The following is a 260,548-nucleotide window of genomic DNA, read 5'->3' as shown; positions in this document are numbered from 1 at the left end:
AGAGAAGCACAAAAAAGAAAAAAATCATAGCTGAGCTTTTCTACATGTAAAGGACTAAAAACTTTTGAAATAAGTGGTTACTATTAAAAAATTGATTGTTGAAGGTACAGTTAGATTTCCAAATTAAGATAACCTAGAGAATCTCTGTCCCCAGGTGCTTCACAACAGAAACATCTCATTGCCATCCAGCTGTTTCAGGAGGATTCAGGAAAGCTGGATAAGAAAAAGAGCTCACTCAATGAGATCACACAGTGAATGATTGCATACTATAATGAAACTAAAAAAATAAATTTTCGCCTTATAATGGAATTATAAATCCTAGTGGGTTTACTGTGGTTAACAGAGGCTATTAAGGACACAGGAGGCACACCATCCTCCACAGCCACCCATTCTCACTTCTTAATCAGGCCACTTGAAATGACAGTCTCCACTGCAAGTCTTGCTGGTAACCCCCCACATGCTGGGAAGGGATTTCAGGGCAATAGTCAGGGATGGATGAAGGCTAAGGCAGTAGGAGTACAATCAATAAAGCCTACAGCTTTGTCTGAAAGCCCACTTTCGTTTAGGTAACAGGTACAACCGTAATAATCCTATGACCCAAGTCATGGTATCAGGCATGTCATTATTTACATAATGAAATCTTACCATTACAGGATGCACAGTTCCTTCTTAGGGGGAAAGCAGAAACATCTGCAGTGATGTGCCCAGAGGTTAGAAGTTCACGATGGGCTGGACTACAGAACATAGAGTCCCTTCCAATTCTTGCCATCACCCCAGCTACTGCATGCACACAGACGATTACTTTGAGCAGATGGCTTTCCTTAAGTACTCTTGTGCTGTGTAATTGCATTGTGTGTTCAACATTTTGGAAGTCTTGAGATGGCACTATTGTGGGCTGTCTTGATAGATGTATTTAAAACAAGTGTGTAGGCTGTGAGCTCTTGAGACAGATGCGGTCAGGTGTAAAACATTCATTTTTTAAAAGAAACAGGATAGATACCCTGCCAGCAAACTTGCAGTTTTATGCAAAAGCTCCAAATGGTGTGAACGAAGTGGGCAGCATGTAGTCAAGTTTTAAATGTTGGCTACTGTCATTAGTAAGACCAAAAGACATCACTTTTACTGCTGGAGGCTACTAAAGGGAGGTCTACACCTACAAGTTACAGCAACTTAACTTAATATTAAAACATCAAGCCAGCACAAATCCCTGTGTGGGCACTTTCACATGGATTTCAAGCAAGTTATATTGGTTACAGGTGCAAGTCAAACCAATAAGTCAGGTTTAAACAGGCTTAAATTTGACATACAGAATAATATTTATTTAGCTAAATGAAATTTAAACAGCTTTTTAGCCAAGCCAAAGTAAATGTACATGTAACATTTTCCTCATTAATTAGAAGTGGGGTATTTTCCTTCTACTTACAGACAATAAATAGAGCCACACACAAACAGTTCAACTTTGACACAGAGGCACCTCTGTTGGTCTCAGTTTACCTTCCAGAGGTCTGCACACAGGAGACTCATATTCTTTACAAGATTAGGACATTCTTGGGGGTTTAAGTAAGCCAGACCTCCCCTCACCTCCTCCACGCCCACACAACACATCACTAAATGCTTGCATTAAACAGCTTCCACCTGGCTGCTGAAGAAAGAGTGCTAAATGTGAGCAGCTGAACAGGAAAATCAAATCAGTAGCAGTATGCAGAAAAAGAAGCAGAGAAGAAATTGAGTGCCATGAGAAAGTTTAAGGGTAACTTCCCTTGCTACACCTTCTTCCTTTATCCTGTCTTTCTCATGTTCAGGGCAGGCTCTTCAGTACAGAGTTCATCTGCTCCCTGTGGTGGAGGCTCTTGCAATGAGGCCCTTTCTTGTGATCAGTCTCCACACATATTAGTGTAATTACCATAATAAGAACCCCAGCTGGGACACATAATGGCTGCAGCTTTGCCTACACAGGTGCAATTGAGACATCTGTTTGGGCTTAAGTCAACAGAGGTCCTAGGTTGCCCAGTGCATAGTTCCTGAAGCTTTTCCCCTCCAAGCAGTTAAATATTTCTTGTAGGTGCTCAGTACCAGTTTATTTATTACAGTACACACAAGTCCGTTTCTAGAAAACCCTCAGCAAGTGATATATGTGGTCAGGTTTATCCAGCGTCTGACATGTGCCGAAGCTGTGCTAGGCAGGAAAGGGCAGTGATGTTGGGCTGTCAGGGAGCTGAATGCCACCACTTCTGTCCCAGTCCATGACCTCAACCATCACATGCAGCTGGCTGCAGGATGGCACATCTGGCTTATCGATGATATTTGTCATGTGGAGCAAGGACATAGAACAAGGGAGAGATTATGGCACCAGGAATGCAAGATCCAAGCCTTGCTGGAGCAAGAGAGGAATGAAAATGAAATATGAGAGCCTTGGGCTCATCCGATGTGACTCACCAGTACTTATTCACCTTTGCTACACACCTTCAGACAGTAGTTACACAATAAACCACAGTAACTGTCTGCACCCTATTACTTTGATTCACCCTTTTTCTGGATCAAAGGGGAACTTCAAAAGACCCTAAACAGAGTGGGATGTCCCTGTCTCAAAAGGGGAGAGGATGGGAGGATGGTTAAGCGTACACTGCTGGTGGATGGCTAAAGCCAAACCTCATACTAACAAGAGACACTGCACAGGGAATGTTAGTGGCTCCACAGCTCTACAGGCTCCATGGGATAAAGTTCTACCTACTCCATTTCACTCACCTCCTCCAAACCAGTGTAATCACTGTAAAACTTAATTCATTGCCAATTAACATAAACATTTATTTGCTGATTTGGGTATTGGGAAACAAAGAAGACAAACATTAAAACACTTTTCCTCTGGAAAGTCCCAGGCTCAGCTTCACTCCAGATACCACTCCTTCCCCCTTGTTATTGCTGCAGGTTGCACCCAGTCCCTTCGGTGAGACAATGAGCAGTGCAGGAGGTCAGGGTCAGTACACAGCAGTTTCTCTCTGCTGCTCCTTCCTTCTCACTCTTGTTTCATGCTCCGGCATGGGTCCTCTATGGGCCACAGTCCCTTCAGAGGTGTTCCTCCTCTGGCATGGGCTTATCCATGGGCCACAGTCCCTGCAAGGAAGTGCCTGCTTTGCCACAGAGCACCTCCTCATCCTCTGGCTTTGTTATTCCCTCCTCCTCTCCATTCTCTCATTCTTTCTGTGTTCCTTCCCCTTTGGCATTTTCTGCCTTTTCCTAAATATGTTCTCACAGAGGTGTTACTGAGTGGGCTGATGGGCTCAGCTGTGGCCTGTGATGGGCCCCTTGCAAAGACAGCTGGAAGCAGCTGTGCCTGGCACGGGGCAGCCCCTGGCCTGGCCCCACAGAGGCCATGCCTGCAGCCCCCTTGCTGCCAAACCCGTGTCATTTACATCCAATAGAACCTCTAAGGGACGAGCATTTTTCGCCCTAGTACAAAAGTATGCAAGTTACAAATTGTCAAAATGTATTTCATTATGCTTAATTTTGAGAGAAGAGTCCACTGGGCTAAGTATTTGCTTTCAGGTCATCAGAGGTCACCCAATTAATATAGAAGAGTATTATAAATGATTTCTAGACATCTACTCTTCTATAGGAACAGCAGTTAAGTGAATAGGACCATAGGTAAGAAACCAAGTGGATATACAGATCCACTCATATGCACTACCAAACTCTTAGCTCAGAGGCACATAATGCCTTGTAAAGTTCATAAATTAGCATATGGGGTACAATACATGCTGACCTAACATAGAAAAGAAGTTTACAGAAATATTGAGGAATGTTAATGGGTAGTCACATGACCAAATACTTTCAGTAATCAGAAAGTCACTTGATTAAGGCTTGAGCTGCTTAGACAGCATTTTGTTTATCATTCTTATCTCTTTCTGTGAAATATAACCAAGATGGTTTCTGAGACAACAGAAAAAACCCCACAGGTTTCCTCACTTATAAACTCCCTAAAATAATGGATACCTTGATAACTGGATTTGTAAAAACAACAAAGATTTCATTCTCAATTGCAATTCTAGCATTTTATGGAACTGGTTATCTACCATACTTCGGCTTTGTCCCATCCACTTCTGTATTTGTTTCCTCAATTTATTGTGTTGGCATTTGCCTCTGTAACTCCAGCTAATAATGGCAGTAAAATCTGAACTTACATCCCTGAGTTACTCTATGTACTACGATGATGACATCTTACTTCGATTTTCCATGGCTCAGGCTAGTACAATTGCCCAAAATGCATCAGGTTAAAAGGAAGACCTAATGTCTTTAGTTCATCTTCAAAACAAGGAAAACTTTCAGCCACAGTTCTCAGTAGATTTATCACAAAAATTGTTTCGCTATTCCCAGTAAAGCAAAAATAAAATTACAAACATCAAACATTTGATTAACTTATATGACACCAGGGGATGCAGCTCTTCTGAGAATCTTTGCCCTTCAGACACGTTCGAGATCTCCAACACCAAAGTACAACCCGTCAGGACAGGATGGTTAACAGCAATAAGAGTTCACATACTCTAACTCAATCTTTTTTCAGAAACCAAATCAATGCACTGTCAATACCTCTTACAAGTTATAATACTGCCCGTAAGCCTTCAGGGAAACTCTTGGCAATTCCCTCTGCTATTCATAGACTTGCATACAGCTCTTTACGGTCTTTCATGAATAAGTCTGCTTTGTTAACCTAGTCACATAGGTCAAGTCAGGGGGAAAAAACACCTTATCAGCATATATTCTTGACTGGTTACATGTTACATGCCTTGAATGAGAGTGGACCAGCCAAGAAAAAACGTTTTTTTAGTCATTTTAAAACACATATGGGGAAATAATCAAGATTTCAACTCTGAAAGACAAAGGCCCAGTATATTTATTATCATATATGTTACAAAATATTTTAATATTTTATTATTATTTACCTTTGCCAACTATATTCTCTTAAAGCCAAGCTAGAAAAATCACACTGATTTATCAATTAGATTACTAAGAAATCCTAGGCACTATTTACATAGACCTCCTGATATGTTCATCTTGGAAATCTACATTTTCCCCCACAGAGCTTATTTCATCTCATTTTTAACTAAGCCAAAATTCTGCAGTAGCATAGTCCCTGGGTAGTGTCTTTTTTGAAACTGTTAAATCTTCCACGGGTTATGACAGTTTTAAAAGTCAACATTACTTTCAATTTCATACCACTTTTCAATCAATTTTAGGGCAAAGAGGAACCATAAGAGTCTCTAACTTGTGTTAAAATTCAGTAAGTTTGGTATCAAAGTTCTTGTCTGATAAACCCATGGCTTCCAAATTGATTTTTCCTTGGAAGAAGCTTTTTCACTCCATATAATTCTGTCATTTCCAGTTATTTCCCACTGTAGACTAACTGCTCATGGCACAATACTTTCTAGGCCCACGCTGATAGACAGCCACATTGCAAACACCTGTGCCACACATTATAATGATGCCACAGGAATTACAGACACGAACGGAGCTTCTCAAGCATGTCAAGCTCTACAGGCTTGTGCTGGTCACCCAAACAGCAGAGATTATAGCTAAGTCCCCCAGAAAGCAAGATGCTAAGACACATTCCCCCTTCCTTTTTCCATCTCTGCAGCTATATTGTATCAAGACAAGATAAAATTATTATCTGCAGTCACAGACATCAGTGAAGGGAGATTTCAACACCTCCTACCTACCTGCTGTCATTGCCAGCATCAATGACCATATCTGATTTCCCACACTTTCTGGTTTCCGGTGTTCCCCTAGCTGAAGAACAACTGCAGTTACTTTATATCTTACAAAAGCAAGGGAATCACTTTGTGAAGAGAGGAGGTTAAGCGCATGTTTATTTTTTCTTCTTCATGCCTGTTATCCCATACGTTACCTCACATCTCTCCCCATGAATTCACAACCTATACCTATCCTGGTGTGAGGAGTGGCCTCCCTGTGTAGCAAGAGCAGTTTTGCTGCTGACCTTTCCTCCTGTGACTACAACCAAAATATGTGTCGGCTTCAGAAATATCTTGACCACACATTTACAGCCTGGGAAGTACTTATCAGTGCAGTAAATTGAAGGCAGCAACTGGCAAAACAATAAAGGCAGGAAGAGGCTTTCAGAGACACGTAACGGGAAGCTGGATGTTCAAGATGGAGCAAGACAGAGTTAAAAGGACAGAGGGGCAGGACAGGAACTTCGGCTCCTTTTGCTTATTTGGCTGTTACAGTGCATTTCTAATGGAATCATCCTTTATTTTCCCTTTGATGAAGGTAGAAAATGGTTCACATGTAACTGCTATTTCCCCATAGATGTGCTAATAGGTCCCAGAGAAGGAGAGAGACTAGACCAGTTGCTAATGGTCAGTAACTCTTCTCACGCCCTTGTGGCACCTTCCCATTCATTTGAGAACAGTTGCTCTTTAAAGAGAGAATGCAAATTAAAATGGTATGCCAGAAAACACTGATAGACACCCATGACAGTAGACAGACCCGCTGTGTGACCCCAGGAGCTCATGCCAATTGCTGTCTACTGCACGCTCCCATGAATCAGAGATGCCTGCCTTTGGCGTGATGCTACGGTTTTGCATCTGCAGAAGTCACCAATGACTCACAACTCGCAAGCAGGCGTGCAAAAAAGCTGGTAGAGTAAAAACACAGCCTGGAGGTCAGGAGAGATTTAGCATCTTTCTTTGTGAGATTCTGTCAACAGATGTTGAATGTCAAAATACACACGCAATTCCTTACATCTGGTTATTTTCTATGAGTTTCCCTTTGGAAGATGGGTGAAACAGTGGCAGGCTTCGGAATTTTTAATGATGCGGACAGGGTATTTTAAACACAGGCATACAGTGTTTCTTAAGCCAGTTCACAGTTTTTTAAAATAGTAAGCCTTCAACAGAGAAGAGCGAGGAAGAGGTTATTGCTCTTTCTAGTGTGTCTGATCAGATTTTGTACTTTTTTCCAGAGGTAACAAAGCAACCATCAGTCAGCTGACTAAACCTTGTTTCCTTACCAAGTGGTCTACTAAGAAACACACACTGGTTAGTACAATCGTACGAAGACACGCAGTCTAAAACTGTTTACAACACAAGTCATCTACAGAGTACAGGATATGAGAACAGTGTCACCACAGTTGATTCCTATATTGAAGCTTTTGTAACAGCGTGATATTAATAACCACGTACTTTCCTAACAATAACACTGTTTGCAGCCAACAAGTTAAATGTCTTCTTTAAAAAGAGAGTAATGGCAACACAGAAGTTTCTCATTAAAAGACTTGAAACACAAACACAAGCTCATCTGAAGATGGTGCTATATATAAAAATATACAGAACAGCAAGACAATTAGAAAAAGAGGAAGGAGCAGTGTAAAAAAAAAATCCATCTTGAAGAAAAAAAGAGGAAAACCATGTTGCAGCTCCTGCCTTAATAAGTAATACATTAAAGAAGTAATTTTGATCTTTAGTTTGCTAATACTATTTTGGTAGTTAAATATTTATTTTATGAAAGAATATTTAACACAGGATTGCAGCTACACAAATATCCCATTTCCACAATCACAGAACAGGAAAACAGGACTTCAGAGAAACAAACCTTACCAAAACCCATTGGTTAAAGTTGCAATGCTTGTATTTAAGATACAACACTGTAATTCTCTAAACCTCATGTATTTGTAGTGCAACCTGTATTTTCTGCCTAAAAGAGTAAGAACTGTAGAAAATCACAAAGTATCTACTTTGTAGAGATGCTATACCAAAGATTTACCATTATTTGCAAAGCAACAAGAGCATTTGCTGTAGCTGTAACAGTTGAGAATCACATACTCCAACAAGTATCTTTTTGGCTCTGTGGATAAAACCCTTTCAGTTAAACAGTAGCATAACCCTTTGGAGTGGCTGGTTCAGGCCATCCCAAATACCTATCGCTCTCATGAGTGACTTGAAAGACACTTATTAAATTCATCCAAGCCTGTTTGTTTTGTATTTATGGAGGAAACTCATAACTATTTCCTTCTTAGCATATATTTATCAAATATAAGGAGTTTATCAGAATTTCTTGAAGGGTCTGCTTAACTCCTATAATGATTAAGAAAAATAAATATCCTGTGGCTAGGTGGTAAAATTAATATGAAGTAAAAAAAGTGGTCAAGTAAGGGGAGGAAATTAAAGAGTGGGAGGTGTTGGGAAGATCTTGATGTAGAAGCTGATAAAGTCTTAGGGACTTGTTTTCCCTCCCTCAGTATTAGGCATTGAAAGAATGACTGCTGTTGCAGTCACATTTTCAAAACAGCTCACTCCTTTTCAAGCTTATTTACAGGAATGAATTAGATTTCTATAAACACTAGTATTCCAGATAACTGTGCCCAAGTCAGAATTTATACCAAGTTCTGAATCAATATAGTTAGATCAGTGCAAGAATTCCAAAAGGAGCAGATTTTGAAACACAGACATGAAGCAAATTGCAAAAGAGCGTTTACTTAAGATATATTAATCTGAAAACCACCTCTCTTATTTTGGTTCCGCAATGTGACCTGAGAACTAGATCCAAAAAAAGGATTAAGTGCCCAAATCCTGGCTCCCTTTCACTTCCAGGGCCTGACTCCAGGGGTGTGATTTTCAGTCTGGTCTCTCACTTCTCACCTCCTCATCCCAGAAGGTGACTGCCTAGAGCTTTTAGCCTCTTTCTGCATTTTCAGTATTAAAGTCCCCAAATGCCCAGCAGTGGACTTCTAGAAGCCTATGACAGTCAGCAAGCCCAAGCAGCTCCCTGCCTAGGTCAGTCCTAAATCCTTTTGGGATCTGTACACCAAAAACTCCTCTGCCTTGCCTGTGGTAAGCATCCTCTGGTCACACCTAGCACATCACTTCCATACTAGATGGGAGCAGCTGTGATACCCGAGCTCTTTATCCAAGACCTCTGAACACTCCTTAAAGCTGTGAGACATACAGGATCAATCATTCCCATTAGTGGAATGATTGTAAATATCCCACTGTCTTGGCTGAGACTGCAGAGTAGATTTATCAGCCCCAGAACATTAACAAAATTCCATATTAAATAAAATAATCGACTCTCTTTGGGCTGCAGGTACGAGCATGACTGCATAATTTAAGGGGAAGAGCACTCACTCAAGAAGAGGGAATTCTAGTTCCTGCCCCAATGCCTACTTAAGATAAAAATATATGGACAGTCATTAGGGCAGGGCCTGGAAACCAAGAGTTTTAGGAAGGGTGGCAGCTGTTCCAGGAAGTATGTGTTCATGAATTCAGTAAAGCAGAGCATGAGTAACCAAGATAAAGTAGGCAAGACACCTTTAGCAGAGGAGATTATTATTAGTCTTTTAAGGAAGCTATTTCATGCACAGTGTGATAAGGCTGGAATGTCATGGCTATTCTGATTCGGATGACAAAAATCACGATACATCCAGACAGTAAATTGACTCAAGCCCTAGTCCAGCAAAGATTTTCTGATGTATTTGCCCCAGTGGTAATCAATTACATATTTGCATAAAATGTTTTTTTCTACTTCCCACTAGCAACACCAGAAATTTCCAAACTAGCTCTGGGTCTAAATTTTAGGTCGCTGCAAAACAAACAGAACTCACAGATGCATGCTATATGAACCAGCACCAAGATTATGGATTGGGTGGACCTAAGTGAATTATGGGTTATGAATGGAAGCCTATCTGTAATAATGCTATTTCAGATGAAGGATATTCAATTTGGTGAGACCAGAGTTTAAGCTGCAGAAATGTTATGTCTTTTTAAAGAATATGAAAAAGAATATAGCGTCATGACAAAGAATATATGCAACCTTGGGTGATGTGTCAAAGGCAGCCTCATCAACATGTTTAGCAAGCACACAAATATACCCAGTATAAGTCAGGTTCGATCTATTTGACCATATCATTTATGACTTAATTAAATACTAGCCTCTAAGACTGATTTCCCCTGCTTCAGGCATGGGGAGCAAAATACTCTTCAGAAGGAATGGAAAATCCTTACTCAACTTGGAGATCCTGTTCCTGCACACATTTCCCATACTCCAGACTCTCTCGCACAAGCCCACTGCTACTCTGAGTGGAACATCTGTTTCCATAGTAGGGGTTGAAAAGGGAGGCAGTTTTAACAGTAGTGGAAGGAGTGGTATATGAAAATACATTGATATACATAACGTGTAATACCAATATGTATCAACTACTGGTATATTAAGATCAGTACGACTTTTGTGGTAGTTCAAAGCAGACATACTACTGAATCACTAATATTAAATTTGTGTTAATGTAAGATGATACGGTTATTTTCTGTTTGTAGGTACTAAATACATAAAGTATTTAAACAAGAATAGCTCAGGTTTCACTAATTTTGCACAGATTATTGTGCCTGGCAGGTGTTTGAGATGTTGAAGCCTTCTCTCCTTGCCTGAGAAACTCCAGATCATTAGTAAAGAGAATATGCATAAATCACAGGTGGGAGTACACTGTACTCAGTGTAGAGAGAGTCAAACCATTTCACCTATTTGAATGTGGTCAGAGGATGCTGCAGCAAGGGGAGCAGTTATTCAGAGAAGTGAGACAGCAGATGGCCACCAAAACAACCAGTGTAATTCCCAGGGGTAATTGTATTTTCTGCTGAGCTGTAAACATCAGTCGTGTGGGTATTTCCACACGCCCACACTTTGATCCTGACCCCATACACACCTACATGCAAGCTGAACTTTCTGATGGGACCACTCATGAGTTCAGCTCAGCAAACATCTATGCATTTGCAGGATTAGTCTTTGTATCTGAACTGGACTCACCAAGTCTGTTTTGTTGGTATTGCCAGTGCTTGTTACCTGATATACTTTTACCTTCATTACAAGAGGAAAGTGATGTCCCAATGCCTGTAATCTGGTGGTCAGGTGTTTTTTAGATATGTTATACCAATAAACAAACCTACTAATGAAAAAGTACTACTGCACTGGCTATTCACACAGAACATTAAAAACGCAGAGAAGAACAATGAACTGCAAAAATCAGAAGATCTGAGAATTTGTTTCAGCTTTTTTATTCAAACACTTGGGTATAAGACATTGCCATTCCTGACTTAAAAGAGAAGACCAACATGATAATGTCTATCAAATTTAGTAGTGAAAAGTGATTATACCACAAATATGTTAATGGAAAACATTCTGTGCAAGTTGTTTTGAGTACCTATACAAATGTTCTGCAGCCAGGCCCGGGCAGCTTAGGAAAAAAAGAAAACCACACAAGTACTCTTCAACATTTTTAAAAGTAGTTTCCTCTCTTTATTAAGGGACATCCTGGGAGTGGCTCCTCTGTATAATGGCATTTTCAACTAGAGAGAGGGGCTGACAAAACTGTGGTTACTCTTCAGCTAGATGTTTTGCTATAGAGCACAAGTATGCCCATTCAGAGAATGGTAAGGCTGCCTTGATAATTTCCTTAGAGTAAAGGAAAAGTATTTAACCAGAACCTTACAAGGCTCTTGGTGATATGAGTATGCACTGAGCTTCTGCAGAGGTACAGCAATGGTCACGCTGTTACCACATATCCTCTACTATGTAATAAAAAAAAATCCAGGATGAACAATTTCTGTTAGGTATTGGACTTTCTGGAGATGCATCAATAGGAAATGCAAGGGCTGAGCACTTCCCCAAACAACGCATGCTGAAATTTAATGCATGTACTTCATGCCTATGCAAACCTGCCTTAACTTACATGAACGTAATGGGAGGTTATATTCACAAAGCTGAGCATGTGTTTTTGTGAGATCAGGATATTATAAAGTGATATAAAAGAGTGGTGGTACAGAGGCTGTGTCTTCTGCTCAAGCACAATATCAGCGTGTGCTCCAGTGGTATTCCATGACTGGTGCTGCAGTAACAGATGTTGCAGCAGGGAACTGGGGCTGTTCAGTCTGGAGAAGAGGAGGCTGAAGGGAGACCTTATTGCTCTCTACACCTACCTGAAAGAGGGTTGTGGCGACGTGGGTGTTGGTCTCTTCTCCCAACTAACTAGTGATAGGACGAGAGGAAATGGCCTCAATTTGCGACAGGGGAGGTTTAGATTGGATATTAGGAAACATTTCTTCACCGAGAGAGTGGTCAAGCATTGGAACAGGCTGCCCAGGGAGGTGGTGGAGCCACCATCTCTGGAAGTGTTCAAAAAACGTGTGGATGTGGCGCTTCGGGACATGGTTTAGGGGCATGGTGGCGTTGGGTTAACAGTTGTACTTGATGATCCTGAAGGTCCTTTCCAACCTTAGTGATTCTGTGATTCTGTGGAATTCATAAAAAAAGTCATAAAGTGAGGAGAGCCTGAAGACTGCAATGCTCTCTTTTCTCAAAGTACATCGGCTGTATTTAACAGTAAGTATCCCTACCAAAACAGGTTAGTGATAAGGATTGAAACAACTGCACCTTTGAGAATCTTGTAATGTTGATCAAGTTTTCTTCATTTTGTGGTCAGAGGATTTAAAAGTCTAGTAATGAATCTTGAATTTCATTCAGAATAAGATACAGGAATGGCAGCTGGAAGCCGTAAATAAAGCAGGGTTGTTTACCTCAATTTTGCAGTTCCAAGTGATGAGTTATTATGACCTTAATAATAGCATAGAGACACAAAACTGAGCTCTCCCATCACATTTCTTTGAGACAATTCAGTAACAACTGTGACAACATATTTTCAGACATTATTAGCTGAAGGTGAGCTCAGCAATGCAGTTACCTAGTGTTTACTATGCAATCATCACTAGTTCCCTTTTATACTACACTTAATTCCCAGGGATGCCTGAAAATAAAATCAGTTGCACAAGAGGCACATATAGCAGGCTTGTAATCCACCTGGTGCAGAACCATATGGCTTTACATCAGCCTTCTACACTAACGCTGGCATAGCGGTTGTGCCAGACATAGGGCAGAAGAAGGTACAGCAGCAACGGCCTGAGCTCCTATCTATTTCCTGGTGGATTTGGGGTTTAAATTAGGTTCAAAGCATGGTCCTTCAACAGTCCTTATCATCTGACTGGGCAGTTTGCTTAACAGAGAATATTCATCACAAACATAAAGTACAACATCTGGAAACAAGCACACTGTGGCACAGTCTTACCCAAAATGAAGAATTCCTACAATTCTGAAGAAAAAAATAAAGTTATTCTGGGATCAGAACAAAAAAGTGAGAGCAGAGCAGTTATGCTCCCTGTGCCACATGGGATGGACACCCGGACAGGACGGAGGGGTCCCATTAGCCCAAGGTTCCCAGGGACCAGGGGCTGCTGAATGCAAAGCCAGGCACCTCAGGGCCCTGTAGACCTGCTGCGTTCATGGCGTCGCATACCATCTGCGTGGGAGGGCCGCAGTGTAACCGCAGCCTGATAGTACTCTAGCTCTTGGTTCAAAGGCAGTCTACCCTTGGAGACATGAACAGGCAGGAAGCCAGGCAGACTTCTGGTTTTGTGAACAATTGAAACTGATTGACATTTTCCTATAAAATTTCCAGTTAACCAGCAAAGCCATAAACTATGTTTTAAGAGAAAAACAAAAGTCTTCAGGGAGAAATAAATAAAGTTTCTCTTCCTTACATGAGAAGTCTTTGAACAAGGATTATTCTCCCTATCTTTAAAGGAGGGACCACATGATTCACTAAATCTGCCAGTGCTTACCCTTGGTTCTGTTCTGAAATTCAGCCTTTTTGACCTGATAGATATCTTCCTCAACAGGACCCCACTGCTTTCTACCTCTGCCCTTCTTTAACCCTCCCCAAAGCACCTGGCATCCCTCAGTCTCATCACATATCAAGCACCATCACCCATTTATTTGTTCCCATTCCTCCTCAGTCTTCCTCAAAAAAACCTAATGAATCTCTATGTAAATAATTGATCAAAAGTTCCTTTATATATAACCTATACTCCAATTCTTGTGATTTAAAGCAAAACTTCAAACCGTAACAGTCAAAAATTATCAGATGGAGAAATCAATCATTCATGAAGCAAAACCAACAAAAATGCAAGTATCCAAAAATAAACTGAATTAAAAACCTAGAGATATTTAGGAGACTTGCTACCTGTTTTTAAGGAGGATTTTTTCAATCTTCACAATCTAATTATGCATTATTATCCAGAATGACTCGAACATATCTTAATGAGTGCATCTTCACTATCTTTCTGTATTTCTCTGCTTCCACCTTTTTCTTTTAAAAAAAATCTCTTCATTCACCCCCAAAAAGTAACCAGTCACAAGCAACTTTCTTCAGATCGATTACGCTATTTTCAGGGGGTACCTCTGTCAGTTCCTTACATGAGTACTTCTAAGTCAAATATTGAAATTTCTCCATACTCGTTATATCATTACCTATTCACTAGCTGTACAGAGAAAGGAAAATACGTTCATCACAAACAACCTCTTCACTCCACCATCTGAGTAAATAAGCACCATTTTCCCTCCCCAGTTAGCATGAGGACAAAACGCCATACCCGTCTTGTTCCCGCAAGAGCAAAAACAACGTTATTGTTAATCACAGGTCAGAAAAATACAGACATTCTGAGCATGAATGACTGCTTATCAATGAAGTGACAAAAATACGACTCACCCTTTAGTGTTTTTACAAAAGGTCTAGCATTAAAGTAGGAAAGCAGTGGCAGTTTAGGAAAACAAAAACAAAACAAAAACCAGAAACAGGGAAAATCACTTACTGTACTTGGTTCTGCAGAGGTATTCAACACAAACATCACCCTTCCTTGTCCAGCGGCCAAGTGCTAAAGCATGAAATGAGCAGCTGTTTCCTTCAAGCTGAGGCTGTGTGTCTTAACTAGTCACATGCCCCTCCTGATAAATTTCACTGTGTGCCAGGAGGTCAGAATCTGAAGATCATTATTCCACTTATTAGAAAATCCTTTTCATAACAGCAGCCTTTGCTAAAGCATTTGACTGGAACGTGGTGCAATGTGCTCCGTAACTACTTTTTTTTTTTTTAAATGACTAACACCAAACAGTAGATAAGCCTTAATCAACAGTAGGGACAGCACAAATGGAAAATTAAACACATCACTGTTGATTGCTTCAGGTTTGTTTCTGACTTCTCGATTTGCTGTGTTTAAATTTAGGAATTTAAACCATCAGGAACAGGACAATTTAAAACGTTGTGGCATTCATAGTGTCTTTAAGATCAGGCCACTCCACAGGTCATGCAAAATATGTGAACAATCCCACTTTTAGGGATTAGTTGTACTAAAGAGCAACATCACTATCTTTCCTGTTTGGATAGCAGAGTGATGACTGCCTTATTAATACTGGAGATCATTTTAATTTCAGTATCTACCATTTTTACAGCACAGATTATGGGGCTGCATTGTGCCAGACGCTGTCTAGTCAGACTGTGATAGCCCTTTTGAGGTGGGGACTATCAGTCTAAACAGAGAGAGCAAAATGGGAAACAAAAGCATCCTTATGCCCATGTTCCCAGATGTAGGACAAATGAAGGAGAAACACTGAAGTCAAGAAATGAACAGATTCTGATGGAATTTTCCAACGTGATATGATCCACACATTACTGAAATTCAGTTGAGACTCTGCGCCTCGTTCCCTTTAGTTTGGTCCCATATTAAAAGATATTTAGATGTTTAAGGACAGAGGCATATTGTCAATGGGATTTTGAGGGTGAGATGCAAAACATACTTTTCTGAAATGCTTAATTACCATCCCTCATATAGGATAAATTGTGCTGAAACTCCGGTGGTACTTTAAATTGAAAAGACTGACAGAACACAGGCAATTACCGTGCCTCAGTATAAGATGTGGTAAAAGTATTTTATGGTTTGGTAAGCGATCCAGGTCTTGCAAGATTGCACAGTCTCATTGGATTATAAAGGGTGTTATAGGGCATTTTCCTGAAATACAACCTGTACTAATAGTTAGTACTGCAACTGAGATTTGAACAAATACAAGGAATTGCTCAAAGCCAGATAGGTGCCTGTTGTTAAAATTATTAAATCATAATAGCATAACCAGCTGGCACATTTTTCAGAAACCCACGAAAGCCTGAAGTCAGGCAAGTCACTGAAGATGAGGGCTGCAGCAAAAAAAAGCGTTTCTCGTTTTCTTGGTATTGCAGGGAAACCGCTGGGTTTCCTTGACAAGTTTTCACGGACGCCCCCCGCCATTACACGGACTCTCATAATCCAGCCAGGCATGGGACCTCATGGGCAGTCTGGGAGGTGAAGGTGTCCCGAGTACCCGTGACTGGATCCACAGCGAGGGGCCTCCTGCCATCACCCCGAACCCTGACCTTTCCCTGGTGATGTGGCAGGGTTTGGTGCCTTGTTTGTCCTTGTCTGCCTCTGCGCCCATGCCCTGGTAACGTATATAAACAACAAATAAGCGAGAAGGAAGCATCAGTTGAAAGTCTCTTCAGGTTATGCCCAGGGAGGCTCGTTCCTGGTTCTCCCTCGGAGCATGAGCCCGGCGCGGCAGCCTCGCTCACCTCGCCGGCAGCGGGGCAGAGCCGCTGGCGCGCGCCCCGCTGGCCGTTAGGACCGTTAGGAGGACCCTCACAGAGGGCACTGCGACGCCCTGAGCGGCGGCACTTCTAAGCGACTTCGCCCTTTTGGCCAGGCATTTCAAAGGGCAGAAGCGCACCAGGCACGAGAGGCGACGGACCGGAGCCCCTGGATGTCACCCAGAACCCGCGTTCTCAGCCGAGGGCCGGGGTTGAGGGGCAGCCGGCGCCGGCTGGGCCAACGGTGCTCGCCGCCGGCGGTGAGCCCGAAAGACGTTTCGGGGAGGCCCCACAGCAGCCCCCAGCGGCCTGAGGTCCCCGCTGCAGCCGCCTCAGACCTTTCACCTCGAGGCCTGAGGTGTGGGGTCATGCTTGAAAGGCTTGAACATAGTATGATGCCAGGCCTCTGTTCTGCATTGGTAAATGGGATGAGTGCGTGCAGCGTGAGGAGGAGTGCTCTGGAATAGTAGGTTAACGGCTAGGCAAACAGCAAATGTTTGTTGCAGATGTGCAGCACCGTTTTGTCCCAGTGAACAATCAATCAGACTTGGCAACATGTCAACAAGTTGATCCTCTTGGCTAGCCTGGGAGGTTCCCCAGGCTTCCTCAGGAACTTCCACCAGGCCTCTAAAGAGAGCATCCCAGTGCATGGGGCTCTGTGACCCTGGGGCCTTCTGAGCTGCTAAGGAGGCTTTAAAAGAGGAGTAGAGGAGATTGTAAAAAGTATGAATTTAAAAATGATAAATAAACCCATGAAGAATGAGTTCATCTAAGTTGAGGACACTGGCAGGACGGTAATTTCCAAGTGGGACTGACAACTGCCCCTGAAGAGCTGAGCTGGAAGCTCCTGCAGACCCCGGCCACAGATGGCTGCTCACAGAGCTGAGTGTAAAATACCAGGCCTTGCTCAGAGAAAGGAGAAAGCACTTGCTGTGCTTTAGTGCATGGTCCATTGACCAAATGAGTTATCTTTGATAAATGCCATTTCATTTCCCCTGAAAGACATTTACATTTGAGGGTATAGGTAACAGAACTTTCTATGCAGCTTTAAAATTAATCCTAAATTTCTTTACAAACTTTGTAACAAAATTTCTGCTGATACTAAAGAAAACATGATTGAAATGTGTTCCACAATAATCTACCAGTCCACAAATGCCATTAATATTACTTTGACCATTTCTTTGATTATGCAATATCAGCCATAATCTTTTGCATTTATCAAGACCCTTTGATATCACTGGTTAAACTGGTAGTACCTGGGCCGTTTGAAATAGCACACAGAACAGCGTCATCACTCTGCACTGAATAGCTGCCTATTTTTATTTGGTAGTCATGCTCCACATAGGAACATAATTTGATGATAATGACTGAATGGCGATATTCCACAAACAACTTGGGCTACACTCCCTAAAAAGAAAAGAAGCCTTTGTACTTTCTGAAATGAGCAGACAAATAAATGATTTTTATGGCTCAGTAAAAAATGCCATAAACTCTGATTGTGGTTTATGTGGGAAAAAGTTTATCAGTTCCTCATGCTAGATGGACAGATTTAAGTCACCATCAGACAGAACAGAGAAATAATTTGGGTGTAACTCCTGAAAATAAGAGTCTCAAAAATTTAGTGGAAGGTTTCTTTTATTTCTGTTCTTGCCTTTTTTGAAAAATACTAATGTACAAAAAGGATAAGGTAGCTAATGCAGACACAATGAATATAATGTGTTCTTATATCTACCAGATGGCATCTTCTGTATGACAAAAGCTTTGCTGTTTGTACACAACAGTATATTAGCTTCTCTTTCTTTTGAGAAAAAGCTCAAGAGTGGGTTGAAAAGGATACATTTTTCTCTGAACATTGATGCCTCAAATAAAGACTAAGAAATGACCATAGATTTCTCAGACATGTATGTGAAATACCGAACAGGAACAACAAAAAATGAGTACAGTTAGCACTGAATTGTGATAAGGATGGGTGCATGTAAGGTTAAAATTTTAATGCCAAATAGAATGGATAGCTTTTCTAAAAGTTGCAAAGAGTGAAAGAATGGAACAGTTGCCCATTCTGGTTCAATTTGCGATCAGGAAGTTGTTTGCTTTTATTAATGCTGGATAAATGGATCCAGAGGATCTCCTTACTGTAGGAGAGCCCTTATTTCATGGCTTGTTTTTAACTATTGTTTCTCTTATCTTTTCTGATATACTTGGCTGTCTTGCTTATGTGTCATTTACTTAACTGTAGGTGCATTCATTTATAAATTGATCACTGACAAAAAACTTATCTCAGCATCAATGCTTTGATACTGTGCGATATTTTGGACTATAGAGTTATTTTCTGAATATGGCAATTATGGATGGCTGTTCTGTGGGTTACATGAAAATGTCTTTTTCTGTTAATGTGTTCTTTTGGAGTTTATGTAACAGGAGGTAAGAGTCTCAGTGGACATAAATGTCAGGTTATAACTAACTGCATATTCTGTGTTACTACATTTGTTTCCGAAATGGTTGCATTATGATTTGACTGCAGCTTTTTAGAATATGTGGAATCCATAACTAATAAACAGTGCCTGGTTTGCTGGTCTACCTCACTGCCTCAGATATTACATAGCCTTCACTATCAGCAGAAGTAAATGAATGCAGACCAGGGAAGCTTTCACTGGACAGGATACTTTACAAATACCTAAGTGCAATTAAGAAGTCTGCTATAAATAGTACAACAGCTCTTACACTAAGCTGTCAGCTAAAGGGCATCTGAATGACATAATGGAAATGAAATTTTGCTGAAAATATTTTATATAAGTCTTTCAACCTTATATTACATTAAATTGGCTTTATCTATAGGCTATGTTATATCCCTAGCAATGTAAGTCAATTCCAAGTTCTTCAACGTAATGCTCTAGGGGGCACAGGAGTACTACAAATACACAGTGTACCTCCCCTTTCACACCCAAGGGTACACCCAATAGTCATGTTATGGCTAAGAAAGCAAGAGCTGAGACGATAAGGTATTATTAGGGCACCTTTAGGTATGATCCTTGAAATCAGTTCTTTCTTTGTATCAGTAATTACATGTCCTAGGTAGAGTCTATAGCAATGGCTAGAGTTAAGGCTGCTGGTTGCTTTCCATTGGAAAAAAAATGCTTTTGAGTGATTTTAAGTATATGACAATATAGTAATTTAAACTGAAATATGCTGTGTAGCTGCCTGAAATTTGGAGTTTGTGAATTAAGCTAAAATATCTGATAATTCCATTCTCAGAAATAATGGAGGGTGTGAACTGTTGTGTTCTGTTAAACATTTCTTCCACATGTGGCATTGAAAAACAGTGACACTTCTAGTCTCTGAAGTACAGACCTGCCTTTTGACAGATCAGTTGCACCTTGGCAGGTAGTGGGGGAATTTTTGTTGACCTAGTAAACATTCAGCCCAGTTGTAAGATTTTGAGTAATGTTTTCACTTGCTCAGTAGAGATTTGTGTGTTTGGTACTGTGGCTGCTGAATTCTCTGGGGACGAAGCCACCCTGCCAGTGGTTCATGCCCTCAGTGCTTCTCATGCCATGCTCCAGAGGGGCTCCTACCCATCCTCCTGGCTATCTTCCTACCACTTTTGGATGGCTTTTAGTTTTCTCTTAAGCACTTGTTCTGCCTGGTAGAAAACCCAAAGCAGGATGCCTGGCATGGAGGGAAATATGGAGAAGGGGTTACTGGAGTTAGGAGGAAGGAAGTGCCATGAAGGTGCTAAGGTGCAGAAGAGGTGAGTAGGAGAGAGAATAGCATAGCATAGCATAGCATAGCATAGCATAGCATAGCATAGCATAGCATAGCATAGAATAGCATAGCATAGAATAGCATAGCATAGAATAGAATAGAATAGAATAGAATAGAATAGAATAGAATAGAATAGAATAGAATTTCAGTTGGAAGTGACCTACAAGGATAATCTAGTCCAACTGTGAAGCACAGATGTATAAGAGTAAAGTAGAGAGGATCTAGGAGGTAGAGATGGGAGGTGGAAGGATGAAGTTTGACGATAAGTGTGGGTTTTATGAGACTGGTGAGAACAGCATGACCAAATCGCTTAAGGCAGCCTTTTCACTCATGTACATTACCAGTGGCTCGCTTCTCTTCCTTCTTTCCTCTTGATGTCCATCTTAGAACCTGTGCTCTGATTTGTGGAAATGCTGTGCACTCACAGCTGTAAGTTAATGGTAATTGTACCTTAACTCATGTAATACTTTATCTGAAGAAGTATAGGGAAATACTACATTAGGGATTACAAATTTTGCATGAAAAATAGGGTATAGTCTTACTTTTTCTGTACCTTTGGTCCTCAGATTTAGAAAGAGGATGACAGTGACTAATGGGTTGAATGAAAGCCTCAAACCCACTCAAACAAAAACCAAACTTACTCAAACAAAAACCAAATCCACAAAACCAACTCCCCTTCTCTCTTATTCCCTCCCTTCCAAAGCCCACAGTATTCACAGAGAAGCTGGCAATTTATAGTTCCTTCTTTATATCAACATATTTAAGGAATTTTAATTATTAAAATTGTTACTATTATTTTAAGACTACAATGTTTTTTATTTCCAGTTCATTTTACTTGGTTCTGTTTCACAGAGGGCGGTCATAATTCTTGTTTCTGTATTTGTCTGGTTGCAGGATGTGTTTGTGAGTGGAAACACCTTGTCGAAAGCCTGCAGTGTAAATTGAGCACTAACGAGCTGTTGCTGTGAAGAGGCTGTGGTGGAGAGGGTTGTTTTTTTTTTAAAGGTAATATTAAGACCCTCATCATATTAAGATCCTCAGTATTATTTAATTATTTTAGGTGATGGTTATTTTAGGTGACCCAATAAATTTGTCTTTTTTCCAGTGTATTGTCTTCAAACATGGAATTGCATCAAAAACATCTCTCGATGTTCAGTCAAGGTGCTTGGGTAGACCAGGATGAGGAGTTCCTTACATTTTGAAAAGCACCAAGTGACCAACAGTACACAGAATGAGGCATTGTGGTTTCAAGTTTCTCAGTGCTTTCAGCAACTTTTCCTTGTTTAATAGATTCTTAGTTATTTGATGACGAGATTGCATGCTGCTTGTGAGTTTATCCATGATGCTTCTCCTTCAGTGTTGCGACATCCATGTTTTAAAACAGCAGCATTAAATAGCTGATCCAAAGCAACTGATAGACAAATGTGTATGTATTTCTCACACTGTCAGTTATTGAAGTGGAATTTGTTTATTTTAGAAAGAATTTGTTTCTTTTAGAAACAAATGATAAATTTTATCTTGTAATCTTAGAAATACAGAGATGGACTAACAAATGTAAGTTGTTCTGCACTGTGAATGCTAAAGGGTAGTGGCTTTGCCTTTGCTAAGGGATAGGGTGAAATCATGCTATGCAGTTAAAGCAGGTTATAAGGACCTCTTGTGTGGCAATAACAATATATTCATAATTGTTTAAAAAAAAAACAAAACAAAGCAACAAAAGCTCTTCACTGTTTACTGCCAACTAAATTGAATAGCTGTATTCCACAAGATGGATATGCTCATTTCAGAAAAAGAGCTTGAAGAGTGTGTTCCTATAATACTAGTTCTGGATGCAGTAGCACCACTAAACCCAAAACCAAATCTGTCATAAAGTGTATTTTTTCCCAATACTACTGTGATTGTTCTGAAGTTGAAGATTTCTAAACAGACTTGAGCATTTAGAAGAGATTTGTTTTCTAGGTTTCTCCAGCCATCCTTGGTGATGATCTGCTGAACAAGGATGGGGCATTGCTGCAATGTTGAATGTACAGCGGCTCTCAGTTTTTGTTGTCTTTTCTGCATCTGGTAAGTTTGAGTTAATCAGCACTTCCTTTACCATTTAAAAATCTTCAAAAAGTATGATTTTTTTCCACAATTGATGCAAATGAATACAACTGAACAAGAGTATGACATCAGCTCTTTTTTTCAGAGCTCTTCACTACATCCTCTCTCAGACATGAAGTGGAATGATAGATGGACAAAAAGTCAATGAACATATGTTTTATAATGCATTTATTTTTGTTTTACAGAAAGTACTTAGCTTTCTGGGACTTTCATATTTTACTTGTCTCTCCTATAGTAAGTTCAACTACTTTCACCTTTGGCTTGTAATCACCCCTGAGTATGCTTTTCACTCAAAATATACATCAGAGAGAATGTTATTCTGCCAATTTTGCATTATACATAAGTAATGGAAAATGTTTTTTGTGTTTTGTTAACTCTGATGTACATCTTGCCACCACTGATGTCACAGTGGTTCTTGGTTCGGTAAGTCAGTCTCTTTTCTGTGAGGCAGCATGAGCTGGTACTGAGTATCTGAGTATCAGCCTGAAGCAATACATCCCACCTTGCAGCTTGATGTAGTCCATTTGCATGGACTTTACAAGAGTGGAAAAGATGGGGTCTAGTAACAGACCCTGAAAAGAGTAAATAACCAAACCTGTTTCCTTCCTCTTCCTAGAAAAAAAAAACAAAACTTTTTTTTAACTGTTTCTGTCAAAAATATTAAACAATAATGCACCAGTCCCTTGTAAACAACAGCACTTTAAGCTTGTGCTTGCACTGTAAAATGAGACATGCATATCAAATGCCTAACCTGGTAGAATTGGCAGGCAGGGTCTCTGCTATGTCTAACATACAGCATGTTTATCAGTCAAACTATGTTGTCCAGCAGCCTGTCTGAGACCTGCTGCATTGCATGCAAACATCTTGGGGTCCATATTTCCAAACTTGCTGTGAGATGTGTTAATTTGGATCCATCTGTGCCTTTTATGTACTCTGTGAAGTACCCAGTGCAAAGACGAGAGAGAAGCTATTGCTTCCATGCTCATTAGTTGTGAGGACATTTGCTTATTATAGGCACAACACTTAATATTTTTGTATGCTGGAGCCCCTTGGGGCCAAGGTCTCTGTATATGTAACTCTGATAGATTTATTAATTATGCTTGTTTGAATCTGGGCCTTTCTGTTGCCGGTGTTTCATGTCTCTTAATAGTATGAGGACACTATGCTGCTTTTTTATCTTATTGCTGCTTTTAATTATTGCTTAAGACAGTTAGTCACCCTTCTACTCTAACAGAATAGATGTGAATTAATAGAATAGAATAGGATGATGTGCTGTGTCCAGAATTCCATATAGGCTGTGTTGCAGTATAAAACCACAACATTGTATGAAGGCAGTATGGAGGTTCCTTGTTTTAACAGAAAAAGAAGAGACTAGCCATGGCTGGGAGGAAGGTCAAGCAGCTCAGAAGAATTCAGCATTAGTCCACTCCCCTCCCTTGCCTCTTCCCATTTATGAAATTATAAAGAATACTTCGCAGTTCAGTTGAGATTGAATGCTATTTCAGTTTTCCTTTTCCCTTTAATAATGAGCCAGCTGATCTTTGAAGATGCATCTTTGTCTTCAGCCTCCCAAGAGAATTGTGGTATGGTAATAATCCAAAATAGCAATGAAACATTTTATGATACTATGTTGGAAAAATAAAGCATGTTAGGATATAAAGGATTCTAAGAATGCTGAGCTATCTAAACAGAGATGTTGGTACACATTAATTTTTGTTTTCTCTAACAAAAACTGTGACCTACAGCTTTATAATGTAAACTATAATTAATTAATTAGTGGGACAATGGCAAACCTGTTAGCTTGACAGAACGTTAAATTCCCCCCAAATTCAGTTATTTTTCATATGGTTGAACCATGTTGGTAGAGCAGACTACCCACAACACTTTGTATCACACCATAACTGCCCTGGCTGTTTATTACCTTTTTGCTATCTTGACCAAGTGGCATCACTTCTTTGCAATATTGGCAATAGACTGGCCAAATTTGCATTTTCGTAGTCCTGGAGTTGTATGGTCCTGCTTTACAGAACTGTTACAGCAGGGATATATTTTGCATTGTGCAGTTGTTTGAGCCCACACAGTCTGTTTGGGGACCACTGCGATAAACTGGTCTGCAACCATTACTAAATAGGTGGCTGAGAAGGCTCATTTCAGAGATGATGCTATCAAGTGCAGAAATGAGAGCAAATTGCTGAAATGAGTTTACAGAAGAGCTGAGAAGTGAAACATGGTAGTGTGCTTGCCATTTTCCTCTGCTGTCAAGAGTTGAGACAGGTTCCTCCTTCCTGTAGGGTACCTCTCCGCTTCCCAGGAAGTACTGTGCTAAGTAACAAGGAGATTGCCAACCCTGAAACTTGGTGGAAATAGGAAGAAGATAAAGGCAAGGATACTTCTCAAAGCCAGCATGTCTTTTTTGTGCTAACCCAGGGCATGAAGGTGCCTGCACGGTTACTGAACTTGCAGGCTGCTTGAAGGACTCTTTAGCCAGTGTGTCCTATTGTATTTTTGATTAAATTTTGCAGTGAACAAGCATTGGTAATACTATGTCATGTAGTGGAGTTTTACTTTGCTGTAGGTGTTCTGTGAGTACAATCAGTTGGGATGTGTATCAACTTCAGCGTTTTTAGGCTCTTAGTTGCATAAAGCACAGGCCATCCCATTTGCCCTAGCTGTGTTTTCAAAGCAGCCCTGGAGGCTGTGCATTCCAACTCCTCTGTTCTGCTGCAATGTGGGAGATACTTTTGTAGTCAAAAGATCTTTGAATCCTGGGAAGAAAATACAAATTGTGGGCAAGGTGGACTTGTACTCCAAGGCAGTCTTTCTTGTTCCTCCTCCCTTTGTTTTTTGTTGTGACCATATGTTGTATCCTTCCACAGCACTGTTCTGCTGTTGTGTGTTCATGTAATATAAACCCAGTTACTGATCCTTGTAAAGGAGGCCCCAGGTCAAGTCTCCTATATTTTCTCTTGCCTTTTGTTCAAATAATAATTTAAACTGCCTATGTGTGTTCAAGTGATGGTAAGAGATTTGATAATCTCTGTATGTCTCCATTTGGTTAAGACTTCTGTGTCCCATCTGCTTCTGAACAGTGGCTCCTTATTTTGTACCACTATTTGCACGTGGTCTGTGGGAAATGAGAGAACTAAGACAAAAAATATAGCTGCATTTTGGCATGAGGATTGACTTTTTCATTCATACTTGCTTATGCAACAGTATTTCTGTAGTCCACTAAAAGAGTAGGAAAGCAACCAAAGTTCTGGTCTTTTTCTGATGGCACACAGATTTCTGGGAGAAACAGGCCATCTTCCATACACGTATTGACCTTCACCCATATGCAATAAGCTGATACAAAGCCCGTGCAAAATTGAATGCCCATTTCAGCAAGAGATTTGTGTCAACAATTCCCAGTTGCTACTCATGCATGTGGAACATCATGATCTACCCGGTAAACTTTTATCTTGAACATGCTATATCCGTATGTTCTAAGAAAGCAAGCTTTTGGGTTTTGGACAAGAGGAATGGTAAAATGAACATGCGGTGTTTGAAGTCAGACTAGGTGATCTAATGACTCTGCCTGGCTTTAAATTTTATCAGCCTGTTGAAATTATTTTGCTTGAAATCAATGGGCCTACTCATATGCTTAAATCTAAGCACCTGTATAAACATTTGCATGAGTCAGGATGTTATTCAGCACATAGTTATAAGCTGGGTTTTTTTAGACATTATCAAAGAAATTATTTTTTAGCACTAACGTTTCTGTTGTAAGTGTTGAGCAGCTGCTTCTTTTTGTAGAACTATTTTGATGCTGTCCAACATTGAACGTTGATTTCTTAATGTGTTTTATCTGGGTTTCTTTTCATGTTCCTTCTCTCCCAGTTCTGCTTTTTGAGTGAGGCTACTGTAGATTGTACATGTGTTCTCAAAAAATCTTGCTTTGACTGCCCCAGACAGACACACTGGTACTTCTGAGTCTCTGTTCTTTTTTTCCTGTAATGTTAGCGGGCTTGACTGTGACTCGGAGCACAAAGCTCCCTTGTAAGAGAGTCTGGCATAGTGGAATAGGGGCTTAGGGAGAAATTAAGATGCTTACACTGGAGCAATTGCATGAGGAATAATAAATAATCACTAAACCTGAGCTAGCTTTGCATGAAAGCATGACATGGTTTGTCTGTCACGCAAAGTGCATTATTTTTTAAGTCATGTGATTTTTCTTTGAATCAGTTCCCTTTCCTGGAGCCAGAAACCCACACTGCCCACGCAGCAGTGACAGTTGACTGAAGTATTTATTTGACAACCCTAGACTTCTTTATATCTCCTGGAAAAATAATGGCAGGGTAGAAAGCATGTGAAACTCTACCTCCTTCTGGTATATCAAATTCTCCTATTTAATTTTTAGCATGGAATCATAATAATTGCAACCATGTTAGTACTTGTGAACACTCAAAAGTGTTTCCCTACAAAAAATCTCCTGCAGGATAGTTAGACCCTAGCAGGTAGTAAGATTTTATAAGGTGCAGGGATGTAAATTTCATTCTAAGTCCTTCTGGAATGATTGTATCTTCAGGACAAAACTCTCAGTTTGCAAACTTTGAACTCATGAACTTACAAACTCTTGTAGTTTTGAAACAAATCTTTTTAAGTGTGTGAGTTTTTTTCCCCGCTAAAACTGCTACTTCTGTGATTGTGTGACTATGTGAGGCAGTTACTGTTTTTTTTAAACAGGGTTACTAACTCTTGTAGTTACAGAGACAAGCTTGAAAACATTGGCCTTAAGGTCTCGAAGATAGAAAACCTAACAGTAATTTCTAAGCTGTTTTTTTTCCTAAAACAATCTGACTTACTTGGAAACAGAGCACCACTAGCCCTACTGCTGACACATTTTCCCCAGTTCTGAGTTACTCTGAGCCTGTCCTAGATGCTAAAATGGAAGAAGGGATTGAAGAAAGAGTAGGGTAGCTTGGAGCTACTGTCAGGTTCCCCATACAGGATACTATAAGAAACAGAAACTAGTTGAGTAGCCAGTGGAGTGGGTTATCCTTATCGTCAGAGCAAAAAACTCTGTTCTCAGTGGTGTGAGCAACTCTATTAACTTCAGTGGGTTTGTGTCTGTGCGTCTCATCACAATGTCTTGTGTTAATCCTTCATTAAGGATATTAGTTTATTAAGAGTATTAATTAGGCAACTTCTAAGTACCTTCTATAATATCATTTCCACAGATAAATGCAAAAAGGCATCGGTACATAACTTTATCACCTCTTCCTGTATAATTGCATTGTAACTGTCTGATTTGCAAATGATCTTCTTATAGCTAAGCAATGGTCTCTGGTTTGCTACATTCATGCAGTGATACCAAGCTTTAAAATAATGTCGTACTCAGAGTTGCAGATCTGAATAAACCTGAATGATCCAGTGTTTGTGTTCAGGTTTATTGCAATAGCTGTGCAACTGACATCTCATGGAAATTACTGCATTTGTTTAACAGCAGAAGTTGCAATGCTTCTTTGCTTGGGTGAGTATTTATCTGCAGATTTGCCTCCATTCCTTCCCTCCATCCTATGAGTTTTAAAAAAGCTTATCTAGTATAATGGTGGTTACACAGTTTAACCTTACATTTTTTAATTAGAACCCTTTTTTGTTTCTGCTCAGTTTTTGTGCAGGGGAATCAGTTACTGAAATTGAAAGCAAGGAACATTACCTGAATGAAAGCATGCTATGCTAGTTACTCAGATTGCAGTCTAAAGAGCTTTCTCTTGCAAATATCTGTACAGGCTTCTATTTTTACCCTCATTACAGGCGTTTTATTCTTCACACAACCAGGCTTATAACCTCTTGGAAATGAGAATTACTGTAAATAATTGAATACTTTTAAATCAGACAAAGAAAAGCCTGATCCTTTCTTTGAGCATTGACTAACATCTGCTTCATTGTAATTGCTGTTTGGCACTTCCCTGGATCAGATTTTCAGCTGACTGCTGCTGTTTACAATTGTCCTATCGCAGCTTTTCACCTACATGGATGACATCCTGTCTTGCTATCTTCACAATAACAGACTCTAAACATAATAGCATCCTACAGGGATACAGTGGAATAACAACACATCACACTTCCTTTTTACTCACCAGCAACATTTTACAGTAAGCCACTAATCCTAAACATCATCTGAAAAATAAATGAATAATCTGAATGGCATACACATAGAGGAGGTAATGTGTTAACACAAGTAAGACCAATACAAAGGTTATTCTCATAGATCATTCAAAGAAGATGAAAATCACGTGATGAAATACTGAGTCTAGTATTCTACAGCTTCTGTCCTCCTGCCTTCAAATCACAACAGCATTTCTTTTGTTAGAAGAGCAAAGAACATGTTGGAAATTGAAGAAATCAAACACAATCTTAAAATAACTTTTCATTTTTCTCTCTTAAAAGTCTGTCTTGTTGATGCTAACTCAATTAATATGGTCTGTACGCTGTTATGTCTTAAAATGGAGCTTTTCACACATACAGTCATGATAGTATAACTCTGTGTATAGTATCTGAAAATAAGCAGATTAAAAATTTCCGCTCACCTTCTACTGTCAGTTTAAATTAGACCTCAGAATGGCAACTACATGGTATTGCAATGCAAAACCACAATGAATAATATCTTTCTAGATCTCGTACATTTTTATGCGCACATACACACACACAAATTACCTGTCATAACAAATTCTAAAACTATATGAAACTTTCAGGTGCTTTTGGCTAAGTTCCTACCTTCAGATAAATGTACCTCATGAGTATACGACTAAATTCTCACAACATTTTAATTATAAATTATATACATCTTGATATGTTTACATATTCTAAATTAACACATCTTGTATAAATATACAGTACATATACTTCTCCCTCCCTCTGTCTCTAAATCCATATATTTAACCTAATACAGAGTCGACTTCATAAATTTTCTTTGGCACATATAGTTTCCATCAACATTTCTTTAGTACTTAATTGCAGATTATAAAATGAATACAACACAGGTGAGGAAAACATCAAAGTTATCTTGTGGATATATAGCAAAAGCTTCTTTTGCTTAAGGAAAGTTCTGAAGAATCCATAACTGAATTCAGATTTCTTTATCTAACAATCAGACATCCTGCCAAACCTTTATCTAAAAATCAGATACAGTTCCTTCTTCAAAGCTCATTCTGTTTTCATTTACCAGTTTAATCACATCTGAAAAAGACATGGAGCAAGCAGAAATGCCAGGAGATGCTTACCTTAGTTTGACAGCTATCTAACTTTCAGCACGCTCCCTTTTTAATGGGTTCTTCTCACAGTGTTATGATGCTGAGATTATTTGCTGCCTGACAGTGCCCTGTACATCACTTTCAGACTTAGCAGCCCTGGCAGGGCCCTGGAGAGAGAAGCAGGATTGTGCTCTGTTCTCTCCCAGCAGCTTCACTGAAGCTGGGGCTCTTTTGAGCTCAATTAGTTCTAGATTGTTTGGCTAAATAGCAGCCACGCTTCCTTCTATTCTTTCCCAACTTAGTTTTCCTGCCTCCAGTGGTGCTTTTTCCTTTCCTTGGACTATAAATAGGCCTGCCACGACAGAGTCTATAGCAGTAAGGAAGGCAGGAAATGCATTTAAACAAAGGAAAGGAACGATCTTAGGGTTTTTTTCCCTCTCCACAACATAAGTAAAAGAATTTGATAAAGATTGCTCTGCAGACACAGTTCTTTTGCATGAGAAAACACTTGTTCAAAAACATGCTAGGATGTCATCTTTTGTACTCTACAAAAAATAAGGAGACACAGTAGCACTAGGCCTTTTGACCTTGGTCTCTTGAGTAATTATCACTTCCCTATGTATTTAATTTTTATTAAATCTTTGAAATTGTGTGAGACTGGAGAGTTGGAACAAAGATTTTCCTTGGCTTAGAAAGGAGGATGAAGATGGCTAACATGTTTTAGATAGCAAAATACGTGTTATAGGAGGTGCAGATCTTGCATGCTTAAGAATGACGATTAAAGTCTGTGAATCATCATTTCTTCTGAGTACTTTCTTCCTTAGTGACACTTACCCTGCAGCCTCAAGCCAGAGGCTAAGAGCTTGGAAGTGTTTAAGCAAACTAAGTGCGTTTACATGCAGGGAAACAGAACTTTTGTGCATGTACTCAATGAGGACAGCTGTAGCTTTTGAAGAGCAACAATGTCAGAATCCTCAGATACATTTGATTAATTAATTTGAGGTAAAGAATGATTTTGATGGGTTTTGGGTCAGTTTTCTAATTGGAAACTTTCAAATTTTAATTCTTTTCTGCTTAGTAATTTTAAAAATACATATTAAGCTTCTAAGGCCCTGTCAAGCTTTAAAAATATATTAACCATTTTCACATTATACTCAAATTGAAATGATAATATAGAACTGTACTTGTCTGGCTCTTTATCTCTTCTCCCTATTCCCGCTTTTTCTGCTGTCTGAGATACATGTCTTTCCTTCAATTTATACAAATTAGGTAAATTGCTGTAAAAAAAGCTTTCTGCTGGTCTTTACAGTGGTAGTTTCATGTTAGAATAGCAATGTGCTTATTGAAGATATAGCTAAGACTGCAATGCATGGTTTGGAATTGGTGATTATTTTAGTGGGAAGGTAGAGACTTAAAAGAGAGATATTGTTATCTGGACAAGTAATTTTTCTTCTGTTTAAGATTTGTATACAAAATACACACGAGTCCTGCTAGAAGTCGTGAGAGTTAAGGACCTGTGGCATTTGAGGAATTTGGAAAACATTAAACCTGTTGTTTCATACATATTACATAGGCAATGATCATAGCTGTTTGCTGGTATTGTGTTTATGTGTGAATTTTCAAATTTATGTTACCTTTAGGTAGACTAGAAGATGCCAGAGCAGTTTATATAAAAATCAAGGGCATCTTCAGGAGAGTGCCTGTCTTGCTGAGAACTTTGCAAAGGTCCTGTTTCTTATGACAAGAATGTGACTGTTATGAAAAAAAAAAAAAAAAGAGACATACAAGTGGTGGGTGAATACACATTTTTGTTGATTTCTTGCAAATTAATAATAACTCAAGTCCAAGGTTTTCCTTGAAAGAACTTTTTTATAAAGTTAAATCAAAATGGAATGCTCCAAGCAAAACTCCTCTCAAAGTCAATAATTTAATTTATAGAAGGACCTGAAAGTTACAATGTTTATGATATTTTTTCCTTGTCTTAATATTGGTTATTAGCAAACAGACTTAAAGTTGTAGGAAGATGTCTGTCTTTGCAGAGCATGTACTACAAACCTGACAAAGAGGAATATAATACTTTTTAGTGAACAGTGGATCAAGTATTGACTTCAGATGAAGCATGGAACCAGTTTTAGCAGAGAGGATTCTGTTGTGGAGATAACTGAAGGCAAGCTGCAGTCTTTGTGGCTCTTTCAGACCTTAGACCAAGGCTGAAGGACTGGCAATGTGTAAAGGTTGACTGAATTAATTGTTATGGAACAGCTATGGAATAGGCCTTACTAACCCTGTTTCTGCAAAGTTGATCTCCACAGTGTAACAACACTGTAATGCAAAGCTGCTTAGATGTGCATTCCTTTATTCAAATGTCATTTAGTTTAAATCTTAAATCTGCTCAGTGAGTTGCTAGTGGTTACAGACTTGAATTTGCATCATGCATTTTCTGTGCGCTGTAGTACAGTTAGCACCAAGCACTGCCAGAGCCCTGGAGAGGCTTAGTCTTGAGTAGCTGCTTGCCTTGTCTCAGCACGGTGCCAGCAGAGCCCAATTGGCAGGAGCCTCATTGCACTGGTTTTGCCGGTAGCCTTTCTTTCAAACACACACATCTTTTCTCAATGCCAGTCAAAACATCTTCAAACTTTAAAAATAGATTGCAAAGTTGAAGCACAATCATTCTTACTTTGCACGCTGTAAGAAATTTTCACCCAGTGTGTAAACTTTTTCATTCCCACTTTACCTTTGCAGTCTTGAGGAGAGAGTTTGTCTTGAGAGAGGTCTTCAGAGTTCCCACTTCAGAGTTTCCTTTGGGCATTGATCAGGTAGCTGGTGGAGCCACATGAGATCTAGGAGTAGGGTGAGAAAGAGTTGCTGAGGGCAGATGCTTGTAAGGTGCAATTAAATTTTTTTGTGTCAAAGCAGAAGAGATATATTTTCTCTGACAGCCCTGTTTTTACTAATCTTGCTTATACATTAGACTCTAGGACAAATATTGGCTGCATGAGCAGATGCAGAATAACACTGTGGTGCCCGTAACTCACGAGGATGTTTTTGGTCCCCTGGAATTCAAAGCATCTGGTCTTCATAGTTCATTTACACTCTGTGCCCTAAAAATACATGCATGTGTGCATGTGTTTGTTAAAGATGTAAACCATCTTATTTTCAGTGAGTTCTATGTGCAGAGTCAGCTTGTTCATGTAAAGAGAATCATGATTTTTTCACTACAGAAAACTTAAAGTGAGCTATCATATGGTAGCATGACAGAGCTGCTGCTTTTTGCTGGGTACCTCAAAGGGCCTTTGCACGAATCACTTTTATTTCTTCCAACGAGCCACAAAACATTAATCTAGATGCTTTGATATGGTTTCCCCCTACTGCTAATTACTGAGTTAGTTCTAGTTCTGCATCTGGCTTTTCACAATTAGAATGGTAAAAATGGTATCCAAATTCCCATTAAATTTGAATGTGGAAGCTTTTCAGAACAGCTTCCAAAATCAAAAGCTGAACTATCAGAGCCTTCTCCTCTGCTTTTATGTTGCCCCTCCCTTATGCTGCTGAGCAGCATTGTGTTACGCCACTCTTTCCACTGACATCAGTGGGAATGGGTTTGACATAAAGTCAGTGTGAGCAGGGCAGCACGCTCCAGTTTGTCATGTCTATAATTCATTAAATAGCTTGAATTCTTTGTACTGTTGTTCCTGTCCTCTTTCTCTCCTCAGTTGTCTCCTTCTTGCTTTCATGTTTCATTGCTTCATGGAGTATGTCGCGAGAAGTTACGTAACTTTCCTTGGTAAAGCTATACGGAGGAAGAAACAATAAACAGGTTTTTATCTCATATAGCTCTTGTTTAGTCTACCTGACTTAGCACCATGGAAATCACATGTCTCGATAGTATTGAGTCAATTATAAGGACACAGACTTTCCTTTTGATTTCTGATCCCATTAAACACAGATGGACTGGACTGCAATGCAGGCTGTGGGCCAGATCCCTAGCTTCTACAAATTGGTGTTGCTTCATCAACTTCAGTGGAGCGACACTGATTTGAGCTGTCTGGGGAGTCTGGCCAATTGGTTTTAATGGATCTGTGCCAGTTTATAGCAGCTGAGGAGCTGTGAGTTTAAGGGCCTTTCTAATTGTATCTTATGTTCACTGCATAGAAAATGTATTGTTTTCCTTGCCTCCACCACTCAAGAAAACCATGAAAACATAGAAATATCCCAACAGATCTGCCACTTACAGCTGTGGGGCAAGCTGAAAGACAGTTCATTGTGATTTAAAAAAAAAAGAAGTCAGGGAAAACAACAGGTCAGATTCAAACTGTGAGTCAACATACACGTAGAAGATAATGTACAGGTCATCTGCCCTGTGTGTTTGTGGTCTCACGATGTTAGCACAGTTGTGATCTGCAATCCCTCATGCTATAAACTGTGTGTGTTTTAGATTGGTTGTGTGGTAATGAAGGGAGACCATGAATAGAAGTCTAATTTGTTTTTAACCTTCTTGCTTACTAAAACACAATGTATATTTTTTTCTCCGTACTTTAAACAAAGAACATGCATTAAACCTGATGGCAGCATAATAGTGAAGATTAAGGTTAAAGCTTTATTTACAAAATGTTTAAGTTCTTAAGGCCCAAACCTTCTGTACATCCACATCTCTTCCCTGTGATGGATTTCTGTACAAATAACCAGGAGTTTAAAGCTTTCAGGGAGGTGGTGACAGCAGGAAACATTATCTCCATGGTATTGATGAGGAAAGAGTAACTTGCCAAAGGTCTCACAGAAGTAATACTTTTATCTGGAAAACTTACTCTGCTGTTTTTTTCTGCCTTGCATCTTTTTTTTCCCCGCTTTTCATCTTTTTTTTTTTTCCTTGTATTTTACTTGTCTCCTGTTCCCTTTTCAGTCACATCTTTGTATTCAAGGTTCTTTGCATTCAACTTCTGTCCTGCTTAGGGTATGCTTATTTAGTCTAGCTGAGTTGATCTTTGCTTCCAGACAGCTCATGATCTTTTAAAATTTTCATGCAAGCACCCTTGTGTTTTCTCCCTTACTTGTGAGAAGCTGCTATAAACAACTGCAACATTACCTCACTGTTTTTCTGCAAAACTCTCCTTTGTCTCACCGTCCTCCAAAAATGTTAACACTGTTGCTGCAGGGCAGCAGGTGGTGTTTTGTTCCAGGAGTGTAAAAGGGGCTACTTAAATTTCAACAGGTTCTTGAACTGTCACAAATTATCTCCACGAAGTTCTTCTGGTGCTACCCATCTTTGTGGGTGGCTTCTTTGCTCTCCTAGGTGCTCAGGATGCCATGTCAGAAATTCCCATTCCTGATTGCATCCCTTGTTCATACAGGGTGGGCAGCTGCTCTCACTTAGACTAGCATTATCTCATAATTTCCTTGTATACTTCTTCCACCTGTATCCTTTTTATTTCCTCATTTTATACCTCTGTTGAAAGAAAGCCTTTTTTACAGCACCTGGCACAACAAGGTGCCCATTTTTGACTCCCATGCACTATGACTCAAAGGTAGTCATATGGATAGAAGACCTCAGGCATTATAGTCCTGCAGTTAAACCTTTAGCTCTCAAACGCCCACTTTTCTACTCTTATTTTTATTTTAATGTGTATATTTTAGAATTGAAATTTCCAAGGAAAAAAAAGTGAGAAAACATATAGCAGTGACAAATTGTTTCCTCCATGTATGTTGTACTAATAAAAGAGCAGTAATGGGTTTTACAGGTAATGCATCTGTAGAAAAAGACTTCCCTACAGGAATCTCTTAACTTTTTCATGGTTGCTAGAACCTGGGTGCACACCATGTTATTTACCCCTCGTAGCTAGGTGTAGATTAGGAAAAAAAATCTTTTAAAAGGGCTAAAATCTATCTGCTTTTTTGTTAGGCTGATGGAGTTAGGTTCTCATTTACACTAGTCTCCCTTATAGCTATAATTCATTGACCAAGATGAGTTGCTTTCCACATATGTCAGTGTGAATTTATTCTGTAGTTTCATTTGCCACTGCTGACCAAACATTTCTGGATTTCAGGGTGTTGTGTTCCTGTATCATCTGCCAGAACAAGGGCGATCGATAGGTTAAGTCGTGCTAAATGCTGTTGTGTCAGCTTATAGAAGATACTGTAGTCCAAACCCCTTTGCTGCCAGAGGTAGGGCAGTCTGTACTGAATGGCTTTTTGGGGTATAGCTACAGCAACAACATATAGCTACAGCAACTCCAACACTGTTGGAGCCTGGGTCATACTGACAAACGTGTGCTCTTTTGCTTGAGTGGTGAATTGAATACCATAAATCATACCGGAACATGGATCCCTTTTCTGGCACATGCTCTGGGAAGGGGGGGTGACTGATTTGCCCTGCCTCAAGGTGACATCTCTTCAGTGCCAAATCTGTGTTGCCTGCACCTGTCTTGAGGGCAGCTGACTGCTGGAGTCTCCTCTTCGAAAAGGAAGAGGAAGAGTTGCTCCTTCACGGTTCCTGTCAGGTGCTGTGATAGTGTGTCATCTCCTGGCTGACAGTAATCGGGCCTCTGAGGAGCCCCAGGGGACAGGAATAGCAGCGTGCACAGTGAGACTCTAACCCTGAGGTTTGTCCAGTGACTTCAAAGGGACAAGGGTCACACAGTGGATATCTCTTTTGTTGTGTTGGGAAGGTGAATGTTTGTGTTTTTTCCCCCTGCATTCTGAGGAATTGTTCCAGTGCAGTTAATGCTTTCCCTATCTGCTTGACCTGCATGTATGAGCTAGCTTTACAGGAGCTAGACCAGCTGCTTACAGCCTGGAGTAAGAATTTTGTTGTGCAGGGAGATTAAACAGTTTATTTCTTTTCCATCAGGAAGAGCCCTCCGAGTGTTAGTCAGCTGGGCTTTTTAGGTGACAGCTTATATCTTACGCTAATGGGTGTTTTTAAAATAGCCATTGTTAGACTCTAATTGCTTTCCTGGAACCTTTAAACTTCTAGTATGCTTTGACTCTGATTTTGGGTTCAGGCTTTTCGGTTGCTGCCATCACCTGTGTTCTTTCTCTGAGGCTTCACATTTCACATTTCTCCCATTGCAGACACACAGATTGCGTCTTCCTGGAGTTGCTTCTTTAAGACACACTGTTTCCCTCTAAGAGTGGATTTTCTTATCATTCCTTAAACGTGAACATGTGGCACTTCAGATGCTGTGCTGACCTCTAGTGACAAAGGCAGGAGAAAAAGTATCTATCTTTGCTGTTAAAACCCCTGAACGGCAGGTTTCCCCGGCGCCCTCCTCTTTTCTTCAGTTTTCAGCCCAAACAAGTTATAAGGGCTCTCTTACTATCTCCAGATCTTTATGATATTTGCTTATATTTCTGTCTAGTTGTTGAACAGCTAGTGCTGGATTCAGATCTTCTGCTGATTGTGCAATGGGAGTATTCTATTGACTTTTATTAGTATTTATTAATGATAAAATTAATAAATTTTGCAAGCTGCTGATACTTCATCCCATTTACGATCCTACAGTAAAATGCTTTATATAAAGAAAACTTAAACACCAATCCCCAAGTTTAAAAAGTTTGGTTTGACCCTTACTATTTGCCCTTTAATTACAAGTACATTTTAGTTCATGTTCTGTGTTGCCAGGAGGGTAGTTGGAAGGTATCAGTGAGATACTACTTGTTTTGAAACACAGAAAAAAAAGATAATTAGCAAGTTTCTCCAGCATTTTTAGATCTCTTTCAAAAGGTTTTAAACTCTTTATTCCTGACAGTTTTGAATTGTTTTATTTTTTGAAATTTTGAAGTGTTAGAAAATTGCTGTGGTTCTTTTTATATATTGTCAGCACAGTTACTCCCTTTGTGAGTCACTGAAGTCAGTGGAGTTGCACCAAAATTAGGTGAGGAAATGTTAATATAGTGATATTAACAGATACTGTCAATTGCACTTGTACAGAAGAATGAAGAGATGACAGTGGAAATCACAGAGAACTAAACCAGAGACATTAGAAATATAAGGGAATCATCATGAGAGAGAGCTGCTGCAGGGACCTTTTGTTTGTTCTGCCCTGGAGGCTGGTAGACCATGTGCAAGGAGCTCTTGCTCAAGGTCCTGGCCCTTGAGCCCTGTACACTGCTGAGTCGCTTGGGACTGTTTTGAGTTAGGTGTTTAGACAGGGAAAATACCCGTAGTGTTAGATTTTCCTAGACTATCTTCCTTGTGGTATACATTTGCAAGTGTTTTGTTAGGTCTAGTATGTGGTAGGTATAATGTTTTTAGCAAACACTCAAACATAAACCAAGTTTTACTGGATGAAGTAAGGGCCAGCTTGGCTAAAAATAGCATTCAGGTGGAATAACCCAATACCAGGACTATTACCAGATGTGAAATTAATATATATGTCTGAATGCACTATGTATTGTTTCATTCAATACTGAAACCCTCGAAAGCTCCCTATCATCTGCTTTGTTTTATATTCAATGTACTGAAATGACTAACATTGCAATGAGTAATACAGTTAATGTAGTTCCCTTTTTTTGTCAACTTAAGGGAATTTTAAAATAATCTCTATTTTTCTTTAGTTTTTGGAAAAATGACATCTAAGCATGAGCAAATGTGAATGAAAATTCCATGCTCATTCAGCCCACTGTTGTGCAAATGAAAGGATTTCCCTTTCCTGTTTTATTTTTGAAACTTCCTTATTCCATGTTTGCTATTCAGCTCAGTTTGGTGATGCTGCAGGCCAAAGAAGAATACATTAATTGCTAAAAGCATACTTGAAATTTCTTGCTTATGGTAAAAGATAGAAAATGAACATGTCACATCTCTCTGGGTAGTTTTAAGAAGAATACAAAGTTGACTTCGTGGTCGTGCCTTCTATTTCTGTGAGGAGAGAGACTGCTGTGAGAGATGTGATCAGTTTACCTTGGCAGAAGATTTTTCTAAGTACTGGATAGTAGCTATCAGTTTTACCATGTGCCAAATCTGTATTGAGAGACTGAAAACTACTTTGTGGAGTCCAATGCCAATGTACAGGAAGGAATGGGTGCACAGGATGCTGAGGCTTTGGGCCATGAGCAGATAATAGGGTGTGCTGGAGGCAAAAAGCAGAAGCAGGACTGCAGTGAGGACTGGCCTCAGTCAGAAAGGGGTATCAAGTGGGACAGAAGTGTGGAATGCCTCTGTGGCCAGAGCTGAGCTGGATGGCTGCCTGCATCAGGAAGGGGAGGTACGGATTCTGAGAATGGTGCCCATTCACAAAGTGACAGGGACCATTTAGATGACAGGAAATTTTAATTCAGTTTTAGGTGGAAACAGACTATGTTCTGCTGGGGATTTTGGAACAGGTCCTACCCACCCTTCTGGGCAGTTACCTCCTGGATGAGAAGTGGCAGAAATTAAACTTTTAATGTGAAAGAAATAAAAAATCTGCTTAGCTGTACTCAAAACTTTTCTGCCAGATACATTCCTCATTAAACACACATGGTGGGATTTTTCAAAAGAGCTTGGCACAGCCTTTGCTCTGCTCCCACTGGAATTCATGGAGGTGCCACAGGTTTCAGTGGAAGGAGAGCTAAATCAATATGGAGTGCTTTGGAAAATCCAGCCCAGAATGGATCCTGGCAGTGTGAGTAGATAGAGATTGGAGGTGATGCTGAAATTGTCACGTAGAAATTTTCCATGCTGGCTAGCAGTATCCTCTCCGTCCCCCTTGGTTCAGAGCTAATGGAAAGCAGTGTCTGGCGAAGCATGACTTGTGGGGAAGGGAAAGTCAGTGTAGAAAGAAATAAGAATATCCTAATTTCCTCCCTCCTCTGTGTCTTCTGTCAGGAAAAAAAACTTTAGTGCAGGACTTCCCTTCTACCTGAGGTTGCCACTTAAATCTTCAGGAACATCTTCGTCGATAGCAAGCAACAGTGCACATTGTGCGTAATGCTCCTTCTGGAGCTCTATCTTTTCCTGAGACAGGCTGAGCAGATTAGTGTTCTGTTTTCTCCAAAGTGAAAGGCACATGCTCAGGTATGGGAGAGGAAGAGGAAGGGGTCACGCCCCCTCTGTCAGGTTCCCTGTCTCACATAAGGATAGGGAGCAGAGGCTGCTGTGTCAGGTCACAGCCTCCTGTCATGGAAAAATGTAGTTTGGAAAGGACCTCTGGAGGCTCTTAGTGCAATCTGCTGCTTCAGGCAGTGCAAACTTCAAAGTTCAGTGAGGTTCTTCAGCTGCTGAGGCATAGAGGTATCTTCCCAGCCCTACAGCTTGAGAGGGAGAAGGGCAGAGCGATCACAAGCCCCAGATACAGCTGGGACAGAACACGCAGCCTGAAGACTTCCATTCAGAGTTGCTGAGTCAAAATACATATCTGGTGATTCAGTGCTCTTGAAGGAAATCTGACATGGCTGACATACTGCATTTCTTTGGTGTACGTCACTCTTTCCCCACTAGATAGTAGAATCACTTATTAATGCAGGTCGTAACAGGATAATCCTGTTTTAACACATTCTCTTTTTGGTACATGGGCGGTCAAATGCTAAAGGTTGGTGTGGGTGGGGTGGTGTTGGGGTTCAAGACCTTTCACAGCTTGGTGTGCAAACACGGTCTGTGCCAGCTGTGGAGGTGGTGCCCCAGGAGGGTCCAAATTTTCTAGTTCTCCTGCTGTGTGAGGTTATTCCTGCAGGTGAATGCAGTGACTGTAAGCCCAGTCCTTGGCATTCTCCCAAAGAATGCTGTTACCTCTCTCACAAGCTGACATCATCACTTATTGCGAAGCCTTCAGCAAACAGCTGATTTTCCTCATTCACTCATTCTTAGTTATTTTGCGTCTCTTTTGGACACATCACTTAGGTTCCCTAGGTAAATTTCAGATCTTCTGATAGAAAAATGATCTCAGAAGCGAGCGGTAGCCTCTGTGACACACAGCAATTTACCTTATTAGCTCCCTTGGCCTGCTTTGGTGTTAGCAAAGTCCTCAGTGAGTACAAACTACTCTTCAAAGTGGGTGGCATTATTAAAAGAACAATACTGCAGTCTCTTCTAGAGGCAGCAGTGGGCTTTTTAAGCTTGCTGTGCACTTTGAAGGAATGCATTGTGGTTCAATTGCTGGCCAGATCAGGCCTGTGACATGCTCTGATGGGGTCTGTCACCTTTCATTTTGAGATGTTAGGAAAGAGTGCCAAAGCCAGGAGCCCCCTCTGTGGCCAAACTCAGATTGAAACCCCCATGAGCCTAAGGATCACTGTGAGCTAATAGGTCATGACAACCACGTTGGCGACTTTAGCATTTTAGGACTTCTTTTAGTCAGGAATTTATTTGTGTCAGTTGCCACTGGCTAGCTGAATATTTGTCATGACTGCCAGTTTTGTCTCATGGATTGAAATGATCTGTCCAGCTGTGACTGTTTTTTCCCAAGGAATGTTAGTGCTCACTTTGAATAGTTCTAACATTGGCTAATTTTTCACTGAATAGCATCCCAACATGAAAGTATCTATTCACATGAAATGTCTTTCTAGCTGAAATGTGTGTAACTCTAGTTCTGTAGTAACTTCATTCTCATTAACACAGCAGCATTATAAGAGAATTCAATTCTACCATGTCAGCAATTTTATTTTTTGTAGCAAGGAAATGGCTGGCTGAAAAAGGACTCATTTTTTTTAAAGGGTCCATATGGATGTAGAAAGTATCGGTGCCATTTGGTATAATTTCTAATCAGTTCCAGACTCTGCTGCACTCAGAAACTTGAATCATGGAATTGTACATAGTGGTTTCTGTATTTTTAGGGCTCTTACCTAAACCGCAGCTTTTGTAACAAGTAAATGGCTACATCCATGGTGTCCAATCCCTCGTCTTAATGATGTTAAGAAAATGTTTGTTTAAGTATGAATCAAAATTGTTTTCTTAAGCCCTGCAGCTTTTCAGGTGAAATGACAGAACCAGCCTTGCTACACTGGGGCAAAGTAGGTGGGCTCCAGAGGCTGAGGGCAGACGGGCTGAATTTCACTTAATTCCTTCAATTGTGGTTCCTTTGTTAAAGCATTTTTGAAGGCCTGGAGCCAGGCAACGTGGAATACTAAGCAGTAGGATGTAAGTGGAGTTTAGGCTGTTTGGTCTGCTTTTGGCTCCCTGTGTGTGTTTTAAGACATATTAAAGCTAAGAAGAGGCAAAAGGGAAAGGTAGAAGCATGCACAAAGTATGTTGTTTGCTTATATAGTGTCTCTAATAGAAGATTGTGGCTGTGATGAGGACATGGCTATTGAACCAGAAGAATGTTTTCAGGCTTCACTCAGGACTTGGGTCAACTGCTGCCCTCTTGAATCAGGCAGGGGAGATGGAACGTGGCTGGACATACCAAAACCTCTTTTGTGTATTGCCGGTAACAGAAATTGATTGGCCAAAAGGCCACTTAGGCTTAGGTTTGCTGATTTGTTTGTTCTCTGTGGAACCAGAGCCCACGTATGCCACCTCTCTGAATCTATTGATAGCTTTTACCCCTATGACCAATTTCAATCATGTGCGTAAGGCAAACAAGACGAAAAGGCCAGTACAATCAGAGGTCTGTGAAGGTTGTGGAACAGCTAGAGACAAGTGACCCAACTAACCCTCCCCGCTGAGAGCATGGACAACATTTGTCAGCAGTTGTGTCAACGCATGTGCATCCGCCACCCTGTCCTGGCAGCCAAGGCTGCAGATGGATGCTGCCTGTGCTTGTTGAGAGTGGCAGAGATGCAAGGAGCTGGATGGAGTTAGTCTGCTGAGAAGAGAGTTACGAGGAAATGTTACAGGAATTCAGGCTTCATTTTAGTTTTGTTGCTTATGGAACAGCTTAGGTTTGGGTTAGTTTTTTTGTCTGAAATAACACAAAGGGGGTCAGAGTGTATATTGTCTGAGAATGGCAAAGTCCCAGGCTATTCTAAACTTGTTGTTTTAAAAAAGATGTAATAAATCAGCAAGGAGACAGTCTTGTGGCTCATAATTACATACTCAGTACAGTGTTTGTCCCCATGGAAAGACTTCTAAGGTTACTGAAGTTTGAGTGTTACTTCCTCAGCTGTCATACTGGTGTACTCCCAGGAAAAGCAGAGACTCGTACTGCCATTTTAGCTCCCTAGCTAGGGAAGGATTGAAGGAGTTACTGGCATGTCAAAACTCTGAGGCTGTGGTGCTGGTTGCAGTGGCAGCTTTGGGGACTAGGTTGTCTTTCAGAGGTGAACACAGCCAGTTTCTGAAGCAGGACGAGGCTGTTTGAAGGTAGGAATGGGGGGAGCACTGTCTTGTCTTATGAATTTTCATGATAGCTGAAAGCAGACCAGAGCTCACCTTGAACCCAGTGAAAGGCTGAAACTGTGACTTTGGTTTTTATTAAGATCATAGGATTAACCTTAAGCAGGACAACTAAGAGCTCATTAGTTATGGAATTCCCTAGTAAGACCAGACCTCGATTCCTTCCTTCTTAAGCACAGCAGGTAAGCAAGAATTAATTTTTTTTTTGTAATTATAGAACAGCTGTAGTGTTTGTAGTCTACCTCTTTTGACTGAGAAGAGCGACTGGCCCTCTACCCACTCCTGCTTAATTCTAGAAAAGTCAAGGGAGTTGGGCACTTTACAGTCTTTTCCTTAAAGATCCCTCCCCTCCAGTTTTATTTGGCATTTTTTCTTGCATTTTAAGATGCCATCAGATCTTAAATGTACAATATCTTCACTCATGTGTCAAATTCCAGCAGGTAGAGAGAAGGGGCCCTGGGAAGGACAGATGCTTCTGCACATTAACAGGCACATGGGCTTTAATGAGATCTGAGTGCGCTGTACTGAAAGGAATACAACTTAGGATATTTTTGGTTCTGTGGCTGACCTAAATATTGGAAAATAAATTTGATTCAGAACCAAACCAAGTATTTCTTTTTTTGGTGAGATGAGAAATAAAAACCTAATTTTTGGACAATTGGACATAGTTTGACCCACTTTTTAAAGTCTTGTGTTATCCTTTTGCTTTTGATGCAGAGCAGGTCTAAAAGACACAGCAAAAATGTTTCATTTGGAAAATATCAAAAGGACCTGTTTCAGGATTTCCAAAGCAAACTCTTTCACTCTGGAGAAGGTCAAAGTGAAACAACTGTCAGCCTCCTAATCTCTTTCTCTCCTTCCACTGAAAAATAGAGCTGATGGGAAGGTACAGTTCATCAAGAAAAGGAAATTCTCCCCTTCTCTTCAGTATTTTCTGAAAACCAGGCCATCATACTGAAGAGTCTTATTTGCAGATTTAGTGGGAAACATGCCTAAACCATGAAAGAAGAAAAATTCCATGGGAATCAGTTTCCAAGTCAAACAGTTTCTGTAGGTCTGTGTTTGAAATCTTCCCTCTGGAAGCCTAACTTCAGGCATGAACTAGTTCAGATTCTGGTCTTATTAAAGCAACATGAGAAGGAAAAACCAGCCAGGCAACTCACTATAACTATCGTAATGTAAATTAATTCTAGTACTGTAAACACCTGAGGGGTTGATTTTTGTAATATAAACACCAATAAAAGGAAAAAAAATGCTTACAATTAGTAAATAGCTTTTTTCTAAAAAAAAAGGTAATTTTATTGAGTTTTAATATACAACTTTAATATGTTAGGGTAATCATACAAGATCTCTCTTGTGTTCAATTTACACATTACAATACAGACGTGAGCTAAAATCTTTTGTTTTAATGTACAAAAGGAATCCAATGTTGTCCACTAGCAGCTTTGAACTTGGCAAGAAAGGTTCTAAGGACTTTTAAGTGCAGTAACAACCATACAGAATACAAAATGAATATAAGGACTTTTCGCCAAGGTATATAAACATTTGAAAACTAATGGTGCCTGCTCCACAGGGCAGACATCTAGCAAATTAAAAACAAGTCACTGACCAATGTTCCAGAGAAGGAGGAGCATTACCCTGTGTAACAGTTCTTATAAAAAGGCCTAAGAATATCTGTATCATAGAATTTGTACTGATCAGAAAAAAGGTCTGAAAAGAAACAGTAGGCAAGGAACTGAACAATCAAAAAAATGACATAGTAATATAAAATATTTCCATCACTATTTAAATGCCAAATTAATCAAGCAATAGTAAAAAACCAAAAAAAAACCCCAAAAAACCAAAGCTCTTCTGTTTAAAATAACAGCACTGTTTTTGCTTATTTTCAAAGATTTTTTTTTCTTATGAACACACTATATACTTGATCGTTTCTTTCATACAGAGTAATGTGTCCATTTGGTCTGTCACTTCAGTGAAGCTGATATACAATCAGCCCATCATGTCTCACCTTTGACACATTTTAATGCTTTTCTCCCCTTACATTTGCTACTCCGGTGCCTTCTCTTCTCAAGTTAAATACTTTTCTTCCTTTTCTTTATACAGTGCAGAGTATATGGGCTTAGGATATGGAGATTTTCCTCTACTCCAGTTCACTGTCTAGTTCTGAGTTCAGTGGTGTGCAGTAGTTTGGTTTGTCTGAAGGTACGTACCCTGGGAGACACAAACACTTGTACGAACCTTCTGTGTTAATGCATTTGGCATTCTTGCAGAGAGACATCCTGTTGTTCAGCTCACTGCACTCATTCACATCTGCAAAAAGGGAACATCAAAAGACATGTACTTAAGTCTGGTGTGTAGGTGATACTCATTTATTTCCAGCATGGTCAGGAGTAGAACAAGCTGTATGAATACACTGAGAACTTTATTTTCAGTTCAGATCAGATGGAATTAGGCTGGGTCAAAAGCTGTAACAGATAAGTTGGGAAGAGGCGGAAGTTATCATAGGAAATCAACAGTGTATTAAAGGGCCTTACACTGTTACATTACCAAGTCCAAATTCAGCTGAAAACCAAAAATTTAATAACCACTTACAGGTTCTTATCTGATGACTGAAAAGTGGCTTGTAAGAAAAAAGCTCCGAGTTCTTAATATAACATCTGTATTTCTAAAAACCAAACACTTTAGGAGCTGTTGGTGTTCTCAACTACTAAAGAGTTGTGAACAGCAAACTACCTGCACTCAACATTGTGCAGCATTGGCCTGAAATACACAGGAGCTACATCTTTTCTCACTAAGGTGGCCAGCTTGCCCTGAAGTGCTAAAGATTATAAGGCATGCAGGCAGCTTATCATGATACAGCTGGGAGATCTCAGCTGTGGGTTATGAAGCATAATGCTAAGAAAGGTTGTTACAGACCTTAAACTGAAATACCCACACACAGTCTCTACTAGGCTTGTACACTGAAGGGTGTTGCTTTCCTTCATCTTCTCACTACCACTTACCATCCCCATGTTTTGTTATTTTAATTGAAGACATAGTCATTAGATGTCCTGGTTAGTTGTACAGATTTACCAAGTTGAGAATGAGAGGAATAGTTGGGTCTGTTGAAATCAGTGAGAATCAGGGGCCAGACCCCACCAAGTGGTTATCTGCATATTTAGGTGATTTAACCACTCTGAAACTCTGCTCCTAAAACTACTCTTCTACTCTGGATCCAGTTCCATCCTCTTAGCTCACTAAGGCCTTTCAAAAACATTTGTTCCGTATACTAATGTTAAATTATTGATATAAGTTTAAGCTTCCTTACACAAATGTGTGTCTGCTCATTTTAGGCTCTTAACTGAACACAGCTGTAATGACCAAGATGAACCGAGGAACACCAACACGGTTATTTCTGTAACAATATTTACTGGCCTTTGCAGTAAGTCAAACAAAATTGGCATCTTTAATACAATTCAGGTGATCATCTCTAACCCCTTTGTTCCAGGCCCTCTGTAGGAATTGAGTAAGCTGAAAGACTAACAGAAAAAGATGAAGTAATATGCTATCCTTACCAACACAAGTCATTTTGGCCATGTCCAGGTGATAACCGTCGAAGCAGTCACAGGTGTAGCCTTCCTGGACTCTTACACATCGGCCATTTTCACATCCATTCAGAATACCACATTCCTCTGCTTGTAACTCTTCAAAGCTGTTCAGAAAACCTGGGTGGCAAAAGAATTGCAAACAAGTAAGTTACAGAGCTGTTGAATCCGTATACCCAAATGTATAGTGAGAGTCTGAAAATTGCTCAGAAGTTTACTGGAATGTGACTTGACTTTGCAGAAACTAGGTCAGCTTTAGCAGGTCTGCACCATCTGGAGTTTTAAATACACTAGAAAAGTGCTGTGGTATGTTTCAAGATGAAAACTGAGTAACTTTGTGAACTCTTCAAGTTTTTAATTCATGTTAAAAATCTGTGACTTTTTTGGTAAAGGAAACTGCGTAATTTGACAGTATATTTTTAAGGGATAAATCAATGTTTTCCAAGTAGCACCTTTTATTTGAATTGGTAGGTGTGTCAACCTTTATGGAAACAAAGGTAAAAAGTGGTAATGCAGTTTAAGGGAAAAGTTCCTTAAAACAGTATTCTAAGAAAAATAAGGCGTGTGTAGAGGGGAAGAGATACTTTCTAATTTATCTAGAAGAAAACATATTAAAAAAAAAAAAGTCAATCTCAACTGCCTTAAGGAAAGTAAGAAGAAATCAGAGACTGCTTTCCTGTTGTGGTTTTGGTTAACAACCCTTTGGCTGGTACTTCAGTGACTGGTGCCAGTACAAATACCTATAATCTACCAATTGCTCCTTGTCGTAATTCTAGATGGTGAGTAGTCAAAGCTAAAGAGTTGTCTTTGCATTCACTGGTTTGTACAATGCCTTTTGTGCTCCCTGTGTTAGGGTCTTTTCTGACAGTTATGCCTTTATGTATAGGGAAGGATTTATACTTAAAAATTATGACATTTTTATGTGTTCAGAGAGTCTCTCTAGGACTGAATTGCTCCTGTTAGTCCTGCACAACATTTTTCACTAGCTTTCTATTCATGGAGCAGTGATGTAACAGGACTGCAGGTGGCAGCCCATCACAGCAAAAAGACTTTTGAGGAGAAAGTCAAGAACATTTGAGAGTCATAGGTTTACCAGTGTAATGAATATATAGTATAGAAATAGAGGGGAAATTGGAGCTGGAGTGGAATAGAGTAGGATACATCTGCCCCATGATATATAATTAATATAGTGACTACACATACCAACCATTGGCTTATCTAAAATCTGTTTACTGATTTATATTGTGGTAACAATTGTGATAGATTTGCAAAGCTACCTAGGAATATGAATGTCTCCCTTTCCTTGTGCTTGTTCTCCTGTCTTTTTATATTTCGCCCATCCTGTCTTGGTTCTTGAGTCCCTCTTTTCTCTTGTCCTGCTTTGCCCTTCCCCCTCTGCCCTTTCTGTATCATCCCCCATTTAACTTCTGTACCATCATTTCTATTCCCTCTCTATTTGACTACATACATTGTTTCTACCCTGGATTTTCTCTAGTACAGTGGGATTCTTGGCAAGGATCATGCCAGTCAGTCACACACACAAATTCTGGAGACACTGGACACATAATGTGATGTAAGTACCTGCTGACATCTCAAGAACATACATAATACATAGCATGTATACAAGTGTACATTAAGTGGCAAACATTACAATCTTTTGTACCTAGTTTTGAACCTAGTAAAACACATCAGAGTGCAATAGTACTGAGCATATCGAGCAGACTGTCGTGATGTATGGTAACAATGTAGTAAGAAACTTGACCAAGTTTCAGTATGTTCTCAAGTCCTCTAAAAGAGCTTGCAGAGCGCTCACGAGGGTCCTTTAAAGTGAAGATCTTTGCTAATTTGGAAAACAGTGCCAAGAAAGGGAAAGATCCTCCCCGCCCAATACATAGATATTTCTTAAATAAAGAAAAGGCATAATTTATTTGACATACAGTATTTATGTATTTTTTCTCTCCCTCTCATAAATACAGGATGTTGTAATTTTTACCTAGCTAAACCCAAAGTATTTATGACTCACAGCAAGTTCTGCTTCACAAAATATTCTACTTTAAAACAGCTGGATGGACCTGGGTTGTAATTCTAATATGCATATTTGGTTCTGTAGAAGTTGATTGCACACAGGTGACAAATATTACATCGAAGTACACAGCCCTGACAAGGGCTGGGAGGTATTGCTGTATTCCTCATATAGACTGCAGCAGGACTGTGACCTTGAAATCTTTGATGCCCTAAAAATGTGCCAACTGTATCTGTCAGAGAATATGCCTCTGATCAGGATAGAGTCATACAGCTGTGTGTTTTGGGTTTTGTTGTATATCTGCTTGCCACTGTACCTGATTCAGTGAGACATGAGACATGAGCTCTCTTAAGCCTCTGTCGCCAAGACAGTGGACTCAGCTGTGGATTCAAAACTGTCCACAGTTTTATCATATTTATTCACCACTGCTTATAACTTGTGAAGTGCTTCTTTCCCACTCAGTATTTTATCTATCACATTGGTTACCCAGTCATCTTTCTGGGCTTTTCATTGTGTGCTGTAGTTATCATCCGTGTGAAATTTCAATTAGACATCACCACTCAGCACTATTTAATTAAAATCATCTGGATATAAAGAAATAAGACATTTTACAATTCTGTGTGGAACTAGAAGGTCATTTAGATACTAAATAGAAATGTACTCATTAACCTGATTTGTGTAATTCTGTATAAATGTACAACGTGTAATGTGCGCAAGAAATGCGTAGCACCCTTCCAGTAGTGTGCTGTAAACCTCCTGCCCTGTTTTGACGTGTTACCATTACTTTAAAAAGAACTCCTTGTATAGAAGAAGCACTTGGGTAAAGAGCATAGTGGCCACTCATAGGCCATGTGTCTAAAGCACAGGAAGTTACCAGTTCCTTCTGATACCTCCACTTTTCTTCTCTAAAACTGTGATGAAATATGCTGGACCTGTACAGGGTTCTCCTCCCACAAGTCTTAACAGTGAGCTGGGCCAGGCCCATAAAGAACCCTGATATTCCTGAAGTACAACTGAGATGCTGTATACAGTCCCTCACACCCTGCTTGGCAGGCCATTCCATCTAGCCTGAAGGCTACATGCATGCAGACTCTCTGATCATACTGCGCTGTACATTGTTGAGCAAGAATGACTTGTGTGCTCTTCATTTCCCCCATATAAATTTTGCTGGAAAATCATGGAAAGTTGGTGTGAATGGATTTTTTTTTTTTAAACTATGTGCACTCTGAAGAAATCTGTCCCATGCTCCAAAGGAAAATTAATTTGTGAGAAGGAAAACTGGCCATCCTTTTGACCCTTAGCTGTAAATCTGTTGGTAAATACAAGTTTAGTACACTTGGCACAAACTATTTCTCTATATTAAAAATTAATATTGTGCTCTGAGCCCAACTGGACTCTTATACAACACTGGCTCTTGAACCAGAACACCTGACTGAAAGCTAGTGTCATAGGAATAACTAAAACATAAATAGGCCACGTTACTCAGAAGCAAACAGAAGAATGAAGCCAGCTACAGGAAAATAATCCAAGTTACAACCCTCATTTCAAGTATTTTACATAACAGAGAAACTTGCTTACGGTCTTCAACAAAGTATGGATTAGTTTCTGGAGTGTAGTGCTCCTCGAAGTCAACCAAAGCGTCTCGTCCATATGGCTGTCGAGATCCTGGAACAGGAATGTTGCACAGCTGGGCATAATCCTCTGAGGGGGGAAAGAAAATAGGATATAAAACTAATCACACTTGTAACACAGGCTGCATTACATTAGTCCCAGTGAGCTGTGGTTCGTATTAGCTGGAAATAAACTTATCTTCCTAGAAACACCATAAATCTGCAATTTCCACAAAGCATTCTCCCTTCACGAAGAATGTCATTAAAATGTTAATGAGCCAAATACAGACTATTAAGTCATAATAGGGATAACACCAGGGATAGATTTGAGTCAATAACTGTACAAAAAGTTATGGGTCGGGTTCTTCTGGCCTGCACGGGAAGCAAGAGCAGAGGGATGCTGCATGCCCCACTGCCAAGGTACCCCTCTCCAAGGCTAGCTATGGTTACACTCCTCATTCTGGTGGAACAAAGGCTACCCCAGACCATTGTGGCTGCTAGCAGAAGCAACCCCAAAGGAAGCAAACTGGAGCAGGTGGGGCCATATTTCTTGCTCTGTCAACCAACCTGCAGAAATCACAGAATGAAAAATCCTTCTAAAATAGCCCACACTCATTTGCAAACTGTATCTTCAAACCACGGGCTTAAGAATGAGTGCTGTTCAAAGCTTCCTTGGCTGTGAACCTCAAAGGGCAAGGGGAAATGCACAGAAGAAATAGCTATACTCTGATTTTTCTGTCTCTCTCCAATAGCTAGACTACACAAGTTGAAGCAGACCAAAGCAACTCTTCATTCTAGGTGTCAGAGTCCACGTCTGAAATGCTGATGCGGAATTTGATGATTTTTATTTGATTTATTGTGGCACCTTTGTTTCCATTACCATTTACTAAAATATATACAAGACAATTTATTTGAAAATAGAAACACTGTTAAAATACAACAAGCCAGGTGCTCCTTTATTGTTGCTACAAACTATTTAGCATCTGTTTCTGTGAAGATTGCCTGGTGTTCTGAGAATCAGGCAGAGTAAGGACAGGAAAGAAAACCACCAAAAGAGAGAGAGGGGAAAAAAGCCCTAAGCAGATACAAAATCCAAGAATTGCAGATGGTTACAGAGCCAGAAACCTCATGCTGTGTAGAACTGTCCCAGACAGCAAATAGTTGGATAAATCTAGACTGCCTCTAGACAGTGCAGAGCACAGCCTCACTTGCTGCCCAGCATTGTCATTCTATTTTCACAGGTAGTATCAACTCCACCTGGAACAGTTTTATTTGTACTGAAAACAACAAAGTGTTCAAAAAGTCTCTTTGAGTTCTGTGATCAACAACTTGGCAGGCAAAGCTTGTCTGTGCACATCGCAGAACTATCATGGGTGCCAGTCCAAGTCTGCAGAATGAACTCCCCAGAGAACTTACAAATCATTGAAAATCTCACCACCTTCAGCTTCAAGTGCAAGGTGATTTCCTCCAGAATGTATTTATATACAGTAATAATTATATTCAAACAACCCTTTCCTCTCCCAGGTGAAAAAGTACACTACCCAAGAGAGTCATCCCATGGCACATGAAACAAAGCCAGCATGAGAAAATAAATGGCATACAGAAAATATTACTTACATCCCTTAATGCACAGCTTCCCACTGAGATACTATGATAATAAGCATAATTTTAAGAGCCGTCATTGGACCAAACCCACCATATTCTTCCATCCCCACATCTAACCCCAAATAACATCCATGTATGGGGACAGCCAGGCTATCATCTCAGACGGACTCCTTCATTGTTTTGTGTTGAGCTACTCATTATGCCCAAGGGCTCCGATGCGTACACAGAAAAAAGCTGTGCAGAAGTGTAAAAGCACTTTCTCACAGATGCACACAAATGTTCTTGGCAAAGGAAATCTGTGCTCTACCACAAAATACTAATTCATCTGGCCTGTGTGGAAGAAACCATCACACAAAAACAGTCAGTAAATGGCAAGAGGACAAGGCAAGAAGGTCTGAGGGATCACTGCTTCTTCCACATGAATGTAATCTGATGGAAAGGACCGGACAGAACCTGGGCATGGGCTTCTTAGAATACTTAGTGCTAATTTTGCACTTAGTGATACTGGTAGTAGAAACAATGCTTTTCTTCTGAAGGAAGCAGTTGGAATATTTGAAAATCCATCGAGCTGGAGCTCTCATGTACATGAAAGCTGGGTAGTTTGAAGATTGTGCAAGAATATTTTGTATTGCACGTTTGCCAATGCAGAGTTTTTTGTTATCTAAAGAAGAGTAAAGAAATGTTGACAATAGAAACTTGTTTCCTGCCGCACTGGTCCTTCGCCAGTCAAGTTCTGGATGTCTGCATTTTTAGGTCTCATTATAAGTAAATTAGTGGCTAGAAAATGATGAAGAGCTGTTTTAGGGCATACTGTAAACTTGGTATTTGTTACAAGGAGTTGCAACTATATCAAGGTCTTCTATAAGGCTATACATACAACTGTAATTATCTATTAACCTCTTGAAGTCTATTATGCATAATTAATCATTTGCTAATACACTAATATTTTAATAATTTATACATTATTTGAATATAGAGCTTTAAGATAAAAGGTGTCAGAGTATTTAAAATAATCTTAAGTCACCTTAGAACGTATACACCTATCCTCCTTATATATAATTTGTATCATTGTTTTGACACATACTGAACTGGAATTACCTATAATACTCTCTTAATACTGTATGTTCTGTTTACTTGTCCAAGTAGTGTAGGCTTTATCTCTTGTCTTTTGTAATGTGCTGACTCAGTTACTAGGCACTCCGGAGATAAACCCAAAGCAAGCAACAGCAACCCACCTAAGAAACCAACAGTAGAAATTCAGGACCAATAACAATAGAAAGTTATCTATGCCACATTGCTGAGCTTGTCCTTTTCATTTTCTGGGGAAGAAAAGGGCGGGCAGAGAGGAGAGGGCAAAGACTGAAAGGTATTCAGGAGGCCACATTCTGGAACAATCACGAGAGCTGGTGTTCTGAAATAAGGTAAACTAGAGACTTGGATGCCTGAGAAAAATGAACCCATCAGAGTGCCCCTCTGGAGGATAGAACAAGTTATGGCAAGACAGATGTGTATGTACAATTTCTGCTGTGTTAAACTTTTCCCCTTGCTATGCTATGTTTCTACCATTCAAACTAAAAATAGTATTTTCAAAAATGGTGTATTTTGGGTCACTGTGCTTATGCTGGTCACAATTTTCCAGGGAAGGGAACTAAATGAACAGAGTGCTGTAAGATTTGTGGGTAAAAGCATGACTGGTGCACAGACAGTTGCAGCAAGTATACAAATGAGACAACAGCATGATATTGCCCTAGGGAGTAGGGGAGTAGTAGAAGACTTAGATCAAGTACGCGGTAAGGGGGCAGAGAGCAAGGGAAAATGTGTAACTACCCCCGAATGACCAAAACATTTTAGTTTTAAATTAATGCTCACTTTCAAAATAATCTTTCATGTAATGTAAAAAAAAAAAAATTAATTTTCTGTAATTCACAATCAATGATAAAACCTTTTTCTATATGGATTTATTTTCTCTGCTTGCTCGTCTCCTGGCTGTGATCAGGGAAAATACAACTGCAGTACAAAAGGAAGAAAAGACTTGTGTTTTTAATGTAATTTAGTCTACATTGCTCCATGTGTTTCTAAGCTTTTCTCGTAACTTGCAAATGAAGCATTGAGACAGCTTGTTGTATAACTTAGGATAGCAATTATAAAAGGAAGCTGATATATGCTTCCAAAAATGTAAAGGACATTTTTAAAGTCAGACGTGTGCACAAAAAACAAACATGTGAGGGGATTACAGCTAGACGCACATGCATACTGGCACAGATATTAGCCGTAATTGGTGATGAAAGCTAGGCTGATGGAGACAACATAACATAAACTGGATGAACCGAAGGGCTTTTAGGTGCTTGTTAGCACAAGTGCAGCTATGCAAATGAGCATCTAATTTGCATATACAGTTGTTGTAACTGCGCAAGCCTGTGTGGGCCTAATTTGTACCTGGAGAGCTGAAAATCCCAAATTCTCCAGTCAGAAAAAATATCCCGTATTTCATATATTTAAAGCAAAATAGTATATAAAAAAGCTGTTCCTGACATAACTATGAAACAACTGCTGCACAGCCAATCCTACCTCCTGTCCATAAAGCAAGCCTTATTTCTGTTCCTGGTCCTCAGAATTGTTACCATCACACACATAAAAAAGAAGCCAAAGCTATCAACACCAAGGCAGTTCCTTCAAATTATTTAGGAATGTAACAGTTTCACCATGGAAGAAATCACTGGAGAGAAGGACAGAGATAAAAAAGCATTTCTTACATGTAATATATGTCCCTTCCCAACCAGAGGTTCTGGACATCAGTCTGAATTGTTTAAGTTTATGCTCTCTCAGGAGATTGCATCATTTGTGAACCAAAGCTGAAGATATTTCTGCTCTACATTTAGATTGTGCTATTTGACAATTTAGATAATTTCATTGACATCCTCCATGAACAGATGCAGAGGTATGTGGTGGACAGCATTCACAAATATTCTAAAACTCCTGGTGCTAAAGGGAAGGGTACCAGCCTTAAAGGATTTCTTTCATGAGTGAAGAAGGGTATTCATATCCTCATATGGAGATACTCTAAATGAAATCACTGAGGCAAAGCTCTCAGTGGATGTAAAACTCTTGTTAAAGTTGAAGAAATTACCAACCTGATTATTTAAAAGGCTTTTGGTAGTCAACTTTTGTTCCTCAACTAAGGCTGCTCAAATTTCCTAAAAGAATCTTCTCTCTCCTACTGCGTGAGGTAGATTGTCAAAAGTTGTAGTAAGAGTCAGGTTGTTTCTGCCACAACTTTGCAAAAGGCTTTCTGACTCTTTGTTGACTGCTTTCTGACTCCCATGTACACTTGGAATGTGAGGTTCCATGAAGAAAACCCTTCCAAGGCTATTCTGCATGTCTCAAATTTCAGAAAAAGCACTGAAAAATCTTCATCAACAGAAATTAAAGCAGCCAAAAATTTGTACAACTGAGCATAAGACTTTGAATATCCAAGGTCCAATCACTGCAATATTTTGAACCCAAAAGATAATCCATTTGTCCAGAGTTCTGACCAGAAAGGAAAGAGGCACAATGCCATCCTAAATGTGAAGATGAACAATGGTGTCCAGAAATTAATCTAGTGCCTCCCTGCTATCTTTATCATCTCAAAAGAAGACAGATGGAAACACATTCTGTACATACATCAGTTTTCCCTGGATCTTTCCCAGATCTTCATGAGTGACATTAGCTAGAACTTGAAAGGAACGCCATGTTCCCCTAATATGGAATCTCAGCCCAGAACTAACTCATAATGTTTATAAAGGATACAGGGTTCCTTGCAACAAAAATGTGATCCAAACAATCTGTTCTGCCAGAAGGGGTAAAATTCAACAAGTACATGTAGGCATCTCCAAGGGTCTGCACCTGAATTAATCATGCTATGTCCCTGTTTAGTCAATGGAAAGACATAATCACTTCTAGGACACCATGTCATCCTAAAGTAAATGTCTAGAACAGGTGAGAGGAATCTAACCCTCAGGGTGCCTATTTCTCTTTCCTGATGGAAAGGGAAACTGGTAGGACCAGCACAGATGTAGGTTTCTCTATTAAAAAAAACATGTGAAATTGGCCAAGAAAAATCCTACATTATACAACACCGCAGTTGACTTGTGTTACCTGCTATCCTCAGTGTTCTCCTAGTCTGGGCTTTGCAAATGCTAAGGTGGAGATAAAGAGAAACTTCAAGTACAACATAAGTCTTCAGCAGTTCTTTATCCAGCCGGTCCCACAGAACATCTGTAACATCTACAGACTGAAGTTCTACCATTGTTCTTTCTGCAGATCTTCTAAATATAAAGTGGTTCTATAAAAACCCACAAAGTACTAGAATTGAAAACTTACAGCAAAAGAATAAAAGGTACGTATAAGGTTACACAAATAAGCAGGCTGATAAACTGAATGCTGTTGTCCTTTACAGTTTCCTAAGAACATATTCATGACATTGTCTTAGTAGTCAGACCACCACAAGTTCTTCGTTATAGATGTAGTAATGTATGCCTCCACCCTCAATAAATAGTTATTAAAACATCTGTTAAAACTGCAGAGTCCCAGTCCTACCTTACTCCTTTTTTCCATATTAAAACATCTCCAGGCAGCCACCTACAGAATGAGAAAGCGCTTTCCTTACAGACGGGCACATCTTTAGTTCAGGGGCATGTAATTCCACCTTCCTAGCATCTGAAGGTGTTAATGAAGCAAAGGTGGTACTGCACTGCAATAACAAACTCCAGGACAGGTTTCCAAAGATCATTTTACAAATACAAAAACAGGTAGTGTCCCTAGATTAAACACTGACCCCGGCACACCATCCTACTCAACATTTTATAGCTGTTACTTCTATCTCCTCCCTTCAAATTTCCTGTACCCTGTAACAATACACCTTGTCTAAAATCCACTCCAGTCCCGTAAGGGTCTCACAGGAGCTTCTGGAGGCTCAGCAAGTTTATAATTCAGGTGCTACATGTTCAGGTTAACATGAGGTGTATATGGCCTTATCTTAGATTCCAGATTTTTTCAGCCTTGGCCAGTTGCTCTATTTTCTGGCATGGATGCTTTGTCCCAGCTGCTAAACCCATTGGTGCCTGTCCTGCTGCCAGTTACTAGAACATGTACTCTGGATGGAGACAGTTGGGTTTTATGGCACTAACAGTAAGTTGACTAAGGAAGAACAACTTTTGAAGGCAGGTCATCCAACAGATTTTTTTGGGGGTGGGTGCAATGAAGAAAGGATGTTTTGCTTTTGTTATCTAAACCAAAAGTATCCAATTTTCTAATTTTCCTTAATTGGAAAATTATTTATTATAAATATTACAGATTATTACAGATTGCAAAAGACAAACCTCAAATAACACAGTGGTTTCTTAAGGATAATTACTAAAAGTTTTTTAGGCAAGTACAGCCTAACACCACCATGAGCCCAGAGAGAATACATTTCAGTACTTAACATTTTAGTATTGGATGCAATCTGTGAAAGCCTTTATCTGTAATATGATATCATAAGATCATAATGGTAGAACCACTGTAATTGAACAATCTGTCTTTGTTTCCTTCATTTAATGACAAGAAGGCCTGCCTCACAAAATTGTTTGTGCAAGTAAGATATACTCCGTCACATCACTACAGTTCACGTTGGCACTATTTTGATGGGACTTTGGACTAGTATTTTGAGTTTGTTCCTTGATGTTGTCATCAAAATACTTATCAGTCTTACTGTTGTTAAGATGTTGCTGTTCAGTTGCAATACTTCAATGGGTGTTACTTATTTTTGGCTCAGGCTCTTAGTGTCATTTTCGGTGGGGTTGTTTTGATCAAGCACCAATCAGTAGTTTTTAGAAATCTTATCAAGTATGTAAATTCTGTTTTCATACTCATGAAAGGCTGGATTTCTTTTTCATTTATATGGATCAGTTCTTACAGAAGTTCTCTATCTTCCCGCTGGTTTTATGCTGGACACTACTTAAACAGGACATTTAAATCTTGGGATGAAAAAGAGAAATGCTTTCAAGAAAAGCTGGAACACAAAAGTTAGAGGCTATTTTTATTAAAATGTGAATTTCTTTCAGAAGAGTCTTGCAAATGTATCACTTATGGTGGTAGGCTTGTATTTCCTTCTTTCTAAGTGCAGCATCTAGATCCTCAAATACAAGGGGAGTATAACTAAGGTAAAAAGAAACCACAGATCAGTGAATGATCAGTTCTATGACCCAACCCATTTCATGGTAAAAGTCTTCCGGTGATAATGCTTTTCACATCCCCAGGTCTTCTTTAAGATGTGTTACAAATCTTCAGAATGCCCCTAACTTGGGAAATAAGCAAACACCTTCAGTAGAAAATCTGGCCAACACAATACACAAGTATTTAAAAATGGAGAAATTCCAGGTTCCCCAGCCAGGACTTGAACCTGTGACCTGCTGGCCCAGAGGTGTGAAAGCACTCATTTGAGCCAATGATATCACTTTAAGTGCTACAAACTGAAGACATGTCAAATGAATCATTTATTCAGTTCAGTCAGCTTTAAATTTTTCTTGGTAAGTGCTCCTGAAGCAGAGAAAGGCTTCCAGGTTTCTGTGTGTGCGTGTGCGCATGTGTGCGAGGACACATGAGTATTTACCACCTCCACCAAGAAATGTTATGTTTGTTCTGACATAAGAAAGATTCATTATGCTTTTAGGTTTTTTTAACCATCTATGTTCCAACCTATAAGCATGATTTAAAGTATTTGGAATCAAAGTATGCCTCATCGTTTCAGTTAAAGCAGATACTTTTCAATGCATATTGAACTTCACATGAAAATTATGTCTGGAGGAAGAAAGATTTTATGATCCAACATAATGCTCTTCAGCTTTGACTGAGGGTCATCCAAGTGACATTTAGCATGTTATCCATCAGGAACCCTCATGTCATTTTTAAAATTAATTTCTCAAGTTTCTTCATAAAGCTAGTTGGGGTCTGCACCCCACTGTTGTAACAGGATTGCTGCTCCAGAATCCTGTGGTCCTAATGATCAAAATCCATCTAATTTCGAGCCTAAATATGTTCAGATTGGACTTGTTCCAATTTTTTTCTCACATCAGCACTGTTGTTTATTTTAAAAAGCTTGTGGGAATCCTCCATGATCATGCTGTAGTGGAGAGTCTTTTAACATTTGCAGCCTTTGCTCTGCATCTGGGTTTGTTTTTTGTCATCTTCCCTTGTACGACAGGTTCTCCATTCCCTGACCTTCTTGGTAGGCCTTCTCTGTTCCTTTTCAGATTTATCCTGCTTTAAACGTAACTAGCTAGAAATCTTCAGAAGCAAGTCTCGTACCTACCTGAACTCTCTATCAGGTACAGCTTTCCTTCCTTCTCTCAGGCTTGCATGACACAGACAGTGTCCACAGACACAGTCACCATATGAGACCTGTCCTGTGACTTAAGGCTGGTGTGTAGGTGATACTCATTTATTTCCAGCACGGTCAGGAGTAGAACAAGCTGTATGAATACACTGAGAACTTTATTTTTAGTTCCTTTGTACAAAGAAAAACTCCTTTATGCTGCTCTATCTTTCTACCTGAGGAGCTCCAGGTCATAGCAACAATTCTTGCTGTTAGCTACTGCCCTGTCTTTTTTTTACTATTACGTTTCATTCCATTGCGATTGTTATTCTAGCAGGTGTAGTAATTCTGTGCCTGGGAATTGCTTCCTATAAGATTTGTTCTGACAAAAACATATCAGAGATTTCCATATCTTATATATCAAGCTGCTGTTGTGCCCTTCTTCAGTCCCTTTCTGGGGTAAGCATCAGCTAGCTGTTATTCCAGCCAACATCATGAAAATCAGGCGCTTTTTTCAGTTGATGCACTTCCAAAGCAAACTCAAACAAGTAAAGATATATAAGAGCAGCTCCAGGGTCCTTGCAAGTAAATTCTAAAAACATAAAACCCAAGCAGACACAAACAACCACATTAACGTTTCACTGAGCTTCTCTATGTAATTTTAACTCCAGGGTGCTTGCTACAAGTAAACTCCAGGTATGATCAGAATAAAATGCTTTACTAGTGTAGCATGGTATTCCTACATGGAAAACCATATTACTGAAAGACACATTTGTAGTAAGAAAGCTACATCCAAACTAGGCCTTGAAATAGTTTATATGGGGGCAGAAGTTAGTACAGTACCAGACTGTATATACCAGGGCTGACATATTTCAGGCACAGCATGACATATACCTATGCTGCTTCCACTGGTCTCCTCCAGTTTCCAGTTCCCAGAAATAAGTCTGTGTGTCAATGACATTTCTCTCTATATCCATTTAGCTTTTGTAGTCACCACAAGCAGCAGCTTGTGAAATATCTTGGAATAATGTCTAATTTCTAAACACATAAACTTCTAAAAATATGTCCATCAGTCAGCTTTCTTTAACTTAATATTAAGTTATATATATTTCATGGAAATTCTTCAGTCCTTATTAGTATTCCATTCCCCTTATCTATCTTCAGTTGCTCATCTATACATTTCATAATATCTGAGCATATAGCCATATAGTAACAACTCATTCTTTGATAGGTTTAGTGATTCTAAACCACAACTTACCAGATCCTTATTAAGCAAACACATCTAACTGCAGCCAGCCTGGCAGAATATCACACTGAAAAATGCATTGGAATATATAATACCAGCAACAAAAATCAAAAACATTTATGTAGCCTGTTGAGTATTATATGTGTCTGTGCACAAGAACTGCATCTGTATTTTCAGAGATGGTTTTTAATTTGTCAGTCATGTTAAGGAACTCTGCTACCCTTAAAATGCCCTTGTGTTTCCTCCAAGGTTCTAAATTGACAATCATTGATAGTTCCACTTGAAGGAAATGGGTCCTGTAAGTGCCAAAAAATAAAAGCAGCTACATTTTCAAAATCTAGAATGTAATGATTTCCTCTTAATGAAGAAAATTTCCATTAGTTCTTGAAGGGCTAGGGTTTTTTGTTCTTTTTTATGCTAGTACCTCAAGTATAAATACAAGGGATTAAACTGATTAAGAATTTCAGATTTCATTCCAAGAGCTGACAAGTAAGTTTCCTTACCTGACTCTTTCATAGGACACAGTGCGCACTGCATGCCCCAGGCTTCACCGTATAGGCAACAGCACTCGGTGTATGTAGTCTGCTTTCCAACCAAAGGTCGACTACAAACAAAATCATCACTTAGATGCTGCCAGCAAAGATCCTGGTAGACCTCAGTTTCTTCAGTTTGTTCTGATGGAGAAGACAGTATTAGATCACCATGATAGCACTATTATTTAAAAAAGATACTGGCATAATTTCCTAAACTTAGATTAGCAAAATAACCTAGCTTTACAGACTTTGCTGAATACAAATTTAAGCTTAGAAGTCATGACCATTTTTAAGTGCCTGAGGTGGCTCATCCCTTGAGTGTCCAGCTTTTCAAAAACCTTAAAAGGTTCTAATCTGGCACTAGTAGGCAATTTAAAAGCACACTGGGTTGGACATCCAAGAAATAAAACTTCCTAAATCAGTAGTCATTGCTGAACGCTTAATACTGATTCAGCTCTGCTCTCATGGAAGTTAACAGAGCTTGAAAAAAAAAATGTGTTAGGACAGAGGTGAATATTTGGGGACCTCCATCCACAGAATGGATCCTTAAAAGTTGTTATTTTGCTTTACTTACATTGGCGTCAATGGCATCTGAAAGAACTGTTACTGCTAGGGCAGAGCTGAACAAAAATTTTCCACAGGCTCTATGGGAGACTGGACAAAATACTTGGATGAGAGTCCCATTAACTAAACAGACAAACTACAGGAGGCTCAGGAAATCCCCTGAGCTGAAAATAGCTGGAGGCTGGGAGAGTGCTGGGGAGGGTGAGGAGAAGTATTGTTTATCTGCTCCTCTGGTCCCTAATCATCCGCTTACAGCTATTGTTAGAGACAGAATACTGCTGTGAACTACTGTCACATTCTTATGAACATTAACAAAACCATGTATTTTTGTCAAAGCTGGAATATTTCAGAGGCATACTAGTTTTGACAAAGATCTCAGCAGGAACAATTCCTAGTCCTAGCAATCTGATCACTGCTGATCAGGGAGAGAGGAACTGTAAACTTAATCTTCCACTTGGAATGTAAAAACCTCAGCACAATTGTTTTGTAAAGACATCTGCAAGGTTTTGATTTTGTTCCAAGATAGAGTGAAAAATAAGTGTTGTTGCAGAGCAAGGTTCTGTTTTGTCTGTGTGTATCTATTAACTGCATTTTTACGGGATGCACTGGTGCATGAGTGAGTATAGAACTGAAACCTAGCTCAAGAGTAAAATGGTGAGTTCAGAAAGTGCAAAGGCGATGAGAATTTAGATACCTAGTCTACTAAAAACTTGCCAGAACACGCAGTGAAGAGCAGCAGTGGGTCTCTGCAAGCAACTCCAAATTCTGCTGGCAGCAAAGGAACCAGCCTGCCCCCTCCTCCTCTGCTTTAGGGAGGACGTTGCCAATAGTGATACAAGGCTTGAATGCTTTGTGCTGGGTGAGAAGATCATTGCTGTATCAGCCCCAACGTCGCAGACGGAAGACCCTTTGGGCCCTTGCATTCTCTTCATATCCTAGATGAACCCAAAGGACAATCCTGCTCCTGGTTTGTTTAACTGAAGATGGAACAATAGAAGTGCTGTGGTTCTTTCACAATTTCAGGCAAGAGAGTGACTACATTAGTCCTCAAAAGTATCAGTCTTATAATTTGGAATGACTAAAGCAGGCATTCAGTCTATATTCTCATTTCTTTTCACAGAAGCATCTTAGGAAAATTCATTGCGAGTTGCAGGGACCAGAGGTCTGGATTTATGGCTATACAGTGCCAATATTAATCAAACACGTTGTAACATTTCTTTCAAAGATGTGTGTGGCATAGACAAAGCTGTGCAGACTGCATAATGCTCTGGATTTCTGAGATGTTTCTAAGAATCTCATAATATCTAACTTTTTTTCTGAAATCAGTGTCTACTAAGATTAAAAGAACATGCAAAAACCTTACTTTAACAGTGATGCTGCAGCCCACAGCTTGAAAATGTGAGCTTGATGTACCCTCAATATTAATCAATTGAAAGCACAGATACAATTTCAGCTATTTCCTCCTATATCCTGTTATTCCTGGTTGTATTCCTTGCTGTGTTAGAAGCAGTCACTCACTCTGAACTGAACCTCCAGATTTAGCCCACAGCCAAACCCCAGCCTTAGTAAGACAGCACGCAGGCTGTGCCTCATTACCTACAAGGCTGGATGAGGCTAACGCAGAGCTGGTGAATCGGGGGGCTGAAGACTCCCCAGCCCAAGCCTAATCTTATTAATACTTCCAGCAATCTCCTGTCAGCATTGGCAAGGTGGAGCCCTGTGGAGTCCTACATCACGATGCCTTCTGGATCAACAGATGATGGTCCAAGCATTGCCTTCCAAAATCCTCTCAGTAAAAAAAGAGGCTCATCCAAGTATGACAGAGTCTAAGCTTACTGGGGTCTGTAGCCATGTCAGCACCACCTCGTAGAGGTGTACTCACTTCAGTAATATGTATAATGGATCATACCACTTGAATCTGCTGGTCTGATGCATCGCTTTTCTGTTGCGTCCAGAACCATTGGGTGTGTACAGAAACAGTTGTAAGATCCTTCTGTGTTAATGCACTGGCCATCAATACAGCTGTTTGGGTCCTGACATTCATCCGTGTCTTTAAAATGGAAGGAAATGTATCAAGGAGAGCCAGCACAAAGCAGTCGTATTGTGTTAATCCATGTTTATATTTTCCTATATTAGAAGCAGATTTCCCTGCATGGCTTCTGTTAATTACCACAAATACTAGTTGCTGGCAGCAAAATCCTGCCTGTGCCCACGGAGAAGGACAGACAGATCAGCAGGATGCTGACCTCTAATCCCTTTAGGACAGTACCAGCAGGCATTAGAGGTGGGCACACTCTCTGAGACTCTTCATGAGCTGGTCAGGAGAAGGGATCACCTTATCTCTAGCCGCAGTAATTCTATTCCTTAGTTTGTCTTGGAGAGGAAAAGCAGAAATTTAGCTCAGAGGGAAGAGCAGGCCATTTTACTTCAAATAAATTACATTAGATCAGGAAAAAAAAACCCTCACCTTTTGTAAAGAACAACCACAGAATCCCAAGGTGAAAGGCTCTCTTACTGCAGTTGCAAAAATTACTTCCTTTCATTATGCTATTCTGCACATTATACACAGTTTTCTGCTTACAAAGCAAAAGCCAGGGTCACAGTTATGAGTTATTTTCATTTGAATACCAATACCAAAGGAGTTCAAGGTTGTGCAGACTAAAATGGGCTTATCAATGACCTGAACAGTAATTTCACATTGCATATTAACTCTGTGTGGAAAATATTTCTCCTTGAAAAAACAATTTCTGCCTTAATTTGATTTATTATAGTAAAACCAGCGCAGCTACCAAATGAAAGGTGAGCTTCAACATACAGGCTTTCACTACTCACCCCATGTACAAAGAACACAAGGCAAAATTGTACCTTGGCAGAGTGAAACAGCAGTGTGCATATAAGGAGGGAGTCACCTCTGATCACTTTGTGCTGCCTGCATAAAGACTGGTACCAGCTCTAGACTATGCACTCAGGGAGCACAAGGGGCTGTTCTGGAGATGCAAACTCCTGGGAGCAATTTGCTGAAAAAGGAAGCAAATAAAGCAAACTATGCTCTACATGCCATCGCCATGTCAGCCAGAATTGCTGCCCAGCCAAGCAGAAGGCAAGGGAAATAACCCAATGCCTCTTAAAGAGCTGCTACAGGACTTCAGAGGCCCAGTGTTCCTCCCCTTGCTGGGAATACCGCAGTTCTGATGGGAATCCTGCCGTACGAGTCTGCTTGTTTTGCCCATCTGCATACCATTATAGTGACAAGACCACTTTAAATAAACTTACCAAAACACTGGAGCTTAACAGGGTCATAGTATGTGCCTTGTTTGCAGTAGCACTCGTAACCTGGCTGAGTATTCAAACAGAAGCCATTTTTACAGATTTCTTGTCCAAAGAGTTGGCATTCATCAGCGTCTGAGGAGAAAACATTAAAGGGTGTGTTACCATAATTATTATGAGTCCATGCAGAAGAGCAAGATGAATTAAAACCTACATGCTTCTCTGTTCAAGCAAACTTCACTTTAAACAGAGAGCCCCAGGAGCACAGATACCCACAGGAAAAAAAATACTGGTGTGGAAGAGGCTATGATGTGCTCGTAGCCAGAACGGGAAAGGGAAAACTAGTGGACCATAACTTTCCCTTTCCCTTGTCAGAATAAGTCCTGTGGCACACAGAGACTGGATTAATCTGCAGCTCCCCTTTCTTTCCTTTGGTACCACACTGCTCTTCACTCTAAGCAAAACAGATGAAGAATATGGCCTGTATTTTCCAATATAATTTGCTTTATCCAAGGGATTCCCACCATGGATCTAATTTAATCACACCATCTAATTACAAAACTAAGCAGCTAAGCTTATGGATGGACTTTGTGACTGCTCTCCTCTATCCACACAGTTTGGTGACTCTGTTTTTCAAAGCTATATACACAACTTCTGTGGAGACTTCCCACCATATAGGAACAATTGTGTCTGTTGCTAAATATAAAGCTGCAACTACTATATATATACAGCTGACAAAGACAATCTACCACACTTTCAAATGAGGCTAAATGTTTTCAGGGAGGTTTCATGGAAAATATATGCCAGCTCATATATGGCTTTTCACTGTTGTACACATCTTTTCCCAGTCTTGTATTTATGTATTTATTTGTTACTGTTGGAATTCCATTCACTTCCTTTTTGCAACCTACTTTTCATTTGCTAGACCTACCTAGAACAGTCTGTTAAAGCTAGGCTGGTATTAAAAATGGCAATGAAAAGCACAATGTAAAGTAGGTGATTCTCCTCTCAATACCAATTGTCTTAATCCACTGTTTTCTATGGATTTACTTCCCACTTACTGGGGCAACACAGATTTTAGCTCAAAGCTGTCATTTCCAGCTGTACAGCAGTTTTAAAGGTGAATTATTCAAATGCTTACTTCTTCCAGAGAACTGGAAGTGCTATAAAGCTATTTATTTTCACAGCTACTCTTCAGCCACTAAGTGGCTTCAGACTTTAAATATTTTAAGTTTGACTGTTTAGCAGCAAGAACAATGTAAAGGTTAAAAGAAATGTCATGTACATGTCTGTCTTTTTCCTGTGGAACATGGATTTGTGTCTGGGGAAAAATGGGAAAGCCTGGGAGTAGAGTCAAGGAAGGCCAGCTGAGTATAGTCCCTTCTGATAGAGAATTACAATTAAGAAAATAGGAGTTGCTCCTACAAGCAGAAGCTTGTGGACAAAAGCAACGGGACCATATGAGTTACTGCAACAAAGATAGATCACATTACTACAAGTACTTATCCATTTATTGTTTGTCCTTTGTGCCATTCTTAAGATTATTACAAAATAAACTGAAAACAGAAAAGGTCTTCTTATGGCAAGGATTTGTGGAAGACATTTCCAGATGAACTACTTCCACACATCAGTATTTATGGCAGCTAGAGATATTATCAACCCTGAGGTAGCACAACAAAAACAATGCAGATTTTCTCTGAGACACATTTGGACATAGTGTACACACAGCATGTCCCAAATATACATTGCAAAGATATACAGAGATCTTAGATCTGCGAAGATAAACAACAAACACACTTAAACAATCCCTGAACAAAAATACTCTCAGAGAGATTAGGTCCTTTGAGATGAGCTCTCAGTGTTCTGACTTGGCCAGATGTAAATTGTCAGTCTGTCCAACACTGGTCCCTGCTACCATTGGTCTCAGGTCTGGATTAATCTCATGACCGTTTGTTCTTTACTCCAAGTTGGTGGACAAAGCAATGCCTCCAGAGAGTGGAGGTCTTACATGAGTTACCCCATTTAAATGCCCACATTGGTTTGAATGAATCTGGGTATTAGTGCCTTATAAGCTTTAACATCTTTTCTGTGTACTTTCCAGGTGCAAAGAAACACCTGCTGAGGATAACACAAAAAAATATTAGTAGGACAGAGAACTGAACTCAACCAACTCTACTCACTAACTCGACAGGAAAATTGGCCTAGTAGTGTCCTACTCAGTGAGGAAGGCTAGTTTGAAAAAGTACACGTAACAATCATTAGGAAAAACCCAAAAATCTTTCAAGTCACCCCAATTATTGCCATCTCTCAGAATTAGGTCTGACAGATCAGTGATTTAGCTAGGAGCAACTCTGACAAATGCTTATCTATCAACCATGTGACACTATGCCTCTATTAAGGTCTTTAAAAAATAGGAAATTTTATTGCGTTTTTATGTACTTTCTACATTTAGCTCTTGATTTGTGAAACAGCAATTCCAGTAGAAACAAATACATAAAATGCATGCTTTTCTAAAGATCCTGTAGCTGCTATGTAACCCAAAGATAATACATTGCCTTCATTTTAGCGAATACAAATACAGTGTTTATGCCAAGCAAAATTAATGTCACAAATTACTAATATTGATGGCTATTTCTCAAACTTGAAAAGGAATTTTGCTGATCTCACTCTCCCTTCTTAGTGATGCCAGCTCCCTCCCACCCACACCCACCAATTCCTTCTGTCACTCGTATTCCTCTATAATCTTTTGTTCAATAATTATTTCATGAAGTTCTGTAATGAAAATTTTATTGCTGAACTTCTCTTCAGGTTTTATATTCATTCTCACTTGTAGGTCTAATGTTTAACAGAACTCTTCTTCTCTCTCACAACTCCCTATACATTTATTTACAAATTTCAGGTGGCATTGTATTTTGTATGTAAATGAATATCTGAGGTTTGTGGTCTCAGCACCTACTCTCACAGTATAGAGCACTTAGTATAAATTAAACCAGAATATTACAGAGGTTGTGTAACTGATATTCTTAACAATCTGTCAAACGATGATTTTCAGTAATGTTTTATATCACAAGCTGTTTTTGTCACCTAATAAAATTTCAATTTGTAGTGTTACATTGCTAGCTCACATTTCTAGCCAATCAACTACCAGAACTTCTGAAATAATTAAACTTCATACAAGTCAGTACTGACCTTTGTAATTCTGAGAAAGAAGCCCATAAGATGATTCTCCAGAGGGAATGAAACCTTTTCCTTCGGGACACAAATCAGTAAATTCAGCTAGGAGAGAGAGAAAACAAAAAAATATGTCGTTAAGAAGAAGTTACTCCCATACGTATGTGTTACATATGTACTGAGGGGTATTTTGAGAAACCTGAGGCAACATTTTGCCTTATTCACATCTATCATGCAGTCATGCACTCCTGTAGCTAAATGGGGGATGCTAACACTACAGCCCAACTTCCCCTGGCTCTCAGTTTGCAGTGCTAGCTTTGAAAAGCCTAGCTGGGGTACCCACAGCATCACAGAGCTCCCTGCAAACTAATTTCTCTTGCTCCTTGGCAGGAGAATGTAGTCCTTACTGGGTTTCATGGTGCACTGCAGTTATAACAATACCAGTAGCCAAATTGTCTTAATTAAAGCTAGCATGGGCCTCTTTGAGCTATACTGCAAGCTGCAATCTAGACATACCCCAACTGAGATACAAACCCCTGTCCACATTCTTCAGTCCTTATACAGGAAAAACACTAACTGACTGCAACAGGAGAACATGGTGTGGATTACAGAGGGAAATTGTTTAAAGTGTCTTGGAGACTTTACAGAATCAAATAAACCTATGCAAGCAGAGAGGTTCTTTTTGTAACACATTTCGTTTCAGTTTCACTCATTCTAAAGTACAGTTAAAACAGGAATTAAACATGATGATACATCTGTGTGAAAAGTAATCTTTAGTGTTTAATCTCAAAAAGTTTACACATGTTCTCTCTTAGGTGATTTTTTCCAGCTGGATTCTGAATTTCAGCCATCACTGTTCAGGTTTCAAGTACAGTTTTCAATATTTGTGACAAATATCATATGGCTATGTTTTGCTAATGTAATATTTAGAGGTTAAACAACGGTCTGCAGACAACGTGATTAACTGAATTGTTCAGTAAGTAGCAAAATGTAAAATTGATATCATAATATATATCAGTAATTTGTAGTGCTGTAGAAACAACATTACAAAGAATAGCTGCAGACTCAAAACCACTGTAATGCTTACCTTTGTTTTCCAGCTTGTGGGAAAATCTAACATGTTACCATAGCATCTGGAAAAAGCTTCTGTGAGAATCCATCTTTGTTTAAAATCAGTCGGAGATAGTGCTGTTCTGTAACAGGCTGTTTTTATCCCTAGGGTTACTGCAGTGAAGCCAATGGATTTACACCAGGTATGAATTATTCCTATTAACTTTTCCTCTGTGGAAGTTTCCCACAGATAAGTCATGACTAAATACTACAGAATATGGGATTTTAAGATAAACACAATGCTTCAGAAGTTTGCAAAGGGACAGAAGGCCTCCTCTTACCAGTTCCAAAGACAGGGCATGGGAAGATTTCACAGTTATCACCCCAGCCAGCACCCAAGGTACAGCAGCATTCTTGTTTAGTTACATTGGATGTAAGCACATTATCACAGAAATTGGCATCATTCAGATTGTAGTAGCACTCCTTCTTTCCATCTTCATGTTGATCAGCCTCTGTTGGTAATTCTAAAGGTGAAAAGAAAACATAAATCACATAAAATTTTGTGTTGAATGGAGTTAAATCCAGGTGGCAGCTGGTCACAAGTGGTTTTCCCCAGGTCTCAGTATTGGGGTCAGTTCTGTTTAATATTTTTATCAATGATCCGTATGAGATAGATTGAGTGCACCCTCAGTAAGTTTGCAGACGACACCAAGTTGGGCAGGAGTGTTGATCTGCTCGAGGGTAGGAAGGCTGTACAGAGGGATTTGGACAGGCTGGATTGATGGGCTCTGGCCAATTGTATGCGGTTCAACCAGACCAAGTGCTGGGTCCTGCACTTGGGTCACAACAACCCCTTGCAATGCTACAGGCTTGGGGAAGAGTGGCTGGAAAGCTGCCCGGCGGAAAGCGACCTGGGGGTGCTGGTTGACAGTCGGCCAAACATGAGCCAGCAGTGTGCCCGGGTGGCCAAGGTGGCCAACAGCATCCTGGCCTGTATCAGAAATAGTGTGGCCAGCAGGAGTAGGGAAGTGATTGTGCCCCTGTACTCAGCCCTAGTGAGGCTGCACCTTGAATGCTGTGTTCAGTTTTGGGCCCCTCACTACAAGAAGGATGTTGAGGTGCTGGAGCGTGTCCAGAGAAGGGCAACGAAGCTGGTGAGGGGTCTGGAGCACAAGTCTTATGAGGAGCGGCTGAGGGAACTGGGGTTGTTTAGCCTGGAGGAAAGGAGGCTGAGGGGAGACCTTATTTCTCTCCACAACTACCTGAGTGGGTGTTGGTCTCTTCTCCCAAGTAACAAGTGATAGGACAAGAGGAAACAGCCTCAAGTTGTGCCAGTTTAGATTGGGTATTAGGAAAAATTTCTTCACCAAAAGGGTTGTCAAGCACTGGAACAGGCTGCCCAGGGAAGTGGTTGAGTCACCATCCCTGGAGGTATTTGAAAGATGCGTCGATGTGGTGCTTAGGGACATGGTTTAGTGGTGGATTTGGCAGTGCTAGGTTAATGGTTGGGTTTGATGATCTTAAAGGTCTTTTCCAACCTCAATGATTCTATGATTCTAAGATGACATGTGAAATGAATCATTTTTACAGAAGAATCAGAAGAGCCACAGTACCTCAGTTTCACCACGGTGAAGAGCAGCATTGTCAGGCAGGGAAGAAAATGGTGAAGTACAAATTTTGGTTTAACTTTTTTGTTCTTAGGAAGAATGATGGAAGTTTATAATCTTCCTTTGACTTTTTCAGACCTGTTCTCCAACTTGGCCACAAAGGGGTTCTTCACATTTGCACTTCTTTCATTTTTAAGCAATGCATGAACTACCTGCTCAGCTAACTACCTACCATGCCCAACTACTGACACAGTGCTTTTCACGTATGAATCTGGAAGCTCTTCACAGAGGTGAGCAAACATTACAACTTCCTTTTACCAGTAAAGGAGGTAAGGAACAAACTGAAGAGGCCTGGTTTTCAAAAGAATGAACATTTCCAGCCCCTTTTAATTTCACTGGGAAAAAAGCATGTTCCACACTTGAAAACAAGGACCTTTATGATTTTTGCAAAAGTAACTGACTCCACAGTAATCAGAGGAATATAATGCAGATGTCAAGTTAACTGACTTTGTGCTTTACTTTAAAATAGGCATCCAGCCAAGAAGTCACATTTTCTGCCTTTAAGCAGTTGAGTGGGTCCTCCCACAATATTTATAAGGTCTGGAGGCAAAATAGTCTCTCCCATAGATTCAATAAAATCTCCTATTAACAGTCAAAGCCCTTTCTAAAGCAAGACACTCCTAAAATATACTACGAAGCAAGTTTGAAAATAAATACGTAGTTAAAGCTTCTGTGTTTGCAGAACTCTATCTAACCTTGCACCTTCCACAAAAATTCTCATCAAAAGCTCAGAAGTGGGAACTATCACATAAAATTGTTATTCACACTTGATCAATATGAAAAACTTTTCATAGGCTATCCATAGGGTAACTGAGTTTTAAAATTACAAATGCTCACATTTATTAGTCTAAACCAAAACTTTATTTAGGAACTTAGATAAATCTTGAGACAACTAGTTTATTTCCTTTTAATCTTGGGAATTCTTTATGCTTAGCACTTAACAAATGTTTAATTCAGAAAAAACTACTAAAAAGTATCACATGTTGGCTGATTTTCCATTGTTTGAGATTTCATTCATTTCTACTCAGGCTCTTGCACAATATGCCAAGCCTGAGACATTTCTCAAGTAACTCATGTATCCAGGTGGGGATCAAAACCTTATTTTATAGCTGAGTGACAGTGCATTTCAAAATGCTAGAATATAAGTAAGTTGTGGCATATAAACTACCCTTGTTTGCCTTTGCAGCTCTTTTCAAGAAAGAGTTTAATGCCGGCCCACTTGCAAGTATTGGTGTACTTGGAAGAGCCAAGTTCACTTGACCACCTCATCTGTCCGCCTCTGGTTGTCTCTTGGAGGTCAAGCTCAGCCTCTTTATGCCTGTTATAGGATGGATTTTCTTCTAATCCCATCCACTTAAAAAGTAATGGCTGTGAGGAGGGAGCTTGAAGAGAGTGATTGTCCAACAAATGCTGAAAGAATTAAACGAACTCCAGCTCTTGTTACCTCAAGCCTGTTATCCCTGCCCACCCACATTCCCCCACGCAGATGGGGAGCGGCAACTTTACTGAGCATGCAAATACTAGATCCATTTTGAGAAAAGCAGGCTTAAAAATGCTAGTATGGGTTGTCTATTATTGCACTTTAATAGTATGAACATGTGCAACAGCTCTTTTGGCTTCTAATACCAAACAGACAATTGGACATCTATTTTCCTCAGGTAAGTGACTGTTTCTGGTTTGGGAGGTTGAGGCTTTGGCAGACACCTCAGTTCAAATTTAGTACAATGTTGCCACCTGCAAGGCAAACTTTCCTTTGCTATTTCACCAATATACCTAAGTTGTACATTAAAGGAAACACCCAGCTGAGGCTTATTCCATCTTTGTTAGTTTAGCCTGCGGTCTCCTCTCATCAGATAATTACAATTTTCCATAATGTGCTGAATTTGATAAAGTGTGGTGGTTTTGCGGTATCAGCTGCTACCCAATAGGAACTATGTTACGACTATCATGTGTTACAGAAATACAACTGAGCTAAATCTGTTATTCCAAGGTGAGAGAGAAGTACTTTAGCCACGACATTATACATTTTCCTTGGCCATTTGCCATCTAACTGAATCAAAGCCAAATCTTCAACAGGAGAAAAAGCATGGCAGTTTTCACGCTGTTTACAAGAGAAAGACCACCAGAAGCTGCCCCAGGAGGAACAGGAGACAGTCTCATCATGTCATTGTTTATTCCCATTTTACATATGATGTGTTGGTCTCTCCTCTCAGTATCTGTTCAGCAGCTTAAAAGTTTGTTGTTTACACAGCTGTGACTGAGGGTTAGTCAAGCAGGCTCATGAATGTTTGGAAAGCAAATGAGACACACATTTTTTTTTTTTTTTTTAAAAGCAAAATCAGTCTGTGTCTACAAGCTTGTAATTTCTCTCTCATGTTATTAACCATTTAGTAAACAGGTTGGGTTTGGAACTGGTTTCACTAGGTATGTTGACAAAATATGATAGGAAACAGATACTTATTTTTTTTTATCTTTTTTTTTTCAGATTTTTTGTCATTAGAAAATGTAAAATCTCTCTCTACCTAAGGGAGACTGGTGAAGGAACGTAATTTTATTAGGTTGTGGATGTGACTGTTCTATTAACCGCCTATAAGAGAGATTCTGTATAGTTGATGCTCGATTGAACTTTGAAGTATTTATTACAAATAGTTTTACACACCATAGCATAACCTTGATCCAAAAATATGCTTCAGCATGTGCCTGATGCAAATATGTGCATTAGTAATATAGGATTCAGTGGATAATCAGGATATTAGCATATGCTTAGACTTCAGCATACACTTAAATATTTGCCTAAATAGTGGCCTGTTTACAACTGTGATTGGAAAAAAACAATACATATGGAACTGATGGGATCTTAAATACGGCAGCTGTGTACTGATGCCTCTTATTCACAGATGGAATCAGTAAGGTGGTTGCTAAACTGAAAAATCATCGTTACAAGTTCATGACATCTAAAACCTCAGCAAAGACTCCGGCGACTCTGAGCAAACAGCTTGAGTAACACACACATTCAGAACCTGATTTTCAAAAAGACAGTAAAAATAGACTGGTATGTGCCTATCGTCAGGGTGTGCTTGTTTAGATTTCTCAACTAGCTCCACACGGGGCAAGCTACAACAGATAACGTGTGTGTGTGTGCAGTTACAATTCAGGGATTAGTGCAAATGATGCACATTTAAAAATGATATCTAAAACCATGTTCATAGATGACTGAAATTCAGATCATTATTTACCTTAGAAAAACATGCACATATTGCCATAAAAAAATAATACAAATATGAAGAGTTTCCTTTAAAGTCTTAACATTTAGAAAGCCCTTAAAGTTTAGGAAATTTAGAATTTGTACTCAGGCACCAGATTTCTAGCCTTGAGGAAGCTTTTGGATCAGGTTTGTAAACTATTACTTGCAGCCTCAGATTTTTTGTGCTGGTGGTTGGTTAGATGCAGGGAGGACTTACTTTGTTTAATATAGATCAGTCTAGGAGGGACTAATGTTTGGACACAAAACTGTGATTTTTATTTATAAACCCTAGTAAATACTGTTAAATATCTTAAAAACATGTTAAATAAATTACACGTTTCATGTAACCAGAAGAAAGCAATATTTAAATTAGCCATAGGTACCTAAGTGGGCACTGGTACCTGAGTGGAGCTCCCTCACTGGAATTCTTTCTGTTGGTTGAGCTGTAACCCAAACTTGTGATCTTACTGACCTTTCTATATGTAAGCCAGATTCCTGCTGATATGCTTATGTTTACACACATGCTTTTGTTTATGATTCATATTTTTAAATCATACCTATTATTATCTCCAAATATGTACTGCCCTTTATAGCTTCTGGATTCAATGCAATAAGAAATATTAGTAATTTATTAGTATCTATTAATAATTTAGATTTATTCTAGAACATGCATTTTTTTCTTATGTAGAAACAAAACCATGTTAATACGGATTATTACTCAAGCTGCATTCAGCTTGTTATACTTGCTAGAAATTCATCATAAATGGCTTGTTAAAAGAATAAATGAGAAGACTTCAACCCAAACCAGGCTTTTTTTCCACTTTTAGGTACAAAGATATGTAACAGCAAAGTTTTATCTAATACAAAAGGGAATTCTTTCCTCCTTTATCTTTTCCTCCTTTTGAAGCACTTTCTACATTTTGTGAATGACAGGGCAGAGAGGAGGGGAATAAGACAATCAAACCTTGCACAATTACTTTTTTTGTTTTGTTACTGGAACGTGACAATATGGGCTAGAATTCCTGATACATACACTGAGAGGATTGTTTCAGGACACAGCTAACAATAGATGAATTTCCACCAAGTGAAATGTAAATAGAAGGAAGTCTCGAGAGTCCTAATGGCAAGTAAAGAAAAGTGTGAACACACCCCATTCCACAACACTAGCAGCCTTTAACCACATGAAAAAAAGTGCCCACATTTACATTTGAACAATCTTCACCTATTTCCACTTGATGCGAGGGGGATGAACATTTCTTTATGCACAAAAATACAAAATGAGAAATAAGCAAAAGCTGAGTAAATGATAATGAACTATAGATATCTGCAACAGGATAATGCAGATTATAGTCTTTCTTTCCAAAAATAGGCATGATGCAAGCTAATGCTGACAAATGATGTCCACAAGCACCGCAGGAGCTCTCAAAGCACCATGCCTGCCTCGGGTACATGGCTTGTCAAAGCCAGAAGATGTGTGCCTATTCCACTGCTCTTTGCAGAGAGATCGCATGCTATTCCTATATGATCATGCTGCAGCTGGTCTCGGGGGAGGCTGAAGTAACTCATCCTTGGGCAAACTAACATAGCTGTTATTTGCTCATCTTGCAGTGACTACATGGTGCTTATGCCACTTACAAATGGGGAGGAAAAGACTGGTTTTGTTCTCTCCTCAGTTGACAGGTGCACAAGGGCCACCCACTGCTTCCCAGAACAAAATAGGAACAAGCAAAGTAAGCAGATGTAGAATAATGAAGTCTGTATTGTCAGCTCCGGAAATGCCAAATCCAGAGGTACATGGGGCATTGTCACCACTTGGCTGGTCAGTCTCTGAGGTTTTGAGAAACAGAAGCCAACTGATAAGAGAAAAAAAAAAACAACCAGCAAGGCTGCAGGATGTACAGGAAAGCCAGAATCCTTTTTAAGAAGAACTAACAACAATACTTCCCTACTTTTACTTTGGAAGAAAAGAGAATAAATAGTGATATCTCTGTTCCTAGTACTGCCACTTTTCCTTATTCTAGTTCAAAAGCATGTGGTGTAAAGTACATCTCATGGTCCTAATTTGCATGTCTTCTGGTCTCTATGTGAGCTCTTCCTCCTTGATGACATTTATCAGAGAAGAGACAAAGGTGAAGCACATGGTTTGTTAGGGCCTGATGAAGGCTGGAGGGGAAGGAAGAATGGCTTCTTTCCAAACAGATCACAGTAAAGTTGTGTTCACTGGTGACAACAAAATGAAGTTAGTACTAACAGTAGAGTATTCATCTGTTGACAGCACAAGAAGCCACACTGGGTTCTTCATCCCCTCCCTCCCCAGTAACGTCTGGGTATGTTCTTGAATGCTCCCTGGACATGACTTCTTTTTACATGGCCTCAGGTCTTCTGCTAGTTTCTTTAGCTTTGGTTTTGTTTTAACAAGTAGCTGAATTCTCCCAAGTATTACCTCCTCATAGTACCAAAATGAAGATGGCTTCGATCACGTTTCCTGCAAATCTTGATTAATATACTTTAAGCATTCTTCCTTCATAAATTCATGGAAGAATTTTAAATGCTGCTACTTTAGTTATCATCAGTGGGTATTTAAGCTAATCTGCTTCATGGTGGAAAGGTACTGCAGTATTTTTCCTTCCAAACAGGAATGGTGGCAGTACCACTGGGCATTGCTCTGCTGCCTCTTACTTTTCTCCATTCCTCCTTCATAAAACAAGCTCCTGTAAGCCTGAATCTTTCTCACAAGGTTTTGCAAAGGCTTCAGTTTGTCAATCAGCTGTTAATGATATTTCACAGGCAGCTTCTTGAGTGCCGAGTGCTACATTCAGTGACCTAAATACTTGTTGCAATTAGATCACAGCTATTTCAACCTTCTTTACAAGTCTGAAAGACTCTGAGTGATAGGAGAGAATAGCCACAGCCTTGTAAGCTGTAGAGTCTGCACCCTGGCGCTACAGCCAGTTATTCTAAAGCTTTTGGGAAGCTAGATCAGCCTGCAGGGTAAGAACAAAATAAGAAAAAAACCAAGATTTGCATTCTGGAGGAGAAAAAAAGCTGTGCAAGTAAATCCCTTCATTTCTTGTGCTCTGTTGCTCCTTATTGTGGGCCTGTTCCTTCCTCCAGACTGGACCAGCATAGAAATGTGGGGGCAACTTCAAGAGTTCTAAACTAATTTTTAATGACCCTATTTCCAGCAGTATTTGCAACACCCAAAACACCTGATAACAAAAGCTCACAAATCCAGTACAATGGACGACTAGGAAAAAACAGGACAAAAGATGGAGTAAAACAGGCAAGGGCACTCAAACAGGCACTCAAAGAGACTGACAACAACTCAGTGCTTTGTTTTTTTGCCTTCCCAGCTACCGTTTCCAAGGACTTACATTAGTACTAGATAAATGCTAAGAGGTATTGCCCAAGCATACTAGAGTGGACGTTTGTAAAAAATTGAACAAAAAAGTAAAATCATTCAGGCCATATCACATTTTGTTGTTACAGTACAGCAAACGAGATTGTTTACTCTTAACTGCTCTAACTGTTCATTATTACTGCCAAGTCTGTTGGTTTATAAAATTTGGAAGGTGTTTCTGCTATATTTTCACTGCTAATGATTCACTGATAACATATTCCATCCAAGAAACGCCTCTTCTCATGTACGCACTTTCAAGGAGACAAAGTTTTAAAGTTTTCTTTTGTAGTTAAAGCAACACCAACATTTAAACCAACTTTACCTTTCAGTTGGTTACATATGCAGTGGAAATCATGCCAAGCGTGCAAAAATCTGCTGGCATTTTACCTGGTGAGGTACGGAAGCGACACTGTCCAGTCATCGGATCATACTCCTGGTTTTCATCAGAGCACAGGCACAGGAAAGAACCATCGACATTTTCGCAGAGGGCTTCACCACATACTCCGCTCAGCATTTCACATTCATTCACATCTGGGGAAAAAATCCAAAACATAAATCAATTCAGACCCATTACTGACAGTTTGTTCTTTTATCTGCTGTATCTGTGCCAATACTGTCTGCCAGGTTACAGATGTGATCTCGGGGGAAGGATTAAAAACTCACTAATACCTAAGTGGATTCATAAACTAGTAGTCAGTCCTTTGAAACAAAGGCCCCTGAAAGCCACAGTACACTTTATAGACTACTGGTGCTGATTAGGTGCTACTTGTAGATTAGAACACTGGCTCTCCTTTTTTTCAGTTTTTTGGGTTTCTTTTTCATTTTTAAATACTTGCTTTTCTTTGTACCCTTTTCTTGGGATTTAAGATTCAGACTCATGTCATTTGTTTTCTTAACTTAATTATCAAACTTCCATTGACTGCAAGGAGCAAAATGAGTAGGTTTTGGTGGGATTCAGACTGCACTGTGAAAAGAGAATTCCCTTTGCTCCTCAGAATCCTATTTTCCTCATGAACATCCACTGAACAGCGAGATCCGCAGCTCCACTGCCACCACAGGCCTCTTGTACGCACAGCCTCACAGGCTGCTCTGGAACCCACAAAGGTTATGCCCAGGTCACCCAGGGAGACCCTGTCAAACACTGCAAATATCCATTCCCCAAAACCCCACATATTTTTAACTTGGATTCCATATACCTAACTCATCTCCCCTGAAATGCTTTTTTGATTGATGGGAGGGTTGTCTGCTCTTTAAACAAGGATTATCAAATACTGTCGGGATCACTTAAGTTTAGTCTCTTTTGCTAAAGTTTATGTTTGAAAATCTGCTTACTAATGACAGAATCTGAAAATTGTAATTTTCACATAATTATCAAAATTCAGAAATATCTATAATTGAGTGTGGTCTAAAGTATAACTTGTGAGGCAATGGTTTATCCTTTTTACCTCTTATCCAGCACGAATTAATATCTAATCATATGACTGAATGTTGATTTTTGTGTATTTTTATATAAATATGCATTTAAACTTACCGTTTGCTCAGCACTTTTAAAATGTACTTAGGTTTTTCTTTATCTTTTTACTGTATTCCTGTAATAAGGATTAAATCTTCTCTGGGGAACATTGCCTGGCCAGGAACTAAAGAGACTTACCTTTCCCTAAAACTGTTTTGGTAGATAACTGGCATCAAAATTTATATGTTGGGTTTTTTTTTAAATTTTGTATTATATAGTGTATACAAGAAAAAAACCCTAAGACTTTACTTTGTGGTGCAGAATCACTACACTGGCAACTCAAAATTAAATTTAGTTTCACACCAGCTTTTGCTTGCTTTTTTTTTCCCCTTTCTTTGCTTCATTTGTTTTCATCTGTGAAAAGTCACTGTATGCAAAAATTTGCATTGGTGTCTTGCAAACTAAGTGCCAAATAGCATAAAGAATTTTGTAATAAAACTGTTTAATATATTAGAAAACACATAGAAACACTTCTGTAAAACTTAATTCCTCCTCTCTGTTCGGTATTCCGTTTAGGTCTCTGTTCCTGGTAAATGTGTTTCATCCTGAGTCTAGTGTGAAGAAATTGCTTAATGAGTACCTTTCCTTGATCTGGTATTAATTTTATAATAGAAACTTGTGCTGCCTCAGATGGTTCTCAAGTCCAACCATCACTATTAGCAACAGATCTGGGAACCTATTACACACAAGAGAAATGTGCAGTATTTAACATTTACAAAAATCCCACATCTTTTCATGGGGATAGGTGTCTTCCCTGGAGCTTGAAGCCAATGTTAAAATCTGTTCAAATACGATGTGCCTAGGGAGGTGTGCCACCTAATTCAGAGTGGCCGTCCACATGCCAGACGTTATTTCCTGTAGGGGGTAGTGCAGAGTTCTGGTTATTCAGCTAAGAAACTAAACAGATGTTGCATTTAAATAGGCTAAAGTATTAAATTCAATCGATTATGATTTATATTTGTGAGTGGTCCTGATGTGCAGAAATAGTGGGATTGCTTTTTTTTAAAAAAGAGATAAAATGAGTGGCTCAGCTTATTTGCTATTGGTTTCCATTCAATCCTAATAGCAGGTTCTCATTAAACAGATACACAGCTAAGTTTCCATCTGGCACAAAGTTCAGTGAGTAAAGCACAGCTCAACCTTATTTTACTAGTAAGTAGTACAACCTTAACAAAAAAATGACAAAAAACAAAAATGTTCTTGTGAAGAAAGGCATTTTGCTCATATGCTGCTTTTTGCTCACTAGAACCTTGCAGGAATGACTCTTGCACCTAAGAACTCACCCGTACACCCCTGCCCATCCTGTGGGTCCTGATATCCTTGGTAACAGAGGCAGCGGTAGGAGCCATCCATATTTTCACAGAACCCGTGACTGCCACATATTGTGCCGTTTGCACATTCATCAACATCTGCAAGGAAGAATTTTAACATCAGACAGGCAAAGGCAGACATTTATGAAGAGTGCAGAAAAACAACAGATGGGCCATTTTTGCAAGCAGATGTGGCGATGTCCCTCTATACACAGGGGAAGAAAACACAAAGGACAAGACAAAGATTTAATGTAAGCGCACGTACAATTCAAGAAATTGTTTCAGTGTTAACTTCACAGGAAATATCTTAGACAAAGGTTTTGGTCAACTCCCATCTGTTTCATCAAATCTGCCAATCACGGCATGATGCTACACACCACAGAGTAAGACATAGTTTAAATATGACCATCTCTCTTACTGACTTACAGATTCTGCCAGTGTAGCATTATACAGTCAACAACACGTGTGAAACTGAACCGACTGTGCCTACAAGAAGAGTTGAAGGGCATGGCTGCATCCATTGTGCAGAAGTGCTGCACAGATCTCATTCTGGCTCTCGGCACAGAAGAGAGTTTCATGGTGTATGTGTAAGTGGTAAATATCTGTGGACGGAGCCTTCTGGCTTTAATCCTGTAAGTTTACACGTGAATAATCTTACTCAGGTAGGCAAAGTAATTACAATGCCTGCAGGCTTTCTGTACTGGCCCTTTCATTTGTAGTTCCTCTTTGTGGTTTGCTGGACTTACAAGTGAGGATCACTTGTATGAGTAAGTCTGTTCTTTACTCAGCTGCCCATCAGCCTATACCGAAGCAGAGCTGCTTGTGGCAGGCCGTGGTTTATTTTTGTAAGTGTATTACCAGTGCTAGGAACATGTTATTTTTATCTTGACTCAAAGTAAGACCTAAACCCAAGGCCCTGACCATCTCTGGTCATTAAAGATGTCACGGTGTGTTTTTCAGGAGGAGGAACATTAACTGAAACTGGGAACCTGCCAAGATACTAGGATTAGTACCTTCTGCCTTCTAAATTCCTCTGCAGTTTGAAGCAGAGAGATTATTGCTGTATTTCTTTCCTAGAAACCATTATGACTGTTAAGTAAGGTTGCTGTCCACTTGGAATTACCTTCTGCACTGTGCCTCGAGGTAATTACATTTTAAATGGTGAATAAAGTGATTTGCTTTTGATTTATCTGGGTACTAGCTATCATTAATTCTGCACATTAGAGTAGACCTTCATGTGATGGAGCCGGCCATGATCCTACCTCCAGTGAAGGCCTTAGGCACTCACTGAACTAAAGAGCTGGTGGGACTGAATCCTGCATTGCCACAGGCAAAGGGCTGCTTTGAACATGTGAGCAGCACTGCTCTTTGGTGTCAAGCGTAGTCCTGTCTACGCCTCCAGCTCTTCAGAGCTTTGTCAAACAAAGGCCTAGAAAGCATCCCCTTCTCCTGACAGTGCTCACCGAGCAAGGACATTGTTACTTTTAAATTATGTCTTATGCTCAGCTGAAAGGGAATTCTTCGTCTTTGAACCACGTGGTCACAGCTCCCCAAGCTCCCCCAGATCTGAGCAGCACGTCATTACTGTCCACACAGGTTACCCAGTGTGCTGCCCCTTTGCCCCCCAAGTGCTCAAATTCACCCACACATGCTCCTGTCTGTCTCAGGGAGAGGCTTTTTTGGGGTCTTGAAAACCAGCTTTTCCTATGTTCTGTGGTTGGGGTTTGAACAGGTGTAGAATCGCATATAGATTTTTAAGGCCAGAAGAGACTATCTACAATCTCTTAAATAGGTTAGAAAACTGTCTCTGGCAATTTCGGTACCAATGGAGTAAATTGTGGAATTTTAACATCTTTTTCAGAAAAGCATCTAATTTCACGATAGGATGTTTAAGTGATGGAAAACTCACCTCTTCTCCTACTGAACTGATCCACTGGTTAACAACCTTCAGCTAAAATACAAAGTTCATGCAAAAATTGTATGTACTACATACACCAAAATCTAGGAGACATATATGAGTATAACTTATAAAAAAATACTTGAAGATGGAACTGGCAGAATAATTTATTTGGTTTGTTGGTTTTGTCAATAAAGGTTTTAATGGTCTTTGTATCTTGATTTATTAAACAAAGGAAAATATTGAAGGAATTTATGTTAGAAAGGGTTATTTGGCAAAGAATACAATAGCTATCACGCTTATTCTCAAGGAACTGAATATGAAAATTTGGGTGGTTTCTGCATGCTGAACTTACTGAAATCTACCACAAATGCTTCCTAATAGAATTAATTCAGCAACAAGAATAAGCAACATATCTGTATTAATGGCACTGTCAAAGGTGAAAGGTCAAGTATTTCCTTTTCCAGTCACCATCATGACATAATTATAAAAAGATGCATATGGAGTTTCTGGGAGGAAGAAGATACAAATTCTTTACAGTTGTGTTTTTCTGGTCCCTCCTTCTTGCTGCTGTGCATTATACCTGCATAACGTATTTTATTTTAATATTTAGTTTCACGTGATTGTCAGAGTTTCACCTATCTGGTCAAAAATCTGAATACTCCCTCTCTTATTCAGAAAACCCTGATAACAAAAGGTATTAAAAATGAGTAAACAATGGTGGATTGACAGCCAGGAATTTAAGACAACAGACAGTAATGCAGTGTTTGTATTTTCAGTGGCCAACTACAGTTTAATAACAAAAGTTCCTGAGCCACAGGACAGTTACTGTGTTAAAAGCCTAGACAGAAGAAATGACAACTGGGGATTTTAGAATTACCTAAATTACAGTATTTCTCTTACTTGATAGCTAAACGTTAAAGGAAGCAGATAGGGGAATAGATCACGCAGCTGGTTCTCCAAAGGTAAACTAAGGTCATTGACTAAAAAGCTGCAGAAGCAAAAGTTGTGATTGTAGCAAGTGTCCTAATTTAGTATATAATATAGCCACAGAAGACGGTTTTGTTTTTAAAAAGTACACAGTTCGAACATGACTGGATCTTTCAGTGTATGGGAAATTACAGAGAAGGTCCAAGCACCAAATATTTTTCCTTGTCTAGACAGCTCACTCAAAGGACTCCTGTTTTATAGCCGGAAAGGGCATTTGTTTCTTTAATCCCCCTGTAAAGCACAAGGCTTGTAATCGGTGATTCTCTTGCTATATGGAGACAAAGCAAAGGGAAAACTAAGCATGAAACTGATACATCCTATGTCTACACAGTGACTAAAGCAGTTCTCTGTAATTACGACCTGTTTTAGAATCTATGACTCAGTGCTGCCTGCTTTAATCAAAACTCCTTTGATCTAACATCATCAGGATCTAAAGAAAGGCAAAACACATGTGCGCTCAAGCGCTCTCCTATTCAGCTCAACACCATGTTCCTGTTTTCTGCCAACCTGAACACGATGAAGGCATGCTTAACCTCAGGCGGGACAGTTGAATCTCACTGAAAGCTACTTCCACGGCAAAGTGTCTGGAAGAGGAACTGTTTCCTACGACACTTCTCGACAGTGCTTAGGAGAACAGAGCTGTGATTCTGAGACTTCCAGGGCTGCCCGTAACACCCATACATAAAAATCACTGTCATGAGAGAATTAGAAAAATTAATATTTGAATGAAGACTTTGGCCATCTAGAGGCAATAATGCTGGATGGTCATTCCAACATTGTGATGATGCGGGTAAGAAAGAGATTCTTGTTTTTCCCTTTGTGTTCATACTTCTCTAGCCAGCATCCAGATAAGACATAGTTGATGCCCTAAACCACCTCTATCAGCCAAGGTGAGAAGGCTGGTGAAGTCTGTGGTTATTCCTTGTGAAACAAGGAGGTAGCTCACAGGGGCACACTCTGCCGACGCATACTCGAATCCATGTTTGGCAGAATCCTGGGCTTTCTCACTTCAGTATTTAACCAGAGATTTGATGAAGCTGTCTACTGCATAAAATTTAATCCATGTAATAGATAATACTGTGCCCCAAAAGAAGTCCTAGATTTACGATACCCTCTTCCTAAAGCTGCCTTGTCTTCCCTACATGGGCAGAATTACGGTTGTGATGTGCAGTAAGAGCAAACATCTACTCTCTTAAAATGCCTTTGGTGGCAGAGGCAACAGTTGACAGCTCTGCTCTTTGTTTCCCTGATTTTCAGATTTCTTAGGTATGCAGTCATCTTAAATGATGGACAATCAAGCATCTTTGCATACAGATTTATAAATTATTCTTTGATCACAGAACGATGTGTGGATGCTCTGTGCATCAGGAGCAACAGGGTACAAGACGGTAAGTGAGGGTAAAGGAAGGAGGAGAGAGAGCTCTGGTGGGACGTGTCAGTTTTTTTGGTGTGCCTGTTGATGGCAGGCAGTGAAGCTCCGGGCTTGGAGCAGAGAAGGAAAAGCAAGGAAGCCACTGAGAGACACAGGTGACTGGACACGGAGCCGGAAGAGGCACTTGGGGTAGGGTACCGACTTAAGCATCAGAGAAACTCTAACTTGAGTTTTTGCCAGCAGCTGACTCGCAGCCAGCTGGGTAAAACACTGTGTTTACAGGATCCCCAGAGAGCCTGCAGGGAGCTAGGGAGCACTCTGAGAGCCCCCTGTTCTGAGAGCCTGGCACAGCCAAACTGCTGAGCTGGGGGCCAGCCGGCAGTGGAATGTCACCCTGTACAACAAAAGTTTGTCTACACATTGGAAGACGACACAGGCTCCACAGCTGTTCAATTTACTTTGGCCAATGGCCATAAAAACTCCATACCAGCACTGAACCACATGGGGTTCTTAAATGTTTTATGTTGTTGTTGTTTCTGACTTTTCAAAAAAACGAGTCAAACGCGTACAAAAACAGTCTGGGGATATGGAAAGTCTGCTCCCCAGGTACAGAGAGACGTCTGAATCCAGCAAAATTTCCTCAGGTTCTTTCTCTGATGATATAAACAGTTATTCTCAGTCACTTAACTAGAACTAAATTCACAGAGGCACCTACTATAATGAACAGTAGCTCCTGCGTCTGGAAGCTGCATCCTTTCTCAGCACCTGGAATGTCACACGTTCCTTTTGCTTCTGATCCTTTTGTTTCGTCTTGCCTTTTTGCATGAAGCTGACACCACTACAAATATTAACGCTGACACCATCAGTGCTCCCTTTGAATGAGTTTTTTCAACTCTAGAATTGTTTTATTAAAATGACAGAATGGAGAAACTAATCATGGTAGAAAAAGAGTGCTGCTGCTTCAGAAGACTAGAAGTACCCTTGCTTCGCCAAGCTATTAAAATACTTTTCCAAGCACTGAATATAAAGTCTGATCTGTATTCCATACACACCACCAATTACTTGTGAAGCACGCTCAACTGGTTTTGTACTTGTTGTTTTATTCTTCATTAAAAAGTTCCAAAACTACTCACAATTCTGGAAATAAGATCTTGTGACTTCATCCTCTTCTGTTTAGTAAAAGTTTGGCTTTTTTGTTCTAATGGAGAATAACTTTGTACTACTTCATCATATGTGACAGTAACCCGTCTCTGGGAACTGTGCTACTGTATTAACTGTCAGAGATCCAGAGGGGTCATTGTTTCTGATATAACCCCTAAAATTAGATGCCACCAACTTTTTTTTTTTCCCCCAAGTTGTCTTTCTATTCAGTTCTGCCTTTTTTTATTTCTGAGAGTTTGTTTTCACATGGTTAATAAGTGTTCTAACTTTGGTTTGGAATAAAGTGTTTGATTTCTATTAAGAGCAGGCTGCATTCTTCTCTGACCACTTTTTTTTTTAGCTATGCTCAACAGTGAGGCAAAACACCTGCCACTACTTTTCTTGCAGAGAAATCAAAGATATTTAACCATATCCTTCCTAAGCACCGGGTGAAATGTATACACGCTGCCAAGAGAGTCCACGAACATGCTTTGGAATTATCCCCATTACTTGAAATCACAAAATACTGCCTTGTCCATCAATCACTGGAGTTATTCAGATTTGCTCTCTCTAGCATATTGACCAGGCTCTTGTCTCAGCAGTAAGAGAATGTTTCTTTCAACTTATGCCCCGATTACAAAATAAATGTTTAGAGAGGAAAAAGCACCAAAAATACTGAAGGATTTAAGTTAATAATAATTAAAACACAAATAGTGTGTTTGATGTCATGCTATATCTGAACATACAGCACTTACTCCCTCACATCAGTGTTTCTTGCCGATAGTGTATTTCATTTCATTAGGTACCATATTACTAACTATATGGCAGGTCATATGCCAGCTCACATCAGAACGCTGTAATGCTGTTTTTCCTCTGGAAAAAGTAGAGGGACTAAATGCAACAGTCAGACAGAAGTTGCAACACATCTCCCCCACTGAACGGAGAACCTTTTCACTATCCCCAAGTGAACTACAGGAAGAGCTGGCCCATGAAAATCAATCGCACAGGGATTTACTGGCCTGTACTCCGGGATAGAGAACAGCTTGCTTCTGTCTTGGATGCTTGAGACCCACTACCTGAAGGTTTTAACACCGAGCTATCATCTGCTCAGCGCTTCTCCTACGCATGCACCCTGCCAAACTACTACCATATAATTTTTTTCCCTTCTGAACTTTTCCCACAAGGCTTCTTGTCTTGAACAGTCCTCTCATCCACAAGAACAGCCGTTCTTCATCCAGTTAGGGGAATTTTTTTTCTGTCAGCATCACTGACTATGCAAAGCCACTTAACTTCTTGGTATCACAGAGCTCAAGGCTCCTGTTTTAAATTCAGTGCAGGAGAGCAGCACCACTAGCAAGTGATGCGTACCACATTAGTAACAGGATATATTTTCATGCTATAACCAAATAAAAACCCTAGTTACACCTAAATTCTAGGCTGCTGGTTGATGTTTCTCACCAGTGTTATTACTGGAGCAGCTTTTAGAACCTTACCTGAAAAATACCTGTGTAAGTATACCTGCATACACTTATGAAGAATAAGGGGGCTTTCGCACTGTAAAGATCTAATTACTGCTATTTACTCCATTTCTGACATTTCAGAATGCCTGAGGTTCCATCACAGATCGCATTTTACTACAATTTCTCACTGGAGTTACTTCTGTTGTACAGATGCTTCATCTGCGTCTTTAAAAAAAAACAAAACAAACTCTCGACAAGCAAGGTTCTGTTGTCTTACCCACAGCAATGAGAATGTTCGGGTAGCTCAAGCTTGCTGCTAATGCACTTAAGAAGCTTTAAATTAAATAATCCTAAATATTTATGGTGGGAAGGTCTTACACACTGAAACTTATCAGAAGCCAAACTCACTTTACATGAATTTTATATATGTTTACTCCCCCCACCCTTGCCAGAAAACAGAAATAATTTCCCATCTATGAATAGATTTTCATGTTATTACAGATGTCCACTGGTTTCATGTATCTCAACATACAAATATCATTCCCTCCTTTGCCATTGTTTGTCATAGTTAGGTCAGTACTCCTTTTTCACTGATTTCTTTTGGTCAGAAACTATAATGCAACGTTAAGATAGCAAAATTATTAAAAATCAAGACATGTAAAACACAGCTTGTAACAAACATTAACTCCATTATTGTTGCCGATTTTGTACATTTCCTATTATACTATTTATGATTCAAAAGGCAACACGGCACCCTGTGCATTTATGGGGAAAAAAAAGAGCAAAGGGCCCTTAGGTGGCCCATTGCTGAGTTAACAGTGGTTTATCTAATTGGGTTTTAGACCCAAAACGACTACTTTTCTCACCCAACCAATAACAGCAAATCCATGGGAATGTGTTACTGTGACTTGTCTCACCTTCGCATGTTCGGCCATCTGCAGACACAGAAAAGCCCCGCTCACATATGCACTGGTAGGAACCACCTGTGTTTAGACACTCCCCGTGAGGTGAACAGAGGTCAGATCTCTCACATTCATTGATATCTGAAAACACAGAGACGTTAACAGCTTTGCAAATCATCATACCCTTAATACTAAGCCTGCGTTTAATTAGTCTTAAAAGCAGCTTTTATTTCCACCAGCTATGTAAATAGCAACGTAAATGGGGCTCATTTTCCAGAGTAACCAAATCTTCTGGGATCATTCTTAAACTCTGTATAGGCATCAGTGTGTTCTGCTGCATCATACTCTCACTGCATTACTCTCTGCAATGAGGATGAGCAGATGAGAGTGATTTGTGAGATATCAGTATAAGTTCCACACTAGCCAACATTTCTTCTGCGTTAGGGGAATTCTCAGACAGCTCCATCTCACTGCTTTTTGATTGCTGCATGCTGGTCAACTTGTGCATCTGGCTCCATGTGTTACCAGCAGGTCTGGAGTTGCATCTTTCCCAGTAGGCTGATTTCATACATTTTAAAGCCAAATGTTCTTTTTTGCTGATGGATAATGGGAATGGTCCCAAAAAGTTGCTATATAAGAATCTGTCATCATTGCTTTTTTTTTTTGGTGAAACTTAGAAAGCGTTTTTCAAACACTGCTTTTCAAACTTGTGAATCTGAAAAACAAGCATTTCTTTCTGATTGACGTCTCATTTTAAGTTCTGATGGCAGTTTTTGTTGTTAAGGACTGCATTAATTCATTAAGGAGGTACCACTTTCACATGAATTACCATTCACATTGTAATTGCACTTTTGTATTTTGCTTTTCAAAAATCTATTAAGAAGTTTTCAGTACCATGCTGAGATCAAACACAAATTTACAAACAAAACTTACACAAAATGTGGCTCACTCATCCATCATCGCAGATACTAGAATTTCTTATTCTCAACTGTGTCTTCTGTTGCTCAGATTTTGGCCGTTCTTACAGCCATACAAAATGCATCAAATTAGACAGTAATGTTGATAGACTAGAGAAATTATGATTCCAATATCATATCAAGACTGATGACACAGAATTTTCTTTTGATACAGACTGCTTTTGTCCTGTGTGTAAATCTTCTAGGCCAGTGCCCTAAAGTCACGGTACATATGCGGAAAGAACAGAGGCAGCTCGAGGAAGGGTAGTATCTGCATGAGGTGCACAGGGAAAAGTCAGCGCGCTGCGCTTCACACAACACCTACGTGTATAAAGTTTTCCCTGAATTCACAGTACATGCAGACCAATGACATACTTCCTGAAGCTCTCTGAAAGTCGGGTGAAGTGGAGATCAGCAATGATGCAGACAGTACGGTACCTTCTCAGGACTCACACTGTTCTCAAGGCTAAGCTGTCAGTTCCTTAAAAGTGCCAGAAAAAATACTGGAAACCAAACCAGCTGATTACGCAAGGTAGAATGATGTATTAAAAGACAGGAAAACAAAATTAACAGTGTTATGGAAATAGAGTATAATTCATCTGAAAGAGCAAACTGCACACTTTCTAATCTTTTGGACTCTTTTCAACTTTGCTCCTTACCAAAACGCATGTTCCTAATTTCTAGTCTAGTCCAGATTCAGCTTGCAGACATCGCATTCTGTGATAGAGTTGCCAGTTTAATTCAATGGCTCTCTACTTTCAATTACGGTTTCCTTTGAAGGTAATAAGGCTATGATCAAGTCACCTCTCATTTTTTTTTTCTTCAAAAAACCAAACAGTTTAAAAGCATTCAATCCTTCTTCCCCCAGGCCATCAGCTTTTTTGGGTTCATCTCTGACTCCTCAGCTAATCAGCATCCATTTTGAATTGTGGGCACCAGGACATCAGTGTACAACAATGTGGCAAGAGCAGTTGTACCAGTGCAAAATAGAGGTAAACAGACCTTGCTTACTCTGGCTGGATATTCTGATTTTTCAGTTTTCAGGGGAGTGCATTAGTCCTACTGGCCACAGGGTTGCACTGGAAGCTCCTGTTCAGCTGACTATCTCTGACCCCTAAATCCTTCTCAGTGACTGTGTCCCAGAAGGAAGCCCACTATCCTACAAGCGTGACTGAGATTCCTTCTTCAGTATAGAACTGGGTATATTGAAATGCATACTGTTTGCCCATATACTGTATACCATGTGATCAGATCACTCTGCACTCGTGGTCTATTATCTGGATCTTTTATCATGCCCCTAATCTCTCCAGGTAAATTCTCTCAAAAATTTTATGTGGTTTTTTGTTATTACAGAACTCCGATAGAACTAACTTTCAGTCATTTAAAAATGTTTCAGTTTAGCTGCTGCTTAAAATATTTTGAAGACGCTGTTGAAATGTAAAGAAGTCACCATTTACGATGCCATTTATTAGCCAAATATGGCTAGTTTTGTCCAGTACAAACTATAGGACAAGAAAATATACTGAAGATTTCCACCTTTGACAAATAAAAATACTACTGTTGCATCCTGTAACAGGTTAGGAACAAGTAGTCAACATAGTAAAAAAGTCTAACCATACTTAATTCTGCTAGCCAAAGACTGCACTTTATGTTCTTTCGCTGTGTCTAGTTCTTTGCTATTCTAACTTGTCAGTATTCATTGTATCAACTCCTCCTTTCTGCCATTTGTTTTGATACTGATCTGGCTATTTCTCGAGCAGTTTCTGTCCCCTCTACAGCAAGTTGTTATTTTTCAGTGTTGGTGGTCCTCTTTCTCAAGTGTGGAGCTCTTACCTGAAATTATTTCCAATTTTCATTCATATTTTTCTGTTAAAAATACTGTCTATACTGTCAGTCCCTTAGTTGGCTCACAAGTGCTTTCAGTTTTGTTATATTTATCCATTTAAAATATGAAGCCTATATACTACTACTTTACATACTGGAGTGAAGAGAATAGAGTGGTGTCAAAGCTGTCATTGATTTATAGCTTGTGATCAATTCTCTTTTATCTGCTAAAGGAAGGTCTAATACCACACTTCTGTATGTTGAATGCAACATTTTCTGAATTAGAAAGCAGTCACATAGGATACTCAGAACTTTTACAGGGAATTTACTGTTGGTTGCAGAAGATCTTCAACACAGATCAGCTGCAATACAGTCTCTCAGCTCAAGACTGAACCGTGCACAGGAGAGCAGTCAAAGCAAAGTCCAGTCTCCTGGTCCTCCAGTCATGTAGAGCACGAACACACTATCACTTTCCAGCTCTAATACCATGGTTCTTGACTCACAAAAATGGATGGCAAAAGGGAGTCGTGAGGCATGCCTGGGTGTTCAGTCACCTTGGAGCTGGGATCGTTCAGAACTAAAACCTGGGAAGTATTTTTCTGGGTTTGGCAATGCTGACTCAGCCTCAGATAACACATTCACTTCCTCCCTGCCCATCCTCCACAAAGCACTGCAAGTGTTTTAGAGGTGAGAGGTTTATCTAATGTGACTTGATGCTAACTATACTGCTCTTTCTGTTACAGCACTGATGCACAAACGTAGAAGGTTTTGTCAAAATAAATGTTCCCAGGATTTGGGAAAATGCAGCACTGTATCTCTGTTCATTCTAATATAGATTTTCTTTCAAGTTACGAAGGCTGAGATTTCAGTCTCTTGAAATAATTTATCAGCATATACTTACAGAGAGCAATATAAAATGAGAAGAGTAAGAAGGTACTATAAATGATAAATAAAATTACTCTGCCGTAGCATAATCTGTGACTATCACAAGTTATGCTTACAAGCTTGCACATTTATAATGATCCAGGTATTTTTTATAGCTGTTTCATACCTTGACATCCCCTATTCGCTATCTGCTGGAAACCATCTGGACAAGTGCATTTATAAGACCCGTCAGTATTCATGCAGTTTCCTCCAAGGCAAATATCACTGTCTTGAAGGCATTCATCAACATCTGAAATAAAAATGTAATTGAATTATTAGATGATGTAAATACTGATGAAATTTTTAATAGTGATACTTTGATACTAGTGTAGCAACTTGAAGCTACAATGCCCTTTAATAGCTGTGTGCGTGTGTGGAAATCAAGTTTACTACACTTTAGGATGTCCTTTTAATTTCCCTTTTATCATATCATCAAACTTCTTGTATTTCTACAGAGCTTTAAAATCTCAGTTTGTATGTCACTTATTTCTAGCAAATATGCCAAACAAGTGCCATCTGCATCTCTCATGAAAGCTATCATAACAGATCTTTATACCACTCTCTACCCTACTATAATGGTGACTTGGTGTTACAGTAATGCAGTCAAAAAGAAATCCAAGCAGCTGTACATACTAAATGCCTAATAATGCAAATTTTTAGTTTGCAGTAGGCATCTTTGGACATGTTCAGACCACGGCGCAGAGACCCCTGAGCCATAAGTGACCCGACTCAGACATCGCCCGGAGTGTGGGCAAGCCCCAGCACGGCTGGCACGTCACACCCGACAAGACGTGCCTGCGGAGACTACTCACGAAACTAGTCCGTGGACGGAAGGCTTGTAGGACAGGGACCGCACCATGTGTACTGCTGTGTGATGCAACACAGCCGTTTTGCGAGCTTAGCAGCTTGGTGACGAAGCCAAATAGCTGCTTTTGCACAGCGCTGCACCCCAGCCAGAAATCCAGCCCCAGAGTCCGGGCACGCAGGGTCTAGCTCCCTGTACACCGCCTTCCCGGCATCAAGCCTCAGGCCGGTCGGCTCTGCCCTAGCGTCTTGATATCCATGGGAAAAACGTGCTGACTGACACAAGGCAGGGCAAGTTTCAGGACACAAACTAGATACAGAGTAATCACATTTCAAGAACAGGACACTGGCATTGTCTCTGCCTAAAGTCTTTCCTTCCCATCGCCTTTCAAAGGGCTGAAAGGCAGCCCAAAGGAGGAAACAGAGCACAGCTACTGTGGGTACAGGATTAACACAGCATGTGCCTACATTCCAGTGATATTATACAGTTTTGTTTCACTACTGCTAAAGATCACAAGGTATTTGATGACTGTGCCTCTAAGATTTGAAAACAAACAGAAAATGACTCAAATAAAAGAAGCATCTCATAAGCAACTTTCCCCCGCCTCCACAGTGCCCTACCTCGTAATTCACTGAATCTACTGCTCTGATAATGCAGATAATTTCCTTTGAAAAACAGTTATCAAAGACTTTTTCCACTGCCTTTGATTATTCTGATTTCTTAAGCATGGATTTTAGCTGATTAGAATTGTAACTTTCTCCTGCATTGCAGGAATGAATAACAATTGTAATTAAAAAAGAGGACATGACCTCATTTCTATACTTATCTCTGGAAAGCCCGCACTATATCAAACTGCAACTATCTTTGGGATTTAATCTATCTGATAAAAACGAGAAATAAGGATAGCTTTCTTATATAAATTAATGTTATTGCAGATAAAACTGCACTTAATGTTGACAAAGTTGTGACCTGTTGATAACCGCATGTTTTATAATCATTTTCAACTGAGAAATAAATTGTGGTTTATTTAAAACAGCAATTAATTTTGACTAGGAGCATGAGAAAAAAATTAATGACTCCCTTGCGCTGAGTTAATGCCAAGTCTCACAACAAGAAGGCGTCTTCTGCCAAATTCAGTCAAAATGCATTGTTTTCCATACAGGATGCAAACCTCCCTTTCTCTGATGCAACTCTTCACAGGTACTGTGGTTGCTGCACAAGAACCTCCAGAAAAATCAGAGATGGTAACTCATGCTTGAAGGGTTCAGTGCTTTTTACCGCTCTTTACACGTGCATGTCTAGAGCATTTTGGTTAGCAAAATCTCTGAAGGCTCCTAGGACAACACTGGAGCCTCCTACGCTTCAGACAGACTCTTTTCCAGTAACCCGAGTTCTTTGAGATGTACAGTCTATATCTAAGCCCAGCTGGTGCACATTCACGCTTCCTGTCAGTTTGTCTCAACTGACAATACTTTTTACCCACAGGTGCCCTCACACTTTGTGTTCCCTCATATTCACAGCAGGAAGTCTCAATGTCACTTCATCTCAAGAACAGGAGATGCTGAATGGGTAAGGCAGAAATAAAATAAACATGCATGTGGTCATGCATCTCAAAGAACTCTGGCTACTAGGAAGTAACCTCTTTCTCTACCTTTAAGTGTAAGGTTGGGCATATGGCCCACCTCTGAATGGTCATGTATTTCCAGGCTAGTAATTTCCAAGAAGGTAACAGTAAGTCTCTACAGGTACTGCAGAAGGGAGAAGTTATGCAGTCTTGGATAACAGGGTATACAGGCATTTACAATGGGAATGGACATGTGGATTATTGCTCTTGGACAGAACTGAAGGTGTGAAGACCTCAGTCCAGGAGGACTTCTCATTTTCTTAACAGTTCAGTGCAAGGATTGATACAGGCCACATATACTGCATGTAGACATGTATACACCAATGTATAGAACAATTATTTGCAAATTACTTTTATTCTTAAACAAGGGGAATACTGCGCAAAGACTTCCAGACAAAAACTTTAGTCAGAGAGTTGCAAAATGGTTGCACTTGATGATCTTAAAGGTCTTTTCCAATCTTAATGATTCTGTGATTCTGTGAAAAAGTACAGCTGAAAATGAGCACAGCATAATTCTGCCAAATTCTGCAGAAGTGTATTTTTGCACAAGAGTATAATGATCAGACCAGTAAACTGCTTCTTGAGCTGCTACATTTTTAAGAAAACTTCTGAAGTAGAAGAAATCCTTATTGAATAAACAACCACATTTCTTACAAGTGATTTGCCAATCATATTGGCTTTATAGCCTGATACATTTTTGGGTATCTTCTGATGTGACAAATGTCCATCCCTGAGTCTTCGAGATGTTTGGAATCTCATCTGCTGAAGCCTTCTCAGAGCAGGTTAGATGAATACCTGTCAGGAACGACACCATATGGTCTGTTCTGCCTTTGGGAGGCAGGATGGACCAGTGATCCCTTTCATCACATTTTTCTTTGATTCTTGAGACAGTATCTCTACATCTGTTGCAACTTGTGAAGTTCTTGAAGCCAGGTGAGAGCAAAATTCTTTGACATATGTTTCTAGTGCCTTGCATCATCAGCTCACATTTCCTGAAGCTGATGCAAGTGATGCTGATACTCACCGGGAAGTCTGAGAAGATCTTCTATGACCAGATTCTCCAGACAGGTCAGTACCAAAGAGTATCAGTGTTCTGAGGAGATTTTTTAAGATATTACTTGTTGGTGGGAACTTCAAGAGGTGCTGTCACTCATTTGTCTTGAGAAGACAGAATTTGGATGGCTCAGGGGAAACTGCTCTTCTGCCTGGATCTCTTGAAGAGGAGGATTTGTGACCTATTGCTGTGGGTGAGAAGGTGAGAACTACCTCCTAGAGTGCTGTGTGGAGGATAAGCTACCAGCAGAACACTATTAGGTAGAACAGCAGTAAGATACCATGTGTCTTCCATGGTATCAGCAGCTACAGAAAGCACACCAGAGACTGGGAAGTTTTTATGTGATAATACCACATGTACAGTGAGACCTTGACTGAGAGTTTTTTCCCTGCCCAGGGTGAGATAAGGAAGCAACTGAGGTACAATATTTTCTGGAGCTCACTAGTAAGTGATCTCACATCCTCAAGGTCACCATGAGCAGTGCAGCAGATGTACCATATCAGGTGGTATAGGCAACAATGGAGAAGAGAAAGCAGCTTTGAAATAATTCATTAGAAAAAAAACTGTTTGCCAGTTGCTGGATAATTAAATCGTTCTACTTGAGAGGTAACAGAATGTTCCTGTTTTCTGTAACACAGTGTTTCTCCCTACATTTACTGTACATCTTTCACCTCTTATTTTTGTTTTTATAAGCTCAGTATGTAGACTGCCTTCTGAGACAGTGAAAGCTGTGAGCTCCAGCAGAGCCCCCTGGAGCTCATCTTATACTACGTATTTTCTCCTGCCAGTGCACATGTGGGATTGTGGTGGCTGGCTACAGGCTCCCAAAACAAGCTGGAGAAGTTTTAACTTAGCAGGCCCCCATGTGAACAGTGTATGCTGGCAGAAGCTTTTGTAATACAGAACCTCTGTGTCAGAATTTGTGCAACAAGGTTTGGAAAGGCTTAATTGCTTTTGGTAACAATGTCAACTGCTCTTCCGATCGTACTGTTGGAAACATATGTGTTGATTTCTTTATGTGGAAAGATGAGAGGGAATATTTCTAAGAATCCATTAAATATGTGGCTGTGTAGGTGGGGACTATTGAATGGTTGACAGTAAAGTATTGAGAAAGAAAAAGGAGCAACATACCCTTCTGCCCCATTCCCAAAAGAGTTCAGGCCTATAACTGAGATACTCAAGATCTTATTGAAAAAATTGAATCAGTAGCTTAAGTCCACAAGCTTACCTTCACACTGATCTCCAGTAGATGATAATGTGTAGCCTTGGTTACAAATACATCTGAAAGATCCTTCTGTGTTCCTGCAGCGTCCATTCGTACAGAGCGATCGGTGCTGGCATTCGTCTATATCTGTAGCAGAAGAGACAGTGAAAACATAACACACCTCAAAATACCAATTACTAATCAATTGGTGCACTAACCAATTCTGAACAAAACAGCAAAGCAGAGTGTCAATATCCAGTACTGCTTCTCTTGGTCTTAATTTATTAACAAATGCAAACAGCCAATATAATGCCTAAAAATACATGAAATTGCAGATTGGATGTTTTCCTTGAGGTGACTGCATCCAGCATTCTCTGCTGTAGTGTCAATATATCCCTCAATGCACAAACAGGTACACACAGACACACAAATACACACACATGTTGCTTGAGAGCTGCTTTTGTTTCTTTTATATCTGGCAAAGGTAACAAGCCAGCAGCTCCAGTGAGTCAGCAAAAGCCACAAAATACTTTCCAGCAGGATCACCACCTTTTAATAGGGTGTGGTTTTCAGATGCACACTGAGAGGCTGTTCCCCTATTAAGTTGTACCTTAAGGCTCCTTTAAATACTTGCCTTATAACAGTATTAATCCTCTAAGTATGGGGAAATGTCTCTTTGCTTCCATAACCACTTGCTAGTCCCTCAGCGCTTCAGTTCTCATAAACTGGGGTCAGCCTGGGTTAACAGTGAACTTGAACATCAAACTTAAATTTTCCTATGAAAAGCTCAAAATGTAAGGGAGTGGCACTTTGAATTCAGAACATAGCACATGTCTTGTACGAGTTAGGAAACCTGTTCTCCCTCCTTTTTTTATAAAATACTTGTTAAGGAACAGTAATTAAATTGATATGGTAGGTTCTGAGTCACTTCTAGGATTTAGGCATGGCTGAATCTTTCTGAAAACATACTCAAAGCAGCAGAAAGTTACTCAATGAGGTTTTTCACGTCTGTGTTATGGCTACGTAGTCTGACCTCTTGAGTAATGTTCCCTTGCGATTGCAGAAGTCTTGAATTTAAGGATCACTGAAATCTGTGGGGCTGCATGAAGCATCTGGGCATGTGTACAGGTCTTTACTTTAGAAGGGTGCACTTTAAGAAGAACAGTCTGTACATGCCAGCTCAGCTTGGCAAGGGCCCTTTTCCATGAAAGGCTCAGAGGAAGCAGTCAAATTTTGTCTACATACTTTCCCCAAGACCAGTCTGCTGTGCGTCCTGGACAGCACATTTAACTCACTCAAGACACTTAACTTACACTGATGTTTTGTTTCAAATTTCCTGACAAATTTACACGAATGATCATTTAGTTTTACTGTATTATTTTTAGCACTCAGAAGTCTGAAAGCGTTTGGTGCTATATACAGACACTTAGCAAAGGGTAGGGGGAAGGGAAAAGAAAAAACAACATCTGACAAGAAACGTTCAGGTTTCTGCATGCTTCCACAGCTTAGAGACATTCTTGCAGATTTTCACCTTTGGGGAGAGGTTTGAAGAAGCCCCCTCTCCCTTAGGATAGGGATATTCATACCTCCTGTACACACTCTAGGTTCTCCCTCAGACTACTCTGCTCTGACTTCAGACCTAATTTTGTTCCACTGGAGCAGTCCTGGTGGGAATTTTGGATGTGGGAGAAATTTTGAACCCGACACTCTGGAGGTACAGGTACTGTTCTTAGAAATACGACACCAAACTCTCTCGCTACTAAATGTACTACTTGAAATGCAGTAACACCAATGCATCAGCTCAGTGTTAACTGACACTGCTGGGCTCCAACAGGGTGCAGCCTGGGTTTTTTGATTCCACTCACCCACACGGAAGAAAAAAGGTAGAAAGAAAAGCAATTAAGGCAGTGAAAGCCACTGTCCCCAAACCTTCAAAATGACAAATACCAAGGATTTTGCAGAAATTCAAATTTAGCAATATAAATATTGTTACACATTCTTGATTGGCTTTATAACAAATGTCAAAATCTACAATGTGACCATGGAAGCCATAAAATGGAAATACATATTCTTACATTTTTGGTTATTTAGCCTCAGTGTCGTACATTTATTGCTCCTGCATTTAAAGGCAAACTACTAAATGAAAAATATTATCTAAAAGGTAAGTGCAACCTTATGAATTTTAATCATACTCTTTCCTACCTTCACACTGATCCTCTGATGCAGAGAGTTTGAAACCTTGGCCACAAATACATCTGAAAGACCCCTCCATATTTTCACAATGTCCATTTGTGCAGAGATTGCCATACTGACATTCATCTATATCTGTGAATACAAAGAAATCATAAGTGTATAATTAACTTGAGTACAACCATCTTTCAGTTGAGCTTGGGAAATTATTCAAACTCTGCCATAAGCATGGTTAGATTCAGTTTTCCTGTATATTTTGACCTTGACAATTCTGCAGCAATTCTGATTTTAAAAAAGGATTTGAACTTGAGCTGGCTTGTACTCAAAACACTCAACTATACTCAGAGCCCACATGACTAAAACAATCCTTTCATCCCAGCACTCAAGATCTGCAGTTTAAGGCTAACAAAGCTTTTCCTTCCTTTTCTTTTTCTAGATAGTGGTTGCAGTATGAACTAAATGTGTCCACATCATCCTTACCCGAACAAGATTATTTTGCCCATAATTTTCCCACAGTAGCTTAAACCAGTGCAACTTCAGTACAAAGAAGAGGTCAGTAAGTGCTGGCACATTCATTCTTGCATCACAAATTCGCTCCTAGGGTATGTACCTGTGACAAAAGCACTAGCAGCTGCCCATACCTTGTAACCATTATCACCAATCCTCCTGTTATTGCAAGAACAGTCCAGAACAGCAGACACAGCTCATACTGGCAAGTCTGTGTTAGAAGTTGTTCTCTCTGAAACCATTTTTAAAACACGTTCTCTGGTCAGAATCCCACAACCTGCTGCCTCTGCTTGTTTACCTGGAGCTTACCTACAGGGGCGAGGGAACAGGCAGGTTCTCTCAGAAGCTAGGAAAGACCTCAACCACATTTTCTGCTGTTGAGTTTTTGCTGTTTTTTAAAGCTAGGTCAATTAATGTACAGGATTTAGAGGAGTTCTCCAGTGCATAACTAAAGACTATACAAAACACATGTACTTGTGAGACCTTCATAGATGACATTTTACAAATGGACTTAAAGGAGGTAGGTTCTAAAGGACTTGACTGACACCTGAGGAATTTCAAGGGGATTTCTGCACTTCATGCAGGTCCCTTTGTAAGGCTACTTTATATGGGCAACACAGTACTCCATTTAACTATGCCTTTATAACAGAAGTTTTAGAAGCAACATCTCTCTTCCGGCTCACACACCATCCTTTATTTACAGGAGGACTTGAAAGAAACATTTTTAAAATAAACTATCCCATAGACACCTACTTTCATCATTCTCTGAATGAAGGGTATTAACTAGATGGGCCACTCTCATTAGCCAACATAAAAATTGCTATGTTACTACTTAAGAATAATTTTTAAGAATTCCTTCTGAATGCAATTTGTATAAATCAACAAAAAACTCCAAACATATAAATAAATAACATCTTTCATTATAAACCCAGCCAGAATTAATTCAGTATTCTAAAATAATCAACATTGTCTTTTCCTAGGAGTGGTTTTTCCTTAAAAAAATAAAAGGTTAATTTTCAAATTTTATTTGTTTATTTTCAGGATGTAGTTAACAGCAAGCAGGTGTCCCTGTTTGTATGGAAAAAGCTGTATTTCTTAGCTTCACTGATGCAGAAAAAGAATTACACCTTACTTGCTTTTATGTGCCCGAAATCGTATTACTCACAATTATCCTGTCTTTTGCCACCACAAAGCACACAAAATCTGTCAACATAAGAGTAAAACTAATGATTATTTGAGGCACTTGAGCTATTTAGGCAGCTGTAGCACAGGGAGAGCTGGAAAAAGATTAGAAGTCTTTAAATCATCATCATAGCTCTTATTACTTATTGTGAATATCTACAGTAATTATTTTCCTCATATGTATTTATCATTCTCGGCTCTTTACAAGCTCCTGTACAATTTGCCTTTGACAAAGCCCATCTCTCCCCAGACACAAATAAAATCACCATTATTATCCATGTTTCAAATGACCCATGATTCTTGTTTCCCCACATGAGCCTCTAACTCTGTAGGTAAGACGCCCTGTTGCAGCCTGGCCACGAACACGAAGCGGAATCCTCCCAAGAGATGACAGCACAGGTCCACAGGTGCTCTGCCACGGCAGTTCAGTAGGTGATACTACTTACACACCGCTGCAAGGCTAATTTCTCAGATCCCCTTCCAAAATGTGCTTGCTCAACAAAACACAACCTTTGCTCTGCATACATTGAATGTATGTGATCAGTGCTCAAAGAATTTCTTAAAACACAGAGAACCTAATTCAGCAGTCAGGCACGTGAATTTCCAACTGTGAATAACAAATCTGCTTCTTAAGGATTCATTTTCATCTACTTATCTCCAACCTACTTGAAAACAAAGCTTGCAATATTATTTCTGATATTTGGATGGGACTTGAAGATCCAGAGACTTTCCAATAAAGCCAGCAGAAAAGCCAGGAACAGAACCTAAATCTTCTGAGATCAAGTCCAGAGCTGTAACTGATTCTATTGAAGCTCCCTAGAGTAGGGCTAGAGGTATATGCATCAGCTCTGCTGACCGCTATATTACTTTTGAAATCTTCTGATGTGGTCCCTAATGCTGTACAAGCTGAATATTGTTAGTTAACATAGCTGCAAAATCTACCACAGTGATAACCATGAGGATGCAGTGGTCTAGAAAGTTTTGTCACAGAATCATTAGGGTTGGAAAAGACCTTTACGATCATCAAGTCCGATCATCAATCCAACACCACCATGCCCACTAAATCATGTCCCAAAATGCCATGTCCACATGTCTTTTGAACATTTCCAGTGATGGTGACTGCACCACCTCCCTGGGCAGCCTGTTCCAATGTTTGACCACTCTCTCAGTAAAGAAAGTTTTCCTCGTATCTAGTCTAAACCTCCCTAATTGTCAACCCAATTTTTTTCATTTATTCATCAATACACAGAATTTTGCTCTAGATTCACGCACTACTTTATTGTCATCATATATCATGATATATCACTTTATTTGAATGTGCAAACGTGGAGACAGAAAGAGGAAAAAAACCCTGTGACTGCAAGTAAAGTTCAAAAAAATTATTTCAAATATCCCTGTACAACACAAATGCACTGAGGGATCTGGGACAGTAGCAATTTCAAGACAATGAGGTGGCAGGGTGTGCAAGTGCCATTTTTAATTTCTTCCAATATGCACCTCACACTGGATATTCCCACCTAACTTGCAGTTAAATTTTTCTACATAAGTCTAAAGTGAACTAATTGACTTGCCTTTATTAAACAAAAGTAGCTATGTTCCTGGCTTTAGATCCTGGAATAATACCGTATAGATAGCGTCAAAGAACTGTAGAATTGTTACAGTAAACTTTCTAGGGCATCAAGTACAGGCAGAGGAACGAGCCAAGGTAAAAAAATTACTGAAAACAGAGCTGGGGAAAACCAGCAGATCTGCAACTGACCTAGACTAACAGCAGAAACAAATTAATTCATGGAACAATGGACTTAAATACCCTTCATAGATAACTTGGGAAATATTTTCCGTTCCAGTGTATTTAAATTGTACTGTTTTGTAAAGCTACAGATTTAAGACAAACTCTGTCTGCATTACGTTTTCTAAAATGTGTATGGCTCATTTCCAACATGATGTAAGTCTAGGATAAACAGAAAATGAAGACTGATCACATCACTAATGATGTGAGAGAGATGTCCAGGCTTAGAACATTTCATAAAACAAAGGAAAAAGGGAAACTACATGCAGTAATACAAGGGAAAAAAAGTATCAGCAACTTGGAAGCAAGACTTATCCCTTACATGACGTAGTTTTGTTTGTAAATCTGAGTAGAGCAGTGGCTTCTTTTCTCTCATTCTACTCCTACTAACCTGGTTAGCAAGAATGAAACAAGTGAAAGTTATGCCATGGCATTTTCACCCAGGCTATTTTCATAAATAGGTAGAGAAATCAGACTTAATATTGTGAAAGAACGCAAAATTAAATCAATTTTACATTCTCCAAATGAGGAATTAAATAAGAGGAAACCTTTCTTAATGGAGTGCATGTGCCACATTCTTTGCAAAGGTAGCAGGAATCCAGGCAGGTGGGAAGGAGCAAACCAAAGATGAGCATGAACATGTGCTAAGTGAACCACAACAGTTTTCTGTAAACATGTTATAACTCTGCTAAAATCCATGAAATTACCTGAGAAGCACATTCCTCCACGATAAGTCAAATGACAAGTCATAATCTGGCCATGACAATGCTGATAAATTGTAACAGGCAGATGTTCAGACAAATAATTTGCTACAATATGCCTTCATTAGAAAACAGAGTGGTTGAAAAAGGTATCGCCTGTACAGCAAAAGCAGTGGTGAGGCTCTGACAGCTACACCATCCATTTTTCAGGTGCTTCACTGCAACCTGGCTCCACATCAAAAGCCCATTTGTGGCTGGAGCGCAGTAGATGCTTACCTTCCACTGCTATTTCAACTAAAACAATGCTCTTGGACTGCTTCATGAACTGAACCAAATCACAGCAGCTGGGAGCGATTAGGAAATAAGCCATGGAAGTACACTGCCAACCTGTCCTAGAACAATAATGCAAACACCTATGTAGGTTTTTATACACCTATGTTTAGGCAACACGGTTACTTCAACCATCAGAAATTACAGGGCATGTGTTGGACACAGAGTGGACAGGAGGATTCACAACAGACAGCAGATCCTTTACAACTGACGTCAAATTTAAGTTTTCAGTAGTGCCCCAGAAAGTGGCACTCACAACTGCAAAAGATTATTTCTTTTTGCACAATGGATTCATTTGCACTTTTTTACCTATATCTCAAAAAGCCAAAACTGATTTGGAAAAAAAATAAATCTGACATTTAAAAACAAATCAACAAAACTATAATGTAAGAAATCTGTCCTAAAAACCTAACCTAAAGTGAGACAAGCTGTTTTAAGATGTGCTGAGTGCTTTGCTGGAAGTACAGATAATTAAGAAGATTTATTAATGCTTTGTGAGCAAACTCCCATAGCCTATTGAAAAGCCTGCCAGTCACACTGATGTGTTAGCACACTCGTGTTTTTTCCATTTGTTAATAACTCCAAACAATGGCTTACTAGCATTTCACTGATAACACATGACTTTCAGTTTCATATTTTCCATTTCAAGAATTTTGTTTTGCAATTATAATTGTATTGTTTGCAGCCTAGATTCAATGTTCATTTATCTACAGTAAAACATGATTTCCTCATATATACTGTGTTTGAGAACACAAAGTCATTAAAAAAAATCTCATCTTTTCAATTATTATTGAATGAAATGGGGAGCCAGGGCACAGTGCTGTTATCAGGTTGTAACACTGATGACGTAGGAAATAAGGCATCTCGGAACAAGAACTATAACCGCAGATACAAAGAGTGCCGAACATACCATGGCAGTGTCCATTCCAGCCTCTGAATCCCACTCTGCAAGGAATGCACTGGTAAGAACCAGGAGCATTAATGCATTGTGCATCTGGACAAGTAGTTGGAGTCAGGCATTCATCAATGTCTTTAATAGGGAAGATAAAAGGAAATACCGGTCAAAGCTGTAGCAAAAGATGGAACAGTAAACTAATCTGGTTATTCTGACTGTGCTCATGTTATACTAAAAGATTTAAAGATTTGCATACTTTATCTGTTAGAGACCCAGGAAGGTACAAGTCCTCACTTGTGCCAGCGAATGGACATCTCTCAGAAATAAATTAGATCATAGTACATGCAACGGAATCTGAATTTTCTGTTAATGCTGCGAATCTTTGGTAGGCCCTCCATAACATACAGCAGATCAGATTTCTGGCTTAGATATGTAAGAATAACTTTGCTTACATCACCCCTTTACCATATTGAAGTATCCTGAGGTTCTTCCTATATCCAGTCTCAAGAGACTTTGGAAGTGCATTGCAGCAACAATAAAACTGTAACTCTGGCTTCCGAAGGCAAAGAGGAATTTGGTATTCTCCAGTGTCCTAGAGTTATGCAGCATGTAAATATTATGTGGACTATAAATTTAATTGTGTGATGGTAATCAAAGGTGTTTGCAGGGAGTAGGGAGTTCATTATGTCTGAAAGAAGGCACAAGTAACACACACATCACTGAGGCTGGCAATGTTTAAGGTGATAGAGGGACTTGCTGCATTAGGAGAGGTCCTAGTTTACCCATGACAAAACAAGAAATAGATCCTGAAAAACTCATGGATCTCATGTCCAGGCTCTAAGCATCTACCAAGAACTTCTTATCCTGCACCAAAGAAACCCACAATACGTGCAATATATGCAATCTAAAAGAGACTGCATACAAAAATGACATTCAAAGACAAGTTGCTGTCAAGTGACCAGTGATGAGAAGATGCTGGAATTAAAATTGTGTGGGCAGCCTCATTCCAGTCTGCTCCCATATTTGAGTATCTTTTTATAATATGGTCTTTAATTACACAGTAATTATAACATTTCCTAACAAACACTTGTTTCATGCAGTGCACAGAACTAATGAAATCAAAGTCACCACTAAATCCAGCTTCCTAAGATCTGGTCCCTTCCCTACCCCAGGCATAGTGGTTGTGTCTTCTGCAATTAAGGACTGCTACTCCAGCACAGATAGCAGGGAGGCAATTTACTCCTAGTTTTGGGACCAAGCTCACAGAAGAAATGTAGCCTCCAACACTTGAAATTTAACTGGACAATGCTCCAATCTTCAGAGAATTGAATAACCCAGCTCCAAACAACACACTGGATGTGGGAAAATCACAATTTTTCATAGAATCATGATTGTCCAGCTGAGAATACTCTCTCATAAAAACAGCAACAGGCCTCTTCAACTGCTACGATGCAGACCTGCAAGTGTTTCTCAATGAAACTGCTGTGAGATTTTTTTATTTAATTAACGAAAAAATCCACGTCTCCTGAAACCTGTTCTCAGAACAGCCTGGACCGTACCTGCCCTCAAAACACACAACATGAATGATGTATTTGGTACAGAAATTTTCAGTCAAAATAAAGTCTAAATGCTGCAAAGCTTAAAGAAATCACAGGAAGATTTTATAGGAATACTTAATCGTATGCAATGATGTTCAGCTATGCCTATAACACTGTTCTACATAAACAACAGACTCTACAACAACAATGTATGTGCACTTCTTATGTTTCCCAGGCTAGGTCCACGACAGAGTTTGTGTGAATATAGCTTGAAGGCAGAATGAAGATGGAGTGAGGAAGTGTAAGTGAACTGTGTGTATTGTGTGCAGTTTGGAGTATTCTTGACTTCATTTTTGAAGTGTGGAGGAGGTGGAAAGGAGTTATTTGTGGAATCTGGAATCTGTCAGTAGGGTGACTATAACGTGTAGGTGTGATGACATGGTGAAATGATTCCCTGAATGTGTCATTTCCTCAGGTTGATGGATTTAATGTAGGAGGGTTTTTCCCTTAAGCAACCTTAAAAAACTTTCAACAGAGCATTTGGTTTCAGAAAATACATGTTAAGTTAAATGATAGAGGACTACCACCACACTACTTAAAATACAAGCTAATAAGAAATTTGATGCACTGTGATATTCTGCTTTCTACCCTATTCACAGATAGGCTACACAGATTCCCTGCTGACAGAAAAGATTTGGAAAAAATAGTTGTAAGAGTGGAGTATGTGAAACATTTAAATAAAAAAATACAATTGTCTGAATAGAAAGAGGAATCTTTCAGCAATGCTCAGAGCAGCAAATATATCCACAGCAGCTTTGAGTTGCTTATTTGATAGGCAATCTAACATGTTAGCAATTTTATTCTAAGTAACTTAGACTAAAGCATGAAAAAAACTATGTTTAAAATGGAATTGCTGTTTGTAGCTTTGAGTTCACAATTCAAGTTGAGAATGAAAAAAGAAAAGAGAACAGCAAAAAAGGCAAAAATATTACAGTGAAAAATAATATGAAGTTTTAAAGGTCAGATGTTCTACGATCTCCTGCAACATCAAATACCTGCTAGATATATACTTCTAAATTAAAAAAACATCAACTTATCATTTGCTACCTGTTATAATATAGGAAAAATTATAGGGGTTTTTTTGGTTTTTTTTGAAACAGAAACTTGGTAAAGGACACGAACAATGAAGTTAAGAGATTCCATGGCAACAGCTGTTAAAATAGCTGTCCCAAGATGGTTGTGTCTATAGTGGGGGAACTCCTTTGCAGTCTCTTAAACCTAAATAATAGGAATTGAACTGCGGTTCCAGACATCAAATAACTGAAAAGATTGAAGAGTACTCAAAAAGGTTTCCTGTTTAAGACTGCACCCCTTGAGAATTCTCCCTTTGCAGCTCAAGCTGCAGTGCTAAACCTCCCTTGAACAGCAGGCAAGGGTAATCATTCCAAACAGTGGTAATATTTGGCATTGGTTTTGTGATATGAATAAACGGTACTTCACGTCATCATCCAGGACATACTATAGATAAAACAAGCAGTGTCCTTTTGAACATTTTGCCATTTTCAGCTGGTGTACAGGGGGAATTAAAATGATCTGAAGGCAAATTAAATGATAGAAGTAGCTGTGAGAGAAATCCAGAAGTAAGATTAAGCTAGGGAAATTACCCATGGAAATAAGCACAGAGTGGGATGGGGAAAGGGAACTCTGAACACAAATAGATATAAAACCACTGTGCCAAGACATTCCACCTGAAATCAAATAGCAAAAGAAGATTGAAAGGAATTAAAAGAAACATACCAGGTAGAAAAATATTAAGTTAAAAGTGAAAAAACATTGTATTTTAATATTTCCATCTAATGGCCAGATTTCTTCAAAATAAAGAAATAGATGTAGAGTTTTCTGTTGAGATCAGAAACAACAGTCAGTGCAAACAAATGGCTCCTCCTATTGCAGTTGTTTGGCCTGGCAACTGTTACTGTATTACTGCTGGTGAAGAGTCCAATCCTACCTTCACATTCACCTCTCCTGTTCATTTGGTATCCACTATCACAATATTCACATCTGTATGAGCCAACAGTATTTATACAAAAGCCTTCCCCGCAAGTATGAGGTCGTGAACATTCATCAAAATCTGCAGATAAAAAAGAGAAGTTAAGCAAAACTTTGCTTCACCATGAAATTACTGAATGCTTGCATCTCCCCTAAACTCTGCTTTAATTAAACATAGGATTGGATTTTCAAGCTGTTTGCAAGCCACAGCTCTACAGCCGTTCTTATTGAGCAGTTCCATCTTTACCTCACTGCTTGTAATTACAGAGAGAATGAGATCTAGAAAGAGCCAGGCTGTAGGAAGAAGGTCTGTGAGCAGCCCTGTGGTTGCAAACATAATGCGCGTCACTGCATGTACATTGTGCCCAAGGCAGCGCTAACCTGAGGAATATCACAGCCAGTTCAGGCTGCTTGTATTGCTCTGCAACGTCCATGGCTGTTTATGATTTGTTATGGCTGCTAGTGATTGAAAGAGTTTTGAATATTTGTATTTTCCACCACAGCAGGTGTTTTTACTAAATGGTAATTTTCTTAAACAAGCATGATACTAAATTCTTGTCTTTCAACAAAGAAAATTTTTGAAAAGTAGTATGAGCCACTCAAATTTATTTTCCTCACCACAATACCTGGTGAGAGACAGTTAAAAACACTTCCAGACATCAGTCTGGTACCAATGACATTGAGGAAAAAAGCTGAGAAGGGTACTTAAAGGAGTTTTAGAAAAGCTTCTTGATTAATTTTTCCCCCTTTCTATAAAGGGGACAAGTAATTACCAACGCAGTCGGTTCCATCTTCACTGGCCATGAATCCAGCTTGGCAAATACACAGGAAACTTCCTTCTGTATTTTCACAGCGTCCAAGGGAACAGAGATGGGGTGCCTGATTACACTCATTAATATCTATAAAAGAAATAAAAACATAAGACTACAGAACAACGTATTTAGTTGTGATTCTTTTCGTGCATTCTATGCCACGCTTTTGAAAAGAGTGATCTTACAATTATTTTAACTATTTAAAAAAGTGTATATTTTCCTCTCCCTCAGAGCTGCAAATAAGATGCATTACATAGTTTTGGCTGGAAAAAAATGCTCTTAGACTATAAGAATATTGCATTGGCCTGAAAAATGCAACATGATTACTATTCAAATCACTACACTGAGCACAAGCTGAGCATAAGCTGCAAGCATGCAACATTAAGACAATTTGAATGAAATAAAAAGATTGTAAGTTGCCATTTGCTGCGTACGTGTGTAAATTATTTTTTAATGCTGTAGTTGCACCTGATAGCATGCATATCAGTGTGAAGTTACTGAACTTTTGATAGCGTGAAAAGCTGATAGCATACAATCTGGCAACATGATGTAATAGACTCTTTCTGATCCAAGTTACAGAGGAACCAGCACACTCTGAATGAAAGAAAGATACCAATACAGCTGCTTCCAAATCTGAAACAGCTCATGTAGAGCCAGTCTGGACTCTGCCTCATGTTCATCAGAGCCCCCTCTGTTCCAGAACTTACTAGCAGCTTTGAAGGGGATGAAGACCTCACTCTGCAAATCTCCTAAGGTGCTTTTGGCATGTTTATGATATACTTCATATTTTCAGCAGAAGGTTGAAAGGAAAGACCTAACAAAATGGTTGGATTTAGTCCAGCTGCAGAGCTGGTAACCGGGCAAATCATTCTGAGAAAGAGGCACCAAGGTGGCCATTCTTTTTCCAAACAGAAGTGTATTTCTTCCTAGCAGTCCGATGATTTTGGATACCTGATATAAAGCTGAGAAGAGATGGTCTGTCTAATCACCTTTTCTCTCATCTCACAATGGGAAAGGCTTTCACTCAATTTAAATTCATGTTCAGTTCTGAGTGGCTGAAAGGCTACATCAGAGACTAGCTGGGAAATTTTATTTGACATACAAAAACTAGTTTCTGTGTAGTTTGGAAGCATTCAGCAGAGGAAGCAACTCTTGACTGCTCTGTAGCATAGTTCCCCTGACCAGGCTCTACATTTCATAGCATGGTTATTTCAGATATTTGAAAGCGTCCATTCATACCAGAGCACTTTGTCTGCTGATCGTTAAGTTTGTACCCCTCGTAGCAGATGCAAGTGTATCCCACAGGCAAATTAACACAGTGTCCTGCTCCACAGATATCAGGATTAACTGTACATTCGTTGATTTCTAAGCAAACAAAAAAAAGTTCAGTGTTAAATTCTCCCACGCAGTTCAGTAAGTGCACAATATTCTGTAATCCAAGTAGAAAGATCAGGCCTGAAAACAACTGTAAATCAAGTTTGTAAGTCCTGAGTTACTGTAATGGATACTTTATCTGGAAGAATCTAGAAACCATCTAGGCTTTTTCTAGTGACATATTCTCATGTCCCATCCAAGATCTATAAATGGGTACATAAAAAATAAAGTAAAATGAAGATAATACAAAATAAAAATTTACACAATTTCACCTTTGCAGCAAAGGTTAATAAAATAATTGTAGTGGGTTTCTCATTATTTTTATAGAATACTCACCTATAAATGGCTTGGATGTATTTTGTAAGATAAGGAGATGAAGATACGGGGAGAGCATTGGATGCTAAACCCTTACAGTAATTTTAGAAATTCTCGAAGTATATATGTTACTGCAAAAAATACTAATGACTGTGTTCAGCTGCAATTTAAACTAAGGTTATACAGCAGCATGAAAGCATAATTCCTGAAAAAGGAGTTATCATCTGTAGAGAAGAATTTATCCAGACTATTTAGAAATAGGTTACATTTAAACTTAACTAAATCTTAAAGTACAGAATTAAGGCACTCAAAAACGTCTCAACTCTAACCGCATTCAGTTTTTTTTAATCCAATTTAGGATTTTGTCCTACAAATCTGAGTTCATTTGTACTTTACTATCTCTTAAATATCTGAACAACACTTGGAACTGTATCTGAACAGATTGATTTATTTGTTTACAGCACACAGCAATTTCTAGTTCCACTCCTTTTCCTGGGGAAAGAAAAAACAGCAGAACATGGAAAACTACCACTTTTTTCTAACTGATGTGAGTTCTCAGCAGGGTAACTTCCTCTCCCTGTAAGGAAGCAGGGAGCTGTCTGGCAGAAGGGGCACAGTCACAGCAGAGCTGACTTCCAAATTCTGGTTTGACAATCACCATTAGTAGAGCTTTCATATGGGACTGACAAACTGTAATTATAGGTAATTGAAGGAGGCAGCTGAATGCTTAGAGAAGACAGGATACTTTCTCTACTCTTACAGTAGATTCAGGAGGATTTAACTGAAGATAGAATCATACTTCAAACAACTGGGTGATTTAGACCCTGTGCATGTTGCATGCAACTCAAAAATCCATTCCTGCATGCAGGAAAGCTATCCTTCAAGAGTTAAACTTTTATTAAAGCATGTGTAATTTCTTCCTCTGAATGCGAACTGGGAAACCTCTTGGTAGGCCTAGATATCTCTACCATATACAGCTTAAAGTATTTACCTGGATATTGCAATTACTTCAAAGCCTGTGTTAATTCTGAGAGACTAGCCAATGTGACATTGTAATGCTCTCAAGTATACATACATAGTACATTCACCTTTTTGTTTTCAAATTTACAGCAAGTGAAGTTTTCATGCATTTAGACACAGCCACCACTTAGACAAGTTTCAGCCATGATAGGAGCATTACTTGCATTTCTGTTATTTTCACTTCTTGACACATGGATGTGGAAAAGACAACTTTTAATACATCAAAAAACGAAGAAGCACAAATGTCAAAGGAACATTTCAAAATAGATCTGACAGTAACTCCTCATCTTCTTTTTGTAGACCATGCTGATCTACATCCCACGAAGTCTACATCCCTCAAAGAACATGATCACATGTACTTCATGAACACATATGCAGACTGTCTAAAGACCTGACTTGTAGGCTGAGAAGTCTTCAGTTCTGGACTTCGGCTGCAGATCATGTAATCTGAGGTGGAATTATTAATTTTTCCTTCTATCATTTATGTGTGGGCACAAAAATGGCAGGTCCAGTCCTAGCTCTGTTGACAGTACCCTCACCACTGTGCTGTTCTGTACTTTCTGTCTCTCCCCAGAGTATTCCTTTGTGTTCTACAGCTACGTTCTCTTCGCTATTATAATTCAGAAGTAGCATGGAACAAGTTATAGTGTCAGGAACTCACAGTCATTTCTTAATTTATTTTAGTTCTAAAAAGGAAGTACAGTACCTGTAACTTGAGTAGGTGCAATTACTTGACTTGCACTCGAAGTAGAGACTTCAGGAGCAACTTCAACAGGCAGAGGAGGAGATGTTTTCTCAATCACTACTGCGTGACATGGAATGGAAATCAATCACATCCAAAAAAAAGCACTTAAAGCATTCACACATGATACTGAATGAGCCAGACTATGGAGCTTTTCATTAGTTTATTCTGATTAGATCTGGAGTAGAAAAAATGGTATAATTGGATTTTTTATCATTGCACGGCTTGTGAAAAAACTGACGTGCTAAAGAAAGCAAGCACAATAGTAAAACTTCTGCGGCAAAAGTTACGTATGAATCTACAATGAGGCACCTAGGTAAAATTTCCTCTTGAAAGGAGTACAAGGCCTCAACTCTGCTGACATTAAAATTCGCACGTACATAATCCAGGATATCAGTTTTGCCTAAGATATTTGTCTTTGCCTCCTAACAAGTCACCCAGAGAATGCCAAGCTCCCAATTGCTCTCACTTCAGTTTCCAGGATTATTTTTTTCTGTATTCTGGTCATGGAACAACTGCTTGTGAAGCTGCAATCAATTTTTCATTAACCTCTGTTACAATTGCTACCTTCCCATCCTTTGAACAATTGTAAGCACTCTCTCATACTAAAAGACAAGTCAAAACAAGTTACCTGGAAATTGTGGATGCAGGTTAATTGTAGAAATTCCAGGAGAAAGCTGAGGCTGCCCAGGCTCTAGATCAGGCTGCTTTTCTTGATCAAGGGAAGCTAATTCCTAAAAGAATGATTAAAAATTTAGATTCTGAAAACATACTCTTAATTCAGCTATCATAACCCACAACTCCTGGCTTGAAAAACTGCTAACATTCTCACAGGAGTGGCTTTTGATAGTAGACCATTAATTACCACCCATTTCAGTCTAAAAGAACATGGAATACTATGTTTACACAATGGCATACAATTTAACATTGATTTTATTTGAAGCAGCCATTTCATGGAGCTTCTACTTGTATCTTTGGGAATTCTCCCATTTTCTGGTCTTTCATTGCTTATGAATAGTATTTAATTGCAATTCAGCATCACACAAAAGTATACAATCACGTATCTCTTAGTTTTTGACCACTGTGAAAGGTTCTCTCTCAGCTACTGCACTGATTTGTATAAAAGTGTCAGATGCTTGTATGTCTTCAGGAAAATGAAGTACAGCTGCAGTTATTCCTAACAAATCCCATTATCTTCAGTACAGAGAACCTGGAACCTCCAGAATGAGGGACTTAACACATACACACTTGTTCTTCTCCACTCAGTACACAGCAACCCTAAAAAAACTAGGAAACTAACTTAGGCATTAATAAGCAGATATCACAAATGCTTCTCAAAGTTTCATATTGTTCCTCTCAAATTCATTTTCTCTAGCTGTCAGTATGTGTGGCTCTCCTTCATACTGTCTGCATTTTTCAATATGCACTTGAAAATAGAGGCTCCAGAACAGGATGGAACAATATAGCACTGGACCCTCCAGCACTGCCCTAAAGAGAAGTTAAAGCAATCTCTTTCCTGTACCTTACTACCTGCCTGTTGTTGTATCTAATAATAACATGAGCTCTTTTTGCCTCAGGGTTTGCACTGTAAGTCCACAGTGAGTTGCTTGTTCCTCATAAATCCTAAATCCTTTTCAGAATTATTGTATCACATCTTGTACACCCGGTCGGCAGGCTAATTCCTAGATAAATCACATCATGTTTTACCTGATCAGGGGCTGCAGTTGCCACTAAAACCAGAAAGAAAAAAGAAAATTAATCAGTCTTCACATACCATTTACTTACACATTCTACTTAAAACTAGTAGTGGTAGTTGCCATCACAGAAAAATTTCGGGCTCTAATCTCATTCCAAAATGATGCAAACTTGAAGTAATGTTCCTGAAGCAAGCGTAAAAACTAACCTGAAACCAGAATAAGATTCTGCACACTGACCAATGCTTATAATTATTTACTCAGTATTCAGCTGCCTTATAGGTTTCTCAACTCTTTCCTCAGAAACAATCTGAAAAGCTCACAGGTTAACAACTCACTGATTAAACTTTTTAAATTCCTTCCAAGGAATATCAACATCTGTAATTATTTTAAAGGTAATTTAATATCATAACAGTATATAACTAACCATTAACAAATTTGCAAGAAGTTACTGTAAAAAAAAAAAAAAATCAAGTTTTGAAATTTGCCTTTTCTTTAAGCAAGCAACAGTAGTTTGTTTTTTTTTCCCCTTCCATAAAAGTTACTTTTTTCTGGGAAGGAGAGGTAGAAATTTCATATAAGTTTTTATTTTCCATTGCAGTTTGCCTGTTTTGAATTTGTCTTTTACTGATGAAAATCTACATGCTTCTGTAAAAAAAGGTAAGAATATTTGCTTTTCACAACGAACATTTTCCACGGGATAGAATTTTTTTTTTAAAAAGTCACTCTTCTTGCTCTAGTTTCCTCAGTATTAGCAGGGAGAATTAGATTATTAGAACTGGGAGAACTTGTAATAAAATCTAAAAAATTCCAAATGCAAGCATCCAAAAATGTAATATAAAATTCAAACATGTGGATGTGTCATTACTGACTTAGAGTAAGCATATTTTTAAAAGTTTTTAATTAAACCTCTCCTTTTTTCTCCAGATTCTCTGTGTTTTAAGACTTACTAAAATGTAGCAATATTTCTAATTATTGAAGTAATATTTTAGCAAATGATACACCACTTTTTTCCACTTTGTAAGACAGAAAAGCCCAGAGGTTTATGTAAGATTTTATAATTCATTACAGTCTGTAAGTATGATTTTGAATGGCTTATTTTTCTATCCCGATTCAGTTTAGCTTCATTTTCTTTATAAAAGCAAAATTAGACCATTGATTTTAACTAGAAAATAACCCATGTCACACAGAATTTTGCAAAATCGGCTAACTGAAACCCTTTCTAATAATGGCCTGCCTTAAAGATACATAACTGCTGGGAATAACCTACTGAGTACTCAATACCATGAGAGGGTTCTTCAGCAATGTATTGCTTCTTGTCTACAGTTAGTTCATGCCAAGTTTGCTGGCACTGTATTTATAATAGTGCAGCTTTTTGCATTTCTTTGCTTCTGCATTTGTTTTAGACTCAGGAAAATTTTGGCTGCTACAAGTTCTTAGAAGAGCTTGCAGAAAACAAAGACTGAGACAAATATCTTAGAGTCAACTAATTGATAATTAAACAGCCGAGCAGAGAGGGGCTGATCCAACATGGTCACGCCGAGGGAGTGCAGAGCTGCAGGGGTGAGAGCAGACCACATGAAGAGGATGCATGCCCACATCAGGTGGTGCCAGTCTACAGGAGCTTACAGAAGGAAGATGATGAAAACCCCTTAGCTTCTGCCACCCCAAATGCTAGTAAAACAAAGCCTGAGTCCAGTCCTTTGTTATAGGTTAGAGATTATAAATATCGTTATCAAATTCTTAAAACAAACATTTACTATTTCTTATTATAAAAACTGACAAGATTAGAGCAGTCTCTCTCTCCATGGTGTGCTCAGCACCTGGTAGGAGCTGTACATAAAACCTTAGAAGTGAGTCACGTAACACAATGCACTGCACAGCACAGCACGCTCTGCTGTGGGAAGTGGTGCCTCTCTGTCCTGCGCTATACACAGCTACTTCACAACGAAACATAGCGTTGAAGACACATGCACAGAAATATAGAAAGACTAAATTTTCCCACTCTCACCTTCTTGCACAGCCATCTCAGTCTCACTTTTCTGTGAGAAGGTCAGTGCCTCCACTGGCTCTTCCTTTGCTGGGAGAGGTGGAGGAGAAGTACCTTTAGCAACAGGTTGAGTAATCGGGGTCTTGCCAATGACAGGTGGCTGTACTCTAACTGCAGGGTGATGATATAGCTTGTTTCTGTGAGAGCCAGAAACCGTATAACCCATTCCACCAGGGCAGATTTCCTTAAAAGCAGCTAGATTTGGGATGGGAAAATATTCCTTTTAGGAGTCTAAAAGTGCAATATGTTGACATAGCGGAAAATATCATGACTACCGCTAATAAATTTAATCTCATATTGTATATACATTTTTACAAAAAACTACTTAAAAACAAGCGATGCATTGCATGCTAATATGACTGAGCATTATCCCAAAAGCATGTTCTGGCTGTTATTCCCAGGAGGTTTCCACTCCAGTTTACCATTTTTCTTCAGTTATGTTTAATCTATTATTATAAGAAGATGTTTTGTACTAATCCTCTTCAAACAGTATATCCTTTCTGAGTATGCATTTGAATACACAAATTGTCACCATCATCTACACTGCATAAGGAATGAAGATCACTATTTCTATCATTCTCTTTTTGCAGAAACTAAAGGGAAAAAAGCTCACCACCCTGTACTAGAGGAGCAGAAGAATATCAACCAGTAACAACATTCCTTCATAGGATCCCATTTGACTACATCAGAGGTCTCATACCAGTCCTGATCCAAATTCCACTGAATGGAATAAGTCCACTGTCCTCAGTGGGCTGGATAAAAACAAGATGGGGATCATAAAAAGTCAAATGACCACTGGAAGAGAGGGGAAATAATCTCTATATACAGAAAAAGGTAATGAAAGTCAGGCAGCAGCACCTGCCCTGATCTCTGCAGCTGCTCTACGTGAGCATCATGTTTTGCAGTCCTAGTGAAAGACTACAATGGAAAAGAAATACAGGTCAGTCTTCCTCCCCATCAAAGGCAATAGCTATGCTCCTGTTAGGGACAGAGGGACCTTCAGAAGTCTTGAAGGGGCATTCATTCACTGTCCTCATTGCTCTAGGTAAAGCTATGTTGGGATGAAACACCAAAGTTCTTAGTCTCCCATGTGCCCAATGTGATTTCTTACAGCTTCTTAAGAGATGTGTGGACTGGGGCATTGGTAAGTTCACAAATTCTGCTTTGAACACATCAGGATTTTTAAATTAATTGCCATGTAAAATAAACCCACAAAATACTAGCTATAGGTATTCTACAGATGAATTAATGAAATTATACATTAATCTGCAGTATGCATTAATTGCATACTGTGTTCTGATGGCATTCTAGTAACAGAAAAGACGAAGGGTCAAACTGATTAAATTGAGTGGATTCAGAGTGATGAAGTACTCTTTGTTGGGAAATGCTAATACCAAAACTTGCCAAAAACCCACACAGCTGAGGGTGGGAATTCTGGTCAAAGGAGTAACACAGAGAAAATTGGATGCCTGTCCCTTCAGATGCATGCCCCGGATCTAGGAAATCTTGTTTCAGGTCATATTCTCTCAAATGCAGAACAGAAATGTGAGCCTCATTCTACCACAGCTCTGCTAAGTGCTCTCCACACCTGGGTATAAAAAGCTGGCATCTCTCAGTCTCTGTTTCAGAGCTAGTCTATGTTGTACTTTTAAAAGCTATCAGAGAGTGAGTTCATGACTTTTTAATTTGATGACTCTTAAATTAACATGGGATGCTGCAGTAAATACATTACCCCATGCTGGAGTATCCCACTTTCACACATTTTTCATAGAAAACTCTGACAGATTATGAATTTAACCTGTTATGGAAAGGAACATGTTTTTAAATCATGAAAGTTATCATGAAATGGGAAAAGTGTTTCCCACACTGATCATTAGAATTTTCTACTCTCAGATTTTTTCTTTGAAGTCTTTTCATTAAGAAGACTCACTAAAATAACCAATTCCACATAATATTCAATGACGTATTTTTTATGACTAGAGAGCAGTCAATTTTGCAAAAAGATATATTCTCTGCTCCAGAATACACACAACTGGGCATAAAGCTTTATGCAATATTCTCACAGATGTAAAGTATCTGCATTTAAATTGTGAGTCATCTGATGAGAATATATTTTTGCTACATTAAAAAGCCATAGAATTATTACTTATCTGAAAGTGAACTGGACTTTTAAAATCCTAATCAGTGATCTAGCAACTTAATGGTCACGCAGGAAACAATGGCTTTAAAAATCAATTGAAATGCTCAAAAATGTTGGTCACTTCCATTTCTGTAAGCCTGACTTCAAGGTAAAGAATCTGCTGCTCTCATCATGTCTCTGATGCTAGCTGTGGATTTCCCAAAGCAGCTGGTTTTAAAAATCTGAATCTTTATAAAATACTCCAGAGAAATACATGACCTGTATCATAACAGTGACATCTGCAGCAGCAACTTCAGCAAGAACAGTGGATTAACATTACAAATACCTGTAACTAAATTATTGAATGGGCTGGACATCATGTATATTACAATAAGCAATGAGGCTTTTAAAAAGGATGAATTTGACCATACATTTGGACAAAAAAGAACATTAAACTGATTTTGACTAAAGTCTCCAACTTTAGTTACTTAAGTTTTAAGCAAAATCAGGGAATAGAAGGTACTTGAAAGTAGTGATCAGTGTCTATAACATTCTATCTTAATCTATGAGCAGCCTAAACGAGGGTGGTGACCAATCAAGCTGGTATTTTCCAAGTCTTTATATATTCAAAAGCCAGCAGGACTCCAAGTGAACACTGATAAATACAAGCGAGCTTTACGTATCAAGTAAGGAACTGTTTAAGTGAAAAGTGGCCTGAAAAGTTTAACTACCAGTTTATTGTTAAGAAGCAAACAACATACTTAGCACATTCCTCAAAATGGATGGCAAAGATATGAAGGAAGGTTAGAAAGCAGAGATACTCCTATACATATTCTACTAACTGCAATGAAAACTACAACACATGCAGTTCTGTAACCTAATTCTCAAATGCTGACAGCATTCACCGGTGTCTTTAACAACTGAAGAGTATTAATCAGATTTTTTGTTAATTTGCCTGTTATCTATAGTCAGATTATAATGTACAATAACTTCATCTTCATGTGATGGAGAATCAAAGTTCAAGTACACATTCTGAGATGCAACTATTGTTAATGTGGAATCCTATGGCAATGTATCAAAGTAAGTCCTTTGTTTTAATCACACATCTGTATGAACAAAACTGCTATATATGTAATTATTCTACTATCAGGTAGAGAACTGTCATAATTTACTGATGGACACTTCTTGTTTAAAATCAGTTCTTGGATTTTTTTTTTTTTAAAACATGCATAACAAACATGCTGGAGGCAAGAGCTTGTATTTTTAATAAGCAGTTCTTACCTGTTCCTGGAAGAGGACACTTCTCACAGTGCGGGCCCCAGGCTTTGCCAACACTGCAACAGCAAAGCTGCTTGCTGAGCTGAACAGAAAGAGGATGCATGCATTGCTTTCCTGCACTAACAAAGCGGTAGCAGGGTCCTTTCTCTTCAGCAACTATAGGATTATCAGCTGCAATGAAAGTGGAAGAAAGGATGGTACTGTTAACATGAAAAGCAAAACAAAGAAACACCACTACATTTCCAACACCAGTTAAATGCATTAATACTACCATCTGCAAAGTGTTATTTCAGACACCTATCTCAAACCATAATCACAACATACAAGAAAATTCTTATTTTGCATCAAACACTCCTGAATTCCAACTCATCCTAGACCAAAGATAAAGCATATTTTAAGGAAAAAAAAAAAAAAATCCAAACCAGCAGTTGCCATGCTGCCACAATAAAGAGTCAGAATCAGCACACTCACTTGCACACAAGTCCAACTGCTGAAGACTAAGGTCAATCACTGGCAATATACAGCTGTGTCAAGCTACATACCCACTGGAACATTCAGCTATAGGTAGGCTATATAAGTAAGATTGCAAAAGGATTAAGTATCATACATGACACTTTTTTAATAAAAGAGACAGTTATACATTTACATTTTGTTACGTTTAGTTCTAATGTGGAAGAGCCAAAGGCCGTAAGCTATGACTAGTATGAAATAACAGAAAGATAAGATCCATCTAGCTTTCAAATTTATGCATCCACATTCACATACAGTTACCAGTTCTGGGTAATATGTTCACTTAACTAAAAAAATACAAAAACTACCTGATTTTCAACATGACATGTAAAAGCAAAAATGAAAACCAACTCCTTTTTTTCTGGTGTTGAACTGAAAAGTAATAAGAAATTCTTCAAAATGCTGAAAAACTTTCTCAATAATTGAGTGTCATTAACTAAGGATAAGATAATTATGCTGAAAAAATGAAAGAAGTCACCTACGGGTCTAGGCTATACTTTATTTTATAAATCTAAAGATAGCTCAGATAAGGAGCTTAGGAAATGAGGTATTTTTCACTTGTAAATATTCTTCACAAAAAAAATTGAAGTGAGAAATGTAATTGTTCTCTAAGCCATCTTTTCTTCTTGCAGAGGTAGTTGATCTCAAACCAAGTAAAAGGTGATTAACAGAGGAAAATATCTGCATTCATGCTGTTCAGAACTTTTTCTTTCTCCTAATTATTTCTTAATTTTAATCCTTCTTAATCAGAAGGAAAATGTGCCAACGATCATCCTGGGCTGAGTATTTAGTAATGGAAACTACCCAGGCCAAAGCTGCAGAGGTGGAAGAGGGGAGAGCAGGACACAGATGATTTTGGCTGGGGAACTAGCAGAGAGGGGGAAAAAAATTGTGAGAAGGAGAATGCCAGGCTGGTGAGAAAGACTGAGTGTATGAGGAGGCTGGATGTGGCCTTGGAAGGTTTTGTGACAAGAAAACCAGGAAAAGTCGGCAAGGATCCTGGACAGCCCCTGGTGGAGACCAAGGCTTCCAGGACAAAGAGACAGCAAAAGGCACGAGCACTAAGACTGATTAAATAAAGTAAATAAGCTGAGAAGAGGAGGCAAGGACAGCAAAAAACCCAGGAACAGCTTAGAAGAATTGGGGCCAGCCAAATATATCCTCATCTAAAGTGCAACTAAGCATCTACTTTGGTACATTGATTAGCACTGTTACTTACGTATGCATCTTGAGAGGGTGGGGTCTGGCACAAATCCCATTTTGCAGGTACATCTGTAGCTGCCCATGGTATTCAAGCACTCACCATTAGGGCATACTCCCTGCAACTGACACTCATTGATATCTGTGGGAAAATTGAAAAATAATCAGATACTGAAACATGTTTTAATATTTTTCTTTCTTCGGATGTTTTTTTTTTTTTTAAATATGAGCAGGAGAACTGTTACAAGTTAACACTCCAATCAACACTTCTTTCCGTACTGACAACATTTAATTCATAACCTTTTAAAATGCTGCTGAGAACATAACAGAAAAGCAATTACATTCATACATCATACTCTGAATTAAAAAATAAATACACTTTGACTGCCTTATCAACCCCTGTTTTCCTGACTAGATGATTGCTTGCACAGTCAAACACAACTCACAAGAACATTCAGAAAGACAAGTTTTAAGCAATGTAATATATTTTATACAGGGTGGAACACTGCTTGACACATTTAATACAGTTTTTATTAGTATTTGTATTCGGTAGTGCCTGAAGGTTCATTGTGCTGGAAGAAGCACAACGCAAAAATACCATCTCTAGGCTAGAGAGCTTACCATCTTAATAGCAAGAATATGCTTCAGGAAGCACAGAACACATGTGATGTGGGACAAAAAGGATTGCATCCATGGGAACACAACCTTGTAATAATTAACAACTGCTTTGATATAGTTTGCTGTTATGAGGCTACCTGCATCAGTATCCCTCTCACTGAATTGTTCTCCCGTGCCCCAAACATTGGGCCTCAGGCCTGTTACCACATTTGGGCTTGTATCTGTAATTCACTTTCTTAGAATAGGACCTGTCTGACAATCATCTGGATACCATCTGTAACTAAGCCAGCCAAACTAGGATTTTATTTCAGGAGACAGTAACAACGTAGCTTGCTCTGATAATCAAAATCTTAAAATAATTAAATAAAAACCCCAAAACAAACCAAAACCCTAACCTGTAATTGTCTCTGTCATAAATTGTTACATCTCCTCTTTCAGAAAAATAGAGACAACGCATTGAAACAGACCTACTTTAAAATGTTTATATGCATTATATCTCCCCAAGACTTTCCCTCCCTATCCCTAAGCTAGGAAAAAATGCCCACTTTGCTGGGTAAACAAGCTTCAAGTGGAAGTCGGATATTCCAGCTAGCTCCTTGGAAACCAGGTTATTAGCGATCATTTTATCTAAAATATATATTATTTATTACCCTTCCCCTTAGTTTTTATAAAACCTTCACCATTTTATTTGACCTCATTGTATGTTGCTGCCTGATCCAACACAATCAATGAGGGTAAGAAGTTGCATATGTAAAATATAACAGATGTGCTGGAGTTTGCTTTTGGAAACCTACACAAACAATCTTTCACATTCCTACCTTCTTCATTTTTCTCCACAAGTTTGGCTACCTGTCCCACTACACAGGAGCACACCACTTAAGCTCGCAGTACAGCAGACTCTAGCAGTTGCCATGTCAGCTGCAGTTTTTTCCAAACACGCAGTGTTGAGCTTATCCCTCAGCTCTTCCAGTGCTATACCTAATCCAGTATCTTGACACCACCTGGATCAACTTCACCTCTATGCACTTAGCCACACGTGACAAAGAGTCATCGTTTATAACCTATAACTTTGCATGAAATGTGATGGAAACCACATGAATTACAAAGGATCAGCTCTGCCTCAAAGGAATTTTTCAGTGAAATTCCCAGACTACATGACTTTCTGACCTCAGAGAGCGGACTATTTAAAAAAGGAGAGCAGTATAAGAAAAGAGCACAAAAAAATGCTGAAATATTCTCCTACAGCAGTCTACCTTTTGACCCATCCAACCTTCGAGCAGGAAGATGTCCCATATAAGCACAGCAGTATCTTATTTAAGGATTGCACTAATACAGAATATTTTGTAAGCTGGACTTGTTCTGATGCACTCAAAAATTTTTTAGACAGTTTCTTCAGTTGCTTACTCAGGTTCTTTCTTTTGCCCTGAAATCTCAAAATATGATTGAAGGCATCTACAGAATGCCAACTGATTCCAAAAGGAAAATCATAATTGTTTCAATACCATTGTCTTTTGTGACTATTGCAAGGAACATACTTATATCTTAACAGCTAGCAAACTAAAGACATTATTGAAACATCCCTAAATAGAAACATATTGATGCTGTTGTAAAGTTTGTCAGGAGAAAAGAACATACTGCTAACCCTCCACTTTGAAACATCAGGCATGACAAGTAACATAACAAAAGAGAAGACTATGAAATAGTCTTTGCTTTGATGAAGCACTAACTCTGTTGTTGGAAACAAGTTAGAGGAAGAGACAGTAGGCTTTACTCTGAATACAGGAAAAATCTTTATATCCAGGTTCATTTCAAAATTAAAATCGTCAACACAATTACACAAATACACAAATTACACACACACACATATGTGCAAAAAGCACGTACAGATTTTGGAGGAAGAGGAAAAACATAAGAGAAATTGAGAGATAATATAAAAAATTTAAAATCAAGATACATACTTTTAACAAGGACTGAGCTCTTATTTTCATCTGACTTTTGCTTTTTATAATTTAATATTAGCTACTCATTTAATATAAGTTATATCATGTATATAATATTATATCATTTAATATTAGTTAGTTGGTGTTGACATTAGTATACATAGTGAAAATAATTGCTCACCTTCTACATTGTAATAGCCAGACATTTTTAAACAATTTTCTCCCTTTGCAAATTCTAAGTATACCTTTTTATTTACAGCAAAATTAACTTATAATACTAGGAAAAAAAATGGAAGATATCTCTCGGGGACATACATAACATACTGCTTTTTCTTGTCACTTTTTCTAGAATATATATCCATGTAGAATTAGCAGAAATGCTTTGTCTAGTGAAGACAGCATTTAAATTTTAAATCAGTGAAAAAGTCAACTCAGTTTAAATAATATTAATTTGATTTTATAGTTCTACTTTCAAGGAAAGACCAAGTCTCTTGCTTGTTAACCATTAAAATACATCTTGGAGGACAACTCTACCATTCCACATGTATTTAAGCAAGGTAGGTAATTACATAGCTTAACATAAGTGCATTCATACTTTCAATGTTTAAAATTATTAATGATGTATTTTTCATTTATTAGATGATGATTTTACTCATTATTTGCATCAAGTTTCATTTTAAGGAATGTTAAAAATCCATATATGGATTTTTTTTTAATTTGAATACTGAAGGTATATAGGCATGTAAAAATCAAGAACTAAAATCCTGCAAAGACACAGATAGATAAGAAGAGAAAAAAACATTTATGAAAGCTGCTTTCTAACTTGAATTGTAATAATTTTATTCACAATGCTAGTATTATCTGTACTACTCAAATTAACCATATCCTTTAAGTTTATAGAACTGTATCTGTATGTTGTAGAAGGAAAAAATGGCGTCTGTCATTATAATTCTCAAGCAGTTTTTCAACTTTGAATAACTTAGCTACTGAACTGAAATGCATCTATATGTATATATTTACACTGAAACAAAGGAAAACAATTCTATACCGCAGAAGGGGGTACGAAATCTGGTTTTGCACTTAAATTCTAGTTACAGGTTACAGACTTTAACAAGCTCAGTGATCTTGAATACCTAGTAGGAAAACTGTGCTACTTGGATTTTACAACAAAACTATTTTTAACACAGCTTATATTTAAGTCCTTATACAGATCAACTGTAATTATGAATTTTAAACTGAATTGAATTTAAATATCATCTAAATTGCAATGATGCACTTTTGTACATATCTGAACTTTATTTCATGTCACTGCTGAGAAAAACTGTCATAGGAACCTATCAGATGCATTTGGTGATACTGGGAGCATCCTGTTTTGGAGTTTTTCCTACTAATAGTGAAGGTTTCATGGCATTATTTACTGAAGTGGCTAATTTGCAGGTAGATGGCATCTTTCAATAATTCATCAATACCCAGTCATCTTTCTTTCCAAATGATTCAACTATTCTGCAGGAAACATTCACAGATGCTGTCATTACTGTCTCTGTATTAAATCTCTTCCCAGATGAACTGTTCTTTTATGTCTAGTATTTAAAAATATAACACCCCATTCACACGTACTCTGTTACTGGTATTTAATGTGGGCACTGCTACATTTAAGTACTGGCTTGTATGTATGTAAGTACCAATGAATGTTCTTTCTAGAGTTCCTGATACGGATACTCTCTTGCTAATTTTGTCCAATTTTTAAAGTTAACTTTATTGTGCATGTTCTGATGCTTCAGCATAACTTAATTATAGTGTATTTTTAATGCCTCTTTTCCAAGTCATGTTTTCTCAATGAGCTCATAGAATTACTGAGCTGATGTTCTATGCTGAATTACACAAGCCTATCTAGGGATTCAACAGAAACAAGCCACAAGTTGATAAAAAAACCTTCAAATTTTCAAAAGAAACATACATACATGTAAGAATAGTATTTATTTAACAGCTTTGGGTAAAAAGAAGCACCTTCCAGATTTACTATCTGCTTCATTTTATTCAGTTATTCACTGTTATTCAGAGTGTGGTAAAAGGCCACCTACCCAAAATGTTTCCTACCACCTGCCAGTCTGCCCAGCTGTGCAAATTACACTGGAATCAACTTGTCCAGGCAGCTGGAAAAGAAATCTGATTCAAGATTAACAGACCCTTTTTTTTGAGCCCTCTCTTTCTTGTATATGGACATAAAAAATATTTCAGTTTTAAATTAGTATAGCAATAAGAATTCATTTGCTCCATTGTGAAAACTAGAGAAAAAACTACTTTAAAGTTGTCTGAATAATCTTTTGTTGTGCAGAAGTACAAACTGACAATATGCTTGTAGAGTGATTTGATCAAACACCTTCATCTACACAGAGGAAATATTTTAAGGGGTGTGTAGCAGTACTATAAACCCATACATATGTAAATAAAGCTTTCCAAAAACAACTAAAAATTAATTTTCAGTTTTCAAGGAAAACAGAGCAATGAAGTTCCACCAGTAAAAAGCCTCTGTGTTAGTGGCAGAAAAAAAAGTTTAAGCAAGGAGCTTTTCCACGCAGCACCTTGCTTGGCTCCATAGCAAACTTGCACAGTAGGTGCTGTTATTTATGATTTAGAAAGAACCGGTAAATAAAGCACTGATTATGTAATAGTTGGTGCTTGATAATGTGAATGACTTGACCCTTCTCAACGGTGATAAACTGGTGTAACTGCACTGGCATGAAAGAAGCATTGTCATTCTACACTGATTGACAGCCTGACCCATAACCAGGGTTTTGACAGTGGTGCTGCAGTACTGTACAAAGGCAGCTGCTGTGTCTCAGCTCCTCCTACACCCTCTTCGAAGCACACAGCTTGATACATGGTGAGGTCAGCCACCATGCTCTCTTCCAGAGCCACCACAGTGCTGGCAGCTTTGAACAATCCAGGTGTGGTAACTAAACTGCTGCTAATCTATCCCACAATCTTCCCCACTACGGAGAACTCGAAACAGGCTCTCCTAACAAAAACGGTTAGTGTTTGATACCTTCCCACAGATTTTTATAGGTCTACTGGGTGTCAGGTCAACCTGCTCACAGAAAATGCAATGTGTTAATGACTCACTGCCACTGAATTTCCTGGGGAAAAAGACAAGCTAAAACAATCACTTCCTAACTGAATGCTTGTCTGCTCCTGTGAAGGGTGTGACTATGAACGAAGTAATCTTCATGACTTCAAAAAAATCTACCTCCAAAACCAAACAGAAGCCAAGGAGGAAGATGGGAACAACGTAAGATGGTATTCATTTGAACAAGAAAGCACATGCTAACATTGAACTTGTTGTAAGCCATGATAATTATATATAGCTTTACTAAGTCCAAAATCAACTTCACCTTCAAAGCACTTTACATACATTAATTAGCAAATAGAAGATGAAAATTAATGGAGAACTCAGATATCAAAATTAAAATTTCTTTGGATTTAAAATAAAAAAGTCGCTTATTTTACTCATGCCTTTTTCTGCTTGATTTCTAAGAAAGTTCAAGAAGAAGTTTCATTTGGATTTTTGTCCAGAGTAAGTCAATTTTCAATGTTTCACATTAGAAATACGCCAAAACACAACTGTGTTTTGAAAGCACTTTACCAGAATCTTGTTCCGCAAATAATTAACAGAATCAGATGAAGAACCCACCTCAGATTTTACTCATGACTACACACACACACACATTTCAAATTACATGGGGTGAATATAAAAATAGTAAATAAATTTCATTAAGTCTAAGTGCAGGCAACAGTTAACACAACCTATTTTCGTATTATAACTGTGATTTAGGGCATGACTGAATAGTCCAGAAGAAAGAAAAAAAAAAACAAACCCAAACTTTTCAAAAACAACTTAACCCTCGTTTGTTACTTTTCTCTAAACAGTTCTTCCTTGCTTAATGATTCAAAACCTCAGTGTCTTTTCAACACCTCAATTTATATTAAGAAGGTCAGGCTCTATTACTCATCTATGTAATTTTTGTATTTATTTGTTCAGCGCTCTTACACGCATTGCACACCAGAAAATTCTGATGACTGAAAAAAATACATCAATCAAAACTTTGAAAGAAGTTAGATATGGGATCAAATTCTGTTCAAAGGTACTTAAATTTAAGTGACAAAGCATTTATACACCTAAAGGAGGTTTCCCCTCTCGCTACTGCATAGGTATTTGTGTGCAGAAGGGCACAACATAGTACAATCGCTCTCTGCTGTATGTTGGTGCATGGAACAAATCTGTGAGAGAGGGTAGGATGTGTTGCAGAAGGCGTTATCTTCCAATGTTCTGCTTGCATTCTCCAATTGCTACAATGGCTTTTAAAGTAGATTAAAACAGTCTTTGGGGCTGCATTAGCTGCTGTTTGACACCACCTTGGTTCTTTGCTGGAAGCCTACATGCAACGTTCTCCTATGTTTCCTTGAGCAATAGCATGCCTAATTCAATCACATTCAGGAAGTGAATCATTTCAGCTTTATTCCAGGATTAATGACACCATAACGTAGCCTGAGGATCCCTTCTCCAAGGATAATAAACCATACCAAGTATAAACATCCAACCCCAGGAAGAATTCCTGTGCCTACTTATACTAAGATTTGTACCTGTCACTGCTGAAAGAATATGCTTTGCTTGGTTACTGTAAAACATGCCGAGTGATTTACTGGGTGCATCATAAAGCTACTGTAACTTCCTTCAATTTGCCCATTTACTGAAATATTTAGATTCCTCAGCAAGCAAATATGAAAATGCTTCACAGGCTACTGGTCTTCTGCACATTAACAGCTCAAAACAACCTGAAGAGCTTGACGCCTGCTATAGCCAAGCGAAATGGCGCAGTAGGACTAGTTGATCAGCAGAGCTGTTCTGCTGTAGACCAACCGACAAAAGCTGACGGTTGGAATATCAGCCCTATAGTGTTTCCCTTTGGCAGCCTCCAGCTGGAAGAGTACTTAGGAAGAGAAGCTCACTGTGTTTTGGCTGTGTTAACCGTTATAACAGCTCTTCAGACCACCCAGACCCATCTGGCCTAACACAAAATCACAGGAAACACTAAGGTGGTGTAAAGCTGTCTTCTCTCTCTTCAGCCTTGTAGTTTCGTTTGGACAGACGGAGCAAGTCCACCCTTTGCCCTTTTCAGATAGCAAGTGAGGCCCATATTTGGTCTCAGACATACTGGAATTTGAAACATTCTTTTCTATAAAATGAAATTCATTCTTTCATCTCCATGCTTAATGCACTCAATTTACAGTCATCAAAGTCTGGAGCATTGTCACGTCACATTGTCATGTCAAGTCATCCGCAGCTTGGAGCACTGAGCCACATTTAAACATTTAACTTAAGAACAAAATTCTAGAACTGAGTGTACATGTTTATTAATGCGTTCTGGTCAAGGCTGCAATCTTCTGACAGTATGTTATTTAAATCTATCTACTCATTTAAAAAAAATATTTTTGCACAAGAAAAACAGGCTGAGTTCAAAAAACTCAGGGGTCACTACAAGAATTTTGAACAATGCAAATGTCATCAAAACTAGTCTTAAATTTGTTTTTCAAAAGAAATCATTGCTACCATTCATGTAAAGAATGCAGTCAACTCTTTTCAGGAGCACTGATAACTTTGAAATGATAGTGTCAACTACCAAAATTGGATCAGGGTTTTAAATTTTTTTACTATGATATGTTAAAGTAACTAAAAGACATTTAAAATTTTCATAAACAAGGCTGAAGAACACTAAGAAGTGATTTAGTATTGATTAAAACAATACTCACTCTTTTGAAACAATAGATCTCATTTGTATACAATGTGTTTTCTATTTCACACATTTGGAAGGTGATTTTTGATAACAACATGAATACATCCATTTCAAAAGGCAATGAAAATTTCAGATTTTCAGAGTCACATTACATGCATAAACAGAAGAAAACAACTTATATTTTCACCATTTTTAAGACAACACATCACACAGATGACAACGCATAAAAACTAAATATGCAACAGCCTCTGACCAAGAAAGTCATGGTATCCAGAAGGTTCTTATGAACACTGGACCAAGAAAGGGAACCGTATAAGCAGAAAGCCTAGTCAGGCCACCACAGCCCTGGTAGCTGCACTGACATAGAGAATAAACTTGAGGCTAGCAAGTACTGCAGCCCTTCTCATCCCCTCTGTCCCAAGTGCCTGGTGCTGCAGGACACAAGAAAACTCAGTATCAGCAGCCCACAGCTGATTCCAGGCCCAAGGACCATGGAAAGGCAAATTTCTGAAGGGGTCTTCTACAATTAGCTCTGAAATCAGATTTCTATGCTTTTCAAAAACTGACTGACTTTGTTTAAATGACTAAGTAATAAAAATGAACAGAAAATGTTGATCTCCTTTTTATGCAAAGCGAGCAACTTGCCTTTCAAGAAGAACCTCACACACTTAAGACACTTTGCCGCATTTAAGCAAAGCAAACATTCTAGATCAATTATATACTAATTAGAACTTGCCAAAGTACTGGGCAACTTCTTAATTAGAAATGACCTAGTAGTCGGCCACTAAATATTATTTAGTAATATCTGCCTTGACAGATGTTTTCATGCAGTAAGTGCTTTAATATGCACAATATCTCATGTTGCACATTACGACTGGAATATATAATTAATGTCTCATTTGTGAAAATTTGACTCATTCTGGTGGGTACATGCTACGCGTCACTGGGAGTGCCATCTGACTGAATGATATGCAAATTGGCTCAATATGCAGGCATCATTTTTTATTCTCTTTATGAAAATCAATTACAACTGTACCTACTAACACCACTGAAAATACTGTTCCAACTGTTTCTGCTATAGTTGTATTGTTAACCACTGTTAATACCCTCAGTTTCAAGGAAAATATAATATCCAGATTTTACTGCCTTCATTATACTTGATTGTTTCAATAACAACCTCATTAGTGACAACAACAAGAGGTAAAAGAAACAACCAACCAGGTTTGGTTGCTAATGAAACTATTGCAATATGTATTTTTAAAAATATCAAAAAACCCTGTTGCTTATTCTAAGAAACTACCCACTGATTTCTGTGAGCTAACAGAGTAGCAACAAGAGAAAACAATCCAACTCGTTTTGTGCTTCTGCGTGGAATTTACTGGAATACAAGTTTGCAGAGCCACACTTTTGAAACACATAATCAATGTCCAAACTGCAACCCAGCCCAGTTTCTGGAGATATATTTATTTCTCAGTATGATCATCATAAAAAAAGCTTCTTTGAAAGAAGGTTGTTAACATAGTAGCTAAGTAACATTAAATAGCATTTCTTATGAAGCTAAGCTCTTTTAGTACTTAAAGGTAATAAAATATATATACAACATACAGAGAAAACAAATTTATTACTGTATTTTAGGGACAAATGTAGGAGGGCAGAATATACCTTCAAACTTTATTTTAAATCATGTTGAAGCCAAGGGAAAAAAGCTTCCAGTCTCCAGAGCACATGATTACAGAATTTGATCCATCAACATACAAGTACTAGTTTCTGCAAGCTCATATACATTTAATTTTAAGCATATGGGGACTTTTCGAGAACTTCCATGGTCAACTTTTTACTTCATTGAAAAACAACAAGTGTTCAGGTATTTTTCCAGTTCTTCAAGATAAGATTTTTAAAGTGCTCTATTGGCAATATGTTAGTTTCCTGAAAAATGAATCCAACCTTTTCACCAGCTGTTTTTTTCATTCTGTTTCAGTTTTCCAAGAAAACTATTAGCAGAAGGAAACAGTAAGTATAATTCTAAACAGGGAACCAGAAATTAGCGCTGCATCTGGATTCTGACAAAGAAGTTGCAACTCTGATAAGTTGTATTTTGGCTTTAGTGACAGCCTTAGGGCACCTATGTGTGTACGTGCAATAAATCATCCCATCATAAAGATAATTACCGAGGGGGGGCAAAAGCTTTCTTGATAGCAATTACAGTAAACTGTTTGAATTAGCATACTCACAGACAGTTCTCTGTTGTCCTACATAGACATTAGAGAGAAGAATGTTTTGTTACACTAGTTCAACCCACTTGAAAGGAAAAAAATCAGGATCTGACTATTAATCACACTAATACTACATAGGCTTCATAAACTAAAGATGCTTTTGACTGCAGAAATAATGTAGAACAAAAGGTTAATTAGGCTTTTAGGCATGAGTTTTCAAAGGCAGTGAAAGTTGGACAATATCTAGATGAAAACAGCAATCTCTTAGCTGCAGGCAGGGATTCAGAAATATATCTCCATTACTATTCGGTCTGGCAATGCTGGCCCTTCCTGAGCATGGACACAGCGTGCACACCCTTTCAGCAAAGATAATCTAATTAAAATGTATACTTGCATATGGACATGCTGTGCCAATCCTTTCCAATTTAATTGTTAAGGATTATTACAAGAATACAAATACTTCCCCGCCAGCAGCTTAAACAGTTTTCTCTTCACAGTTATTGCTGTTACTTTGCTCCATGTTTGTGATATGGACAGCTGTTTCTTCATTAGCCCTGTCCTCTTCTCTTCTAGAAAAACATGTCTGCTTCAGATAAACACAAGCAAGACACTTTTGCCTGACTCATTGAGAAGCCAATGCTAATGACAATTTCAGGACTGAAATACACCCTGACAGCAGCTTTCACATATGAAGCTAGCTTTCCTGATGACTGTTTAAAGAGACATCAAAATCCTGACCCCCTGAAGAAAATGGTAATCTTGTTATTTACTTCAATACGTGTAAATTTCATCCTGGCTTTGTTTCATGGTTATTACTTCTCCCAGTTCCTTCCTTACCTGCGCCTCCTTTTTTGGTGTCTGTTGGTGAGTAAATTACAGAGAAGTCACCCAAGCCTTGATAAGGCAATATGGGGAACCTGTAGCAGTCACCAACTCTGTCCTCTCCAGAAAGTTAAGAGATTTTCCCCATCCTCAGTTCATCAACAGTCTACTTTGTAGCAGGATAATCTGACCCCTACTGTCTGATTAAACTCTAGGTTATAAGTTTCCATGTATCAACTTCAAGTTATATTTAGAGTCTACAGCTCTCTCTTCTGGGATAATGATAGCAGTAATAAAACAAACTATTTAAAGCCTCATATTTCTTGCGGTATGACTTATGTAGTCAAAAAATGTGACAGGGGAAAAACTATCAAAACCCAGTACAACAAACAATGACTAGCCTACCAGGTACAGATCTATTTTTGCACACTACCGTGACAGGACTTTGCTCCCTCTTATGCTCCTACCCAGAGACATATGTTCTCCCTCTGTATCAGCCTGTCACTGCCCAGTGAAAGGACTTGCTGGTCTACCTCAGGTAACCTTCACAAGCACCAGACGATCAGACCATTTTTTAACTGTCTGTAGCCCCTGGTTAAGGGTCTTAGTTTCCATGAAATAAGGTTTGCCAACACCTAGGCACAATCCCTTCAAACAAACTGAATGCCCTGCTCACCTTTAAATGCCTGCTGGGTTGCTGCTGTCTAGGAAACTCTTGTGTATACAGTGGGGTTTGTGCACAACTACTGGAGGTATCAAAAGCTTCTGTGTCTCCCGGACTATGCTCAGAGGGATGCGTGATGGTACTAATGCATCGTGGCATCTTCCAGACCCTTTCTGTGCTCAAAGTTAGAAATCCTCCATTTTGCAGACTGAAAATCCTCATAACTAACATGCGGAATGAGACAATATCTTCTGAAATGGCTGGAAGCAGCTTGCTGAAATATATGCACCACCTGCTTGTTTAATTTGAGTTGTGAAAAGGTGGCCCACCTACGCTCACCTCCTTCACCTTTTGACTTTGCAGTCTTCATCAGTAAGTTGTCATCAACATCTCCCCATCCCTTTTACTTATTGAGGACTTTACAGTCTTTCACTACAGAGCAGGCAACAAACTCGAGATGCAATTTGCAGCTCTCCTCCATTTATTTTTTTACTCTTTAGACTCAACTCAGTTTTCTCTCACAATCCTCCAAATGCCCCTACCCTGCAAGGTGGTAAACCACTAGGTAGAGAACTGAGCAGCAGCTAGGCTCAAGTGCCTATACTTTCAGATAGCTGCTCACATCTCCTCAGCAGTGGAAGCAGCGAGATATTTGTGTTTAGTGCTCTACAAACCATATTTTTTTGCTTGGCAAAATCATTTCTCTATGTAGCTGGGCTGCTGCACATTCCTTCATCAACATGCTAACTGAAAGTTTTCAGTCAAATAAAATTAACTTTCTCCATAGTGCCTACATACATCATTTAATGCCAATTACTCATTTTCTCCTCTCCACCACCATTTGTTGGGAGCTCTTTTACCCTTGCAGCGTCAACAATGACTAACAAACCTGACCACAGGTCAGTGTCAGCCTCACTTGAACTCATTCCTCCCTTCCTTCCCAAATCTCTCTCTCGAGCACCACTGCAGGATTGCTCATATATTCTCAGAGCTCCTTTCTCTCATTTACTTGAGCTGTGCCAAACAAGTCGGACCAGCAGTTAAGTTTTTTCGTACATCCTTATCTGGCACCTCTGTTCTGTATCTGTTTCCAAGACACACAGAAAGAAGGAGCATATGTTTGCAGTCATCTGTTCAGCTTTGTCAGGTAGAGATGCCATAGGCCGGGAGACTCTAAATGCCCCAAGCCTTTCTGGGTAGCTGCATGGTATCATGCAGATCCCACAACCCTGTATGTTTTGATAACTTCTGTGCTTACAGCCAGGAGATATAGGGCATAATCTTGGAGTAACACAACTTATGCAGTCTAGCTCCATACATCCTCACCTGCACAATGTGTATTCTTCAAGTATGTGGGTCACCTATTTACGTAGCAGCCAGGTACGAATGGTTTTTAATTTCCACTTGCCAGTGACATTAGCTGGCTGTTCACAGTACTGTTGTGTCTAACCTCTTAAGTCTGAAAGAATTGTTCTCCGATTACTCTATACTTTCACGATTATAAGAAATTATCCTCTATTGCTAGTTTCATCTGACTTAACTGAGTAAGTCTGCAGGTTCACTGTTTAGCAAAAGAACTGACAGAACAATGTGTTTCTACTGAAAAACAAAGTAAATGAATCCTTATGAAGTCATCTTCATACATCATCAAGGAAAATGCAAGTATACATAAAACGTTTAAAAGATTTTTCCCTTGGAGCAAAAAAACCCCCACCAGTCTATGGACTTGCCAATATTTGGAAAGAGTTAAAAGTAGCCTCAACATTTTCTCCCAAATACAAATTAATGGACTGGATCCATTCATCTAAGTCACAAATATCAAAGAATCTGTCACAGAAAATTGGTATGCAAAATAAACACAACCAATTGTGGCTGCTATTGTACCTTGACAAAATGTAGCATTGATCCTCTTGTAGCCTTGTGGGCATTCCATCATGGGACTGTATCCATGGTAAGCTGAAGAAAAAAATTACATCAGTTAACTACTGCTGATTTATATGCTTATTTAGAGAGCCTGACAGCCAAATTATTATATAAAAAAATAATTATAAGTTTTTATGATGTCTGGTTAAGCATAAAAGGTCAAGAAATTAAAACTAAAGGTTGTACAGGTAATCTTAATTCCATCTTTTTCCACATGTATACCACTTAAGTCTTCAGTTATCCAGTCAAATTTATAGTTTTTCCAAAAAAGAAATCTTTGAAATCAGGACATTATCTTTCATCCTAGTTGTTCTCAAAGATTCAAATAATTACTTCTCCAAACCAGCTACAAATATGATGTTGGGAAAAGATAAAGGTGAAGATTCATGATGGAAACTCAATGGTTTTAAAACTGAAAGCAGCTTTAGAAACCAGAAGTACCTTCAGTGATAAGTAAAATTGTTGGGTACCATTTCTCCCGCCACAATGAATTAAAAAATATTTGAAAGAAATAGGAAATAGAAGCAAATTAACTTTAAAAGTAAGGCAAAAAGAAGAAAAGGGCACATTTGTGATTTACCTAGCAAAGTTGCTGAATTTTAGAAGACTCTGTGACTTACTGGCTGATCAGTGTAAACTCTCAAGGGCATAACAACACTGCAAAATACAGACTGAATTCAATTTTCCCAAAATAGAAAGTGTTCAGTTAACTAGATCTTTATTTCTGTTTATTGTTTCTTTCCTCCACTTAAGGTTGCCTTTGAGACTACAGAAAACTGTTTATTGATTCTTAAACTGTTATAACATCATAAACGAGAGCAGTAACTTCTTTGTATGGTTATGCACTAAAAGCTAACCTCTTGGCAAAGCCCCGTACTTTATTAAACATATAGGACTAAACTTTTGGCACTATGATCACACAAGTGCCTTTAATAACAGTCAGGAGAGTTTTTCATAATTTGAATGCTACAACAGAGATACCTTACATTTGGTCAGATCTTTTGTTTTCTTTTAGAAGTGTTCTAAATGTTCAGCAGAGGGGAAAAAATCAAATGCATTACTTTCCATCTTTACTGTATATAAGCTGTCAAATAAGACAGAACAACTGAGTGAGATAACGTTTTCAGTTGGCTTCACTTCACATACAATACCTGAATTGCGTATTTATCCCTGCAGCTTATTTTAAAACTGGTAACTGGTTGACTATAAGGGTGGGGGAAAAAAACCCCAAACAAACAAACAAACAAAAAAGGGAATTATTTTCATTAGTTCTAAAGCTTTTCTTATTCTTTGGAAAAATTTAAGTTATGATCTTGAGTAGCAGCTTTTGGAGTCAGATAGTTTTATTTCAAATTGCTGTGAATTATTTAAGATAACTGCTTAACTGGGACATTAAGATTCTCCTTAGAGATTGCTTAAAGAGATAAAATGGTTAAACACAAAAATAGTACAGGTCAAAATAAAACTCCAATGTTCTTGCAGTTTTGAACACATACTTTTCCACCTTTACATTGACTACAACCATTTTAACACAAATTAAAATTTGAAAATTCTGTCTCTCACCATAAAAGTGGCAGCTACACGTTTATTTTCAAGCAGCACTAATCTTTTCACAATGTTAAGAACAGCTGAAATTTAAGGTGAGATTTTCAAAAGAGCAATGAATTAGCCTATCCCTGGTCCCCAAAAATGTCAATGAAACTCCTAATGCTCATGTTGGCAGAGTCAGATTCATAACTGCACTGATTGTGTCCTAACTTGATTATGTCCCTGTTTGCCATTGCAGACCTGATTCAATTCACACCAAAACCGAGAGTCTCTCTAACTTTTTGTGGGCAGGAATGGTACCCTGCAGTACAGCCTGGCGGAGGAAAACAGAGCTCTTCCAGCTGTAAATGGAGACCAGCCCATAAGCTATGCCAGGCCTTTTCCAGTGCTGCAACGCATTTTCCCTTCCAGAGTGACTCAGCTGCTCTAGAAAGTGCAGTGGTGGAGTGAGGTCAGAGATTTTAACCTCTCCCTCCCTCCTCATCCTCCTACTCCCACACTGAACAGGAACAGTGGCTTACAAGCAGCTGTTTTCTTCCTTCTACAAAGAGCAGCAATATAAGCAGGTCGCAGTCGAGTAAGGAGCTTGTTCAGTGACGGCTAGTGATCCATGTGGGAGCTGGATGGAGTCCTACGTTACTTACCCTTTACTCACTTAGACAACATGTTTGTAATTATTAACTGTTAGCAAGAAGCCTGAACAATGATAACATTCTCCATGTAACACAGAAATTCACTTTGTCTTAAGTCATCTTCTGTAGAAACCCTTAAAAATGGAAATCTGTTCCAAAATTTCTTCTTTTGTTTTTCAGTAATACTGAATAACCTGTAAACTTACAGACATAGGTGCTGTCTCAGGCCAAGGCACTTGTCTTTGCAATGGGACAGAAGCCCTGACTGAGCAGTAGCTATTACCCAAAATACACAAGTATATCTTTACAAAGTGACAAAGCCCTGTTTAGGTTCATGGGAACAAGACACAGGCGAACTTATGTACATCCTTAAGTAGTTGACTGAAGAGAGAAGAAAAGTGCCTGCTAATGAAACTGAAGTATATGCTTAAATATTTTGCTGAAGTGTGTTTCACAGATCATGTTAAATGCAACCTGATTACATATTATTATAAAACCAGGTCAATCTTAAAGTTTATGAAGCACAAAACCATAAATGCAAAAAGAAGTCTGTTTGCTTCCAAAAAAGGCTACAATAGAAAGGGTAATACCGATTTAGCGAAGTATCAGAACAAGTCAAAATTACATGGGACTAATGTGGGGCTACCTTTCCCTGCTGAGACACTACCATGGACATCACTTAGCCGATAACTTATTAATAATTTACTTGACTCCCAAGTTTTTCCATCCAATATAATGTATATATTAAAAATATAAAAATAGAAATATGCTTGATGAAATATAAATCCTTAAGCAGCCACTCCACACTTTCATTAAATCTTAACATAAATCCATATTTATCTTTGGGAATTGTTTGCTCTACAGAAGCATAACAGTTTGATACTGACATGAGGCTTAATTTGACACCTATGCCCAAAGGACACTGAGGCCCAGATCCAAAACGGATTTGAAAGTTCAAGTTGTGTGCCGAAGTTCAAACTGAACATCTATAAAAACCTAAGATGCTGCAAGATCACTTAAACTCCTGCAATGCTCAGAATCTATCACTTTAAGTTCTTAGAAATCTGGAAATTCACCATTTGCACTCTTGCAGAATTGCTGTAAGTCATGCCATGATTGAAGAGCGTCATGCTTAACTCATTCCTAAATCAAATCTAGACTAAGAAAATACATATACCACTACCAAAGCTTCCTAACAGATTCAGTGAATATTCTTGAAACATACACCTACCAAATCATACTCTTGATATAACGCAGTGGTAGATGACACTGTATTTTAATGTGGAGAAAACAGACAGTGCATCCACCTCCTTGTCCCTTCTTAAAACACTAATGTACAGTGAGAGCTCCCACATAGAAAGAGGAGAAATGTATCCCATTATGTCTAGGAGACACAAACCCTTACTTTCCAGGAATGCTTTAATCACAAGGACAGGATTATTCCAAGTGGCAACATTCTCTGTCTCCTCCTGAAATCATACGGTTACATAGAAAAAAACAATTCCAGATTGAGCCAGAAAGCTGGAGTGAGCATGACTCATACCATAAGTAATTAAGGACACTGGGAAAGAGACTGGCTTCTAGATCCTGTTCCAAGAATTGTTTCTACATTTTAGGGGTTAGGGCATCTCCTCATAGGTATAAAATGTAGATTAGAAATTCTCCTGGCAGATAAAGGAACCATCTTGAGCAAGTGTGCTAGCCATTAAGCTTTTATAACAAAAGGGCAATGCTCATCTCATTAGCATTTCAAAAAAATTATTCGTACTTAGTGCTTTGAAAAAAGGGTGGTGGACTTTCCTTCAGGTGAGGTTTTAGGGTGAGTTCAGGCACTTCTCTGTATCCACCTAGGAAGCATCTGGGGACTAGGCTTTCAGACATGGTTTGTCCCAGTGTTTCCCTGTTTGCTTGCTCTTAACATCATGCCAAGCATATTGGCATTAAGCAGCTGCCTGATCAACACGTTGTCTGTTGTGGATTGCAGGCAGAGATGACCAGTGTTTTACCTGAGCTATGAAGAAATAGAAAATGGTCTTCCTTTTGAACCAGGCACCAAAAATTTGTATTAGTAGTTCTAACCAGTTTTTGGTTGAAGCACATTTCAGGCTTTTGTGATTTTTCTCATGGCACACCTTCATCCACTAAACAACATTCCACACGCCCACATGCTTCTGATGAACAAGACTTTCAGTTGTAGTTAAATTGCTACTTCTTTGGAGAAAGTATAGAATCAGGACATATTTCACAATTCATACATCAATACAGAATGCCTATCTCTGCATTTATGTGCTACAAGAATAAAAACTTAGATACCAGTCTTTTATTAACTATGGCCCTCAAAGACCCCAAGGAGGCCCTCTTTCAGAAGCACGTCAGAAGATAAACACAAAATCTAAATGCTTCATAAACTAGCAGATCGGATTGAGTCAGCATAAATTGATATCAGACTCTCCTGTGGAAGGAGGAGTCAGAGATGTAGGAGTAAACGCAGGTTTTCTGCTGGAATTGTATTTACATTCACATTAAGATTTGTGGACAAAAATATACTTCCCAAAAAATCAAACACTGAACACGTTTCCAGAGCTGCTATCTGTACAAATAACAGGGGCCTAGAAGACCTAGATAAGAATGACTGCAACTCCCTGCATTATTTTTGGCCCACTATATGCAGGTCCACTCCATCTGCAAAACAGAGATTACAGTATCTTTTTTCATCTTTCATTTGGGGATAAAAATATGACAGGTAAGTATTATTATTCCTGTGCAACAATAATGTAATTCACAAAATGTTTAAAAGATGAGCTTCACCTATCATGCAAATAATTTAAAATTTCTTTCTCATTATAATATGATGTCAAATCTTAACAAAACAGTGAAGAAAGTCTTTGTCATTGCCTAATTGTTGAGGAAGATATTTCAAAAACAGAGCAAAAAAAAGTAACTGACAATTTAGAGGCTGGAAAACTTTGGCTCCAAACTTGAAAGTTCATCTGCAGTCCCAAGAGGTCACTGCATTCTCTCCGAGCAGTAACCGGCGCCTCTATAATTTAACTTTTCTGTGCAAACTTTTAAAAAAATAAATCCAGCTGGAAGAGGCAAGATGATTCAATGTCGTTATCCTTCCTGAGAAAACACAACATCAGTTGTCAGTGCATCACTGACTTAAAGGAGGAGGAAGGGGAAAAAAAACCAATGACGTTAACTTTGCTGGCTGCACTGAGTGCCTGCATATTGTAACTCTGCTGGCATGCAGGAAATTTCCAGTTTCTGCAACCTGTCCCTAATCAAACCATAGCATTTTCTTTCTACTAGGTTCTCTTTTTTTTTTTTCCAAAAAAGAAAAATACTACTTGAGGGGAAAAAAACCCCAAAACCATAAACTGATCCAGAGAATAACAACAAAATAGCACTTACACGGCTTCTTGGGACATTTCTGGCATTTGTTAAAACCCCAGGAAGTACCCACGGTTCCACAGCAGTCTTCTTGCTTGGAAAGGCCAGGAAGTGCTTTGCCACACTGGAATAGTCAGGTAAAGAATACTCTGGTTAGTGATACTATATGATGCTCACTTCTAGTACAATGTTCTTTTTCAGTCATCTTGGGTCAACCTCTTGCTCAAGATTCACTGAAGCTCTTAGCTGAACTTAAATAGTGCTGATGCATTGCAATGGCTCTCTACACAGGCATGAGTAAACTAGGTGACTTTCTTCCCCTCTGTCAACTTGAAAAGAAGGAGAAAGAAACAGGAGAAAATAGGATGTCATCGGAATGAGTGAGTATATTTCCAAGGTAGTAACTTGCCATTAGCACCTATACCCTACCTTTTTGCTCATAAAACCATGCTCGTCCACTTTTTCAAAAGCTGTATAAATTATCTCCAATACCTTTCTAATTATTCTCTTACAGAAAGACAAAAAGTATGACTGTGATTTCTATAATCTTATTTCCTATTAAAAAGCCTCAACTTTCTGCCATCTTATGTTTACTGTTTATGACCACTTACTAAAAATTGCCAAATTACGATGACAGATTCTGCTGCCCAGATAATGAAAAGGCTAACACAGATGACTGAAGCCAAAGTCAGTGATGTCTGTGTTATTCCAAACAAGTGTCTTTTTTCCCCACTCAAATATTTAAATTAATCTTGCAATAATTTCTGAGGTCACATTCCTTTTTTTATCCCGCTGATCAAGAATATACTTTTCATGCTTTTTATTAATAAGAATACTAATTTTCAGATGCTTACAAGGTACTAGTTATGTTCTTGACTTTTGCAATTTTCTTCCATTTCACATGGTTAAAGAAAGCTTAAATGTATTTCTGAGATGCAGACATTTAAAAAAAATACTCTAAGCCTGCCAATTAGGTATAAAATGGAAGTGCACAACGCACAAGAAGTGCACAACAGCTGCACTTAGTAATACTTTCAAAGCAAATGCTGATATAAATAGGCATTGCTGCAAACAATTCAAATGTGCTGAAATGTGAATCCTCAGTATGGAGTCAATAGACCTTCCCTAATCTAACTTTCCTTCCTGACAGCATATAAACCTCTGACCCAAATGCTCACTGCTGCTTAGCCTTCAGCTCAAGATAGCTGGCTCATCCTACGGCACAGGCTGTGGCCTTGTGGTTGCTTTTGCTTTGGCTGGTCACCCAGTCATTCTGCAGTGGGGATGCATGCTGAATGCACAGGCACTGACGGCTTCCTCCAACCTTCCCAAAATTTTCCCAGTGTGCTCTTAATTGTACTGACACCCACAAGTCAATGACGTTTCTGAAGTACAGAGTTACTCTGCATAGCTCTTTGAATGGGGAGGGCTGGCAAGATACTCCCTAGGTGCCTCCTGAAATATCTCAGCAACAAATTAAAAGCAGCACCAGTTTACCATTTAAACATCTAACTAATGTACAACCTGCGGCAGCTCAGCACTTGCTGCATGTGAAGCTTAGACGTCAGTCACAGGATGTGTGAGCAGCCGGGAGCATCCTCTGTCCCAGTGAAAGCCAACCTCTCTTGTGAAATGGAGCTTCTGGCACCAGGGCAACTTCTAGCACTTTTAGCAACGTCATGGTGTGCTTCTGCACATCATCCCTATACGGGGTAGCACCACTTGTGCTTTGAGCCTCATTTTAGGGTGACACATGAACAGCATAAAGAACAGAGTGGCCAAACAGGTTAAAAGAGACTGACTGTTTTCACACTACCGTCTGCAGAGGGTCTTGTGACAAATTTTCCCATGTTCCAAGGGGTGAGAAACAGTCCTTGCCTGGATGGTATTTGGCTGTGTTAAAACAGTAAAGCATCTAAGCAAGCCCCACCTTTCAGATGCAGGCCCAGGCTTACACTACCTAAACACGTGTCTTTCAGGCTGTCTTGCACTCCTCTGGTTTGGGCACCGGCAGGATTAGTACGAGATTGACCACTCCTGATCAGAGTCCGGCGAGTTCCGTTTCCTGAAGCAACTCTTGGCCTGGCACTTCACAGAGGCCATCGAGATGCACAAACAGGGAATTTTGCACAACTCCCTCTGCTGCAGCAGCTTTGCTGTTTTCAAAACTGGAACTATCTCTTTTAACTGCCTCTAGCTAGATGATATACAGATCTTGCTGCAATTCCCTGAAGCTCAAAAATCTTTCAACTGGAGAGTACTCATGATTCCTCCAAGTGGCTGCCCTAAAACCTTAGATAATTCATGTCACGTCTTTACACAATGCTGGTTTCTCAACCTGCATCCCATGTGAGCATGGTCTAGGAAGGACCATTTTACTTAATAATCACAGCTACTCAGTTTTACTTTATAATTATAGCTGCTCAATTGCTTTCCTAGAGCTGGGACTGCTTCTTCAAGGACAGAGAAGCCACTCACATAAGACAGCTGTTATTGAGAATCAGCTAAACCAATTTGCACTCAGCTGTTCTCCCCTGCCTCGTACCTCAGTTTTACAACTGTCCTCTGTCTGAAAAGGAAGTGGGAGGAATCAAGGCTGGTGCTGCACCTCCCCTTATGATCTCAGAAATGGAGCATTCGGGCAGCAAGGCACATTACCCAACACCCAGTGTTCCTTTGCAAGGACACAAGCCTCAAGGACACATCCCAGCAGCTTGTGTGTGTCAAGACAAGATTCCACTAACATGAGAGCCAACATGCCATCGTGAACAGGCCCTTTTTTTCTTTTTCCCCAGAACAGAAAAGGTGCCATTTAACAGTAGTGAATTAAAAGCGTATAAAACAAAGAAGAAGAAAGAAAAAAAGGAGGAGGAAGATGGACTAAAGCCCACTTCTAGTTTAGGTGTGGTGCTACAGCATTTGCACTCTACTGAAAATCATGATCTCTGTGGTCATAACTTTTTCAAATTTCCATATAAAAACCATGAGCAAAAATATGCATGCCAAAGTCTGAGTCATCTGGCAACTGTGGTTTGTAGTCCTGTCAGTAAAAACTGGCAATGATTAAAGCTGCTGCTCCCACTGCCTCTATGGTGAATTAAAGCTTGAAGAATCAATGATAATTTGGTTAACGTCCAGATCATTGTAGAAACTGGCCAGCGAGGAAAAGCAACTGCCACATGGGGCTCCTAGTGGTGTAAGATCTGTGTAATTTTGGAGCTATGCATCAGAAAAAATGACTGCTCTGTGAAGTCTTGAGCCAAGCAGAAACAGAGAGTTCTTCTATGGCTAATAAACCCTGATTTCTCTGGTACATCTAATAGTGCTTCAGATACTTTCAACACTCATGGCCCTGCACAAACTGTTTCTTAGCCCGCTACAGTTTCTTAAGATGCTCCTCCCTTTCACAAACCCTAAGCATCAATGAACTGAAGCTCTGTTTCTAGAGGTCTCAAAAACTTTTAGGTAATTTCTAACCATTTCAAAAGTCTTACCCACTTCCCACTACTGAGAAGAACTCATTAGCTCTTCAGACAGTCTGTTCCAGTTTCTGAGTCACAAGTGACTGGAAAAGTCACTTGGGGGAATCCATAACTATTTTTAGCTTGTCTCACCATTCAACATAACTCCAACACATAAGTGTGAGCCCAAAATAAGCAGGGAAGCTAAACATAAGCATAGAGCTTGCACTATACATGAAGATGATGCCATTCCCTAAGCTTAGGTTTACACTTTTCTATCCATCATCCACACACATTTTAAACTAATCTAGCCTGTATTCCTGAGGGCTTCTGGAAAAGAGAACAGATTTTCATGAATGATACCTCTGTCACAAGCTTATGATTTGAGATAATTCTTACTGGTTCAGAAGGCAAAGAAGTCATGAAGGATTGGTATAAAAGAGCTCAACTGTGCTGAAAGAGGCTCAGCAGTAGCAGCAGTATGAGGCACACATGGTACTGCTATAAAACGAAGTTCTTCCTGGGTAAAGCACTCACAGACACTGAAAGTATTGTTTCGAATCCACATATTTTTCCCCATGCGTGCCTGGGTTTCTATGCCAATATTTTATATAACTGAAGGAAGTACTGAATATTCCCACTGGTAGACTGAAATTCTGGCTGACCCTGTGCTGGTGCACAAAGGCCACCCCAAGCCACATCACCTCTTTGTTCCTCTGTCCAGACTCCTGCCTCTGCCCCATCTCCACAGTTTTGGAGCACTAACAGTACTTGAGTTGTGCATTGCCACCAGGGTTTCATGGGTTTTCCAATGCCAGGGAAAAGGAAGGATTACATCTTCAAAATCTCTCTGCGAACGCAGTAGAAGGAATTTATTCAGCTCCCTGTAAAGTGGGGTAGAGAGCCCAGTCTGGCAACTGGTCTCAGGGCAACCGCAGAGGGTTCTGGCTGAGGGACCACAATGTTTCCCGGGACTCCCACTCCTGCGTGACCCATCTGCAGATCCCTGTCACGAGCTGCTAGTTAAAACCACAATACAGGCATAAATAAAGGAGTGTCACATGATTGACTATGAAATCGATAGGTGCTTTGCCTGAGTTAATAGCTAATGACTCTGGGATTCAGCTCAAAAGACTGCATTTCACATACCACAATAGCAGAAGTGAATGGATACACTGTTTAACTTTCTGTAAACTATTCAACAGGCACAGACCTTGGGATTGTTGCTTCTTTTTTTTTCCTATAGCCGCGACAAACAAGAGTCAGAAACCTCAAACTTAATAAACCGTATTACTGAAACAATTAACAAACATACTTAATTAGCTTACTGAGCAGCTGAATGACAGGTTGTTACAAATGAAGGGTATTATCCCATGTAGCACTGGCTCACTAACAGGCATTGTCTCATAAGCAGAGGAGAGAAACTTAAATACTTCCAGACTTTCTAAAAGAACTGGTAAAGAATTTGTTTTGGCTTAAGCAGAACATTCTTCATAGGCAAGTAAAAATTATCCAGCTTTCTTCTATTTGAGTAATTAAAACAATGTTTGGTGTTTTTGGTATCTGATACATCTTTAATCTTCTGATATTTCAGAGTATTGATCTTGCAAAGAATCTATTGCGAATGAAGCATTAATCCTGGAAATGAATCCACACCGATTTCTGACAGTCTATTTGTTTAAAAACTTCAGAAGCCAAACCATGAGCTTCAAGGAATTCCAGACAGTTATTTTATTTTATGAGATGGTATTTTTAAGACTATTCTAAAGAAAAAAGGTTTTAAAAGTGCTCTAAGGGAAAAAGTACCAGTATGAAGCACAGAATTTTACTTGTATCATTTTTCCTGCCTAAAGAACATAAATAGGGAAGTTCATTTCATACAGCTGTCAAAAAATGAAAATACCTGAAATTTACCTCTATAGGAAATATTTTGTTAAATCTCAAGTTCAACAAGGATATTTATACAGTTGAATGAATAACTTCAACTGTCATATTACTACTGTCATCACCTCCAGACTACATACACTACGATCATAGCGCATACAATGGTACCGATACATTAGCTTGTGCATTAAGAGCTATCAACACATTTTGCTGCTCAGGTATCTAACTCAAAAATTTTGATGCCTTTGTTTAATATTTTGCATTGTGAAAAACTCATCAGTCATCTAAGGCTGGTTCTTAAAAACTTTATGTTTATTATCAAAGTTAAGTACCTGATCAATGTATGCCCTTGTCTGAATCAAATTAAGTAAATGCTTAATGATTTGCAGTCAGAATCTTTATCATGATACGATGTTGACAGTTTCTGACCTTTTCCAGCTGCCAACTATCACTTAGCTTATTTTGTATTCTACCAAGTCTGACTGCAGAGAGAAGGGTCTTGCTTAAACCAAAACAAACGTTTTTTTCTTGTAAAAGACACTGCTGAAACACAGTATTAAATAAACTATTTCCATAGAAATTTATCCCACTAAAGATGCTGATCAACTAACGTTTATCAGACATACTTGTTTTTTATGAGAACTAAGCAGCATTTGAAACACATTTGAACGCATACATGAGAATTTTGATCACAATGAAAAAAGGAGAGCCCTCAAAATTTTCAATAAAGTCTTTATTAGTGTTCACCATTAATGTTATTTAACTTAATTTATTAAAAAAATCCTATATACTTCTATTGTCTGCTATAAGTGGTACATTTTGTTGTTCTTTAATATGATTTTCTCAAGTATTATTATAATACACCAAATTTCACTTCACAGTATCAGAACAACTCTAATTCAGGCATCCTTCTCAACAGAGCTGTAACAAGCGTGGATCTTTTCTGCAACACTTTTCAAAGTACTTTGCAAGGGAAGCGCAAAGCATCATTCAGCAAACAACTGACAAGCAAGGAGTGGAACATAACCCCCAAAACACTGCAACCTGGAACTGACCTGGATTTAAAACACTCCAACAAGAAGGGGGGACGAGAAGACAGTATTTTTAAAATTCTTTCAGCGATCATCTTAGAGAGCAGTTCAGCTCCTCTCAGCAGTTACACCAGCACAACTGAAGGACAGTGAGAAGGAATGAACAAGCATGGGCAGACATGACTTTACAGCCAGCTACTCTTCTGGACGTTTTCGCATATGTTGCCTTCAGCCAGGTAAGCAACTTCAATCTCTGTCTCTCTTTAGAATAACAACCCCTTTTTATTTTGTTTTTAAAGTATAGATTCTGAGATCACCAGAAGTCTCCTTCGGTAAAACTGATACTCAAAAATATCTGCTGAAGAGAACAGCATTACTTGTGAATCTAGACAGAAGGAGCCTGCTTTAGAGAAATTTGGAAATACCAGCTTTTCTAATTTCTTGCTGCTTTGCAAAAAATGCCTCTCTATATACAGTTAAGCAAAAAGACACCAAATCAATTTTGAGAAAAAAAAAATTTTTAGCCAAAATACTGAAATGCAATAACCACAGGAAACCACATGAATACATTTAGCAGACACTTCTAAGCAATCTTAAGGGGGGGGGGGAGGGGGGAAGTGCCGCTTAATTATCTTTATATGAATTTTGACAGATAGTAGGCATCTGCATTATTCTCTCAATTTAAATGCAAAGTAATCATATGCAAAATTAACAGGACTCAAGATTACCAGCACAATCTTTACTAGGTGCAGTACTGATACTGTAGAAGTACTCTGGGAAATAACAAGATATTCTGTGTCATAATAAAGGCATTTTTATTAGAATTAAAATGAAAAGCAGCTGAAGAGGAGGAATTAAAGAAGAGAAACATAATCTTCCCTATTTGCTTGCTTTTTAAATAGGACTTAGAGAATCAGTGGTCTAAGATGACCTTGGATTCAGAAACACATGGCTACATGGCTGTAAAGGACCTTGCAGGACACCATGTCCAGTCTCCAGCTTTTGAAGGCACCGTACCATACAGGGCTCTCCAGAAATTTAGTGTTCTCCATCTTAATTGGGATTTTTGACCTACTGCTTCCATTGTATCTGTTTCCCACTTCAAGTCTCTATTTTCTCAACATCATTTTCTATGTAAGAAGGTGCAAGTTTAGGTGCAGGTTGGTTTCCTGTATTTTTATGACAACAATAAGTTTCTCACCTGCAGCTTAACTGTTAGTTTATGATGGACTCTGAAAAAATCTTTTTGGTACTAGGAGATGAGCCACAACTTTTGTATGCAACATATCATAGTAAGCTATCATGTAACATGGTAAGCTATCCTGGAGCAATCATCGTTAATATCTCCCAGGGGAGAAATATTTGCTAAGTGTTTCACTCAGAGAAAAAAGAGGCAGCCAGGACAAGTGAATTGACTCGGGTAGAAGAGAACCATCCAGAAAACTACTTGCTTCCTATACTACTTTTAAAAATTTAAATATTAATACTGCTCTTACAGTTGCTCTTTCCACTTTATTTCCCAATGCTGAGGACACTTCAGAAAACAATCACAATTAAGCAACATGTACATACATGTGTGTATGTCTTTATGAAAACATACATCTTTATCTATTGTAATTAAACTAGGAAATGTCATTCCTTTAGCCCCCTCTCTCTCCTCCTGTCCTTCTAAGCTTGTAGACTGATATCTTTTACTACCCTTTTCTCATGGTTGCTGCCTTTGGCTATAGTCACTTATGATACTACAGACAACTAAGTGAATAGGAGGTCTAGAAGAATTTCTATGTTGTTAATTAGGAGTGATCAGAGGCCTGAGAATATGACCAGATTCTTCAACTATCTGTACCATAATGTCCAAGCTTCAGCTAAAGGTGGCTCCAGTTGCTAACTTTAACAGTATACGCTCTGTTGGAAATACACTGCAGAAAATACGCCCTGGCTGTCTTGCGATTTGAGCATAGCAACTATCCAGTTGTTTTTGCAGGACTACTGTTTTTGAATGAGATACATTAGAGAAATGTAACTAAGGTGGGTTGAGGAAGAATGTGTTGGGAGATGAAAAATATTCCACAGAAGGTTGTGAAAAAACCAAATCATTAAATCAGAGGACCTGTAATTGAAGACCAGCTGAAATTCAAGGAAGAAGGAAAGAACAAGAGATGGAGAGAAACATAAAATGCTAGTGCTTACACACACAAAACCACAGTGGAGATTCTGATGCTGTTTTTATCCTGTGCTTTCAGCCTGGATCAAAAGTAAGTTCAGCAATGTCTTTTCTTTATTAACTTGGTTGATTTGCCTACAAAAGGCCACACACATACCCTTCTATCAACCTGCTCTATAGACAGTAAAGTCACCTTTGATCCCAGGATATTTAATAAAACATTTCTGAAGCCAAATACACAATCCACCCTGCGAAAAAATGTATAAACACTGATAATTATTGAGAAAAGTACGGACATCAAAATTATCCAGCAAAAACTCCAGAAAGGACTTGTAACACACTGCTACTAATAGGGAAAGCTCAGTTTAGCATCTCATCGGAACAAACAGAGAACCCTCCTATTTAGCAAAGCAAATATCAAAGAAACAAAAAACCAAATTCTTCTAGAATATATCTATTTAAGTGTAAAAACCAAATATATTGAGTGTCTTTCCCAGTTAGGTATATTTAACATACAAATAAATAATATGCATTGCCTGACTGCAGGAAATACATATTAACATTTCAGGTTCAAATTTGAAACACAAACATATATATCTCGCAAAGTCTTAAATGAATGCTCTACAAAATGCCATGCTACAACTCCAATTCTAAATTGAACCATTAAATTAAATAACAAAAGGCCCCCAAAATCCTTACTATGCTCATCAGATCTGCCACTGATCAATGAAATTTGTAAAAAACGAGAACATGTATTATTCCAAAATGGGAAGCACTACCCTTTCTTGAGAGCACTGCAAAGACACATTTTTCCAGGGGAATACTGAAAAAAACATTATAAAAATTGGAGACTAAGCATTTATTAGGATCCCAAGTCAGGCATAAGGGCAACGCAAGCATATTTTCCCTTTTCTCTCCATTTAAAAGGAGCACGTTACTGTCTTCTGGTGAGTGATGAGTAAGTTTTCATTTTAAAACCATTGTAATGTGAGGGGCATGCATAGGACACTGAAAGCTTTGGATGTGTCATTCAAAATACCTCACTCATGCATGCGACAGAAAGAACAGACAGGAAACTGAAAAAGCATGAAATAAAAGACCCAGCAACCTCTACCAAGTCTAAGATTGGGGACAGAGTTTTTAACTTCCTTTATATAGGAGAGCAAATAGAAATACAATTAAATAATAAACAACTATTAATTATCATAATTATTTTCAGAATTTTATGATTGCACATTATAACGCCATGTTTGTTAGATCTCTCATTTGTAGGAAATACAGCAAAACGGTTGTTTGACACAGGCCCTGCTTCATTTTGTCATGTAAAATCCATGAACTTTCATTTGAACGTGTGCTCCAATACTTGTCAAAGAACAAATTCAAAGTTTTACTATTCATAAAACAGACAAGCACGAAGAGCTCATCAGTATAAATTAACACCGTGGAGTCCAAATCAAGCATTCAACAGTTAGTGAATACTAGACATTAAAGTTCCAGACACAAACTTAATCCTGCTCTAGAAACACTTTTGGGGCATGATGTCACTTGAATTTACCTCTTCCATTACATTTTTTTGAATGAATTATTTTTAAACACCCTCATGTGATCGCCTAGCATGAGCAGGTTTTGGGATCTTTACTTCCACAGCAATGACTTCTGAAACTAGAGTTAATTATGTCACTAGTAAGAATGCTACAATACTCTACAGAAGCCAGTCACTGAAAGGAAAAGAGAAAAATATTTTACAGGAAAAAAGTCAGTTTTTTGGAGCTGGCAGAGGATGAATGAGACTAAGGGATTGCAACTTCAGTTGGAGGTTCCAGAAGGTAACTGCTATCACTACATTGGGATCTGCCCACCTACATTACCCTCACTCTGTTTCTGCTCGTGCCTGTTCCCCATCCCTGATCCTCTCCAATGTGAGCTCTGTGAGCGAGGTCTCTTCCCCCTTATATTTTTTTTTTGTGTGTGTGCTGCTTGGGAGCCATGAGAAAATTTCCTTGCTGTCAGTTCTAGCACTTGGCATCACAGCATTCACTGACAGCTAGATGAAACACTTGCAAAGGACATTTTGCTCCAGTCCTGCATTTCAGGGATGATGGCTGCTGTCCCTTTGAGGGGAAGGCAGATCATGCTCTGTGCAGGTGAAGTCTTTGGAGAATTTTGCTGCCAACATCTAACAAATGTTTGTGGAATATATTGGAAATAGATACATTCTTAGATGCTTGAAAATTGTCTAACTTTGGGTGCACATTACTGGAAGGACCGAAAGCAGAGTGACTTTTGTGATAAATTTAAGTTTCTACTTCAAAGCATATGAACGATCCAAATCTTCAGTGAAACAGTCATAAATTATTTTTTTAGCCTGAGTAAAACAACATATTCATTCTGTAACATTATACCTGAAAACAAGTGAATGACTTTTCTGAAACCTCCAGTTTCAGCTGAGACATGCATTCAGCTTAAAAAAAATTCTGTTTGAAAAGTTAAATTTCAGCAAGGTGATAGGCAATAAATAACAGGATCTTACTAACTTTTTTACAATCTCTTCACACATGCTTTTTTCCCCTCTCTCTGTATATTTACATATAAATGCAAATATGCAAGAATGATAATGCTGTGTGGATTATGAAAGTGCTTTCAAAAGCTGAAAGAAGATATACAATTTTTAATAGTCATATGTAGAAAGTGATGTGAACATATTATTTTAAACTGAAGTAAGGTTTTAATGCTCTAGTAAACACTGAATTGGCTTTAACGATTTTTCAACCCCATTCAATGGTCACAGTTCAACAGATTCAAAACATTAGCCTACAATACTTTAAAACATATGAAGCTGTTGAATAGGAATTTCAGTGAAAACTGCAACTCCTTGAAAAACACTGGCTGTTGAGATTCATGTGCAAAAAGACTCATTAAACCAAAGGACAGTACAAGTTGTGGAAGACAGTGTAACCTCAGTTGTTCGATCTGGAGAGAGAGAGCTAGGATTTAAGTAATGTTTTTTTATTTGGAGAAATAGCTAATAAATGGAGAAGTTATGACTAGAATAACTAAAATCAGAGTGTCAGGGATCCAAGTGTGAAGAAAGTAAAGACATTATCTTGAAGGAGAAGGAGGTTCAGAAAAATGTTATTTTGTAAAAATTTTACATTCTCAAAATAATTTTCTTTTGGAAAAGAATGTCAAATGTGGCCTTACTCAGTGATTGGTTAATTTTTTTTTCATTCTTTTATAATTTTTTTTTAAAGCTATCTGTCTCAAAAGCCTTAGAAAACATTTCTTACCTGTGTCCCAATAGTCTCCTGGAAGCAGCGCCCAAGCTGAGTTTTAACTGAAACAGGAAACATATGAGGAATGGGTTGTTGATTTGTGTAAGTAGTATGTCCTTTCTGGGTCTTCTGATACGGAAGACCTTGGTAAGAGACCTGTGGATGTACTGGCTGAGGTACTTTCGCTTTTTGTCCTGTTGATGTGCTGTCAATTCTTGAAACTTGATGGATCTGAACTGAGGCTTCAGGGGGATGTTTCACATGGATATTCACTATGTTAGGAGGGAACTTCACTAAAATAATTGAAGGAAAAACAGATAAGAAAAATTGGTAATAAAATATGCCTAAAGATATCTTAGGCACCTCTAAGACATTTCTTTTTTGTACCTTAGTATTTTTACAGAGTGCCTTAAAATGACTGAAATATAAATGAAGCCCAAATTTGGGGGTTAGAGGGAAGGCTGAAAGAACGCACAGAGACTCATTAACAAAGCAAGAAAATGAAAACTCTTCACACAGGAAAGAACAACATTATAGGACTGTAAAAACTGCTACATAAACATGGATGTCCAAATTGGCTGGTGTGACATTAATATTTGTGGTCTTACTGTGTAATAAGAATCCCATTCAAAGTTCCAGAATTTAAACTATACTGGGTTATTTTTGGATATATAGTAGGCTTTATTTTCTCTTTCAGATCCATCATCTTTCTCTGGAAGACAGAAAAAGCTTCAGATTTCATCCCTTCACCTTTATATACCTGCCAAGTCCCGAGTTTGCCCCTGCAAGAGTTGCCAGCATCTCAACTATCTAAAATCACCACTCCCTTCACTGAACTTTGAATTCAGGATTTGGCAGATAAAGAGGGAGGAAATGCTTTTCAGATACTTCCGTTTTTAAATAAGGTTGTAGTTTTAAGTCTGGGTATATAGATTGAGACCCTCCAGTCAACGTAACGTGCACAGAACTGTTTATGCCCCTCAATCCTCTTTACACTGAAACACAAAATGCCCTTTCAACATGTAACTCAAATTATTATTGGGGGGTGCAGGGCAGGGAGGAGAGGTGTGTAAAACATTTTATGGTTTGTAAGCTGCATAACAAAGCTAGCATTTACTGTGTCTGGCTGTGTCTCTCTCGACAGCAAGTATTGCACAGACTACTCAAGGCCAGCCAATCCATGGGATGTAACACCACTTCCAAACATCAAGAACCAACAAATATAATTTGACATACTTTCTCTATAATGCATACTGGATTGTTGAGTCTTCTGAATTGTCTCCTTGCCTCCAGGAGGACAGGTTGTTCTTTAGAACTTGGTTAGGCATTTTCAGTTCTTATTTACAAATTTCAACCTCACAGCTCCACTTCCCAGGAAGTATATTTCATTTATTTTAGCTGTTTTAAAATTATATTATTTTGTAGAAATTGCTTTTGGTTTTTCACATTATTTTAATTTCTCGGGGCACTTTTTCAGTCTTAATTGGTCTCACATAGGAATTCCTTAAAAGAAAAAAATATATTTTTACTCTGCTCTGCATTGTTTCATTTATGAAAATCTTCAACATATTGCAGACAGAAACATCAGGAATAAGGCAGTAGAAAGTCAGCAAAATATGTCTGGGACATAAGTCAGCAGGGACTTAATGGCTCTTCAGATCTTGCCTGTAGCAGAAAATATCCTTCAAGAAAATTTAGGCTACATGAGTTCTGTTACAGGTAAACCCACAAGGAAAAGATTCAGTCTTACAAGGAGAAGCAGTAAGGCCCTTTTTAGGCTATTAGACTGGTTTTGCAGGGCAAGACAAGACAGCATAGTCTGGCTGTAAAAAGAACAAAACTCACCCAACTTACTATCATACATTTTTATGTATGAGGAGAAATCCCTTCAACTAGTTTCTCCATCGGATAAATCTCAAAAATATATCAGCCCTCAAAAGAAACCACTGAATTGGCTCTGCTTTAATATATCAATCCACCTAGGGATGTTCAGATGCTGAAAACATCAAATTTAGGCTGGTTCCTCCCATGTAGTATTATTACCACAATTCTCTCCAGGTCTTGGATCACTGCCTAGATGAGCTGATTAATTTTTGTTTCTGCCAGCCCTTTCAAAATGGATTGTTTTATTCTTTCCTTGAAAGAAATGAAACATTCCTCTCTCCACAATCCAACATCCTCATTTGGGCACGGAAAGAGAAGAAAAGGCATTGTGACTGCTGATGGTTCTGATGAGGACTTGAGGAAAAAAAAATATTCAAAAGGTCAGACTCTTTAGCAATGAGAAACCCATCGTGTTTTAAGACAGCAACTCTCAATCTGAAAAACAACTATGTCTTAAAATGTTGGGAGGTTTTTGGGGGTTTGTTTGTTTTTATGGTCCACCATATTGTCTAGATAATTTGATCTGGAATTAAATAGTCACAGAAATAAATTACTGTTCTGCTAAATGTTTAGGTAATTATATGATCATCTCTCACTCCTCCCCCTCATCCTTTCTTTTTTTTTTTTTTTTAGAGTCAGAAAAGTTCTGCAGAGCTTTAGGAACAAATACTCCAACATGTCAGTGGAAACTATTTCCCAATGGACCGTGCAGCAGTCCCTAGAGAACAAATCCATTAAGATGACGGAGCAGATACTTAAAAGCATTTATAAAATACTGTGTTTCCAGGAGGATACTGTCAACACTTCCTTCACAGCTATACCCCTTTCTGAAAACAGAATTACTACATTAGGTTATATTTATCACAAACATACAAATAGTTTGGCCTCTTTTAGCAAAGTTATTCAGGAACCAGTTGCCAAGAACTGAGCCTCAACATCTTTCCCCCATTTTTTTTTTTTTTAACTCAGAACTAGTGATCTTGGAGAGGTAATTGTAAAATTACCCCTGACAATAAAAACCAATCTGTCAATTCAAACAAACAAAATTCACATTAATTCATACAATATGAAACTGAATTGCAGGGGTCTTTCCATATGGACAGGATTTCACCCAGATAAAATACTACCTAGAGTCACAGGACACACAGGGAACAAATTCAACACTTCACGGTCACCAGAACTTGTTACCTCACAAAAAAGTATTAGGGGAAATGGAAACCTGAAGCTGACTGAACTTTCTTTGGGCAAAATTTGATTAACATCACAGCTTTTCTAGTTTCTGATCCTCTGCCTTCTTCACAGCATTAGCAGTAGGAAATCCTTACCACTTTTTTCTACAATATTGTTACATGACCTGGAAAGAATGTTCTATTTAACTGAATCATATCATGGCCTATCTAGATTAAAAAGTTACCCACAAAATTAACTTATAGGACTCTACCAAATAATATAATGAAGATTAACACTCATTATATTTTTAGTTTTACATTAGACTTAAATTTTGTTATGTTGAAAGCATTGTCTCTTCCCTCCACTAGTAACCATGGAATCATGTGCAAATTTCTATCTAGGTATACTGCAATTTATGGACTCTGCTCAGCCACATTCATTCTCTTTTTGAGCAAGTCTACATTCCTGGAAGAAGCCCCCTGCATTACCCTTTGACTCTGCAATCTGCACTAAATTCCACCATAAAGCTAAGTACTTACAAACTCTTTTCAATAGCACTGTCATTTCTTATTATTTCAGTGATTGAGCAAAATACTTTCCAGTCATTCTGCTGAGCTCCCAATTGTGGTGTCAAGCTTCAAACTATGTAGACAGACCACTATTGTTACTGGTTAGATACCCAGAATTAGTTAATAAAATCAACTCCAAAGAAAAAAAAAAATCTATCAAGAAAAACGTTACCTTTTACACCTTGCTGTCCAGACATTGTCAGTGGTAATGTATGAGTAGAGTGGATAATTTGTGATCCTACAGCCTTGTTCACCTGTTGTGTGTGATGGTACAGTTTTGGAGTATTGGCAGTCTGCACCGGGATCTGACAAAGTTTACCAGTGTAATTAGGAGGGCACTGGCATTTATCTCTAGAACTGCACTGGCCTCCATTCATGCATGGAAGATGGCAAATAACTGAAATGAAAACAGAAAAAAAAATTTTGTTAATTACTTCAGCTTATCTGACCACATATCATAAAGAAGTTGAGGAAAAAAGGAATAGGGTTGGAGCTCTTTGTTCTTCCGAAATCTGAGGAACGACTATCCATCCAACATGCGCTTTTAATTGCCTTGTGGCAGAACCACTTCCCTTCCCCTCCTTGCGATGTCTGCCTGGCTTGCACCTTCCTTCCATCACAAACCCTCCTTTTGGCCTCTGCCTGGTTTGCATCTTCTCTCCATGACAAACAAGGCAAGCACTTTCTTCCCTTAGAAATCCTAACTATTTTATTTCATTATACTATTAAGCAAGATGCTAAATTAATATGGTGCCTGGCTGCACCTCTTATTCACACTTCAGTACAGGTATTCTTATTTAGTCAGCTTCCCATTTCTGAAAATCCTGGACCACCTATGCTTCCCTGGAAGACTGGGAAAAACTCACCAGAGGAGATAAATTTTCCATTTTCACTGTAAGCCTCGGTTGTTCTCTGGAAAACCATGTCTCACTGAGTATCTAGATTTTTGCTCAGTATCTCTCTCTCAGATAAAAAAGCTAATTTGTATACCCAACCCATGAAGATTATAAAAATACTGGGAGATGCTACTCAAATTATTTCAGAGACAAATTCCAAAGTATTAAAATATTTTAACTCCAATATAAAGACAAGGGTAATTACTTCTGTGTCAGCCAGTACTTGCACATTTACAACAATTATCAGATAAAACATGAAAAACAACAACATAAATGAAAAATATCTCTTAACTCAGAGATACAAACAGTAATAGGCATGGTTCAGCATTTTCTAAAAATACGATGTGGGACTTTACAATCAACCATAAACTATCTGAGCTGTCAGCATTTTCAAGAACTAAATGATGTTAAAAAAACAGGAAAAATACCGTAAGTTTTTGTTTGAGACAAACTAAGGTAATTTTTTCAGAAATCAGAGGTTTGTGTAGAAATAGCATACAGTATCCATTTGTCAGCTTTAAGATAAGATTCTGACTGTAAAAATAAATAAATAAAAATCTAGACTTTACAGTAACTATGGCATTTGGCTGGATTGCTATTGCTTGCTCTATATTGAATTACAACAAAAATGAGAAATTGTACATAACGGAAGGTAATTAGGAACCTAGTGCTTTATTATTCCAAGTGCCGTAACCTCTGGACAACCACAGCCTATTGCTATTATTAATATCATAAAATGTCAGTATTGGAAAAGGAACCTGTGTGTTGTGTGTCGCAAGAAGACAAAGTAGGACATCCAGCAGCCCAAGGAGTTCCAACCCAGCTGCGTCATCCACTTGGCCCAGGCAGAGTGCTCAAGAAACGGCCTGGCTCGTCACACAGCACCCTCAGGTTGTATTGACAGGGTGTGGAACGGCAATGACTGATGGCCAGATAGGTCCACATAGAAATGTAAACAGCCGGAATTGGTTTTCCACTCTGTTCTGCAAATCTATATTTAATATTTTTCTCATCTTATCTCATATTTTCATTTCATATAAACTGACTAAAAGTACTTCAGCCTGGAGCACTGAGCTAAAAGGCCTAGTTGACTTCAGAAGGCTACCCATGCCAGCACAGGACTCAATTTTTTGTGTCCCAACGCTGTTGGGACTTTATCTGAGTGTATAAAAGATATCCTTACAGAACAGCTGTTACTTCAGGGCAAAATGAAGGGGTTTTGACCCCAGCAGTAATGAAAGCATGACAGCTATCTCTCTCTGGCACCATTTCTCCCTGAGCACCCACAAATGAGCAAGTTCACTGTAATGGCGACAACACACAAAGAATTTTAGGTACTCATAACGATCTCCCTGAGCAAGGTTGAAAGCTAAGTCAGTTTTCCTACAAAAGTAACATGGCACAATGAAACAGTGTAAAGCAACACTAAGGGGGCAGCAATTTGGTGTTTGAAAGCAGTACTGTGAAACAAGGGCAAACAGAAAGTCTCACTGAGGAATTCCTTGAGTGCAAGAAGCCTATCCCATAGATTTTCTCCCTCCCCTCTCCGGCCTCAAGGCAACAAGGTAACACGGAAAATCCAGCTTTTAAGCAATATACACAGTATTTCCACCAAAATAAATTAATTTCCTCTGAGCTCCTGTTCCTATAAAGCTGTTGGTGTCTGGCAGGCCCTGTCACGCAGGTATCTCTGCATTACAGGGTGCTCTTCAGGCTTTCCTCTCCTGCAGGAGCCCGCTGGGTAACGAACGGGCACATGAAAAGCTTTGCTTTCAAGCAAATGCAAGTTTGTGCTAAAAATACTGTGAAGGAAGATACCGATAGAAAAGAGTTCGTTCATGTCCCTTTTCATAACTGTTTGCTGTGGATATTCAGACAAATAACTTGTGCAAATAAGTGCAAACAAATGCCACTGAAAGTCTAGCATGAGGTAAATAATGAAGAATGTTTAATTTCTCAGTTTTCACAAATAAAAATTCCAAGTTGCCTACATTATCATGTGGTGCAAATCACTCAGTCAACTGATATGTACAGATATATTGATTTACATCTCTTGAAGGTCTGGCCTAATCTATAAGGAATTCTAAGAATATAAAATTTTGTAATTAAAAATTCCAAATTTGGAAATATACAACTATAAGTTATACTCAGCCATATAAAAACAAATAGGATGTGATCGCCAGGCTAAACTAAAAACTGAATCATCTTAAATGGCAATTAGGAAAACTTAACAAAAAAGGAAGACTGAAACACATTGAAATAAAATATCTGATAATTTTAAGTAGGTATAATAAACACACACACTACTTGCAATGTTTCCTCAGGTAGTTTATGGACAGGAGAAAGGGCTACATTTGATGACGACATCAGTTTTGTAAATCACAGGCACACAACTTCACCGGAGCTGGAATTACACACAGACCATTTGAGAAAAGTGAGCTGAAGTGGGGTAAGCCTCGGAAAAGGTAGAGGAAGGAAAGTCCACTTTTCCTCACTCTGGGAATCTCATGTTAACAAAGTCCAAAAAGCCCTGAGGAAAGGACCACTTAAGATAGAAACAGGATATAAAGCCAGGGTATGTTTGAGCAGCTCAACTTTTGATGAAAGTTTTTTGCTTTGTTTTGTTTTGTCATTGAGGTTAAAGAACTTAAACAGAATGGCTGAACGCTGTCAGAGGCATAGGAGACATTCCCGACAAAAACCAGACCCACGTGCTGGGAGACACCATTAGAAGATACTGGGTTTGCACTTATGTTCACAACCGGCATTCAGACAAAGGGCACACTGGAGCCTAATTCTCACTGGGCTGTTGCCATTTCCTCTGAAAAGGAAAAAAAAAGGAAATAAAAATATCCATTATGGTGTGAAAACCTCTAGCTGCTCTGAGACTGATAAAAATGTGGAGATAGGTCTACACAAGATGACAAGAAATTTCAGTTCACACGTGGGTATCTTACAAACAAAAGAAAGAAAGTATTAATGGACCTAAGAAAGGCAACAAATTCTTCACTCAGATCTGCTGTAAACAAAGTCTCTCAACTGTCTCTTAAGGATCAGCCCAACATGTGATTGAACAAATTTAACAACTTCTTAATATAAATGAATATCCATCATTTAGAAATGTACAGACAGGTTCCAGAAATTACAAACACTTTAAGTATTCTTCTCATCCTTGGGCAATTAATTGGTAATAACAAGCTTTGATTTCTCTGACATTCGAAGGCCTTCATTCCCCCGAGCCTGGCACAGCTTGGTGGGTATCACCATTAAAAATGAGCCAAGCAGAGAAGGTGCATCAAGATGCCCCCACAGGGCATCTCCAAAAGGCTCTTGAATGCAGAGAAAAAGATGACCATTTGCAACATGAATCCTGCTGCCACGGCTATGGGTTGGAAACACAAGAACAGGGCATGAAATCATCAACAAAGATGCTAGGAGACCACTGATACACAGTTTGTCCATGTAATTACATCATCTAAGTTGTTTTCAAGATACTCAAACAACCTTGAACAGCTCCAGATAAACTAATTTAATCAAGTCTGAATGTTTTCATTTAATCAAAATAATGTGTACCAAAACAAATTCCAAGCACCTAAATCCTCCTAATCCTTAAAAAATAGCCCACGCTTACCCAAACAAGCCCTCAGGATGGATGGATGGAAACTCCCTTCCTGTAACCAGTGCTGAAGAAAATGAAGATGGGTTTTGAAATGTTCCTCATCTGACTCTCCAAATTCCTCTTCTTTTACACCTCAGGGAACATGTGAGTTTCTGTCTCACTTTCCCTCACCACTCTTTGCCTTTTCAACTTACACGCTGTCAACTATTCAAGTGTAAGCACTATTCAATTACATCAACAGGCTCTCCAAGGAAAACCTTAAACTGCTCATTAGATTACAGTATTTCCACTGGATGCATCACAAATCAGCAGATTAATTTTTTCTCTGAGTACTATACAGTTATCCAGCGTTATTACATGCCCCACAGCTGTTCGGGCATCTTTCATCCCTGCTGTTACTAAGCACAGAGAGAGTGCGGGGACTAGCATGCGGTTCTACCAAACACAGTTTTTCACAGGAAAGGAGATGGCATTCACTGAGGGAAAGCACTGCCACATGCACCATTCTTGTAACGTAGTGCCTTTAAACACCATCCATTTTAGGTAAAAGTTGAAAGCCAGAGGCGCTACACATAGATCTGCGCAATCACTCCAACTTATTTCTACTTTCTAATTGCAGAAACTCTATCAGTAACTTGCAAAAGGCACCGAGGCATGAGCTACAGTAATGGTTTTATCCTCCAGTTTTGACTCTTCCCTATTCCTCTCATTTATTTGTTTTTGCCACATCTTTCTTGTTGTCCATCAATTTTCTAACTACTTCATCCTAAACAGTTTTCTCTTCAGATTCCTAGTTGTAAAGTGTTATGTAAAGGAGTTGCAAGGTAAGTAATCAAATAATTAATTTATACTTTTAAAACAAGATTAGGATAATCTTCATATTACAAACTTGTGCTTTGGGAAGCAGAAGGAAAAAAGGGCCTTGGTTTAATAGTATAACACCTCTACGTTCACCTCTGAATTTATCCTAATGTTTGTATTTTGACAACTTTTTAAGAGAAACATTCTATGGCAACAATCAAACACAATTTTTACAAATAAATCTCATGGAGAGCTCCAGCAGCAGATGCAAAGTGTTCTTTTCTGCTCACCACTGAAAACAGGAAAGTGATGCCCTTCTCATGGGAATAGCCGAGTTACCACCCACAAATCCCTTGTTACGTACCACTGCTATTCACTGATCCAAAGAGTGAGGACAGCACCAGGTTTGGTTCCACACATAAGCAATCCTGTAGAAATGGCTACTCTCTGCTACTGCTGAGACACCATTCAGGGTATGTGACAAATGGCAGTACTGCCTGGGGGATGAGCCTCCCCGACACAGCACGTTTTAATGAAATCTCTAGTATTCAAGAAGGGAAAAAATGTTTTGAGGCTCTCCTCCGATTTTCTTTGTTGAATGCAATCTTATGCAGAAACAATGGCTTAAGTACAAGGCAAGAACTCAGGTAGATTAATTCCCTGTAATATGCATAATAACATGCATTTTGAAAGATCTTTGTAAAAGTAACTGTATTGCTGGAAAATCAGTACAGGAAAGGTGGGTACAACAACAGTGCACTATTTCTCAGTCAGGTACATACAAAAGATACAAAGTAAAAAGTATGATGAAAGAGCTGTCATTAGAAATCTCTCTAGTAAATAAACTAGTAATAAACCAAATGAAATTAAGTAGTTCTAAATTAGCCTACACGAACATACATTCCCCCGAAATGGCATGAATTTAAACATGTAATATTTTTGCAACAAATAACTGTAAATTAGTAGGAATGACAGTCAATAGAACAGTAGAGGTAAGGGACAGACTCCAAAGAACATCTTTACTTCAAAGTATGTTTCTGTATTATTGAAGGCTGTTTTTTTCAGACTTGATGAATACCATTTGTGAATAAGAACACAAAAATCTAGTTTGTTTATATACTCCCAGGATCTTGTTTCTCCTTATTCTGTGCTTCTGTAGTTGTAACCATGATCAACATAACATATTGAAAGCTGTTATGCACATTCCTTTGCATATGAACTCCCAAGTCCCGATCTTGTGAAAAAATGCAGAAGTCACTTCAGCGGATGCATTAACATTCACATTTGTGAACAACTAAATGTTCAGAAGTGGAAAAAACCTACTTTATGCCATTCAAGGTGGTACATTGCATTATGCCAAACTTCTCACCAGAAAATGATACAAAGGAATTACATCAAATTTTGTCCCTTATACTGCTCATCAGTAGATGTGTAAATACTGTAACAAGGATATTATCAAACAATTTTTTACCCTGAATGCTGCAATACATTAATAGAAATCATCCTAAAAGGCTGAATATGATACTGAAGGCACTTCAGATGTTTTCTCTGGAACGAAGTAAGATCTGCAACACTGCAGGGAAAAATTTCAAAGAGGAACCTACCTCAGACCTAGTGGTATAAGAAAAAATATGCAGCTACTAAACTGGATTATCAGCTATTGTGAATTAACATGGTCACTGACTTTGTTAGAATTTGTCTTATATTTTTAAACTATTATTACCAATGGATCTTTAACAAAGCCATGCACCCCCACATGGGAATGGGGTTCATAAGGACTATTGTTTATCCAGACAAGAAACCAAATTATTGCCAAAATAAACAAGCTTTGTGGTGCTATTCCTGTCTAGATTATGCACATTTTCTGGAGGGGGGGGGGGGGGGGGGAAAGCCTTAGAGAAAAATCAAAATCAAGAGAGTTAGCCACAACGAACAGTCCTGAAACAAATTTAACACTTCCAAAATACAAACCACCTTTTCTGCATATAATTTTTTTTTGTAGGTAAAATTATTTAGAAAACAACCCACAACACTAGGGATAAATGCAGAATGATGACATTTCTCAGGAATTATATATGATCATTTATTATTAACATCTCCCCCTCCCACAAAACAATATTAATGCTAAGCTGCATTGCAGGAGTCATTTTGTTGGTTTGCAGTTGAGTGCACATAACATTTCAAGACCGTTAACATTAAAGATGTAAGCAAACATCAGAGTCCAAGGATGAACTCAACTAATAAGGAATTCTTGAGCAAGAGAATGAATTGCGTTCAAGTAATGACAACTGTCTTTGCTCTGCTCTGACAAAACTGCAACCACATTTGACTCCGTCAAGACCACCAAATCTGCACGTTGCCTCTAAAAATCCCTGAGTAAGGAGATCTGCATACATGCCACATACAGATGTGTGCACCTTCCTTTTGTATAAAACAACTTTTTTATCCAGAAACTAACAAGCATACATGAGTCTTTGAATGATTTTTTTGCTGCAAAGAGCACCCTAAACTTCTAAACATTATGAGAACATAAGGCTTTTAAAAATAAGATTGCTTTAGGGAGAAGATAAACTGTCCTAAAAATGCATCCCTCGTTGTATCATATTTTGATACAACAGTTGAAATACCCATATTCCATAAGGAATCCAGGCAGAACAATTAAGGGGAAAAGAGTTTTAACCTCCATCTCCTGCTGATGGTTTAACACAGCATTTGTTTGCCAATTCCCAAGGATATGCTGTAAAACTGGTATGCCTGGGCCCTTTCCGAGATGGACTAAATGTTGTTGAGGATGAGATTCTCATTTTCTGTACTTAAAAGACTCATTAATTTAATCAAAAGGCTATTTAGAGATATCTCTTAGACTACGAAGTTGATAAATATTTTTGAAATCTAGTTTTTGCTAATCCACAATTGACCTACATTTTTAAAGAAGAGGAAAGAACATTGTATCCTTCTCACAAAGCATGAGATTTCATCCTTTTGACCCCTTTAAGATCACTACCTTGAATTTAACAGCTCTCATGTACTAGATGGTATCTACACCTACTTTGAAACCATCTCTAGCCAGTATTTCTAGTTACTAACATTCCAGAAAGTAATCGGGCATTTCTGTATGAGGCATGTAGGTTGGTCAGATTGTTTACACACACAAAGAAAAGTGTTATTGAATCCTTTAGCTTTTATTCTATCAGCAGTAATAATTTTATAAATGTGTCTGTTGTATGTTATCTCCTGTACCACGACTATGCTTCTTATATACTTGATGTCTACTCTGGAATATTTTTATGTGAATTCTTTAGCTATCCTTACCAACTGTCTATATTTAATAATTTTTAATTTATACTAATCACCGTTTTCCCCCTTTCCACTTGTCATCAGTGATCCCTCTATGTCCCACTCATGATTACAAAGTCAGGCTGGTGTCTTCCTTCTTCCTTGCTGAATCATGACTGAACACTTCCAACAGTAATTCCAACCCTTTTACACTTTTCTGTATTTTTTTTTTCTCTTAATCAATTCTCCTTTTAATTTTCACTTGTCAAGGAATCCTTACTGAAGAAAAACCATATATGAACATTTAGAGAAAAATGCAGGTAGCTTTGAGGGTTGGATTCAAAGTGCTGTTCTCAGCCTATTCTCTGTTCTCACGACTGAACTCAATGGAGCTGAGAATCACTGAGTAGAAGAGCAAGTAGTAGTCACTAAAGCCTTTTGGACAAGCGTGAATTTACACTTTAAAATATGCTGCCAAGAATCCTGGGGAACTGCTCTTGCTTTAGAAGGATTCTTCTTCTCAATAGGCAAAAAATAAAGACATTCCCAAACAGCCTTCTCTTTCTGTCACTCTCCCTACTCTATGAAATGCCATATGGCACATATTAAAAACTGAAGGAAAAAAAAAAAGAGACATTGCAAGAAGGAAGCTCAACAACTGTCAGAATGCCTATGGCTATTTGATGATTTATCAATTCAGTTAAAGTTACTGAATGTTTACGTTTCTGAAGAAAAATCTTATAGATCTACTATGTGCCTGCTGTAGCCATGACCATCTTCAGCCTGCAGTCATACCATTTTACAAAATAACCTTTCTACACTTTTTCATAGACAAACATGCATTTTCTTTGCACTACACATGTTGACAACATAGCTCCAAACCCAGGAACTACAGCAGTTGTTGTTTTTTAAATACTATTACAGATCTAGAACAATACTTTTAAAATAAACAGAAAGGAAACACTAAAAAAAGGCACTGCTAAAATGCAGTCTAGCTATTCTCTTAATGTCTTTACTGTTCTCACAGTTTTGGAAGATATATCTCTTTAAATGAAACTGTACTTCATTAGTTCTTCTTAAATTCCTCTATCTACCACTATCAGCACAAAACTTTAACAAATCATGTAGTACCTTAAAGCCTAATTAGAGGAATGTCTGTGATGCTACTTAATGCAGCACTACATGGCAATTACCAAGCAAGGCAAGTAGAAGAAAGCATCACAAAATCAGATCACCTACATCTTTAGGCATTTTAAATTTTCATATCTCCCAACATCAAACTTTCCATTTAAAATTCTTTCTCTAACTTGGCTGGTAAGTACAGGCTCAGCTTCTGGGATCATCATTATCTCCACAAGTAACTGAGCTTTATGAGAGCTGCTGAAAGGCTGTCTAGTGGTGAGCATTGCTTAATGGCAGAGTCAACTCACTGTACATAAGGTGCAGTAAATGTAACAAATTAGTTATACACTAGAAAAGAACTGTCTTTTCTGGGGGGATGCTGTCTTCATTGGGGACAGAAAGCTGTGAGATCCCATCCAAGGAAAAACAGAGTTGAGTAGATATTGCCTTAGTTCTCTCTGTCTGTATCAGGGTGAGTTGAACAAATTTCTAAATCTCCATTGCCTGTAACAAGTTTCAACATGCACCTCATATGTAGGTGCTGACATTTAAGCTGTCTCAGTCTGCATGTTTGTCCCATTCTGTCTGTTTTTCAGTATAAAAGCATATCAATAATGGGGTACCAGTCATTCTTTAATGAAGACCACATTGTCAGCTATGGGAGATCCCAATACTGAAAAGTGGGGTGCAGGTTCAGACCGTAAAGGACAAGGCTGCAACACATTTTAGAGAAATACACGTTTGTTGAGTAAGCATCGCGATCAGCAAGAAATCCAGAACAAACATGCACAAGATAATTTCACCGCACTACTTTGTACATCTTCCTCAGCTTTAATCTCAGTACTTTAAAACACCTCAGGAAGAAAAGTTGGATGTTGGTGACTTGAAGATGTGTATGAAGTCAACCAAGAGACATCTGATAAGCTCCCAGGTGTTTTACCCATCCCTCAAATGCATGTCCAAGGGGTACGGGAGTCTCATAGGACCTGTATCACATCCTTCCAAGCTCATGTGATAAGCCAGCTATCCTCAGACATGTCAAATGCAACCATAGGCCTGTGTGTAGGTGGCTGAATTGAGCACCATCTGACCAACAGTTGCCAAAAAAGCTATTAAAGTGTTACAGTGTGGAAAGAATGGGATGGCTGAAAAACAGTATGAGAATACTCAAATGCTATCAGAAAAATAAAAGGCATGCTTTATCATGGAAAATGGTCTAACTGTGGTTACTCATCATAAAAAGGGTATAGCAAAAGTTATGGGAGTTGAGAAATGATTGACAGGAGGATTCTGGCTCACTAACAGGCATGATACTCACAGTCACTCTTTGCTAAGTCCGCTTCTAATATTCTCAATATTTCAGACTATTCAGGCACTATTTTGAGAGGCAAAGGGATAGACAGAGTGTTAAAGGACAACGCACTCCTCCACTGATCACAGTTGGTGAACCTATTGATTTTATTAGAGCTGATCCTGATATATCGAGTATAACACAAGAGTTAGACCTAGAATCAGTATACTAAGGAAAAAAACACAATAGCTGCCATTTATCAGGAATTAATGCATTAATGCATTGGCCTGCGTCAGACCTTTGATAATGATGCTAACACATACAGAAAAGCTATTTGTGGTGGGTTGACCCTGGCTCGATGCCAGGTGCCCACCAAGCTGCTCTATCACTCCCCTCCTCAGCTGGACAGGGGAGAGAAAATATAACAAAAGGCTCATGGGTCAAGATAAGGACAGGGAGAGATCATTCACCAACTACCATCACAGGCAAAACAGACTCAACCTGGGGAAATTAGTTTAATTTATTATCAATCAAATCAGAGTAGGGTAATGAGAAATAAAACCCAGTATTAAAAAACACCTTCCCCCCCATCCCTCCCTTCTTCCCGGGCTCAGGCTCAACTTCACTCCTGATTTTCTCTACCTTCTCTCCCTGAGCAGCACAGGGGGACAGGGAATGGGGGTTGTGGTCAGTTCATCACACATTGTCTCTGCCGCTCCTTCCTCCTCAGGGGGAGGAGCAGCCACACTCTTCCCCTGCTCCAGCCTGGGGTCTCTCCCACAGGAGACAGTTCTCCACGAACTTCTCCAACGTGAGTCCCTCCCACAGGCTGCAGTTCTTCACAAACTGCTCCAGCCTGGGTCCCTTCCTCAGGGTGCCGTCCTTCACGAACAGATTGCTCCAGCCTGGGTCTCCCACAGGGTCACAGGTCCTACCAGCAAACCTGCTCCAGCATGGTCCCCTCTCTCCATGGGTCCACAGGTCCTGCCAGGAGCCTGCTCCAGCACAGGCTTCCCACGGGATCACAGTCTCCTTCGGGCATCCCCCTGCTCTGGTATGGGGTCCTCCGCAGGCTGCAGGTGGAGATCTGCTCCAGCATGGAGCTCCGTGGCTGCAGGGGCACAGCCGGCCTCACCGTGGGCTTCACCAAGGGCTGCAGGGGAATCTCTGCTTTGGTACCTGGAGGACCTCCTGCCCCTCCTGCTGCCCTGGCCTGGGGGTCTGCAGGGCTGTTTCACATATTCTCACTCCTCTCTCCGGCTGCAATTGCTGTGCGCAGGTTTGAGTTTTTTCCCCTTCTTAAATCTGTTATCCCAGAGATGCTACCACCGTCCCATTGCTGATGGGCTTGGCCTTGGCCAGCAGCAGGCTCATCTTGGAGCCAGCTGGCACTGGCTCTATCTGACACGGGGGGAAGCTTCTAGCAGCTTCTCACAGAAGCCACCCACTACCAAAACCTTGCCATGCGAACACAATACACTACTCCAGGAATTTCGTCAGATTTCTACAGTGTGTTGATATTAATTTTCCTCTTTGTGCAAGACATATGCAACTGAAATTTAAAACAGTTTCCTTAGAATACAAAATGTAAACAGATTGCAAAATAGTATGTTGCTGTATAAAGGCTTTATAGGTATCATTTTAAGCAGTCCTGAATAACTTAATTGCTATTGCCAAAGTGAAGGTGCCCAGTGTCTGTTGAAAGCTAACCCTTCCTATGTTCCCAGTGCTTTTAAGACTCTTACTCCTTTGTAGAGTTTATGTGTGCCTGAGCATGCATAATACTAACATGTATTAGTTTATGTTGTAATGTATCTATTTTCAACAGCAGAAGGACAGATAACAACAAGCATCTTTATTGCTACAGGATCCTTTCAGGCTGTACTCTTAGAATCATAGAATAGTTTGGGTACAAGTCATCTAGTCCAACCCCTGCAATAAGCAAGGACATCTTCATCTCTTTCCCTCAGGTGTCAGCTGAGTAGCATTACCCATCTTTAAGGATTACAGGATTAATGAGTAACTTGACCATAATGACACTAAGCTGTTACTGCTTATGCACTGTGACAATCTGATGAAGTCACTAAACTGATCCTCTGCTCTGACACCATTCTTCTATTAGGCTGTTTCCAAAAATCGTACTGGACTCTTACGAGGAGTAAAAAAGTAGTAATGCTCAGTAGTACAAGGCAGCGAAAAGAGCTGCTCTTAGATATCAAACTACTTGGTTACCATCAGACAATATCGCAAAATGTCCTGAGAAATATTTAAGCAATTGGTCACACCTCTGTTATGCAAAGGCTCTGAAGACCACAGAAGCAGCAAAGCTGACACTAGCCAGGGACATCAGCAACCTTAATATTTCTGGCAACTGAATATTTACGCTGAGACACATCCCATTTAACCTTTTGTGCCTTCTTGAGCCATCAAAGTTAGGAGTCTTGTTACCTGAGGTTTCACAGTGAGTGAGGAGCGGCTCACCCAGCAAGCCATTCAGGCCATCCACAGGCCAACCTGCCATAAAGGTGTCTCTCATCACTGACTACTAGGCTCCTGACTCAGGCACCTCAGTAAGATTTGGTGAGTGGGATGAACCCCTAACCTTAGATCCAAAGGGTCTATGAACACTGACCCATTGCATCCCATACCACAAGACATCCTCCAATAACAAAATTATGTTTAGAATAAAAAAAGCCCCAAAAACTGTAGTCATTACAAAAATTTTCATCATTTCCAAACATGAGGAGACTGCTCTCTGATTACTGTAACATTACCACAGTGCTCATTTTTGTGTAAAAAAGTTTACAAAAAGAATAAAATAGGAATAGATTCTTTCAAATGGATACCCATTAACATACAAATAATAGCTTGTAATCCAGACCTTCCTGGACTAGTTAAAAAACATGAAAAATATAAACTATCTAAGTTTTTCTGGCACTGGCTACATCACATGAAATTGGAAAGTTTTCTAGGGAGTTGACCTTGAGGAGGTGACACAATATGAGAATATTGGGAAGGATATTATTCAGAGTTTGAGTAATAAATTAGGTCATAGGAGACGAGTGAAAAGTACAAGACTCAAATCCTGCGAGTTCTGAAGGAAGAAAGGATCAGAGTCAGTGCTAATGAGTAGGAAGGATAAAGGTTCCTCTGCAGAGAATGTACAGTTAGAAATCCATTAAAAAACCCACACAGCTTCAACACTTCTCATTGTGCTTCTTTCAACACCACGTAATAGCTGTATAAATTGTAGCACAAGCTGCGTAAACCTAAAATACAGTCAGTGCTCTGGTCATGTCCACTTCCAAGCAACGAAAGCGTGCACCCAACTCTCCTGAGCTGTGTACATCCCCATTGACAAGCTTCGCACCACAGTGTTGTACCTGACGCTGTGCACTGAAACGTGTGCAAGTACAAAAAAAATCCCTCCGCCCCAGTCGTCACAATATACATTCTTGGACCTATGTAACTTCCGATTAGATTGAAAAAAGGTGTTCTTGCACCTACATATATAGCATCTAACATAACAAACTGAATTTAATATAATCAAACAGTAAGAGAGACAACAGACATATACTAACTGCAGAAAGATAATATTACAGGCTGTGTTATGCAGCTGCTCTACTTTGGTTCCCTACACCAGCAGTCTACAAAAGCAGGGTGTGCTCACCCCAGGTGGTCTGCAAGACAACCTACTGGGATGCTAGAAAGAAATATGTTTTGTACCATTAATAAATACATTTTCAAAACAGAGTTTACTTCATCTTTAACTCATCCATTTTTAAATTCTATTTTATATATGCTTTATAATGTACATATGATATATACAGTAGTACATGTATATAACTTATAAATAAACATATATATATGTATAGGGGGTGCGTGCTCAAAAATTTTTTACTGCTAGGGATGTACAATTGAAGAAGTTTGGAGACCACTGCCCTATACAATCTATGGACAGAGGTAGTCCCTCTCAGAGAGACGTCAGAGAACTTGTGTTCCCAAATTATCAAATGAGAAGTTGCTGAAAGTTCCCTTAAACTTGAAATACCTGAAAAATATAAAATATAAAAATTTTACTTCATAGCTCAGCTTATCATCTTTAAATTAAACTAAAAATACAACCAACATGACAAACTAACAAAGTATTTGGCTGAATAAAAAACAGATGAGAAATACTCTCTGTGACTGGGCTTCTTAAAACTTAACCCCCTTCCTGTGCAAGCAGCAAATACCGGATTTTCCTTCTATTCATTGACTGGCATCCTTCAAGACTTTGGTTTGTAGAAAAAAAAAAAAGGTTGCAATTCCCATGGACTTCAACTTGATTACCATTCGTAAATCCCTGGTTGAAAGTTCACAGTTCCCTTTTAACAGTTCAGATTTTTTTATGTATAGATAGAAAACCCAAAGAATTTAAACGTGTGCATAATGAAGATATAGTTCACGTTCCAAAAGAAAGATCCAGAAATCTCTGTGCCTCTATGCTACAAAACAGGCCTCTCAGAGTGATACTCAAATCTAAGAACTAATTATAGGTGGGATGGATAGGTGAAAGTTATACAGGCTACACTGTGCAGAGACAGAGGAATTATCTGGAGCAGAATAAACAAAACCAGAATAGACAGTAGAGAGGCTGAAGGTGAAAGACTGCAATCAATAGAGCAGTGATAGCTGCTTGCTTCCTTCTGATTGTGTAATGTCCAAAAGGACATATTAAACACAAACCCATTTGCTAAGAAAACTACGATAAATGCCATATTTTAACCAGTAAAGAAATTTGTCAGGCTCTTCTGTGCTTGCATAATGCAAAGGCAACTTTCTTTTTTAAGCCAAAGTTGGCATATACTTGATCGTCAGTGAGGTATGTGCACAGACATTTGGTTTAGCAATAACAAAATTATAGCTGTACAAGGTAGTGTGTTTATTTGAATATTCAACAATGTAATCATTCAAATAAACGCACTTAGTTCTCTTTTTACAGTACTTCATCAGATGTACATACACTAATCCCTATAAATTAAAACCATATACAGTAAAATAAAGCATTATGCATTTTAACTTTGTGTTCTGTTTTGCTTTAACTTTGAGGGAAACATACTCCATGTGTTTTTGAATGGCTGCAGGTGTGGATTTTGTACCATTTCCATTTGTGGTTTTTCCTATGACTGCACATCCAAAAAACTGCGTTCTCTATAATATAGAGTTTGGCGAGTGTTTTGAGAGCAGATGGACTTCTGCTTCACAGTGATGGTCTGGAGTCCTTAAGGTGAGCAAGGAAGTGGAAATGAGTTGCTAACAGGCTTGTCTAAGTTCAACCTCATTAAAATCATCTGGCTGAACAATGTATTTTCTTTAAATTAGCATCTGGCCTCTGTTAGAGTCAGAGGGAAAGATGTCACATTTGAATAATTATTTTAAGATTATGAAGAAAGAGCTCACAGATGCTGTAAGCTGTATGGTAGAAACCAGAACTATTTGTTGATGACAAGTACTGATAAATACATGGGGGAAAGAAAGCATTCCTTCTGAACAGATGTGGTTATCAACAACAACAAAATCCTTAAGATATATTTTTTCTTTGTAATTTGAGTATAGGTGACCAATAATTGAAAATACATTAAAACCCTGAGTGCTGCTCAGACCACAGAGTGGTACATTACAGGGTAGAATTTCAGTCCACTAGTGGTTCAGATTAGGAAAGCCTACACTACAGTACCTGGATTTAAGTAAATGAATTAATTCTCCTGTTTGCTCAAATTTACTTTATAGAACAAAGGGAGAATGGAAAAAAGGAATGTCTGTTAAACTGAGGCTCATGATAAGGGGTTCCTCCCAAATTGTTTTGCATTGGCTCTTCAGGCTGGGAACTTTTTCCTAGGATCTTCCATAAGGCAGATGATGTAAAATAGTTCCACCATTATTGTTGCTTCTTTCTATTTTAGACACTCAGTCTAGTGTCTGAAGAAAAATACTTGGCCTTCATTTTGCTACAGCTATTACAATGCTGCTGCATGAATAAATATTTCAAGCATGGTCATCATTTATACAGATTAAATTTCAAATTAGCAGCTAAAGCAGTGAATAAACTCTAACATCCTGATCCTTTTCTTTTCTTTTGTTTTTTTCCTGAGACACACACACTCTGACAGACTAACTTCCTTGACTACTGTTGCAGAAAGTTTAAAAAGTTAATCTGTTAACCAAGTTGTCCGAGCATTCTGAAATTTTCAAGTGTCTGCCAGTGTCTGTTAAAAGAAAAAATATTTCATCTGGCAGCAAAAAGAGCATAAAATAATAAAGCCTGACAAGGCAGAAATGATAATTACTGCAGGAACAGTAGAAACAAAACTTTTACCAAATAAGGCTACAAGGTAGCCACTACAGAGCCAGTAAAAGGACTAAACTGGTAATACTGGCGGAATAGCGAGGTTCTTACATCATAACTACTTCAGAAAAGGATGATAGTATGGCACGTTCAAGTGCAAAAACCAAGGATATTTCAAAGTAACACTTCACTCTTACCCAAGCGAGAGAATACACTACTAAAAACAGACTATGAATTATCATACGCTGTTCTTGAGCTAAGCAGTTATTCCAGAAATAAGCTCCTCATCAATTAGGATGTCTGATGGAACATAATTAGGTTGAAAACCAAAGCATTAAAAAAAAAACCCCTCAGTTATGTTACCAAAAGGAATTCAAAAATCTCTGCATGACATTTGTTACCAATTATTTTAAATCCTCCATTTGAGAAACTACATGTACATCTGCTAAATCTCAGCTGAAGCCATAGGAATAGCGTTTTGCTGGGGCGCGGGTTACATAGATCAGTCATGATGGGTCATCTACCCAGATTGACACCATTCAAGTAGTAAATGCCACTTCATAATAGAGAAGAAAGGATCTCTTCAAACCATGTTGCCATTCTAGCAACTCTTCCTAAACCCAGTACAACAAAACAAAGAATAAAATATAATGGGTGGAAAACTAAACAGTGTACATCTCAAGCTGCCAGAAGACTCTCTAAATTCTCAAATCTGCACAAATACTTCTACAAGCTCTTGGTCTTTTATATGCCTTTATATGTCATCAAATTTGCCCTCCAATATTGTTTACAATAAATGTCTTTTCATACCAAACAATATTGAAAATCTTCGTCAAATGTCAGTCTTACAGTACCTCTTAAATGTAATAGGATATGTGTAGTATGTATCATATGGAGCAAAGAAACAACAACTTCATTACATAGCAAATGGCAGCAAGAAAACACCATTCATTGCTCTTGGATTTCCTGTCATCCACAAACTACAGATAAAAATACGCTGGCTTTCTTACACGTCATTCCCATTTTTAACCAACACAATTCTTTGGTAAGACCAGAAGTGCTTTAATAAAAAGTAATGCTATTTTCTACAGCATTGATAGAATATCATGATCATGTGTGTCTGAATAAAATTCAGAAATCCTATCAACTTTTTGTAAAATAACTGCTTTACATTTTCACAGTTCTAAATAATTATGCTCTCTAGATTCTTTCCTAGATAGGAAATTCTGTTAGAATAATAATTACATAGCGAGTCTTTTTACTAAATTCCCTTTGAATATCCTATTGTTTTTAAATACATTGGTCAAATTTTCCTTCATTACTTTCAACAGAAGACCAAATAAAATTTGAGCAAAATGTTTATGCTGCTTCTTGGAAGTTTCTGTCTATACATAATTGGAAACTTCTGGACAACCTCAATTATCCAAAAACATTTATACAGAGTCAACATAGTAAAGCGGGAAAAAATTTTAATACAAAATTCAATAGAGAGAGTGCCCAAATTCAGTAGGCAATATAATTTGAGCATTATAACAACAGGGTACATGATATGCAGATCACTGATTTATGCTGAAAGTTTTAAAATTTATGATTAAATAAATGTATCTGGATCCTTCAAAATACAGAGGACTGGATACATTTTCACTTCAGACACCATGACACCAAATGACGTCTGGGAGATTCTTATTAACATGTTAATATAGGACCAGAGGCAAATGGACCTTTTATAGGTGAGAAGACAGGAGGATGGATAAACATCTTTTCATTCTCTTCTAGTCTCACAAGGAAGACTGGCTCACACAGACAGCAGGTGAGAACACACACATCTGACATTCTCAACCTCACAGTTCCCTACAAAGGCCATGAAGCTGTAGGAGAAACACTAACTTTCACTCACATTCAATGAAACAAGAAATAACGGGTTCCTAAAAATCTGCCCTTCTTCCAAGGGAAAGCACACAACAAAAATATTCTGTCATCCCCAGTAGAGGCCTAAGTAAACTATGCTTGTGCACTGCAAAGCCAGGAGGAAGGACAACTGTGCCGGCTATATGAAATGGATAAGAAGAAAAGGGGAACGGAATGTTAAAAGAAGAGATACTGATGTGTGTTAAAGAGTAACATAAAGGGGAACAGCAGAGTAATAATTCTATCACCACCTCTGCCACAATTGTCTCCTATGTTCTCATGAAAAATTCTTAAATTCTCCTTGGTCTCCATCTGCAGAATGCTGCTATTTCCCTGTTTGACACAGATACTGCCAAGTGCTCAGACACAAAATTCCTACAGAAAGATATGCACTTCCACTGAATAGCATGCAACTCTTGTTAACTTCTCATTTATAACAGTTTGAATGGACTGCTTTAAATGAGACACAGGGCTGCAAATGAACAGTGAATATAAACCTAAGTATTAAATGACCCCTTCCTTTACTAAGTTCTGTCATTCCTGTGCAATGAATGAGGCAGGGATCCTGTGGAAAAAATAGAATGTAAATCTGTAATTAAACACATACGCAAAATAGGGAAAAAAAGAAAGAGCATGAAGAACATTAATTTGGGCATTTCCTAATCCCTTACTCCTTCATTTTACAGTTACAAATTAGTCTCTGTCCTCCCACCCCTTACAGAGAGAAAATTCATTTCAAAAATAGGTATTTTGGAATGTGGGATAATTTTGAGGAGAAACAGGACACATCACTGAGTAACTTTAACAGTGAATGAGACAGAAACCTCATATCTTATTCTATATGCACCCTTTCCTATGTACATAGGAAAGTCTCTGTAGATATATCAGGACTGAAATACGATACAAACTGCACATGGATCAATACAATAGAATAATGAGAATCATCTATTCAGCAAAAGTTTCCACTCAGATTAAATGCTTTCATTCTCCAAGCCAATGAAATATTGGAGGTTGATTAGTTTAACTGTACAACATATCCCATTCACAAAATGAAACTGCAAAAAACCCCAAAGTTTCACTGAAGCAGACTGGCAATTACGGAGATCCTTCCTTTTAAACACCAAGCTTTTATCACCTTCAACTGAAGTGCTAGAGCTCTTCATGAGAATAGCCAAAATCTCAGCTACCTGCAAAGCTACATTTCCCCCCAATCTGTTCTTGTTGTGGGGTTTTGCTTTTTTAATGGCTTATCCATATCTTATAAAATTTTCAGGAAACAGGATTTGTTCCTTGCCTGGACTCATTGCTACCAAGTTTCAGCTGAAATGACAAACTGAGCAAATTTTAAGAATCTGAAATAACCCATGGGAAAACTTGACTAGCTTTAGTACAGGCACTGTAACTTACTCTCTCTGAAAATAAAGTGTTCACAAAGCTCAGCACAAAGTTTAAAACATGAACACAAAATTTTACTCTGGTTCATTATTAGAAATAATGGATTATTAAGAACAAAGCAAAGTGATTGCTAACTGCAATCTGTCATCAGTGAATCTAAATTCATTGTGTACTAGAATACTGCTCCTGCTACAGAAATGCATTTACGACCTAACAACCCAAAACAGTTTCCTAATTCCCCCACTCAGAGTAGGTATCTATTATTAGTAATAGAAGTAAGTTTTCCAAATAGGGCATGTGAATTTATCTTTTCTGGTTTTAGAAAGAACAAATAGTTTAAAAAAAAAAAAAACCAACTGAAAAAGTGCTGTTCATTGCTTTACATATGTATAAACTGACATGACATTCTGTTTCATGGTTGCACTTTTAAAATGTCAAATGATCAGAATAAGAATTTCCATGCATTTTGGATAAACAGTAAGTAAACAAGTTTAGAACAGGAACTTAAAAGCAAAAAGTACAAGCAAAACATAATACAGATGTTAGAACTATAACAAAAATAAATGATCTCAGAAGACCCAAATTACTTCTGCTTTATGTATCAGAAGACACCTCTATCAGGACAAGCCTAAGCTAAGGAGAGGCACTAGTTAGAGAACAGACATAAAAATTATTTCAGTAGTATATATTTTAAACCCTGATTCAAAAGCTCCTGAAAATCTGTGATCAGTGAAAGAACTAAATCTACAGGTGTATGATCTCTCCTCTCTGGCTATTAAGAAGTTAAGTTCACTCAGCATTTTTAACTGGAGAGCCTTGAAGTCACAGTTTAGACCTCTTATTCCTCTTCTGTAAAAATGTCGATACATAGAGCTTTGGTGAATGCTTTTGGTCTTTTAAGGATAACAGGGAAGACAGCTACAGGCAGGTTAGAAGTCCCTATACATGTGTAGCGACTTGTTTTTATACATTTTAAAGATAACACTCCCTTATCTTTCCATCAAATACTATCCTAGGTTGCTTTTGTTGAATATTTCTAGCAGCCTATTGTACACAGTGCATCACGAGCTGCATGGCCTGAGGCCAGGAAGGAAGGTGTGGAACATGTCTTCACAGGTCCATTTCCAGCCTCCAAGTATTTGAGAGAAGGTCATGTTACAGCACAGATTTACATAGCAGACAAATTACATGACTGCCCATTCTCAGCATTTCATAATTTCAATAAAAAATTAGGTCAAATGAAAGGAAGGCGGGGGGAGAATAACCCCATGCTTTCACAGTTGTCAGGAAGTTAAACAAAAAACTTACTTAGCTGTAGATCTTGCCGAAGCATTGGTAAAAATCTGTATTGACAGTAAACACAAATTTAAAGTATTTGATACTTTCCTTTACAAAATCCTTTTCTTTTTTAATGCCTCAGAACAACCATAAACCCAAAACGTGCCATATTGCTCTTTTAAAACACTGTTTTTATTATCATTGGTCCAAAACACATGTATGCGAACAAACATATTATCAAGGAACTTGTTACTCATTTCAAGAGCTTTCACCCACAGTCTTATAGTCAAGTAAGAATGTTAAGAGAAGGAACTGTTCTTTGTATCGTCTGTGCGGATGAAAAGAAGAATAATTTGGAATAGCTTTTTCCTCCCTCAGAGCCTGAAATATAGTGCGCTTTAAAAAGGGCAGTATTGGCCAGCCTCAGCACTGCCTGACATTATGTTTATACTAGATGGAGACTAAAATTACAATGTTCACATCAGGCATTCTTTGAGTACAAATCGGCAAAATAATTAATTTTTTAAAGTTTTTTTAGAAAACAATACTATGATATTTTCAGGATAACAACGAAATACTTTCCAATAGCAATCAAGGATATCATAATGTGAAACAAATTTCAAAGTGTTTAGGTATGTATCCATATATCTGTATTTCTCTTAGCTTTCAAGACATACTTGCACACAAATTCCTACCAATATCATATACTGTACAGCTAAAATATGCTAATCTTTATGCTAGATAGCTTTCAGGATTTGTTTCGACACAGCCAAGCAGTTGTAGGGTTTAGACTGGCATACTGCTGATACTCTTATGGAGCAAGCAGAAGGAATATACATTAACAGAGAAATGACAGGCTTCAATATCTTCAATTGGACTTCAAATTATTTCAGTTTCTAAAAATGACAAATATGAAATCAGATTTACTCCTAGCAGAGCAGTAAGTTTTAAGCTGATGTATTTTTAAAAAGGATTGTAGTTTTAAGAAACTCCTGAACAATTTTTTTGAAGACAGATTCACTGCATTGGCTAGATTTTTATGTGCATTTGACACCTATTCAACAAGCAAAAAGAAGAAACGGAACTTTTTGTGGAAGCTGACATTTTGTCTATTTACCAACACAAACTCTGAGGGATTAAATCTACCAAAAACTTCAGCTTAACATGTTGTAGCCCTGCAGCTGAAAACTCAGATGAAAAATATGGGAGGTTTTTTTTCTATGACACAAAAGGAACTTTTGGGAACATTTCCGAAGGATACCGGAAAGCTTGTCTAACATACAATGGTTCCTACTCAGCACAGCCCTCCAAACAAAGAGTAACAGATGCACAACTGGTATTAATAACAAAACATCTCCTCCCTCTGTTAGTCAAGAGAGGACAGCTAAGGACAAATACAGTTTCAGGGTACTTACCTACTCGGAAGTTAGTGGCTGTCAGAGTGTCAGCAGCATGGCCGTTTTCACTAATGAGGGTGGTGGTATTTCCCTTCTCACAGTTGTTCTGACAGTTGCCTTTGGTACAAGTCACTTTACAGATGCTGGGTGTAAAGACCACCTTGATGCGACCAGTGTGATTTCCCACTGTCAGCAGAGGCAAAGAAAACAAGAAAAATAAACAGATCACTTTGGTATCCATTGATTTCCTTAAAAAAAAAAAAAAGGAAAAAAAAAAAGGTAGGGGGGGAGAAAAAAGCGACAGGTCTACAGGAGGAGGGCAGTCTGCAGTGCTCTCTCTCATAGATCTCCAGTGGTGTCTCTGAAACAGGAGTAGGAAGCTTAGCAAACAGAACTCCGGGATCCGCTCCAAAACCACATTTAAAGTCAAGTCACTGGAGTGGGATTAGTAATCACAATGCTGCACTTTATTCACAGGCAGACAAAGAGCAATACCAAGGGCATGACAGCTTAAATAGCCAACCCTGACAGGCAGATGTAATGTAGAGAGGCTCGCTGTGCACCTAGGGGTGAATAAACTCTTGTGTCCTCCTGCATACTTTTCCTGTTTCTACACTTATTAAGTCACTATTTGTAGCTCGACCCCTGGAAATGTTTTAGGCATGCGGCATGTCTGAAAACATCTGTCTCAAATCTCCTGGCACCCCAGCCCGAAGTGGTCAAACCTTGTGATGCAGCTGCCTGGACCCATTTTTTCACAGTTTTTTGGCACTATTTTTCCACAAGGATTTACATATTATAGACTGAGCTTTACTGTCAGCCTTTGTTTAAGTAATAAATAGCTCAGAGAAAAGGGTGAGTGTATCAATGCTTGAAAATACTGGTTCTGAGCTCAAAGATAAAAAATGGCGAGTCTTTTTTTTTTTTATATATACACTTCCTTACAGTCATTTTTAAAATGTGAATGTAATAAAGACTGAGCAAACATTAATTTTAAATTAAGATAATTAGAGGAACTTCTCGTTACAGAGTTTAATTTAAAAACAGATGCAGTTGATTCCACATCTAACAGCTGAAGACAAAAAAGAGATTAAAACTACTCATTAGGAAAATTAGGGAAAGAGAACAGATTCCATTTGCAATTACTTAAAAAGAAAACAGTTTGTCCTCTGCACACTTACTAATAAATTCAGCAAGTTCTTGTAAATGTATCACAGCATCTTTCTGGAAACTATTAATAAATACTTCATATCAAACCTAACAATCCCAAGAAATGATGCACAGAAAGAGAAGAATCTCCTTCTTCCTCATGTCATAGAAATAAAAGAGTTGCTGGATAGTTCTCTAACCTAGTTTATGAAATACCCTCTGGAAAAACATTTTTTGAAAATCTCAAGAAAATGAAGAAAATATTCCCACTTCAAAAGAATATAAAGCCTTCTTATTTCTGGCTCTTCATAAACAAATAAATTAAAACAATTCTGCCAAGTGTTTTGTCTACAGTAAAGACATTGCTCTATTTGAACAGCAGCTGTAGTACAGATGCTCCCACCTTATTCTCCTTAAACAATAGTTAAAAAAAGTGCAGCCTAGACAGATGCAGGGATAAAATATTTCAATTAAAGGCCAGTATTGTGATTTAGTTGATTTAGAAGACACCCTGGATGCCAAGCACTTCTTACGAAAATTATTAATACACCTTTCCCAGTCAACAGACAAAAGTGGATCGTGAACTGCTGAGGCCAGAACTCCTAAGCCTCCCTTTTGTTAAGCACAATTTCACAAGCAATACTGCCATCTTCGTATTTTATTTGCATAGTTTTATACATATCTTTTCCTAGAAAAGCCCAATGCATTTTATATTTTATATTTTCAGATGTTTTAGTAACATTTTTCCTTTAGGATGTGATCTAATTAAAAAAACATGGTTAGTTGAGTCACAAAAGTCAGTCCTGCCTACACTGTAAAAACCAGTATTGGGGGACCCACAGAAGTTTTCCAGCTTAGTTTAAAAAAATTGGCTTTGCTAGTCTACATGGAACTAAACTATGATTTAATTCTCCTTCATAGTATTCTGTACTATGTTGTTGAGTGCTGAGCTGTAGCAAAATTTGGGCACAACATTTATAACAAAGTCTCATATTTTTAAAATAATTTTTATCACATAGTTCAGATTTTGCCAGAAAAATTCTATAGCATAATTTTTTGGTAGAAGAGATGCCTTAGTGTGAGACTGAATGGAAATTGTAAATTTGCCTCTCACCTCTTTTGGGTGAGAAAATGTTAGCATGTAAGTTTGGGAGTATCAACATAGGACCAGGAGTTGAACAGTACCTTCAAAAACACAGGCCAGTATCTACAGTGGTAAAGAGTATTCATGAAAAAATATTTAAATGCAGATTTTCAGGGAAGTAAGAAGTGTGAAAAACAACATGATGTAAGCCCTAGCCCCTACAAATATTCAAATCGTTTTCCAGCCATGTTTTCGCTATCAAGCAAATTCATTGCTCAGCTATTCCTGTTTTACTAGTTGCAAAGAGACAGAAATAAGACAGCTTCATATTCTTTTGACATAGGAGGATTTTATCCATCTTTCTCAGATTTATGAAAACTATAATGAAACTATTCTTTTCCTCTCCTTGCCTAGCAAGCCACAGCTTTTAACTTCCTCAATTCTTCTGGAGACAGTTATGAAGGGTACAAAGCTAATGATGCTGAAGATTGACCAGTGTATGAGGAGGTAATTCAAGGCAGAGGCATTATCTTCATCCTTTCTCTGTAGCTGTACCTAAGTAGACAGTACTATCCTCATACATCCTAAGGTTTAGGGACCTTAACAGTGAGCATAATACATGCAGATTTAAATTGAAAACAGACCACAAACCCTTCTGAAAGGAAGGTTTTGGCAGAAACTCTGCAAGGTTAGACTTTTGGACTTCCTTGAATCCTTCTCCCTTTCTTCTCTTCTGTAGTTTGTTTTGGGTTTTTTTGTTGTTTTGTTTTTGTTTTTTAATTTCTCCAAAGAGGGGATGATTTAATTTTAAATGAGAAACTATATCCTTCAATATCTCTTAGCTGGTTTGGCAGTATCGATGTTAAAAGCCACAATTTGAAGCCAGAAAAAGTCCATTACTGCTATAGCCTTGGCCTCTTTTGGTTTTGGGCTAATTCGCATGAAACAAGGACAGTGCATTTTTAAGGTTGCATACAGATTATTTTCCTCTTTAAATGGCAGAAGCTTCACTGATGATGCCATTGTGACATAGACAAGACAAGATCTGCAACTTAGATTATCTCAAATTCATTTCTGAAAAAAAATGATGGTCCTACAGCACTGCAACATACCTGGAATCATTTTTTTTTTATATATCTATACACAGAAATGTATCATAAGCTCTTCAAAACCAATTTTAACTGAAGAAATCCAAATGTGAGACCAGATAAATAAATGAGCCTAATGAAAGACAACAAAAGCAGAAGATACAAGAACTGAATAAATAGCAAAGATACGGAAAAAATGGCAGAACTAGAGATAAACTCAGACCGTTGTTTTAATAAAGATAGGACAATCAGGATTACTAATACTGGCTAAAGCTTCATCCCTAAGCTAGGCAGCAAATTCACAACTAGGAAGCTTAGCCAACTGCGCCATCATCCTGTCTTGTAGTCCAGGCTCACTTATACCTAAGAACTCTTAGATATATTTGTCAAAGGAGATCAGTGGAAGAACATACCCATAATTTCCAAAATCTGTGAAACTCTCTTGAGCCAGATTCAAGAAACAAAGCTGCCTGGGCAAAGTGATGAGATTTTAGTTGAAAATTGGCACCACATGTATATGATTTTCTTTCCATCTCCGTAAGTCACTATGATATAATATTATGAACATGGCAAGCTCCTGCTGTGATAAATTTATGATTTAGCAACAACTGCAGGAGAAATGGAAAATATAAGCAAAATGATTTCTTCATAGCATCCCTTCTGCCCCACTGCCCATCATGACAAACTGAGGTTTTTTTCCTGCATTAGCAGAAAGATAAATGAGTTAAGACAAGGCAGGTTTTAGGTCCAGGTGGTCACAACAACTCACAGAGCCATGTCTGGGCAGAGTTGTATAAGGGGAAGGATTCCTCCCCAACCTCCTGGGTCCCTTTGTCTGTATTGCTACTCAGCCTTCATTTCTTTCTAGAAGAATTTCTATAAACACATTTTTTTCTTGGTTTTATGGTTGCCCTCACAGCTCCAGCATTCTGCAAAGATTTAACTAGACTGTATTCAATAGCTGTAGTGGATCTCAGAAGATTTGTGGCATGTCCCTGTTTTGCAGGAAGACAATAGGCTAGCACCACTAGTGAAAGCAGAACTGGTATTCAGTTGAAAAGATGACTACCCTGTACTGTCACATAGGTCAAGTGGGGCAAAGAGAAGAAAACATTTTAATGTGTCAAAAATTATGTTATTGTGTGTATGTTTTTGTGCTTCACAGTGATCTAAGCAAAAGGATTCACAATAAAAATCACAAGGAGTAGCTTATACTGTGGACTCAGCTGGTAGAGCTTACACATACCTCTCCCATAATCCTTGCACAAAACTTCTGACTCTACTTTTAGAGGGGCTTGTGTGTTTTGTTTTTTTTAATACCTTCACTTATGACAAATATCCTGAGGCAAGTCTCCTGAGGAAAGAGAACTGAGCAATTCCATTAATACCCCAAGAATGATATACACTACTCTGTTTTTGTGACACCCTACTTCTGCACTGAACCCAGTATGTTTTCATATGTGTACCTACATGGAATCTCATCAGGCCCAAACACTCTATCTTAAAATTAAATTCTCTTCCCAAAGACAACAGATTATCTCAGGCAATTTCATGTTTTCAAATGATAACTGTGATGCATGAGGACAACTTTGCAATGAAAATCTGTCTTCTGCAATCAAAGCCAAAAAGCTTTTAAACAGCAAATAGAGTCGACATTTTAAATTCTCAGATGGCCAACTCCCTCTCTTTTTTCTTAATTAAATGCTGACAGAAAAAAAAAGTAAAGAAGCAGAAGGAAATTACTTATTTCCTAAAACAGGTGTCTCCCAGTTATTGCACCAGTCCACCTGGTTTAATCCTTACTACTAGATATGCTTGTTTAGCCAAAAGGAAAGCTGACATTTTATTAAAATCAACCACATAAGTAAAATAGTTAAGAGCTTGGAATTATTGTCAAATGGCCTTTTTACACTTCTGACAACAGCTTATCACCATTTAGTCATCAATTCAAAACAAATAAAGAACCCCAAAAACCTAGTTCCCAAAGATCAGAACAAGTTGAAACTTGGCTATCATACATCTTGGGTATATCAGCATCTGGAAGATTTACTAATGCTAAGGAAAAAAAAAAAATTCACATACAGACCAGAAGTAGATCTTCCCTAAATTTCTTACACATTGAGAGGAATACAGCCCTTGCTAGGCATAGAAAGACTGAAAGAGATTGAGAGATAACCTAACCTCTCCTCTCTTCTTTATCCCAATGCAGGATGAAACAGCATTACACAAAAAGTTTGTCCAGCCTATTCTCAAAACCCTTCTATTATGCAGATTCCACAGCCTCCCTAAGGAATGTATTCCGGTCCTTCAGCCTCTCTCATAATAAAGGTATTCCTAATACCTAACCCACATTTCCCCTGTTGCAATTCAAGTGTATTATTTCCCTGCCTTATCTACAGCAAACTCTGACAAAACCTTATTCCTCTGTGGATCAATCTAACATACTTGAAGACTGCCTCTGTGAGTCTCCCTCAGTCTCATTTCCTCCAGACCAAAACACATCTAAACTTTCTCAGTCTAACAGGCCATATTTTGCAGACTTCCATTCTTTCTTGTTTTGATTTTGATACCACTCACTTGGTCCCCATTTTCCTTCAAATAAGCTGTCCAAAATTAGACAATACTGCAGCTGATGTCCGATCAGCAATGAGGGGAGCAGCAGAATTACCTAATCAGCTTACATAAAATGTTTCTGGTGGTATAACTTATTTTTCTCCCCCAACAGTGCACTATTGATACTTCATACTCAGAACCAGTCTGCAGGCTAGGCCAAAGGGGCACAGATCTCCCAAATCCCTTTCTGATTTGATCTCATCCCAGTGAAGCAAATGTGGAACATTCCTTACACAACCTTAGCAGGACTGTACTCAGCTCTTACTCAGCTCTGAGCATGGGAGTAAAACCTCCTGCATTCAAACCTCATCCATCTGAAAACCAGGCAGAATATGAGCCTTATTCTTTCTGTAACAGTCACAAGCACAAACAAGTCTGAAAACCACATGGATTCAAAAAGGCAAGGCACAGCTGCTGGGTAACTTCATCTTTGGCTTCAATATATAATGCCTATCTTCAGGTAAGGCAGTGTGTGTCTTTGCTCTTTCCAGAAACTATGTTACAGTACACTTCAAACTGGTTCTTTTTGCACAAGCACTGGGAGAAATTAGACATAGCAATGAAATTAAAAATAAGATGACCCAGCTTTATTTCATCCAAGATCCAGCACCTTCTCTGATGCTTAAAAGTGCTCCCCACAGTTCCCCATGAGGTCAGGTGTATGTGTGTATACCCACCCAGTCAAACATTTTGAACAAGGCGGCAATATGTCAAGCTGTACTTTACCATGTCTAGACAGCTATAGCAATACATTACTGGCATGTAATTAATTCCTGCATTCTTCCTACTTTGTTATTTCTTAACTCCTTATTTTTGTTGCATTTGTATGATCTTACAGGTATTTCATTAGTTAATACAGCTTAACCTTTCATATTTTGTCACTTTTCAAGTACTCAGTTCTATTGCCTTTATGTAAACCAATGGGGCTTCAAAGAGCAAAATACAATCCAGCTACCTGTTACGACAGTAACTGAAGAGCGATCTCCACAAATTCTTTTTGTTGCCATTCTTATTGCCACCGTTGCTATTATATGCACTTCTCTATGTGGCTATTTCTGATTAGCCATGTCACTACATCTTCACGTCATTTCCTTCTGTCTTTAGACGCTCCTACCAATCTTCTCCCTCCAGTTAGAAATGAGCTTTCAGACTTCTTGCTTCTATTGCACTCTTGTTTCTTTACCCTCTTTTTAAGTTCTGCTTGCTTCTTCAGCATCCTTGACAAATAGGCAAAGAAATAATCCAGAAGACTTGCTGCTTCCAAGGTAAGGAAGAAGATAACTGAAGAGATGTTATCTCGGAAAGCGTTTTTCCTTCCTGATTATCACAGGGATACAATCTCTTCCTTGCTCCCTGTCACAGCAGAGATAAGAGGTGCATCTGCTGTATTCCTCATCACTACCCCTACCGCTCCCCGCAAAAAACCTAAAATACAGCAAAAATTTTTGGTCTATTCTAGGAAAGACAAGTAACCCACTCTTCAGTTCTCTTTTCTCAGTTTAAGACACAGATGAAGGTAATCAGGGTATTGTTTAAAGTAATTTACTACAGAAAAACTCACGCCATTCAAGCAGGTTTTCTTCATTAATTTTGGCTGATTCTGACAAACTCTCTGCCGTCTACAACACAAGCTTGTGTTTTAAGTGACAGCCATCCATATGAAAGAAAAGTATCAAAGGAGCTCACACCAGGCACAAGTGCCGAGATAGTTTTGAAAGATGTTCATAATTGTACCTGTATGCCCCCTGGATGCCCTTTGCTGATAAATTCTCTTACTGACACAGCCTTTGTAGAGCAAGTCAGAGGAATTCACAGTAATTACAAACATTTTTGTCCTGTGCAAGTATATAACATGGAAATCACGTTAAGATTTGAAATCTTGGATTTTTGTCAGCAGGTTTTATGAATCACCTTTTGTCCTCATCTTTTTTACCACTACAAAGATTCTCTATATGCAATTTTCAGGCAATGAACATCCTATCTTGAACTACAGCCATTTTCCATGTTCAAAGCAGTTTAAAAAACTCTAATCAATAGTTGGTAATGAGAAATATAATTATAATTTCCCTTTGCATAGTTTAGGATGTACGAGAAAAAGGTACCAACCCAAATAAATTCATCGTGACTGCAGTGTGGTTTGAGATGTCTGATGGAATAGCCTCAACTCTATTCAATTAAACTTACTGGGGGATAATTCTTTTAATCTGTTTTTCGTCTATTTGCTTTAAAGGTATTCCACCGTGTAGACTAAATCCATAAACTGATACAATGCTGATAAGCTTCAAAATTTTAGCCCTGAGTTACACCAATAATCAGTCCTATGTCTCCTGTACAAGGGATGAAAAGTTAATTGCATTGGGGCAAGCAGCCTTAACCAGCACACTGAACAGGAATGTGCCCAACCCATTAAACAGGAAATGCTGAGGACATAAGACTGCTTAGTTCAAATCCTTTTAGGGCTCAGACACATTTCTTTGAGGAACTGGGTGACTCTACGCTACAGCTGGGTTCCAAACCCCAGCATGATTACACTATAGCACTCCTTAGGGAGCTTAGTCCTGCAGAAGAGTTTAACAAGACTTAGTTGACTGCAATTCTAAGGATAGCAAGGCAGACAAGTGCTTCAGCTAAAGATCTGTGTGGGAATTAAGCAAGTAAAATATTAGCACCCATATGGCCTGTCTCTTTCAGAGTGAAGCACTTCTGAAACAGAACCTCAAACTCTTCAAGAATCTCATGCTTGAGAGTTCACATCCATGCTTCAGGTTTGGGGCTGGAGACAACTTCAGCTACAAGCAACCCAGCACAGGATTCGGGCCCACTAGCCTTTAACTCCCATTCAGGTTATCCAGATTCTTAGGTACCTAAAGTGTATCTGGACCCACTCGAGGGATAAAGGAACAAGAGCCAAAAGGCCACATTTAGACACAGACATACATTTAGGACAGAAGGCCATTCAACACAATGCTTATCTCAGCTGTAAGGAAGCAGCAATGACTTCAGAGCCCACCACAAGCAATTTTCTGCCAATGGAGGCTACCACAGATACTACTGTAGGAATTGCATGCTCTGATAGTGAAGTCAGCATCTTCACACACAAGGTTACAGCCATGCAGGAGCTCAGGTGGGCACAGATGAATGCATGTTATTGGTGTCATTCACACTTCAGTATTACTAGCTAAATACAAATGCTACTGTCCACTTGTATCAACAGGACTCTTTTAAGAAGGTCTGAATTAGGCCTTTATACACTGGGAAAGAGACTCATTCCCACCTGATCTCACACATCTGAAATGATGCATTTTGCCTAAGGTAATTACCAAGACTCCTTTCACGATCACAACAACAAACTTTACCCTGCCCTGTGATAGTATTACAAGTGTTAAGTTGGAAAAGTGTTACTTCTCTAGAAAATAAATTCTTGATAGGCAGAGTTTCCCCTGCCCAGCATATGTGACTCCCTTAAATGAGAAACCAAGTCTTAGGTTCCACACTCAAAGTGTTTACCACTTCCAGGAAGAATAGAGAATAAAAATTAAATTACTATTACCTTACTAAGTATATCCACTTAACATTCCATTTCCTGAAAGGAAGCAACTGAAAAGCACTAAGGAAGTCAACAAACTGTAAACAGTGACAAAGGACAGAATGCCATGGAATTAAGTTATAAATGAACATAGCCCTCTCCACATGCTGAATCACCATTAAAAATCTTCTCTCAGCACTGCATGAAGCCAAGATCTCTTTTTTCCCTTAATTTTCTGAAGGGGGGAGGCGGGTCGACAACAGAAATAAGGGTGTCACTGATTCTGAAATCTCAGTTTCACTGGGTATGGAAGGACCTTCTTATTGCAGTACTTTGTCAACATTTGTTTGTTCCTTCTGGCATGAGTGATGGCACTGAGAGAAGAGCACTTTCACATCTCCTATGAGTAAAAGCAGACTTAGCTACTTTCAACAGTCAGAACCAATTCTTGGTGTCCAAGACTCATATCACAGCAACTCTGGAGCTAGCCTGGCTAAGGGACTTCTAGTGTTTAATTGTGTGGGTTCAATCAGTCTTTATATCCAGCTAAATTACTGTTTTTCAAACACGTCATAGAGGTTTTCCCCTACAGAATTTTCTGGAAAGCATCTTCTCTTTTTCTTCTTGAGAAATCTTTGGGTTTGGAGCCAATTCTCTTTCATCACAGCAGTTGAGATGCATTTGTCTCAGTCTGTGTTTCCCTTAGCTATAACACGTTTTGAACGGATTTTAATTCCATTTGCCAGATCACCAATCTGTTTTTCCAACATTTTTCCACACACTGCTGTTTATCAGTCTTGGCCTCCATATTTTAAAGTGCAGAGAGATGATAATTCATTTTTGGGTGAATGTAACATTTAAATTAGTTCCTATAAAAGCACCAGCAGCCTTTGACTGTCACGCAGACATTCAATTACTGGTGAGCTCAGGGCCATAAAATCTTTTCAGAGTCCAAAGAGAAAAATACAGTACTTTTTTTGGGGTGCTGATTTACTGGCCTCCTCAATTGTGAGCCCTTTATGGATACACAAAAAAATCACGAAGAGAGCTTAGAGAGAGTATTGTTAAAATGCCTGCAGCTATAGTATATTGAGAGAAGCAGTTTGTATTTATACAGAATTGTTCTGTCTCAAAGGATTTCAAAGTACTCCGTAGTCTTTTATAATTGCTAAATAAACTATGTTCATTTGTTAAAGTGTTGGGGTTTTTTTCCCCTCAAAATTTGTCACTTACTTTTTAAAGCAAAAGCAAGGTAAATGTACTGCTTGATTTGACAGAGTTAACTGCATTAGCATGAATCTAATTAAGCCATTTAATTTCTATTTGGAGCTTAGCCGCTTGTTTCCAAGTCCCACAGGAATCAAACGCAAACTTTAAATGGCTGTTAGGAATTGTCATGCCTTTCAATAGCAGTATGGGTAATGCTCTTAAATGGGAGAGAGGAAAAGGATGCTTTACTAAAAATGTTTGGGTTTTGTCATTAAAAAAAACACAGTGTTTGACCCTGGTGCTGACTGCACCAAAATTTTTTCTTAAATGTTTTAGACTGCCCCTGCAAAATGCCCCCTGCCTCTTGAAGGAGAGGAAAGGCTTTGAACACACATGCAAATGTTTTGCATTTGAGAAAAACAAAACAAAAAAAGTCCCTGATATTTATACACTTACCCCATTCCCTTATTTGTATTTGATTATGTACCACCTCAGGAGCAAGACATGAATGTCAGTTCCCATGAGTAACTGAAGTGAATTTGACTCTACATTCCCTCCAAATAAGACTGTGTTGTGATTTTTCAGTTATTTCTGCTTGTTGGTCTTCTAACTGTTCATTCTCTTTTAACCCACCTCATTCATATGATTTATAGCCCACACAGCTATATCTTGTTTAATCAGAGCATAGCCTTAACATCCCTCCCTGACCTCCAAATTTCCCAAAACTTCTATTTAGAAAAGTTACTGCTGTTCAACTCCAATATCCATATACACATACATAGGCAGCAGTTACAAAGAACACAAAGCAATGCTTTAGTTAAGATAAGACAGTGAGAGAATTATTTTGCTGTTTATGCGGAGCAGTTTCACAAACAAAAACCAAGAAGGGTGGAAAGAATATCTGACCCACTGAAGACCTGAGGGAGCTTTACCCCTAAAGTCAACAGACACTGAATTGTGGTAGAATGTCAAATCATACAGATACATTTACATGCAACATGTGTCATATGTCTGTATACATTTTTTTAAACAGTAAAACATTTATGTATTTTGCAGCTGTTTACCCATACTTACTGATGGGGAAATACTATTATTATGATGTAAGTGTCACAGTGAAGTCAGAATGGTGCAATTTCACAAAAATAGTTTAAATTGGAATTTCAAAGTGACACCTGTTTTTGCTTAAATCAACCTATGAAGTCATCAGTGAAACCAGCATGTGTAAATTATGTATGAGCTTAAAAAAGAGCTTCTCTAAGTTATCAGTGTTTTATGCTTCCAATAGTAGGAAAGCTATTGTTTGCCAAAATTGTAACAGAGTATTCTGCACATCACAACTCTAAGTAGTAGGACATTTTCTTCCACATTAATCTTATTTCATGTAAAAAAACAAGTAAAATTATGTTGTAAAATATGAGGAAATATGATATATTGATAGTTAGAAGTTACATGACTTTCATATGATTGTTTCAGCTTCATCTTTAAAGAATGATTTACAGATACAGAATTACAGATTCTGCTGCCCACAGAACCGTGTGTAGATTCTGAAAGTCTAATATCCATATACGCATACTGGCCCAGCTTCAAGCCACAACGCACACAACCAAGCCACAGTAGGGTGCTGCAAGCCTGTATACACTAACCATTATGTAACCTGTACTATTTAAATTGAAGACATGTTTTCTTTTTCTACCTAAAATAGAGACAAGTCTTTTTAATGCATTTTATAAGGAATTTTGGTGAAGGCCAAAAAACCCCCATCTACCGAAAAGAAAGGAAAAGTCTTCCATACTATTTAATTCTATAAACTTAACACGCAACTTCCAATTGCAAAATTCACATACATTTTGTATTGTCTTCCTGAATAAACAGATTAGGCTCATTTTCCTTCTTAAACGTATATTTATGCTTGGGACAACTTTGTTACATAAACCCATGCTTTATTTACTTCACACAATGCTGTTCCAGCTGTGAGTAAGGTACCCTATATCTACTCTTGAGTTTTCTTTTTGCTTTTAGTGCAGTTTCTGGTTGCCTCAAGCGCTCCTTAGTACTGATTTTCACATCATGCCTCGAGGACAGGGAAGTGGTGGCATCATCATTGTACACATTGGGAATTGTAGCCTGTGAGGTGTGTGCGAAAGCATTCTGCACATGCAGGCAACACCAGACAACCGGTTGCAGAAGCATATATTTCACTTTTTTCAGCGCGATGGGCAAAATGCATAATGCCACTACAAACTAGCCCTCAACCATTTCAGGCTGGAGAACGAGGTGTATGTTTAAATGCATTTTCTGAAGAATCATTTAGCAGCAGAAGTGGATAGAGTGAAACTGAAAATCTCCTAACCTTTTACTGCTGTAATAAGCAATTCTCACAATAACTCTGTTGAAAGGAATTCCAGAAAGCACATGTTCAGTTTAGAATTTGCTTATTATCATATACTTATACATTTTAGACCCCTAGAAACAGCATAGAATTCCTTTAACTAATTGTCTTCAGCATTACGTTTATAAAGCCAGGGGGATCAGCACTGATGTTTAGTGGATCCATGCTCAGCTCACACTGACTAGTGGTTTCGATTTAACAGTGCCATTCAGAGAGCAGTGGAAGATGCCAGAGGTAGATGTACCCGAGTTACTGAAAGCATCACCTTCCTACTGTTTTATAGACTACTAGGTTGCAAATAGAATACTGTAGTTGAAATTTCAACTGTAGTTGAAATTTCTGTGCTGATACCATTGCTACTGTTAACTCTTAGGGGATTTTTAACCTTGAGGTTTCAAATATTCAGGCAGATTATAGTTCAAGTGTATATACTTTTAAGAAAGCGATGCATCCCTTGAGAATTACTCAGAGCTCATGGTAAACTTTATATAAGGCAGGCTATTTGGCTGGACTCACCTACATGGTAAAGTATTTTTGATATTTACATTACAAATGTTGAGATCCACATGATCTCGACCTTTTCAGTTTTTCTTTGCTGATCATATTAATTCCACTGCAAGCTTATTTTTATCACTATATATTCCATTTTCCTACTGGTGGTAAACCATATTTATACATTCTCTGCAGCTGTCAGCCTATCCAACATGAGCCATTTTAATTTGCCTGAAACGTCTCTGAATTTCTAAAGCTTTATCCTTAAATATTTGCTAATTCTGCACAAAGATATCTGAAGATTAATTTGCAGTAGCTTAAATATACCAGCGTACTGACTAAATAGAATCAGATAGATGCTTTACAGTGTAATAACTTTAATAAGAGATTATTTAGAAGCATGTGAACAGAATAACATTTAATCTCTAAAGACAAGCACTTTAAAATTATACAATGCCATTTTATGGGTCTTGATTTTTCTCCTTCTGTACTGTGATATGAGCCCTTTGAAAAAAGCAATATATGGCCATATAAATAAACCTGTATTACAATAGTAGCCATAAAGAGACAGAATTAATTATGGAGTAGAATTGTGGCCATCCTGAGAATTTGAATGAGTCAGTGAACTCAAAAAATGTTTAAGTCAAGATCTTTAACATTATTTCCAGGTGGGTTTTTGGTTCATTTTGTTTATTTAAAAAAAGACTTTTAAGTATTACTATGAACAATTGTAACAGCTTCCCCCATTAGGCATAATGAATGAGAATTACATATTTAGCACTAAGAACTTAAAATTTTTATGCAAGCTTTATGACTAATCGCAATAGCTAGTCTCAGGAGAAGGCACACCACACAGGAGAATCCCACACCACAAAACATCAAAATGCTTAATAGTAGAAATGGTACTAGCAGGTATTTGGAAGAAAATTACAGCTGGCTGGAAGAAAAACAATGGTATCTTATTTGCAAAAGGGACTATTGGTAGATGTTGACAATGTGATTAAATGTCTTTTTGAAGCTTCTAAGAAAGGGATGTAGTGCTTGGCAAGCAGTATACTTCACCACTCTGAAAATGTTAATCAAAAGACCTGCAGCTGGCCCCTGTACTTCCCATTAGGGCCAAGAACCTAATTAACCATCAATGAACTCACCCTTGAAGAAAAGGAAGCAGGGGGTTGCATTTAAGTATAAATGGACAGACCATAACTATGTGCAATGCCAAAATGCAAAGATACCATATTTACAGATTTAGAAGAAAAGGTTCTTCCCTGAATCCTCAGCAGAATGTATTTCTCTGTGCTACAGCAGAGGAAGTCTGTCAGGAGACTGCAAATATCTTAGGTCTCCATGTTAATCAGTCCATTATTTAACTGCAGGAACTCTTCTCCAAATCAAGCCAGCAGACGCTCTGCAATACCTAACCTATAATTCATCAAGCTCTTCATCTTTTAAGCCAAAACTTGTCCTCAAGCTCCCCACACAATGGGGCATGAGCCAAGGCCACAAGCTGGGCACCTACACAATCCTTTTTTCATAAGTATGAAGCAGAAACTCTCATGCAGCCTCCATACTGTGCAGAAGTTCATAAACACATAATAAATCAAATATAGAGAAAATAGGCACCAATGAGACCAGAATCCTGGACTCCAGCTTTACAAGAAGGGTATCCATCACACTGAAGGGAACTGTCATCTTACACTGACTACACTCACCATTATGCCTACTCTAGCAAGTGCTCACAAAGCACCTTCTATCTGAAGGAAAAACTATCATCTAGAAATAGCATTATGAGATTTCAGCATTGAATCAGATTCAAATTTTTTTCTTCATCCAGGAAATCTGTTTTGCCTCTCAACAGGATACAGAATGTTGGAACGCTTGCTAACCTAAGAATTATCTCATGTTTAATTAGTTTAGCCTTTTTCTGTCTTGAAGCGTTACTGCAAGTCAGGTGAACAAAAGAAAATTTCAAAATCTTAAAAAAAGGAGGAGAGGGGCAGAAGAAGGGAGTACGCTTTTTGCAGTTGTACTCACATTGAAAAGGTGATGCAAGTTGATCCTGGCCCAGCCTCAGTGGTAATGAGCCTTCAGTGGATTGTTCTCCTGAAATCACTTTTTTTACTGGATAATATTTGGGTTTGATCACATATTCCTGTGTTTGGCCATGATGAAGATTCATCATCAGTGTCTGAGATGAAAGGGGTATCATCCTGTTTTAAGAGAGAAAAAAAACCAGAAGACACAGAATGATGTAAGAATGAATAAATTAGACTTAGAAACTACTGGTAAAAAAAAAAAAATTTACAAGATAAATCCATCTGTACTCCAAGTTCTCAAAATACAGTTTGGGAAATTTACTAGCTTCCAATTAAGCACCTACTATTTCCATACATATAGCATTCTCATTGTCTTGTCAGCTCAACAAGCACCTAACAAATAAAGGCTACAGAGATTATATCGCTTCCTTCCTTCTCCTTTCCAAAGCAAGAGAAGTATCATTGACAGCTCAGAAAACAGGGAGGAATGGGGAAAAAGTCCTCCTCAAAATCTTGAGTTGGAGCTCAACTTTGTTAGTACACAGAGCTTTCCAGACTGGTCAGAGAAGTAGCGATGCATTTAAACTTTTCTCCATTTCTTACAACTGTCATTTCACACCAGGTACGTTAAGTAAAACCTAAGCCCTTCTGATTTTCCCCTCTCTGTTCCCAGAAAACCTGTTCCCTTCCCCACCATACCTCCCTAGCCATAGAGCAGAGCACTGCTCCTCTTCCCCTTTTTCAACCTGTCTCCCATCTTACCAGGTCTGCCTCTGCTTCCCAGCTCCACGTTACTTTCCCCATCCACTTTCTCTTTGCCTGCACTATTGAACATCTCTGACCAATGTCCCACAAAAACATGGCTTCCTTTCACAGCAAAACTATTTCCTCTTCCTGTTAAACAAGATGATTCCTTCAAGCTCATGATTGTCTCATTGACAATCCCAGTTCCTTACTTGTATTGTTCGTTTCCTCTCTAAGACCTAAGCTTCCCACTGCACAAGACCTTGCAAGGTTTCAACAGAAATTCCCTTCTCCCTGTCTCAAGAAACATGGTTATTTGGCCACCATCAGCAGTACAAACCATTTCTTTACTAACAAACTGGCCTTCACTCTTCCACGGTGCTACCCAGCAATAAACAAGCAAGGGAGCAAATCGCGCAGCTGTTAGCCACGTGCAAGGAAACCGCGAGCTGCTTTGGGGCCTTAGGCTGCTGAGTTCCACTGCCTAGCATGTAATAGCACACTTTCAAGTAAAAAACCTACTAATAGCAAGTTTTCAAGAAGCTGTAACCTAGTGTAGCTCACACTGTAGAGATCCACATTCCTCAGAGAGGAGTATTAATTACCAAGCTAATAACAGTGGCTACTAGGACTACATTGTCCTTTGCTCAAATGGAGGCATAAGGAGCGGGATGCTGTAAGTCTCCCTCACTTTCTTCTCAATGAAGGGTTTGTAATAAGTGTGGTCTGCAAAAGTGGAAAAATAGGAAAGTCATGGGATTTGTAACAACCATCCTTTAAAGAGCCACAGTTCTGCAGGGTAGAAAAGTGTCCTCTGAGAATAAAGGCATGGGCCCTACATCACAGAAGACAGCTGAGCAGCACTTCCCCACAGTGGTAGGACTGAAGAGTTTCAGCTGAGTGAGAAGTCAGATGATTATTCTATTTTTTTTTCCAACATGTGGAGCCCGAGCCAGTTCCTATCTCCAAAGCAATGCCTCATTCTTTTGTCATGTTATTTGAGGATGTTTAGTAACTGCTGTAGCCAATGGATTTGTGGTTAGAAAAGACAATGGGGTTTTGTCCTACACAGATGCTCTTGTTAACTTGGAGCAGTTTGAGAAAAAGTGCATTCATTAACAGAGACATTCTATGGCTCTTACATACAACAGAAACATAGCTCCTCAGACTACGTCCAGGTCAAATTTTCTAATACAGTGCTTACACAGTCTCATTACATTCAGGGTAAGTCCCTTCCCCAGATTAAGAGAGAATACTGTACTTTAGGTTTTACTTGTCTTTAGGTTTCCTGCCAGCAGATCAAAAGAGAAGCTTCAGAGATGTTGGAGGTCGGGCTTAGAATTCAACAGTCTGGTAAGAAGCGTCACCAGAAGACCTCAGCCTGTGATAAAGCTGAAGTCACTGCTTTCAGTACTGCTTATACACAAACTTCATTTCTTTGAAAAGTCACTACAATCCTTCCTGCACAACCTGGTTTTATATACAGATCTCATGTAACACCTATGTATAAGGACATCCATTTCTGAACCTGGACATAAGAGGGTCTATACATAACTTTCCATGTTATGTGTAAGCAGGTCACCATAACAGAGGTCAAAATACTTCAGAAGTTGATACTAAAGCAATCCATTAGAAGTTAAATATATTTAAGTTTAATGGTGTCATCTTCTTTGACTAGACACAGACAGATGCTGCCATTTAAGTGACTGTCTGTTTTCTGTTAAGGCTGTAACATGTTGTAAAGCATTACCTTTTATATTGCCACAAATCCAGCCACACTGTAGCCCAATCCTGTCAACCTACAATAGAGTCCATCATAACACTTGAAATTAAAATAAAATTTTAAAGAAAACATTAAAAAAACACACCACCAAAGACAGGAATGTCATACATTGGAGGGTGAAAATTTTACCACCAGAATTTGTAAAAGTTGCCTCTTCCTTCCTTTTCAGGTATTGCAATTTTCTTCCTTAATTTAGTTTGCATTAAGTATTAATATTAATTAATTATTGTTAAGGCAGCGTAAGAGTGAGCTTTGTTTTGGAAGAGTGATTTCCTCAGTAGTACACAGGAAAGCTGTAATCTTTACTCTAGAAACTCCAGTTCTTCAAAACGAAACACCTTCATCTGATGTATGAGTTGTTAATCTTAGTTTCAATACAGAGTAAAAGATAGTCTTATATCAAGGTGTATGCTTATACTAGTTGCATGAAACCAAAGTTAAGAGTTGTCTAGACCCTTTTTCTTGCATATTTACCCTCAGTTTCGATGATCTTAGTGTACAAGTATCACAGATCTTGAGTACAGGTACACACAAAAGTACTCCAAATGTTTAAAAGTTGCCCAGTATTGGACATCCACTGCTAGCATGGATGTGAGCTAACTGTCAGCAGGTTTTAGCCAGCCATTCAACCAGCTCAACTGGTCTTGTTCATGAGAAGTGCAATTCCAGTAGGAGCTGACATGGTCAAACATTAAGGCATTTACAAGATCCTTCTGTTATGACTGTTCCTTTGATATTCAAATTCTTCTCAACATGACCTAATTTTTAAAGATGTTAGCTCATAATCAAAAGGATGTTGCATACCTATCTGAGATGCTGCATCTTCCACTACAAACAAGGATATTCCTCCAACTACATCATGGGACCTATATGAGACCAGTCACGTAGCTCTGTCCATGGCTTGGGTCTAGACACTCGTGAGGGACCCAGGTTTTTTCTTCCTAGATCAGCACATAGGGGGTCCTTCAGTGCTGCAGGACTTCTAAATAAGAAGGTATGATTTCTAGTGGGCTCAGCAACAGAGTGAGGGGTATTTTTTTCCCTTGTATTGATCCCTATGAAAGAAATCTTCAGAACTATCCCTTCTAATTGACCTCAGAAGACAGAGGAGGCCTGAGCCTCAGAGAGAAGGCAAGTAATGTGTCACCACTTAAAATTATTAATAAATGTAAGATGCCACAAGAAAACATTTCAGGCCTAGTTTGGTAACAAGCAGCACCCCAGTCCCTATTGAGCCTTTGGAAATTATGGTAATAGCTCTACTACAATGTATTGTCAATCCTCTAAAAAGTAGTGGTTGTTGCTATGACTGTTGGTGCCAGCTTGCCAGACAACACTCCTACCAGCCCAGGAGTACTACTACTTCTTCCCTTTCCTGTAGGGTGGACCCTGCCAAGATCTGGAGCTCTGCCTGAGCCCCTCACACTGGTCCTTGTCTTTGCATGAGGGCCCAGGTGCTGTATCCACAGCCACATCACCTGCGCCAGGGGCCCCAGCACAAAGCAAAAGCCAAGCCTGCTATTATGCTCAAATGCATTTAGCTGTCCCAAGGTAAATGGTTCAGGAAGTTTAATCTCTGTTCAGAGTATACTAGGGTAGCAATGCTGGGCACTGAATGGAGCATTTTTGTCTATTCCCAGTGTTGGAATATCCAAATTAATAAATAAATAGCAGGATAGACTGATTTCTTCACAACTCTACTCAAGGGTCAAGGCCACTAGGAACAGCTAGTGCTATCTTGCTACTACTGCCCACAAGAGGCTACTCAAAGTAGGTCACAGACACTCTATACCAGGTTTTTATAATTTAAAACAAAGAAATGAAAGGCATACTCATCAACTCATGGCCATTATACTTAATATTACGAGACAAATAGTTCTTATCTATTAATAACAACCATTACCATAACTGAAGGTACTTTATTGCTTCCCAACTTTAGCATGTTGCTTACTGCGCATTTGAACACCACACAACTCAGCGGAACCCCTGGGCACTGCTGCAATACAAAATATTCAAGTACTACTAAAGCTCTCTGTAACACTAGTTAAAAAGATGCAATCGTCAGTTCCAATCTTGCAATTTTGCATGAAACGGACAAGACTACGCAAGATTTTTGCATTACATGGGCTTGTGTCACTAATTTATCTGGTAGTTTGTAATTAGATGGTCAAAACTGACATTAACTTAATAAACTCGACAAAAACTTTCCATTGCTGAAGTGTACACTAGGCAGACAAACATATGTCTAATGGCATTTTCAAAAAACAAATAATACGATAAATACTAATAAGGTTACAACAGCACTACAGAGGGAGAACAAACATTTGCAGCTATCATGCAAAAGAAAGCCCTCTTGCTTGATAAAAGCAAACCAGGAATGCGATGTATCAGAGTAACTCTGGCAAGCAGAAATGAGACCAGCAATGTTTGGCACGAGAAGTACTGTCTAGACTAAATAAGACAAGCCTGACTCAGGCTGCTTTCTTCATTTTATTTACTGTAAGTCTGATGCTCCCATGCTTGGCTCCTAGCTAGCAATACTTTAAAAAAAAAAAAAATCTAAATTGCTAACACAATTGTTTTATACAAACCTATAAATTAACTCCTTCTTCACTACCTCCTGTCAAACTCACAATGAGCCGTCAAAAGGAGAGGAAAACCCAGCATTTTCTAAAACTATGAGACAATAAAGAAAATATGCAGGACAGTTCAAAAGGCATGAAAATAGAACTAAATCCCCCCCCCAATTATTACAATTCAGTTGCTAGTTCAGCCTGACCTTTGGCAGCTGTTTCCTCCTTACATGCTTCTCTGATTTTTTTTTTTTTTTTTAAGATACATGAAAAAGTTTAAGTTCTCAGCTGATGATGAACAGATGGGATTTCTTCAAAGCCCTTTACATTATCAAACCCAGCATTAATCAAGCATGGCCTATTTCACAATGTCCTACCAGTCACAAGAGAAAGAGAGGAAGTGTTCAAGCTCTTCTCTCTTCACCATTGCAAAAATTCTGCACCAAATTGATTTTATGTACAAAAATGTATTTTTAATGCATAATTTAAAATCCTGTCCCTGAAATATAGTGCAAACACTGCAAAATAAGCAGAGAGACCTGCCTGCCCTAAAATAACCAGGGTGGCGTTAGTATTTTCATTATAAACCTGCCTTGACTTTATATCTTTGTGATACATTTTTTTTGCCCAGGCAAAAACTTACAAAGATCATGGTTTGGATATGACTAATTTATTTTCAAAAATAGCTTCAAGTTATTAATTTTTACCTTTTTTTTTTACCCCTTTAAAAGGTTAAGATGTTATTTACAACATAGACAAGAAAATATTTGATCTTAATCAAGTTGATTTGATTTGTAAAGGAAGTAATACTACAAATTTTAATAAAAATATTTCATCTACACCAAAATAAAAAAGGGTAAACAGGGAATCAAAATGGTTTATAAAGTTTCACACAGAAATGTAAAACATTAACTTTTATCCTCAACTACCAGTTTTGTCCAACATAAATATAATTTCTGTGATAAAATTCTTGTTGAAGACACTTTCTTAAGTGTTTGCTAATACAGCTAGCCCTGTATTTGCAGGCTCAGCTGAATTGCTCACTGGTTAGAATCCTTTCGCCAGCATAAGCTGGTGCAATAGCTGAACTAAAGCTCTGTGAAACAACAGTGTTTTCAAACTAAGCACAACTCTGACTCCATTGATTCATTCCACCTTCCACATACAGCACAACAAACTGGAATTTTTAGATTATGAACATTCTTCTAGGTTTCTGAAGAGAAGAGGTATACTGAGTTTTCCAGAATCATAGAACAATTTGGGTTGGAAGGGACCTTTAAAGGTCATCTAGTCCAGTTCCCCAAACCCCTGCAATGAGCAGCAACATCTTCAACTAGATCAGGTTGCTCAGAGCCCCATCCAACCTGACTGAATGTTTGCAGGGATGGGGCATCTACCACCTCTCTGGGCGATCTGTGCCAGGGTTTCACCACCCTCATTGTGAAACATTTCTTCCTTATATCTAGTCTAAATCTACCCACTTTTAGTTTAAAACCATTACCCCGCCCTATTGCAACAGGCCCTGCTAAAAAAAAGTCTGTCCCCATCTTTCTTAGAAGCCCCCTTTAAGTACTGGAAGGCTGCAATAAGGTCTCCCTGGACCCTTCTCTTCTCCAGGCTGAACAACCCCAACTCTCTCAGCCTGTGCTCATAGGAGAGGTGTTCCATCCCTCTGATCATTTTTGTGGCCCTCCTCTGGACCCAATGCAACAGGTCCATGCCTTCCCTGTATTGAGGGCTCCAGAGCTGGACACAGTACTCCAGGTGGGGTCTCATTAAAGCAGAGTAGAGGGGCAGAATCACCTCCCTCGACCTGCTGGCCACACTGCTTTTGATGCAGCCCAGGATACAGTTGGCCACCTGGGCTGGGAGTGCCCATTGCCAGCTCATGTCCAGCTTTTCATCCACCAGTATCCCGAAGTCATCCTTGGCAGGGCTGCTCTCCATCCCTTCATCCCCCAGCCTGTACTGATACCAGGGGTTGCCCTGACCCATGTGCAGGACCCTGCACTTGGCCGTGTTGAACCTCATGAGGTTCACACAAGCCCATTCCTCATGCTTGTCCAGGTCCCCCTGGGTATCATCCCATTCCTCAGGCATGTCAACCACACCACTCATCTTGGTGTCATCTGCAAACTTGCTGAGGGTGTACTCAATCCAACTGTCTGTCATTGATGAAGATATTAAAGAGTACTGGTCCCAGTACAGACTCCTGAGGAACACCACTCATCACTGATCATGAGCAATGATTCAATTCTTAGATGTCAAAAAGCAGAAAAAAGGTCTCAAGGAAAAAAAAATAATGTATCTGTTGGTTAAATATTCAGATACAGAGCCAAAATACAGATGCTCAGTCACACAACCTGATGGAAGCTATATTTCCTGCAAGTTATGCAACAGCAGACAGGCCTTTCTTATATAATAGAGCACTTAAAGACTAAATTTGAAGAATACTCCTTCTGAAAAGGAATTAAATTATATAAATAGTAATTCCATCAGTGAGAGAAAGGAAAGCTTGCCTACTAGGTCTTTTCATTAGAATATGCACAGAAAGTTTGTTCCACCCTGTTCCCAAAGTGCCATCAAGATACAACTGATGCAAATCTAAAGAAGAAAAAAAAATAAAAAAAATCAATGTTCTTAGAGTATCAAGTCTTAACTATCCTCAAAGTAAAGCAACACTTAAGGAAACAGTATGCATGAAGGCTAGGAAAATCCAATATGAGACAATGATGAACAGCAAACAGACATAGATCTGTAGCCTCATGGCAAAAGCAACTTGCAAACCTCCCTTTTCACCATGCACCAAAAGAACAACTAGAAACTACAAATTATTCGTTATCCTATGCATACCTTCAGCAACGCTTTACCAATGAAGCTCTTCACAAATTCAGATGAATTAATTCAACTTCCAGATTATTTTATACAGGTTCTCAGCCATATATACACCTTCAACTTGTCAGGCACCTCTTACCAACAAAGTTCAAGGAGGCAAAAAAAGAAAAAACCCCAAACAAAAAACCTAGGTGTGTTGCTGACTCATTCTTGTTGACCTACTTCTATTGATTTTGGTTTGTGGGGTTTTTTTTTCCAGGACACTATATTTGATAATACTGCATTCATGTAAGTTACTCTGTCAGTCTCTTGAAAAGCAGGAAGGGTATTAACCACAGTAATAATTCAGCTTTTAAAAGATTGGCTGCCAGTGTCACAAATAGTTGCATTAAAGGTTTGACCTTCAGGCATTCACCATGTTGCAACAGTGAGTCAAGATGAGATTCAGTAGTCAATGGCAAACTTGCTTCACCTGAGCACTGAGCAAGTTCAATACAGAACCTTCAGCAAATTAACATACGCTATCCCTTCCCTGTTTCACATTACATTGTCTACAGAAAAACCACTTTTGTTTTCATAGGGTTAGTGGCATGTTACTGATTATTACACTGGCAGTGTGTAATAAAAAAAATTACTCTGATAAAGACACATTACCTAGTGATAATTTCCAATCTGTCCACTCATGAGACAGACTTTGGTATTAGAAAAGTATGCTGAAATGGCAATTAAAAATAGAAACATAAACTCCTACGATGGATGTTATATGATAAAGGCAAATGAGCACAGCTGCTGCAAAGCAAAACCATGCATCACTAATCTACTCAAATTCTTGAGCACGTTAAACAAAACAGCAAAGAGCCCGCTTGGTTGATACAATTTATTTGAAATTCAAACAAGACTTTGAATACTTATCTTACAAGAGACTATTAAGAAGCCTTAAATTATAAAACAGTGTTGCAAGCTTAAAATGGGCAAAGATATGGAACAGAACAGATATACTTTTGTTTTCTTTGACATGTATTAATTGTATTATGTCCTTTTGAAGTGTACCAGCACATACATGGTTTGGTAATACCTCACTTCAGTTAAATAAGTAACTTAGAAGTATATGAAATTTTGTTACAGTAATTCAGAAAACCCTCAAATCTAATTTGGTCTTCCAGACTACCAAGCATATATTTAGACAGAATAAATTCAGCCTGAGAATACACTTACAGCCTTGTCTGAATTAAGCAAAAGTCTGTCATTTAGGATTCTAATAAATAAATAAAAGTAAATATGCCAGTAAAGAACCTAAAACCTTGTTCTACCCTTGAGATTCTGACAGGTTAAGTCATGACTATGAAAAAAATAAATGCAATGAGCAAGTAACTACACCATCAAGGTTTTGTGTAGATGCAGATGAATTGGCAAAAGTGTTTTGTCACTACAGCTTATTATGTCCAGGAAATGTTTTAAAAGTATGACCTTGCTCATATAAGGCGAGCTTCTCAGAAGGGATCAGAAATAGGGACTATATCATAGGTTTATAACCGATTTATAAGTTAGACTTACGTACAAGTAGGAAAAGGCATAAAAACTCAAGACAGTTAAGAGTGGCTAGACAGGAAGAGAGAAAGACTCAGAATACCTGGACTGTAGATGAAATCAAGCACTGATGAACATGACAATGTGCATCAGGAGCAACTAGAACTTGTCACACACATTACCGATGTCTACGCAGACTGCAGCCAGCCAACAAAGAGACTCTAGCACCAGGCTGGTGAAAGTTTCCAACGTACAAAATTGGATTAAAAGATAAAACTCAAAGCATTACTAAGTGTAAAGAGCTGAGGGAAAATAAAAGCTTTTAAAGGCACTGATACCCACAAACCTAAAAGAGAGTCCATGAAGTACCCAGGCAGGGAAAAGCCAGACTGCGCTCATTTCCAGAGAAAAATCTTTAGGGAATGTATGACAGGAAGATACAAAATAACCCTTAATTCAAAATGAAATGTAATAAATTCTAGACTAAAAAGGAAATAGTTTTTCCACATACTGCATAATCAGTTTACGGAAAGAACTATCAAAAGATATGATGGATCATAATTGCTTCTAAGGATGCCAATGTAAATGGATGATGAGCATACCTCAAATTTGATCATGACATCACAGAAAAAAAAACCCTCAGAAATCCCTGTGCTTAAGGGTATCAGTTTCCTACATAATAAACTATGGAAACAAACCTTAATTTTCTCCTCGTAAGGAAGTGACAAGTGTGCAAGTCAGAGCACTTTATCCCTCTGTAATACACACTGATTTCATATGTAAGCAACTATTAGCAGATGTAGTATGATACTGACTTTGCCCAAGTATTGTACACAAAAAGTGCCACATGCTCATTATACGAGAATAAACTATGTCTTCGTGTGTTTGAATGGGGAGTTGGTTATGGCACAATAACCATCTTAACCATATTTACTTACGGTTTTCTAAATTTACTTGACAAGAAGCATAAAATGCATAGTACTTTATGACAGGCAAGCCTAGAAAATTTCAAGATTAAATCCAAGCTCCACCTTCAGTAAGTGTATTTCTCAGCAGAAGCTCTTTTTGGTATACTAAATCAGCAGCAAGAAGCTCTGACAGACTGTACTGGTTAGAGAATACACTCCCTCAAACACCCCAGGGACTGCTCTTACTAAATTACACCACAGAATTTAGCAACCCTAAAGATGGAGAGTCAGGAAAAAAGCAAAACCAGAAAGTTTATTCAAGTTCTCCTCCACAATGGCCACCTAAATTCAAGTGATGCAACAACAGCATGCTCCCTGCCACATCTGGGAAGTCTGGAAGTGATACAAGACAAAAACAAAAGTACATGTTGTGCTGTACCCTTGATGGTGAAAAGATAAGTGGTGAAAAGTTTTGGAGGTAGAAATAATATTTGTATTAGGCCAAGAACACTTTTAATATCTAAACTTTCAAATGTACAACTACTTTCTTAGCTGAACTAGATAAACAACTCCTATGATCTACTTTTTCATACCACAAAATTGAGTAATAAAGACTATCCTTTGTTTTAAGTCATCAGAAAAAATGGAATGTTTCCATTTGCGGGCAGAATCAGGGAAAGGGGGGACAACAGCAAGCAGTCACACTTACCAGAAGTCTAACTTTGGGGGTCAGAAGCTTCGAAAGCCTTGTGACATGCATCTACAAATAGTCTGAACATTAACATCGCACGAAAAACATTGTCTAAGTAATTCAGGTGGTATATTCATGAAGGATCAGAGGACAGCAATTTCAAAGAGTTATTAGTGAATTTTAGTTGTTTCTTGAAATTCAGCCGTATAACTTTTTGTTCATTAAAACTGCATGCATATTTCATTGCTGGACATGATTTCATCCTAGGACTTTGTTACTTGTCAAACACAGCTTTGCACCTTTGGACTTCAAACCTGTAGATGCTACATTCAGTGGCCTTTACCCTGCCTTTGAATGCTGAAGTAGTTGGTTCCTAACTCTAGTTCCTGAAAAACACATTTGTCACCCTGAAAGCCAGTGAAATGCAAACAAAATTAAATAACACTGTACCCCGACTTCAGCCCATGATCAACATAGGGATTAAGTAAGTGAAAGCAATCTAATTCCTTGCTATAAAAATAAGTCCAACTACAGTTCAATTCAGTTTGCAAGAAAGCAGCTATGAAGAATTTCTGACATACGGCTGAACCAACAATGTCTGGAAGAACTTGGATCTCCTATTCCAAACCACTTTGCCTACTTAAAAAAAAAGTAAAAATACTGTGACCAAAAGCCCAGACTGCATTCCAGAGGTCTAGGAATAGCTTGTTTTCCTATTTGCAGTTGGTAAATTTGAAGTCTGTGAGGCATTCCTCTGGTTTTTAAGGATGTCTCCAATTTCTCCTCAAAAATTCACTTTGCTTCTTTCTCTCCATGTAAATTTTTGCTTTCCATAGAACTACAACCTTTCTTTTAAGAAATATTTTTCTGAGTGAATTTTGAGAATATGTAGTTGCTATACACGCCTTCTTTCTGATACTGTCCCAGCCCTTGGTTTTGGTAGAATATATGCATAATATATTGTAAGTCGCTCAAGTTTGTGTCTTACAGGTTTGTGTTATACACAGGCATAACAGTAAATCACATTTCACAGTAGTAAAGTTCCACCCACCCACCCCCCATTGCCTAAGTCATTTTTTTTAAACGTTAGCTGAATACTGTCATTCCAACAAGTCTAAACTATAAAAAGGATAGGTTATAAGGTGTTTGAAATTACATCCTTAGGACTCAGTTTGGAAGCTTCTCCTCACATTCTTTTGATTTATGTGCTTTGTTATTGAAATGTCTGCTAAAGTTTTTTTTCATTTCTCATTAATGACTTCAAAGAAATACATGCTTGAACTCCTAAAGATATTAAACTACTATAAATTATCTTAAAACACCCAGTGACTGCTCAGTAAACCAGAAAAAGTAGACTGTGCTTCTGGAGATAACGTACAATTTCGTTAGTAAACTGCATGCACAATCAATTGAAAAACAAACACATCTAATTAAAGTATACCATCAATACATATACATATGATTTGAGTTTGTTAAAGTTGCTAAAGCACCACAGTAAGCTAGTAACGTAAAAATACATTTTAAAAGCGTGTAAAAGTAGGTGGGTTTTTTTTGAATTATTATTTTAAAAAAACATTTTCATTGCATACCATTTATACTCTTTAATTCCTGGGGAAAAAATTAAAAGAAAAAAGCAAACATTTGTGCACCTTCCACAGTAGAAACAATTCAGATGTGCAATTCAAATCTACAATCTCTTCAGTTTATGGTATCATTTTAACTAGCATCTGATATATCTAGGTTTGTTAACTTAATGAAAAACAAAAATCTAGAGTATTTCCCTCTACAGGGGTGAGTTCTGTAATAGAAATTTTTGAAAATTAAAACAAAATTTCAAATTTTCAAAGAATTATACACAAACTTAAGAAACCACCGTTGATGTAGCTATATTTTGGGTTGTAAAGAGAAAAAGACAAAATTATTCTGTTACTAAAGCAGGTATTATAAACCAAATCAAAATGTGTAGTTTCAAATCAGATGATTGACAGTGACAACTTACTGCCAAAACCAACACAAAGCTGATAGTTCACAATATTTGCATAGGCTACTACATGTTGAATCACAAAACAGATCAACCAACCTTATGCACATACTAAAACATATACATCTTGCAAATAAAATCTACTGAGATAATTTGTCATGGTAGGAATATAAGCAAAATAACTCAGTACCATCTCAGGACCACTGATAAAATCCTGTATTTTGAAAACATCCTGTTCTGTGGTGCCAGCTGGTCTGTTAATTACACATCCTCAGCAGCCTGGCAAAACTTGTTCCACTGAACTTTTGGAAACTGCAATTCCTGCCAAACAGACCTTTTTGAGACTTCTGTTTAGCCCTGCATCCAAACAGCCTGTAGAAACTCGGCAGTCCTTGGTTCTACATGAAGCAAATCCACTTCTACCTTAGCAAAGCAACAAGGATTTCAGAAAGCTGTGGATACTACTGTGAAACCAACATTACCCATTTCCAGGTCACGTTGCTACTTTGAATCATGATGATGCTAAGCACATTCTTCCCGTTTCCAGCACTTACATATTCCTGTAATTGCCTGGTATTTCTCGACACTTTTTAAGTCCTTTGGCAGGACTCACTGCTCAGCACTATTCTTAGAAACTCCAGCAACAAATACCATAGGTACCTACCCTTACACACCATTTAATGATGAAAAGGCATAGCTGTTTGGAACTCCTGGGCTTTAACAAACTACGTTTGAAAGATGGAGCAGTCACTGTTCATCTCCAGTTCTTTAAATGCTATTTTGGGCTTAGCTTGTTCAAATGCCTTCATCCTCTCGTTGGATCCCGGTTTATAGGTACACCTGATCATATACAACATAAGCAATGAGCAAACACTGTAAGCTCCACTATGCACACCCACAGACAACAGGTTTGAGTGATGAAGACCCTGGTTCTGCCCTTTCAGCTGACTAAAGGATACAAAAGTCCTGCAATCTCTCCTCGGTACTTGCTGACCAGACAGCCTGCCATCTTCAGATTCATTCCTGTTCTTCTGTGGGAAATGGCCGATTCATCCACAGGTGCTTCCTAAATCTGCAGCCTGCCTTCATATAAAGTTGGACTGGTCTAACACTCCTCTTCCTTTCTGTAACAAGTGACTGTACTGATACTGTTAGACAGATTATGATCCTCTGCTGCCAACATTAACTTCACAACTGAATAAATTGGGGGGTTGCGGGGGGATGAGACACAAGGTTGGGAGGAAAAAAAATAAATTAAAAAGCCCCCCTCCAGGAGCCACAGTATGCCTGTTATTGGGCCTAGGATGGTCACAAGCAGAACCGACCAGCACGCCTTTTATAATCCTTACAGTCTGTGGCTTCTTAGCTTATAAGGAGCATTCTCATAAACAGACTGGAGACATGGAGATAGAAACTGCTACGGTAGCGAGGCTTGTTTTCACAATTAAAACAATCTAGTTACACCAAAATCATATCTTCTGTGCATACTTGCTCTTAAAGAGCAACTTTTTTCCAGTTCAGCTTAACTCTTGATGCAGCACAAATGCACTTAACACTTAGCCAAGAAATATCCCAAATATCTTCCTTGACAGCGCTGAAGATAAAAAACCCACAAGCATCTAAAAAAAAAAAACAACCCTGATTTCAGAAGTACAGGGCACACAGCAATTTCCTACTAAAACTAAAATTAATCAGCTGAATGTTGAGAATACTTTGACTTTAAAAGTACCTTGAAATTTTTTTTGCATTCTCTGTTCTTTAGCTTACTGCATGAGCTGCTGCAGTTCTTAGTGCTATTCTGTACTGTATGATGCTCTGCAGTTTCACAGTTCCAAGTGCTTTATTATTAATTGTGAAATAATGCGTAACGATAAAACAGAACAGTATTTTAAAACAACATACTAGAGGGTAAAATTTGGGCTGCACTTCTAGCCATAACTATTTTTCCTGCCTACTGATCACTTGAGTTCTTGACTACAGCTATGCACACCAAAACTTTTTGTATGACACTGATACACAGAGAACTGCAAACTGCAATAATTTCATTTTACAAAATTCTAAATCAATTTAGAAAACAATTACAATAAATATAGTTCAAAACAATTACAACTTATTTAAACTATACAGGATAGGGTTTTTTTGGTTTGGTTTGCTTTTTCCCCCCAATAACATAGGAAGGATGGGAGGAAAAGAAGCAGGAAGGAACAGAAAAGCCAAGAGCCAACACTTGAATTTTATAATGGAGGCACATATTACTACTTAAACTCTCTGTAACAAGTTTGACAATTAAAATTATGTATTTTCAGAAGACAATCACTGTAATTTGTAGTTAAACTGAATCTAAACCTAATTATTTACCTGAGTTACATAACCACAGTCAAAACCAGCTATGGCTCCTCAAAGCATGTGTTTAAGGTTACATCTGAAAGTAGTTCTGAAGGCTTATGCCAAGCATGCTGAAAGTCTCTAAAAAATAAGTCTTTTCTAGCAAGCACTATCATGTTAAGAAGGTAAACATTTTATGAACACATGCATACTGTTTTCTATATGGTGAGGAAACTTTTCAAACTATTTTAAATTACTGTAACAGCATTATACTCTGTGTACCAGGAGAATGTTGAATCAGAATAGCCACTACTTCCGATATAAGTCACTGGTATTTTAGAACTTCATTAATATTATCAAGAGACACAAACTTAGTAAAGCCACACCAAGTTCAATAGTAGTCAAGTTGCTTGACATATTATGTACAGAACTTATAATCTACCCCTCTCAGCATCAAAAAGGAACTTTGACTTTGAACTGTACTTGTAGGAAGAGGAACACTTAACAAGCCTTCCCACAGAATTTTCTATCTACAATAGTACAGCCACCACAGACCGAACAGAAAGAAATGTGTGGCAATCATCAGCTTTTATTGCCTCTTTGGTTTAATTCTTTTAGACTGGAGGAATCTCTCCACCGTCTTTCTCTTTAAAGAGAAAATAACAGACTATTCAAGTTTTTTTTTAAATGCCATGATCTAAGTAAAATGGTAACGTGTAACCTTTTGTGTTAGAGATGCATTGTCTACAGTGTAATCTAAAACTGAAAGTTATGCCTACTACAGTCTGCACCTCTAAGTCCAGGTACACAACTCTTGTGGCATTCAGGACAGGTTTTGTAACATATACTGAGAAGAATCTTTCAGCTTAAAACACTAAAGCTGAAACTTGGCACCCTTGGTCTTATTTCAAGAAGGAAACTTTCTTTTGCCAGACTTGAAAAGGAGTGGATTTTAATATTTCCAGCTTAGAAGAGAAAAAAGATTCTATTTATGATCACATAACTTAAAAAAACAAATACAGAAATCCAGGCAAACAGCAGCTTTATGTTTCAAAACTCTAACATATCTTAATGAGGATGAATATTTTGCCCTTTTAAAGAAAATTAAATTAATTGAAAATGTTGTAGAGCCCACGAAGCATGACATTTTCTAAAAGGGAGCACAGCCAATGAAAGCAAAGAATGCTCATTTTAAATTGAGAATCATCTGCTAGTTTCCATAGCTACTTTTTAAACAATTGTAAGCTCTATCATTTCATAGAACGACCTTGTTTACTATGAATAACTTTAAAATAGCTGTTCTCAGAAAAAGCTACTTGAAAGCATTTACAAAAAAGTACAATAGTTAACAGTGGCTGCTGTTTTAGACTTTTAGAAAGACAAACAGGAAGTGAAAATTTGTCACCAAAATGGCCTTCCCCGAGGTCATTTGTATAAATAATTTGTTTCATTTTCAACAATGACAACACAATACAAGTAAATATCAATTAAGCAGATAGCAGCTATAACATCTCATCTTGGAATGAATAAACTATATGCATCATGTAGAAAAAGCAGCTGCAGTTCATATTACACGACAACACATGATAACATGACAACATCCTGCTACCCTGTACAGAGCAATCTAGGTGGTAAGTTAAACAAACTCAAGGTCTCACCAGGCCATGCTATATCTTACCCTTGGATAAGGCAAAAGCACTCATTACAGAAGCTACATAGTGTTGACACAGTTACACTGTTTCACTTCATATTCCACCAAAGAATCCAGTAGGCTGAAGATTAACCCCTATGATACCTCCAAGCGGAGCTTTGCAATAAAACATGCAAACATTCCAGGAAAAACTGCATTGATAACAGGTGAACCCAGTACTTTCCTCTCACCTGCTTGAAGGATTCCACACGCAGTCTAAGAGCACTAATAGCATAGCACTCAAGAAGAAATGGCTATGTCCGCATAAAACAGTTCTCCAAAGATGTGTTAAGTGCCTGAAGGCAAAATGGCAGAAAGACTATGAAAAACCTGCTCCCCTCCACAAAAATGGCATCCCAGCTACAGAAATAGGAAGCTATTAAGAGTATGTATCTCCCTTCTCCAATGGGAATCCCAAGGTGGCGTGAAATGCCATCCCTCCAAACAGACTAGCTATTACAGAAATAACTACAACCGACTGACTACTCTGGAATCACACCCCCAAATGATCCCCTTACCAGGAGCACTGCACACAGAATTAGCAGTTCTCCCCAACTCTTTCAATAATAGCAGAATTTGGCAATGAATGGGAGGGAAAGGGGGAGGGGGGGAATGAGGGGAAAAAAAAAAAAATCACTGAATTTGTACACCTCTCTTTCCTTTTACAACATCATTCTCTTCAGTCTTTATCACCTGAATTCCCATTAGAAATGTTCTGAGCGTACAGCTGTGGGTTACATCTTTCTAATCTCACTTCCAGAAGCACATCAAAAGACAATCCAATTTAGGAAATCTATTTAGGATTTCTAAATAGTCCATAAAAAAAAAGAATTACAGATACAGCACTCCATGGTGCAACAGAAGGAAAATACTTCAAGACGCAAAACATGCTCTACAGTGAGAAGCCGCTGGAATAGTGAAAGGGGGGGATGATGGGGAGTTGGCTTCTTGTTAAGGATCTGCATGTGTGCAACAGCTGGAATTCCCAAACAGGCATTATATAATAACAACAAAAGCTGTTCAAAGCAGTAAGGAGGCACAGCTGGGACTGTGGTGACCAGCAGTTGTCCTCCACTTCAGAGCTTTAAGGTTCTAGTGCAGGAACCAAGAGAGACACCAGAGCTTTTACACCAGTAAATAAACGTATTTCTGCTTCACCATAATTATTAATTCAGCAATGGCATCAGTTCTACAGTCAACCTTGTCCACCATGCAGAAAACAGAACAGAATCCCTATCAAAGTAGTAATTAAAGGTCAGAATATTCATCAATTGTACAGGGTTTACATCTGATTGTTACCTTTTCCAGAAGCATATATAGGATATAAAATGTAAAATGGTCTAAGGAAAGAGCTATCCCAGTGTAAAATCCATACAAAGGTAAGCAAGTCTAACCCTATGCTCCCCAAAATTGTCACATTCTAAGAGCACTTTAAAAGGCACTTAAAGCTAAAGGGATTTCTAGACTCAGATATTGGTGTTCAGAGGTGATCACCAAAGATGATTACCAAGTATTAACTTTTCTTCAAGGTGATCTGATAATGTAGTTCAGAAAGTAGTTGAGCAGCATCCTAGGGTGTGTGGAATCACAGTGAGACTTCTTCAAAAAAATATATTAAGACTATAAATTTTCTAACTATGAAGCTGATGTAAAGACAGGAGTACTGCCTACAGCCTGTAAGTTTAGATTTTGGTTGACTGTTTCCTGTACCACAACTTTAATTGGACTAATTCTTAAGAACTTAATATTCTTTCTGTTATAAAAATATGTTGGAATCATGTATATTCTATCGAGTCATTCCCTTTTTCTGTGTTATCATGGCCTTAGCTATTGAAAGGACAAGGGGCAATGGTTTTAAACTGAAAGAGGGACATCAAGAAGAATTTTTTTATGATGAGGGTGGGGAAACACTGGAACAGGTTGCCCAGAGAAGTTGTGGATGCCCCATCCCTGAAAGAGTCCAGGGCCAGGTTGAACTGCGCTTTGAGTAACCTGATCTACTGAAAGATGTCCCTGCCCATGACAGGGGGGTTGGACTAGAAGGTCTTTAAAGGTCTCTTCCAACCAAAACCATTCTGTGATTCTGTGACAGTGCCAGATGACAGTGCATTTGCCTCATGCTCTAAAACTTGACACTTTTTGCTAACAGTTTGCACAAACAAGATGCCAGAGAGGTTGACAGTTTCAGTGCATGGCTCAGAAAATGGTATAAACATAGGTGACTTAGAGCTGTCAGAAACTGGAACAGAGAAAGCTCTATGAAAGACAACTCCATTTAAAGCTTAACAGAACTAGGTTGACAGCACTACAAATACAGGAGAATTTTTAAGTTCGAGACTGGGAAAGAAAGTATACAGCTCTGAACAATGCAGTCACACTTTTAGTCAAGTCAGCACACTCAAGTAAAGAACAAAGCAAAAGTTGGTAACACTTAAACAGGTACAGTGAGAAACAGAACAAACTATGCTTTTTAAACAGTATGCTTTTTAACAGAGGAGGCAACAAAATCAGAAGTACCTGCGCTTCTACGTGAAACATTACAAGTTCAACAAATAGAATGGAGAAAGAATGACCAGCTTTATACAGACTTATTGGGAAGCAATCATTCCTACCTTGGGAAAAGAAAACTAATGGGAGGATTGGGAAAAATCCATGCAATATTCTGGATATGAAAGAGACCACCTGGTGGAGGAGTGATACTACTTCTCAAAGAGTAGCCTCTCAAATTAGATCAGCAAAGTAACCATATCAATCACTAACAGAGCATCTCTGTGAACTCTAATTTCAATGCAAAGTAGAGGAAACATAGCATTAGGACTATATTACTAGCTGCCTAAGATAGTGACAGCTACCATAACACTGAAGCTACAAAGACAGGAAACAAGAGTAATATGAAATTTCAATTACCCCCCAACAACAGCACAACAGTAAAACAACATTTTTAGATGTTATTAACATCATCTTCATGGATCAGCTCATCAGGAACGCAGAAGAATAAAATCTTGGTTTTGCCTAACCTGTGTACAGGATCCAATTCAAATACTACCACTGAAGAGATACTGCGAGAGTGAGCAAAACAGAGTTAACATCCTTGAAGGGGGAACAAAAGCCAAAGATTTGCTACAGCAGTTCATAGTTTCAAAACAGGAGAATGAACATAAAATGGAAGATAGTTGGAAAAAAGTTAGAGCTGAAAAACTGTCCAAAAGTCTTTAGACCATATTAAGCAATGCATTGAAGGAATACACAGAGAAGAAAAGGCCAGAGAAGAAAGTCTCAATGAATTCTTCCCATCTGTATTCATCATGAAAGAGATTAGAAAGGTTCCTATGCCATTCTCCATGAGGGATTCTCAGGACCTGTTTCAGACTGAAGGACAGAGAAGTTGACAGAACAGTCAACAACACGAGGTCATTAGACCAGATAATACTCATCCAAAACTTCTAAAAGTTAAGCAAGATTCTACCTGTTTACTGCGTAGTACTCTGGGCACAACAAAACCCAGTAGAAAGGAATATAGTAACTTTTATTAAAAAAAAAAAATAGATGGGGTTTAACTTGCCTTACCATTGCACTGATGCATAACATGGTTTTGGTACAGTTTGTTACAATCCATGCACAGTGCCTGGAGAGGTGAACCAAAGAATGTGAGCTCTTGGAGACTGACTGGAATCTTGACTGAGCTGTTTTATCTCTCACTAATGAAGGATGTCTGTGTTGGCTTTCTAACATAGTTGAGTCATGGCTGAATGATAGGGGATGGAGTGGAGGACTCTCCAACACACATTTGGTTGATTCTTCCATCACACTAAAGATGCCATTAGTAAACGAAACTGTACAACAGTATAGCCAGGCAACAATTTCCCTGATCTTACTCCAACACTGACCACCCTTCTTGCACCAAAGCTTTACTTGGGCAAGTGGTGTTACATAGTCACATAAAACCATGAGCTGTTGCTCATGGCTGTTGCTATCACACAGATTAACTTCCTTCTCCTGTTTGGAATAAGCTCTGGCTGGCTTGAGATCCCAGTTGGCTCCCCACAATTTAAGTCGCTATATCAAAAAAAGATTTTATTTCTGAGAAACCTTTTTCTGTCAAAGATACTAATGAAAACACTGAATATCCTGTAGTGTCTGCTTTGTGAGACCTTCACTTCACTAGAGGATAGTTCAAGTGTGGATAAAACAAGATGTTCATGCAAAGGTAGGCTGCACCACCCCAGGAACATCAATAATCCAAAGTGTAGGACACTGTAGCTGAATCTCATTAATGTCTTGCTGCATGGTGGTGCAATGGTGATACTTTATATTTTCAAAATTCCTTCCAAGATATCTCTGCTTTTCTGGTGGACAGAAGTCAATATACTGCTGAGAGTTCATTGCATATGCACCATAGTAGACATAGCCAGATGCTATCTAGCTCCAATCCATCAAAAAGGGTTTCTGCTGAACTCTCAACATACGTAAACTGGATACTTGCAGCCCCAAAGATTTCAACCAAAATAGGTGTGACAAAAATCACAGATGTTCACATCCGAAAGGTCTTACAAACAAGTCGTAACAACAGACGGGACTTTGTCCACCAGAATGCCAAAGGCTTCCCTCAAGGCAGTTTGCCATTGCAATCTGCCCACTTCTCATACCATTGTAAACTAACAGGATCAAATGACTAGCCTGTTTTGTAACAAATTCATGTTTCTATACTTTCACACCATACTTAAGTAAGGCCATGGTCTTTAGACCCAGGTCTGTTAAAACCCAATTAACAGCAAGAGTACTCAATCCAACAGAGGTAACTACAAATTATCTGTTAGCTTATGGACTAGCAATGAAGTGTGCACCAGCACTGTTTCAAAAGGGACACCAGGACTAAGACTGATATAACTGTCATCAAAAAACATCTCCATGTTCTCTGCCAACACAAATGATCCCAGTCCTGAGGGAGACCAACCATTTCAACTAAACAGTGACTTCAGCTCCTGCAGCCTGATGACTACATTCCCCTAGAATGATGAATGGAGGTGTTCTTGAGGGCTGACTCAGTGCCTGTTAGCACAAAGAGATGAGTAACTACCTTTGAACCAGTTTTTGTTCTAGCACACATACATCAATAGCACTGCCAAAGACTACAGAAGTGAGAATAGCTGCAGTATCAGAAACTCAAAACACTGGTCTCAACTTATCAATAGTTGATGCCAAAGATCCTTTATGTACGCCTAGTGCTGCTGCAGCAATTAAATTGACCATGCCCTCAACTGACAGCTCAGAACCACATTACTGGGCCCAAAATGCTTCTGACCTTCATTAGGAATAGTGTGAAGACACAAAACCTCAGCAGTGAAAATATAAACTCAAATGCAGCCTCTATTTACACAATGAGACCCCTGTGCAGAACGCCCTGCCATAGTAAGAAAAAAAATGTTAATTACTGTTTTAGAAGTTCTAGGATGACATAATTAAATAGCTATCTATATTAATATGTTTAAGTTTGGGATCAAGAAGATCCAAGACAGATGATCTTCCTCAGAACAATTATTATAAAGTGCATGCAAGACAAAGTGAGAGGGGTGTAATTTTTTCAATCCAGAACAAACTTTTTAAAAAAACTTTAAAAGCAAAACAACAAGAACTCTAACTCACTCACTACAAGGAAACTCAAAGAATTAACTTGATGAACAGGTAAAAATGTGTTCTGGAGAACAGCTGAGGATGTCCAAGCTGGACAACAGCTGAGAGGACCTGCACAGGAGGACAGGTGCTGTACCCCCTGTATCCTTGGTACAGATATAGACCTGGCTGCTAATTCATCGGATGACAGGCAACTGGCCCTAGGCAAGACGTCTGAGCAGAGAAGAGATATTTTACAGTCACCCACAACAGAAAGTACCTAAGGACAAGCACTCAAGCATTGCCCTCTCTACACACCCTTAGTTTTAGCTAGGCAACTTGCTGCTGCTTTACTGTCCCCATGCTTAACCTTACACATCAGCAGAGCAGGCTGGGTTTGTGAAGAGAGCTATATCAGACCAGTAATTCATGAGGGGAGTGGGGCGGAGGGAGGGAACAGACACAGACCGGGACACAGGATGGGACCTGGAACATCATGAGAAAGGCAAAATAAACATTCTGTTATTTTTCCTTTTCAGTTATTATTTACAGAGCTAGAAGTGTAAGTTGTGTTAAAAGAGGGTGTTGTGCCCCCTCCCCGCCAGCTGTACAGTGCTCCACAATAGAAGCTGAACAGGAAGGTCCCAGATAATTTGGGATTGACTGTGACTGCAACTCACTTGTTTTTAATTTGTGTATTAGTAATCTGCCTACTTAAGCATAACAGAATACAACAGAGCTCACATATATTGATTTGTGTCCATCTGTGATCTGACTAACAGGGACTTCACTTCAGCATTCAATAGAAAGATAGTTATACACAATTAACAAAATAGATGGTTCCAAAAAAAAAAAAGTGCTGCCAATAAGTGACATATTCCAGTCAATTCAAGCCACCCTTTTCAAAATTCTGGCATTCTGCAATACAAAAATAAACCCTAAGTAGAAGAAAAAGCAAAGCTTGCCACCTACTGCCCAGTGACATAATAGTATGTACTAGTATTGCCTATCTCCTTTTAACAGACTATCTTGCCTTTGTTCTGTGTTAGGGAGATGAGTTTCAAACAGAATTGTATCTTCGATTGTCTTTTTAATAAAACAGAAAACATAAAGCCAATGCATGGAATATCCAAAATTTTTCTTTTAAACCAATTTTAAACTGCTTATAAAAAAAGCTCTGACAAGCCTGAAACATCATTTATCATGGCATCCAAACTGACACAGAATTCCTTTTAACATCCTCCAGTGGTGCTATGGGCTTTAATAAAGTCTGTCCTCAGCTGCATGATAAGTCTTCTGCAGAGAGAGTATTTTCAATTAAAAAAAACTGTTACAATAGATAAAGCCTGTCAGAAAAGGTATTTTCTTCTCCTGTACACACACAGCTAGAGGAGATATTTTTAAAGCTATAGATTGCATTAGTAACAAAACAGGGCTGTCCTGAAGGCTGGTTTATTGCAAATACTTTCTTTGTCCTGGAAATTCCATGCCTCAGCAGCAGAAACGATGCTTCTTTCTGTTTTTAAGCACAGAGAAATTCTCTTCAATAATTACCATGTTTCAGTGAACTATTAGTCTGGAGGTATTTATTTTCCTAACACACTACACATAAAGAGTCCTTTCTGAATAACAGTAGGTCCTCTGCTTAGTGTAGGAAGTTGCTTGACTCAAAGTCAGGTAGTCACGATTCAATTGCCTACATAACTTCTGAGCACACTAGCAGACTTACCGTCACATATAACACTATCTACGTTAGACACTTCAAATTAGCCAACAGTCCACCTTCTGGTCCTCCAACACCTCTCTCTAAAGCCCTATGAGATAATTTAGGGAAAATTTGCTAAAGAAGGAAATCAACAAGGATTTACTGCAGAGTCCCTCTAACAGATGCTGGTTACAAAGTCTCAATCACTATTTGAACAATAGCATCAGAAGAAAACCCCGCTTTCTCCAAATGCTTAGTGTTCTTAGCCATCTACACTCATGTCTAAAATCCAGTCATACAAAAAAAAAAATCTGTCTCTCACCAGATATGGATGAACAGTAACACCCAAACTTCAACATAAGACGACATGAGTAATAAACATCCTCAATAGTGATTAGATTAGCAACTGATTACACATTGTGTAATAGTGTTGGATTCCTGGGAGGAATTTATCAAAGTATAAGGATACATGTCATATGTAACCTCTATGGAGCTTAGGTAAAACAGAAACTGCTTCTCAGTAGGAAAAAGCCTGCTTCTCAGTGAAGTATTCAGACTCTATCACTGAAGAAGAAAATAAGTTCAGAGACGAAGTATGTGTGTCTTGGGATTTCCTAAATCATGAGCAGAACAGGCTATTCATAGATGAGAAATCAGCAAGGCATTCGTGATTAATCAGATGGGCCCAATCCTGAAAATACATCTGCCTTTCTCTAAGGTCAGCCCACATCATTCTCTGAATGAAGATTCTTGAACCATCTAGTTATCTGCTATACTAGCAAAATGCTAAGATTAAGTAAATCCCCTAAAGAGAAGTCTGTTTTGTCTTGTAATCTCTTTAATAAGGTTATTAAGAATGAATTCTCAATATAGACTGGAAGCGTTCAGACAATACCAGAAGTTACCAATATCCAAGACATAAAAATCCGCTAATAGTTGCAGCTAACTTTGTTTTTAAAGGGCTGAAGATTTAAAGGGCTGAAGATTAAGCAAGATTTCTGACACAAAGACCGAAGGCAGACACATTCACAAACATAGTAACCTTCTTCATGTTCAATATACCTAAAAAGAGAGGAAAATATCCCTGGTTCAGTGATCATTACAACACTAAACAAAAACACATAGGTTTTTCGAAAGACAGAATAGTGTTAAATCATACTTCTATACCTGAAATCAGTCATAAACCCTATTCTCACTTTGTTTTTCTTCCTTTGGAATTTAAAGGTACAGATGTATTTTGACAACAGACATTAGTTTTCCAAATCAACTTACTGAGATCTATTCCCACAGTTCTGAAGAGGGGGGAATGAAAATTACCTGCAAATGATTCCCATTAGTTTATTGATCACACATGCTCCATGGGAAATGGCTACTTGCAATGTTGTTTTTATTTCAGCCACATCCTATAATCACTACTCCAGCACATTAGTTTGCTTAAGGGAACAAACTTTAACCTGAGTGGGTTACTTTTACCTGTTTGGGTAAAAAGTCTCAGTCAAGTATAAAATTGTTACATAAATAACATATTATAAAATTGTTTTAGTATCACAAACATTCATTAATAGAGTAACCTTTATTAAAAGTAAATGTTCTGAATGCCTAGAAAGACTTTCTGACAAGACAACAGTGTTATATCAAATCAAATCTTAACAATACAAATACTCCTTCCTAAAACTGAAAACACATTGTCATGCTATCCTTGAAAAGCTGTGCCCCTTTAGTCCCCAGCAAGCCACTGGAAAGAAGTTTGTCTGACTGTTTCCCAACATCTCCTGAAATAATTCCTTGATGATAAATGGTATAAGTTTCAATAGTAGTACAATTTAAAAAAAAAAAACTGGAAAAGCCATATTGGAAGAGAACATACCCGTTCACAACACAGTAACAAATAACACTGAAAACTCCTCATTAAAGCCACCACTATACAACATACATCAGTGTGAACATATTCCAGTACCACTCAAAGAAAATAACTTGGTGACAAGTTAATTAAAAAATTGAGTTTACCTTGTGGAGTGCATTCAATTTGCTGGGATTGCAAGAAGAAAGGCTACATTAACATTTTCAAAAGGCATATGCTTTACAGGACAATACAGATAACTGACCTGCATAAACACTCTTCATCAGGAAGACATCAACAACCCAAGGGGTAATAGGGTACACTATGGTTCCTTGCAGCAAGTCTCTTGTTAAAAACATTGTGCAAAGGCACCTCAGGATCCATCCCAAATAGCTCACAATGGAAAATCAACTTTCCTGATTCTCCCTAGAGCCACCTTGCATTAGTGAACCCGTAACAAGTACACCATGAGTTCATTACATGTTAGAAGCCTATATCTAACCCTAAAGGGATACAGTCATCAGCTGAACACTGCAGACAGACTGCCAGTTTTCCACCTCTTTGACATAAACCAGTAGGCTCAAGAACTGCTGGAAAAGCCTCACCTCTGACCACTGGAGTTAAATTTTGAAGACTGAGAAGCAGTAACACCCTGATGTTGCAAAGCACACGGTGCTGATACAAGTTCACAGGATTTAGACATTCTTTTCTTAGAATAAATCCAACAGCCATGGCACTGGGCTCCAGGAGGGCAGAACCTTGTAGCCCATAAGTTAGACAAAAGCTCTAAAGCCCAAGGTAACAGTCTATGGCTGTATCTTAACAGTGTAGACATGGCTCACTCAAACAAGGATTTCTTCTGACCCCTCTATACACTCAATATCCTCAAGTAGACACTTAGGCGTATCAGCCTTGAGCACACATAAATGCATGTGCCTAAGAACACAGATTAAATCCCAAGTTGAAGAGAGAACAGGAGAAATCATATTTAAGAATTTCAATATGGAATATTTTACCTAGAATCAAAAATATTAATTTTCAAATACATCATCACTGGAATTATAGTCCAGTTACTTCCAGCTGCAGCTCCCCTGTGCAGCCCAAGAAAAGATATGGTCTCTCCTCAAGAAAGGCAGCAGTGTATCATACAAGTTCCTAGCTTTGAAGGGAAAGAGTATCACCAACCAAGAATGGAAACAACTGAACTACAACTTCCAGAAGTTAAGAAGTCATCACAGACTTTCCAGTTCTGGCTTGGATTAAAGGGTTTTTTTGTTTGTTTTATTGGGTTTTGTTTGACTTCTGTAATGAGATGACTAGCTCAGTGCATGAAAGGAGCATGAAGCCAGACCAGGTATCTGCAAGGTATTCAGCCCCCTGAGCTAGAAGACTGGGATGGAGAGCACAATAAACTCCTCATAATCCAGCAGGAAACAGCTAAGGACCTGTTAAGCGACCCAGACACCCACAGGTCTATGGAGCCTGATGGGATCTACCCAGGAATACTGAGAGAGCTAGTGGAGGGGCTTGCCAAGCCGCTCTCCATCATTTATCAGCAGTCCTGGTTCACAGGGGGGGTCCCAGAAGACTGGAGGCTTGCCACTGTGACGCCCATCTACAAGAAAGGCTGGAAGGAGGATCCTGGGAACTACATGCCTGTCAGCCTGACCTCCATACCAGGGAAGATCATGGAGCGGTTTATCTTGAGAGAGCTCACAGGGCATGTGAAGAACAATCAAGGGATCAGACCGGGCCAGCATGGCTTCATGAAAGGCAGGTCCTGCTTCACCAACCTGATCTCCTTCCATGACCAGGTGACCCGCTCAGTGGATGAGGGGAAGGCTGTGGATGTTGTCTACCTGGACTTTAGTAAAGCCTTTGACAGCGTCTCCCACAGCATTCTCCTGGAGAAACTGGTGGCTCATGGCTTAGACAAGTGAACTCTTCGCTGGGTAAAGAACTGGCTGGACAGCCAAGCCCAGAGAGTTGTGGTGAATGGCGTTCAATCCAGCTGGTGGCCGTTCACAAGCGGTGTTCCCCAGGGCTCGGTTCTGGGGCCGGTCTTGTTCAATATCTTTATCAATGATCTGGATGAGGGGATCGAGTGCTCCCTCAGTAAGTTTGCAGATGACACCAAATTGGGTGGGAGTGTTGATCTGCTGAAGGGTAGGAGGGCTCTGCAGAGGGATCTGGACAGGCTGGATCGATGGGCCAAGGTCAACTGCATGAGGTTTAATAAGGCCCAGTGCCGGGTCCTGCACTTCGGTCACAACAACCCCATGCAACGCTACAGGCTTGGGGAGGAGTGGCTGGAAAGCTGCCCGGGGGAAAAGGACCTGGGGGTGCTGGTTGACAGTCGGCCAAACATGAGCCAGCAGTGTGCCCAGGTGGCCAAGGAGGCCAACAGCATCCTGGCCTGTATCAGAAATAGTGTGGCCAGCAGGAGCAGGGAAGTGATCATGCCCCTGGACTTGGCCCTGGTGAGGCCGCACCTGGAATCCTGTGTTCAGTTTTGAGCCCCTCACTACAAGAAGGATGTTGAGGTGCTGGAGCGTGTCCAAAGAAGGGCAATGAAGCTGGTGAGGGGTCTGGAGCACAAGTCTTATGAGGAGCGGCTGAGGGAACTGGGGTTGTTTAGTCTGGAGAAGAGGAGGCTGAGGGGAGACCTTATCGCTCTCTACAACTACCTGAAAGGGGGTTGTGGTGAGGTGTGTGATCATCTCTTCTTCCACGTAACTAGCAATAGGATGAGAGGAAAAGGCCTCAAGTTGCGCCAGGGGAGGTTTAGATTGGACACTAGGAAAAATTTCTTCACCAAGAGAGTGGTCAAGCATTGGAACAGGCTGCCCATGGAGGTGGTGGAGTCACCATCACTAGAAGTATTCAAAAAACATGTAGATGTGTCACTTCAGGACATGGTTGAGGGGGCATGGTAGTGTTGGGTTAATGGTTGAACTTTATGATCTTGAAGATCCTTCCCAACCTTAATGATTCTGTGATATGATGAACCTTTAACATGGACTTCAGCAAAGCGTTTGACACTGTTGTCTCCTTATGTAAAAGCTGATGAAATATGGATAACTGGATTATAAAGTGGGTACAAAAACTGCCTGGCTGAATAGGTGGTATTCAGTGATACAAACTCCAACTGACAAGGAGGTTAAGTGACTAAGTATTTGTTTTTCTTAAAGATCAATACTGGGACCAATTTTATTAGTGTCCAGATAAGGGGGAAAAAAGCTGCCTCAGCAATTATACAATTCTAATTTGGAGCAGCAGTTGTTATCCTGGAGGCCTGAACCACTTTGACAGGCTGAAGAAATGGGCTCACAGAGTTTAAAGGCAAAACCAAAGGCCTGTATCTGAGATACAGCATCTCTGTGCAACACTGCAGGTTTGGCAGTGAAATGGCTGGAAAGCAGCCCTGCAACAAATGAACTGGGGGTCCTGGTGGGCAAGCTGGACATGAGTCAGTAGCATGCCCCCACAGGAAGAATGCCAGTCATGTATTGGGCTGCATTAGCAACAGCACAGCCAAGCAGGTCAAGGGAATGATTATTCCCTCAACATGTAGTCTCACAAGTGCCAGAGAGTACTGTGCCCGGTTATGGTCTCCCCAAATCAAGAAAGATACTGACACAGTGGAGCAAGTCCAGCAGAGGGCCACTAAGACTGCCAGGGACTGGAGCACATAGCATATGGGGAGAGACTGAGGGAGCTGAGTTCGTTCAGCTCTAAGAAAAGGCAGCTCAAGGGGATAATATTGCAATCTACAACTGCCTCTTGAGAATATAGAGAAGACTGAGCCAGACTTCTTAGAGCCATACAGAGAAAAGATAAAAAGTAACAATCAACATGCAACAATGGAAATTTCAGCTAAATAAGGAGAATTTTTTTTTTCCTAAGGGTGGTCAAACACTGCAACAGAAGCCCAGAGATACTGAGATCTCCAGCCTTGCAGCGTTGATGTTGTTCAAAGCTCGACCGCACAAATCCCCAAGTAACCTCTTATAGATGATCCCACTTTAAGCAGATGGTTGGACCAGATTGCCCCTACTTCCAACCTAATTTTTTCTATGCTTCTAATAGTAACAATACCCCAAAGTCCTTGCTTCTATTAAAAAAAGTTTCCTTTAAAAAAAAAATCACAACTTAAAGTCCTTTTGGACAGAAGTCCAATCTTCTGTCACAAAGAGCTTCCATAAAGTATTTTTAAACAGACCACACATTTAAGTTCAAGTGCAGGGCTCTTCCAACTGAAAAGTAGCAAAGTTTCACTTGGTCTGTACACCTTTAGTACAAAAATCTATCATAAAGGTGATGAAAATGGATGTCCTCCATTTTACACTCACACTAGCTATTAGCCTTCAAAAAGCATTTCTCTAATCATTTTTTAGACCATAACCTGGTCAGTCATCACATCTTAGAACCACATGTTTTAAAAAATAAATTACATACAGTCAAAGATACAAAAAAAGAACTAGTACTCAGGACAGGAAATAGCTGAAAGAGCAGTCTCTTAAATTTTGCAGTAAACCTCAGCCTCAGAGTTTGTACAACACGAAGTCAATAGTCTTTACAGTTTATGCTACAGATATGTAAGTCTATAATTTACAGTTATAGATTATACAAAGAATATATTCCATTTTCAGTTACTAATGTCCTACATTGCTGATTTCAGCAGGGTCATAACAACATGCCCAATTCTTCTCTCTGATAGTCGGTGTTTTTTTCAATCTAAATTCACACTAATCTCACATCAGTTAGTAAAAACTAACTGATGTGGAACTACTGGAAAAAATACTACATCCTCAAACAGAAGAAAAAAACAGTTTTAAGATACAGGTTGATAGGTTCACTAAAATTAGCAGGCAATACACCTGCCTGTAATAGCATGGGACCACACCCAAAGATCCAGGAGTACAGGTGTGCTGGTTTTGGCTGGAGTAGAGTTAGCTTTCTTCACAGTAGCTAGCACGGGGCTATGTTTTGGATTTGTGCTGGAAACAGTGTTGATAATACAGGGACATTTTAGTTACCGCTGAGCAGTGCTCACACACAGTCAAGACCTTTTCTGCCTCTCACAACAACCCTCCAGCAAGTAAGCTGGGGGTGCACAAAAGGTTGGGAGGGGACATAGCCAGGACAGCTGACCCCAACCAACCAAAGGGATATTCCCTACCATGTGACATCATGCTCAGCAATAAAAGTAGTGGGAAGGTTGGCAGGAGGACTGCTGCTCAGGGACTGGCTGGTGAGCAATTGTCAGTTGGTAGTAAGCAATTGTTTTTGTTTGCATCACTTGTCTTTCTTGGGTTTTATTTATCTCTCTGTTATTTTCCCTTACATTACAAATTATTATTATTACTATTTTATTTCCATTATTAAATCGTTCTTATCTGAACCTATGAGTTTTCTCACTTTTACCCTTCCAGTTTCCTTTCCCCCATCCCCCTGGGGGGAGGAGTGAGTGAGTGGCTGTGCACTGTTTAGTTGCCAGCTGGGGTTAAGCCATGACAACAGATTTGATGGGGACCTCTTAGGAAACATTTCTAGGTGCAGACACACCAGTAAGCCCAAATCTGTCACCTAAAGTCTGTGCATCCATATCTCCTTTGATTAGCTTTGCCCAACGCAAAACAAACTTTCAAATTTCATCAACTGCCTCTACAAGAGGCTGAAGGACCAGTGTTGTGACACTTCATTGTATTATTGAGCTTCAGCTGGTTGATGCTGTACTACTCCTGGTGACCATTTTCAAAACTGTACTAGAAAGTTCCCTTTAAAAAAAAAAATATCTTCTGCCCTCACAGCTGGTAAATGCAGAAAGTCAAGCTGTTAAAGCTATACTGTTGCCAACAAGTGAGAGAACGAGATGTGAAAGGGACACCCGAAGTTACTAGAGAGCTATCACAGGAATTCAGGACCACAAAGCATGTCTGTTATTGAGACCAGAATTCCCAACAGGTTTGAATAAGAAGCAGATTTTTGCTTCTGAAACACCACTTGTTTTCAATTACAGCCATCTACATCTTCTAACATTCTTCCAAGATGAGACCTTGTACCTGATAGTATCCATCTTCAGCCCAGGGCTATGACAGACTTTGCTAAGTACCTGTGTTCTAAATGCAGGATATTCCAGGAAATTAATCTCCCTCCAGGTTTCCTTCTGTTCAGCACCATATTGTTGGGGGAAAAAAAAAAAAAATCTCTGGGAAGAAATAAGTTAATTTCCTGCTTCCCTAAATATCATTGCCGCCGTGATCTTAAGAACACATCCTGATGACTGAAGACGGGAAAGTTGCATTCATATACAAAACAGAAATAATTGAGAGGATGGCAAAACAGGAGCACTGTAGAGACAAACTTTCTCTAGCTTATTTTGGTGTTCTAGGTTGGGTTCTACCCTGACTCTCACCAGTGCCTAAGAGCTCTGCATAGCAGCAGTGTCTTGGTCAGCATACTAGCTGCACTGACAATGGATGATTCCACTGCTGCCACAGCCTTCCCTATATTTCTAAGAGTGGGAACAGAAAAAAGCCATTCAAAAAATATCTTGGCAGCCTCACACAACATAAAAGACCACAAGACATTCAAAGAGGAACTGAAGCAGGAACTAGCTCATTTGCTCTGCGCCAGTGGTAGAGACCTGACCTCAGAAAGATCTTTCAGCCCTGATAGTCTACGTGAGAACTACTGCTAGCATGCATTTCAACAGCTGTATCTAAACATCCATCTTCTGCTGCACTTTATATGACTGCTTTGGTTTGTGAAACAGCCCGTTTCCTCTCCATCTCCCATTCCTATGTCTGGCTTCTGCCAAAGTTGTAGGCTGACTTGCTCATGGCTCCAAGGACTCAGTTTTCCATTTTTCCACTCTGTTATTATGCTGGCTGAAATAGATTTATCTTCATGTGATCTCAAAGACTAACAGTCCTATCTACCTGAAAAGGTGTCTTTACATCTCACAGAAAATCCTTAGGTTGAGATGGGTCCCATGAACAACAAAGCCCACCTGGGTTAACACTGCTTTCCATGCTTATGGAAACATGTGGAGGCACTCTGGATAGCAAATAAGAGAGGACTGCTTTTGTTAGTCTGAAGTTGCTTCCTTTACCCCAGGATGTTGTCTCAAGCAAGCAGGACCAGAGATTTTGGTAAAGCATGACATGCTCTAGGTACTAGATGTTGCTCTAGAAACACTTTGAGCATCATAGCCTGGCAACTATCATAGTAGTCTTGTTTATCATCTCCTCTTTTCATACAAAAGGAAGCTTTTACCCCTGGACTCTAATTTTCCAGGAATAATGGAAAATAAGCCTTCTCTAAGAGGGATCCACAAGCCTTCTAAGCACAGTTGCAGAGTGTTTGAAAGACAACAGATTTTATTTTAAGGCAAGAACAAACTGCATTCTCTTTTTTTTATTTGTTGATTTATTTGTTTATTTTACTACCCAGTTTGGACAACTGGCCTTTCTCACAACAGGAAGAAAAATTCTTTGAAAATGCTTCTGTGTGGAAGAAGGGAGAAAGAGAAAGATACACGGTACGCTCTACACGAATCAGTACTGATAAGACAGGAATTCTCTGGCCTCTTGTACTGATTTGCTATACTGCACTTTGCAGGGCTAAGCAGAGAAGCCGGGTGCTAAGGATTAGTAGTCCTGCTGGTCTGGATGGGAGGGAGCAGAAAAAATCCTGCTGATTTTACCGGTAATTTCCTCTTCGTATTACTCACTTCAGTAACCCTTCCTTCACTGTCAGGAATGAAACTGGGCTCAAAATACAAAAATATTAAAATTGGGTAGCAATTCCTCTGCCCTTCAAGACTGTGGATGTGTTTGTTCTTAAAGTCCACTCTGCCCCACCTTCTACCTTTCTCAAAGAACATACTGGTTTAGGGTTTAGAACCCCAAGGGAACTCAACAAAGTTCCTCTTCCTATTACACATGACATGTATGAACCCCGTTTTGCTTGTGCCTCCACAGTTTGATGAACTAGGACAACAGCAAAAGGAATTGGAAGGGTTTAAGAGGCAAGAACCTGATAGAGAGGTTACCAGACAACACCAAATGTCATTTGCAGTGCCCAGTGATCTCTAATCTCAGATGCAGCTTTGGAGAGTGTTGGCAGGATGTATTTTGTTGTTAGGACCATATAACTACCCAGGTGCAGACTTTATAATCACACACCTCCCTTCCAGGTTCATCTTTATAGTTTTGGGCACAGGAAAACACAACTTGTTTCCCAGTCCTTATTATCTTGCTCAGGAGGCTAGAAGCAAGACAGACTGCATCTTGCTTACAGCTATCCAAAAGCAACACCTGCTACAGATGGAAACACTTTTTGTCACCGACTTCACCTGAAACTGGAAGGACAGTAGCTGCTGCAGACACCTAAAACTGTCCACATTCAACAATATTGCCACTCTCCTGTGCAACTCTGCCCCCCCATATCAAACACAGCTCTGAAACAAGTTAAAGTCAGACACATTAATAAAAACAACACTATAGTTAGAGAAATTTCAGGCTCACTTGATGTATTTAAACTAATGAGAGTAATATCAAAGTCTGCCTAAGTCACCAGCCACTTGAAGAGGCAGAAAAAAAAATTCTCCAACAAGAGGGGTGTTTCCTTACTACCCATGACAGGCAGATGCAATCCTGAACCTCAAACACAAGCAAGCAGAAGTATCCATTGTAGTAAAACCATACCCACTTATTTTTAAAAAGAAAACATAATGCAAACGGAAGAAAGAAACTAGAACACAACACAAGCACCAAATCTTACTCTCCTCAGTTATGCAAGGTGTTGAAATGCCATGCCAGACCTTATTCTAGGCTAAACTCAAGAAGTCACTAGTGCAAATTAAGAGTAACTCCGCTGAAATTAGTACATCATTATCATTCTAAGGAAAATAAAGTTGACTTATACTAAGGGATATTCTGTTCAGGTGAGGAGATCTGGCTCATAAGTAATAGAAGTTTAAAAATCCTCTGAAGTTTACCAGTTAAAATAAAAAGCTCTTAAAAAGAAATCTGTGAAAGTTTCCAAGTATGATTATTTGAAAACACTTGCAAGGAACAATATTTTTATAAATCTAACATACTGGACTTTGAAAGCAAAGAAAACACTTACTGTGGTTGCATCTGCTGTGGTAACCCAACAGGAGGCTTCTGCTTGATAGTGAATGCCATCTGAGTCATAGGGCCAACCTTCGGTGGGACCTGCACCTTCTGAGAGAAGGTCTGCTGGGCAGCCTGCTGGGGTATGGGCCACGGGGGAACACCAGGGCTCCGGCCTCCAGTGGAAGATGTGTCTTGCATGACTGTATCCTCACAGGAATTACCTTTTGTTCCTGGTTTACACACACAAAGTTGAGGTCGCAGGCACATCCCTCCATTTTGGCATGGTGGTGCACAGTTAGCTAAGAAAAGACATTTTAAAAAGTGCCTGTGAAACAAAGCATGAAGGAAAATGCAAACCCTCCCCGCAATAGAGAAAGGACATTAATTGCTACTACTAGTTGGAGTAGGAGAGCGCAACATTTTTAAGCTCACAAAAGATAGTATGTAAGTTGGTACAGTTTTTTCTGCTTTGCTACATAAGACATGCATAACTTTTGACAAGTTAGAAAAATGAAATGCTGGTGGGATAAAAACAGGAAATGTACACTGTAAATCAAGAAATACAGCATTGTTTCAAATCTCCCCGTTATCAGCCTTTTATACTCTCCTTCCCTGCTCCTCCTTCCCCATACTTTTAACATTGAAACTGCATCTGTTGAAACAATATTACACAGATTATATAGAGTTTTACTACTGATCCAGGCTTGGATTCATTCTATTACTATTTAAAATCACAGACTCTTCATAGGTACCTAGCAGGAATCCTTAGAGTCACATTACAGAGGACCAAAACAATGCAGAGAAGCATGAAGTGATTCAACCCTTCCTGCTCTGAAGTCCAAATGAAATTCCCTCTGATATCACCACCCTAACAACATAAAAAAGGAGATGCACAAACTGCTGCTAGAGACATAGCTACACACAGGGGTTGCATTCTTTGAATAACAGACAGGTGCTTCTGATTATCCTGAACTAGCTTCTATGCATTCTTTGTACCACCAGTGAAAATTCTTCAAAAGACAATTCGCTTTCAATTGCACTGTTTGTGTTGCTCTATCCACTGACTATAGAGGGAGTCTGAATAATCTATCTAGACTCAACACCCAGCTTGTAGACCTAGTTAAAGCAGAATCAATTCCATTCTGAAAGATCAAGAAACTTTAAGAAGCAAATCCCACCAAGAAAATGAAAAAAGCAAATGCAGTTGCTGATTGTATGGATACATAACATTGCAAAGGTATGCCTAATTTGAGGATTTATTTTGGATACTTAAACTTATAATGCTATTGTATTTAGAGAATCTTAAAATAACACAAAGATGGCAAACCAAATCAATTCTCTTACCCTGCGGATACAATTTAACAGTAAATACAATTCTAATTAAATTAGCTTTCTTCATTAGTCCCATTAGAGATGGTATACAATGAAGCATTTATAAGAAGAATCACTGCTGAGCTACTTTTCTTCTTCAAACTAAGCTTACTTTTAATACTGTTAAAGATCTTTTAACATAGATAAAATGATATGCCAGATCATAAAGTCTACAGTTTTTACTAAAATAGGCAAGTTCATATCTTAAACCATAACATGTGATTCTGCACCATATTCAGGTATATCCAATTGCACAATTATTTTATTTTTTAAAAAGTCCACAGCCTTGGTCCAAATAAATTGTAGTACCTGGCACTTCAATCAAGTTTTAATACACACATTTATATGTAAAAATAAAGTAAGCACACAAGTACACATATGAAATAACTTATTAGGATGGGACTGTGTTAATTTGGAGGACTAATACGCCAGCTGATAGTACCATCTGATATAGATGTATCATGTATACAGCCTGTACATGACACTAGAATTGCCCTACAACTTCAACTTGAGCTTTGCATGGGGTTCTTCTCACATCTACTTCCCCCTTTCATATGCGTTCAGCAACGTATCTCCTTTTCAATACTACTTAGTTAAGCTAGCTTAATTGCTTATTATGCATCTCCCTGACAACAAAAAAAGTAATTATCTGCTTACTTATATTTCTGTTTATTTTTGAGAATATATTTTGTCTTTGCTTGAAGACTGAAGACCAGTTTTACTGTAAACTTGAGAAGGGATTTACAACAAGCATCTGTTGTAATATACAAGCCAACTCTTGCTTGTTTCTTCCTCCAAGACCTAGGTTATGCTACAAGCAGTAAAAATTTGCTTATATGCACATAACTGAAATTAATTATATCTTTGGAAAATAGATTCAGGAGCATTAAATTCTAATGAAGTTTCATCGGCTTTGGAGAGACTCTAAGACCAGAACAGTGACCCCATCATCCACATTATCAGAAGAAAATGGATAGAGATCACAGTGAAACAGTTTGTGCACAGTTTGGAGAGCTTTAGAAAAACATCACATAAAAATTTATGTTAAAAAAAAAAATCAGGATTTTCAAAAGTCCAATTTTTGCAACTCTATAAAAACATTCATACTGAACATGTATTTCTTGAGATTTATGAAAATGCATCTGTATTAACCTCCAGGCTTCTCCACAAGTTATTAAAAAAACCTAAAAGCAAACACAAAAGTAAGCTAACAAGACCACCCCCAAAAGCCATTATAACAAAATACCCACTCTGCTAGGACACTGATCATTGTGTATCTCCTCTCAAAAGTGAAGTAACATTTTACACACACACAAGTTTCCAAAGTGAATCTAAAAAGGTCACAATGAATTTAAAACTATGCAGCTGAAAACAGAACCTGCTTTGAAGCTACCTTATCTTTTTTACCCAGACTTGAAGATTCTTACTTCACTGACAGCAATGTAAACCCCAAAAGTTTCTCAGCTTTACATATACATAAACCAAACAAAGCTCTGCAGGACAAATTGCCTTACTCTAGGTGGCCTTATCACAAAACAAGCATCACCAGATCTAGCAACTATGTTATAAAAGACCCAGTTCATCTCAAATCACGTGAAAAGTGGCAGCAGGTTGAAAAACTGATCCACTAGATCTTCACAACGATGCACTCTTTGATTGAAGTTCTTCATTAATGTCATTTAACAGAAGATCGCATTTTTAGGAAAGAATTAAAATGAATGTTTTAATTGACATAATACAGCAGTTTAGTTTTAAAAATGTTCAAGACAGCTGCAGCATGCCAAATGTATGACCTAGTTATTTTGTTTGAAGACAACAATAATGGCACATCTAACTGAAAACACCATTATTTTCCATAAAGCTAAGCTTCCAAAAACTAGAGTGTGGAAATAGTAAGTTTAAAACTGTGAAGTGGGCCAATATACTCCCATTAAAGGCAATAGGCTTGGTCCTATTGAATTCAAGGAGGTCATGACTGCAAATTCAAAATGGAGCTTGGCAAAGATGCAAATAGCAAGACTAGCCTTAGCGGGTCATATCAAAGATCCACTTAGTCCAGTCTCCATCACTAAGGTGGATGCTTAAGGACATGTGTAAGGACAAGGTGAGAAGCAGTAAAAGTTTGTACAACTACAGCTTTCAAGAACTAAAGGCTCAGCAGTTTCCTGAGCAAGAGTGCTGGTTTTGTGTTTAATAACCCTCTACAGACTTTTCTGCCAGGAGTTCACTGATCTGCTTTTTGAACCTGTTTGTTTCATCAGCCAAAACTTGCTGCTCCAAGGAAGTTGACCATGCTGGAAGGCCAGGCACAGACAACACAATCAACCTCCCCCACTTTCCAGAGCCACGGTGAAGGAACATGAGGTTCTTTTGGCTTGTTTTTTGTGTCTTAAGACCATGCAATCTGCATCCACTGAAAATAAAGCCACGGTACCACATTTGCTTTGGAAGTCCCTAAATCACATTTTCTGTTGCTTTATCCCAAGATGTTCATCCTTTTCATGTATCTTTCCCTCATCAACTACTGCTTGCCACCACTGCAGACAGAATACTGGGTTAGAGGGACACTTATCAGCCCTGGTATGGTTGTATTTACAACATTCTTTCAGAAAAGCAAGTATAAAATAACAACGTTACCATTAGGCTTAAACACCCCCCCTTTCCAACACAACTGTATGTTGGTTTGGGAGTGATCTATACATACGCACTTTTCAGTCCATGTGTTCATGTTATTCAGAGTATATAAATATTTGCAGGAGCAAGCCCTAAAGTAAGATTTATAACATTCTTCTACATACACAGAATGTATTTCTGTTTTAATAGATACTAAATTAAGCACAATTTAATATATTAAATCAGTAAGCATAAAATACTATAATAAATTGAAGTTTAGATAAAAATTGCTTTTTCAGACCAGTTGAAAGAATCAAAATACAGGTATAACTAACTGCACTTGTCACAAAAAACTTTTATATTAAATTCCTGATAACTCTTGAATTAAGATCATTAAGATCTGATTCCCATGCTAATCACTTTGATTTCATCTTGATTCACAATTACCTTCTTCAGACAGTAACACCTCATTTACAAGTTTATTTGTGTTTCTAGATCACATGGAGACTTGAAATCCACAAAAATGTACTTTTCAGTGAGAAACTCACAAAAAACAATTTAAATGTCCCAAAAGCTTCCTGCACTCAAAAGTCTCTTATCTTTTAGCCTCACTCCAACTTTAATCATCTCCTCCATCAAGCAACTGCTGTTGGTTAGTACTTAAATGACAGCAACAATTTTTCAGTGTCATTCCTGAATTTCTAATACTTCCATACAATGATTACACTATAACAGTGTTGTGAGTTTTGTGTTAGTTCTAGTAAGGTCATCCACTAGGTTTTTCCTTTCTGTTTTCAGATAAAATTTAATGTACTACTATTTTTTTTCCCCTCCTCCTCTTAACCACACATAGTGAAGCATCAGCTTAAGCAGAATGTAGTGACTTCTAACAAATTTCATTACTGTGCATATTGACAAAGTATACATCAACTTCTCTCATAGGAGTGCATAAATCCTGTCAGGTAAAATACATGCTAGAGGGCAAATAATAGAAAATATAGTAACTGGAAGGAGGATTAGAAGTGTAGGGCTTTTTCAGATTCCAGCATTAATGGTCAAGAAAATATGCATGCATCACATTTACAGAAATGGGAAAAAACAATGCAGTGATACGGATATACCTGTGCGAGAGCAGAAATTTCAAGTTCCTTTACATGCAACATTGGAATACTGTTAAGGGCATGGCAAATACTGTCTTTCTCTATTTCATTACCTCAACATTTCTATTCCTCAAGCACACAAGGAAACCAAACCAAAGCTCATCTTGGTTGAGCACACATCCTAAACAAAAAGTTGTGATACAAAGGCACCTTTAACTCCTGCTGCCTTGAAAGACAGCATGATGACACCCCACTGATTCCAAAAGAAAAGCAGTGAAGCACTTTCTCCGAAGAGCAACAAGCTGTGGCTTCTGAAAGGAAAAAGGCATACTCCAGTTTCCCTCAGAAAAATCTGAATATGGTCCCGACATCCTGGCACAGCAAAGTTTAGAATAAATTCCTGTTCTCTGAATTGCCTTTCTGATTAGGTCATCACTTACTTTTACCCTTTTATTCTGGATACCATTTTGAGTCTTTTAAGTCGTTGTAAGCATTACAATGGAGACTAGAAAAATCAAAAGCTAACAGAAGGAACACTTGGTGCTCATCATCTAATGCTTTTCAGGGCATCTAGTTCTCCATCTGAGTACCTCTCTGCAAACAGTTTTCAAAAGTTGAATTTTACCAGAAATATATCCAAAAATTCTACACAGTCACTGAGGATTGAGGAGAGAGGAATCTGCATCCAAGGGTGAGACAACCATGTTGTAAGACCATTCCACAAAAAAGTTGAAATTACTTAAATAATGAGAAGAAACGGCACTAACTGCTGAAAACCTGTATGACCTCTACACTACTAATGGCGGAAGTATTATGACCATCTGTGTCTTCCTACACAAGAACTTTGTTTTTATCACAACTATATGGTCTTAGGGAATTCTTTCCCTAAATATACTTCAAATAAAAGCATGCGTCACTGTTGGAATTCTTGACTGGTCCACTTCAAAACATCTGATTCCCACACTGGTGTAGATGGCTACATAAACATGACCTCCAAGAAAGGAGGGAAACAAAAACCAATGCTTTTGGCATACATATTTCTTTTAAAACAAACAAACAAAAAATCACAGAGTTTCTCTCCTAGCCCAACAACAACATAAGTTACATAGAAAATAATCTTAATAAAGTATCTTCATAGTATTACCTCTAAATGCTAAGATTTATCAGAATTTAGTAGCAGCTATACTCAAATACTTCAAAAGCCTAACCTCACCAAAAGGACACATTATTTTATCAGTCATAAAAATAAAACATGCTGTTTGATACTTGGCATTTTCATTAATGTTGTATTTACTGAAGTTTATCTAGTATAAATACTTAAGTTAGACTGTGCAATCTGGGAAACATTTTAGAGTATTTAATCATATGAGATTGCAATTATACATATTCTAACAGTACAGACATTTCATATGCTATAGATTCTTCTATCATTTCAGTATTAAAAAAAAAAAAATCATTCACTACAGCAGATTCATGTTACACGCTCTTCTTGCTTGCCAGAGTGGTTAACACTCCAGTCTGCAATCCTTTTAATTCTCTAACCTTTCTCATTACAGTGCTTATTAATTTTCTTACAAAATACCTTGTAAGAAATACACAGAAAACTGAAAAAATTAAGAGAAACTCAATAAAAAGACAACTGAAAAATTTTAACTGTATGTAGGATTCAGACAGCTGAAGTGTTACAGAAAGGAAATACCAGAGAAAAGACTATTAATCATAAGAGTAATTAAAATGCTAAGAACAATAAAGTTCTTCCTAAACCCAGCCAACTCTCAATAAGAGTTCACCATTTAGTGGAGTTTCTCCAGAAATTGAGGCCTAAGCTGCTGTCTAGAGATAATAAAAAAATTGATTTGAATTATGAAAAAAAATAAGTCTTGCCATAAGACACAGAACTATCCCCCTTTATCAGGAAGCAGCTCTCCAAAACTCTAGGTTTATAGAGGGATTAATATCTGCATTTCACAAGAAAAGAACATGGCCGAGTAGAACTATTTTTAGCCCTGTATTTAAATGAACATGTTGCCTTGCTAACACGTAAAATCCTTGTTCCCCTTCTGTGTGCAGTCAGAAGTGCGGAGAGATGCTAAAGCTTTGCTTGCTTTCTGCAGTCAATGGTGAAGATCTGTTTTCTAGGAATAAATTAGGCTACAATGCAAATCAAGTACTGGTGCTTTTAAAGGCAGAACAAAAAAACTAAAGCTAACACTGTTGGTGCAGTATTTGAACACAGAGCCAGGTGAAGAAGGTTTGTGCCCCTCTCCATCCACCCTCTACTAACCCTGCAGCTCCCAGGCAAGCCAAGCCTCCTTTGAGGCAGGATCAGTTGGCACAAGCAGCCCTTCATGTTGGAGGCTGCAAAGAAGGATATTGTTAGAGGTGCTGCACCCAACTTCTTCTCTAGGCCCCGCGGAGCGCAGAACCCCACCCCTCACTACAACCCTGCTTCCCCAAAGGCCAGGAGGCTTGCTGATCCCCCATGCACAGCTGCTTTGTCCTGCTCTCTTACTTGGCTGGAGAGGAAGGAGAGGGGAGCACACCCTGCTTCCAGCTCTTCCCTTCTCCACGCTCAGGAAGAGCGGCCTTCCAGAAGAGAGGTGTAAGACTAGTATCAGAGTATCGCTTCACTGTCAAGACGCCACTTTGTTCCTGCACACACGTGCAGAAATAGAACACTGCAGTTGCTGGTGTTTGCTCCCCCACGGCTCTGCCCAGCACCTACACAGCTTTCTACTCACCTTCCAACTTACACATTGAAAATAAATAGCCAACAAATCTGAAAAGAAAAAAAAAACAAAACCCCAGTTTTCTGGGTTCCTTCTGATACTATACTAACAAAGGAAGTGTTTAGGACTTTTTATCCACTGCAGATTTACAACTTTACTACATGTCCTGTTTCTTTTGATAACTCTGCTGCAATGAGCTGAACGAGTTCACTGTCCATCTGTCATCTGCTTCAGTGCAGAAGCACATCTTGAGAAGCATCTTTTAAGGGTTTTTTTGTTGTTGTTTGTTTTAAGTCTATACACACATAGTCTTTGTATGAAATGGAGACTATGTAACATTATAACCTTACTTGTTTCTAGTTAAGTCCCAAATGGCTCACAAAGAAAAGGCTGGGTAGGTTTCACCTCCTACTAATTGTGGACTTAGGTTTCCTCACCAAAATGTGGCAATGGCACGCAGCATGGTCACATCTGTGTGGCAGGGAGCAGCTAACAGCTCCTCATCTTCTCACAGCTCTTACTGCCTCCTCTCGTGGGACGGAAGCTGGCCGCCATCGATGGCCAGGAGACAGACACTGCTCAAAGTCTGCGCTACTGCTTTAGCTCGGGTCAAGATTCTCTCTTGAAGCATACCTTATCAATCACACTCACAAGGGTTTGGTTCATGTTGTGAGGCTATCTTAAGGCACGCACACTGTATTTCTTTTACATGCAGAGGAAAAAAAAAATAAAAAAACTAAACCCAAAACATGAACGCTCCAAGAATGCACCTAATGTATTTCAGCCTCATATTGGCATTCATTCCATGAGACCAGACTATACCTAGTCCAAAACAAAACACTAAGCCCTGCAACATGCATACCACGGGCCTCAGGTCATCAAAATCAAAGGCTTTAGTCTATAGATCTGCTCCCCTTAGTTCATGCTGCTTGCTAATGTAGGCAAAGCCAAAGATTACAAGAATGTGGATCCTCTCATTCTCCCCCCTTCCCAAGGACAGTAAGCGAAAATAAAGCAGAGTGGAACTACCGCTGAGGGCTCACAAGAGCTTTCCCACTACAAAAGCTAATCTATTCCTTGTATATGAAATTCAAAAGTTTTATTTACATATTACAGTAGCAAGCAGAGCAGAGGCAAAACCAAGCTACCCAAGTAATGGCTTCAGTTTTTCATCTTTAAGTGTTTAAAAGCCACAAAAGAGTAGATTAAAAGTGACTAATGTATAGGTCAATGACATGAGGTCAAAGTAGTTATGTCTCTTAAAAATTGAGACATGTAATTTTGATTTAGACATAATTTGAAGGGGATTGATACTGCTTTTACAAAGATGATGGTCTTAGAATGAGAAGAAACAACATTGGGGAGAATATGTTACAGTTAGGCTTTGTATACAGAATGTAAATAAACAGAAGTTGGTAAAACTCAAAGCCACCAAACTGATTAAGCACAAGCCTCTGGAATCATTTATGACCAGAAAACCTCCATGAAGCACAGCTGCAAACATTTGAAGTACTCAGTTCCAATGATCAGAAGTACAGCTCTCCTGGATACCACCATTTCTAAGAGCTGAACCGAAGACAGAGAAAGAGGAGATTCTGAGCAACTAATATTAAAATATTTGGTGGTACAGAGTTTTATATCTAAACTGGGGGACCCATGTATGCTTCTAAGCTTCCAGGTACAGATCCTAAACCCTGTATCAGAACAAGACTTAAGCATGCAACCTTTTCTTCACCTCCTCCAAGAAAATGCAGGAGCACAAGCTATAAACAACCTAGGGAATGCTCCATCCAGGTCTTGGACAACTGGGGGTCCAGTTAGAACTACTGGTCACATTGTGAAGTAGCCTTGTCCTGAAGGAGACACAAAGCTGTAGGGTGCTAACTCAGCAATAGTGAGAAGTATAGCTCTGGAGGTTTAGGGGATCAGATGTCTCAAACTGAGTAGCAATACACAAGAAGAGGCCATGCAGTTTTGGTAACTGAACAAAAGGGACCTTCCTCTGGGCAAATATTAAGACAAATTTCTAGTCTCCTCCTTGTCGAGCAGGAAGACTCTACTGTTGTAGATTTTCTTATTCTGAAAAATAAGTTAAACCTTGTTTATCTATAGTGCATTTATTTAATATTGAGTCAGGAAGTCTTTCAAAAGAGAAGAGAATACACAAGATAATCTTTTACTACAAAAAAGACAACAGACTGTTTGTCTTATTTTCTGATCACCTCTCCAAGGTGCCTGAGCACAAGACAAACAGGAAAGAACTTCATGACCAAACCCAAAGGACCTAGTCCAGTTCCAACTCCAAAATCCTCACCTTACGAGCATCCATGCACACATAAAACACCTTCACCTGACAAAAACCCAAGATCCTTCTTCTCTTAATTGACAAGGATGGTGTACCTGGGTTCTACATCTACACAGATGGTAATTCATCTCCCTATAAGAAATCTACTCTAGGCATAATCCTGCAAAATGCACTCTCACCTATTTGCCCTATGAGCCTTCCTTACACCTCTGCAATAAGAAGCTCATACTTCAGTACTCCATTAACAGCCATCTCTCTCCTTTCCACTAGCAGTTGTTAATTTTCATTGCTATATTAGTGAAAGTTAGAATTCCTCCAGGCAATGCTATTTTTTAAACTATCCAGTTTACATTGAGAAAAATTTATATTAATACACCAGACAAAACACATTATTATACATTATATATATACACATATATATACACATTATACATTATTATACATTTTAGAAGGTGTCTACTATTACAATAAGGTGGTTCTGTTAATATTTTTTTTAAGATATCAAATCCTGCATACAATGATTTCTCTCTTTACTTCCTAACATGAAAAACATTTCCTTGTAATCATTAAGAGAAAGAAAACAAGAACAGAACAAACAGCAGATCATATTTTGTAGGAAGTAGTATTAACTAATAGAAATTTAGGAGCAAGTAATAAAATAGGAGACAACAGGTTTCAGTAGGATAAACATGTAGTGGAGAGGCAAGAACTCCTCATTTCCAGCTTAAGCCTTCCAGTCAGTTGTTACGACTTGTCCAAGGCCGCATTTAACCTATGGTTCAATTTCCATAAATGAAATAACAAAAACCCCACATTCTAGGTTTTACTTGCCTTACAGCCATATTATAGAGCTCATTAATGTTTCTATAATGCTCTGGTAATGCAACAAGTACTAACAAAACATGATGTCTCCAGCCTTGGTGGTATCTTATTATTGCGCTTACACAGATTATAACCCATGATAAGTATGACTGGAAGACAATCTTTGCCATAAACCCTTTTCACGCGCTTATAACTTTCCAAGGTGTTTATTGCTGTGGTTGAATTTTTCCCACCTTTGTCTTTACCCAAAGGTAGATGTTCTGAATGCTTCATAAAGGTTGGTTTTTGATTGTTAGAAGTCATTCTCCCAATGTAAAACAATTCTGAACACTTTTAACGCTGAGCATTATGATATCATCTTTTTAATCAGAATGATGGAGTTCTTTATAAGCAAAGTCACACAAGTTTGAAAAAAGTTCTTACGATAAAACTTTACAATGCAAAACTGAAGTATTAGCACAGAGGGGGGGAACATCTGTATGTCTAAAGTAGGATACAGTAGACATTCTCATACAGGTGATTAACACGAACACAGAAGCTCACCTTCTAAGAACTGTAAGGCTTCCAAGATAACATGAATACTGTAAACATAACAGGCAGTTCACCTTCAAGCTAAAATTTAGAAAAAGGACTTGAAAAGTCCACTTGACTCCTCCATGCAGATGCTGCCCTCTGACCTGCAGAGAAACATTTCAAACAGCCCCTGTGGCTGCTACTGAGGGAAATGCAATGCAGCTGCCACTCATCCCAGCCAGACTGCCACCCACCTGGGCTGGAAGTCACTCAAGGGAACATCAGCCTCAGCCATAGCACCATGCATGAGAAAGTAGGGCTAGCAAACAGCACCACGCAAAAGAAAGGCAAGAGGGAAGGTTAACAAAGCCTGGGCTACAAGATCATACTGCTTCCCTTCACCCCCTCTTTCTGTGGGTTACAGGCAGGCTTATTCACACAGGTGCAGCAGAACAGAAACACATGGTGCTTGTTCCAGCCTGGGATTACACCTGAGCTAATAAGCCTCACTGATCAGAGCTGGCTCTCAGCACTCCCTTTCTGGAAGACAAATGGAAGCTGGCTCTGGAAAGAGCCAGTATGGGTCTGGGTTTTATTAGCTCAGGCTTTGCACCACACAAAAGAATATATTTTTGGCCCTGGAGGCCAAATAGCTTATTAAAGTGATATTGAGCCTGAGCTAATAAACACTGACAGATCCAAACTGACTCTGCATGAAGTCAGCTCAGGTGTGCATGCATCTGTGACAATTAATCCACAACTGCAATAATCCACTCAAAAGCAACTGTGTGCACTATCTGAATTTAAAAATCACTTATTTTTACAGGAAACGAGGGGGTTAACTTTTGTTCAGTTATAGAGTTTCTGTTCTTCTGAATGGAACATCAGGAGGTTCAAGAAAATGAGATATCTGGCTTTTATGACTGTGAGACTAATATTCTACTGCTAAATCAAGTCAATGCTATCTCATGATTTGCCTAAGTTACAAAACAGACAACTTCAGTACATTTAGTGCTTCCCTTGCCTTGCCAAGAGAGGGGTAAAACTGAGAAGACCCAAGCCAAGTATATTATACCACTGCTGGGAGGTATCAGAGTAACAGAGAAGGCAGCAAAAATATTTAATGCTAAGGAGGGCTTGATATCAGACACACAAAATGAGAAAGAAAGGTCAAAAAGAAAATCCCCCACACCTTTCTTTTAACTCTTTCTCTGCTACTCCATTCCTCTGATAACTATATGAATGAACCAAGTAATTCACAGACTTAAATGAGATTCTACACAGTTATCCATAAAAATCTAATTGCCTGACTTAGCCCTTATTGAAGGCCCTAAAAATAGAAAGGAATAAAAAAGAAGACAAAAAGGAAGGAAGAGCTGGATAATAATGGGACAAGTTGAAAAGATGAAACTTAAAGGGCAGAAAGCAATTACCTAGTTTATAAAGAAAAGTTAAAAAGGATGGATTGACGTTATCTGGAAAAAAGTTACTAGAAGACAGAGAGAGAGCCACAAAAAGGAAAATTGTTTGGGTTTTGTTCAAAATAGTTAAAATAAAATTGGTTGACAATACCATTGCAGTTGAAATACAGTTTCTGACTTTTAATCACCTGAAATTATAGGCGTTTTTTTCCCCCACTTTGATTAGTCTTTCAGCTAAGGTAGATGTTTATTAAGCTCTGCAATTACCCTCAAAATACCATCTCAGACAACGTAAGCTGAAGGAAATAATTCTAGCACTTGTAGCATGTGTTAAACAAAAAAGGTGATTAACCCAACCCAGCAGCATGTATTTTAAGTTGAAAATGTTAATTTAGAACACTACCTTAAATGCATATCTAAGTTGGTTAGGGAAATTGTGAAGTTTTGTCTTTAACAGCCTACTGTAATAAAGTCTTTGCTTCTTAGCAACAGCTCCATGCAGGTCAAAGGTACTTGACCTTACTGAGGATTACAAATGTGATTGCTCCCTATTGTGAAAAATTCCACACAGGGACAAAAGCCACTATAAAAAAAACCCAAACAGAGTTTGCATCTTGAAAGCATTGCTTCCTCGAACTCTCACAGAGGACGAAGTCTGTCCTGCTGAACTAAAGCAATGTTCCGAGATCTGACCAATTTTGCTGATACCTAAACGGGTTTTCTAAAGAGGTAAGTCATTCCAGTCTTCCATGACCTCATGGCAACATCACTCCAGTTTAGCCCTTTGCAGTCACCCTGAATCCTGCCTAAACTAGCAAAGATTCTTCTTGTTCTTCACTAGAAAGGACAACCCCAGTCCAATAACATTGATTCGATCAGTGTTATTTTATGCACATATTCTGTGTTTCTAGAGATCCCAGTAAAGGTACATCCCGGTACAGGAGCTTCTCCAAAACTTCTTTTTCTTGTTCAATGCTTCAAAAAAGACCATGCCCTAAGCACAGGATCATCACATGGGCTGCTGGTGAAGGGACAGCGAGATGGCAGGTGGCAATTCCTTGCTCCCCACCTGTGCTCCTCCGGCAGGTTCTTTACCCTATTAAGCCCCTCTGTTCAAAAAAACTCCCAGTACCCAAGCATTTAAGATGGGGAGGGGGTTTCCACAGAAAATAACCTCTACAAGGCTCTCTCCAAAAATGCCACTACCTGTGCTGAGAATAAACCTAAGAAGCACTCACTGTTCATCCTTTAGCAAAGCTGAAGCTTCGCAAGTTGTGATTTAGGGATGAAAAGTGGAGTGTTATGACTGCTGCACGCCATGATGCTGCGGGGGAAGGGCTCAAGCAAGCACACTAGGTAACCGGGCCAGGGCAGCGCAGGTGGGATCTGTAGCTCAGCTGGAACGTCTTCCACAGCCGATGTCAGCATCCACCGCCTCACCAGGTGCCAGTGCAGTCCCCATGGGTGCCCACACCCCCCACGACCCACCCGGCTACTCACGTTTGATGCACCTCTGGGAGCCCGTGGCCTTGGTCCAGCCGTGGCAGCACTGCCCCCCGCAGACATTGACCCTGCGGAAACAGTAAAGACGGACGAGGGTCCGGCGGGGCCCCCCCGGCGCCGCGGCGGCGGCCGGCCCCGCTCCCCATCCCCAGCCGGGCCGCGGGGCGGGCGCTGGGCCGGGGAGGGAAAAGGCGGGAAGAATTAAGCCGCTCGAAGAGCGTTTGAGGAAAATCCTCGCCCGGCGCCGGCTCTGACTGGAAAGGCGGGCTGGCGCCTCCCGGAGAGGGCCGGGGACGGACGGGCACCCCGAGCGCGGCTTTTCGGGGGCGCAGACGACAGAGGCGGGGGCTGCGGCTCGGCCCGGGCAGGGCCGGGGTCGCCACGGCGGGGAGGGGCGGCTGCGGGGCTCCTCGTGCACTCGACGCCTCAGCCCGGAGCCGCGGGCTCGGGGGAGGAGGGAGGTGGGGGGCCGGCCCTACGCCCGGCCTCAGGTGCCGCGAGGAGGCGGCAAAGAAACGGGGAGGTTCCGCGCCCGCTGGTGGCGGCCAGCTGGGCACCGGCGGCGGGCAGGTAATGCCGCGGGGCCCCCCAGGAGCCCGGCGGGGTCTCCCCCGATCCCCACCCCCTTCCCCCAGGGAAGGCGACAACGGCCGCAACGAAGGTGCTCGCGGGGGGAGGGAAGCTGCGGCACCACCGTCGCCTGAGCCGTGCTGGGGAGCGGGGTACGTGCCGGGGCACGGCCGGCGGGAGGGCGCCTTACCCCGGCGGCGGCGGCAGCTGGTGCTTCTGGCGGAGGGGCAGGCCGGCGCTGCTGTTGCCGTGGGGTCCCGGCGGTGGCTTGGGCCGCGGGCCGAAGCGGGCCGGCTTGGAGAAGGAGGCGGCGGGAGCGGCGGAGTTGGGGTGGACCTGTCCGGCGGGGCTCAAGCGGAGCTGGACGCCCGCGCCGCCCGGCTTGCTGCTCATCCGCCGGGTCCGCTCCAGGGTGCCGCCGCCGCCGTAGCGCGTGTTCAGCTGTACGTTAAACGTGCGCTGCTGCTGCTCCCCCGGGAGGAGGGCCGGGCGCTGATGCCGGCTGCCGGAGGAGCCCGCCCGGCCGGGCTGCAGGACGTACGTGATCCTCCTCAGCCTGCCCTTTTCGGAGGCAGCAAGCGCTGGTGACAAAAGTGCACAGGCAGCGAGGTGGAGGAGGAAGCCCCATCTGATCCGAGCCATTTCCACAGCAGGACCCCCGGTGCGAGGGTTGCCTGTCGGCCGAAGGACGCGTGCGCCTGCGACCCGCTGCCTGCGCCCCGGGTGCGGATCCTTCCAGCGCTCGCTGCCGCCTCCCTCCCCCCCCAACCTGCTCCAGGAGGAGAAAGTAAAAAAAGCCTCAGGTTCCCCCCACCCGCCCCCCAAACTGTTAGAAAAGTTCAGCAAACACGTCGCCCCGTGGAGCAGGAAAACATCGCTGGAAGAGAGGAAGCGGCGAGTGCGAGCGGAGCCGGAGCGGGAAGGGAGGAGGAGCGGCGGCGGCAGGGGAAGGGTGTTTGCCGGAGGGGGGTGGTCGCAATGGAGAGCAGATGTTTCGGTTGCCGGCCCTGCCAGGGGTCTGCGGGCCTGTGTAAGAAACCCTCCGTAGGCCAGTCCGGGCTGGGGGGAAGAAAAAAACCACCCCCCCACCCTCTTTTATTTAAGAGTTTCTCCGCGAGTGCGGGCGGGAGGGGAGGGGGCGGGGGGAGCCCCTGCCCCGGTGTCGGCCCCGCGCAGCCAATCTGGGGCCGCCGTGACGTCAGGCGGCGCTCCCGGGGCGTGGGGGGCCGGGGCGTGGGGCCAGGTGACAGGGACGGGGAGGCCGCGGGGGGCAATCGGAGCCTGCGGCAGACCCTGGGCTGCTAAGCAAAGGCTCCGAACGCACGTGTTTTAACTTCGGGGCTCTACCTCGCCGTCCGCCTACGGCACAGCCGGCACCCCCGTCCCGTACGGTTGGGGCAACATACTGGTACTTCTGCCACAGTTGAGCGTGTCTCTTCTGTTTTAATGGCTGTGGGGGTAGTTGAAGAATAAAAGGGTAATGCCCTCCTCGCTGCCTGTGTCTTTCTGTGGGGCTCAGTGCCACAGATTAAGGGTCCGTCTGGGTAGAGCAGTGATGTCAGATGGAGGTAAGGCTTCACTCCCTCACCCAAGGAGGTGGGAACTCGATGAAGGCACGGACACGCGTTTAAGGTAAGCACATTCCTCAGTCTCTGCCCGGTGAGAGCCGTAGATTGGAGATTGCTTTTAGCAGAAATCCTGGCAGGATTAGGAGGGACCATATTGTTTCTCGTTTTTTTTATGTTTGTAAAGCAGGGTGTATTCCCAAAGAACAAAATACAAGCCACAATTGTACGCCTGGAATTAATGCATAAGTGAAGTCGCCTACATTTTTCTCCTGTGTATGTTATCCAATGTTACACTTTAGCATTGTAAATAAAGAAAAAAACAGAAAGTTCACAAAATACCCTGAAGGTTACATCTTTTAAAATACTCAGAAGCTGGTGTGTCTGAGTTCCAAGAAACGCGGAGAATCAAATAGTTAGCAAATCCAATTGCCTGGAATCCAGGTCTTCCTCCCTGGGTTCACCACTTTTCTCCAGAGCTTTAAGGACACTGACCCTGGCTCCAGACTGATGAGATTTTGTTCGTAAATGCTCTTGGTGCAGCTATGCAGCCGGCACGGGGAGCAGAAGGGTTTTACATTGACAGGATTCCAGGCAAGAGCCAGTGTTAGGACCACAACAGTCCCTTCCTCCTTAGTTCTTGTCTATTTAAAACTGCTCAAAAATAAATAGATGTTTTAAATAGATGAGAGTTTGGAGCTTTCTGTAGTCACAGCGTAAGGGAGCCACATTGGCATTAAAGGCTTCTGCTGCTGTGCATTCAGCGCTCTGAACTGAAACCCAGTGTTTGAAAAGAAAATGCCACTAGCACTGGGGGCTTGTACATCCACAGTGGGTTAAACTAGGATGAAACTCTGTGATGGTTCAGAAAAAAAACTGAGATAAAGTCTGAAAGTAGCTCCAGCTTGCAGATAACGAAGAAGTTAACTTTGAGACCACTGCCTCCTCTCTTAGAAAACATACACATTTGTTGTTTTAACTTGGAAGATATTCTCAGCAACTGAACTGTTCAGTCTTCTGAAGGCTAATTCTTGTCAGTCCTGAGTATGCTAAATGTTTTTACAGTGTTTAGGGAACAAAAAAATACCTTGAAACCAGAGAGGTGGGGTGAGGACTGAGTAAGTAGAGAGAAACTGATGTGGTACGCAGGATTGTTGCTCTGCACAAGGCCGCTGTCCTTCAGAAGTTTTCCAGAATGAGATCACAGCTACGTGTGTGGCTGGGTTTGTTGAACAGAGGGCAAAAACTGCATCATTCCACAGCAGAATCCAGTTGCTTTTAAGAAATGTGGGGTTTAAGTCATGTCAAGCAGGGAGCAAATGCGGTGTATTACTGGCTACTGTACAGCAAATGGTAAGGGACCTCAAGGGAAATATCTCCACAAAGGTGGATGCCTTGCATAAAATGACCTAGGTTCAAAAGTGTTCCTGAAAAAAATGTTAAGTATTAGCTGAGATTAATTGTTTGAGGTCAAACACTCCTCACAAATTTACATGGCAGATCTGACTTTCAGTGTTCTCTTTTTTTTTTTTTGTCCTCCAACAAGGAAATCCACACTTGTCTTCTCTGTTTGTCTGGTTTTGGTAACTTTTTTTTTTTTTTACACACACATTCCCCTCCCCCAACCCCATCTGCACGATGTTGCGTATTAAGGACCTAGTTTGGCTGCAGTAACATGTTGGGTTGCCATAGAAGTTTTAACAGCTAGGAGAGAACTGCAGTCAACCACCACTGCAGTCTAAAGCTCAGCTCAAAATTACTTCACACGTAGATTCCCCGCTTCCAAAGGACAAAAAGCACGCCTGTCCAGCACCAAACGGCTAGATGCTGGCCTTTCAAAAAGAAGCCAAGTGGCTACTAAAGTTCCTGAGGCTCCTCTAGTAAATGGTAGCACTGCTGCTAAGAAACCTCTTCTGGCTGCCTCCCCAACTCCTGTGGAAAAGGCACCGACTGAGTTTGCAGTTAGATGCAGGAGTTAGTATCTCCCACCACTTACGAGGCACACCACTCTCTTAAAGAGCTGGGAAAGCAATTCATACTTTCCTGTTTCTGTTCCTTTCCCCTGTGGTTTGCGACTAAAGGGTGAATACAGGGAAATTTAAAGAAAGGTCCTTAGTCTGTACACCTCCCACCAGCGGGGCAGCCCTCTGGGTGCTCTGCTGTAAGGGCGTAGCTGAGGCTGAGAAGGGCAGAACTGGTTGGAAGACTGGGAGTGGGATGGATGCAGGAGGCAGAACTGCTGCCCGATGAGATGGCAGGATTGCTTCAAGAGTTAAAGGCTTACAGAGCAGGGGAGAAACCAGTTTGAGAGTGTGAGTATCTGCAACAAGAACCAAAACAGCATTATTCAAACCAAAACAAAAGCAAGAACTAAACTACCGTATATGTTTTTGTTCAAGTCTCACGACTTTGGGGCCAGTCCCATGAGTTGAGAGAGGAAGGACAATTGTTTTTGAGCCAAAGTTGGCAGCACTCAGACCTCCACAGTTCTTCTTCAGCAAATGAGGGAGACAGGACTGTGGCCCCATGTCTCATGGAGGATGTGTTTAGTGCATAGGCTCACAGGGCAAAGCAGTGACCTTTGCAGGATGCTTTGGGGAAGATGTACATTACGTTGAGAGTGAAGTCATCTGAGCACAGGTGATCACTCAGCCTTTCTTACGCAGCACGGTGCCACAGTATCTTCCTGTGACCCAATGTCCACGTTAGCCAGGCACCAAGTTGAATGATAGGCAATGCTCAATGTGTTGGGCCACAGGGCCAGCAAAGTGGCTCTGGTGGTCTTGTGGATCCACCCGTCAGCAAGCCTTAGCCTGCAAGGAGTGCTGGGGTGGAAGCTCACAGCTAAAATATTAGAATTTGACAAGGTTGAATGCTGTGTTCAGACCCAATTTTGGCTATGGAAGAGCACTTTTTACGGTAGCGTACCTCCATTAGCTTCAATAATATTACTCCAAACTTCCTCTGAGCTAAAGGAGGAAAAGCAGTCTCTATAATTTCTTGTAAGCTGAGAATCAGCTGGAGACCCATATCTGCTGTTTTCCTTTTCCATACTGTACAAGTATCTGCAAAAAATCCCTATATTCTGCAGGCTAAATTACACCTTTAGCCACAGCTTTGTACAGGCAACATGACTCTAATTTAGAAGGTATTTCTTTTGAACAAAAGAGAACAGCTTAGTCTCATTGTCATCAGACTAGGGAAAAGAAGTAATGAACCTTTATTATATCACTAAAGTATATAGCACACGTGACTCAATACATACATGAAGTAATACATGCAATACATGCAGAGTAATACTGTGTTGATGTTACTATAATTTCTACGTGGTATTTTTTTGAACAGAACTGTGCCTTCCAACCATGACTGTTGCTTGTTCCTTCAGGCAGAAACTGTAATTACTGTACAGGTTGCAACTAATATCCTGAGGCCTCAACGGTTCCTGAGTGTTACCACAGTGTAAATATCATTAATAACGTTTCAAAAAAAGACAAGTCCTGCTCACTCTATTCATGTAGGCACTTAGATTCACTTCTGAGGAACTCAAGATAGTCAGACTAGGTCTGGATGGATGTGTAAGGCTTGGAAAGAAGTGGCTTAGCTTTGCTGAACCCATTGGCTACCAGTGTCTTTCCTTTGTGACTTGGAGATCTGTAATGATCAACCATGGCACGTCTTGGTGTTTCCAGACTCACACTACATTACCTTGGATTTGTTACCATGAATGCATCTTTGTAGCAGCTTCCCCAGCATCTCCTCTGAAAGAAGTCATTGTCTCCCAGTCCATCGTTACTGCCACTGCAATCGGGGCTCTGCTGCATTAGGCAGTATAGACATGTGCCAGCAGATAAATCATAGCGGCTTTTCTGACTGGGAGTCACACGGTCCTGAAGCAGACTAGCTTTTCAGGGATGAACGAACTTTTATGATGAGACTTAGAGCTTGGTCTGTATATGAATTCGTATCTTGGAGCAATATGGGTCCTGTGTGGCACTCGGTGTCTGAAGCACTCAGAGTGGCATGCAGGTAGTCCAGAGCTTCAAGTCTGGATGGGAAAAGAAGACAGGGTAATGGGCATCACTCTCCCTCGGACTACTACTAAAAGAGATTGCCATAAGGACTTTTTTTTTTTTTTTTTGCATTAAGTCACACTGAAAGTTGGATCCATTTGGCAAAAGCCTAATGCCACTACTGACCACTGCCATATCCAGCAAAATACATGCTTAAGGCAAGTAGGAGTTGGATTCTTTTCAAGTTGCTGACATAACTGTTGTAGTAAAAGAAGTTATGTGGATTTGCATAGTCTTGAATTCCATTTTCCTGAACTAGCAGAAATCTCTACTAGAATATTTGGCAGTTTCACAGTTATCCTCACACGCATAAAATAACTGATTCAAAAATACAAGATTTTTTTCAAGATATGAAAATCTCCACACTGTGCTGTTGCAATTATTCTTCCCCTCAAGGAAATAAATATATCTTGTCTACAAAACAATTAAAATATCCATTGAACTTTTTTATTACACTATTCCTTGCAATTGCGTGTTTCTTCGTACAATCCTGTGTACACTGAAAAGAAATAAACTGCAGAGGAAATTAGGTGGAAAGGACCACAAAAATGAGAAAATACATTTAATTATCTCATTTTACTTCAGGAGAAGACATGTTTAAACACATTCTTCACAAAAGCAAAGTAAATATTATAACTAATATTTGAAAACTCTCACAGCATGGCTATGTCATATGCCAAGAATACTAACCTCTACAAAAATAAACTTCAGCAGTGGATCCTGATTTTTCACTGTTGCACTGTGTGCTGGTCAGACTTATGAAAGCTGAAGGACTATGTAAAATAAAGCCCTCCTGACATGAATTAGAATCTCTTAAAGATTTCATAATTATACATAATCCAGGCAGACCAGCCCATCGGCATAAGTGGAAGAGAAGCAGACAGAAGTGGTATGAAACTATGGAAAGAGGAGACGCAACTCGTGGGAACACCAGCCATGACTACCCCTGCAGCAGCTGTTTAATAACCTGAAAGGTAATGTTTTCACCCCCTTGTCTGTGCTTGGTCTCCCCCTCTGACATCTTGGGATGATGCTAGGTGGGTGGATTGGGTATCTACTGTCCACTTTAACCTCGCTCTCCATGTCACAAAGAGAGAAACCGAGCCCTGCTTAGACTGCTGTGCTAGAAACTAGTATTTGAGCTTGACTGTCAGGGTAAACAATTGTTTAAAGACCAGCTGGGCACACAGAGCAGCAGATCTTGGCTCTCTAGATTAAAAAAAAGGGCAGAATACTACTTTTAATGGTGCATTTGGAGCAACTCCCAGCCACACCAATGTTAGAGGTTGGGAGTATGTGTATAGGTCCTCTGTCTGCTGCTCTTTCAAGGTTTGTAGTGGAAGGTGATGAAATGAAAATTACAAACTTTTTTTTTAAAGTAGGTAGGGAGAAAAATGCTGGGCTTTCATTTCCATCACTTTTTCTCCACTAGCAAAAGGTGTCTGCGGAGGTGTTTAATGTCAGTCTGCAGCGTGTCTGGCTGCACCAGGATGCTTGAATGTTGACCCTGGTCTGAGCAGGAGGACCTCTGAGGGTCCCCTCCATCCACAGTTATTGTGTGATTCTGTGACGAGGTGTGGCATCATGCCTAACAAGCAGCCTCAGGTGGAAACAGGCACAGCTCATGCCCATTGTGGGTGGGACAGAAACCAGTTTCAAGAAAGTAAACCTGCAGGGTAATAATGTACAAGGCTTCCTGGTGCAAGGCTGCAGATGGGAAGGAGCTTGAGGACTGGAAGACCTAAGACATACCAGAAGGGATGAAGCAGACCCCAGAGAAAACCTAAACACCTGGGCTCAAACATGACACCAGGCACAGCCTGAACTGATCTTGCCACCACGCAGGTTGTAACATAAGAGTACTGTAGAGAGACACACCAGCCCAGCACAGAGCCTCACCTGTATTTAGAGAACAGAAATTCAATCTGGCCTTATAGCAAAGAGGCTTAGCCAAGAAGGGCCTGGTAGGGGCTGACAACACCAGATGATTAAAACATGGTTTGTAACCAGCCAAATCAAAGTGATGTGAATGACTACTTCCCAAGCAGATGAACTGTAGCATGTCCCAAATAACCTGTGAGATCCTGAGCAGAACAGGCATGTGGAGGTCAGAGGAAGGCAGTAACTTGATTTGTCCTTATCACACTAGCTTCATATCTGATTCCTAATTAAGGGCTTTTTTTCTGAGACAGGCTAAGTACACCCAGCAGTAGTTCAGCTACTGTGGCATTCCTGTGCAAAGGGATGACAGTGAGAAGCCTGCTCCAGAATGGTCTTCCTGGGACACAAGAAGGAGAATAGGGGAGGACCTGCCTAGCAGTTCTCAGCAAGAAGGACTGTGACCCTAAATTGTGTGCAATGGACCACCACCCTCCACAAAGGGGTGGAGCAGGGGCATAAACAAGTAGATATGCTATTTTTTTAAAAGGCTTCAATCCCAGTGAGCTGCAATCAGTGGAAAGACTTCCTACTGATTTTGCTGGTCTCTGGATTGAAGCCCATATGTGGAGGGTAGAGTATTTTGTGCAAAGGCTTTAACCTGCCTCAGTGTCTGTCACATCACCAGATTCTTTTTCCACTCCTGTTGGTTAGAGTCAGTTTTGCAGTGTTCGTCTGTTGGGCTCAGGCCACTGAGCCTAAACAAAGGATGATTATGAAAATTATAAATTTGTATCCTCCCTTAACAGCTGTGTTTAAAATAAGTCTCTATAATTGTCAGATTGTTTTAAGCTTGCCATCATAATTTACCGTGCTTCCCTAAAGCAGTAGCAGATGAATCTAAACAGTGCAAGGCTTGTGGTCCGTCCGCAGCATGCCCGTGACATCGTCCTGCTCTCAGACATTCCCGTGACGGCCAGCTGGTGAGTCACACAACCGCAGCTCCTCATTGCCGGCAAAGGGAGCCCACCTGAGGGGCAGCCTTTCACTCCTTCCTTCGTCCAGGCGCTCACTCACTTCTCCCAGTGGGGCTCCAGTCTCCGGCATAGGCGGTGTCTCCACAGAGGCAGGCTGATGGTCTCTTCAGAAGCCTTTTGCACACAAAAGCAGGCACTCCTGGCTACACATCTGCAGGCTGATTTATTAGAATACACAGATTTGTAGGGCAATATAATATTGCACGCAGCAGATAGGAACAGAATGCAGTCTTTTAGCTACACACATGTGTATTCCTATCTGGAAATAACCTGAAGATGTGCCTCAGTGCTAAACAGTCTGTCTGTGAGTTAGATTCTTGTTTGAATCACACGTAGTTGGTGTGTAAAGAGTAGAGCTATTATCTGTCCAGACTAGGGTCATCCAGGAAAGCAAGCATTTGTAGCAAGAAGTTGTTTCACTCACGTAGCCCTTTTTTTTTTTTTCTCATTTTACTTGTGTTGACTTTTAGCTGGCAGCACACAGAAAATACAGAAAATTTTCTAGATCTAGGATCCATGTGTAGATTAATTTGCTAGCTTTGTTCATATCTAAGTTCAAAATTTTCAGAAAAAAGAAATTTCAGATTTCTATCCTTTTCTTTCAAAACAAGCATAGCGTTTTCAAGGACCGCAGTTTTGACCTATCAGAGTACGTACAATCTTGAACTAAAAAGATGTAACCTGAAGACAAAAAGAAAGATCTACCTCTGTACAGAAGCTTCTCGTCTATTCCTATTCAAAGCACATCGATGGCCATCTCTGACCTAAGATCAAGTAGTCCTATACTCCTTCTAAGCTGAATTCATCACTGTTGCCCCTCATTTTCTGTGGGGCTGTAGCCATGGCTGACAAGGATTGGGAATATTCTCCACCACACTAAGTTTGATGGTTTCCAGCAAGGTCCCTTGCAGGAGGTTTTCAAGCAGAGTTGATTTAAAGGCAACTGCAATTATGGAAATTAGAAATTATGACTGCCAACTATTTAAATTGAGAGAACCCCTCTCCAGTTGAGAGAACCTGAACAAATAACATATGCAAGTCCTTAGCATTGACTGGCAAAAACACCGGTGGTTTTTTTGAGTGTTTGCCAGTTTTGCTTAAGATACACTACATAACATCCTCAGGGTCTGCAGGAATCTCTTGTGATTCTTTACAGTTCAGTTCATCAAATACTGACATTTTCAACTTCAGTGTTTCATTATTTAAAGCAGCTTTTGCAAGCCACAATCATACAGTTCTTCAGTCTTCTCTTGTCATCTACATTATCATGTGTCTTTTGAAGACTAGAATAGATTTCTACTATATGATTTAGCTCTGCTCAAAGATAGGGCTGATAAATTGAACTTTCACTCCTACTACCTGTTATTATGTTTTATTAGTTTTAAAATTAGGTGGGTTTTTTTCCTTCTGAAAGAATTTAAGATTTGTTTTTATTGCAGAGAGGATCTAGGTGATTTGATAACACAATTAAGTAGAACAAAGTCTTTTTACAAAACTATACAAATAGTTACTCTGAACAAAAGATTCACAACAGCAGTTTAAATATTTCCTCATAATTCGATGTAGGGTTTGCTAAAAAAAAAAAAATAAAAAGAAGGTCCATATTCATAACTCATGTATTAAAAGTGTTTGTTTGGAATCTGCATCCAAATCTCATCTCATCTCTTCCTCTCTCTGATCTTCATGTTTTCAGGCAGGCAGCGCCTGAGGATTAAGTTCTGCCCTGTTCTGGAGAAGCTAGGGAGTTTTGCTTAACTTATGCATGTTTTAGACCACTATTAAGAGCTCTGATCAGCACATTAGGGAAGTGGGGGGGGGTTCCCTTTTCTTTTAAAACATGTTTGTACAGATGAGCTGAGGCTGAATTTGCATTTAAACTAAATCTCTTTAGCAAGTAATTTTCTTGAATGTAACTCTTTCCAAATGTTTCCACAGCAAAATTTTTTAAGTGCCCATAATGTTGTCACCAGGAAAGTGGCTTATTATTCACAGTAGGAATGAAAATCAAAAAACAGCTTTGACTGAATTCTCTAATGGAGCTTTTTGTGAATGAGAATATGGGTATCATATTGTTGAAAAAGATACTAGGGCTTCTCAGTTCCTCACAGCAGGAAGCATTTTTCTTTATTTTTTGGTGTGTCTACTGTAAAGAAATGTGTGATGATTTGTCTTGTGTATTGAAAAAGAGGTAATGTGACCATCTAGTTAAGTATGACACATGTTGAATACTCCATTAGCTAGCTTTCACAGTTAAAAGAAACATACTTTAAGATATCTTTTCCCTGTCTCGCTCTGTGCAATTACCTTCAGTACACATTAGCCTTTACCCTGTATCATGTAAGCTTATCTTCTCAGCAAAGGAGGCTTCAGGTTCTCTCTCACTGGTAAAGTAGTTTAGCTCTATGCCAAACTGGAAAATTTCACCCTTCCCCAGGGGTAAATAAAATCCCTATAAGCAAGAGTTCAAGTCAAGCAAGTTCTTCACTAGTTACTCTTTCCATGAGTCACACAATTCTCTTCTGCAGAATCTGTCCAGCTCCTTGTCTCAGTGATGTAAGATCAGCATAACCCAAATTATCCTTTATAGCCAAAAAGAACACTAACCTCTAATACTGGCAAGAATAAAAGCCCTCTGCAGTTACAAACCAAACTTTTTGCCTCCTTTCCTTTTGCAGTTTTCTTCACTTTCCCATCCCTCTTGCTGTTTTCCTAGGTCTGGTGCTCTAATCAAAACAACATGCTTACCTTTTGGGTTTCTCATATTGATTATTTCTAAAGTAGCCACCAGTCTTCCTAATGTTTTTCAGTCAGGGAGATGCTCTTCTTTTCTTATACTGTTCAAATCCGCATTAGGAAATTACATTGTTCGCATGTGATCATTCTTCACAGCACACCAATGCATAAGGCTTAGACTGAAATTAGCTTCAGTATGGGGGTGGACACCAAACCTGGGTTCAAGGGCTAGTACCGCCTGTTACAGTCCACTTCTAATTTGTAATAAGATTCTTATCTTGGGAAAAGCTAATGCTCTTTGAGCATACTGGCTGATCCTGTAATCAATTAATCTTGGGCAGTGTCTTAACTATTCTATACAACCATTGTTTCCACACAGTAATTCCAGCAAGAACAATAAATAAGAAAAGGCTTTTACGTCTGTGACTTAAAAAAACCTAGAAATAGTGCCTCAGAGGAGAACCTGTTTTGTCCAAAGAGGGAAATATAGCACAGTGATTAGCATCTTCCAGGGCTAGGTGTTATAGTATATGGGAAACCTTTCTTCAAAAGTAAGAAAATAACATATTTAAAAGAACAATGAATGCTTAAAGTGAGAATGTGGGTGAGAAGCCGTGAGTTAATTTTTGTCACCGATAGTCCTGATTCCACATATTACTAGGCCATCTGAAATACTGTGTATAGCAAGCAGAGAAGTCCTGAGGGGGAGCTTTCATTTTCATTGGGTATTATGGTGATACGTGCATAAAGGTCTGTGTATTGTCCAAGAGGATCTTGTCATACACAATAATCCCACTGAAGCGCCTGGAATGTTTTCACAGTTTCATTTTCCAGGATATCTCCAGAAGTGTAGCTGGTGATGCCTGGGCATTGTGGAAGATGAATTATACCCTCCTGACCTTCAGTAGTAGGTTAAGCCACTAGGTAGCCTGTTGAATCCAAAAGGAGTTACACTAATATTTTGGCTGCCTAAACCTGTAATTTAAAGACGTTTAGAGTCATGGGTTTATGAGTGTACTGGAGTAACACAAACTAGAGCACAAAACAGTTTCAACTGCAGGCAATGAATTATTCTTTATTTATCTATATTTGTTTTACTAGGTCTCTTTTTTTCTACCTACAGGTTTTATGGTATACAAGAATAAACATCATTAGGATTTATATAACAAACGCCAGTGTTCTTAGCAGAAAAATCCAAGCCCCATAACAGATTTTGCTTTGTTTTAAAAGTACAATGGTGTGAAAAATGAGCACATGTTTTAGGTTCCCTTTTATCGCTTTAGTGTTGTCTGGCTTTTCAAAACCATATACATAAATATGACTATATAACCTGGAGATAGGAAAGCACTTGTTTAAACATGCACATGCCCACAGTACCGTAATTTACAGAGACTCGGAGTTGGCACCATGTTCTGACATAGAAATCTAGGGTTGCACCACGTGTACTGCACAATTGCTCTAATGTCTGAAATACAATGGCCACACTGTTTTGTTTCCAAGTTCTTTAGGAAAAATCAGTACAGATTTTTTGGTACGATAGTACCTTTCTAGGTACTGTAGAAAAGTATTCAGTGTATTATTTCTAAATATAGCTGTTACTTACAATACTGTAAAAAAAAATCTTCAAATTAAAGCTTAGGCACAACTTACCCACTGGCACGTGGGGCCAAAACTCTGAAATTCAGTGGAAACGCTGTGGTAGCCTGTGGATTCAGAAGCTGCAGGTGGAACACTAAAACACAAACAAATAAACAGGCTTTCTAAAAAAATCTCCAAGTTACATATACCAGTTTCATTGTTATAAACCACCAAGTCACCCAAGCACTTTTTTTATGAGATGTTAAGAGTCAAAGGAAGAGGGGTTGGGGGACTCTATCAAAAAGTAACAGTGCAAGGTAGGGGAGAAAAAAAAAAAAACACATTTGTCCCTGTTAGAAGACAATTCCCTGTGCCGGGTGCAGTTGCAATATATGCTGTATAACTGCACACATCCTGGTGCTCCTCAGCGCAGAGAAGTTCACTCAGAAAACCCTAAAGGTTTTGCCAGCTTAATCTCACAGGTTTTCCCTCCATAACACTGCAGGGATCACAGTCCAGCCACACTGAGCAGTTGTAAGGCAGAAATTTCTTGATGGGAAGTTATCTCTCTGCTTTCCTGGTGTCCAAAACTGACCTTGTCATCTAGACTCAAGGAAAGGACCTGTGTGGGGCGACTGTGCTGAGCACAGAGCTGCCAGTAGTACGAGAGGACATACCAACCTGTCAGAAAATGTCTCTGCAAGGCTCTAAGAGAAGAAGGCAGCTCAGCAGTTCAAAATGACTTTTTTTTTTGAAAGACGTGTTGAAAAATGCAAGACAAAAAGTGATCTTTGGAGCCTTCAGGACCTCCGTGACTCAGCTAGGCAGAAGCCTTTGACAGTTACAGCAATGCTACAGCAATGCTACAGCAATTCTTTTTTTCCTTGCACTTTAGTAGTTCTCAGCAAAAACTTCATCTGTCTGGGTTTAAACTGACACTGCTGTGGCTCACTGTCTGCCTCAGGTTCATTTCTAATACTGTCTAGTTCTATTAAGCAGCTAATAATACTCACACCTATGCAACACTTTTCATTTATAGACTTCAGGACACTGGCACAGCTGCACCCCCATTTCACACAGGGGAAAAGTCAAGGAAAGTGAGACCAACACTGGACTTTCTAACGCATATTGCACTTTGGGTGGCAACAGGCTGACGGATATTAGTTGTTTTTTTCCTTTGGTGTGCTGGAAAAGGGCTTAATCAGCCCCAGTGAACTTCAAGCGTGCAGCCATTTACGGGGCTGAAGGCCCTGCAGGGTTCCCACATGACCCGCTGGCGCGGCTGGTTGTACTCCGGGCGCGGGGGCCCAGCCTGAAATGTGGCAGCACCCTCCCGCCGCAGCCCGGGAGTACGGCACATCCGCTACACCCACAGGCAGCCTGCTCCCACCTGACAACAATGAGCAGAAATAGAGGAGGGAGACACGCAGCCTTGGAAAGGTCAGTGCATGGGGTCACAGGGAAGGCAAAGGGGAGAGGGAGACTGTGTAAGGAGGAGGGGACACACTGCAGAGATTTCCAGGATGGTGGGGAAAATGCGTTCAGGGAAGGAGGAGAGGAGGGACACCCTCCACCTCGTACACTTCCATTTTGATCCAGCAAAAAAAAAAAGCATTGCTTAAGTGTCCTTCGAATTTGGGGAGCTCGAATATCAGTGAGGTGCAGTGCGCACCTGCACGTGGCAAGATGTGAATTAAAGGTGTGCAGGCAGATTTAAGCCTGGAGTTCCCTATTTTGAATACCTGAGTTTTGCACTCTTAACATTTTTCCACGCAGACATCTGTCCATGTTCCTGCCCTGTACTGGAAATATTCACAGATCTATAGTCCGGTTCTCCTGATTACCATGCCCAGGTAAGCTTAACAGAACAGGGAACCAAGCCCCTATCATAACACGAGAACAAAATGGACCATAAGGCAACATCTCAGGATTAGATGGGCCAACAGCACGGTCCTCTTTGTTAGGAGCAACCCCATCATCCATAGTGCAGAGGTATATCAAGCTTCATTTTCATAGCCTGTAGAGCCCCACCACTTCTTTGTAAGGCTGACATCCTCTTTTAATTTCCAGCGTCCATTTATCCATCATCACTTTATATTGACTCCCTGCTTTTGGTGTGAGAATTTTCTTTCCATCCTAGCAAAGTTCAGGGCTAAGTTCCTGAGTGGATAACAGGTATGTCAAGTTAACTGCAAGTCTACTGGCACATCACCTATGGATTAATAACAACCGCTGTGTAATAGAATCATTTAGGTTGGAAAAGACCTTTAAGATCATCACGTCCAACCATTAACCTAGCACTGCCAAATCCACCACTAAACCATGTCCCTAAGCACCACATCAACATGTCTTTTAAATACCTCCAGGGATGGTGACTCAACCACTTCCCTGGGCAGCCTGTTCCAGTGCTTGACAACCCTTTTGGTGAAGAAATTTTTCCTAATACCCAATCTAAACTGGCACAACTTGAGGCTGTTTCCTCTTGTCCTATCACTTGTTACTTGGGAGAAGAGACCAACACTCACCTCGCTACAACTTCCTTTCAGGTAGGTGTAGAGAGCGATAAGGTCTCCCCTCAGCCCCCTCCAGATTAAACAACCCCAGTTCCCTCATCTGGTCCTCGTAAGACTTGTGCTCTAGAAGTGTGGTGTCACCAGAAACCAAGTATAGGGGCACGATCACTTCCCTACTCCTGCTGGCCACACTATTTCTGATACAGGCCAGGACGCTGTTGGCCTTCTTGGCCACCTGGGCACACTGCTGGCTCATGTTCAGCCGGCTGTCAACCAGCACCCCCAAGTCCCTTTCCCCCGAGCAGCTCTCCAGCCACTTCTCCCCAAGCCTGTAGCGTTGCATGGGGTTGTTGTGACCCAAGTGCAGGACCTGACACTTGGCCTTGTTAAACCTCATACAGTTGACCTCTGCCCATCGATCCAGCCTGTCCAGATCCCTCTGCAGAGCCCTCCTACCCTCCAGCAGATCAACACTCCCACCCAGCTTGGTGTCATCTGCAAACTTACTGAGGGAGCACTCGATCCCCTCATCCAGATCATTGATAAAGATATTGAACAAGACCGGCCCCAGAACTGAGCCCTGGGGAACACCGCTT

General features: G+C 39.3%; 1 protein-coding gene across 1 annotated transcript; it reads right to left on the bottom strand.

The window, feature by feature from the left end:
* Nucleotides 1–44,987: 44,987 nt before the first annotated feature.
* LTBP1 (latent transforming growth factor beta binding protein 1) lies at nucleotides 44,988–245,220 on the bottom strand (the record flags this gene model as incomplete). The annotated part of the gene is made up of 33 exons (XM_081997791.1): nucleotides 44,988–45,157; nucleotides 46,402–46,551; nucleotides 50,033–50,155; nucleotides 60,752–60,922; nucleotides 63,255–63,395; nucleotides 64,619–64,747; nucleotides 67,802–67,888; nucleotides 69,175–69,357; nucleotides 77,532–77,675; nucleotides 79,941–80,066; nucleotides 87,744–87,869; nucleotides 91,560–91,682; nucleotides 96,144–96,266; nucleotides 98,322–98,444; nucleotides 103,729–103,848; nucleotides 107,260–107,382; nucleotides 108,074–108,199; nucleotides 109,352–109,477; nucleotides 111,528–111,626; nucleotides 112,195–112,297; nucleotides 113,271–113,293; nucleotides 115,269–115,502; nucleotides 118,708–118,875; nucleotides 120,434–120,556; nucleotides 134,348–134,419; nucleotides 139,981–140,083; nucleotides 151,787–152,064; nucleotides 155,567–155,791; nucleotides 178,724–178,891; nucleotides 194,290–194,465; nucleotides 229,642–229,930; nucleotides 244,006–244,076; nucleotides 244,769–245,220. The coding sequence occupies 33 exons, from the start codon at nucleotides 245,218–245,220 to the stop codon at nucleotides 44,988–44,990; spliced, it is 4,998 nt and encodes a 1,665-aa protein (XP_081853917.1).
* Nucleotides 245,221–260,548: the final 15,328 nt, after the last annotated feature.

The sequence above is a fragment of the Phaethon aethereus genome (genome assembly GCF_964289735.1).
Source record: "Phaethon aethereus genome assembly, chromosome: 3".
Taxonomy (NCBI): Eukaryota; Metazoa; Chordata; class Aves; order Phaethontiformes; family Phaethontidae; genus Phaethon; species Phaethon aethereus.
Note: the sequence above shows the minus strand (reverse complement) of the source record. Positions and strands in the feature narration are given on the sequence as shown.